This window comes from Rhinopithecus roxellana, chromosome 9, assembly GCF_007565055.1.
Source record: "Rhinopithecus roxellana isolate Shanxi Qingling chromosome 9, ASM756505v1, whole genome shotgun sequence".
Lineage (NCBI taxonomy): Eukaryota > Metazoa > Chordata > Mammalia > Primates > Cercopithecidae > Rhinopithecus > Rhinopithecus roxellana.
The window spans coordinates 102300122-102588479 of NC_044557.1; the positions used below are offsets into that span (position 1 = coordinate 102300122).

General features: G+C 42.0%; 2 protein-coding genes, 1 long non-coding RNA gene and 1 pseudogene across 3 annotated transcripts; 1 reads left to right on the top strand and 3 right to left on the bottom strand.

Annotated features, from left to right (window-relative positions):
* Window positions 1-17505: 17505 nt before the first annotated feature.
* LOC104662808 lies at window positions 17506-24276 on the bottom strand (annotated as a pseudogene).
* Window positions 24277-26641: 2365 nt separating this feature from the next.
* On the bottom strand, window positions 26642-27438 carry LOC104662807 (neuropilin and tolloid-like protein 2). The gene is made up of 2 exons (XM_030938210.1): window positions 27414-27438; window positions 26642-27132 (listed from the first exon to the last, which is right to left on the bottom strand). Exons 1-2 carry the CDS (start codon window positions 27436-27438, stop codon window positions 26642-26644), a joined length of 516 nt encoding a protein of 171 aa, XP_030794070.1.
* Window positions 27439-50754: 23316 nt separating this feature from the next.
* Window positions 50755-225972, bottom strand: FER1L6 (fer-1 like family member 6). The gene is given in 41 exon segments (XM_030937899.1): window positions 50755-50938; window positions 51607-51707; window positions 66552-66715; window positions 68526-68767; window positions 78357-78455; window positions 78881-78969; window positions 81155-81297; window positions 84607-84767; window positions 94056-94226; window positions 100189-100316; window positions 104922-105047; window positions 105958-106089; window positions 107096-107211; window positions 108485-108524; window positions 109729-109851; window positions 111681-111907; window positions 114229-114409; window positions 115880-116041; window positions 116299-116409; window positions 126420-126569; window positions 130259-130393; window positions 135865-135989; window positions 140405-140582; window positions 152317-152469; window positions 154202-154321; window positions 158677-158767; window positions 163345-163445; window positions 166210-166330; window positions 172705-172885; window positions 195081-195189; window positions 200928-201274; window positions 204002-204194; window positions 205472-205658; window positions 206238-206394; window positions 208005-208083; window positions 211226-211288; window positions 214971-215102; window positions 215200-215229; window positions 215231-215255; window positions 217922-218039; window positions 225897-225972. Coding segments are annotated over 41 exon segments (5571 nt in total).
* LOC104662791 lies at window positions 115798-130091 on the top strand. Its single transcript, XR_748042.2, has 4 exons — window positions 115798-116421; window positions 117620-117804; window positions 128454-128589; window positions 129376-130091. It is a non-coding gene; the product is annotated as an uncharacterized LOC104662791 (long non-coding RNA).
* Window positions 225973-288358: the final 62386 nt, after the last annotated feature.

Here is a 288358-nt window from a genome sequence, read left to right on the forward strand (position 1 = left end):
TTATCATTTTCTGGCCTGTGTGGATATAAACAACTTTGATAATTGCATTTAAACTTTTAAAAAGTGCATATTAACTTAATTGCCTTCAGAAATGAGATGCATTATAGGAAGACCAACAGAGTATTTGCACAGCTATTTTAGCCTTTCAGAGCTCTCCCTGGAAAATTCTGGGTTGGAGAATGGGGTGGGGCTGCATGCCTCTCTTCCAGAAATGAATACACCCAGTCCTAGGACTGGGCAACTTCGGGTAGTACCAGTCACAGATGGAAGAGCTAGAGAGTAGCTGGCTTTGTGGATGCAGGAATTAGCAAATGTGAGCTCCCATTGCACCCTGGCACCCGGTGTGACCAGGAGATCATGCTGATTTCCAGAAACCCCTCCAAGTCTTCACCGTGGCAGCTCAGCTGCAGCAACACAGAGGCAGAGCTGGAGGTTGCATTACTGTATGTGCACATCTTCTGTGCTTAGCACTGTAGGTGTGTGAGCGGTGAAGGAGAAACAGTTTGAAACAAGGCCAGGAGCAACCAGAAGTTACTCTGGGTAAAATTATTCTAGCTATTAAATGTATAAAATTGTAAGTGGTATATTTGGTTTTCATTAATATCTAGTCAAAATATAACTATTCTGCTGTCAGGAATAAATTCTGTAACTCAATGTAAAAAATTTTAAATGCACCTTTTTCCTTTTACTGATGAGAATTGGACCAAAAGTTATGAAATTTTCTGTTTGTAGGACCCAAATCTACAATAGTACTTCAAGGAATGAGTCCATTTTGGCATGAAGTCTCATGTTTTATGTACTCCAAAATATCAGATTAGCCTTTAGCATATCTGACACAACATGTTCCGAGGAAATCTAATAATTTCAGATGAAATATCCTGAAGCAACAAGTGCATGCTTAAGGGATCGGGTACTAGTTATCCCGAGATGCCCACCATCGCTACTAAGGATCCCCTTTATTTTGAGACTTTAGACCACTGAGCGTGATGAAATATAATTCAATGTATTTCAATTCAGCCAATGTGAAATAGAGCAATAATAAAGGGTGGTCACTAGCTCAGAATTAGGGAATAGGGCACCTGGAGAGTTCCTGACTTCAGGGCCCTGGACTGACATGCTTTGGAAAGAAATGCAAGTCACTATTGTTTTTGTTAGCTTGTTGTGCAGCAAGATAGTCGGTGGTGAAATCAAAGAAGGTGCTGAGAAATGCTGTGAAGAAAGTCCTCTCTCTCCTAACCAGGCTCAACCTCTGTCATCCTGCACTCGCTCCGTGTGACTGTCATTGCAGCCCAACTGTGACATGAGCTCATTATAGTTTGGCACTAATTGTGGCGTGGAACTGAAGACCAGGAATAAATCAGGCTGGGGCTAAGTGCACGTGTGCTTGTGTGCACACATGGTTGCGTGTATGCATGCATGTGCTTGTATTCCTGTATCTATATAAGGCCAGTAGTTAATGAAACAACAAATGATGCTTTCAATCTATTCACTTTGATTAAAAACTATCAATTTCTGATGGGTGCCAGATACTTCTTTAGGAAGCAAGACCAAGAATTCCAGAAAAAGTAAATGAGCTCTTGAATGACAGAAGAAACCTGGTGTTAGATGAGAGCTGCTCTTCCAAATCCCCCACCCTCTACCTCTGATTTCACCTGGTACCCCAGGCCCTGGCCACTGTCTGCCACATTACAATGATGTATCACACCTACCATGTCGCTCGTCTACACCGGGGGGATTCTTTCAAGCCTCAATTTTTAGCTTTTCCCACCGCCCCTCTTACTGCTTAGGAATTTAATACTAATATAATTAATTGCCCTCAAAATGAGTCTCACAAGTAACAAAATAATGGTAATTTTTGAAAAGTGGTATGCCACTATTACCTTGCTGGATTTTTAATAATAATGATATTAATATTAAAGGCACAGAGGGCTGCTGGTATAACATAATTTGCTATAATTTGTCTGGATCTCTGAAGAGCAGTTGGTTGCATTTTTTAGAAGCTTTAAAATGTACATGTCCAGCAGCGTTGTGTCCAGAAACTTAGCCTAAGGAAATAAGAATATGATAAATATTTAGCTACTTAGATATTCACTTCAGTGTTATCCATAGTAGAAAAAATCTGTTGGGGATAGGGAGAACTCTGTACATCTCATCAGATAACTGATTTAGTCAAAGCAATGTGTATCAGTGTAATAGAATGATGTACAACCATTAAAATGATAATATGAGCTATATTACTTTGCATGAAAAGGCATTCCATTGAAAGCAGGTTGTAAAACAAGACGGCAGAGTTTTGCTTCCAGGAAAGTGGAGATGTGTTTCTATGTTTTCCACTGAGTATAACCAGATACCCTGGACATAATATATAAAACAAATATTAGAAGACCCTGGAAGGTAGAGACAAGATGGCAGGCTGGAGAGGAACTCAGGACCCCAAGAATAGCACCACGATGAGTCCCTCTTTTTGTTATTTTGTTTGGCTTTCCTTGTGTTGCCTTTGTTTTATCCCAGAGTTGAGCTGATAAAGACAGCAGTTTGGAAATATCATTGGGCAGAGATATTAAAAGCCCCAAGAGAAACCACCTGTTTCTAAACAGGGGCAGCCTAGCAAGACAGAAAACTTAGACAATACTCCTCTATGTCAGCTGAACAACACAAATCCAACCTCATCAGCAAAGTCCAGGTGGGGCACCTTGAGTTCCACACTAACCAAGTTCTATACAGGTGCCTCAACAGCCCCACCAGGATGGGGTCAGAAAAGGCCAAGTAGGAGGTTTTGTTTCCACTGTATAGTTAAGGATACCAAAACCGAAAAGCCTGAAGCTTGATTCTTCACAGCAACTAGCAAGTCTCACAGCAGGTACGATTTCTGTGCTGCTAAACCACCTTTGTGTGCTGCGGTGAAGCCTGTACTATTTTGCTGGCCTTGGCTGAGTTTATCTCAGGGAGAGAGAGGAGCGAAGTCTTCAGAGGTAGCAGCAGGGTGGGGCTGGAGAAAAAGGCTTTGCACATTTCCACAGCTTTCTCTCCCAGCATGAATGAATCATTCCCTGTTTATGGTCCTCTATGCCCACATAGCTCCTCTTCTCACATAGAGAGCTTTCGGGAAGATAACCACTATCAATCGCGTATACCTCAGTGTGTATTTGTCACTAAGTTTTCTCATCCATGGGTCTCCAGAAAGGAAACCATGATTATGCTTGTATTAGGGAGGACTGTGCCTTTCATTATAGGCATTGGGATGTGCAGAAAGAGGAGGAGCAGATTGAGGTGGTACTTCTTGAATTTCTAGAATCACTGGCTCCTAGACTGCCCTGGTTCAAGGGAACTAGCTGCCAGGTGAATTCAGAAAGCTATCATTTAAGGCAGGAAGAGGACTGTTTCAGGGCGTAGCAACTCTGCCTCTTTATGGGAGAGGTTGATTCTGCTGGTGAGTCCTATTAGATTTACAGGTGTAACTCCTTGCTAAAGTAAGATGATGTTAGCCATCCACTTAAGGACCAAAGATAAATTACTGTGAGGGATGTGTTTTTAAAAAGTGTTTCTTGGGGCCGGGCGCGGTGGCTCAAGCCTGTAATCCCAGCACTTTGGGAGGCCGAGACGGGCGGATCACGAGGTCAGGAAATCGAGACCATCCTGGCTAATACGGTGAAACCCTATCTCTACTTAAAAATACAAAAAACTAGCCGGGCGACGAGGCGGGCGCCTGTAGTCCCAGCTACTCGGGAGGCTGAGGCAGGAGAATGGCGTAAACCCGGGAGGCAGAGCTTGCAGTGAGCTGAGATCCGGCCACTGCACTCCAGCCTGGGTGGCAGAGCAAGACTCCGTCTCAAACAAACAAACAAAAAGTGTTTCTTTTAATTAAAATAATAAAACTCTTCCTAAAACAATGTATTTCCAGTCTTAGCTCTAACATGTAAGAGCTTGGAAGTCATCACTCTAGTTCTTACAAGAAAAAAACTAAACAAACTGAACATGAATACCTTTTATCAGACTTACCAGGAGATTGAGGTCACAAAGCAAACAGCCACTCTGAAATCTGGAGAGATAGGTACCTCCAGAGAGTCACAGCAAAAATTTGCTTACCTGGAACAGACTCCTCTGGAATGATAAGCTGAAAGGAGACCTTAAATGGTAGTACTGACTAGTTTCTGGAGGCTGAGTGTGGACTATCTTAAGAGTCATAAATTCCTGGGGGCCATAGTCTTGCGGGGGATACATTTTCATGGGTTTTATACATCCAGGAACCCTTCCAGCATCTCATGATGAAGACCCAGGACTTATCCCCTATGGCTTCGGTGGGGCTAAGGGAAAATAACCATTTTGAAAAGTTCAGATTATCCTCCATAACAAATACCTAGCCAGCAAAAGAAAAGACTTCACCAGACCCTTATTCCACTGGAGGGAAGGGCATTCGCCAGACCCCAGACCCCTTCAGCCTTCGTATTTGACCCAAGATAGTGGGAAGAGGGGAAGCTAAGATACGTGTGAAGGTCACAGCCAGGGACACAGGCCTACCAAACGACAAGACTTAATAATAAAATTATAGGATGGAACCACTCCACACAAAATTTTGTGTGCCTGCCTTATTTTTCTTCACTCAACATTATTAGGGACATTCTTCTGTGTAGGTCAATTTTTTTTTTAATTTTATTTATTTATTTTTTATTATACTTTAAGTTCTAGGGTACATGTGTATAACGTGCAGGTTTGTTACATATGTATACTTGTGCCATGTTGGTGTGCTGCACCCATCAACTCATCAGCACCCATCAATTCATCATTTATATCAGGTATAACTCCCAGTGCAATCCCTCCCCCCTCCCCCCCCCCATGATAGGCCCCGAAGTGTGATGTTCCCCTTCCCAAGTCCAAGTGATCTCATTGTTCAGTTCCCACCTATGAGTGAGAACATGTGGTGTTGGGTTTTCTGTTCCGATGTGGGGACACCTAGTCCAGCTAGGAGGTTGCCCTGGGAACAGTAACGATGGGTACACATAGCCAGAGAAAAACAATTCAAGGGAAACACAAACTACCAATGGTGGAGGATGCCTTCTACTCTCCAGAGGTTCAGGATTGGGTGAGGCAGAGGATGAATAGAACTGTGATCCAGGAAGGAAGGCTGAGTCTGAAGGCTTTGAGCATGGTGCCTTGGGATAAATTAATTCACCTCTCTGAGGCTTATTGAGCAGGTTTTCATTTCTCAACGCACAAACTCTGTGATGCATTGGTAACATCATGTATATGTAACATTCTTCTTAAGGGAGCACCTGGCCTCTGCGTGATGCCTGCAGTGACAGGCAGTGAGGGGAAGGTGAAGCGCCTGCAGGACTTCAGTAAACTGTCTCTAGCATTGGTGGTGTAGTGGCATTGCTGGACAGAGCAGTGAAAACAGCAGAGGCCAAGAAGGCTGATGGCTGTCATGACAAGGAGCAGCGAGTACCACTGGGGAATGGGCGTACAGCAAGGGGCTAGGAAACAAGTTGAATTCACAAAGGAAGGAGGGTTTTGGAGCCAAGTAGTTTAAAATAATTACTCAAGCCCTCAGTGGGTATACAAAAGGGTCATGTTCAGATGAGAAGAAAGCGTTTGCTCCTCAGTTTCCTCTGAAGCACCAAAGCTACCTCCAGCTTCAGAAAAGGTGTTGTTTTCCGTGGGAGTGGCCAAAATCACAGTGGGTAGGGACCAGTTGCGATTCCATGACATTGCCAGGAGAAAAACAAAACGTTCAGCTCGCTTAGCAGGGGGACCTCAACACCCACAAAGTCATGGAGGGGCAGGACACAAACATACCACATGTACATAGTATATAGGTAAACACGGAGTCTGGGTATTTAGTAGTCTCAGGTTTCCTGGAAGGATCATGCTTTTTGATTCAGTTGGTTGTCTGGGAAATAGTCCAAATCTTTCTTTGCCAAACTCAGGGGTGGTAGAAACAGAATTAGCATGCCCTCCGTATTTTTCAAAGAAGTGATGGAAATGGATTTTCAGTAAGATTTCTGAACCAATTTTTAAATTCATATTTTAGACTTTCATGTGGAGCTGTAGAAGTGCATTCACTCTTGAGAGAGTGACACTGTTTTTTAAAGAAACCTCAAACCCAAATTGGAATCTCTTGTTTTAATTCTAATTCTGGCACATCACCAGCAACCACTGGATGTGCCAACCCAAGGATGTTTTTTTTTGAAAGGAGTTTTTAATTCTGAAGCATGTGGTTCTACTTGTGGCAGATCTAAAAATGTTGAATAATGAACAAGAATTTAGTTTTGGGAAATCTAAATGTGTTGACTGCAGAACATTTTTAGAAAAGAATCCTGATGCATTTAAACAGGCACCTGCTGGGATTGGGAAAATCCCCTCTCCTCTGCCAGGTGGGAGAAAAAAATTATTAATAAGATAATACTATTTCAGTAATTTATGGAATTTGTGACTACTATAAGCCAAGCGCTTGAGGATTATTATTTATAATCTTTGTGTGATAGGATATTAAAAGGAGACTTTTTAAGAGTTTCTTTTTTTTTCTTATTGAGACGGAGTCTTGCTCTGTTACCCGGACGAGTGCAGTGGTACAATCTCAGCTCACTATAACCTCTGTCTCCTGGGTTCAAGTGATTCTCCTGCCTCAGCCTCCTGAGTAGCTGGGATTACAGGCATGCACCACCATGCCCCGCTAATGTTTGTATTTTTAGTAGAGGAGGGGTTTTGCCATGTTGGCCCGGCTAGTCTTGAGCTCCTGACCTCAGATGATCTGCCTGCCTTGGCCTCCCACAGTGCTGGGACTACAGGCTTGAGCCACTGCCTGTTTTTCTACTAAAGCATCACTATTGTGGTTTTTTGTTTTGAGTGATTCTTTTTTCTTTATTATTTTTAGTTCTGGGGTACATGTGCAGGATGTGCAGGTTTGTTACATACGTAAACATGTGCCATCGTGGTTTACTGCAACTATCAACCCATTATGTAGGTATTAAGCCCAGTAGGCTGTTTTCTGAGGATGGTGAATATAAGCAAGACCTCCCCCAAGCAGGATTTACAATGACAAGGGAGAAGAATCTGTTTTGTCTGTTGGCTCCTTTACCTGGTTTAACGTCATGATAGGTGGAGAGAAGATTGTTGGAGAGAGTGGGGATGCTACCTTCCTGCCTCAAGTCGAGTAAGGAGTGCTTTGGGAGACTCACCTAGACCTCGCAATGTCTTCCCTGTAGCCTTGCCCATCAGCCAGGGCCAGAGGGTGTGGTTATCACTACGCAAAAACTGTCCTATTTCCACACTTCCACCTCTCCTCCCTTGCTCTCCTCCTAACTAGGCAGATCCTAAATAGCAGCCCCAGTCAGAGAACAATGAACAGTGAGAATAGAGAGCAGAAAGAAGGACCTCCTCTTCCCTCCTGCCCATTCACCAAAGCAGGCCTGAGCTTGGTGGTGGGAAGGCTTAAAGCTAAGTCAGGTTCAGAGTTTGGGTCATTAAAAGGAATTGGACTTTTATTTATTCATTTATTTACTTTTATTATATATTTATATATTTTGCAACCAGGTCTTGCCCAGTCACCAAGGCTGGAGTACAGTGGCCCAATCATGGCTCACTGCAGCCTTGACCTCCTAGATTCAAACAGTTCTACCGCCTTAGCCTCCCAAGTGGCTGGGACTACAGGTGCGTGCCACCATACTCAGCTAATTTTTTCTTACTTTTTGTAGAGACAGGGTCTCACTGTGTTGCCCAGGCTGGTCTTGAACTCCTGGGCTGAAGTAATGTTACTGCTTTGACCTCCCAAAGTGCTGGATTTAGAGGCAGGAGTCACTGAGCCTGGCCAGAACTGAACTTTTAAATTGCTGGATTGTGACTGTGTTTGCAGCCTAAAGGCTGTCAACTGCCCAAGTCTGAGCAGAACAGGCTGGTGCATTTGTCATTCACAGACAATGGGACACTACCCCCTTCCCCACATGGTCTCTCCATCCTTATCTCCACCACAGGAATAAAGTTTCAAGGGACATAAGCATAAAAACTAAAGCATGTTTGAGCACAATGCACCGTCACGCTTGTTTAATAACCAGTTACGTTAACAGCACCACCAACTACATGGGGATTATTTTCCCCATTTTATAGATGGGAAAAAAAGGCTAGAGACATTAAATAGTGAGCTGGAAATCAGATTCAGGTTTGTCTTTTAAGTCTGCAGTATGCCACCCTACCTTTGGTTATTGCACCAAAAAGTAAAGGTTATGCTCAAGATTAGAAAAATGTTTTTAAGAAGGAAAAATAAGTTTTTCTAATAATTTATTTTAGATGTTGTCTATACTTTTAGACCACTTTGACAGTTTATTTAAAAGGTAGAAGTAACTTTTTTCCCAAAAAGCCAGGAGTATTTTATTTGTGTGAAACTACACAAAAGTATATTTTTCCCTCTGTACCTGCACACCCCAGGACAGCATATAGCACTGGGCCCCCTTCCATCCCAAAGGTCTGTCATTCTACATGAAAATTTAAACTTATAAGTCAGAGAAATAGAGCTGAGTCTGCTTTAGAAAATAATTCACTGCAGGCTTTATTTATAAATAACAAGAGTACCAAGTGAATTTTGCATTTCATTTAATTTACACAACTTGGAAGGTAGAAGGACTTTTCAGGATTCCATCAATTTCCAGAACCTCAGGGTTTACCTGTAATCAATTACATTCAACTTTGTATGGATGACAATCTCCTGGCCAAAAGCATGCCCAAATTAAATTGGAGGAGCTATACTAAGTTTTCCACCCTTTCCTACTTAACCATGATTTTGTTTTTCTATTTTCTGTTGCTTGGGTGAGAACTGTCACTCGACACTTGCCCTAGTATCTGAAAAAGACATGCCTTGGTTTGCTGCTGTGTTGATTTCAGTGGGGGCTCTGCAGCTAGCCCAACTTCCCAACCAAGCCTGCTCTCGCCCACCCTCTGCCCCGCCATGCCACCCTAGCCCTGAAGTTCCTTCCCATCCCCAGCTTTGCCTGATGAAATCCTGCTCTTCCAGGCATGAACATTCTCGTCTCCATGAAGCTTTTACCTGCCCCCCATAAAAACAAATGGCATCTTCTACAGAGTCCCTGTGCACAGTCACCCAGCACCTTCCCACCCCCTGCTTGTACTGGAGTTAGCTGTCTGCTCTCAGCCTTTCCTACTGAGAGTGAGCCTCTCAGGAAGAGGCTGTGCCCTATTCTATTTGTCTTTGAGGTTCCGTCTCCTCTACTGTGCCAGCACCTGGTATGAATGAAAGTCTGTTGAAGGAGTGAATAAATGGGTGGGTGGATGGATGGATGAATAATAAGGATGGGGAGTGAGGCTGAGCCACACTAACAATAATAACTACCCTTCTTGAGAGTCTACCTGTGCCAGGTGCTTTATGTACACAATCACCTGGAATTCTTACAGGAACCATGGATCATTCCCATTTCACAGAACAGGAGTCTCCAGACGCTATCTCCTCACTCTGTCCACTGGATTAGGCTGCCTCCTGTGACTCTTCATGGGAGCCAAATGAAAGGTTGGCTGCCCATGAAGGGGTGTGTGTCGGACGTGGGGGGGTAGAATGGGGATATGGGATGGGGATGGGGAGAGATGTCATCTGCCCGAGTCTCATGTGACCCAAAGCATACCCTGTCATGCCCCCCAACAGCATTCGCAAGCACAGCTCTGTCCTGCAAATGCAAATGCTAAAATTAGTTTAGCTTCATTCTCCAAAGGGCATCTTCCCCTCTCCATGCAGTGAATGCATTTACATAATTTTATTTAGAGGAAATAATTACCCAGCTTTTTCAAAAATGAGCCTCTTTAAGTATGTCTTTTTGCCCTCTCCTCCCATCTTTTGCAAGCTGATTAGCAGTTCTGCTCTATGATCTGCATTCATTTTTCAGCATTGGTAGACATAACAGATCTCAACAACATGGGGAGGCAGGTAAAGCAGTGCTGGAAAGGTCAGGGGAGCCGGGCTGTGAGAGCAAAAGAAAAACAGGAGCCCGTTTGCTGATGGCCACACCCCTCTTTCTAATCCAGTTAGCACCCAAGATAGACCAGCTGACATCAAAGCTGGTTCAAAACAATCTTTTAAAGGAAGAAAACTATGCAGGCAGGACTCATACAGTGTTAGACACCCTGGGTCTATATGCAGATGGGGCAGGTCCCTTCGCTGATTCCTAACTGAACTTTTCCATCTGGAAAGTGGGGATAATAATACAGAACCTGCTCAAGTGACCTCAACGTGCCACTATTTGATTTGTCTGATTTTTGGTAAGGAGATTGGTTGTTTTAGGATCCCACAAGGTTGGGGACATGGTTAAGACAAGATGAGGGTTCCCAGTTGACCATGGAAAGGCTCTCTTATGTTGGCTTTGGAGGCTGGTTGACCTTCCCAGTGTGTTACTAGGTCAACGTGTTATCTCTTTTGTTGTACCTTAAACTTCATTGAGACAGGGGCTGGTTTTCTGTATAAACCAGATACTCCACACATTCAGGGACTTTGGATTCTGGTTTTCTTCGCTAGACTGCACTTATCCAGTTGCAGGAGTTGTGTGTTTCTCTGGCCAGGCTCCCAAGAGTGTAGCAGGTGCTCTTAGGATAATTGTCTGGGGGTAATCCCTCTTCTCCAGGAGCATGCTCAGTCCTTATGCATGGGTCCCCATGCCCTGGTCAGTACTATATAAATGCCAAGGCTCCCTTTTCCCATTAGATAATATATTTTTTCCAGAGGTGTCTACCTGACCCATGCTGAGACAACTGAATTTCTTTTCTGGAATTTGGACTTTGGAAGAGAAAAGCAGAGACTGGGATACACACATATAGCTGTGCTGACAATAAAGGCCGGCAAAACATTTTTGAGTTTGCTCAACCACTCGACACATGCAAAATATTCGATAAAGGTTTACTTTATTGTTATTGATATTATTCTTTATAATCCTTCCAACAATCCTGCCACGTAACTATTATTTTCTCATTCTAAGGATCAGGTGATGAGCTCAGAGATTCAAAATTCATCCCAAGGCAGAGTAATAGAGCTAGAACCCAAATCCTGCTCAGTCTGCTTGCAAAGTCCCTGCTCTTGCTATTGCACCTTGAGCCTTGTTTGATGGTAGCATCATGACCGGCCTTTACAGTGCAACTAAAAATAATAAGCACGCTCACAGATTAGCTTTGAGCGATAGAATCCAGGCACAAAAGAGCACATACTGTATGTTTTTAAGTTCAAAAACCAGCCAAACTTTACTATGATAATAGAAGTCCAGTTGTTACCTTCGTGAGGGGAAGGGGAGAAGGCACAAAGGGACGTTTCTGAGATGCTGGTGATATTCTGTACCTTGATTTGAATGCTGGCTACACAGGAATATTTACTTTGTAAAAATTTGTTGAGCTGTATACTTAAGATTTGTGCATGTTAGTGCTCTTGTGTTTGTTATATATCAATAAAAAATAAGAAAGGAAGAAATGAGAAATAAACTGAATTTAGGGAGGAAAACTGCCCCCTTTCTCCCACCCTTCATATCAAGCAGACTGTTTTTACTCATTTTACTAAATTCAATAGAAAACATGATAGCTTTATTCATTTTCCTGTATCTTTTTCAGACTTAATTCTTAAACATCTCTCATATATATGTAAATATACATTATATATAAGTATAATTGCAGTCATCAGCTAGATGCCAAGTTTTATATTTCTGTACTTACTAATAATCTTAAGCTTTTTACAGCATAATTATCAACTAAATGGCAATTGAATTATTTCTTTTCCTGATATCCTGATATCCTGTCTTCATATTTTCAATGATCCAGCTTGTTTTCTTATCTCATGAGTAAGGCCAGAAAGCTGTAATGACTGTTAATACTCTAGAAATTAACAACCATTATTATTATTTTAGCCCACTTATTTATTATGTTTAATATATTGAATGAAATTTTTATTAAAGTATAATACACATAAAGAAAGTCACACAAATCCTAAGTGAGAACTTGATTAATTATCCCAAAGTGGGAAGTCCTAGCCAGAGGAATCAGGCAAGAGAAAAAAATAAAAGGCATCCAAATAGGAAAAGAAGTCAAATTATATCTCTTCACTGATAATATAATTCTATACCTGAAAAACCCTAACAACTGGACAAAAAGGCTCCTAGAGGTGAGAAATGACCTCAGTAAAGTTTCAGGATACAACAATGTATAAAAATCAGTAGCATTTCTATACACCAATAATATTCAAGCTGACAGCAAAATCAAGAATGTAACCCAATTTACAATAGTCACACACACACAAAAAAAATATCTTGGAATACATCTAACCAAGGAGGTGAAAGATCTCTACAAGGAGAAGTACAAAACACTGCTGAAAGAAATCATGGATGACACAAACAAGTGGAAAAACATCCCACACTAATGGATTGGAAGAATAAATATCATTAAAATGGCCATACTTCCCAAAGCAATTTATAGATTCAGTGCTATTCCTATTAGCTATTTCTATCAGAAAAATGCCCACCAACACCATTTTTCACAGAATTAGAAAAATCTATTCTAAAATGCATATGGGATCAAAAAAGAACCTGACTAACCAAGCAATTTTAAGCAAGAAGAACAATGCTGGAAGCATCACACTACCTGACTTCAAACTATACTACAAGACTACAAAAACCAAAACAGCATGGTACTGGTACAAAAGTAGGCACATTGACTAATGCAACAGAGTAAAGAACCCCAAATTTGCATACCTACAACCATCTGCTCTTCAACAAAGTTGACACTACCAAGCAATAAGGAAAGGACTCCCTATTCCATAAATGGTTCTGGGATAGCTGGCTAGCCATATGCAGAAGAATGAAACTGAACCTCTACCTTTCACCATATTTAAAAATTAACTTAAGTTGGATTAAAGACTTAAATGTAACACCTACAACTGTAAAAACTCTGCAAGATAACCTAGGAAATAAAATTCTGAACATATACCCCAGCACAGAGTTTATAACAAAGATACCAAAAGCAATAGCAACAAAAACAAAAATTGACAAATAGGACCTAATTAAACTACATAGCTTCTGCACAGCAAAAGAAACTATCGACAGAGTAAACAGACAACCTACAGAATAGGAGAAAATATTCACAAACTATGCATCTGACCAAAGTCTATCCAGAATCTATAAGGAACTTAAACAATTAAACAAGCAAGAAACAATCCCTTTAAAAAGTGGGCAAAAGACATGAACAGATACTTCTTAAAAGAAGACATACATTTAGCCAACAAATACATGAAAAAATGCTCAACATCGTTAATCATTATAGCAATGCAAATCAAAACCACAGTGAGTTTACCATCTCACACCAGTCAGGATGGATATTATTTTTTTTAAAAAGTAGATGTTGGCAAGATTGCAGAGAAAAGGGAGCACTTAGAAACTGTGGGTGGGAATGTAAATCAGTTCAGCCAATGTAGCAAGCAGTTTGGAGATTTCTCAAAGAACTTAAAACAGAAATACCATTCAATCCAGCAATCCCATTACTGGGTATAAACCCAAAGGAAAATAAATCATTCTGTCAAAAAGACACATGCACTCATCTGTTCATTGCAGCATTATTTACAATAGCAAAGACATGGAATCAACCTATGTCCCCATCAACAGTGGACTGGAGAAAGAAAATGTGCTACACATACACCATGGAATACTATGCAGCCGTAAAAATGAATGGAATCATGTCTTTTGCAGCAACATGGATGCAGCTAGACGCTGTTATCCTAAGCAAATTAATGCAGAAAGAAAAAACCAAATACCCCATTTTCTCCCTTATAAGTGGGAGCTGAATATTGCATATCCATGGACATAAAGATGGGAACAATAGACACTGAGGACTACTAGAGGGAGGAGGGTAGGTTGGGAGTGAGGGTCGAAAAACTACCTACTGGGTATATGCTCACTACCTGGGTGACAGGGTCATTTGCATACCAAACCTCAGTGACGTGCAATTTACTTACCCATGAAACAAACTTACACATGTATCCCATGAACCTAAAGAGTTGGGAAAAAAAATTATACCAAAGTGAGCACACTTATGTAACCACTACTGAGGTCAAGAAAGGGAATGTGTCTAGCTCCTCAGAAGTCTTCCTTGTCCCCCTTCCCAAACACTACCCTCTACTTCTCCCCAGGGCAACCACACCAGAGATTAGTCCAATGTGTTAGAACATTATACTGAGACTGAAGCCTCCTGCAATCGCAGTGCACTGTCTGCGTTAACATGATTTTATCATTCCAAAAAATTCTTGCTCAGGAAAACAAAGTTATAGGTAATTTTACTGTTTGTTTCAGGTACTTCCCCTAGATTCATTTATCCAGCCAGTAAGCCACTCTTCCAGACATCATCAACCCCTTCTCAGGACAAAGACTAGGTTCATAAAAGGAAGAGCCTGTGTAAGATTGCTGTTTTCCCTTCCTTAAATGTTTGGTGGAATGTACCAGTGAAATCATCTGTTCTTTGTGGGAACATTTTTCTTTATGGATTCAATTTCTTAAATAACTAATAGTAGTATTTGAGTCATCCATTTCCTCTCTTGTTGCTTTCAGTCAGTTGTGTTTTCCAAATAATTTGTCCAGCTGCCGAAGTTACTGGTATAAAGTAGTTTATTACATTGCCTTATTCTTTTTTACTGTCTGTAGAATTGGAACTTATATCCCCTCTTTTATTTCTAACATTAACAATTTATTTCCTTCCTTGTAGATTGAGTTTTCTTTTCCTAATTTTTTAAGGTAGAAATTTAGATCATTGATTTTACAAGCTTCCCTTTTTTCTCATATCAGTATTTACAGCTGTAAATTTCCTTCTAGATACTTTTTAGCTGTATCCCACACATTTTGACATGTTTTTTAAATTATTCAGCCAAAAACATCTTATAATTTTACTGTTAACAAATGGCTTGTTTGGAAGTATGTTTCCTATTGCCAAGTACTTGGAGGATTTTCTAGAAGACTGATTGTTTTTAATTTCAATTTCAATTTGGCCAAGAGCATAGTCTGTAACATTTTAATATTTTAATATGTATTGAGACTTATTTTATGGAAAAGCATGTGGTATATCTTGGTGACTATTCCTCATATCTTGGAAAATAATCTGTATTCTACTGTTGTCAATTGGGTATAAATAATGCAAATGTCAATTAATTAAAATTGCTTGACAGTATTGATAGTAGTTGTTCATTCTTCCACTAACTACCAAAAGAGGAGGTTACAGTTTTCAAGTATTGTCATTTGTCTATTTTTTCTTTCAGTTTTGGTCAGTTTTTGCTTAATGAACCTTTGTGATTTGTGTACATATTTATTTTGGATTGTTTTTTTTTTTGATGAATTGACACTTTCAGTATTGAGGAATTAGAAAATTAGTTTTTAGGCCAGGCGCAGTGGCTCATGCCTGTAATCCCATCACTTGGATCACCTGAGGTCAGGAGTTCGAAACCAGCCTGGTCAACATGGTGAAATCCCGTCTCGACTAAAAACACAAAAAATTAGCCAACGTGGTGGTACACGCCTGTAATCCCAGCTACTCAGGAGGCTGAGGCAGGAGAATCGCTTGAACCTTGGAGGTGGAGGTTGCAGTGAGCCGAGATTGTGCCACTGCACTCCAGCCTGGGCAACAGGGCAAGACTCTGTCTCAAAAAAAAAAAATTAGTTTTTAAAAAGTTAGAAAATAAAGTCCCCCTTTATCTCTAGTAATTATTCTTTATCTTGATACCTACTTTGATCACTTTTTTTCAATAATTAAGGTTTCACTCTGTCACCCAGGCTGGGGTGCAGTGGCACACTCATAGCTCACTGAAGGTTTGGCCTCTCTGGCTCAAGCAAACCTCCCACCTCGGCCTTCCAAGTAGCTGGGACTATAGGCACATGCCCCTGCACCCAGCCAATTTGTTAATTTTTTGTAGAGATAAGATCTCCCTGTATTGCCCAGGCTGGCATTGAAATCCTAGGCTCAAGTAATCCACCTGCTTCTGCCTCCCAAAGTGCTGGGATTATAGGAGTGAGCCACCATGCCCAGGCAATTTTATTCTATAGCTATAATTACAGTGCTCGTTTGTCAAAATGAAAACAGAAGACAAATATACAAAACTGTTAATTACTAATCATATATTAAAAGCAGTAAGAGGTTCCATAACACCAAATAGACCAGTTCTAATGTTTTCCCTAAGATAAATTTAGCAGCTCCAGCTTCTTCAGTGTTTATCAAAATACAAAAGAACCAAGTAGAGGTAGTCTTTATCGATGGTGGATGAGACCCCTGCAGGCTAAGAGAGAGCAAGCTACATCACACATGGAGAGATGGGTGCTCCTGAGAGGCTGTGGGTTTAGATGGGCAGCCTGCCCAGCTCTCACTTGCTACTGCCAGTGAGGCCCCAGACATCTCGCCCATGTGTCTGAGCAAGCGTGAATGCTGGGGACGAAGGGCCCATTTTGGCCCTCATGCTGACTAAGGGACAGTGGGGCCCTGCATCCCCCGAGCTGGCCACAGCAGGTGGGCAGGTGGGGGCCTCGGCCTGGGGGGGAGTAAGATGGCCATGAGCTCCAAGCCTGGCCCCTAGTAACCTTGGGAGCACAGGACAAGCACAAGGCTGTGTAACACAGGGTGACCCACGGACAAGCGAGTTGTGGGGATCTCTATTGTGACCATGCAGAACTGACTGTGGGCTGCCACTCTACTGCCTCACATTCCTGAGGGGAACGACTGAGCTGGCAACCCACATCCAGGCCACCACTACAAACCTAGGCTAGGCAGGTCTCTCTCCTTTCCATGTGGTCAAGTTTTCTTGGCTTGGATTTTTAGCTGTTTTTTAAAATGCACTGAGTTCTGGTTAAAAACCAACCACCTGGCCAGGCACGATGGCTCACACCTGTAATCCCAGCACTTTGGGAGGCCGAGGAGGGTGGATCACGAGGTCAAGAGATTGAGACCATCCTGGCCAACATGGTAAAACCCCCGTCTCTACTAAAAATACAAAAATTAGCCAGGCGTAGTGGCTCACACCTATAGTCCCAGCTACTCAGAAGGCTGAGGCAGGAGAATCACTTGAACCTGGGAGGCAGAGGTTGCAGTGAGCTGAGATTGCACCACTACACTCCAGCCTGGCAACAGACTAAGACTCCATCTCCAAAAAAAAAAAAAAAAAAGAAAGAAAACAAAACAAAAATAAACAACCACCAAAATGGATCTCAACACATCTCAAAAGCCAGGGGTGCATCCTGCTCTCCCCCACACGGTGACTCCTGGAGGCCAGATGCCCATGGGCCTACATCCCTCCCCAGCTCTGAACAGTGAGTTGATTTTACCTTTTACAGTTAAAAAAAAGAAAAAAGCTGAGTAATATTGCCTAGGAGTACCAGAAACTGCTGTATTGGAAATAAAAACTATTTACATTAAATAAAAAGACTGGCCAAAGTCTATGTCTTCCACATTTATAGCACAGTGAGATGCATATGGTGACTGAACCACGGAGGCAGCTTCTGGCACTCACACCATGAACTACACATTTGCTACATGAGAGTAAAGTGGAAGGCAAGGGGAGGAGTGAGAGGATCGGGGTTTGTGTTCACTTCTGGTTTGGGAGCTGCTGGGACGGCAATCCGGTCCTTCACAGAGCCTGTCGTCACTGATGGTGCAGGTGGCCTGAATGTATACCCATTCCTGTGGTATAGGGAGTGAGCCTCAACATGTCTGTGATCTCGGCTGCGTTCCTGGTGTTGGGGAGGCCCCGCTTGTTGGTGAACACCTGGAGGACTGCATCCCAAGACTGACCCCACTAGCATCCTCACGAGCCCCTCCTGGACCTCGTCCATGAGCTCTCTGTCATTGCAGTCCACCACGAGGATCGGGCCTTGTGTGTGCTGGAAGTAGTGGTGGTGGCCTTGTCCTGGCCACCCACATCCCACGGGATAAAGCTGATGTTCTCGTACTCCACGTTCTCCACACTGAAGTCTAAGGTGGGGGACGGTGGTCATAATCTCGCCCAACTTCAGCTTGTACAGGATTGACGTCTTCCTTGCAGCATCCAGGCCCACCATGATGATGGGCACTTCTTTTGTGCCAAAAAAGCCCTTTAAGAAGTTGGTGAAGATGTTCCCTATGCTTGCGAGTGGGTGGAAGGACGCTGGCCAGGGACACCTCAGTGGCGACTCCCCCCACCAGGCATTGGTTCCGCTTCCTACTTTGGTCTTAACAGAAACACAACAGTTCTCTTATGCTTATTTTTTCATAAAATCTTTTCTATCCTTTTGCTTTCAAATGATCTGTGCTCTTGTGTTTAAAATGCATGTCTTATAGACAGCATATAATTGGATCTTGCCTTTTAAAATCTAGTTTGACAATCTCTGCCTTTTAATTACAGTGTTGTGTGGTCCATTTTTATTTAATATAATTATTCACATGGCCGAGTTTAATGTTTTGCCGTTCATTTTCTCTTTATCACACTTGTTTTTTGTTTCACTGTTGGACCTTTTCAAAACTAAGCAAAGAGTGGATCACCTTAATCAAATCAGGGATTAAATTATTAGAAGCCTCAGTCCTTGGGAGGGATGTTCTAGTTCCTAGTTGCTGTTACACCTAAGTATCAGCCCTTCATATTTTCCAGCTAACAGTCTTGAGTATTTTCCAAAGCTGCTCCTTTTGGGAGAGCTGTGAGCCTTATTTTATTTCTCTCTAGTCCTGTGAGAATCCCCAAAACTCTACCCAGCTTCCTGGAAGCTCAACTTTTGCTTTTGGAATCAGCAACCAAATTGAGTGGTAAAGGAGCTGCACTTTCTGGCTTTACTTCGGGCTTTGCTGGCTCTTGTCCTGTCAGCTCTTTGCCTCAGTAACTTTCTGATGCTTTCATGGGCATTCTTTATATTTTGTTTAAGTTTTTTTTTTATCGTCTTCAGCAGGATGGTTGGTTCAAAACAACCTAGTCAGTATTGCTGGAAGCAAAACTCATCATTATCATGTTATTATTTACAGAAAAAACAATTCACAGATGTCATGGCCTCATCTCATAGCCTGTATAACTTACTGCTATATAACTTGGAGAAGTCATTGCCCTGCCCTAAGACCCGAGTTCCAACACTGGCTAAACACTCAGAAATATTTGGTCTTTTATATGTTTTTTGGGATCTTGCGGGAGTGAACTCCAAAAATAATTTTGTTTTGGTAGTTGATTGTTTTTTAATTCAATGGGATTAACCCGCATTATTGGTGATTATATAATTAAAGTTCTGAGGCAGTTAACAAGTTTTATTATTGGGAAGGGTCAATTCATTTGATGTAATCATAGCATGTTATCAATAGCAAACTTAATTTTGCTTTGTGCCCATATTTCTCCCTAAATATTATTTATTTGCATTTAATTTATTTTAGCTTAACAGAGATTTACCCAACCCTCTAGTGACATTTTCAGGACATGATTTTAAATGACACGTGTTATCCAGTCCCATTACTTTGTCTTATTTATGTTGTTGTTTTGTCAGGGTTGGAATAAGTGACATGTCATGATTTATTTATTTATTTATTTATTTATTTATTTATTTATTTATTTGTAAAGAGTTTGATTTAGGGAGCATTGCATTGGATATATACAAGTAAATTTGGTTTCAAGCATCCTAATCTGTTTTTCACTTGATGAACTGAGATTTTGATTCCTTTTTAATAAAAAGGGGGGAATGTCATGTAAGAAAGCACCCAGTGAAAGCAGAACCCAGAAGGAAGGGTGAGGTGGGAGAAACTGGCTGAGAGGGAGAAGATGTTGAAAGACTTTGGGAGATCAAGTTTGTCATGGAAAGGGCAACGGGCTGGGAACTAGAAGACCTGGGTTCTAGTCTCAGAGCTTCTGGCTGTCAGACTTTGGATAGGTCCCTTCTGCCAATGGGAAGCTCAGGAAGGTGAGGGTAGGGAGAGCAGTTCTGAGCAAAGTCAATGTCCAAGGGAGGTGGAGGGTCTCTTTATCCAGTTAATTCTGAGGGTTTCCAAAAAGTAGATATCCCTGGCCTTCCTTGCATGTACTCTAGGACCAATCTACCAGTAACTTCCTATCTCTAGCCCTCAGTTTCCACATGTACAAAATAAGGAAATTGAAATCAGTAATCTTTAAGACCTCTTATAAGCCCTAAAATTTCAAGACTTTGAAAGGAGATTTTAAGATCTTATCCAGCTTTAGAAGTTTGGAGGACCTTTGAAACTGATGCAAAATTTTGTGTGTCATGTGTATGTACAGATGTGGATTTTTCGGGGGAGAGGGTTCTTAATGTCATCATTGGGTTCCAGGATGTTCCATGAATGCAAAGATATCAAGAAACAAATGGAAAATTAATCTTAGTAATTTAATCATGATAATCTAACAAGCATCTTACTGAATAGCTTCTACATGTTCCTATGAGCACATAGATGAATAAGATGCAGTTCATGCCTTTGAGGAATTGTTAGTCAACAAATCATCAATGTAAGTTGTATTGGTTCTCCTGGGATGTGTTGAATTGGGTCAAGGATCTGAAATTCTGGGTTCTAATCCTAGTTCCTGTAATATTTGACTGTGACTCTGACCCTCAGTTTGCTCAATCAAGAAATAGATTTAATAAAACATATTTTGCTCCCTTCTTAAGGTGGTTCATTTGATCTATAGGTTAGAGCCATGTTAGGTACAAGGGATACAGCTGTGAATGAAAGTGAGCCTGCCCCATGCAACATAGATCAGTTGGTAATCTATGGATTTGATTTTCCTGAGATAAATGTTACAGTGTGGGTGAGAAGTGAGAAATAGATACTGTTATTCACCTCAAACAGGAGCCTGAATAAATGGCTTTATTTTCTCTCCTCTTCTTCCTTTTATATTAAATTGAACTCAGAGAATAAAAAAGCATCTGTCTAGACCACCCATTTGCCCACTATGCTTCCTGAATACAGAGAGAGAACAGAGATGGGAACTGTGAGGTTTCTCTAAGGGACAGCCGTATGTATTTTGCAAAGTAATCTCTGGGCTTTTGGAGATACTTTGGTTGGAGGATGCTGGAGGCAGCTGCTGGGAACTGAAAAGGATTGAGAGTATATAATGACACTCCCAAAATGATCGGTTGAGCATAGAGATAAATGGCATTGTTTCAAAAGCACATAGAAATAACTATATTACTAAATACTTAACAGCCTTCTAAAATAATATAGGGGCATCTCTATAGGTCAGAAACAGAGAAAGAAAACAGTAAACCATCAGCAGTGTGTATATTAGGGACAGACACTTAAATGAATGTATTCAATAATCTATATGAGATAAAAGAATGAATAAAATTCATTGATTTTTGAACAAGGACAGTGATTATGAAGCAAGAACAAGCAGTTAATTTGTTATTTTAACAAGTGCAGCAATTCTGAAGATTATAGAAGAGTAAATCTGTAAACTCTAAGGTTAATTATAAAAAGATAAAGAGGTAGAAAAGATGAAAGTAAAGATAAGTAGAGGGTACGGAGCAAGAAGATACAACATACCTCCAACAGGGGTTAAAAAAAAGATAAAATAAGGTGCTGAAAAGATGACATGGGAAAATTTACGCCTGAGAAATTCCCAGAACTGAAGAAAGACTTGAGCTCTCAAAACAAAAAAAAAATCTACGAAATAGAATTAAAAAAAAAAAAGAAAAATGAAACCTGGGCACAATGTAGTGCTGCTTCAGAATAAGCCCCGAAAGGGAAACCTAACAGCTACCACAAAGGAAAAGCAGATTACCTCCAAAGGGGTAGAATCAGTGCCATCAACTTCTCAGGAGCCACCTCAGATGCATGGGACAATGAAGAACCAGCCTCAAAGTGCTGAGGATATGTATCTTTGAACCTGAAACTCCATATCTAGCCAAGTCTGTGTTTTAACAAGCCTTCAGGAGATCCTGAGGCATGTAGAAGTTTGAGAACCACTAGGCTGCAGCATGCTCTCCACAGACATCTAACTCAATGACTCATTACTAACTCCTTTGCTCCTGCAAATGCCTGGAACTTAGCTTGCCAAATTCTGCTCACTTTTGCCAACACCTGGAGTGGGTGGTATAACAGGGATATATCTTAACCTAAACCAGTGAAATCACAAGGGGGTTGAGTTACAGACATTCGTAAGGTAGGTTGGAGTGGGACAAGGAGGGGCTGAGATAAGAGGTGTCATTTGGGGATCCAGATGGCTTTCCAGCAGCCACCCACATTATACGGGATGTTGCTTACTTGGGAAATGGACTTGGTCCATGGGGAAGTGAGTCATCCTTATCTTCCCTCAGCCTCAGTACTCTAGAAGTGGAGGGTCCTCTGGCTAAGCATGTGTCTATGTGTTTAAAGATTTCTTTGCACCAAGACAGTTTGAAAGAAAGTTTGCAATAAATGTATATGAAGGGCATGAGACCCACTTGCTTCATTTTCAAAAGATGTATTTTCAGTCTCTCTGGGAGATGCCCTCAAGAAACTCTTTAGAGATCTTTCCTCCCAGCTAGTTCGGGTATTTACTGTCTGTCGTTTCTAGCTCTGAGTCCAGTTTTCTGCCTGAAGGATTTTTGTCATTTTTAAAGTGTTTATTTTTCCCCTTGGATAAAAGGGAAGAAAAAATGTGACTTTCTATCAGTTAGCAGTGGAAAAGTGGTTTAAAGCTTTGCTTTTCAAACATGGTGGTGATCAGACTTGTCTCATAGGGACCCAGAGCCCGGAACTAAAAGGAGTGGGTGGAAGATAGATGGTCTGGAAGCCCGCAGTATCACTGTGTACTGTGCCTTGGGCTCAGCCCCAGGTTAGATCGTCTTATTCATCTGAGAAGGAAATGTGTTTTGGCTGGAGGGATGAATGAATAAGTGTTTTTATTTTCTGGTTGATTTGGTTTCTGTTTCCTGGCACCTAAGGCAAAATGATCAATCCCTTGATAAATACGTTGAAATCTTTGTATAGCATCCTATAGCATACAGAGTGCTTCTATGCTCACTGTTTTTGACTGAGCCTCCCAGGGGCACTCTGAAACTTGGAGAAGTGTCAGCCAGTTCTGCCTTTGGGACAAAGAAGCTGAGTCTTGGGAACACTTAAAACTGTACATTCAGGAAGGTGCTGAATCCGGACCAAGAGTCTGTCTCTTTAGATTTTCTCCTCAGTTAGGCAGGTAATGGAGCAAATTCATCTACCTTCCATTCAGGGCAGGGGAAGGAGAGAGTTTACTAGAAAACTACAACCATGAGAGTGATAAGGTCCTTCCTGCTATGGAGAAAATGAATTATCTGGTCCCTGCTTGGCCCCGTGTGTCATTACCAACTGGTAACAACCTGGAGGCAAGGGGAATAAAAAAAATTGTCATCTCAGTCTCCAACATTAATTCCTTGAAAGGGGTCTGAATACAATAGAGAAAATTGTATTTTCAGCCATGCTTGCTCAAAAAGTAATGCTATCTAAATCAAGGGCACAACATTAAATCACAATTACAATTCGATGAAAGAACCTGGAGAGGAAGAGGATAATGTAGTATGGGTTTGGGGAGAATCAAGATTAAACAGTCACTATTGATTATGATAAAGAAGGAGAGAGTGGTGAAATAGACAGTTCCGGAAAATCGCGATGCTACCACTGGGTATCCAAAGGCTACACGGGGTAAATTTGGAATCCATTTTTCATTTTCCTTACTAGTTGTTCTGCACTGGTTAATAAATATAACTTTGCCTCTCACCCTCATCTGGGTTACAGGAGAAAGTGATCAAATGATCACATTTTAAAAATGGGTTTTATTATTTAAATGACTGGTCTTCTCTTTTTATTCCTATTGTTTGTAAATAGTTCTTTTTTCTGATTACTATGCTGCAGATGTTTATCGTAAAAAGTTTGGAAAAATCAGAAAAGCATAAAGAATGTAAAAATCACCTGTAGTTCCACCACACTGACAGCAGTAATATTAAGGTGGTATTGTATTTACATCTACAATTTCATCCCCACACCCACACACAATCCACTAATTACCCCAGTTCTCATCAGCCTGTGGTTGCTACTAAAACCACTTTAGGGAGAAGCCCTTCTTTTCTTCTCTTCATACCCTGTCCTCTCTTTGGAGAGACACATTGCCAAGGCTTAAGGAAGGTGGTGACCAGTGCATCCTGATTTGCTAGGGACTTTCTGGTTTTAGCATGAACACCCCTACATCTTGAGAATACCTCAGTTCTAGGTAAACTGGGATGGCAGGTTTACCTCTATCTCTTCCTCCCAACCCATCAGCAGAAAGCAAGACTGATTCGGTCCTGGAGAGCTGGTGGGAGGCTGGCACTTGGTGGCCATGTTGCTCTGTTGAGCAAGGTTAATGTGCTAAGGTCACTGCTCATTCATCTCAGGGCTCTTGCTTCCTATTGGATCTGTGCCCAGGCACAGTGAGCCTCATGAGCACACGATTCCCTGTCTGCCTTAGCAGCACCTAAAGCAAAAAGACAAAGCAGTGGATTGGCTAATAAGTTAGTCCTGCTAAGCTCGTCCATCTACCTTCCATTCAGAGCAGGGGAGGGAGACAGTTTACTAGAAAACCATGACCTTGAGAGTGGTAGAATCCTTGCTAATATTGAGACAAATTCTGTGGTCCCCATTTGGCTCATTGTGCCCGTTGCCAACTGATTACAACCTGGAGGCAAGGGGAATGGGTATTTGTAGTCCCATCTCCAACACGCAAGTGCCTTGATGTGCAGATCCCTTTAAATCAATGAGAAAAATAAGGGTTTTTGATATGGATGCTAGGTTGGGTTCTAGTGTATTGTAGCTTATTGTAGTATTATCAGACATGAGCTGAGTGCTTTGTGTATTGTGAATTGAAACATGAGAGAAATTTTTCTTTGCTGGGGAGACTGATGAGAAAATGAGTGAATTTGGGTAGTAATGGCTTGTGATTCTTGCAACAAGTTGGTAGATTTCCTAAGGGCAGGGTGTGACTTGAGTTGGTGGCTCTGGCTCAGTGAAGGCTGAATCAAGGTCAAAGATGAAGCCTGTCACTGGAACCAGCTTTGGCAGTCATGGAGCAGGTGTGCTAGTGTACTATCTTCCCTCTGCTCGCTTTTGCCTCTGTAGCCCCACCATCCTTCCTTTTCCCACACTTTAACTAAACACCTGGCACCAGCCCTTGAGGAACTCTTGAAGCCCTAACCATGCTTCCCATCAAAACTGACTGTCCTGAGGTCCCTTAAAGGGGGTGGTACAAGCAGCAATGATGAATCGAGCCTGCCTATCTGGGTGAATTTAGTGTCTTGGCAGCTCCTTCTGCCTATGCCCAAGGTCCCCACCCTCCTCTAAGAGCCTGGCACTGATATTCTCTGAGTAGGAGTTTTGCTGCATTCTGACTCCCACCTTTACTTTGTCTCTTCTTCCTCTTTCTGATCTTCCCACATTCCATCCTGTCCCCTTCTCTGCCTGGGAACTTCAGAGTCAAGGTCGAGTTTGATGGTCTTCCTGACAGGTTTTGGTCTCTACCCAAATTTCTGAGGTTTTTTTTTTTTTTTTTTTTTTTTTTTTTTTTTTTTTTAAACTACCCCACATCTCTTGATTCCTCCCTAATCTTCAAGTGTTCTAAACCACCAAGGCCAACAGCACCTGATAAACCAGCAGAAGCCCATCTCTGGCAGCCCTACCAGCCGGCCCGTACTCAGAGCAGACAGCAAGGAATTTGCTTGGTTCCCAAGACAACCATCTCAGATCTAGAGGGGGAAGCTGTTCAGGGACAGAGCAATCGGTTTCTCAACTGATTCCTTTCACTGGGGTTCTTGTGGGTTAAGAGATGGGCCCCAAAGGGAGGGTAGATAGGGAGCCAGCATGTTAGATCACACAATAACTGGAATTTGTTCTGTTTCTGTACAACACAGAAAGCAGTTTCACAGCCACAATCTCTATGCTCACACCAAAGGCCTGTGGGAGGGACAGCCATGGGCAGGAGGCTGATGCAGGCAAAAGAGCATCAGCTGTGAAGCCTAGCTGCTCAGGGTTTGAATTCTGACCTGGTAAGTCACTAGCAGAGTAACCTTAGCCAGCTACTGAACCTCTCATCTAAATTGGGGAAAATGCCTTTCTCACAGGGTTAGGAAGATTAAATTATATAGTGCATTAATACACTCATCAGGGAATGTGGCCTATTAAATAATAGCTGTTACTACTATGTCTTTTTTTTTTTTTAAGTCTATCGTGGGATCCGAATATTGACAGAGCTGTATCAGTCAAGAGTAGTATTCCCCCTTGCTAAAACTAATAGGCAGCCCAAACCTGGCTCCATCCAACCACCTCTTCCAATACTTTTTAACTGGTGGTGCTTTATGACAGCAAGCAATGGATGATGATTATTGTTTCCACTGAATAGAGTAAGTTCCTTGATTGGTTTAACATATATAGACAGCCTGAGAGAATAAAAACATCACCATACAATAGATTAATGGCAAATCAAGGTCATCGTAGTTGTGGCGGGACAAAAGGGTTGGCTGCTGGAAACAGTATGGTTCCCTGGAGGTTGCCTACGGGAAACAGTATGGTGCCCTGGCGGCTGCATATGTACACACTTAAGAATTCACATCACCTTTAGCAGAAGATTAGAGTTCGACGGATGTGAATGCTTATGCAGAATCTTCTTGCCTCCTGACATAAATTTCACAGGGAATCGCCTCCATTACTTGGTCTTCTAGCGGCTGTTTAGGGCACTCGTTTCCTGTTCAAAAGTGTGACTACTTTTCTTGAAGGTGCTATTGAATGTTTTCATTGGCTGTGGTTGTGCAAAGTCATTTCGGAAAGGAAGTTCCACGGAACTGAGGTTGGTCCTGCTTTGTTTGATGCTGGAGGTCAGCGAACCCCAGTGGTGGTCGTGGATGCACTGGGAGGTGGTGGAGGAGCGCCATGTCTTCTGGTAGTTGTTCAGTTCTTCTGACAAGTCTGTCAGATTTGCAGAAATGTCTTTGTCCCTTAGCGAAAACAGTTCACAATGAAGAGGATCAAACGTTTCTTGGAACCCGGTTTTATGAAAAGCAGTTTCGTCAGCCGTGACCTTCTTTTGAGGCTGCTTCACTTCTACTAACACAGAAATAATGAGAAGGACCAAGACAATCTCTGAAGTAATGTCAATAATTGTCCCATGAGTTTCAGTGATTTGTTCCAATAGTCCTGCCTTTTCTCTTTTCTTTACAATGATTTTCATCCCAAGGATATACACAATTTTGGACATCATTACAGACTAAAGGATTATTGATGCACATGTTGCTATGTCAAAAGACAGTGCTGCCTGTGCAGGGAGCTGATGATCCAGCAATTTTACTTTTAGCTCTATACTCCACAGAATGGAAAGCAGGAACTCAGTTACTTGTACACCAAAGTTCACAGCAGCATTACGCACAATAGCCAGAAGGTGGAAACAGACAAAATGCCTATTGATGGGTGGGTAGATAAACAGTATGTGTTATGCTCAATGAAGGAAGCAAAGAGCATTTGAAACCTGCTAAGCCAACGACCTTGATCTGCCCACACTTGTATCACTCCTATTCCTGTTTTAAGCATTCCATCACTGGCCACAGTGCTGCAAAACTTGGCCTTCAGGTTTTCAATATAACTGGTTTCATCATAGACTGCAACAAAGTCTCTCTTGCATTTATTTGAGTGCTCCATTCGATAATCTAGGAACCTTAAATCCTAGCTTTTGGAGTGGCTTTCATGGTCCAGATGCAATCAATGACTTGGCTAGGTTTTATTTTCTCTTCTTGTTCTACCTGACTAGAGTGCACTATTCCATCTGCTCTTGAGAGCTCAAACCCACAATCTGCTAGGTAAGTAAAGTCTGGATCTGGAATAAATGAATATTAGTTCTTTTCATCAGAACTAAACTTAATCCACATGAATCTCCCTGTTGATCTGATTAATGGAGGGCTTTTCATGCTGCAATAACGATCTATAAGGGGAGAGAAACCAAATGGCCCATCTGGAACTTCCAAGTGATCAAACCGACACTCAAATGATGGCTCTATATAATATTAATGTTCATCAAAACTCAATTCTTTCACATGGAGCAGCTTCCAAAATGTAGATACACTCCTTGTTTGGATATGAGACAGGATAATTTGGTAAAGCAAAATGACCTCCATTGCTGGTTTTAACCGAAATGTCACACTGGATTGCAGGAATGTGCTTGATTCCAACATTTTGTCCATCTCTGAGGGCCGAGCAGAGCCCCTCCAGGGCTCTGTTCCCTAGCTGCCCAGCGCTTTGCCAGGGGCTGAGGCTGCGGCGGCGCTGTTCCGTTCCCATTGCTGGCTAGCAGCTGCCTCCCCGCGGGGCAGGGCTCAGGTCCTGCAGTCTGCCGTGCTCCAGGGGTGCCACCTCCCGCCCCTAAGCACCCCGCCATCCGCCCACGACAGGCACCACCTCCTGCTCCGCAGCGCCTGGTCCCATGTACGGCCCAGGGGGCCCAGGAGTGCGAACTTGCCGCATGGGGTCACTGAAGTGTTACTACTATATTGCAGATAAAGAAACTGAATCCTTAACACGTGAGTCATTTGTACAAGGTCATATGGCCAATTCGTAGCTAAGCTGGAACTCAAACCCTGCCTACTGATGTCTTACAGCCTTAAAAGAGGAAGGGAGAGAGGAAACAGTGTGTCTTAAGCTTGTGAAAATAGCTGTCAAATTCCAGAAGATTATCACGCAAGACCCAAGCCACAGGTCTAGGTTTTAATATCCTTTATTGAGCACTCACTGTATGCCAAGAATTTAACTTTATTATCACATTTATTCTTCATGATTCACCTATAAGTTTGGGGCTGTGATCACCATCTTTCTATCTCAGAAGAAAGGTTAACTTGGATTTAAATCCAGTTCTGCCATGTTAATGGCTTGCTCTTAATCACTTTGCATGGCTTCTCCTCATGGGTTCACATGCTCTAGTCCTTGCAGGGTTTATGATACAAAGCAGGAAAATAATACTAAACTTGGAAAGAGGCAGAAAGCTGGTCTTACAGGTGGAGACAGGAGGCCTAGGGGAAGTGGAAAAAGCAGCTTTGGTAGGACTTGACCGTGGGCAGGACACACTCCTGACATTCCTCCTTTTTTTTTTTTTTTTTTTTTTTTTTTAACAGCGTCAGGGTCTCACTCAGTTGCCCAGGCCACAGTGCACTGGTGCAATCACAGCTTACTGCATTCTCAAATTCATAGGCTCAAGCAATCCTCCTGCCTCAGCCTCCTGAATAGCTGGGACTACAGGTGCTCACACCACCACCCCTGGCTAATTTTTTTTTTTGTGTGTGTGGAGATGTGGTCTTACAATGCTGCCCAGACTGCTCTCAAACTTCCTGGCCTCAAATGATCCTCCTGCCTAAGCCTCCCAAAGCTCTGGGATTACAGGTGTGAGTCACTGGGCCTGGCCCTTCCTCCTTCCTGTGTGCTTGTTCCTGATACATTCTTTTCTGCAGTCCCTGGTTTAAAAGATCCAGGCCTGAAGCGAGTGCCAAAATATGACTGGGAGTCTGTGAACCAGAACCCCAATCTGATGAGAGTGATTTGAGTTGAAGCTTGACCAGACGGTTCCACAGAGCTATCTGTTCCTTGTCAGTTAGGCTGCTTGGATTTCAGTCTTGCCACTCTCCATTTTTTCCAAAGCAGCAGTTCCCCATAAGGAATGACATAGACAACACCAGGGAATTGAAGAGTCCGTTGCCACTTGTTTTTGCGTGTCTATTCATAGAAGAAAGAAGGTCAGGACAGTGACAAATCTTGGGCTTTGTCATCAGAACCAGGGGGTGGATTCTGACTCTGCCACCACTTATTAGCTGTGTGACTTTGTAAAATTTACCTAACCTCTCTGACCATCTGTAAAATGGGAATAATTAGGGAAGAGGGGCCTGTGCCAGGGAAGACTGCACCAGTGGTACCACCGCCATCCACCACATTCCAGGACCTGATTCTTGCCTCAGAAAGCCCAGAGATGCACAATTGTCAGTGCTCAGGTGATGAGACCTTCCAGACTATCTCAAGCTGAGTAAAGTGCACACCTGAGTGAGGCAAACACTAGAATCCCAATTGATTTACTTTACAGTGAAAAATAGTTGTCACATGGAGCAGAATGCTTGCATTAGCACGATTAGTCTATTCGCTCCTGCCAGCAAGTCATCGGAAGGTCTAACCTTCAATGGACAGTTGCTTTGATACATATAAAGCAGAGAAGGCAGACTTTGGATAATTTTGGAATAAGATCACTGCAGTAATTTAAAATTTGCTTTGAGGGCCTACTCTATGCCTGTTATGGGCTTGTACATATCTAAGAAAAGTTCATGCTTTGAAGCCCTAACCTCATGTACCTGAGGATGTGACTGTATTTGGAAATGGGGCTTTTAAAGAGGAAATTAAGTTTAAGCGGGGTTGTTAGGGTGGGCCCTGTCCAGTCTGACTGCTGTCCTTATAAAAAGAGATTTGGCCACAGAGACGCATAGAGGGAAAATGGTGTAAAGACACAGAGAGAAGATGGCCATCTACCAGCTAAGGAGAGAGGCCTCAGGAGAAACCAACCCTGATAATACCTTAATCTTGGACTCCACCCTCCAGAGCTTTGAGGAAATACATCTCTGTTGTTTAAGCCCCCAACTCTGTGGTATCTTCCTATGGCAGTGCTACTAAACTCATACACAAGGCGGCATGGTATAGGAGAATCTCTCAAAAATGGCCTTCCAATCAGCAGCAGTAGTCACACCTGGGGGATGTTTCGAAAGACAAGGAGGGGGCCAGGTGCGGTGGTTCATACCTGTAATCCCAGCAATTTGGGAGGCCGAGGTGGGTGGATTGCTTGAGGTCAGGAGTTGAGACCGGCCTGGCCAACATGGTGAAACCCCCGTCTCTACTAAAAATATAAAAAATTGGCCGAGTGTGGTGGCAGGCACCTGTAATCTCAGCTACTTGGGAGGCTGAGGCAGGAGAATCGCTTGAACCCGGGAGGTGGAGGTTGCAGTGAGATGAGATCACGCCACTGCACTCCAGCCTGGGAGACAGAGAGACTCCGTCTTAAAAAAATAAAAAGAAGGAAGGGTGGACAGCAAAAGCTTGACCAGTATCAAAGGGTCAGTCCCCAGCAGGGAAGGCCAGGTGTGAGTAAGGCCCAGGCATCCCCATGGGTTTGTCTCTGTGCCTAACCCCAGTGATTGCCAATGCCTGAATCCTCCACGGAGCACGGGAATGTCAAAGAGCTGTTCCACTTGAAATCTCTTCAGGACCATGGGATGGAGCAGGCCTCTCCCAGGGACCTCCTGGAGCACACAGTGAGTGTGGAGAGAGGCATTGTCACCCTAGCTGGGCCCCAGCCTGCCTCTGGCACAGAGGAGTGCTTAGCTATTGTAGAAAGTGTGGCAGGCTTGGGAAATGGCAACGGTTCCAGCTGAAAACACAGGCTTTAAGTCACTTTGCTGAAAATCAATTTGCTGAAAGCTAATTTACTAAAAGCCCATTCACCAAATGACCTAGTTGCTGAACTATTTAGGAGTTTTTATGAGGCTTTTGTGTCATTCTTGTGCCTGCCTCTGCCCTGCCTCTGCCCTGCCTCTGCATAAATCAGATTATATGTGAGTCGTGCTGATGTGCTGGGGGAGAGGGGAATGTTCTTAAATGTAGGCTACTGCAGTCTCTATTTTTGTAGACTTCTGTCCTGCCTCAGCTCCTGAATCTGGCCAGTCTCTGCCTCTTATCTACTATTTTGACTCAAATGAGAATATTTTCCTTTAAAAGCAATTTAATCTCTTCTGTATTTTTGTGGGTATGTGCTTTGGCATTCTGTAAAGTTAGGATTGTTGGCTGCAAGCCACAGAAAACCTGACTAACAAGTTAGAAGTTTTTTCCCCCCTCCCTTGTAACTAGAAGTCTGAATGAAGCAGTGCAGAGCTAAAGCCTTCTCATACTTCTTGATGTGCTATCATTGACCTTGGCTTCAGTCCTCATGTGGAAAGATGGCTGCTGCACCTCCACACATCACATCTATATTCCAGGCAGGAATCAAGGGACGGGACAAAGGGCAAGCAAGAGCTGGGCTACTCCTCATGTCAGAGAAACCAGAGCTTTTCAAAGCCCCAGGCAGCGTACTTCCTACTGTCTGTCACTGGCCAACTCTTGTCACCCCAGTCTGTGCTTCTGCCCACATACCTATTCCCACTGCTGTATCTGGAGGGGAAATGATGTTGGGTGAACTATCCTAGGCCTGGTTTAAGGTTTTATTTAAAAGCAATGTTTTACTCCCTAAGTGAGGGAATAGGACTTTTTAAGTAGCTGAAATCTATAGAACACACTGGGTCATAAGAGTCTATGAAATGGGGTTATTACTGTCACTGTAATCTCATTTCTACCCATCAGTTCATGAGGTCTGAGGAAACTCAGTATACAGAGGTGAATAAGACATGATAAGCATGAATTCTAGAGCCAGATAAAATGCGTTCTGGATTATAGGAGCGGTCAAGCAAGGTGTACTCGGGTTTGGAAGAAAGAAAGGAAGCCCCTCCTGGTGTGGAGGATTAACATGAGCAGAGTGTCATGTACCTCTAATGCTTATTTTTAAAATTTACGTCACTGAAAATTTATTTCTATTTAGTGGTCACCTTTGCTACCTCTACATGCCTGGATTCTAATTCCTAAGCCTCTAGCTGAGCTTCCTGAATGCCAAAGGAAGAAAAAAGCCCCTTGAGTATTTCCTGACAGCCTCAAGTGGGCTCTTAGGAGCAGTCAGTGACTCAGAAAAACCATAAGAAAGATTCACCACAATCTGATTTTTGTTATTTTACTGAAAATCAGTTGGCTTACAGTTAGCAAGCAGTATTGTTAAATCATCATAAACATCACAAAGACTAGTGCAGGCAGAAAATTGGATAGTTCTTTAGGGAGAAAATAGTCTACTTCCAGTTATAATGCAATAGCTACTGGGAACAAAGAGAGAAGATGGTTTTAAAACCAAATGGAACTTTCTTATAATTAGCTGTGGAGCCCTAATTTTTTGATCTGTAAATTGGGAATAATTATATCCACATGTAGAAAGCATTACTGTTATTCACCAACATCTGGTTCTCCTTTAAGCACAGGGGTCACTGCAGTTCCCTGCTCACTTGAAGTTGGGCATGTCCATCTAACTTGTTCTGGCCAATGAAATGTAAGTGGAAGTGCCAAGTCTTCCAAGTAGAAGGATTTCAAAGTGTTGTAGTTTTATCACTCTATTTTCCCTGACCCAGGAATTGTGGAATTAGTGTCGATAGGGAGGGTCCACATGATCAAAACAGCCTAGAATCCCAGCCAACATGTGGAATGTTGCTCAGACTCAGAGTCAAATCTCTGAGTAAGAAATCAACTGCTAAGATAAGGATCAACCTCTAAGATTTGGGGCGGGTTGGAGGGATGTTTATTACTACGGTATGGTTTGTTACTACAGTACATCCTAGCCTATTCTGACTGTAGACATCACAGAGATTATAATTATAGAAGATCTCCCACAGGAAATTATCTAGAAAAATAGTATACCTGCTGCAATGAAGATCTGACAATGTTAGTATTATGTATTAATGAAATACAGAAAAACACTTAGTGAGGATATTAACAAATGGTGCTGGGGGAAAAAAATGGGTAGTCAAAAGCAAAGGAATGAAGTTGGGCTCTTATCAAACACTATATACAAAAATTAACTCGAAGACCTAAACATAACAGCTAAAACGATAAAACTCTTAGAAGAAAACTTAGGAGAAAAACTTCATGACATTAGGTTGGGTAATGATTTTTTGGATATGACACCGAAGGCCCAAGCAACGAAAGAAGAAACAGACAAATTGGAGTTCATGAAAATTTTAGATTGCTGTATGAAAGGACAATCAACAGAGTAAACAGGCAACCATGGAATGAGAGAAAATATCTGCAAATCACATGTCCGATGAGGGATTAATATCCAGAATATACAGGAAACTCCTAAACTCAACAGCAACAACAACAAAAGTCTGATAAGAAAATAGACAAAAGACAAGCATTTATCTGAAGAAGATATACAGATGGTCAGTAAGCACATGAAAAGACACTCAAGGTCACTAACCATTAGGGAAGGCACAAGATAACACTTCACACCCACCACCCACTGAAAAAGCTGTATCAAAAATACTCAGAAAATAACAAGTGTTGGTGAGGATTGGAGAAACTGGAACACTTCTGGATTGGAGCACTGCTGGTTAGAATATAAAGTAGTGTAGCCACTATGGAAAAGTCTGATAGTTTCTCAAAAAGTTAAAAATCTAATTACCATATGGCTCAGCAAATCCAGTTCTGGAAACGTACCCAAAAGAATTGAAAGCAAGGTGATAATAGATTGGATGTTGTCCCCTGTAAATCTCATGTTGAAATGTAATCCCCCATATTGGAGGTGGGGTCTGGTGGGAGGAGTTTGGGTCATGGGGGCGGATCCCTCATGGCTTAGTGCTGTCTTCAAGATAGTGAGCTCTCCTGAGATCTGATTGGTTGAAAGTGTGTGACGTTGTCCCCTTCATTCTCTCTTGCTCCTGTTCTTGCCATGTGAGATGCCTGCTCTTGCTTCACCTTCTGCCATGATTGTGAGCAGCTCAAGGCCTCACAGAAGCTAAGAACATGCTAGCGCCATACTTCAGGTATAGCCCACAGAACCATGAGCTGATTAAACCTCTTTACATTTTTTTCTTTTTTTCTTGTTTCCAGTGGGGTTGGATTTTTAAATTTTTTTTTAGTTTCAGGGATACATGTACAGATCTGTTATACAGGTAAATTATGTGTCACAAGGGTTTGGTGTACAGATTATTTCATCACCCCAGTAATAAGCATAATATCTAATAGGTAGTTTTTAAAATTCTCTCCCTCCTCCCACCCTCCACCCTCAAGTAGGCCCCAGTGTCTGTTATTCCCTTCTTAGCGTCCATGTGTATTCAAAGTTCAGCTCCCACTTATGCGTGAGAACATGTGGTATTTAGTTTTCTGTTCCTGTGCTTGTTCACTTATGATAATGGATTCCAGCTCCACCCATGTTGCTGTAAATGACGTGATCACGTTTTTTTTTTTATGGCTGTATAGTATTCCATGGTGTATGTGTACCACATTTTCTTTATCCAGTCTACAATTGATGGGCATTAATGTTGATTCCATGTTTTTGCTATTGTGAGTAGTGCTGCAACGAACATATGCATACATGTGTCTTTATGATAGAATGATTTATATTCCTTTGAGTATATACCCAATTACAGGATTGCTGGGTCATATGGCACTTCTGCTTTAAGTTCTTTGAGGAATCATCACACTACTTTCCATAATGGCTGAACTAATTTACATTTTCACCAGCAGTGTATAAGTATCCCTTTTCTTTACGACCATGCCAATGTCTGTCATTTTTTGCCTTTTTCATAATTGCCAGTCTGACTGGTGTGAGATAGTATCTCACTGTGGTTTTGATTTGCATTTCTGTAATGGTTAATGATGTTGAGCATTTTTGTTCCATGTGCTTGTTGGCCTTGTGTATGTCTTCTTTTGAAAAGTTTCTGTTCATGTCCTATGTCCACTTTTTAATGGGGTTTTCTCTTGTAAATTTAAGTTCCTAATAGATTCTGGGTATTAGCCCTTTGTCAGATGCATGGTTTGCAAATATTTTCTCTCATTCTGTAGGTTGTCTGTTTACTCTGTTGATCGTTTCCTTTCAACAGAGTAAAAGGAAACTAAGGTGCAGAAACTCTTTAGTTTGATTAGGTCCCATTTGTCAATTTTTGTTTTTGTTGCAATTCCTTTGGCATCTTTGTCATAAAATCTTTGCCAAGGCCTATGCCCAGAATGATATATCCTAGGTTATCTTGCAGGATTTTTATAGGTGTAGGTTTTACATTTAAGTCTTTAATTCATCTTGAGTTGATTTTTGTATATGTTGTAAGGAAGGAGTCCAACTTCAGTCTGCTGCATATGTCTAGACAGTTATCCCAGCACTATTTATTGAATAGAGAATCTTTTCCCTATTGCATATTATTGTCAACTTTGTTGAGGATCAAATGGTTGTAGGTGTGTGGCTTTATTTCTGGACTAGATATTCTGCTTTTTTTGTACCAGTACCATGCTGTTTGGTTACTGTAGGCTTGTAGTATAGTTTGAAGTCAGTAATGTGATGCCTCTAGCTATGTTCTTTTTGCTTAGGATTCCCTTGAATACAAGCTCTATTTTGGTTCCATATGAATTTTAAGATGAATTTTCTAACTCTGTAAAGAATGTCACTGGTAGTTTGATAGGAATAGCATTGAATCTGCATATTGCTCTGGGCCATATGGCCATTCTTACAATGTTGCTTCTTCCTGTCCATGAGCATGAAATCTTTTTCCATTTGTTTGTGTCATCTCTGATTTCTTTGAGCAGTATTTTATAATTCTCATTGCAGATAACTTTCACCCTCCCTGGTTAGCTGTATTACAAGGTATTTTATTCTTTTGTGGCTACTGTGAATGAGATTGCATTTTTGATCTGGCTATTAGCTTGAATGTTGTTGGTATATAGATATGTTACTAATTTTTGTATGTTGACTTTGTATCCTAAAACTTAGCTGAACTTATTAAATCTAGGAGCTTTGGGGCAGAAACTATGGGGTATTCTAAGTATAGAATCATGTCATCTGCAAACAGATAGTTTGACTTCCTCTCTTCCTATTTGCATGACTTTTATTTCTTCCTCTTGTCTGATTGCTCTGGCTAGGACTTGCAGTACTATGTTGAATAGGACTTGTGAGAGTGGAAATCCTTGTCTTATTCTAGTTCTCAAAGGGAATGCTTCCAGTTTTTCCCCAGGGTATGATTTTGGCTGTGAATTTTTCATAAATGGCTCTTATTTGAGGTATGTTCCTTCAATGTCTAGTTTGAATGTTTTTAGCACACAGGGGTGTTGAATTTTATTTAAGCGTTTCCTGCATCTATTGATATGATATTTGGTTTTTGTTTTTAGATCTGTTTATGTGATGAATTAGATTTATTGATTTGCATGTATTAGACCAACCTTGCATTCCAGGGATAAAGATTATTTGATTGTGGTGGGTTAGCTTTTTGATATGCTGCTGGATTCAGTTTGCTAGTATTTTGTTGAGAATTTTTGCATCTATGTTCATTAGGGGTATGCACCTGATGTTTTCTTTTTTTGTTGCAACTCTGCCAGGTTTGGGTATCAAGATGACGCTGGCCTCATGAAATGTGTTAGGAAGGAGTCCTTTCTCAATTTTTTGGAATAGTTTTAGTAGAAATGGTACCAGGTCTTCTTGGTACCAGGTCTTCTTGGTACAAATCTGGTAAAATTTGTCTGTGAATCCATCTGGTCCTGGGCTTTTTCTGGTTGGTAGGCTTTTTTATTACTGATTCAATTTTGGAACTCATTATTGGTCTGTAAAATAATTCAATTTCTTCCTGCTTCAATCTTGGGAGATTATGTGTTTCTGGGAATTTATCCATTTTTTCTAGGTTTTTCTAGTTTGTATGCATAGAGATATTTGTAGTAGTCTCAGAGTTTTTTCGTATTTTTGTGGGATTGGTTGCAATGTCCCCTTTGTCATTTCTGATTATGTTTATTTAGATCTTTACTTTCTTTATTAGTCTAGCTAGTGGTCTATAAATCTTATTTATTCTTTCAAAAAACAAACTCCTGGATTTGTTGATCTTTTGTATGGTTTTTCATGTCTCAGTTTTCTACAGTTCAGCTCTAGTTTTGATTACTTATTGTCTTCTCACAGTTTCAGGGTTGTTTTGCTCTTGTTTTTCTAGTTCCTTTAGGTGAAATGTTGGTTGTTAATTTGAGATTTTTCTAACTTTTTGATGTGGGCATTTAACGTTATAAACATCCCTCTTAACATTGCCTTAGCTATGTCCTAGAGATTCTGGTATGTTGTATCTTTGTTCTCACTAGTTTCAAAGAATTTCTTGATTTCCACCTTAATTTCATTGTCTAACCAAAAGTCATTTGGGAGCAGGTTGTTTACTTTCCATGAAATTGTATGGTTCTGTGTGATTTTCTTAGTATTGATTTCTGTTTTTATTGTGCTGTGATCTGAGAGTGTTCGGTACGATTTGGGGTTTTTTGAATTTTCTGAGATTGTTTTATGGCTGATGTGTGGTCAATTTTAGAGTATGTTCCATATGCAGATGAGAAGAATGTATATTTTGTTGGTTTTGGGTAAAGAGTTCTGTAGATCTCTGTTAGGCCCATTTGGTCAAATGTTGAGTTCAGGTCCTGAATATCTTTGTTCGATGCCTCGACGATCTGTCAAATACTCCAGTGAGGGGTTGAAGTCTCTCACTGTTATTATATGGTTCTTTAGGTTTCTTCATACATCTCTAAGAATTTGCTTTATGAATATAGGGGCTCCTGTGTTGGGTGCATATATACTTAGCATAGTTAGGTGGTCTTGTTAAATTGAACCCTTCACCACTATGTAATGTCTTTGTCTCTTTTGATCATTGTTGGTTTAAAGTCTGTTTGGTCTGAAATTAGAATAGCAACTGCTGCCTTTTTCTTTTTTCTGTTTTCTGTTTGCTTGGTGCATTTTTCTCCATCCCTTTCCCTTTAGCCTATGGGTTGTGTTACATGTCAGGTGAGTCTCTTGTATAGAGCATACAGTTGGGTCTGGCTTCTTTATCCAACTTGCTACTCTATGCCTTTTAACTGGGGCATTTATTAATAGCTTGTTTACAGTCAAGGTTAATATTGATATGTGTAAGTTTTATTCAGGCCGGGCGCGGTGGCTCAAGCCTGTAATCCCAGCACTTTGGGAGGCCGAGACGGGCGGATCACGAGGTCAGGAGATCGAGACCATCCTGGCTAACACGGTGAAACCCCGTCTCTACTAAAAAATACAAAAAAAAAAAACTAGCCGGGCGAGGTGGCGGGCGCCTGTAGTCCCAGCTACTCAGGAGGCTGAGGCAGGAGAATGGCGTAAACCTGGGAGGCGGAGCTTGCAGTGAGCTGAGATCTGGCCACTGCACTCCAGCCTGGGCCACAGAGCGAAACTCCGTCTCAAAAAAAAAAAAAAAAAAAAGTTTTATTCTGTCATGTTGTTAGCTGTTTATTATATCAACTTGCTTGTGTGGTTGCTTTATGGTATCAGTGATCTATCTACTTAAGTGTGTTTTCTTGGTAGCCAGTAACAATCTTTCCTTTCCATATTTAGAACTCCCTTAAGGACCTCTTGTAAGACAAATCTGATGGTAACAAATTCTCTTAGTGTTTGCTTGTCTGAGAAGGATCTTATTTCTCCTTTTTTTATGAAGCTTAGTTTGGCCAGATATGAAATTTTTGGTTGGAATTTCCTTTCTTTAACAATGCTGAATATAGGCCCCAAATCTCATCTGGCTTATAGGATTTCTACTGAAAGGTCTGCTGTTAACTCAATGGGATTTCCTCTGTAGGTGACTTGCTCCTTCTCTCTAGCTTCCTTTAATATTTTTTCTTTCACTTCAACTTTGAATAATCTGATGACCATGTGTCTTGGGGATGGTCATCTTGTATAGTATCTCACAGGGGTTCTTTGCATTTCCTGAATGTTGGCCTCTCTAGCAACATTTTCATGGATGCTATCCTCAAATATGTTTTCCAAGTTGCTTGCTTTCTCACCCTCTTTTTCAGGGATACTAATGAATCATAGATTTAGTCTCTTTATGTAATCCCATATATCTAGGAGGATTTGTTTATTCTTCTTTATTGGTTTTCCCTTACTTTTGTCTGACTGAGTTATTTTGGAGAACTGATCTTTGAGTTCTGAGATTCTTTCTTCAGCTTGGTCAAGTCTGCTGTTAATACTTGCAACCGTATGGTGAAATTCTTGAACTGAGTTTTTCAGCTCTAGTAATTCAAGTTCTTTCTTAAAATGGCCATTTTGTCTTTCATCTCCTGTACTGTTTTATTGTATTCCTTAGATTCCTTGGATTGGTGTTTGACTTTCTCCGAATGTCGATTTTCCTTCCTATCCATCTTCTTCAATTTATGACATTTCAGCCATTTCAACCTGGTTAAGAACCATTGCTGGGGAACTAGTGCTGTTTGGAGGCAAGAAGACACTATGGCTTTTTGAGTTGCCAGAGTTCTTGTACTGATTCTTTCTCATCTACATGGGCTGATGCTTCTGTCTTTGAAGTTGCTGTCCTTTGTATGGTTTTTTTTTTTCTTTTTACTCTTCTTTGATGCCTTTGGGGGTTTGATTGTGGGATAAGGTGGGTTCAGTCAACTGGCTTTGAGTCTAGTCCACTGCTGAGTCTTGGAGCCCCCTCTAATTAGTGTCACGTTTCTTTTTTTGGGCGTCTGGTCCATGGGGCTCCCTCAAGTAGAGGCTGCAATTGGCAGACAGGCTGTATGCCTGCTGGGTCATCCTTAATCTTCTGTCCTAGTGCTTCCCAGGGAAACACAGTATCACGCCCACCTGCAGAGTTCAAACAGAAGTGGGACTGTGGGCTGCAAGCTGTAGTGGGTGTGGCCTGTCTGGCTACGATAGGTGGGGATAGCTGGAGTTGCCTGTCCTGTCATCGAGGTATTTCTGGGATGACAGGAGGCTGTTCCCCTCAGCGAATTCAGTCAGAAGTAGGACTCCTGGGCTGAGAGCACCAGCAGGTGTGGTTCACCTGGCTATGAGAGGTAAAGGTAGGTGGAGTCACTCAACCCACTGTTTGGCTGTCTCCCAGAACAACAGGAGACTGTATCTGCTGGCTACGTTCAGACAGAAGCAAGACCACTTGGTTGGAAGCTCTAGCAGCCCTTGCCCACCTGGCTACCAATGGCAGGGGTGGGTGGGGTTGCCCATCCTGCCATCCAGGTGCTTCTCAGGACAACAGGAGGCTGCACCTGCCAGCTGAGTTCACACAGAAGTGGGACCACTGGGCTGGAAGTCCTAACAGCCATTGCCTGCCTGGCTAGCAGGGGTAGGTGAGGCCCCCCACTCTGCCATCCGGGCACTTACTGGGATGACAAGAGGCTGTGCCCGCAACTGAATTCAAGTGGAAGTGAGACCACTGGGCTGGAATCTCTAGCAGGCATTGCCCTCCTGGGCTACCAGTGGCAGGGGTGGGTAGGGTCACCCACTGGCTGAGTTCACACAGAAGTAGGCTGCTGGGCTGGAAGCTGGTGCTGAGCCTTGTCTGGTGAGAGTGGGCAGAACAATCCTACTGCTCCTATGCACTGTGACTGCAGCCTCTATTGGGGCCGTGACACCAGTGCTGGTCTGCTGCAGAACTCAAGACTTGTAGAGGTCCCGTTAGACTCAAGAGTTTCTCCTGCAAAACATCCAAGTGGCTCTTTGTCTCAGTTTAGAATCGTGGTTGGAGAGGGTATGCTAGGGTGCCAGGGGGATTTTCCTATTCCCAGTTTTGCATAGATTCCTGTGAAGAGTGTGAATCCCTCAGGAGACTCTCACTCACTCACCCTTTCCCATGATGGAGAGGTTCTTCCAGTTCTGCACCGAGTCCAGACAGGCTGGTGCCCAGCTTCCCTCCTCTCTGCTCTCTGTGTTCCCCTGCTGTTTTGATGGATCCTGATGTGTTTCTTAGATGATCAGCCTGCAGAGTCAGCATTCACTAGCCCTTTCATCTCCTCTCCATAACAGCAGTAAACATGAGCTGCCTCTAGTCTGCCATCTTGACCCAACTCCCTTAAACCTCTTTTCTTTATAAATTACCCAGTCTCAGGAATTTCTTTATAGTAATGCAAGAACAGACTATCACACAGTGTCTGGAGGAGATATTTGTGTACCTATGTTTTATAGCCACATTATTTACAATAGCAAAAAGGTGAAAGCAATTCAAGTGCCCATGAATGGATACACAAAATGTGGTGTGTATACATACACAATGAAATTTTATTTAGCTTTTAAAAGGGGAGAAATTCTGATACATGCTACAACATACATGAACCTTGAAGATGGTGTACTAAGTGAAATACACAAGTCACAAAAGAACAAATGCTGTATTAGTTGAATTCATACAGAAAGTAGAATGACTCTTTCCAGGGGCTAGGGGGAGGGAGAAATGGGGAGTTACAGGTACAAAGTTTCAGTCTTACAATGTGAAAAAAGTTCTAGAGATAGACAGCGATGATGGTTGCATGGTAGTGTGAATATACTTAATGTCACAGAACTGTACATGGCCAAGTACAGTGGCTCACACCTGTAATCCCAGCACTTAGGGAGGCAGAGTCAGGAGGATAGCTTGAGCTGAGGAGTTCAAGACCTGCCGAGACAATATAGTGAGACCCCATTCTCCATGGTGGGGGTGGGGGGGGGAGGAAAAAAAAGAAAAAACCTGTACTTGTAAAAAAAAAAAAAAGTTAAACTGGTAAATTTTGTGTTACATATATTATACCCAAATTAAAAGTAAATTTTAAAAGTTAAAGATGAAGTTTAAGAGAAGCTCAGGAAATAAAAGAGAGAACTTTTACTTGAAGATTCTAACTGTTTGGCTTGGTCCACCGGTGCAGAGGTGTTCCCTGACATAAAATTCTCCATGGATTTTAGCTCTAACTTGAAGAGAAATGTCATCACAAAGGGGCCTAGTGTTACCTGGTCCTTTATTGATCTGAGGTGAAGCAGCTCCGACAAGGTACTGGAAGAAAGTGACTCCATTTCTGTAAGGTCAAAGAAAGCTTCTTTATGTCAGTTGGAATTTGATTCAGCTGTGTATGACACCAACGCCCCTAAATAACTTTGGCTTTAGAAAGACAGAGGTTTATTTGGCTTTCACATAGAAAAATCCAGAGACACACCAACTAGAAATGGCTTGGTGACTGTACAATCAATGTGACCCCAGCTATCACACCACAGTTCAGATGGGATGAAGGAGGAAGAAGAAATGCATGGAGAGCCTGCCACTGAGTGAACTCCCTTTAATGAGATTTCTTAAAAGCCCTCCCCAGTGATCTCTGCTTACATAGCCTTGGCTACCCCTAATAGCAAGAGATTGGAAATATGTGCTTTTAGTTCAGCACATTCTCCCCCAACTACAGCTGGAATTCTACCAGAGGAGGAGGGAGAAATGTATGTTTATTATGCAGCTAGCAGTGTCTGGGGCGATCGATACCTCCTTCTTTGTCTGTTTCTTCACACAACTAATTTCCAAGTTGTATGCCTGGCTGTGGGGAGCTCAGTTAAGTGTCTGCACTCCGGAGTTTGTTTTCTGCACTGGGAATGGGGAGATTCTCACTAGAAGATGTGTCAAATTTGAAAAAAAAAAAATTTAAAGGTCTAGGGTAGCATGAATGAGAGATGCCCATTACATTCTCTAACCATCAAATGATGTAGTTCAAGTAAAAAGAGAGGCTGAAAACATGCCCCATAGTGTTGTGTAAAATACGTTCGAGATGTTTCACGGGTGCTAGATCAACCCCTAACGCATGAATGAACCTCAAAAAATCACTGAGGAATTTTCTGCCTGGAGGCAACCCTACCCACCTTAAATCAATCATCAGGCAGCCTCTTAGGAAGGAAAGAGCCAAGGAACAGAAGGTGGGCTTGGGTCTTAGATCTGTTCCGAATGAACGGGTGATCTGCAGGTTCCTGTAGCTGTTTCCTCTCTACAAAATGGGGTTGTTGGGAGAATTCATGAGAAAATGTATGTATTACTTTGTAATCTATAAGAACACTGAAGGAATATTAGTTGTCTGTTGCTTAGATAGTAAGCGATTATTAATTTAAATACCTATGATATAGAAGACAATACACTAGATACTTTATAATAATGTTCCTGTACTTCTGTCCCCAGTCATTACCACCACTGCACATGCCCAACCCACACAATCCTGTAAGATGGGTGTTATCTTCATTTTTTGTATCAGGAGCATGAGATTCAGAGCCACTGAATAACTTGCTCAAGGTCATGCAAAGTAAGTGGCTACGCCTAAGTTTCAATGGCATTCTCTCTGTTTCCAAAGCCCATTTTCTTTGCGCTAGTACAATGATGCAGAAACCACACAATGCTTCAGAAAAAATGTACTTTTCTCAAATTGCCCTTTATAAACTAGGGAGAGCAAAGGATGTAAAGAAACTACTGCTGCGTTAAAGGTAAAGCTGAACTTAAGAGGTTTATATGGCTCTCCTGAGGCTGGAATGTGGGAAAAAGTGGCAGAGTCCTGTCACATCTGCTCAGAAAGCACCTTATCCACTGTGCTCTCCAGGATTTAATCAGGGAAGGACAGGAGGGATCCTTCCCTTTTTTTTCTGAGATAATTGTCACTTGAGAAGTTGAACAGCAAGTGAAAACATCTTGTTCTGAGAGAAAAGTGTCTGTGGAGCCTTTCCTTTCACACACCATAATCATCCCACCAACTTTCAAAGCTCCACTGAAATGACTTCCAAATTGGACTGAATTACCATGTCTGGGAGATATTCAATGTGGTAGACGAATAACACCTCCCTCTGCCCGCGCCCCCCCGCCCCCCCGCTGAAAAAAAAAAAAAAAAAAAGCCCACGTCCTAAACCTGTGAATGTTCCTTTATATAATAAAGTGTCTCCATTGCAGATGTGATTAAGGACCTTGTAATGGGGGAGATTATCTTGGATTATAGAGCGGGAGTCAATATTATCACATGGGCCTTAAAATAAATAACAACTTAAGCTGGACATGGTGGCTCATGCCTGTAATCCCAGCACTGTGGGAGGCTGAGACGGGCAGATCACTTGAGGTCAGCAGTTCGAGACCAGACTGGCCAATACGGTGAAACAACATCTCTACTAAATATACAAAAATTAGCCGGGCATGGTGGTTGGTGCCTGTAATTCCAGCTACCCGGGAGTCTGAGACAGAATTGCTTGAGCCCGGGATGTGGAGGTTGCAGTGAGCCAAGATCGCACCACTGCACTCCAGCCTGGGCAACAAAGTGAGACTCTGTCTCAAAATAAAAAAATAAAATAACAGCTTAAAATATAAGAAGCATTAAAAAAAAAAAAAAAAGTAAGAACTTTTTCAGGTGCAGTCAGATGAGATGTGACTACAGAAGAAAGGCACAGAGAGATGCTGGAATGTTGCTGGCTTTGAAAATGGAGAAAGGGGGCCCGGAACCTAGGAATGCAGGCCGTCTCTAGAAGCTGACAAAGGCCAGGACGCAGCCTCTCCCCTAGAACCTCCAGAGGGAAGGCAGCCCTGCCAGCATCTTGAGTTTAGCTCAGTGAGACCCATGGTGGACTTCTGACCCACAGAACTGTAAGACAGTAAATCTGTATTACTTTAGTCGACTGAGTTGTAATCCGTTACAGAAAGCAATAGAAAACTAATGCATTCAGGATAATTACTGGTTTCAAAGTTTCTTAGTCTGTGTAGCTGAACATTTCTGAAAGATCTGATCCTTTTTTCTCGCTGTCCATTTCCAATTAAGCCCCCTACCCTGTTGATTCTGCCTGTAGAAATAATACATGTGACATATGCTACTACCCTTGAGGACTGGCTTTGTGCCAGGCTCTTGCTATATACTTTCTGTACATTTTCTTCAATCTTTACACCAATGTTTGCCAAGCAGGTAATACCTCCTTTTTATCAGATGAGGAAATTGAGACTCTGGGAGGCTAAGTGACCTGACCAGGGAGAAATGATGGAGCCAGCATCCAAACTCCCTTGTCCTATCTGGCAGGCACCTCTGGGAGGAATGCCATCAACATTCTGGAATCTGGCTTTCCCTCTCCATCCTCACAGCCATGGTCCTGGCATAGGTTCTTATATCCTGCTGAAGTGGCGTCGATGTTGTCTGTCTGGGGTAATACCCGAGGTTTGTTGCCTCATATCAAGGAAATTAAGAATGCAGACACACACAAGGAGTGAGTTTAAGAACAGAAGTTTAATAGGCAAAAGAGAAAAGCTCCCTTGTGCAGAGGAAAGAGGTTTGGAATGGATCTCCTGGTTCCCAGTGCTACGTGGTTGGTTTTATAGATGAGCCTGAAGAAGTGTCTGATTTACATAGGGCACAGAGGATTGGTTGGACCAGGCATTTCATTTACATAGTGCACAAAGAAGCTGGCAGGTCCACCCTAATCTTTTATTTTGCAAATGGTTCTCTACCTGGCTGGCGCCATGTTGCCTGCTTCTTTACTGCACACAGGATGACAAAGAAAAGGCAGGAGCCTCCATGTCGAACATACCTGGCTTCCAGGTACTCCTTTTCTATTGGCACAGCTGCTGGCATTTACCTATGGAAGCTTCCAGCTTGTTTATCTATGTTTGTAGCTTGATTTTTCAGGCTGCTTTCTGTTAGAAAAAAAATTATTCTGGGGGCTGATTTTTATTAAAAGCAACTTCCACTGAGAACTCTCTTACCCTCATTATCTGCTTAAATAATTTCTTTTTGGCTCCTCTGTCACTGCCGGGGTTATGTCTCGTGAGTCCTAAGATGTCTCCCATCTCAATCGTCCCTGATGGTTTGTTACGCACAGAAGGCAGAACAACTTGTTGAAATCACAGACCTGTTCTTGCCACTTCTCTGCTTAAACCCTCCCAGGGTTCCCCACTTTATGTTGCATAAATCCAACCTTCTTAGCATGGCATTCAAAATCCTTCACAATCTGGCTCTGAGTTCAGTCCACCCCTTCAAACTCTCCATGCTACAGACCCATCAACATGGCAGCCTTGCACCAGAATATGCCATGGACGTTTCCTCACCATATATATGAACCTCTTCACATGCCAGACTAGGAAACTGTGGATCAGAGATGTGAAGGTACTGCCCTAGGTCACATAGTTTGTATGAAACAGTCAACACTAGATCCAAGTTCCCCATTAGACCCCCCTGGAGCCTTAGAGATAGAATCTCTGATCCCTCCACTTCCCTCCTCTACTGCCATTACTGAGTGAACCCGGCCACCCTCTTGTGGGGAGGGCTACTGATCTGTTTTCCATATGGAATTGAAATCCAACTTACCTCTCCACTGCTTAAAATTCTTCAATAGTTATCCATTGCCCTTAAAATAAAGACCCAAACCCTTAAGGATATGGCCCCTGCATGACTTTCCAGCTCCATCTCAGGACCCTCTGCATCTCACTAGGATGCCCACTGTCTTTCAGACTCCTCTATGTGCCTTGCACCCTCCTACCATGGGGCTTTTGCACATGCCATCTCTGTCTCGGAGCTCTTCTTTCTCTCCATCTCTTCTTCTGTCATCTCCCTTCAGCCAGCCCTTTCCCAGGATGCCTTTCTGATGCCAGACTGGGTGCAGGCCCCCTGTAAGGTGTTCTTTCTCTGCTCCCAGTATTTTCTTTCTGTTTAGTCCATCAGTCTGTAATGATCTATGTGTGTGGTTGTTTTATGTCTTCTCTCCATCAAGCTCTGTGTTCCATGAGTTTGAGCAAGAACTTGATCTGTTCACTTTTGTATCCCCAGTGCTGATTATAGCACCTGCAGTGGATGGAACTCGATAATTATCTGTTAAATGACTAAGCACCAAATGGCCCCAGCTGTTAAGTAGATCTTATAATTTCTGTGTATGTGTCTTATAAAGGAAAGAGCAAGAGAGGTACCAATGTTTCAACCTCTGGTGACACAGAACTGGATATCCCATCCTGTGGGGGGGGGGGGTGGGGGGGGTGGTGGTGGTGGGGGGGGGGTGGTGGTTGTGGTGGTGGTGGTGGTTGTTATTGCTGGTATTAATTTTGTTTTGCTTTGTTTGGGGGAAAAAGATTCAAATGTTGTAAAATACATAAATAAAACCTTTCTGAAACAGATTTAAACTGTAAGAAAACTCTAAGCTGTCAAATGAATAAATTTAAATTAATCTTATTTAAGAACACAAGTAGGAACTCATGACAACTTCTTGGGAAATGGGCTTAAAAAAAAAAAAAAAAAACACTGTAATATCTTTAGCACCAGGGCTATACAATTAGGCATGGAACATTATTTTATTTAATTTTTACATACAGGACAGGCATATGCAATATACTATGTATAGAATACCAGACATAGCTGATTCCAAAATTATCATTGCTTTCCACTTCTTCTCACACATTTCTTAAGATGCCATCTGATCCAAAAGTGTTTCAAATACTGCTCCGGGCTTTTAGCATTTGGATGTCTTTTGACATCAAAGGAGAGTTAATGAGCTCTGTTTAACTTACAAGGATTTTAAACTTTTAGCTTTTTATTATGAATTTGAAAAATGTACATTTTGTCAAGAGTTTACCTGTCATCTTCCTGTCCACAATCCAGCAGAAAGTAGAATACCGTACTTTCAAATTTATCCTAAAATAATGCTATTCTCCTTGTCAACATCACCAGAGGTGTATTCATACTTTTTCCTAAACCTCATCCATGAAATACATTCCTTATCTGGTGCCTTTCTTGGATGACCCATAATTTGAAGATAAAATATTGTGGGGAGCTACTGTTTGTCTTATCTCTGCTGTATCCCCACTGCCCAGCACATAGGAGACACTCGGTGAATATTTTTAAATGGACACATAAGTTTATTAAACTTTTTACATGAAAAATAATACCTTTTTATTTTAGAAGTTTTAGGAGAAATAGACAAAGTAAAAAAGATGATACTACTTAAAGATAATCGTTAACATTTTGGCATATTCTTCCCGACATTTTTTGCTATGCATGTATATATATTTTTTCTTTTTACAACATGCTATACATACAGTTTTCTAACCTGTATATTTTCCTACTTACAATATATTCAATGTATATATTCCATGCCATCAAATATTTTTAACTACACCATTAATTATGGCTGTGCAATATTGCACAGTAAGAATGAATGACAGTTTGTATAACCAATCCCACTAGAAAACATTGCCAATGCAGTAAATGTTCTATTTCAGCATTTGGGGAAAACAGGGCCTTATGGTTACTAGTGAGTATCTAGGGCCAGAATTCAGTGAAAAAGGCTTAAGTCCAAAATCACACAGAACATTCTTTTAGTCTTCCTTTGATGGACCAGGAACATTCTAAAAATGACTTTCTATATAGAAGTAAATGTTACCCTTTAGAAGACATCTGTGCCAGACTATCAAACAAAACAGTAGCCCTGGTGTCAAGAGGGGAACTCCAGCCTAGCCTCCCAATACCAACAAATGGCTCTTGCTGATAGAAAAAAGAAATGGTTGTCATATTGATTTGCATACGAGGCTGAAAATTGTGCATGGGAATTGAGACTAAATATTCCAATTCTTCTGTTTCCTTATTATATCTGAGAAAACCTGCCCCTCATTTCAAGTCCCTGCCTTAGGTAGGGTGGCAGATTTCGACTGTGTTATGAAAAGCAGAGATTTACTTTCAAGAAACACTGACCCCATTTGACAAGTGCGTAGGATATCATTTCTAAGACTGGTTTTGAAATTAGTTTGTGCTTAAGCAGCTGGGTGTAGTGGCTCCTGCCTGTTTGGGAGGCCAAGATAGGCAGATCACTTGAGGCCAGGAGTTCAAGACTAGCCTGGCCAACCTGGTGGCCATCTCTACTAAAAATAAAAAAAAAAAAAAAAAAAAAAAAAAAAAAAAGCCAGGTGTGGTGGCAAGTGCCTGTAATCCCAGTTACTCAGGAGACTGAGGCATGAGACTTGCTTGAACCCAGGAAGTGGAGATTGCAGTGAGCCAAGATCATGCCACTGCACTCCAGCCTGGGTGAAGAATGTAAGACTGTCTCAAATAAAATAAAAATTTGTGCTTAAGATTCATGATGAAATCTGGCACATATGGTGGTCAGGCTAAGTGCTGAATAGTGCCAGGGATGGTCTATGGGTCATATCATGGTCTATGGGAAGACCATACTTGGAGCTTGTATATCTGACAAAAGAGAACTCCTGCTGGTGGCATGGAGCTGTCCCTGATCCATCCACACAATTATATTTCATATATCTTACAACATATTATAAGGTTCCCATCTGGAAACTGCCACAGAGCATAAATCAAAATAGGTTTCTCCAGAACCAACTACTGTTATTGAACATGTTCCGCAAGTGGTAACTTTAATAGAAAATCCACTACATCTCGTCTCTAGATGGAAATTTCAACAATAAGGTATTTTAGATGATTTATGTGACATTGTCTGCAAGCCAGTTGCACAGCCTAAGTGAATGTGTTCTGTAAACTATAAGGATTACACAAGGTTAAGATATAAGGAACTGGTTCAATGTCTAGTAATTTGTTATAATATTTTCAGTTTGTTTGCTCTAAAATTTTATTTTTATATTTTTCCAATACGGAGTCTTACTCTGTCACCAAGGCTGGAGTGCAGTGGCACGATCTCGGCTCACTGCAACCTCTGCCTCCCGAGTGGCTGGGATTACAGGTGCGTGCCACCATGCCTGATAATTTTTGTATTTTTAGTATGGAAGGAGTTTCACTATGTTGGCCAGCCTGGTCTTGAACTCCTGGCCTCAAGTGATCCACCTGCCTCAGCCTCCCAAAGTGCTGGGATTACAGGCGTGAGCCACCAAAACTGGCCTAAAATTTTATTTAAAATAAAGTACTTCTAATAAAATCTCTGACCCAGAACTAAACCTCTCAGGATATAAGCAATTACATAAAGATAACATTGATCTAAGTTAATTTGAGGTCACTGTTGATTACCATGAGGTGAAAGTGCCTTATTTCATGCTGCCCAAGGGATAAAACATGCCTTATGTCTCATAAGTTTGAAACCTGGAGGCAGGGGTTGGAGCAGGGAGAAAATGTTTCTTTTCCATCTCTTCTAAGAAGGGTTGATCTGTGTCCCCTTAGCACTCAGCACAGTGCCATGCATTTGACATGTTCTTAGAAGCTCCCAGATGAGGAAGAGAGGATTAGTATATGGGGAGGATCTGGGTCCTCCATGATCCTCTATGAGCCCACAACGATCCTTCGGCTGATGGCTCCTGGCAAGGTGTAGATGAAAAGGACCAGGAAGATGATGAGGATGATCAGAATGAAAGCAATGATGATGTACTTTTTGTAATTCTTCCAGATGAGGTGGTACAGGCACTTAAAGGGGCTCATGAACCAGGAAAAGGAGGTGTCTGGGCGGCTGAGGGGGAAGGAAGAGAAAATCAAAAAGGGGGTCATCCTGTCAACACTCAGAGTGCTTAAGACACCCAGGAAATATTTCTAACTCCCACTTTCTGAGGACCCATAGGGAGAGGCCTGAAAATGGGAGAAGAGCATGTGGCCTGAAGCAGGAGCAGCCTGACATTTGTATGATGAGGATTCCTGTACCATGGTTAAAGGCTGGTGTGGAGCAGAGAGCAAGAGTCCAGTTAGAATCCAGCCCAAGGCCCCATCACCCTCCATCTGTCCAACCTACCAGCTCAAATCCCACCTTTTCTATGCAGTCTTTCCTGACAGCCTCAGACCCCAATGATTCCCTTCACTTCAAGTTCCTAACTCTTTCATCGCTTGACTCACCCTCTTTTGAAACTTTTGGAGTCTTCTATACTCTGACAACTATTTTATGAATGCGTTATTTTTCCCAAATAGATCGAAAGCTCCTGGAAGGCATAGCTGATGTCTTATATTTCTTCTTATATTTAGCTTTTTCTTCAAAAAGCTACACAGGTTGGAAGGCACCGATTGACTGCCTCCTGGCTTCCTGGGTATCTCACAGGACTGCTCTAATGAAGTGCCCATATCAGACACCAGTGAGGACTGCAAAGGCCCCTTCCCATTTCTGATGTTCCCACCCATAACTCCACTCACTTGGGCTTGGCCAGGGGCTCTGGCTCCTTTCGGGCTTTTCCAACAGGATTTTTCTCAGCTTCTTCTGCTGTAACTAGGTGGAACTCAGCTTCAACCTTGCCCTGCAAAAAGATGCAAAAGCTTTCGTTTCTAGTCACAAAGGCCCACTGGGCCAATGGCAACCTTCTAGAAGTGTTACCAAGTTGGAGAATTCCAGAAAGTATTTTGATTATCCTGCTGCTTTATTTTGATAAATATTGTTGCTTTTTTGGTCCTGGGAGAAGCCATTTTTATGATGAACACCAAAAGCCTAGGAATGATGTTTCAAGATTTGTGGAAGGAAAGCGTCCCATGTGTCCACACAGACACACAAGCCCAGTCACATGTACTACTCTTCTTGTAAACACGTGATATTTGAAGAAATATTGCAGTAATTAGAAAGGGGACTAACTGAGTGGCAGACCCTTTTGAATCTGATACAGTCTGTCTTCTCTGTCAATTCTCAAGAGGAAGTTGGTGACAGTGACCCCACATTTGCTGAATGGTGTTTCCTTTCTGTCATTCTTCATTCTTTTTGTTGTCCCCACTAGTGATTTTAGGGTTATCCTTTTATTATAGCACTCCCTCCCTCTTCCCCTATTCTCTCAATAAGGAATGGCCTATTTTATTTGAAAATTGTGAGTAATGTGTTTCTTTAGAGCACTATGCCACAGTTCTTGGCAGGAACGTATGTCTCGATTTATCAAAGGATGAGATAGGACCCCCACAAAAGTTAGCCTTTCTCCTTTGTTCACTAATTCATTCAGCACTTTTGGGGATCCTTTGTATGCCATGCATTGCTCTAGGCACTAGAGACTTAATGATTAAGAAAAACAGAACTTCTGATCTCCTGGAGCTCTTATTCTTGGTGACAGAGACTCTCATTTCTCCTGCCTCTTTTGGTTTTGTGCATTGAAATTCAAGATGATAGGAGGGAGGCAGAGCTGGTAGGAGTGAAGCATTTTATTACACACGATTGCTGATAAAGCTTCTTCCTCTGAATCACACATGAACTGGGCATTACTTGACTTCACAGACATTATTGATTTCCTACCCCAATACAAAAGTCTAAGATTCCGATGAGCCAGTGGTCTTGTGTTAACTTACCCATTCACCCTAAAAAGGCCAGGACTTCTTCACAAGTAGGTTTGGTTGCTGGCAGCCATTAAAATATAATCATGGGAGATATAAGAATGATATGGAATACATATGGGTAAGGTTGCGGGGCAGGAAAAGAGAGGGAGTGGCATGGCTGCCTGAATTAATAAAGAAGTGCAGTGGACTTTTATTACCAGTGAAATCATGAGTTAAAATCTAGATGGTCTCATTCATCCTTTGAATGGAACCCTGGCCCAACTCAGAGTAGCATTAAATGTCCGATGATCTAGAAATGTTTCATGAAAACATGTATATATGTAGTCGCTCATTCCTGGTGAGAAATCTTAGCCCCATAGGCAATGACTTGCACATATAGGCATTCAGAAAATATTTGAAAACTGTGGGGAAAAAATATAAAGCTTCTATTGATTTTAATTTCTCCTTTACACATTCATCAATAGTAGAGTAATAATATGTATAACTGTAATTGCAATGCTTTACTGATTGCTCACTTTGCCCCAGGTTTGTTTGTTCTATCATTTATCTGTCTATCAATCATAGCAATAAGCAAGGTAGGTCTCCCTTGTGTAGATACAGAAATGAAACCACAGAGATCAAATAACTTTTCTAAGGTCACACAGACGACAAGCCAACCAACTGGAATTTGAACCCAGGTCTGTATGATACCAAAGCTCATACTCTTTCCCTTATAGCAGGCTGCCTTCCAACTTATTCATCTAATTGCCAGAACATTGGACTAGAAGGTTTATAAGAGCCTGCCTACTCTAACATGAGATGACTCCATAATTGTCTTCATGATCACCATCCAATGGCACTTGTCTTCTTGAGTCTCAGTTTTCTGATCTGTCAAATGGCCAGATGCTTTCTAGAGCTATCTGGTTCTAACTTCTAGGATTGATGAAAGGCAGAGTTAAGGACTTGATGGCTGGGAGAGACTCAAGAAATAAGTCCAAAACTCATGGAGAAATGGTGTCCAATATACAAAACAGACTTATTTCCAGAGATCATTCACAGGTAACTTAAGCTCCGCTGAGCAGTATGTTATACACTAGGAACTTCATCCACTTCCTCTAATTTGAAGTAGAGTCAGCTTAAGAGGGGCTAACCAATTGCTAGGATCCAGAATGCTTGGAAGACAGAATAGAAATCAACAGAGAGTAAGTTAGGGCCACAGTAAGAGGATCGCAGTTGCCCCTTTGTTCTCTACTCTTAATAACAATAAACTCAACTCTGGCACTTTATAACTTACATGGTGTTTTATGCATGCATTAGCTCATTTAACCTTTTGGGCAATCTGACAAACTATACGGCATTTTTATTACCGTTTTACAACCAAGTAAACCAAGGCTTGGTGATGTTTGCTAACTGATGTTAAAAAAACCCAGATTTGCACCAAGGTCCTTTGATGCCAAACTCCATTCCTTTGCCACTTTACGTGTCTAAATGGCACTTTGTTCTGGAAGAAAAAAGTAGGCTATTTATGTAACAATGAATAAACGTGCCATTTCTGAAATATTCAGGAGGAACCCCATAATTGCTGTCATTGCTCTGGCATTAGTATATGCTTTTGATCTCTATCTGTGGGCTGGCTTTAGATAGCTTAATATTATAGCATAGCATGGCATAGCGTGGCATAGGACAACACAAATAGTCCAGTGAATAGAACTTGTGAATAGACAGATCCGCATTTGAAACCAGGCTCTACAATTTACTAGCTGTGTGATCTTGGGTAAGTCACCTGCCCTCTTTAAGTCTCACTATACTGAGGCTATTAACAGCATGTACCCTATAAGGTTGCTTTGAAAAATAAATGAAATAACACATATGCAGTGCTTAGCCTAGGGCTTGTTAACTAGAAAGTCTTTAACTATGGTAGTGGTTAACTTCAATACTATTTCATCAACAGAAACGTGCAGTTTAACAGAAAACATCTTCTGCCCATAGAGAAAATACCAGAAAAGTCCCACAGGCCCAGATTCCTACAGGAAAAGAAATGCAAAGAAAAAGGAGGCAGAGAATATTAAATTTCTTCTGCCCTAGACATAGGAGTCATTTGTTATCATGAAGAGCCTTGTGCCAGCTCCACCACCCTGCTAGAAAGGTCACAATGCATCTATCAGGCATCGGGAAGGCTGCAGGGGAAAGGTGTTTACTGACAGCTTCGATAAATGTCGTGGCTCTGGGTATCGGTCCACACAGAGGTTTCCTGTCCTGTTTCAACCATCAGCATCCAGCTCAGCACCAAGGAGAGGTCATAAGCTAATAATATCCTCTAAATGTAATTTAAAATCAGAGTTAGTAAAAATAGACAGTCTGAGAGACGATCTACTAGCCTAATGATATCTGTGGATGGGAGACAATAAGAAAAGATACTTGAGAAGCCTAGATTTGTCATATCACGTATACAATTGATGTGCCAAACTGCACTGTGCCTACAGAAGGGATGCCTTCGGAGGCTGAGAAGTGATTGCATTGGGAATGGACATGCCTTCAGCAGTGATTATTGCTTATGAAAACACACCCCTGACTGGAATTACATGAGGCATTCTCATATGTTAATGGAGGAAAGTATGCTGGCAAAATCTTTTAGGAAAAGGAATATATATATATGTATATATATACACACACATTGCATATACACATTATGTATACATGTATTTACGTGTATAGTTATGTCCACATACATGCATGTACATACATACATAAGATCTATGACCACAAAAATACATAGTTGTATACACATATACACATGTATACAACTACATATGTGTGTATATTATATGTAGTTGTATACACATATATACACACATCCAACTATGTGTGTGTATTATATGGTCATACATAATCTTATATGCTGAATGTAGGAATTCCATTTCTGGGTAACTAAGTTAAGGAAATAATTCAAAACTCAGAAAAAGTGTTATGTACAAAGCACAGTCATTATTCTTTTGGATGTTCAAATTGCCCTATTTGCTCCACTGAGATGTCCCAGACTCATTTTGGATTTTATCTGCCATAGACCTGGAGTCAGCCATTTCCCCAAAGATCCCTGTGTTTTGTTTCTTTGGTTGGTTGGTTTTTAGTAGGAGCTGATGTGTAGAAACCAGGATCTAGGTGCTAGGAGTCATCTTTGCTACTGGGTGATTTTACTTCTAGATTCTTCAGTGGATAGAGCTTACAACATATTTATTAAAAATCCATTAATCCATAGTGATAACAGTAACAACAAAAGCAAGGGAAAATCATTAGAGATGACTCTTATACCAACTCTGAATTCTAAAATTTGGTTATTAAGCGATATAATTATGTATTTATCCTGTCTTTTTTGGGAGTAGGGGAGGAGGGTGACTGATTTATTTCCAATTGATGAGGGAAAGCTCTTTTTAACAGATAAATGCCAACCAATAAACACATTTTTTCAAATGATAGTAGATGGGTAAATAGATCGATAGATAGCTTAGACAGACAGATGTAAGGAAGGGTGAGAAAAATTATTTTATAAAACCAAAGAAATAATTAAGATCACCAGTAGTTATTAAAGCCTTTGGGTAGAGCAGAACAGGAATTCCCCACAGCACCATGTTACCCATCAGTTGTCTGCTAACTGCAGAGGGGAAAATGTGCCTTTACAGCGAAGAGATCTTGTATTTACCAACAGAGTCAAGTGAGCAAACACAGCATCACTAATATGAGACCATCTGATAGCATGTGCCTCCTGGCATGATCCACTATGGAGTAAACAGCATCACCTATTAAACAACTTGATAAATGCTGTCATATCTGACTTACACTTCACAGGAAATACAGAGGATAGAGAATAAGATAAGCAATATGATGAGAAAACAACCAGATAAAGAAAGCCTAGTCTCATTAAACAGTCAACATGAGGGGAAAATGTCAAAAGATTGTTTTAAAATAGACCAAAGAGATATAATAATGAAAAGCAATACATACACCATGATTGAGTCTTGTTTTGAAAATGATACAGCTATATAAGACATTTTGGGGGCAATAGGGTATTCTTTTTCTAGATGGAGACATGAATATGGTGTGGATATCAGATTACATTAGGGAATCATTATTTACTTATATGTGGTGTGGTTATGTAGGAGAGTGTCTATATTCCTGAGAGATGCATGCTGAAGTATTTAGGGGTAGAGTGTCAGAATGTCTGCAGCTTAAATTGTTCAGTCAAAAAATAGGCATATATACGTACACACAAATACTCAAACATACTTCATATATCGATGGAGTATACGCAAATATATTGACAAATATGGCAAAATATCAGCAAGTGTTGAATCTTGGTGGTAGATCTATGGCTGATCATTGTTCCATTTCAACTTTTCTGTGTGCTCACATTTTTTAAATGAATAAATGTTGAGGACAAACACAATGATTAAACTGGCATTTTTATTTTGAGAATATAGAGTTAATAATATTGCTAGTATAAATGCAGAGGAATGCTCATAAGAAAACTGAGTGGAACAAAATGAAGAAGGCACTATTTTAAGTATGGAATGATTATGCATAGAGAAAATATTAGGAATAACCAAACCGTTAGCAAGAGTTTTCTTTAGATGGTATACATATGTGTGCTATTTTTTCTACCTTTTGTGCTTTTCAGATTTCCTATACATGCACATTATACACCCTATCTTAAAAAGAATCTTTATATAAAAATATCTCCCTCCTCTGCTCCTATCTGATCTTGCTAAATATTATTTAAATGATCTATCTACCACCCTCCCCAGCTAAGTTGTGAACTTCAAGATGCTAGGAATTTATCTCATTCACTGTTGAATCTTTAGAACATAACATCTAAGTATGTCGCCATCACAGATGCTGACAGCTGTTTTTCACACCAAACTGGAAGCATAGAAATCTCCCTTTGAGTTTTAGTTGTTGATGTACCGGGGATGCGATTTACCTTGGCTGTCTGTCGATTTGTGGGATTAACTTGTAAAAGACATTTTTTGATCTTTGTCTATTAAAAGACTGATTTCTTTAAAGGTTGCTTTGAGTAGGATGACTTGGGATAAGGCATATAAAATGCATAGTGCAATGTGCTTCACGAAGAACATGGTCATAGATATTCCCTTTCTTTCTCCCAAGGGTCCCCATTCCTCAGCAATGCCGTGGAGCTGTTTTTCACTTACTCTGAGGACAGCCACATTCCACATTCCACACTAGAAGTTGTGTGGTCTAAATGTCTAAATGATGCTGCTGGGGGGCACTGATAAGCAGCTTTAAAAATAAAGCTGGCAGGTGTCCATGGCCATAAACAAACCCTCTCTTGCTTGCCAGGAACTAAAACCAGACAGCAATGTTCGGATACTGGCTTCAAAGAACGGGAGGAGAGGGCACACAGAGTTGGAATTAGAGAATGTCTAGGCTGGGCATGCATGTTGGAGGCACCCAGTCTAACTTAGTGATTTTACACACATGGAACAGAAGTGCCCCCCAGGAATGGCAGGAGTTTTCCATTACACCATTTACTCTGGGCCACCTAACTTGCTACTCCATTAGGAGAAAGTTGTTTTCTTAATATGGTTATTGATTACTTAAGAGTGTCAGAGGCATTTGAACCAAAGCAACTCCATCTTGAATAGGAGCTGGGTACGATGGAGCTGAGACCTACTAGGCTGCACTCCTGATGGTTAAGGCATTCTAAGTCACAGGATGAGACTGAAGGTCAGCACAAGATACAGGTCACGAAGACCTTGCTGATAAAACAGGTTGCAGTAAAGAAGCCGGCCAAAACCCATCAAAATCAATGATCAGAGGACAAGAGTGACCTCTGGTCATCGTCACTGCTACACTCCCACCAGCGAGCACCATGATAGCTTACAAATGCCATGGTAATGTCAGGAAGTTACCCTATATGGTCTAAAAAGGGAAGGCATGAATCCACCCGTTTAGCATATCATCAAGAAATAACGGTAAAAATGGGCAACTAGCAGTCCTCAGGGCTGCTCTGTCTATGGAGGTAGCCATTCTTTTATTCCTTTACTTTCTTAATCAACTTGCTTTCTCTTTACAGATGTGCCCTGAATTCCTTCTTGCCCAAGATCCAGGAGCCCTCTCTTGGGGTCTGGACTGGGACCCCTTTCCCGTAACAAGAAGACAGGGGTAGCTGGAATACATCCCTTCTGCAGGCCAAAGCAGGGCTTTCAGGACCAGGTTCCATGCTGCTCCTAGCCTTGGCTAGGCTCTGACCGTGGGCCACTGGTATGCGTGAAAATGAAGTCAATTCTTATTTTCCCTTTAGGAGGTGTAAGGGCAAATAAAAATAAAAAATGAGAGGCTTAGTTCTCCCTGTTGAAAATCGGAAGAGATTTCCTTCCCCCTTTTCTCTTAAAGCATTTACTTCAGAGAAATTGTAAGTACTTTCTCTTTTCTTTGAAATGCATATAAATTGTTTTGAAAGCTGATAGGCCTTTTGCCTTTAACACCCAGGAACGTCTTTTTCAAGGATCTGAGAACCATTTCCTTGAAATGTAAACATCAGGAGAATAGCACCCTATACCCCAGTTTCTCTGGGAGGGTAGGCGGCTAACTTTGGTGAGCACTTTGCTCCACGTTGCAAAACTACCTCCTGTCATAAAGATTTGAGAAGATTGATTAAATGACACTGCTGGGGGGGCACTGATAACAGATTTAAAAATAAATGTTTTTTAAAAATCTCTAGCAGGTGGCATAAAGATTTGAGAAGTTTGTTTTTCCTTTGGGTAAAACTAATCAAGTAACAGAAATGGTCACCTCAATGACCATGTGAATCTAGAACAATGTGTGACAAATGGGGCTGTGAAGTCCTCTTATTTGAGAACTAGTTATCATTTCTCCTGAAAATATGTGTGTAATGGGTGATTGCTGCTCATAAAAGGATGAAATTTCTGTCTCTGCAATCTCTCAACAGGTTGCTTTTAATGACTACTCAATGATAAAACTTTATTAGCTTTTGAGTTGGGATACTTTGTTTTAAATTGTATTTCCCCCGAAAATATCCCTTCAGACTTCACCTCTATGGTGAAGATTGCTGGTGACCCCAGGACAGGTTGGACGTCCCTTCTGTTTCTATGACCCTCTGCCAGAAAAGGAAGTATGGCACAGTGGTTAGGACTCAAGAGTGTAGGAGTGAACTGCTTGTGTTTGAATCTCATCCTCCCTGAGTAGCTGTGTGACATGAGGCAAGTTACTTAAGCTCTTTGTGCCTCAGCTTCCTTATCTATAAAACTGGGATTGATTAAATATGTTTTCAGGGGGTTTTAGCAGATAAATGAATTAATATACATTCAGTGTTTCGTGCTGTGGAAATCAACAAAGATCACCAAGATAAGAACAAACAGAGGCTATTTATTTAGAGCTACTGTCACTTAGGTTTGTCAGAGACACAAAAATAGGGAGAGAGGAAGATTTATCACAAGAAAAGGGAAGTCATTGGATGTGTTCTGACTGAAAGGTGCTCGTATGGGGAAACGGGAAGCAGGCTAAGCAGGGGGCTGTCATACGTGGTTAGTTAGGGGAACATATTTGGAAGGAGGGGCACCAATTAGGGAAGCTTGCAGTCATTGCCCAAGCTCTGACGGTTTGGGGCTCGTTGCTGCAGAGGTTGTAGCTTTATTGTCACGTGTGGTCTGACCACTGCTGTTTGTATGTTCAGTCTTTCAGAACAGGTTCTGGTAGTCAGTTCCTATTGGTAACACTTGTTACTACGACAGTCAGACAAGAGAAGCAACCGGCAACTGTTCTGTCTTCTCCTCAAGACAGCAGCTCCTTGGGGGCAAGAGCTGCATCCTATTCATCTCTCTATTCAGGATATCCTACCAAAGCCCTGCTCAGAGGAGGCTCTCTGTAACTGTTGAAAAATGAACTACTGAAGGAGCAACATGATCATCTAGACTCAGGGGAAAACTACATTGATAGAAATGAAGAGCATTTAATTAGAAGCCCCTATCCTTAGTATAGAAGGTGATACAGGAGTTAAGAAGAAATCACTTAGGCAGGTAGTAAGGGTATGGGAGTCCTCGGTAAGGCCTTTCTCTTTAACAAAGAGCAGCCTGTAAAGTCAAACTGCAGGCAGAGACAAGCGAGCTGGGAGCCTGCACAGTGAATGCTGGCAGGGACTAGGGACTAGGGACTAGACATGTTCAAGATGGTGGTCTCATCTTCCCTTCCCTCAGCCACGTGTACAGTAAAGAACAGAAAAGATGGTGCCAATCAACTGGAAAGCCTATTTGCATAATAAGATTAGGGTGGGGCAACCAGCCTTTCCTGGGCCCTATGTAAACGTCATACGTGATTGAACCAATGTGTGAGCCCTATATAAATCAGACACCACCTTCTCCAGCCTGCCTATAAAATCTGCTGCAGTCGGCCACCTCCCCACCTTTTTGGACGCGTCTCTCTCTCTCAGAGCTCCTCTCCTTTCTTCAGTCTATTAAACTTTCCACTCCTTAACCCATCCACACGTGTCCATATCCTGAATTTTTTCTCAGCATGAGACAACGAACCCCCAGGCAATGTAGCCATTTCAAATCTTTAATTCATTATCATGGCCAATTCATCAGGAGAATCATTTATAAAGTAGTTAAGAGTATGTTGCTAGAGGTTCCATTCCTTCCCCGCCGCCCCGCCCCCCCTTTCTTTTTCTTTTCTTTCCTTTTTTTTCTATAGAGACAGGGACTCCCTATGTTGCCCAGGCTGGAATGCAAAGTCATAGCTCACTGCAACCTTGAACTCCTGGGCTCAAGGGATCCTATTTCTTCAGCCTCCTAAGTAGCTGGGACTATAGGTAGGTACCACCATTCCTGGCAAATTTTAAAAATTTTTTGTAGAGATAGGGTCTCACTGTGTTACCCAGGCTGGGCTCAAGATGTCCTCCTACTCCAAAGTGCTGGGATTACAGGTATGAGCTACCACACCCAGCCCCTTCTTTTTTCTTACATTTACCAAAAGTGTAACCCCTAAGGATTAGATGTTAACATTGACTAAGATATTTAGGTATTTTGAGTTTGAGGCATTCCCTCATCTTGGGGCCCAGAAGGAAGTGGGAGCAGGGACTGGTCAAAACAGTTGACTGCTGAGTAAATTTTCGCTCAAGCGAAAATCTGATATTTATTGAATACTTAGTATGTTCCAGGCACACAGATTCTATTTCATTTCAGGGTTATGACAGCTCATGAGGTACATACTTTTTAATTTTCTCAATCTTTACAGCTAAGAAAGCTGAGGTTCATGGTAGAGTTCAGACAGCTGGTAAATAATGGAGCCAGGCTTTGGACCCAAGATGGTTTTTCTTATTTCTTAAAGGATGGAATCCAGGAGTCAGTGTTTATTATTATTACAGACAAGGTCTCACTCTGTTGCCCAGGGTAGACTTGAGCTCCTGGGCTCCAGGGATCCTCCTGCCTCAGCATCCCAAGTAGCTGAGACTATAAGTGTGTGCCACTGTGCTTGGCCCCAGTTAGCCTTGAATCCATTGCTTATCTGCTGACCTGGCACCGTTCTAGGGTGGAATCCACCCCTTTCATTATTACTGATCGCAATCCCTAGGACAATCCAGAAAGCTTTTGAAACTTTTAACACAGACATGCATTTTTTGATGCACATAAGTCCTCTGTGGGATCTTAAATTATAAAATGTGCATGTCCTCATAAAAGAGGCTTCTCTTTTATGATAGGACTGTAAGAGGTGATCTGGCCTTAGTGGTTCTGTTAGGTTTTCCCTCACGAGACAAAGAGGGATCTTCAAATAGAGGGATCTTCAAATGGACCCTCTGAAGCACAAAAGCAGAAAAACTCTGCATTGAGTCAATCAAACCAGACAGTAAATTTCCCACATAAATGCCTCACTTAAGTGAGAACATTACAGTCATCACAAAACTATTCAACAAATGAATTTAAATCACTGTAATAACCTGCCATACCTAGGCTCTGGCAAGGACAGCATGGACAGAAGGTGAAAAATCATGGAAATTGCCACTACTCTGATACCTAGCAGGTGGGGCTCAGATCATAAGCTCAAATGCTTCTACGGATCTTAATACAGTCTAGGAAAATAGACTGCCAAAGCCCAAAGGCTCATCCATTCGCCACTGTGTAATATTCTATCTAAATCTTTTGATCCCCTTGCCATTAAAATCTACCTGTCTTCTGTCATTTCTTTATTTCTCTCTGGCTTCTAAACCAACACTCAGATAATCATATAAATCAATGTGTACTAATGTGTTCATTTTCAAAGAACATTTACTGAGCACTTCTTATGTGCTCAGTACACTAAGTAAACAGAAGAAAACCTTATAATCTCTTTATAGTAGGGTCAATTAATTATTCTTGAATTAATTGATTCATTCAATACATATTTGAGTATTATGTGCTACGTACATTAGACACTGAACATTAAGAAAGGGAACGGAAAGCAAAAACATACTTTTTGGACTCAAATTGCTGACAGAAGAACCATAAAGTCCACGGACAAGTTTAAATAGTGTGTCAAGAGATACATGTAGGGAAGTAGAAGGCAAGCCCACCCAGGCTGAGGATACCCAGGAAGGCATCTCAGAGGGACAACTGCTAAAAAGAATCTCCAAATAGTTAAGGACTAGGAGTTTTCTCAGAGGAAGGAGCTAAGGCAATCCAGGCAGAAGAACCAGTCCACAGAGCAGACAAGCAAGAGTCCGGGAAGGGTTTGAGATAGTTGAGAGGGGAGCAATGAGAGATGAAACTGGCGGGGCTTCTAGAGAGTCTACACTAACCTGCTTCTCATTCACTGGACAATCCACATTCATCTACTTCTGTCTTCACCATTCCACTAACATTGCTTTTAAAAAACGGAGATATAATTCACATATCATAATGTTGTGCGATCTCAGCTCACTGAAAGCTCTGCTTCCCAGGTTCACACCATTCTCCTGCCTCAGCCTCCTGAGTAGCGCCCGCCACCATGCCCGGCTAATTTTTTGTATTTTTAGTAGAGACAGGGTTTCACCAAGTTCACTCTTTTAAATTATACAACAATTACATAGATTTTAATATGTTCACAAAATTGTACTGCCATCACCACTATTTGATTTCAGAACTTTTTTTTTAATCACCCCAAAAAGAAACTCCATACCAGTTGCTCCCCATTCCCCTTCTACCCCGCCCCAGCCCCTGGCAACTGCTCATCTATTTTCTATGGATTTGCCTATTCTGAGCATTTCACATAAATGAAATCAGACCAGTATGTAGTCTTTCAAGACAGGCTTCTTTCACTTAGTATAACATTTGCAAGGTTCATCCATGTTGGTGCACATATCAGTACTTCATTCCTTTTCATGACTGAATAATATTCCATTGTATGGATATGCCACATTTTAAACATTGACTCATCAGCTGATGGACATTTGAGTGTTTCTGCTTTGGGGCTATTATGAATAATGCTGTGGACATTCACAATGCTGCTTTTTTAAAGGTCACCGGGAACCTCCATGCCATTAAGTCCAATGGGCACATCTTTGTGGCTTCTTATTTAAACTTTCAGGAGCATTTGACACAGCAACCAAGTGCCCTTCTCCAAAGAGCCTCCTCTCTGAGTTCCTATTTCAGCATATTTTAAATCTTTCCTACATCTCTGCCTAGTCCTCTCTCTCCAAGTTTGACCCTCTTCTGACCATTGTCCACACAGCATTAAGGGGATGTGTTTCCTAGGTGAGGCAGATCCCCTCCCTGCTGGAAACCATGCAGTGGCTTTCCTTTGAGAATGAAGTCCAAGCTTTTCACCATAGCCTCAAGGCCTATGTGATCAGGCTCTGGTGTCCTCTCCATTTTACCAGCACTGCCCTCATGCCTCACACGCCAGTTATGGGAGGTTTTTATTCACTGGGATTTTAGTTTGTCCAAAGCACTGAACTCATTCCCACCTCAGGCCGTTCACCTGTGGAATTTACTCTGTGGGAAATGCTCTTCCTCCCGTGGCTCACTACATTTCATTCATCAAGTTTCAACCTAGTTTCACAGGCACAGAAAGGCCTTCCCCTGCCACCATAGTGAATGGAAATCCCTGCATTGGATAAGCTTTGATTTGGTGCTTTGTCTCCTGCCCAGCCCTTGTTCTAAGTCATTCTTTCTTGGAGTATGTGTGAGTAGCTCTCTGTCGGTCTGTATGTCTGAACTTGACTTTAGACTGTACGCTCTGTGATAACAGAGACCTTGTCTGTATTACTCATGTCTTATTCTCAGGGCCTATCATTTGATAGAAGCTCAGTAAATACTTGTTGGATGAAATGAAGAAATAAGTAAATGACATGGAAAATGAAGAGTAATTAGGATTAAATGAAATAACAGGAGTCTGTACATATTTCTCAAAATCTAAAGGAATATAAAATATAATAGATGACTGCTATTATATGATCATGCATCTAAATTTACTGCTTATTAATGTAGAGAGATTAGAATAATGTCAAAGGATAACAGTTTGGACTTCTGGGCCTGGCAATCCCCATTTTCCAACCTTGTACTGTGTTCAGGAATTTTGATCAGAGGGTTGTTAGCCTTCTACCGGGAGCCCCTTCATGCCTCCATACTGTACTCATCATGGTTCTTTCACTTGGAGTAGACATCTGCTCTTTTTCATCTATAAAATGCCTTTTCACTGTCCTTTGTCCTGTTTGAACCCTCAACTCCATCAGGACAATTGCATCCCTCCCACCTCTCCATTCCTTCCCTGCATTTCACACCTCGGTTATTCCACGCATGATTGGATGTTGACCTGTTTGTCCCTCTCACTGGACTCTGAGCTGGCTGAGAGCAGAGGCCATGACTCATTCATTTCTGGTTTCATTCATGCATCCAACAAATATTGATTGCCCAGAACCAAGCCCAGAGGCTGGCATGTAGTAACCGCTCATTAAGTACTTGAGAGTGAATGAAACCGGCTGGGCCTCTCCAGCAACCTCACCAATCAAGGGGATCCAATTAAGAATGTATAGAAGAGACAAATTCTCAGAAAATATAATAAAACTAGACACCATGAGGTCAGACCAGCAGCTGCCATTTACCCAGTGAGGTACAAGGGGAATCCCTGCCTCACACCCACTAGACCCTCAGAGACAGAAAGAGAAATAGGTCTCTATCCAGACGTGCTACCAGAAAAATCCTGTCCTAGGTGTGCTTTTGCCACAAGGCACTAGAAGCAGGGGGCAGAATGCACTCATCCCAAGGGGAGGCTAGCAGAAAAAAGACCCTGCTATCAGTCTCAGTACCTTTTTCCAACCTCACTAAGTCATCCCTCCTGCCTTACAGAAGATCAGTGAGGGAGTTGAAAGAATAGGAAGAAGAAACTGTCTTCCCAATATTTGTGGAAGGTCAAAAATTCCTCCAAACACATGCCACACAGTCTGACATGCATTTGCAGGAAGTGGGCAATTCAGGAAAAGGGATACATGGCTCCTCCTGCCGTCACCTTCTTTGAAAAGGATGGATCACTTTTTAAATCATGTCTTACATTTGAGGATAAAGGCATAAGGTAATTGCATTGAAATTGTATATTACTCAGGACTTCATGCATAATCTCAAGAAATGTTGAAAAAAAATTAATGCCAGGGGCATAAGTTCAGGCCAAAAGGATAGAAAATCACCTCAACATAGATCGCTAAGTCTTCATGCATTTATAAAGCTTTAAAAATTCTTGCTTCTTAGCAGAACCTCTGTATGAAGGGTTAATGTCATTTCAAGGCATTTTACTTGAAGTTCACAAAATGACTCATTGAAACAGCATGATGCCCCCAACTTCCCCCATCTCCTCCACCTCCTATAGCTGTCACTTACTGTGAGTTCTTTGCTCTTAGAAAAAGGCCACCAGCCACGCACACGTTTTTGCTGGAATATAGAGATCTTGGTATCCTCACTTGCATTTTCAAACTTGGCGAGATCACAGGCTTTGGCAGACTTAGCTGCTCGAGGGAAACTGTTGAGGTTCATTTCCAGGGTGCCTGTGGAGAGATGACCCTTACAGTTAGGGAAGCATTTTCTAAAAGTAACAGAAGAGCTTCTCAATCACCATCCTCATTCATTCATTCACCCTTCACTTCCTAGTCATTCAATCAGTACCACATTGGATCACAACTATGTGCTAGGTATTGGGAGTACAAATAGGATTGAGACACATTTGGTGTCATCAAAAGATTAATCACGTGGTAGCAGGTAGAAGACAAGGGAAGAGCTTGTTTTAACTCTTAAGTTAACAATACTTAACTTGCAAGCCTCAGTTGCAGGTAGCATCACTGCTGAGCACCTCCTCTGCTCCCTGAGCCTGGATTATTGGCTTTAACCTTCCCCTGCTTTAGCACTGACAGCCCCATGAGAGCCTCCTAACCCCACTTCACCTCCCTCTTGGTGTCCACTAAACTCTTCCAGGTCAGAGACTAGTCTTATTTTCTTTGTATCTACTCTGCAGGACAGGAAGTGAACCTTAGTGGGTTCCCAACACTGTTTTTCCAATGAGTGAACACAAGGCAGAGTAAGAGATTGCCATGAGTTCTATATCTCTTTAACCATTTTTTCCTATTATAAATTAACATTTGTTAAACATGGAAAATTCAGAGCATATATACATGGGCAAAAACATGAGAATGGAAAAATTTTTCATAATTTCATCCCTAAAAAGTTGACCACTGCTCTGTGTATTGGTGCTTAGCCTTCTATGACTATCCCTTTCTCCTATACATATAAATGTAGTTTACAGAAATGAGATTTTTCTTTTTTCACTTAATGCATCCTGTACAACTGTCCAATTCATTAGATATTCCCATATTTTTAACGTTTGCAGGACTATCACTTGAGTGTGTAAGCCAAAAATAAAATTTTAAGCTCCCCAACCATCTGAATGGACTCCTCCTCTCCGCCAAAGGCATTCTAAAATTAACCTGGAAAGCTAGTTCTAGGCCATCGATGGGAAGGGGGAGTCAGACATGCCTCATTACTGTTAACATCAACAAAGACCTTAAGGCTCATAGAACAGACTCTTCAAGTCTGATAATCTATCTTCTCTAAAGCCTGCTACCTTGAGCCTTCATATGCATGAAAAAACCTTGGTCTTCACAACTCCTTATCATAACCTAGACATTCCTTTCTCTTGATTCCAGGTTTTTAGACAATAACCGATTTCCAATTGGAAAACCTTTGAATCTGCCTACGATCTGGAAGCCCCCACTTCCACTTGTCCCGCCTTTCCAGACCAAACCAACATACATCTTATGTATACTGATGTCTTATATCTCCCTAAAATGTATAAAACCAAGGTGAGGCCTGACTACTTTGGACACATGTCATCAAGACCTCCTGAGGCTATATCACAGGCCTGTCCTTATTCTTGGCAAAATAAACTTCTAAATTGATTGAGACTTGTCTCAGGTACATTTTGGCTTACAAGTGCTTACTATATGTGAGGCACTACGGCGTGCTCTTTGTGTTACCACATTTACAGCTCTGCCCCTCTCTGAAATATGTAATATTACTACCCTCATTTTACAACTGAGGCACAGAGCAGACCAGTAATTAGCTCAAAGTTTAATGACTTTTTAGTGGTAGAGCAAAGATCAACTTAAGTCTTTTGGAATATGTAGTGGTCCATCATGTGGATGCACCATCACTCATTTAACTAATCCCTATTAATGGCTATTTGGAATGTTTCCAAGTTTTTGCTCTCGTAGATAGTGCTGAAATTATTAGCTTTGTAACTAAATCAGACCAAGCTCTCCAAAAGCTGAGACTAATATGTGCTTGATGAAGTCACTGGCTTACCCAGGAAGTCATCTGAGGACAGCCTTTCAAAATCCCAAACCTGCAGCACCAACACAGCGGGAGTCTTACACTCCATCTTCTCTAGAGAGAAGATGTTCTCCCTCTTGGTAATGACCATTTGCTTCTCAGCCGGGAGATACTGAAACGGAAACAGGAAGCGCCAGTTGAAGTTGCCCTCTCCAGTCAGGGAGTTGTAATGCACGTCTGTCTCCTGCTTGTCATCCTCCAAACCCTTTAACCACCTGAGAAAAGATTACAAAGAATTCAAATACTTAGAGTACGTTCTCCAGGCATCAGGATAATCGTAAGTGATTTAGCTCATTTCAGTGTGGTCACAGATCATAGTTTAAAAATCATTATGATTAGATTCAGTTGGAAGTTTGCATTTTAACTTGATAGAGTAAAATAGGGGTCAGAGGGTCTGTCACAACAGAAAAATGGCTCATGCCAAGGCAGGCTGGGGAAGGGTCTTCAATTGCTTGCGTAGATCTGAAGCCCCATACAATCAAGATGGAAAATTCAAGAAATATGAAGTGAAAGTGTAATCTGAATCTCTGTCACCCTGGGAGCCCTCTTTGTAAGGGATGCCACCTCTATACTTGAGTGTTAAAACAAGATTACCCACTATACTGAGGACTCTGAAATTGGGCTGGTATAGACTTGTGTTGTCAGACCTGTGCCATCAGACTGTAATTGGTCCCCCCCTCCCTGGTTCTAGGCCTAGAAAGCCCAACAGGCCTGGATTGGTGTGGCATGGAGGGTGGGAGGGCTGCCTGCACCCATCTGGATTCCAACTCTGACCGTACCACTTACTGTGCAGCCATAGATAAGTTATCTAACCTCCCTGTGTCTTTGTTTCATCTGTACATGGAAGCAATTATAGCACCTAGTTTATAGGGTTGTTCTGAAAAATCACATGAGATGATGCCTAAATGTGCCTTGGACATTCCAAATTATCTATCATATTCTGTCTTCTTAGTATTATCTGGCCTTCCTCCTCCATCCCCAGCATAATATAAGTTACAATTAGTACATTTATCCCTACTACTTTGTCCATGATGAATTAATTGAGAAAATAAGTACTTTTTATTCAAACTAGTTGATAATTTCAAACTGTGTGCTTTCTGAAAGCAGACATCCTTCCTTCCCAGGGCAGGGAAGAGGGGAGTGAAGGCCTTTCTCTTCACGGAGGAGTGTCACCACTCATGTGTGGGCCCAATTATGTAGCTGAAGATGGTGTTCACTCAACCAATACATTTGTGGTGTCTGTTCTGAGGCAATGAGAGAGCTTGACACCAGGGGAGTGTTAGGGAGCACACAGAGATGGTCCTTGCTTCATGGAGCTATAGTCATAGGGGAAAGGGGAGAGAGGGATATGAATGAGTGGCAGAAGTCACTAGAGAGAGATGTGCAAAGGCCCCGTGGAAGAAGAAGTAGGGATGCAGCCTTAGGTCTTTCTTCTTAGTTCTTCTTGCAGAGAGCAAGAGGGAGTGTGCTATGAAATGAGGCTGGAGAGAGAGGCAGGGGCTAGCTATATGGGATATTTTAGGATGTATTAAGGATTTGAATCTCTGTTCAGAGAAAATGAGGTGTCATTGAAGGGTTTTAAGTACAGGACTGACATGATCAGATTGTGTTTTGAAAAGATAGCTCATGTTTAAATATAGAGAACAAATTATTGGAGGGCAAGAATGAATATGGAGAGGCCAATTTGATGGTAGCATTGCCGTGGTCCCACCTGGCAAGAGATGATGGAGGAAAAGACAATGGTGGGATGAGGCTAAGATGGAGAGGATGAACAGTGCCGATGGCCACTTGGGAGGTGAAATGGACAGGCTCTGACAATACATTAGGAATGGGGAAGTCAGTGAGGAAAGGGTCTGTAGGTTTGGGGTTCTCAACCTAATGGATGATGGTGCCAGTCACTAAGATAAGGAACCATAGAGAAGAAAGTGTTATAAGATCATTTTGGTTTTAGACTTGTTCAGTTTGAGGTGCTGCTTTTGAGGAATCTACATAGACACATTGGGAACAGGAGTTGCCAACAATGGAAATTAAAAGGTGACAACTAAAGCCATTGGTTATTTGAACCACTTGATTCAAGCGAAGTGTTAGTTGAAAATGGCAGAGAGATAAAAGAGTGGGAGATGCGAAGTTGACCCAGGACAATGCTACGAGCTGTTTAACTGCTAGACGGCAGAAAATGAGCTTTCGAAGGACACAGACAAGAAGTAATCAAGGGGATAAGAGAAAAAACAGACACGTGTTGCTACAGAAGTTAAGGCAAGAAGGTGTTTCAAAAAGAAGAGGTGCTTAGGTGTGACAAATGCTCCTCAGACAAAGGCAATAAGATAAGGACTAATTTTTAAAAACACAAGACAATTAGATTTTGCAAAATGGAGAGCACTGTCACTTTAGCGAGACCTGCTTTGGTGGAATATTGGGAAGAAAGCCAGACTGGAGTTGGCTGAGAAGTGAGTGGGAGGGAAGGAGACACAGAGTGAACAGACATCTCCTTCACACATTTTCCAGAAGGCCAGCTTCTGGAAGTCTCAACCTGAACTCTCCCAGAATCCTTCCGTATTTCAAGCCATGGTAAAATAGCAATTTCAGAGGATCTTAAAATCTTATTTTGGGTCATGCTCCTTCTATTACTCCTGCTTTGTAAAAGTTTAACTCATTCTAATTTTTTATTAAGAAAAAAATGGGAACTTTGAACCACTGATGTGGTATGACTGCAAATCATTGATAACGTACATTCTGGAGGCAGAATACTTCCTGTTTGGGGAAGGCAAAGAGGTATTAGCATAAGGCAGAGGTAGGTTTTAGTTAAGGTACAGATTTAAATCACCTTTTTTCTGATGCCATACCACCTCATCCCCCCTTCCCTGACAAGTGGTCAAAAGGAAGCAGAGCCAAGATGTAAAAGAGATATAAAATGCTTCCCTGGGTCTTAGGCTGTATCTTTTTTTAATCAATACCACTAGCAAACAGGAAGGTCCAAATTTTAGCTCTCACATTCGCTTTACAATCTGCTCGACATATTAATCTTTCATTAACAGCACCACATCACTCTGCTTCCTTCTGTTTAAAGGTAGATATATGACAAATGTTACTGAACAAGTTTAGATATCCAGCGTTTAACTGAAGGATGTATATGTAATAAGTTTTCCTCATAAAATATTTTTTTTCTGAATTGCAAGTATTTTATTCATAATTTCAAAAATAGTTAGTGCTTTTATTCACCTGGAATTTAGTTTTGAACAGAGCATAGGATAATGGAACAATTTTACGTTATTTTAGCATACAATTTTATAATTTTTTTTGGATTTCTTTATTTTTATTTTTATTTTTTATTTTTCTATTTTTTATTATACTTTAAGTTCTAAGGAACATGTGCACAACGTGCAGGTTTGTTACATATGTATACCTGTGTCATGTTGGTGTGCTGCACCCAATTTTATATATATATATATTTTTAATTATTATACTTTAAGTTCTAGGGTACATGTGCATAACGTGCAGGTTTGTTACATATGTATACTTGTGCCATGTTGGTGTGCTGCACCCATCAACTCGTCAGCACCCATCAATTCGTCATTTATATCAGGTATAACTCCCAATGCAATCCCTCCCCCCTCCCCATGATAGGCCCCGGTGCGTGATGTTCCCCTTCCCAAGTCCAAGTGATGTCATTGTTCAGTTCCCACCTATGAGTGAGAACATGTGGTGTTTGGTTTTCTGTTCTTGTGATAGTTTGCTAAGAATGATGGTTTCCAGCTGCATCCATGTCCCTACAAAGGATGCAAACTCATCCTTTTTTATGGCTGCATAGTATTCCATGGTGTATATGTGCCACATTTTCTTAATCCAGTCTGTCACAGATGGACATTTGGGTTGATTCCAAGTCTTTGCTATTGTGAATAGTGCCGCAATAAACATACGTGTGCATGTGTCTTTATAGCAGCATGATTTACAATCCTTTGGGTATATACCCAGTAGTGGGATGGCTGGGTCATATGGTACATCTAGTTCTAGATCCTTGAGGAATTGCCATACTCTTTTCCACAATGGTTGAACTAGTTTACAATCCCACCAACAGTGTAAAAGTGTTCCTATTTCTCCACATCCTCTCCAGCACCTGTTGTTTCCTGACTTTTGAATGATTGCCATTCTAACTGGTGTGAGATGGTATCTCATTGTGGTTTTGATTTGCATTTCTCTGATGGCGAGTGATGATGAGCATTTTTTCATGTGTCTGTTGGCTGTATGAATGCCTTCTTTTGAGAAATGTCTGTTCATATCCTTTGCCCACTTTTTGATGGGGTTGTTTGTTTTTTTCTTGTAAATTTGTTTGAGTTCTTTGTAGGTTCTGGATATTAGCCCTCTGTCAGATGAGTAGATTGCAAAAATTTTCTCCCATTCTGTAGGTTGCCTGTTCACTCTGATGATAGTTTCTTTTGCTGTGCAGAAGCTCTTTAGTTTAATTAGATCCCATTTGTCAATTTTGGCTTTTGTTGCCATTGCTTTTGGTGTTTTAGACATGAAGTCCTTGCCAATGCCTATGTCCTGAATGGCACTACCTAGGTTTTCTTCTAGGGTTTTTATGGTATTAGGTCTAACATTTAAGTCTCTAATCCATCTTGAATTAATTTTCGTATAAGGAGTAAGGAAAGGATCCAGTTTCAGCTTTCTACTTATGGCTAGCCAATTTTCCCAGCACCATTTATTAAATAGGGAATCCTTTCCCCATTTCTTGTTTCTCTCAGGTTTGTCAAAGATCAGATGGCTGCAGGTGTGTGGTATTATTTCTGAGGACTCTGTTCTGTTCCATTGGTCTATATCTCTGTTTTGGTACCAGTACCATGATGTTTTGGTTACTGTAGCCTTGTAGTATAGTTTGAAGTCAGGTAGCATGATGCCTCCAGCTTTGTCCTTTTGACTTAGGATTGTCTTGGCAATGCGGGCTCTTTTTTGGTTCCATATGAACTTTAAAGCAGTTTTTTCCAATTCTGTGAAGAAACTCATTGGTAGCTTGATGGGGATGGCATTGAATCTATAAATAACCTTGGGCAGTATGGCCATTTTCACGATATTGATTCTTCCTATCCATGAGCATGGTATGCTCTTCCATTTGTTAGTGTCCTCTTTGATTTCACTGAGCAGTGGTTTGTAGTTCTCCTTGAAGAGGTCCTTTACATCCCTTGTAAGTTGGATTCCTAGGTATTTTATTCTCTTTGAAGCAATTGTGAATGGAAGTTCATTCCTGATTTGGCTCTCTGCTTGTCTGTTCCTGGTGGATAAGAATGCTTGTGATTTTTGCACATTAATTTTGTATCCTGAGACTTTGCTGAAGTTGCTTATCAGCTTAAGGAGATTTTGGGCTGAGACAATGGGGTTTTCTAAATATACAATCATGTCATCTGCAAACAGGGACAATTTGACTTCTTCTTTTCCTAACTGAATACCCTTTATTTCTTTCTCTTGCCTGATTGCCCTAGCCAGAACTTCCAACACTATGTTGAATAGGAGTGGTGAGATAGGGCATCCCTGTCTTGTGCCAGATTTCAAAGGGAATTTTTCCAGTTTTTGCCCATTCAGTATGATATTGGCTGTGGGTTTGTCATAAATAGCTATTATTTTGAGGTACGTTCCATCAATACCGAATTTATTGAGAGTTTTTAGCATGAAGGGCTGTTGACTTTTGTCAAAAGCCTTTTCTGCATCTATTGAGATAATCATGTGGTTCTTGTCTTTGGTTCTGTTTATATGCTGGATTACATTTATTGATTTGCGAATGTTGAACCAGCCTTGCATCCCAGGGATGAAGCCCACTTGATCATGGTGGATAAGCTTTTTGATGTGCTGCTGAATCCGGTTTGCCAGTATTTTATTGAGGATTTTTGCATCGATGTTCATCAGGGATATTGGTCTAAAACTCTCTTTTTTTGTTGTGTCTCTGCCAGGCTTTGGTATCAGGATGATGTTGGCCTCATAAAATGAGTTAGGGAGGATTCCCTCTTTTTCAATTGATTGGAATAGTTTCAGAAGGAATGGTACCAGCTCCTCCTTGTACATCTGGTAGAATTCAGCTGTGAATCCATCTGGTCCTGGACTTTTTTTGGTTGGTAGGCTATTAATTATTGCCTCAATTTCAGAGCCTGCTATTGGTCTATTTAGGGATTCAACTTATTCCTGGTTTAGTCTTGGGAGAGTGTAAGTGTCCAGGAATTTATCCATTTCTTCTAGATTTTCTAGTTGATTTGCGTAGAGGTGTTTATAGTATTCTCTGATGGTAGTTTGTATTTCTGTGGGGTCAGTGGTGATATCCCCTTTATCATTTTTTATTCCATCTATTTGATTCTTCTGTCTTTTCTTCTTTATTAGTCTTGCTAGCGGTCTGTCAATTTTGTTGATCTTTTCAAAAAACCAACTCCTGGATTCACTGATTTTTTGGAGGGTTTTTTGTGTCTCTATCTCCTTCAGTTCTGCTCTGATCTTAGTTATTTCTTGCCTTCTGCTAGCTTTTGAATGTGTTTGCTCTTGCTTCTCTAGTTCTTTTAATTGTGATGTTAGAGTGTCAATTTTAGATCTTTCCAGCTTTCTCTTGTGGGCATTTAGTGCTATAAATTTCCCTCTACACACTGCTTTAAATGTGTCCCAGAGATTCTGGTATGTTGTATCTTTGTTCTCTTTGGTTTCAAAGAACATCTTTATTTCTGCCTTCATTTCGTTATGTACCCAGTAGTCATTCAGGAACAGGTTGTTCAGTTTCCATGTAGTTGAGCGGTTTTGATTGAGTTTCTTAGTCCTGAGTTCTAGTTTGATTGCACTGTGGTCTGAGAGACAGTTTGTTATAATTTCTGTTCTTGTACATTTGCTGAGGAGTGCTTTACTTCCAATTATATGGTCAATTTTGGAATAAGTGCGATGTGGTGCTGAGAAGAATGTATATTCTGTTGATTTGGGGTGGAGAGTTCTATAGATGTCTATTAGGTCCGCTTGGTGCAGAGTTGAGTTCAATTCCTGGATATCCTTGTTAACTTTCTGTCTCGTTGATCTGTCTAATGTTGACAGTGGAGTGTTGAAGTCTTCCATTATTGTATGGGAGTCTAAGTCTCTTTGTAAGTCTCTAAGGACTTGCTTTATGAATCTGGGTGCTCCTGTATTGGGTGCATATATATTTAGGATAGTTAGCTCTTCTTGTTGAATTGATCCCTTTACCATTATGTAGTGGCCTTCTTTGTCTCTTTTGATCTTTGATGGTTTAAAGTCTGTTTTATCAGAGACTAGGATTGCAACCCCTGCTTTTTTTTGTTCTCCATTTGCTTGGTAGATCTTCCTCCATCCCTTTATTTTGAGCCTATGTCTGTCTCTGCATGTGAGATGGGTCTCCTGAATACAGCAGACTGATGGGTCTTGACTCTTTATCCAGTTTGCCAGTCTGTGTCTTTTCATTGGAGCATTTAGTCCATTTACATTTAAGGTTAATATTGTTATGTGTGAACTTGATCCTGCCATTATGATATTAACTGGTTATTTTGCTCGTTAGTTGATGCAGTTTCTTCCTAGTCTCGATGGTCTTTACATTTTGGCATGTTTTTGCAATGGCTGGTACCGGTTGTTCCTTTCCATGTTTAGGGCTTCCTTCAGGGTCTCTTGTAAGGCAGGCCTGGTGGTGACAAAATCTCTAAGCATTTGCTTATCTGTAAAGGATTTTATTTCTCCTTCACTTATGAAACTTAGTTTGGCTGGATATGAAATTCTGGGTTGAAAATTCTTTTCTTTAAGAACGTTGAATATTGGCCCCCACTCTCTTCTGGCTTGTAGATTTTCTGCTGAGAGGTCTGCTGTTAGTCTGATGGGCTTCCCTTTGTGGGTAACCCGAGCTTTCTCTCTGGCTGCCCTTAAGATTTTTTCCTTCATTTCAACTTTGGTGAATCTGGCAATTATGTGTCTTGGAGTTGCTCTTCTCGAGGAGTATCTTTGTGGCATTCTCTGTATTTCCTGAATTTGAATGTTGGCCTGCCCTACTAGGTTGGGGAAGTTCTCCTGGATGATATCCTGAAGAGTGTTTTCCAACTTGGTTCCATTTTCCCCTCACTTTCAGGCACCCTAATCAGACGTAGATTTGGTCTTTTTACATAATCCCATACTTCTTGCAGGCTTTGTTCATTTCTTTTTCTTCTTTTTTCTTTTGGTTTCTCGTCTCGCTTCATTCCATTCATTTGATCCTCAATCACTGATACTCTTTCTTCCAGTTGCTCGAGTCGGTTACTGAAGCTTGTGCATTTGTCACGTATTTCTCGTGTCATGGTTTTCATCTCTGTCATTTCGTTTATGACCTTCTCTGCATTAATTAGTCTAGCTGTCAATTCTTCCACTCTTTTTTCAAGATTTTTAGTTTCTTTGCGCTGGGTATGTAATTCCTCCTTTAGCTCTGAGAAGTTTGATGGACTGAAGCCTTCTTCTCTCATCTCGTCAAAGTCATTCTCTGACCAGCTTTGATCCGTTGCTGGCAATGGGCTGCGCTCCTTTGCAGGGGGAGATGCGCTCTTATTTTTTGAATTTCCAGCTTTTCTGCCCTGCTTTTTCCCCATCTTTGTGGTTTTATCTGTCTGTGGTCTTTGATTCTGGTGATGTACTGATGGGGTTTTGGTATAGGTGTCCTTCCTGTTTGATAGTTTTCCTTCTGACAGTCAGGACCCTCAGCTGTAGGTCTGTTGGAGATTGCTTGAGGTCCACTCCAGACCCTGTTTGCCTGGGTATCAGCAGCAGAGTTTGCAGAAGATAGAATATTGCTGAACAGTGAGTGTACCTGTCTGATTCTTACTTTGGAAGCTTCCTCTCAGGGGTGTACTCCACCCTGTGAGGTGTGGGGTGCCCCTAGTGGGGGATGTCTCCCAGTTAGGCTACTCAGGGGTCAGGGACCCAGTTGAGCAGGCAGTCTGTCCCTTCTCAGATCTCAACCTCCGTGTTGGGAGATCCACTGCTCTCTTCAAAGCTCTCAGACAGAGTCGTTTGCATCTGCAGAGGTTTCTGCTGCTTTTTTTGTTGTTGTTGTTGTTTAGCTGTGCCCTGTCCCCAGAGGTGGAGTCTACAGAGACAGGCAGGTTTCCTTGAGCTGCTGTGAGCTCCACCCAGTTCAAGCTTCCCAGCGGCTTTGTTTACCTATTTAAGCCTCAGCAATGGTGGGCGCCCCTCCCCCAGCCTCGCTGCTGCCTTGCGGTTAGATCGCAGACTGCTGTGCTAGCAATGAGGGAGGCGCCGTGGGCGTGGGACCCTCCCAGCCAAGTGTGGGATATAATCTCCTGGTGTGCCCGTTTGCTTAAAGCGCAGTATTGGGGTGGGAGTTACCCAATTTTCCAGGTTTGTGTGTCTCAGTTCCCCTGGCTAGGAAAAGGGATTCCCTTCCCCCTTGCGCTTCCCAGGTGAGGTGATGCCTCGCTCTGCTTCAGCTCTCGCTGGTTGGGCTGCAGCAGCTGACCAGCACCGATTGTCCGGCACTCCCTAGTGAGATGAACCCAGTACCTCAGTTGAAAATGCAGAAATCACCGGTCTTCTGTGTCACTCATGCTGGGAGTTGGAGACTGGAGCTGTTCCTATTCGGCCATCTTGCTCCGAAACCCAAAATATTTTTATAAGGTAATAATTTTTAGCAAAATGACAAAATAAGACAAATATTAGACAAAGAAAGTGGCCTTATCTAACGAAGTAAGATGGCTCCTTTTGTGGGCTGTGGGTTTAGTATCCTCCATGAGGCATAGATTTGGTTAGGGTTTAAAAAGGTGAGGAAGGAAAAGGGAGGTTGGAGTTTGTGGATAACCTTACCCTTTCACATAAATATCACTCGATTTTTGGCCTGTGAAGAAATTCTCATCCTCCAAAATGACATCTTCAGTGTTCCAGATGGTCACTCTCAATTCATATCTGGGATGGGAGAAGGAAGAATTAAGTCAATGACCTTGAAAGCTGAGTCAGTTGCTGTCTGTGTGGTTCTAGCATTGCCTTTGGTCTGTAAGTTTCCTAAAGTTTACCAAGTTCAGAGATATCAACACTCAGGGGCTTGGTTCTGTCAGAACCAAGTATCCAAGCTGGAGACCTTAGAACCATCAAGGACATGTATTCCTCTGAGCAGGTCTTCCTTCTATTAACCAGCATTTTTCAGGTGAGGAACTGGAAACTCAGAAGCCCCTCCCTTAAGACAGGGGCCACCACCAGCTCCTGCAAAACTGGCCAGGTGGATAGTGAGGTATGATGATCAGGTAACCTGTCAGACACCAGATAAAATGTCATGATTCTTTTATCTGCTATCCTGGTATCTTCCCCTAAAGCTGGGGCTACAGCTGACATACCCTTTGGGTCGCCTTGGAGAGATGTCAACAGGAGGTCCAGGTTGAGGCATATCCTTGGGAAACATGTCTACCCACATCTGCAGGCGGCCCTTGTTAAGAAAAAAATATCTTCTTTAGCTTTGGGAGGGGGCTGAGGGACATGAATAATTAATAATTCATGGTTGTATAAGATCCTTTTAGTAAAAATAGGTATTACGTATAGCTTGGTAGTTTTATAGATGTCTATTTAGCGTATCTGTTGACTTCTGTATATATATATTTAGGAATTAGAGCATAAATTGAGTATCAACTTAGGGGGTAGACATAATGCTATCTATACACTTGACACACATTATCTTATGAACTCTTGCAACATCCCCACCAGGTAGCTGTTATTATTCCTTTTTGACAGAGGAAAGAATATTTTGCCCATGCTTAATACACAGTACATAGCAGAGTCTGTATTCAACTCTTGTGTGTTGACCCCAGAGACCTTGCTCTTTCCGTAAATTCCTAAGGATTAAAAAGGTGATAATCCCATCTGTCACAAAGATCATGCTTCAGTGTAATTTTACATCCATTATCTCTGTTAATGTTTACCCCAGCCAGGATTCTGTTCTATACATAAAGAAACTAAAGCTCAGAGAAGTCAACAAAGTTTATCTGAAGTTCTGTGGCTAATTAGTGGCAGAACAGAGCCTCCCATCCATGTCCTTGAACCCCCATACATCAGATTTTACCCTGGTACAAGAGAGTTAACAGCCCATGTGAGAAGCCCTGTGGAGTCCACGCCCAGCTCTGTTGTATACATTCTAAGAACGCTGTCAGCTCAGGCAAGAGGAGAGTAAGGGATGTGGGTTGGGATGATGGGGCAAGGGTGGATTTTATATGAATGAGGTGGGGCTCCACCACAGCATGAAGATGATGTAGGATTTGCATGGGAAAGGGACTTTGGCTAGGAAACAGTGACTCTTCAGAGGAAGAGGAAATGTAAGCAAAGGTTTCGCATTCGGGAAGAAGACCAATTGAATAGAGAAAAGCGGGATGATTTATTTTCTAATAAATTATTAGAAAATTTTTAGAAAATTAGAAAAGGGTGAATTAATATTCACCCTTAATCAGAAAGCCACATCTGACCAGCCAAATGAAGGATCCTAGTAACCAGATGATTTCAAACACCTGGCAGTGAATTTCAGGAAACAACTATAAGCTTCTACATCTGATAATGGTTTACCCTCTCAAAGTGCTCCTCCACACATGCAATCACTAGGTCTACATCCCAATACCTCTGGGATAGCAGGGTGAGTGTTCCTGACCCGTTATAATCAAACTCACATGATTTGCCCATCAGTGAGTGAGTCCAGAGCTGGGACAGAAGCTGGCTTGGGGTGTGAACCTGGCGTGGACCAAGGATGCAAATTGCCTGGGCTAAATTCCATCTCTACTGCTCCCCAACTGAGTAATTCAGAGCAAATTAATTGAGCTCTCTGAACCTCAATTTCCTCATTGTAAAAGTGAGGATCATAATAAGCCCATCATGAGGCTGCATTAAGGAATAAGAAGAAAGTGTCACACACTCCCCTGTTCAGGAAAATCCTGGTGTGTGTTCCTTGTACCAGCTTGATTATTAACAGTGCCCTTGTTCACTCCCAAATGGCCCCAGTTTGGATAAACAATTCTATGGTCATCCTAAATAGTTGAGATAATTTACGCAAAGGTCCTAGTACACGGAAGGCTCTTCACAAAGTTTATCTTGTCTTCCCTTCTGACTCCTAGCCCAGCTCTCTAGGTCTTTTTTCCACACAGCTGCTTCTTACCAGTTCTTTAAGGTAACCTACCACCTACTGCTTCTCTGAGAAAAGTGTGTTATCATTAGACTGTGTGCTTACAGATAGATTTTGGACAAAGTCCTGGGCATACCCAATGGGTTAAGTTTTTCAAATCTCCAACATTCTTCCAAAAGTGTTTGGTAACTCAAATCATAAAAAGCAGTACTAAATTGAACACTGACTCCAGGGCAGAGCTTCTCAAATTCAGTATTATTGATATTTTAGGCTAGATAATTCCTTGTTGGAGGGAAGCTATCTTGTGTTTTCTAGGATGTTTAATTCAGCAGCATCCTTGCCCTCTACCCACTATATGCCAGTAGCAACCCCACCTACCTGTGACAACACAAAATGATTCCAGACATTGCTAAATGTTCCTGAGGGAAGGTCAAAATTGTTCCTGGATGAAAACCATTACCCTGTGGTACACAAGATTAACTTTTAGGGCCAGAAAAGTCTCGCCCACTACCTGCTCCATTCCTGGCTTATCCTTGTGGTACAGCGGCCGAGTTTCTATGTGCTCGGGAACCAGTCTGCACCCGACTTCTGGGATATCTTCCCAAGAGTGTAAAACCTTGAGGGCCAGGTGTTCATAAGACTCCACTGTCTCATCTGCAGGAAAGAAAGACAAAGAAACTTGTCAGGTGTGTGTTCCTGCAAGGAGACAGTGATGGGCTGCCAGATGCATTTTTAAACACTTAGAGGCTTATTTAAATGTACCGAGGGGCTGGGTGCAGTGGTTCACACCTGTAATCCCAGCACTTTGGGAGGCCAAGGTGGGTGGATCACTTGAGGTCAGGAGTTCAAGACCAGCCTGGCCCACATGGCAAAACCCTGTCTCCACTAAAAATACAAAATATTATCCAGGTGTAATGGTGGGCGCCTATAATCCCAGCTACTCAGGAGGCTGAGGCAGGAGAATCGCTTGAACCCGGGAGGCAGAGGTTGCAGTGAGCTGAGATCATGCCACTGCACTTCAGCCTGGGTGACAGAGCAGGGACTCTGTCTTAAAATAAAGTGTACCAAGGAACAGGGAAAGAAAAAAAAAAAAAAAAAAAACAGAAGAAGATGAAAAGAAGGATGGAAAGAGGTGGAGATAGAAGGGAAGGGGAAAGAGAAAGTTTAGAGAGAGGGGGAAATTAGACTAGTTCACAAGAGGACCCAGAGAGCAGTCTTGGTCCTGGAGTAGGGGCTCCACCCACCCCCTAAAGATCTACAGATCACAAACATGGCTTCAAGGTACTGGAGAGGGTACATTTTTGGAGTTCGCTCCACAACTGTTTGCTAACATGCTGTGAGAGGGCCTGGAAAATCAGGGTGGCTCTAAGGGAGGCACAATGGGCACAGTGGGCACAGTGTCCATCCATAGGGACGTCTTTTGTCTTCTCACGGTTGCTTTAGATTTCTCTCCTACCTACACCCACCCGCAGGAAATGTCCTCTCATCTGCCATTCTACCAAAGAGGGTTATTCATAATAAAAACCACAGGTGGAAACGATACTCACAACACAAGACAAACATTGTTGAATAAAATATTGACAAAGTTTAGAATGGCCTAATCTGATATAGGAAAATTGAACTTGTCTTTAAAAAAAGGGGACCACAATGCCCCGTTTTACATGATGTGATTGTGATTATTATATATTGCATGCTTGTGTAAATGTTTTATTTATCCCATAAATATAAATACCTATTATGTACCCACAAAAATGAATAATAAAAATAAAGGGGCCACAAAAAATCTCCCAATAGCAGTAATTACAATCAGTAAAAGTTGATAGAGACACACAAGAAATCAATGAATAAATCTTTGTTAAAGTTTAAGCAGCCAGGAACTCATCTTATGAACATAATTTCAGACTTCTAGTGGGCAGAAAAGTGGTAATTGTTTAATCGTGTAGAATACTGACCGAAGAACTAAATTGACTTAATAGAGTATATTGTGAATAAATATTTTTCTCAATGTATCATTAATATCAATAATCTGCATGTAAGAACCTTCAATGAGTTTCTGGACTTGAAATAACATGGTAAAAGGAAATCTTGGTATCAAAGTGGTAGGGGGTCAACATAGTGTCAAAGCATCCTACGTATGGTTCAATACTTTTGATACAGTGACCTCATGCCCTTAACTGGGCTCATTGTATCAAAAGTACTGAACCATATGTAGGACACTTTACAGCATCAAATGCATGAGCGAGTGATATGGTTTGGGTCTGTGTCCCTGCCTAAATCTCATGTCGAACTGTAATCCCCAGTGTTGGAGGTAGGGGCTGGTGGGAAGGTGACTGGATCATAGGGGCAGTTTCTCATGGATGATTTAGCACAATCCCCCTAGTGCTGTTCTCGTGATCGAGTTCTCACAAGATCTGATTGTTTAAAAATGTGTAGCACTGCCAGGCGTGGTAGCTCACATCTGTAACCCCAGCACTTTGGGAGGCCGAGGCGGGCAGATCACCTGAGGTCAGGAGTTCAAGACCAGCCTGGCCAACATGGTGAAACCCCAACTCTACTAAAAATACAAAAATTAGTCACGTGTGGTGGTGTACACCTGTAATCCCAGTTACCCAGGAGGCTGAGGCAGGAGAATCGCTTGAACTCGGGAAGTGGAGGTTGCAGTGAGCCGAGATCATGCCACTGTACTCCAGCCTAGGTGACAGAATGAAACTCCATCTCAAAAAAAAAAAAAAAAACCATGTGTAGCACTTCCCCACTTTCTTTGTCCTGCTCTGGCCATGTGTGTGCCATGCGGGCTCCCCGTTTGCCTTCCACCATGACTGCAAGTTTCCTGAGGCCTCCCCAGAAGCCAAGCAGATGCTACTATGCTTCCCATAGAGCCTGCAGAACCGTAAGCCAATGAAACCCCTTTTCTTTATAAATTACACAGTCTCAGGCATTTCCTCACAGCAATGCAAGAACAGACTAACACAGTGTGACAGTACGAGAATTCTTCTGTATCATTAAAGTGAATGTGATTTTTTTCCCCTCACTCTAAATATATGGAAGCCTCTCTGGGAGTGTTATGTCCCAGGATGTTCATGTGGAAAATCTACTACTTGGTGTTAAAATAGGATAGTTACTGGCATAACATTTATGGGGGTAATTTGGGTTGTGTTCAATTATTTATGCTATATAATATTCACTTCAAGACTATTGCCCACCTTCTGACACAACAATTTTACTTCTGTGACCTATACTATAGAAATATCAGAAACACACAAATATATGTATAAGGAAGTTCATTATAGCATTGTCACTACAAAAAAAAATAATACAATGTAAGTAAATGGCATAGCCATAAAAAGGCATATCATCACTAATCATTTCAAAGAACAAAGGAGAATCATTATTGGAAATTTTCAAAGCTGGACATAAAACTATATATTTATAATTCTGTAAAAATGTGATATATTCTCAAGTCACACACAAGTACAAGAAAATATGCCAGTGAATAGCGTGGTTGAATCTGAACTTGGGGATTATGAGTGATATTCATACTTCTCCTTACTTTCCACACTGTCTACCTATGAGCATGCATTTTTTTTTTTTTTTTTTTTTTTTTGAAACTGAGTCTTGCTCTATTGTCCAGGCTGGAGTGCAGTGGCACAATCTCTGGTCACTGCAATCTCCACCTCCTGGGGTCAAGTGATTCTCGTACCTCAGCCTCCTCAGTAGCTGGGATTACAGGCACCCACCACCACGCATGGCTAATTTTTGTATTTTTAGTAGAGACAGGGTTTCACCATGTTGGCCAGGCTGGCCTTGAACTCCTGACCTCAAGTGATCCGCCTGCCTCAGCCTCTCATAGTGCTGGGATTACAGATGTGAGCCACTGTGCCCGGCCACCATAGCCAAAAATATCACTAGAATCAGGATTTTCAAAAGAAGAGCAACAGCAGCAGGTATTTTGCAGGGAGTTACCAGTGTCCTCTTCAGTGAAGGCAGTTTTTCCGGAAAAGACTTGGTTTCCTATCTGTATTTTCCCAGGGTGAAAGTAGGGTCCATCCAGCTTGTTGTCTTTGCAGAGCTTGGTGAGGATTTCAGTGGGTTTGGACGTGTCTCTCCAGGCATTGTATCCTTCTCTGAAAAGTGGAGGGAGGATACACTTTGAGGTCCCCACCAAAAGAACCACCCAGTATGATCTGTGCAGTTTCCTTCAGATTTAGCTTGCTATTCTATGTACCTGGGGCTAGGGATTTTGTTTTCTCTCTTTTCTGGCCAAACACAGCTTGCCTGAAAGGCGAGACTTCTGAGTAGCTTAACAGAAAAATCCTTTGGAGGTAGCTTTTTTGTTGTTTTGTTTTCGTGGGGGTTTTTTGTTGTTGTTGTTGTTTTTAAGCAATGTACTTCTCATTTTTTAAAAATTGAAGTGAAATTCACACAACAAAATTAACCATTTAAAAGTTGACCAATTTAGTAGCATTTAGGATATTCCCAGTGAGGTACAACCATCACCCCTATCTAGTTCCAAAAAGTTTCATCATCCCAAAAGAAAACCGTGTACCCAGAAAGCAGTTACTCCTCTTTCCCACCCCCCAGAGGCTCTGGCAATCACTAGTCTTCTTTCTGTCTCTATGCATTTCTTTGCAGGTGATATTTGTTTAGTTTTATTAAGTCCCTAGCAGACTTAAAGTTTCACCATGTTGGCCAGGCTGGTCTTGAACTCCTGACCTCAAGTGATCTGCCGGCCTCAACCTCTCATAGTGCTGGGATTACAGACATGAGCCACCGTGCCCAGCCACCTTACTTTTATAATTAGATGTCCCATAGCCAAAAATATCACTAGAATCAGGATTTTCAAAAGAAGAGCAACAGTAGCAGGTATGTCTTTAGTCATACTTTCTGTCTCTATGCATTTCTTTGCAGGTTATATTTGTTTAGTTTTATTAAGTCCCTAGCAGAACAGCCACTCGGCTGCCATTATTCCAAGAGAAAAGCCAGACTCATCCTTTCAAGGCCTCTGCTTCTTCCCTCCCTTCTCCCTACCCTACCACCTCGCCAAAATCATAGTATATATCCATGTCACAGATAAGGTCTTGATGTATTGTTTCTCTAATCAGTGATAAGTTTTTAAATCTCGCCAACCTATTCTTTCCTTAAAAACTAGCTGTTTGGTTAAAATTACTAATTTGCAATGCAGCACTCCCTACAAGCCAGGACCAAGATAAGCTTGATGTCTCTGCTCATTGGGACACCGGGTTCATCAGAATTTAAGTTGTTTAAGCATTTAAACAAATCAACATGGCTTATAAAATGGAGCTATCAAGTAGTTTCCCCACATTATGCCAGAGAATCCTGAAAAGATCATCCAAGCCAGTTCCAGAGCCACACACAGGCCTTCCCAGAAATAGGCATGCTTGTCTTGTTTTAAAAACTTTTCAGTGAATAAAGGTTGCAAGTCCCCAAACAACTATACTGCTCCCTAACAGGTCAGCCAGGAAATTCTTCTGAACAAAAGATGTACCATTTTCCTGTGGTTTCCTTCCCCAATTTCAGAGTGAGAACAGCTAATCGCTGTCTGAATGGAATTCTCGCAGGCACTTGGAAAGCTATGTAAATCCCCCAAGAGGCATATGGTTCCACTAGGGACTGAAAACTAAATGGGCTCTCTAGGCTCAAGGCAGAACAGACCAGAAAGACAGATTGTATGAAATCATGCCATGAAGGATATAGGTGCTCAGAGTCTGTTACAGTGTAAATTGGCACAACCCTCTGGAGGGCCATTAGGGCATATGTGTTAAAAGTCCCAAAATGTGCATTCCTGTTAATGGAGCAGTCCACCTTGCTGCGTAAATATTAAGTGAATTATCAGAGAGGTGTGCAGGGGCTTTGTATGAGAACATTCATAGCAACAATATTTGTAACAGAATAAAGAAAAATACAAATGCCCTAAAATTCAGGAAGGCAAATGGGTTTTACCATCTTATAATTCCTATGATTGAATACTATAGATATATTGAAATAATGACTATAAAGAATATCTAATGACATAAAATGCTTGGGATATAAGGGTAAGTACAACAAGCAGGTTATAAAACTGCATGGATAGTAGAGTCCAGTTAGGGAGAAAATAGCATGGAACATACTGAAAATGAAATACTACACAAGAAGTTTTACATGAGTGGAATAATTTGTGTTTTCTAATTTCAATGAGTGTGTCTTATATTTAATAAAAATATTTTTAAAATTATGCCATACTCTTAATTTTTTTAAGCTATCAGTACAACATGCTTTTTAAAAAAAGCTAGTCTATATTTTAAAACTAAGCAGCATTCAAAATATTTGTAAAAAGTGAGAGTTTGGGGGAGGGAGACAGGAACACCAAATTGAAACTATACACACAAGATCAGGTGAGCAATCACAGTACCTGGTTTTAACATGATATTAAGCAAAGAGGCACTAAAGAGGGTAAGAAAGACAGTCTTGAATTGCCTATGCCACTCCTCCCCCATTCCCTGGCAGTGGCCCTGTGGCATGGAGACAGGATCTGTCCACTTAGGGAAGGAAAAGCACAATAATTTTGGGACTTCGGATCAGAACTCAGTGCTACCCTGTCACAGCAGAAACACACACCAGACAGAACTCAGAACTCAGCTGGTCCCCATGGAAGGAGCATTTAGACCAGCCCTAGCTACAGGCAAATTGTTCATCCCAGCTGTTGCAACCTGAGCTGAGTTTCAGCAAGCTCCGCCACCGTGGGCTAAAGTGCCCTGGGGTCCTAAATAAACATGAAAGACAGTCCTGGCCACAGGGACTGAAATTCCTGTGCAAATCCTACTGCTATGCTGAGCTCAGGGCAAGTGGACTTGGGGTGCACATGATGTAGTGAGATACCAGCTGGGGCAGCCATGGGAATGCTCGCACCACCTCTCCCCTAATCCCAGGCAGCACAGCTCACAGGCCCGGGAAAGACTACTTCCTTCTGCTTGAGGAGAGGGAGAGTAAAGAGGATTTTGTCTTGCACCTTGAACACCAGCTCAGTTGCAGTAAATACAGCACAACACAGTCTTGGGGCCTCCATTCCAAGCCCCAGCTCCCAGACATTTCTAGACATAATCTGGGCCAGAAGGGAACCTGATGCCTTGAGGGGAAGAACCCAGACCTAGCAGGATTTATTTCCTGCTGACTAAAGAGCCATTGGGCTTTGAATAATCAGCAGTGAGAGCCAGGTAGTACTTGCCATTGGCCTTGGGTGAAACTCAGAGCAGTGCTGGCTTCAGGTGTGACCCAGCACATTTTCAGCCATAGTAGTGATGGGGAGAGATTCCTTCTGCTTGAGGAAAGGACAGGGAAGAGCAAAGGGGACTTTGTCTTGCAGCTTGGGCACCAGCCCAGCCATCATGGGGTAGAGAACCAAGTGGGCTCCTGGGGACCCTGATGGCATTTTTGGACTTGCCCTAAGCCAGAGGGCAGCCCACTCCCCTGAAAGGAGAGACATAGGCCAGGCAACATTCGCCACAAGTGAACATTGGCAGTAGCCAGGCAGTACTCACCATGGGCCTGGGGCAGTGGTGGCCATGGGGAGAGACCCCTCTGCTTGAGGAAAGGGGAGGACTTTATCTTGTGGTTTGGGTGCCAGTTCAGCCACAGTAGAATAGAGCACCAGGTAGATTCCTAAGGTTTCCAACTCCAGCCCTTGGCTCTCGGATGGCATCTCCAGACCCATCTGGGGCTGGGGGCCTGAGGGGAAGGACAGAAGCCTGGCTGGATGTGCCACCCATTGACTGAAGAGCCCCTGGGCTTTGAGAGAACATAGGTGGTAGCCAGGCAGCGGTCCACTGCACGCCTTGGGCAAGACTCAGTGCTGTGTTGGCGGCCACTTGGGTGTGTGTGTCACCCCTCCCCCAGCTCCAGGCAGCTGAGTGCAGAAAGATAAACCCCATTCGTTTGGGGAAAAGAGAGGAGAACAAGAGTCTCTGCCTGTAATCCAGGGAATTCTCCTGGACCTTACCCAAGACCACCCAGGCAATATCTCTACAAGTCTGCAGGAGCCACAGTATTACTGTGCTTAGAGTATCCCCTAATGCAGATATGGCTGCAGTAACCAAATATTTAGATTATAATACCCAAGTCCCTTCAAATATTTGGAAAGCCTTCCCAGAAAGGATGGGTACAAACAAGCCTAGACTGCAAAGACTGCAATTAATACCTAACTCTTCAATGCCCAGACACTGACGAACATCCACAAGCATCAGAGCCATCCAGGAAAACATGATCTCACCAAAATAACTCAATAAGGCACCAGTGACCAATCCAGGAGAGACAGAGATATGTTTCCTTTCAGACAGAGAATTCAAAATCGTTGCATTAAGGAAGCTCAACAAAATTCAAGATAACACAAAGAAGGAATTCAGAATCCTATTGAATAAATTTAACAAAGAGATTAAAGTGATTAAAAGGAATCAAACAAAATCTAGAACTGAAAAATGAAACAGACATACTGAAGAATGCATCAGAGTCTCTTAACAGCAGAATTAATCAAGCAGAAGAATTAGTGAGCTTGAAGTTAGACTATTTGAAAATACACAGTCAGAAGAAACCATCAAAAAGAATGAAGCATGCCTACAAGATCTAGAAAATAGCCTCTAAGAGGCAAATCTAAGAGTTACTGGCCTTAAAGCGGGGGGGGGGGGGGGGGGGGGGGGGGGGGGAGAGAAAGAGAGAGAGATCAGAGTAGAAAGTTTATTCAAAGGGATAATAACAAAACTTCTCAAACCAAGAGAAAGATATCAATATTCAAGTACAAGAAGGTTATAGAACACCAAGCAGATTTAATCCAAATAAGACTGCCTCAAGACATTTAATAATCAGACTCCCAAAGGTCAAGGATAAATTAAGGATCCCAAAAGCAGCAAGAGAAAAGAAACAAATAACATACAAAGGAGTTCCAATATGTCTGGCAGCTGACTTCATAATGGAAACCTTATAGGCCAGGAGAGAGTAGCATGACACATTTAAAGTACTGAAGGAAAATAAACTTTTAGCCTAGAATAGTACATCTAGGACAAGTATTCTTTAAATACGAAGGAGAAATAAAGACTTTCCCAGGCAAACTCTGAGGGATTTCATCAACACCAGACCTGTCCTATAAGAAATGCTACAAGAAGTTTTTAAATCAGAGAGAAAAGGATGTCAATGAGCAATAAGAAATTATATGAAGGTGGGAAGCTCACTGGTAATAGTAAGTACACAGAAAAACACAGAATGTTGTAACACTAACTGTGGTGTATTAGTTATTCACATCTTAAGTGGAAAGATGAACATATGAACCAACCAAAAATAACTACAACAACTTTTGAAGACATAGTATAACAAGATATAAGTAGAGACAACAAAAAGTTAAAAATCAGGGAGATAAAGTTAAAATATAGAGTTTTCATCAGTTTTATTTTTGCTTGTTATTTTGTTTGTTTATGCAGTTACTGTTACCAGTCTAAAATCATGGGTTATATTATTTTCAAGCCTCATGGTAACTTCAAATAAAAAAAACATACAACAGATACACAAAAAATAAAAAAGCAAGAAATTAAAACATACCACTAGAGAAAATCACCTTCACTAAAAGGAAGACAAGAAGGGAGAGTAGACAGCAAAAACCATCAAAAAATTGTTTAAATCGAAGAAGTCCTTACTTAACAATGATAACATTGACTATAAATGGACTAACCTCTCCAATCAAAAGACACAGAGTGGCTCAATGGATAAAAGACACAAGACCCAATAATCTGTTGCCTACAAGAAACATACTTTACCAATAAAGATACACATAGACTAAAAATAAAGGATTAAAAAAAGATATGCAAATGGAATACAAAAAAACAGGAGTAGGTATACTTATTATAAGACAACAGAGATTCCAAGACAAGAACTATAAAAAGAGGCAAAGAAGGTCATTATGTAATGATAAAGGGGTCAATTCAGCAACAGGATATAACAGTTGCATACACATACACCCAACCATGGACCACCCAGATATATAAAGCAAAGAGCTAAAGAGAGAGATACACCCCAATACGATAATAGCTGGAGATTTCAACACCCAACTTTCAGCACTGGGCAGGTCATCCAGAGAGGACACCAAATAAGAAACATTGGACATAATCAGCCCTGTAGACCAAATGGACCTGATAGATGTTTGTAGAACATTTCATCCAACAGCTGCAGAATACCCATTCTTCTCCTCAGCACACAGAACATTCTCAAGGATAGACCACACTTTAGGCCACAAAACAAGTCTTAAATTTTTTTTTTTATTTGAAAATATATCAAGTATCTTCTCTGACCACAATGGAATAAAACTCAAAATCAATAATAAGAGAATTTTGGAAACTATACAAACACATGGAAATTAAACAATATGCTCCTAAATGGCCAGTGGCACAATGAAGAAATTAAGAAAGAAATTTAAAAATTTCTTGAAACAAATGAAAATGGAAACATAACATACCAACACTTACAGGACACAATGAAAGCAGTACTAAGCAGAAAGTTTATAGCAATAAGCACCCACATCAAAAAAGTAGAAAAACTTCAAATAAGTAATGTAACAATACATCTTAATGAATTAGAAAATCAAGAGCAAACCAAACCCAAAATTAGTAGAAAAAGAGATAATAAAGACCAGAGCAGAAATAAATGAAATTGAAATGATAAAAATGATGAAAAGATTCACAAAATGAAAAGTTAGTTTTTCAAAAAGATAAACAAAATCGGCAACTCTTTAGCCAGGCTAAGAAAAATGGGAGAACTCCTAAATAAATAAAATTACAGATGAAAAAGGAGACATTACAACCAATACTGCAGAAATTCAAATGATTATTAGAGGCTACTAATGATATGTTAGAAATAAATTGGAAAATTTAGAAATATATTAGCAAATAAATTGGAAAACCTAGAAGAAATGAATGAATTCCTAGCAACATACAACCTACCAAGATTAAGCCATGAAGACATTCAAAACCTGAATAGACCAAAAACAAGTAATGCAATTGAAGCTGTAATAAAAAGTCTCCTAGCAAAGAAAAACCCAGGATCCGAGGCTTCACTGTTGATTTCTACCAAACATTTAAAGAAGAACTAATACCAATCTGAAAAACAGAGAAAAAGGGAATACTTCCAAAGTCATTTTACAAGGCCAGTATTACCCTGAAACCAAAACCAGTCAAAGACACATCACAAAACGAAAACTATAGGCCAACATCTCTGATGAACACTGACGCAAAAATGTTCAAGAAAAATTTTCAACAACATACTAGCAAACCAAATTCAACATCATTTTAAAATGATCATTCATCATGATCAAGTGGAATTTATTCCAGGGATGTAATGATCATTTGACATACACAATCAGTGTGATACATCATTATCAACAGAATGAAGGACACAGACCATATGATCATTTCAATTGACACTTAAAAAGCATTTGATGAAATTCGACATTCCTTCATAATTTAAGAAACTCTCAAAAAACTGAGTATAGAAGGAACATAGCTCAACACAATAAAAAACCATCACAACAGACCAACAGCTAGGATTACACGGAATGGGGAAAACGGAAAGCCTTTCCTCTACAATCTGAAACAAACAAGAATACCCACTGTCACCACTGTTATCCAACACAGAACTGGACGTCCTAGCTAGAGCAATCAGATAAGACAAAGAAATAAAGGGCATCCAAATTGAAAAGGAGGAAGTTATGCTTGTGGGTAGATAATATAATCTTATATTTGAAATAAAAAGCTAAAGATCCCACAAGAAAACTATTAGAACTGATAAATTCAGTAAAGTTGCAGGATACAAAATCAAGGTACAAAAATCAGTAGCATTTTTATATGCCAACAGTGAACAATGTGAAAAATAAATCAAGAAAGTAATCCCATTTACAATAGCTACAAATAAAATACCTAGGAATAAACTTCAAGAGAGAAAAGATCTCTACAATGAAAACTATAAAACATTGGTGCAAGAAATTGAAGCAGATACAAAAAACCAGAGACATATTCCATGTTCATGGATTGGAAGAATCAGTATTGTTAAAATGTCCATACTACCCAAAGCAATCTACAGATTCAGTGAAATCTCTATCAAAGTACCAATGACATTCTTCATAGAAATAGAAAAAACAATACTAAAATGTACATGGGACAACAAAAGACACAGAATAGCCAAAGCTATTGTAAGCAAAAAGAACAAAACTGGAGGAATCACTTTACCTTCAAATTATGCTACAGACTTCAAATTATGCTACAGAGCTATAGTAACCAGAAGAGCATGGTACTGGCATAACAACAGACACATAAATCAATGCAACAGAATAGAGAACCCAGAAATAAACCTATTCATCTACAGTGAACTCATTTTCAACAAAGATGCCAAAAAGATAGAGAAAGGACAGTCTTTTCAATAAATGATGCTGGGAAAACTGGATATCCATATGCAGAAGAATGAAAGTAGACCCCTATGTCTCACCATATGCAAAAATAAAATCAAAATGAATTAAAGACATTAGGTTAAGTAAAATAAACCAGGCACAGAAAGACAAACTTTGCATGTTCTCACTTAAACACTTGAACTCATGGATATAGAGAGTGGATGATGGTTAATGAGTACAAAAATATATTTAGATAGAATAAGATATAGTATCCGATAGCACAACAGGGCAACTATAGTCAATAATTTATTGTCTATTTTAAAATAACTAATAGTATAATTGGATGTTTATAATATAAAGGACAAATATTTGAGGTGATGGATATCCCATTTGCCCTGATGTGATTATTATGCATTGTATTCCTGTATCAAATATGTCATATACCATACACACACACACACACACACACACATATCTATGTACCCACAAAAATTAAAAATACATTTGAAAAAAGAGTGAAAGTTGGGTCAGTTCTTCCTTCATTTGTAAAATGTGGATAACACCTCAAAGGGTGGTTCAGAAAATTCAATGAGATACTCCATGTAAAGTGCTTTATCAAAAGTACATGAGTGTTATAATTAGCTTGGACACTGGCATTTGTATTATATTAATTCTTCTTCTTCTAGCATTATTCTCCACCAGGGGAACCTTATTTCAAGGCACATCTGACTCAGTGAACACATACATCTAGCTCTTGACTCTTGAACCTGCCCTTGGTTCTCAATCAGAGCTGCCTCCCCAGTCACCACGACTCTCAAATGCACTGAACAGAGTCTCCCCAACAGCAGCCAGCTCTGCTGATGTGGAGCCCCATTTGAGACATTAAAGCTGAGCCCGGTCTGGCCTTCCTAGAGATCGACAACTGGGATGCAGAGTCTGGAGCCCTGAAAGCTACAACAGCTTCAGAATACCAAGTGTCTCCCGGGTAGAAAGAACTTACATCTCATACTGGCTCTGCAAGCCACAGATGGCTCGGTGTTTGCTGTAGAAGCGGTTCTCCAGGTCGATCTTGGTCTCACCAATAAGGTCATCTGTGCCAATCATGTCATGGTCATAGATCAGGATGGAGAGCAGGGACTCCTTTGGGAATGTGGCTTGGATCTCAAATGACCTGTGGTCCAAGCAGAGACTTCAAGAGTCAGTAACGTTTGGTGACACAGGGAACCATTCCCAGCTTCACTTTTAGCGAGCCCGCTATTCATGTGAACTCATGAAACACTCACCAACTCAGTTAATACTTAGCAGATATTTGTTTGGTTTAATTTTTCATTGCAGTACAAACAATTTTCAATTCTGTTATCAATTTCAAATAGCCAATAATCTCCCCTTTTCATGGGCCACATCTTGTAGTCTTCAACTAGGGTGATGGAGAGGAAAAACTTTGGATTTTGGTTTCAAACAGGACTGATTTTTAATTTTGGTTTTGAATCTGCAACTTCCTGATTGTAAAACTTTGGGAAAGTTATTTAATTCATCTTAACCTCCATATTATAAATGAGTATATATGTCTTCTTTATAAATTTAGCATAGGGTTTAAAGGCAGTATTGTTTCTATAAAACACGTATTTTACTTTCAGGCATTCAACTGGTGCCCAATATGTTGCCATTCCCCTTCCCCTCCATTATTGCTTCATCAACAAATACTAGCTACATTTATTTTAAATGAAAACCTTATCAAGGATGAAAAATGATAAAAACATAGAATTGCAAGACCAAAGTGCTGTCTCTACAAGACTATGAGCCCCTTGAGAACAGGGACCTGCGTTTCTTTTTTTGGTTTCTGCATTGCTGGAGCCTGCACTTGACCTGCAGAGAGTACACACAAAATAAATGTTTCTGTGACCCATACGAGATCTCAGAAATCACCATATCCAATCCCTTCATTTTACAGATAAGGACATTGAAATCTAGAGAACACTCGCGACTTGCCCAAGATCATCAATCAGGCCAATCTAGGTGCCAGGGTCCTAATTCCTAGCTCAATGCTTCTTCCATGAAACCACACCAATGCAAGTTGTCTCAAGGAGCATTAATGCTGTTGGATTTCCTGTGATGATAAATTATCCATGCTACTGAGTTCCTGCATTGGGACTGGTACTTGAAAATTAAATGTTAAGCAAAACTCTACATTATAGGGAAATGGCTTCCTGAAAACAAAATCAAGGACACAGCAGTATTCTCCAGCTGTCTAAACTGTCTGCTCTGGTACAGGATGGGCTGGGCTGGGAGCAGTGGACAGAAAGGAGGGGGAGCAAGGAGAATGCGAGCCCATTATTTCCCTGCATGTCCACAGGGCTGTCTGGGCTGCTGCCCTCATGGTCAGATCCACTTAGCCCTGACACTCACTCCCCAGTGAAGCAGGCACAGCAACTGCAGCATGCCCAAGCCCATTAACCCTCCTCAGAGAGAAAAAAGCAGAGACGCTGGACAGCTCCAGTGATTGTAACTGACAGAAGCGGCTCTAGCAGGCCAGGGATATGGTTGTGTGGGAAAGAAATCTGTATTCCATCTGAAGGCACAGTATTGCCTGCCTGAGCTCCAAGATTTACATTCTAAACTGTAATTGATACTCTGCAGGTGCATCACAAGGAAGCCTCCAGCCATGTGCCCCTGAGCCATCACCATTACTGTCACTGGAAGGACTTATTAAGGGTTTAACTCCTGCTGGCAACCATGGCAGAAGACTTAATCACCCTGGCCCATCTCCCCAAGCTGTGGGCCCACATATTAATCTCACCTAAATTTCAAACGAAGCTGTCAATAAAAGTTACCAAAAACAGGGTCGGGCGCGGTGGCTCACACCTATAATCCCAGCACTTTGGGAGGCCGAGGCAGGTGGATCACTGGAGGCCAGGAGTTCAAGACAAGCCTGGCCAACATGGTGAAACCCTGTCTCTACTAAAAATACAAAAATTAGCCCAGCATGGTGGTGGGCGTCTGTAGTCCCAGCTATTTGGGAGGCTGAGGCAGGAGAATAGCTTGAACCTGGCAGGCAGAGGTTGCAGTGAGTCGAGATCGTGCTACTGCACTCCAGCCTGGGCGACAAGAGCAAAACTCCATCTCAAAAAAAAAAAAAAAAAAAAAAAAAAGTTACCAAAAACAGCCCACTATGGTTGAACTTCCAGTCACCCAGGGAAAAATTAGCCTTATACCAACTTGTCAATGAGGTACTATCCCTAGATGCAAGGGTAGTTTGGGAAAATAGAATGCATCATGAAATGGGCCAAAACTGAGACTTGGTGAAAGAATGAAGAGCCTCTGAGCTTCAGAGGAATGATGTTCCATTGTTCATTTGGTCATTCATTCATTCTTTAATGTACTCACTTGTTCACTCAGTATTTATTGTGTGTCTACCACGTGCCAGGCACTGCAGTTTTTAAGAGATAAGTAAAACAATTTCTTTCCAGTGGGGAAGGCAAATAAGAATATGGCTAAATCAGGTGGCAGGAGCTCCAACAGAGTTATAGGCAGGGTGTCACTAGTACACCTGTCTAGGAAGGGGTGACTACGGAAGGTTTCACAGAGATGACTCTTTGACTGAGCCTTGAGTGCAAATGGAAGTTCTCTGTGCTCCAGATCTGCAGAACTTGTAATCTTAGCCATTTTCCCAACCAGGTCAAGCTCCCTGATCGTACAGGCAATTTTATATCTGCCTGATTTTTTTTTTATTCCCTGCCTCCTCCATAAGGGCATAGGTTCCATGGAAACAGGGTCATGCACCCTTTATACCTCTCCAGTAGCTGGCACATAGTCTGTCACCAAAATGACAACCTGATTGGAAAGAAAAAAACATTTGCAATCTACTCACAGGGTGATGGTGAGTTTCATGTGTCTACTTGACTCGACTATAGTCTCCAGTTATTCAATCAAACACTAATCCAGGTGTTGCTATGGTGGCATTTTGTAGATGTAATTAACATCCACAATTAGTTGACTTTAATTGAAGAAGATTCTCCTTGATAATCTAAGTAGGCCTTTTCTAACCAGTTGAAAACCCTTAAGAGCAAAAACAATAATCTCATAATAAAGAGGAAAAGCAGCATATATTGCTACGGGTCGAATTGTGTCTCCACCAAAAGCTAAGTTGAAGCTCCAGATCTAGCACCTCAAAATCAGACCTTATTTGGAAGTGAGGTCTTAATAGAGGTAATCAAGCTATAATGAGGTCATTAGGATGGGCTCTAATGCAATATGACTGGTGTCCTTGTAAAGAGGAAAACTTGGCACAGAGACAGATGTACACAGAGGGAGATGATATGGAGAGATGCAGGGAGCAGGCCACGTGGAGATGAAGGCTGATATTGGAGCAATGCATCTACCGGCCAGGGAGCACCAGGAATTGCCACAGCAGATCACCAGAAGCTGGGAGGGAGGCAGGGAATAGAGGCTCCCTTGCAGCCCACAGGAGGAAGCAGCCCAGAACATCACACTTTCAGTATCCCAAACTGTGAGAATGAATTTCTGTTGTTTCAGCCACCCAGTTTATGGTACTTTGTTAAGGAAGCCCTGGGGGAATTCTCTCTCTCTCTCTCTCTCTCCTCTGCTAGGTCCCTTCCTGTGGTGAAACCCTGATTGATACCCACAGTTCCTGCCACATCACATCCTCCTTACACTCTGAACTTTGCAGGGCAAAGAACACCCATCCCTTCCCACCCCCTCAACACTCCCAAGATGGTCTTATGCCTTCCCAGGGTCTTCACAGGACTTGCAGCAGCCTATGGTAATCACACATTTATTTGATGTTCTCTCAAAATTCGTGGGCACCTTGAAGGTACAGACTGTGGCCTGGTCCTCACTGTGTCCCAGCACTTAGCAGTGTGCCTGACACATGGTGGATTCCCAGTAACTGTGAGGAATAAATGAAGTTCTGCAGGTGGACAAGAAAAGGAAAGGCATGTCATGGTGAGGGCACAGCAAGGACAAAGTCCTGCAGATGTGAATGAGTAAGGGGAAGTAGAGCTGGTTTATTAACCCATTGATCAGTTCCTTAGGATCTCATTTTGCTTTATGGTTAATTATCAAGGTGGTGGAGACAATAGGAAACATTCTGGGAAACCATAAGAGCCATGAGGAAGAAACTGTTAAAGCCTACAGACATGCACCATATCAAGATGATGTGGAGATAGGGCCCCATTAAATCCCACGGACAACTGACTGGCATTTTGTCCATCTAGCCACCCACCAACCCACGCACCCATCCATCCATCCATCTGTTCATTCCACAAATACATATTGAGCACCTGCTGTGTGCCAGGCCCTGTCCTAGGTGCTGGGAATATGGCATTAACCAGACTAGACTAAGTCCCTGCTCAAATACTTCTTACATTCTAGTGGGGAGATGGGAGATGGCCAATAAATCCATAAACATTTAATCCACTGTCAGAGGCTACGAAGAAAGGTAAAGCAATGCAAGATACCAGGGCATCAGGGGTTGGAGGCTATGACACCCTCACACTGATACTGAGACGCTGAAGTTATGAGGAAGGATTCCGCAGACCCCAGGTCAGGCACAAGAATCCTCTACTCTCCCTGCTGGAACACTGTGGGATTGTGCTGGCAACTTCTGTTCCTAAGTAAAAATTAAATACATATCCAACAAAACATCCACATCTGGAGAGCTTTTGGATGAGGTGCTGCAATATCAGAGGCAGGAGGGAACATTTACTTCATCATCCTCTTCTCTTGTTTGCCATAACCATATAGCAGGTAGTAAAACAAGTCTAGTTCATGGCATTGTGGTGAAAGTAGCTCATAAAAAGCAGTGCCAAGCGGTTGTCACACTGAAGGACTAGTTACATAAGTGGCAGGTGACGATAAAGGTCATCTCTAGATGAGGGAAGCAAGGGTAAGTTCCCCTAGCACTGTCATTCTCATTAATCTGGACAGGCAAGATCATTTATTGCCCTCATTTCCTCAGGAGCAATAAAATGTAAGAGGCTAGTGCTGATTAAATGTCAGAGGCTCCAAAGTGATCACAGATGTGTAAATGAATTTAAATGGGGCCAATGGAGATTTTATCCTATGTTCCTGCTTACTCAAGAAACTCAAGAAAAAAGAAATTAAACACACTAAAGATGTATCCGCTGCTACCACAATTACCAAGGTGGAGAGGAAGGGAGCTAATGTGTTCTGAGTGTCAATTGTGTGCTGGCATTGCCAATGTGATGTGCTAGATGCTTTACACATTTAATCTTCTAAAGGCATCTGAGATTTAGATGTCACTGTTGCTGCTTTGCAGGTCAGGAAAACTAGGAACAGAGAGGTTAAGCCATCTGCACAAGGTTGTAGAGCTTGTATGTGGCAGAATGAAACCCAGGCCACCTTGATTCCAGAGTGAACGACGGGTGCAAAAACTCAAACAGGGAACAGCAATGCATAGCACATCCTAGGATCAGTGAGCATGGCAGGGTTGCTGTGAGCGGGCAAATGCCTAGTCCCCTTATGCAAATGCAGTAGCTTTTAACACTTTACAGGAAAACGAAGCACAACTTGAGGACAGAGTTCAACTTTTTGACCTCAGGAGTCACCTCAAATGAACCTCAAAATGATATGATGGAAAAATTCCTTTAGTAGGAGACAAAAGACTAAACTTCTGGCCCATTATCCTCCAATTGTGTCATTTGAACTTGAATATGTTTCTTAACCTCCCTAGACCTTGGCTGCCTTGTTTATAAAAAGGAAATCTCTGGTCTGTTCAAAAGCACAAGGCTGAATCCAGTGACCCTGCAAGATGCCTATTAAATCTAAAATCCAGAAAATGGTAATTAGAGAGCTGTGGGTATCTATTTCTCTACTTAAGTTCACCGAAAAAAGAAAAAGAAAAAAATTCTAGTAAAGAAAGCTGTGGGTAAGGAGATCACTAAGTACCACCAAATTCCTCAGGGGACCATGGAAGACTTCAACCCTGCTCCATGGACATAGGTTTGGTTGGTTTTTACCAAGAGCAGAAGCCAGCATTTAACCTCCTGGCACCATTTCACCCAGGAACACACACATGCACACACCATCCCCACAGAAACACAGCAGGACAAGCGCAGAAAGGACAATAAAACACAGCCCAGATGGCCACTGACCTTCCAAATACGGGGTTCAGTTGTTTGGGGATGTATTTATCCCGGTCTTTGATTTCTGTCTTGCCAAGCTTGATCACAATGTAGGGATCTGATTTGCCATCTGGATCAGCTGGACTAAGATTAAATGCCTGGAAAGGAAAAAGAAAATGTCTTTGGCTCAATAGCTCTCAACGTTGGTTGTACACTGGGATTACCTGGGTGCTTTCAAAAATGCTAATGCCTGACTTCTGTCTCTAGATAGTCTGATTTAATGGGACAGGGCTTTGGGCTTTTGAAAAACTCCCTAGATAATTCTAGTGTGCAGACAAGGTTAAGAGTCACTAGCATCTGCATTTTGCTGTTAAAAAGAAAAATGACTGGCTTTGCCCAAGTTCAACTTTCTCTGGAGTCATCTCCTCGGTTGGAAAGAAGTTCTTGGCACAGAAAAACGAGAAAAATGCTGGACCGGGAGGCAGAAGGCATGAGTTTGAGTTCTAGTTCTACAGTCATGCACCTCTTTATGATGTCTTGGTCAAGGACTGACCACATGTACGATGGCAGTCCTGTAAAATTATAATGGAGCTGGAAAATTCCTATGATCCAGGGACATCATATCTGTTGCAGTGTTGTAGTACAACACATTACTCACATGTTTGTGGTGATGCTATAAGCAAACCTACTGTGCTAACAGTCATATAAGACTATACAATCACATATAGTACATAATACTTGACAATGACAATAAATAATGATGTTACTGGTTTATTTACTATACTATACTTGTTAAACTTTAGAGTGTACTTTTTCTATTTATTATAAAAAAGTTAACTGTAAAACATCCTCAGGCAGGTCCTTCAGAAGGCATTCAGAAAAAGGTGTTATTATAAGGGATAATAGCTCCATGCATGTGATTGCCCTTGAAGACCTTCCAGTGGGACAAAATGTGGAGGCAGAAGACAGTGATATTGATGATCCTGATCCTGCGTAGGCCTAGGCTAATGTGCGTGCATGTGTGTGTGTGTGTGTGTGTGTGTGTGTGTTTGTCTTACTTTTTAACAACAAAGTTTACAAAGTAAAAATAAAACAATTTAAAAATAGGAAAAAGCTTATCAGCTAAGGATGTCAAGAACATATTTGTATACAGCTGAACAATGTGTTTGTGTTTTAAGCTAACTGCTGTTTTGACCAGAGTCAAGTTAAAAAACCTTAAAAGTCTATAAAGTAAAAAAGTTATAGTAAGCTAAAGTTAATTTATTATTGAATAAGGACAAAGGTATTTTATAAATTTAGTGTAGCTTAAGTACACAGTGTTTCTAAACTTTACAGTAGCAGACAGTAACATCCTAGGCCTTCACATTCACTCACCACTCACTCACTGACTCACCCAGAGCAACTTCCAGTCCGGCAAGCTCCATTCAGGGCAAGTGCTCTAGACAGGTGTACCTTTTTTTCAAATCTTTCATACTGTATTTTTACTGTACCTTTTCTATGTTTAGATACACAAATACCATTGTGTTACAATTGCCTACAGTAGTCTACACAGTAACGTGCTGTACAGGTTTATAGTCTAGGAGTGCAATAGGCTATACCATCATGTAGGAGGCCATCTAGGTTTGTGTAAATACAGTCTGACACTTGCACAACACTGAAACAGCCTAACAACACATTTCTCAGAACGTATTCCCATTGTTAAGAAACGTACTACTATATTTCTTTTTTTTCTTTTTTCAGACAGTATCTTGCTCTGTCGCCCAGGCTGGAGTATAGTGGCGCAGTCTTGGCTCACTGCAACCTATGCCTCCCAGGCACAAGTGATCCTCCAACCTCAACCTCCCAAGTAGCTGGAACTATAGGCATGAACCACCACACCCCACTAATTTTTGTATCAGAGGTGGGGTCCCACCGTGTTGCCCAGGCTGGTCTCAAACTCCTGAGCTCAAGCAATCTGTCCACCTTGGCCTCCCAAAGTGCTGGGATTACAGGCATGAGCCACAGCACCTGGCCTTACTACATTTCTAAGTAGTGTGTGATATTGGGCAAGTCATGTCGACTCTCTGAGATCTACCTATAAAATCATGGGGTGGACCTGAAGGCCCTTCCCAGAACTAATGGTCTCTGAATCCATGACCCTGTGACTCTTGCATTTAGCACTGACCAGTTGAATGATGATCTGTTTCTGAGAGTAAAGTCTGATTCCAGACAACCTAGGCCTTAAACTGTCAAAGGCAAATACTTTCTAAGGAAAGGCCAGAGTAGGAGGATGGTAAGAAATGGTATCAAAAAGATGGAAAAACTCTGCAGCAATGAAAGCTGAGAAACAATTCCATATTTAGGACTCTATCCTGTAGATAGAATAGTGTGAGCCTATAAAGCTGTACGTTCAAGGATGTTCACTAGAACACTGTTTAATAGCCAAAAATTATAAGCAATCTATTTGTTGATTACTTGGGAATAAATACAATACAAAACAGTCCTTCCCATTTCTTCTTGTCACATCAGCCAATTTTAATTCTTTACAAAGCAGTTATCTCTGACATGAATGCTGTTCATTTATCTGTTCCTTTGTTTATTTTTATATCTTCCTAATTCTCACATCACCCTCAACTAGTATGTAATCTCCATGAGAGCAAGAGCACTGTTTATCTTGTTCATTACTTTACCTCTAGGACATAGAACAGAGTCTTCCTAATATTTATTGGATAAATAAATGAATACTACATTTATTCAAGAAAATGCTATACAGCTGCTAAAAGGAATGAGGACCTATACATACTAATTTAGAAAAAAATGGCCCATCTATCTTGTTAAGTAAGGAAAAAGAGAGGTGGGGAAATTTGATTTCTTTCTTTATGCAAGTTTTAAGTAGCATTTTTTTTTACTTGTTCGTGTTCTTTTAATTAAAAGATTTGAGAATTTAATTAATTAAATATTAGTGCGAGAGCAAACCACACATAATCAAACTACTAGAAATATCAATGAAAAGGATTGACTGTCCATAACTAGTGAATTTGCCTAGGACTGCCACCTTCTGACTCCCTGTTTGTTCAAGTCCCTCCTGTTCTCAAGTTCCAGCCCAAGGCCTCCCTCCCCCATGCTACCTCCTGGACAGAAACCTGATCTGTTTCTCTGGCCTTTGCCTAGAAGGTACTAAACACATAAAAGGTGTGCAGTAGATATTTTCTGAATGAATACATGAATAAGGAGACAGATCTTTCTCCAATCTCTGTAGTTCACAGAAATTCTTCCTTCTCCTTCCTACTGTTCATACTATTTCTGGATTCCCCAAACTGTATCTTAGAGAACTTTAGCTCTGTAAGATTTTCTGTAGTGGGGAAAAAGATAAGAGGCAAAAGTTTAGAAAATGCTGGTCAAGATTACAAATAGGGTTTATTTGCTTCTGAAAAGCTCAGAGCCTTGAATGTGCTAATGAGCTTTGTAAATCTCAAAGGCTGGAGAAGGAAATAAGCACTATTTCTCCAATGTATTTGAACATATGTTGTTTCCTAAGGAACGCCTATTTCTCCCAAAACACAAGTGACCTCCTGAACAAAATTTTGAAAAGGTTAGTCTAAAGCATCCTGAGGGTGGTGTTTCATGTTGACTACCCAACACTGTCAGTGACTCTACCAGTTCTTCTCATCTTTCCAACTACACTGTGACTTCTCTTTGAAGGCAGAGACTATGTTCTTTTCATCGCAACATCCCTGGCACGTAGTGGTTGTGGTGGTGATACAGAGGATGATGAAGGAAACCTGAGAACTGTATGATGGAAAAACATTTATTTCTCCCTTAGCATTAAAGGATAATTCATTTTTATTTTGTGTTATATTTATGTTTCTTTGAAAGAATGTAGGCAATGGAAGCAAACGGTTGACATAAAATAAGAGCATTAAAATAAAATACAATTACAAAAACTACATCCAAGGCCAGGAGATTAAAGCAAATCCATGAAGCACTGGGGTTCATATGGTTGCTTTGATAGAGCGTTAAATCTGGCCCTGAGCTTCTGCTAATGAGGCCGAGAAGTTTCATAATCAAAGTTTTGTGCTGTCATTATCAGAAAGAAGCTTAGAGGAGTTAACATCTTTCTTGGAAACACATTCAAAGCGAAATTTCCTACTGCAATAGTGCAGAGGCATGGCTGTGGGAGGAGAATTTCACAGTAACTGCTGCCCTGTTCTGCCTTGGTCCTTCCCCCTAACTGTCTTTCCTGTAGTTTCCTGCTTCTCTCCTATTTGGTTCCCTCTCCTGCCACGGGCAACCACAGGGAGCAGATAAAACTACACAGACAGAACAGTCCTGTATGCTCAGAAAAGCCATAACATGTCTGTTTTGCCAGCCTAACTTCATACCCCCATATGTTGAACCCCTAACTCCTAAGGTGACTGTAGTTGGAGACATGGCTTTAGGGAGGTAATTAAGGTTAAATGAGGTCATAGTGGTGCTGCTCTAATATGACAGGGCTAGTGTCTTTATAGGAAGAGGAGAATATATCAGAGCTCGCTCTCTCCCTATGTACACTTGCACAGAGGAAAGGCCATGTGAGGACACAGCAAGAAGGCAGCCATCCACAAGCCAGCAAGAGAGGCCTCACAAGACACCAACCCTGGTAGCAACTTAATTATAGACTTATGGCATTCAGAACTGTGGGAAAGTAAATTTCTGTTGTTTAAGCCTCCCAGTCTGCCATATATTTTATTATGGCAGCCTGAGCAGATAAATACACCCCCTCAAAGCAAACAAGGATGGCTCACCGCGACAATGTATACTCTGATCAGCACTGTGACGGGGTAACTGGGTGGAATCCCTTGCTGGATTCTCAGCTGCCCGCTGTCCTCAGAGCTAGAATCTTCAGGGCTTTTGTAGATGCAGAAGGAGCCCTGGAACCACAAAATGCAACCCACTGAAATGAGATGGTCGTATGTCCCGCCAAAACCCACAGAGAGCACAGTGCTGGGAAAATGAGCACAGCCTGGGAATCCGAAGGATCTGGGTTGGTGCTAAACTTGCCAGTTGGGTGTCCTTGGGCAATTTATGTAGCCTGCTTGCATCTGAGCTTCTTCATGGTACACCCATGAACTGGCATTGTACATTAACACCCCCACACAGGACTGTTATATGAGGAACAGAACAGATGGGACACAAAGTGCCTTTTACATGTGGGGTGCTGTGCTAGTGCTTCCCCCATTATCTCCTTCAATCCTGACTGCAGTATTCCTATTTCCAGACATAGCAACTGAGGCTTAGGGAGGTGAAGCACTTTGTTCCAGATCATGCAGTTGGTTAGTACTATAACTAGGATTTGAATCCAGATGGGCAAACTGTAATGCCTGTGCTATTTCCAACATAGCATGCTGCATAGAAAGGGCCCAGCCTGTTGTATGTTTATAGTGAATGCTGGCTACTACTTTGTGATGTTCACACTGTAAGTCTGCCAGATGAAGGGCTGGTGTTGCCTGATTAGTTTAATTGTCCAACTGGTAGGCTTGCATAAGTCACACATTTGGTATGCCAGGGGTAGAGAGAACAAAGTAAAGTTCAGTGTTCCTTTCAGGTAATGAGTCTGTCTCCTTATTTTTCACCAGACTGAGTTCCAATCCACTGGTCACAAACCAAAAATATCTTAAAAGACTGGGGTTAGATTTTGTGGAGCTCTAGAGACGGACTTGAGTACAAATTAAGGATTTTCCCTACACACATCCCACACCACAATTCCATTAACAGAATTGAGTCATACCTGACATTTATGGACAGGGAGAGCCAAATAAAAGGATTAACAATGGAACCTGCCTTAAATTTTCCTATGACTCGATCTCCATCAAGACCATGGTCATCTTCTGTAGACTTGCCTCTGAAGAGCTCAAAAGTTTTCACCCAGTCTTCAAAATTGTTGAATTCACTCTCGAGATCACCATCATATATCTTTAGGGCAAAGGAAGAAGATTGTGCTAAGAGGAAGGAAAGCCCAGGATTGATTTAACGAGAAATGCCAAGATTCTCCAAAACCAGCCTTGATATGTGTCCCTTGGGAAAATCTGAGGCCATTGGTAATTTATCTTCAGCAAGATAAGGAACATGGATTGGCTCAGCACTCCTGAAACTGCTACTATGAATTTTATGAAATGTTTTGATGAACTTTTAAATTCTAAAAAGTATAGGTAAATTTTTAAAAATTGTAATATATAAGTATAGACACAACAAACCTTTTAGAGCTAATTGATGCCATTGGTTGTTGGATATAGACTATAGTACTTTGAGGAGATTCAAATCAATAATGTTCATTAAATATCTAATTATTAACATATATAAAGTGATGGAATACTTGTTTTTATTTAATGCATATAGACATGAAGTTTCCAAGTGGAAAATTATATACATGCTTTGGAAATGCAAAATTGAGTTGAGTTTTACGTTTGGTAGTATAATTTACTTATTCAGCTTTCCTATATAAATTGTTTACCTAAATTGGTTATCTATATATATAGTTTTCACACTTCAAATTTTCATAGCCATCAATATACCTCTAGCTAATACCCTCTGACTAATATTAAGATTGGCCTAATGGAGCTGACTTTAGTTGGAGTTAAATCTCCTGCTACTTTGATTGTGTACACATTTGCATGATGATGACAAGCACCTAGAGATGAGCCAAGGGGAGCTCAAATGCTGTAGATTAATCTGCAAGGTCCACACTAAACAATTTAAGTTGTGTCCCTTCTCCACATGAGGGTATAGAAAATGGAAAATGAATAAGCTTCCTGTCTTGGCTTAAATGCATATCAAAGTTTACTTCTCTACATCAATGATAATGAAGACAAAATAAGTCAGTTAAACAAAGGCATGACTAGGGTTGACCCAAGCACTAACAGAACCACATTGCTGAGCATCCCTCCCCATCCATGGCACAGATGTCTGTGTCCCCACATACCTGCAAGATGGCCAGGTTGGGGATTCCATCATCTTTGAGTTTCTTCTTGAGCATTTTGTCTTTCTTCTTCTTTGGGCCATCTTCTATATCTACCGCTACCTCATCTGGCTTTGCCTCTGTGGATATTCAGCAGAAATTAGATTTCTCATGGCGGTTGAGATGAGAAGGAATAAAGCCAAGCTCCTTCTTTCCCTTTGCTCTGACATGTCCTATGTTGTGACCCTTCAGAAGTAGTAACTTGTGACCTTTCTTTTTAAAAAGAAACAGTAACTTTTTGCTGTAGGATTGTTACATATAGCCGGTACAGTGCCTGATTGCAGGGCACCCCATGCATATATAAATCCAACGTCAGTGGATCCCCTAGGGCTGGGCAATAGGAATAGGGCAATGGCCCTATTCTATGGGCCAATGTGTTACAGTACATGTAAGAACTCATTAAACTAGGCACAGAGAGAATAATTTGCCCATTCACCCAACTAGCAAAGAACAGACTTGGAACTTGGACTGACTCCAAAGCTTTTTGGAGTCACTCTCTCTCAGATCCATTAAGGGACTTAAGATAGATCTAGTTCAATATGAGGCTTAAATATCCTAAGGGTCTTGTGTGCAAAGTTGTTAGTGGGATTACTCAGCAATTTTTTAGCAGCAGGCTCTGCAGGGGAGAAACCGCCTGATACGGACTCTAGCTCTGTTATTTTCTAGCTGTGTAATGTTGGCCAAATTACTTGACCTCTTTGTACCTCTGTTTCATCATTCGCAAGGTGAAGATACTATTTCCTGTGACAAGGGGTTGGTCTTAGAATTACATGTACTAATTAGCAGTGGTCTGAGGAACTGAGCCTGGCTCTGGTTTTTCCGCCTCTATCAGCATCAAATGAAAGAACATTGACTGCTTAGTGTTACAATTGTATTTAGGCTGAGACCTACTGTTGGCCTGAATTGAGTTTGTGGTCATTTGAAATCTGAGGCCTCTCATTTGACCTTCTGCCAAACAAGAGCTGTCCAATCCTGTAGACGGAGTTTTGGAACCCAAATCCAGGTCTTTATACTCACCTCTAATAAAGTTTATCATGTTGATCTTGACGGGTCATCCAGATTGCTTCTATTTTTATTCTACAGTTTCTACATTAAGACTGTCAACATAGGAACTTGAGCCAAAGGGTCCATTCCAGCACGGAACTGAATTCAGAAGAACTGAGGTCTGGTTCCAGTCCAGCACCAAGAGCTACATGACCACATTTTAGAGTGCTGTCATCTTCCTGAGATTGTTTCTAAACTCAGGAAAGGAGGGAGTTGAGCTCTAATACACCTCCCATGGCTTCCATTTTACAATTTTCTTGTAACAATGGCCCTATTCTATGGACAAATATCCCCAGAATAGCTGCTTACCTGTATTACCTTTTTTTCCCTTGGGATTTCTCTCCTTTGCCTTTGAAAAAGGAGGAGACAAGATTATTGACACCTCAATACTTGATTTATTAATTCTGACTAACAATGCTAATTCAATTATCTCAGCCCTCTGCATTACCAGAGAACACTATTTTAAAAGAGTATTCAAACAGTCTCTAAGCAGTCCCCCAAAATGAAACCTCACTATAAAGATCTGGGGGTTAAGCCCAATAGGATGCCCTATCCTAGAAAGGAGGTATCCGCACATCCAAGAAAACTGTGATCAAGCTAGACATCTTTGTGCCCTATATGCAGCACCCTCTCAGCCATGAGGCAAGCAAACTATCTCCCCAATATTTTTCCACCTCCCTAGAACATCTCCCTGGTCTGCACCATGAGTTGTGTCTGTTGGCGTGTCTGGTCCTTGGGATGGTACCATAGATTGGGGAGGTTAACAGAGAAAGAGGAAAGGGCTGAGTTCTCACAGGAAGTGATAGTGTCCATTGCAGCAAAAGGAGGGAGGTTGGAGGCAGGGACTCACATTTGCTTTTTCAGTATATATCAATATTTGAGAAATAGTTCTAGATGCAACCATAGACTTTCCAAACTAAAGAATCAGAAGAGCATTCAATTAAATATAACATCGGAGTAATTTTTCTTCCCTTCCGTACTTAGGGGTGAGAAATCTTACCACACCCAGTTGCTGAGCTTTTGCCAGACTCTCCAGGCCTACTCCCCACTGGCTCTCTACCTTTATAACTAGATCTGTCTCATTCCATGGACAAGAGGCCCTGCTCTTGCTATGCAAACCCACTTATAGTACCATTTGCTAAGGTCATATGAACTTAGAATCCTGCTGGTGACTTGGGGTCCTTAGACTGGGGTATCTCCTGAGGCCCCAATAATTGATGCCCACCTGTCCAGAGACCCCATTTCTCCCTGCTGGACCCCCCGAGTCTGGCTGGGGGGCAGATCCCCCAGATGCCATGCTAGACTGAACATCCTTCCAGTATTTACAGCAGAGCTTGTGTCCTAGGGCCAGCTCCAGTCCAAAAAGTAGGAATTTTGTAATTCAGGATCTCTGGTTCTTCCAGGCTTCTTACCTTTCTGCAGTTAACAGAACCACACCTGACTAGGGCCTATGTACAGTGGCATTTAAAAGGAGGTTATCTAGGACTCAGGGTGGGAGAAGGTGCTGTTTTCTTATTGAGTCTCTTGACTGCCACAGGTAGGGGAGACTCTACCTTCTGGGCTTTCTTCAGGGAGGCATAATACTTAGACCACCAGTCAATCACGTTTTCAGCAGATTCATCTGCTATGGTCCTTTTTCTCCTCTTAGTGGACCTCCGGGAAGGTTTCCTGGGATCCTGGCAAGGGATGGGGAAATGAGTTATTAGTTCAACATCATTTGGCTGCATCCTGGTGGTCAACTGGCTTGTGAGGAAGTAAACATTTAGGTGTCCACTGGAAAACACACAGAGGTATCCACTGGTTTTGTGCTAGCAGCTCTCTGTATCACTTCCACAAATCAAAGTTCAATAATCTATTCATCCATTCATTCATTGATTATTAAGCGTATGTGAGATACTGTTTTTGACCTTAAGGATGTGTGGAAAATTAGACACAATCCCACACTGGATAGCTTAGAATACAGCAGCTAGGCATGCAACAAATGAGAACTAGACTGTATGATGCAATGCGGTATAGCAGGGTTATAAATCATTAAGCAATTAATATAAATGTTGTAATTCTCGGTTTCCTCAACTAGGGGCAATAATACCTACCACTGTCCTGAGGATTAAGTGACATAATTTAGGCAGTTCTTTGGTGTCATTGCTGATTTGAATGGGCACAAGTAAATGACTTCTATCACTTAAGTGATGGGGTGGCAGGAGAGGGAGTAATAGGCATGTGGTAGAAAGGAGGCATTTGTGGGAGAAGACAGGTGTCCTGCTGGAGCTACGGATGCAGGACTCACCAGGCATTCATCTTCCATTCACTCGCCAAGTCATCTCTTGAGTCTGTACCATGATCTAGGCACTCTATCGAGTGCAGGGGATATAGTGATGTTAAAAAATTATCTCTTACCCTGCTGAGACTCACGATTTTATGATGAATCTGAGATGAACACTGAATGATGAACACTGAATCTGAGAAGTCAATAGAAAGTCACAGGTGCAATGCTAGGGGAATGCAGCAAACCACGTAAGGCGTCACAGAGGGTTGCTGACCAGGGATGAGATGAGAGCAGACTGTGCAAATATCCGTTCCGTGCACCTATCTCACTTTTCCACTCTTTTTTTTAAAATTATTATTTCATTCTTTACCATTTGCTGGGCAGGTTGTTCCTTAAGACCTTTTTGTTTTTTTGAGATGGAGGCTTGCTCTGTTGCCCAGGCTGGAGGACAGTGGCATGATTTTGGCTCACTGCAGCCTCCGCCTCCCAGGCTCAAGTGATTCTCCTGCCTCAGCCTCTGGAGTAGCTGGGATTACAGGTGAGTGCCACCACACCTGGCTTATTTTTTTATTTTTAGTAGAAATGGAGTTTCACCATATTGGCCAGGCTGGTCTTGAACTCCTGGCCTTGAGTAATCTGCCCACCTCAGCCTCCCAAAGTGCTAAGATTACAGGCGTGAGCCACCATGCCTGGCCCCTTAAGACCTTCTTAAAATGGCCTTCTCTTTTAATTAAATTGGTACACCAAGATTTTTCACTCAAATATATAATTTAAAAAGATTAACCATATCCTTGTTTTGTGGTTCTTTGTGTACTTGTCAATCTCTCCTTCCAGAATCTTTACTATTTTACTCCTCTTTAGAATCCAAAAGATGCATCTTCTTGGTCCCATATGATCTTGTACAAAGTAGGACCTAAATATTTGTGGAACATGCTTGGATGAAGAAACCCATGGCCTTTCCAAGCTAATGAATTAAGAAGAGTTTCCGTTCAATTAAATATTACTGTCAATTAAATATTAAAGTGACTAGCACTTTAATTTCATGCACATTAACTTTCTGATCCTACAACAAAGCTGTGAAGTGGGTATCAATATCCTCATTTTACAAAGAATGAAATGATACTCAGAAATGTGAAGCCGCTTGCCCATGGTCACACTACAAGCAACTTCATATTGTTTGAGGCCTCCAATGCAAGCTCCAATGAGCCTTGTAAATATGGAGAGGGATTTTAGTCTGACCTTAGGTTTTCCATCTTTTGGTGGCTCCTGGGCTACAGGTTTGCATTCAGGCTCCAGCATCGGGGATGAGTCAGGGATGTCAACCAGGATGGCCGGCTGGGCCTGGGCAGAGTCGGGCACCGCTGTGGGAGGTGGCTCCACATCCACATAAATGTGATCTGCTGGGGGATCCTGGGAGGAGCTGTGGGCTCCAGAGGACTTAGGGGCTGTTAGCGAATCTGAAGTCTCTGAAATGAAAGCACATCAGGTCAGGGAGCTGGGCTGCATCACAGGGTGGTCATTTCAGGAACCTAATACTAGGAATCAGTCAGATCTGGATTCAAATATGTCAGGTTGCTAATATTTCTGAACCTCATTTTCTTATGTATAAAATGACAGTAAAAATACCCATCTCACTGGGAGGATGAAAGGAGACCATGATGTAAGGCGTCTGGCACATAATAGGTCATCAATAAATGGTTGTATTTGTTAATGATCATTCAAAGTAATTTTAATCAATCGTGGTCATTGGGATTATGAAAATAAAGGTTTCGGGTACAGATTCTGTGTCAGGGGGGTTGTCTCCCTGCTGTGGGTTAATCTAGGGAGGCTTTGGAGCTCCAGAGAGCCATGAAGCCCCCAACGGTAGGCAGAACCCTGAGCACATAAGTACATGTGCCTGGCAGGGAGCAGGGGTATGCCCAGAGCTTCGTGAGATTCTTAACTGGGCTGCTGATGCCATAGAAAGGTTAAAACACTGTCCTTTACTGCCAAAGGTCCTCATCTCTCCATTTTATGCTGTAGGAGTCAGTACTCAGGAACATTTCCCAGTTCAGCACCCCCATGGCTGCCAGAAACTCCAGAGTTTCTCTCCCCACATTTGCTGACTTTCCAACAACAAATTCAACCCAACAAACTCTTATGGGTATCTGCTTCATACTGGGCATAGAGACAAACCAGTGAGACAGACTAGAAATCTTAGAAATGGACAGGGGATGTATGGCAACTTGGTTTACGAGAAAGATGGCAGTACAAATCATTGGGAAAATGAATGATAGGTTAGCAGACCCTTTGGGGGAAAAATGGTGCTCTCTATGGAGAAAAATGCAGCTGAATCTCCACTTAAAATCATATATACATGCAGATGATTAAAGATCTAAATGAGAAAGCTGAAACTATAAAGCTAGTAGAAGAAAATATAAGATAATACCTTTGTGACCAAGGGGTGAGAAAAGATTTCTTAAACAAGACTAAAAATATAAACTATAAAGTTTAAAACATGGAGGGGTCTGATTATATCTCAATCAAGGATTTCTGCTCATAGGTACGAATACAGACAAGGTTAGTAGTTACCATACTAGGAAAAGATATAAACAATATCTACAATCTATAGGATTTTAACATCTAGAAAATACAAAGAATTTGTGAATCAAAAAAAATTAAAGCACATAAAATATGGGCAAAGGACATGAACTGGCATCACAGAAAGAAGATGAATATGGCAGCAAGGATATGAAGGGTGTGCAAACAGTTGCAAGCAGAGAAATTCAAGTTAAAATAAAAATTAGATACTAATCTATATCCACAGAGTAGCAAAAAGCTAAAACCAAACCAAAGCAAAACAAAAACCTAGAAAGTTGAATAATAGCAGGTGCTGCTGAGGAGGAGAAAAATAGGGTCCCAAATGCAGAAATGGTAGTATAGACTGATGTAGACTGGTGTAGATCAGTGCGGCTCTCTGGAGTGCCCCCTGGTGCTAATTAATGAAAATACATGTGCGTATTTCCTGGGACCTAGCGATCTCACCCCTGGGTGTACATTCCAGAGAAATTCCCACATAGCATCTTCCCTCAGGGAACACACACAGGAATATTCATTGCAGCACTGATTATGGAAAGGGGAGTTGAGGCAGCCAGTGGGTCTAAAATGAGAGGAAAGGAAAAGTAAAGTGTTGTAGATGCAGCAAGCAATAGTAACAGGCTAATGTACACATAGCAATATGGATAGAGCTTAAAACAGAGAATTCAGTGAAAAGAATAGGAAAACAAATGAAAATTATAGCAGCATATAATTTAGGTAGATTAAATCGACTTAAATTTGACAAGGATGGCGGTGTAGGGCCTGCAGTGGGGAGGGAACCCCTGGGATTAGAGATAAGGAATAAGGAGGACAGTGGATAGAATGAGAGAATCTTTGAATAGACCAATGATGATTGTACAGCATGAAACTGAGATGTGCAATGAACTCAACTTTGTGCACCTGAGAGATACAAAATAGAACAAACTAAAACAACGTCAAGCACACAGCCAAGTGAAATGTCAGCGTGGAGGCAGGCAGGAGCGTAAGTCATATTCAAGGAAGGCATGTTAGAATTACTGACCCGATGTGAGTCAAAGTAAGAATGTGGCAGCCAAAGAAAGCAGAGACTCCTGCAGGAGCAAGCTCATCAGAAAGATCCACCCAGCCACTTGGCTGTGGGGCATCCTCTTTGAGCCAGTCCCATAACAGGCACTCTGCAGGCGCCATGACTTTATAGCTACAGCTACAAAATCTAGGAGCAGCTTCTCACCATGCCCAAGTTGGGTTCCATCCACGTGTGAGATGGGGGCAAGGGGCTCTCTGGATTTACACAAAAACTGCTTCAAGTAGTTGATGGTATAGGTGCCCACAAGGGTACTCCTCCCAAAAGCTCTCCAGTCCACCACGCAGATGCTCAGTGGTGGGTGCAGAAGCTCATTCTCAGGCAGTTCCTGCAGAGAGAGGCTGAGATGAAGAGAGGCCTGGGCCTGGCTGCTTGAGCCCTGGTGACCCTTCCATGGGCGGACCCAAAGCCAGCTGGGCGTCCAGCCTACCTTGTCTCTGCCTTGCCATTCTGTCCCTCCTGGCCAGTCCTGCAGCTTGCCAGAACTCTGGAGCAGTGTCTTACCAAGCCAGGGAGTAATTCACCCAAACAGGAAGTCTGCCTTAGTAACAATTTGTCCCAGGTTTAAATTACAAAAATCTCTCACTTCTGTACTGTCTCTGATAGTCATTTTCAGACCTCTTTATTTTGTCATTATCTGCCAGAAGAACTCTCATCTCCAATGAAAGCTTATCCAGGCCCATTATATAAAAGAGATGAAAGTCGAGCCATTTAATACAGAGCTGAGAGTGACGGGACAGTGCCCCAGCCACCTGTTTTCCCTGGTGACCCCCAAAACTCAATGTAGCCTGATACAAAAGGTTTGCAAACACCGTGCACATTCTTCCATTGTAGGCTTCGCCAACTGGGCATATATGTCCAGTGGAGCAAGCTGGGTTGCACAAAGCAATTTTTTTCTTTGCAATTAGTTTCAAATCAAAGCACAAAAAAGTATGTTGAAATATTGAAATAAATAAAAGCACAGATGTCAAAAAATCACTTTAGAAGCATAAATTCACATGTAAACTCCTGACATTCGAAGTACAAATACTTTTTAAAAAATATAGCCATTAAACCTGTAATCCCAGCACTTTGGGAGGCTGAGGCAGGTGGATCATGAGGTCAGGAGATCGAGACCATCCTGACTAACACGGTAAAACCCCATCTCTACTAAAACTACAAAGAATTAGCCAGGCGTGGTGGCGGGCACCTGTAGTCCCAGCTACTCGGGAGGCTGAGGCAGAAGAATGGCATGAACCCAGGAGGCGGAGCTTGCAATGAGCTAAGATTGCATCACTGCACCTCCAGCCTGGGCGACAGAGTGAAACTCCATCTCAAAAAAAAAAACAAACAAAAAAAAAAAAAAAAAAAACAAAAAAAAGTAGCCATTAAAATAAATTTTATTACAGTATTTTCTAGGCCAGTGGTTCGCAAATTTTAGTATACATCAGAATCACCTGGAAATCTTGTTAAACTAGACATCTGGCCCTCCCCACAAGTTTCTAACTCAGAACAGCTGGACCTGAGAATGAGCATTTCTAACAAGTTCTCAGGTGATGCTGATGCTGATGAATTTGGGACTACACTTTGGGAACTGCTATTCTAGGAAAAAGTTTGTCAACCTGCTTTGATTGCTGTATGATCCACACTGGAAACGTTTCAAAACAAAACAACAAAAGTCTATTATATCTCATTCTGAAATTCTGGCTTTTCACTAAATTAATTCTTTGTCACAGGTAGTGGACATCTGAAACCCTAAAACATCTCATCTGTGGAAAAAAGAGGAATGAGCCAGGTCGGGAGAGTGAGAAGCTCGCACCACTTCGAAAGCGTCTGCCTGGACGCTGAAGTTCGGGTTGTTCTTGTAGCTCTGGATCACACAGGACTTCACTCCTCGTCCTCCGCACTCGATGAGAACCTGAGGCCGATCCACGGAGAGGAGCTGCACCTTCTTCATTTCCCGAACTCCCCAGAAGAGAACCTGAGGAGACGACCAGCAGAGCCATCGCCACCCCTCCACAGAGGAGCCCCACACCTGCCCTGGCTCTGTGTGGAAAAGTCAGACCTGCTCCCCAAGAACCACGCTATGTTCCTCCAGGAAAGAACCGCACAGCTTTTTGAGGGCTCGTTCTTTTTCTCCAGGTCTCCCGCCCATCCCATACCACCTCTCCTACAATTCAGGCGGGGCCACTGCCCTTGAGTCCCAAAGAACAACTCAGCTCCTACCCTGACCCGTACCTCCACTCGGTATTTGCTCAGCACCGGCCGAATGTTGGCAGGAACCGGGTAGATCTGGGTGATGTCTGGTGGCTCAACGGGTGGGAGGCCTTGCAGCCCGGAGGAAGGGACCTACCACACAAGGCAAGTATAAGTTACACACTGGAGAGACACAGGGAAGGCAACGGTGCCACACAACCACGTCATCAGTAAGATGTTCACTGTTTTGCCAACAAAAGTAACGTTTCCAGCTTAAAATACAAGGAGCATGCATTTTACCATATTTAATTATGTATTAATTGATAAATGCATTCATTTACAAGGGTAACCAACATTTAGCGAGCACTTAAGATGTGCCACAAGGCTAATAACACAGAGCTCACAGTATAGAGGGGAGAGAGAAAAACAAATACGGAAGATAGGTCTTACAACTTAATAAAAATTACACAAGAACCACAGCAGGGTAGTGGAGAAGGAGCGTCTATCAGATTCCAAACGTTTGAGCCTTAATGATCCCCACTCCCTTCGGACTTGTCAGGATCTCCAGAAAAGCCATTATGCACTACTACTACGACTACTACTACAAAAAATAAAAAATAAATAAAGATTTACATTTAATCCAACAGAGACTACATCTTAATCAGTGGAGCAGAAAATGAAATGTTTTGAAGGCAGATGAAAACTTGTCACTTCTTGTGCACTTGGGGTTAATGAAACTTCAGGACAATTTCAGCTTTGCTGAAATTTCACACAAAGGACTTACAAAGTTCTACTGAGAACAGGGTTTTTTTTTCTCAGTGTAGGTTATCTCACACTGCCCTCAAAACCTGGTTCGACACATACCTCTTTCAATTTCTTCAAAGAAAACAAAAAATAAAAGAAGCTTTTTTTCTGACCCGATCCCAGCTGCTTCTACCATTTCAATGCTTGTTGAATGCAATATGTCCTCTATACAGATTTCGTGCTGAAATTAGGAGACTGAGTCCAGAAATAAGGCTCTGCTGTGTGACCCTGCACAAGTACATTTCCCTCTCTGAGCCTCAGATACTGGGCCAGATGACCCACCAAGCTCCTTGGGAATCAGATGTTTTATTAAACATTGCGTTGGAGCAGGTGGTTCTCCTTCCTGGGGCTGTTTGTCTGCCTGAACAAATTACAGGGACTTGGCCAAAAGGGAGTCTTTATTTACTTCATTCTCCAAGCCCCTCCATATACAGTGAGTTCTTGATAAATGCTTATTGGTTGACTGACATATTAGTCCACATGCTCCGTATGCTAGAAAAAGCCTAATTGTGCATCACAATCTGCAAAATGCAAATATATCACCGTTCCTTTTTCACAGACATATTCTAGTTGGCAACAGCAGATGTGGTTAAGCTAATTACAAGAAAGCTCAGAAAAAGGAGAGCAGACACTGCAAATGTGAAATAGGCTTAAGGTAATGAAGCTGCAGGATGCACCAGCTCAGATCAAGAAGCTGGTAAATGACAAGGATGGCAATGCCCAATACTGCCTGGCAGTGAAGAGGTGAGCAATTTAGCGTGCAAGCATCACCTCACTGGGAAGGTCAGTAGCCCCTCTAGCTTTACAGGGAAAGCCACAGAACAGCTGTGATGGTGGCATAGGAGGGGCTGCCTCTAGATGTGCTTCTAAAAAAGCATCATATGTTTTATCCTGGGGCTGCTGAAGTATCAGCTTGGGAAATGGCCAAAGAAGTTTTGCTTCATAAGTGCCTGAAAAATGCTGTTAAGAGCTCAACACAGCCCTTAAAGAATCCTATAACATGGTGGCAATTAAATGACTTTGCTACCAGTCAAGATTAAGCTTTTTCCAGTGAAATGGGTCGGCTGCTGGCCTATAAAACCATATGATATGCAGTTAGTCAGCACATAGGGCCAGGGAAAAACAAGAGATTGTTATGAAGGCAAAATAGCAAGAATTGGGGGTTGGCAGGATGGGTAGTTGGTCTGAAAGCCAGACTGCTCTAATATCCCCATGGAAGTAAAATATCAGGACCTCAAAGTAGGTCCAGGACAAGGGTGAACCAGTGTGGCACACAGGGTACAAAAGTTAAGGAGGCACTCACTCTTAGGGCCATGCATGACCCTAGTCCCAGCCCTGCCCATCTGAGAAATCACTGATGCTCAGAAGCCTTTCTCCTTTCTGTCTCCCTCAGCCTATAATTTATATTTCTATTATATCTCATCTTTAGTACAGTGGCTTCTTGGGCTCCATCACTTAATAGCTCACTACATATTTTTATGTAGAAATGTCTAGCATGCAATAAAAGATGGCAGGCACAGAGATAAGACATGTTATTAACAAGAGAAACTAGCTGAAGAAACAGACGCATAGAGGATTCGGATAATGTGGTAATCTGACATGAACTTTAAAGTAACGATGCTTAATCTGTTCAATAAGAAACCAGATAAAAAGCTTCAATAGATAAATCTATAATAAAAAAAGAAATGGGAAATTCTATGGCTGAAAATTTAGTCACTGGAAAGAAGAACTTAGTGAATAGGTTTTAAAAAAGAGGCAGGAGAAATGAGCTGGAAGGTAGGCCATATTATGGATAAAATAAAGCTCAGAGAGACAAAATGATAGACAATGCATCAAAGAACATAAGAGGCACAGAGAATTAAAAGGTCTAATATACATGTAATTGGAGTCACAGAGGAGGCAAAAAGAGGTGAGGCAAGGAGAGGAGAAAGGGGAGAGAAGAGAAAAGAGGAGGAATAGAATAGGACAGAAGCAATCTTTGATAAAGGCTGACAATTTTCCAAAACTAATTTAAAACATCAAGCCAGGGTTTTAAAAGCTCTATAAAACCCAACAAGATAAAAACAAAACTGTACTTTAGTACAGCATAGTAAAACTGCTAAAAACCAAAAATAAAGAAAAATACCTTAAAAACAATCACATGAGGGAAAATAAATAAAGATCACTTTTTAAGGAGCAACAATAAGAATGATAACCAACCTCTCAAAAGAGAAAGCACAGCCCAAGCAATGGAATAATATCTTCAGCTTGCTGAAAGAAAATTGTTTCCAACCCAGGCAAACAAAACAAAACAAAACAAAACAAAACAAAAAACCTAAGAGGAAATTTAAAGGGCCTAACATCAAATAGTGAGATTATGGCAAAGCTAGAACCACCAGAAGAGGTAAGTGTGAGCTGCGGAATAAAGTTGGTGAGTTGAGCAGATTGTCTGGTGGGCTTGAGCAGGGTCTCTACTGGAAGTTTGTTTGTTTTGTTTTGTTTTCGACAGTCTCACTCTGTCACCCAGGCTGGAGTGCAGTGGTGCGATCCCAGCTTACTGCAACCTCCGCCTCCCGGGTTCAAGCAATTCTCCTGCCTCAGCCTCTTGAGTAGCTGGGATTACAATTGCGTGCCAACATGCCCAGCTAATCTTGTATTTTTAGTAGAGACAGGGTATCACCATATTAGCCAGGCTGGTCTCGAACTCCCGACCTCAGGTGATCCACGCGTCTCTGCCTCCCAAAGTGCTGGGATTCCAGGTGTGAGCCACTGCACCCGGCCTGGAAGTTCTTAATAGTAAGTAAGGATCAGTGAGCTTTCCCTCCCTGACCCCTCACTAAGCCTATTTTAGGGTGGATGCCTTCTGCAAAGTCTTTATTAGCAGATCAATAATCAGTTAATAACACTTTACCTTTAAAACAGGGAGAAAGCTCACACAGAGATGCTCTCTGAAGCTAATCAAATCATCTAACTCAGACCTCTAATGAGAAGACTTAATGAGTGCCAAGCATCAGAGAAGAATATCTCATTTTTTAAGCCAATAGAACTTAGGTTAAATCTATACCACATAGACAAAGAAGATTAAAAACAAATGAAAAAATTAGAGAACATTCACATGATGGTAAGAGAAAGAGTCCTAGAAAGTTGAATGAAAAGGAGGAATGGATTCTAAGCAGGCAGAGTTAACACATAAATCCACGGAGGCTGCACACTGCACAACTGTAGGGGGTGCCAGCCACATTGACCAAATAGCAGTGGCCCCTTCTGGGGGTGTGTAGTGCACTACCCCTCTAGGAAGGCTGAGCTATTTCTAGGAAGTGTGTTGGGCAGAATAATGACTCCCCAAAGATATTCATATCCTAATCCTCAGAACCTATAAATACGTTACCTTAAATGGCAAAAAGGAATGTGGCACATGTGATTAAATTAAGGATCTTGGGATGAGTAGTTTCTCCTGGATTATCTGGGTGGGCCCTATGTATCCTTGAGGGTCCTTATGAGACAGCAGCAGGAGAGCCAGAGTAGGAAGAGATGTGGTAATGGAAGTAGCCGGGAGGTTCTAGGGATAAATAGACAATGAGAGAGAGAGACTTGAAGAAGCTATCTGGCTGGCTTGAAGATAAAGGAAGGACCACCAGTCAAGGAATGCAGGCCATCCCCAGAAACCAGAACAGACAAGGAAACAGATTTCCCCCTAGAGCCTCCAGAAGGAACACAGACCTGCTAATGCCCTGATAAGGGACCCTTTCAAACATCTGACCTGAAGAACTGTAAGATAATAAATTGGGTTGTCTTAAGCCACCATGTCTGTGTGGTCATTTGTCAGAGCAGCAACAGGAAACCAACACAGGAAGCAAAACATTCTAAGAAAGGGAGGTGGACTTTCCAGAAGGAGAACATTCAAGCAGCAGAGGAGAGGAAAACTGTAATAGGAGAGAGAGGGCTCTGAAAACAAGAGAAACGTTATAAAACTAGGGGAAACAAGTGTTCTAAGTATGGAGAATGGAAAAGAAGGCCAAAGTGTGAATAACAAGAGACAGTTCTGAGACTGCAGAAGGGGACACTGCTGTGAGGGGACCGGGGAATGGCCCGACAGTTGAAATCTGGCTCACACACAGAATTCCATGAATGTTTCTTCACTGAATGAGTAAATAGATGCATTTTGTTTTTTTTTTCAAGAGAGGGTCTTGCTTTGTCACCCAGGCTGGAGTGCAGTAGCATGATCATAGTTCCTGCAGCCTCCACCACCATGCCCAGCTAATTTTTTATTTTTTGTACAGATGGGGTCTCACTATATTGCCCAGACTGGTCTTAAACTTCTGGGCTCAAACAATCCTCCTGCCTCAGCTTCCTAAAGTGCTGGGATTACAGGCGTGAACCACCAGGCACAGACAAAATATTTTACTGTGAGTCTATGATGTGTAAAATATTGTGGGCTTTTCTGTGTGATGTGGAGTAAACCTCACATGTCAAATCTCATCAGCTGATCCAAAAGACTCTACCTTTAAAATATATACAGAGCCCACCTCTCTTCCTTTCCATGGCTACATTGATTCAAGGCGCCTTTATCTCCAATCTGAGTAACTTCAAGAGTCTCCCAATGGGCCTTTCTGCTTCTCTCCTTGCCACTTCAGAATACACTGGATCCAGCATCTTCGCGTTGCAACATAAGTCACTGTGCCGAGAGTCCTCTCTGGGCTTCCCGTCTCTCCCAGAATAAAAGCCAAAGTCCTTACCAGGCCCCATGTGATCTTTTCCCACTGGCCTCATCTCCTTCCCGCTTCCTGTCATTTGTCCACTGCAGCCACATTGACCTCCTTGAGCATGCCAGGCATAGTGAGGCTTCAGGGTCTGGAATTTGCTCTGCCCTCCACATCTAAAGGCTCTATGCCCCGTTAGCTGCATGGTTGCCCAGTTAACCATGCAGCTAAAATGTAAGGCTACAAAAGTAGTCTGAAGACAAATTTCAGGACAGCTTAACAGCCAGGCTACAGAAATGTGACAGTCTCCTATGGGGCAGATTTCCTCTTCAGGGAATATTAACACTTACCATGAAAAAATGTTTTGTGGTCAAATACATTTGGGAAATACCAAGTTTTGAAAAAGAAGTTACAAAAAGTTCTTTGCTGCAGGACTTCTCGGTTTCTTTACCATGGTAACTGGCATTTCAGATCCCCAAGAGACATGTGATATAAAGCATTTCTCAAGCTTGCTTGTCACTGTATTTGGAGGGAGTGATGTTCCAAAAAAAAAAAAAAAAAACCAGACTTTGAGAAATGTTCCTGGTGGCAGGAAGTAAGAGCTGCTGAAGATTTCTGGAGAGAAGGGTGGTAACACCAGCTAGTGTTCGGGAAGGAATGTGGAGGATGGAGTGAACAGGAAAAGTAAAGGAGGCCAGTAGCCGAGCAAGGAGGCCGGTGTAACATTCACATGAAAACTAAAAGAACCCATGGGAACAGGGGATGGGAACCATTCAAGGAACAATCTACGGGGCGGCCCTGGCTATGGATAAAGATGTGATGTGAAGAATTAAGGCTTACTGAATTTTCAAGCTAGAGTGTCTGGGAGAACAATGGGGCTATGAGTCAGGATTGGGAGGACAGGGGGCAGCTAACTTGGATAGAGGAGGGAAATGAAAATAATGAAATCAGTCTGGTGCATAGGAGAACAAAGGTGTTACATCCTTCATGTGTTTTTGAGACAGGGTCTCTTGCTCTCCTGCCCAGGCTGGAATGCAGTGGTGTGATCATGATCTCACTGCAGCCTCGACCTCCCAGGCTCAAGTAATCCTCCCGCCTCCACCTCCTGAGTAGCTGGGACCACGAGCATGTGCCATCACACCCAACTGAATTTTTATGTTTTGTAGAGATGGGCATCCCACTATGTTGCTGAGGCTAGTCTTGAATTGCTAGGCTCAAGTGATCCTCCCCACCTCTAAATCCTTCTGAGCAAGGGCAGTTTCAGTAATGGAGATAGAGAAACTGATGCCAGACATCCACAAATGAAAACTGAGAACAGCTGGTAACAAATGAAGGCATTTTCCAGCCCCTGTCTTCTCAGTGTGTATGAGATCCACATGCTAAGACAGTCATGCTGGTGATTAAAATAGTTTTTGAACAAGCGATCAAATGAGAAGAAGTCCTAATGAAATCCTAATGAATTGTATCTCAGGCTACTTACCTCTGACAGTGCTTACTTCATTAAGTCGGCTCTCGGGAAGCAGCAGGGTCTCTCACCAGTGCACCCAGCTCAGGGCTGAGGGAGGGAGGATGAGAGATGGGGCTACAAAACCCAGACAGCTGAGCCCACAGACAGCATTTGGGGATCCACCAGTCCAGCCTTCATTGGCAGATGCAGGGTCTCAGACCCAGAGCATGTACTAGGACAGCATTGTGTAGTGAAAAGAGAGTTGACTGAATCCAATTCAGTTAGCATTGAGCCTCAGCTTTCTCACATGCAGAATGGGAGTGCTGGACTACATCTCATTTTCCCAGGTCAGCCATTCCACGACCACCTTTACCACTTGTACATCCCACAACCATTTTTTTATTAGACACTTTTAGTTTTAAAAGGGAAACTTCATCTTGCAAGGCAAAACAAGTACTACTTGACAGAAATGGAAGGTCACTTTAAAAAGAAAACCAATGAAACAAAATAATATTATTGGAATATGCAATGTGAAGCCTTTTTTTTTTTTGAGACAGAGTCTCACTCTGTGGCCAAGGTGGAGTGCAGCGGCATGATCTTGGCTCACAGCAACCTCTGCCTCCCGGGTTCAAGCAATTCTGGTGCTTCAGCCTCCGGAGTAGCTGGGACCACAGACATGCGCCACCATGCCTGGCTACTTTTTGTATTTTTAGTAGAGATGGGGTTTCTCCATGTTGGTCAGGCTGTCTCCAACTCCCAACTTCAGGTGATCCGCCCTCCTTGGCCTCCCAAAGTGCTGGGATTACAGGTGTGAGCCACTGCGCCTGGCCAATGTGAAGCATTTCTTAAACTTTGTCTTTACTGTATTTGGAGGGACTGGTGTTCCAAGAGGCAGACTTTGGAAAATGTTCCCATAGGTGTCACCGATCTCTTTGTGCCTGGAACCTGTGCTATCTCTTATTAAAAAGGGAGGTTTCAAGTTGAGAGATATTCGAGACAGATGAACATCAAAAGTGGCTTTCTTCTAGAAGTACTTAGAAGGATAAAACATGGCAAAGCTCCCTTCATATCAATCCAACACTATTTAATGCTGATTTTAACCTAAAATCACTCATGACAGTTTAAGGTCACCAGGATTCTCACTTAAGACTGGATCAACAGTTTTGAAGATTACGTTCAGTTCTGATAGTCCATTTTACTGTGCAACACACATCTATTTGACTAGATCTGGTTCTATTAGAATCCCATTTGGTTTTAAGATTTGTAAGACAAAGATTTTTCTGGTCCTACCCAGAAAAATCCTAGGCTGCAGTCATTATGTAACTGGAGCCAATGCTTGAATTTGTGCTAATCCATTCCCCCAAGAACTCTCACCCAGCCTCAGCTCCCCTAACAGAGAGCTCACTCTTTCTCCAAGGCAGCCATTCCATCCTCAAAAAGTTCTCCCTTACATGGAGCAAAAACTAGACCACACTCAAAGTCTTTGATAAGATGAGCTTAAGAACTCATCACTGTAGCCATGTGCAACCCCCAAGGCTATAGACCTGGGCGGGGTCTGGGTTTGAATAAAAGTGTGTCTAACCCCAAAGCTGCTCCCTTCCTCATTACGCTCCCCAGAATCCCCAGCTCTGGTGGGACTCTCCGGATTCTAGACTCTCACCTGCCATATTGAGCAAGTAATTACCTTTCTATCCAGCTCAGTTCCTTTACCTGAAATACATGGTAGAATTAGACATCTTGCTTTAATATTCTAAGGCATTATTATCATCTTAAATAGCTGTTTGTGGAGTGTTTATTCCATGCCAGGCACTTTAGATAGATTGACTATAATCCCCATTTTGCAGGTGAAACCCAGATTAAGTAGCTCACGCAAGGCCACACACTAATAAGTGGTGAAACTGAGATTTCTACTTGGAATCTAGCTCTAGCACCTTCATTCTTAACTCATTCTCTTTGTGTTAGGAACCCTTGCCTTCTGGTTTCTCAAATAACCGAGTTTTGACTTTATTTGATGTTTTTTTTGGTTTTGTTTTTAAATTGGGATATCTGGAAACCAGGCTTACCTATATAGACATTGTTATGGACTGAATGTGACTCTCCAAATTTCATATGATAAATACCAATCCCAATGTGATGATATTTGGAAGTGGGGCCTTTGGGAAGTAATGAGGTCATGAGGGCAGGACGCTCATGAATGGGATTAATGCCCTGATAAGAAGAGACACAAGAGAGATAACTTCTCTCTCTCGGTCAGATGAAGATACTAGTCATGCCAGGCCTGCTGCCACCTTGATCTTGGTCTTTCCAGTCCAAGCCTCCAGAACTGTGAGAAATAAACATTTATTGTTTAACCTTCCCAGGCTATAGAATTCTATTATATAATAGCAGCCTAAGACAGAGGTGTTGATCTGACTAAAAGGTAAAGTACCACCAGGTACCTCCTGGTGCCTCAGTGAGTGGGAAGTCAAGGGGAGAAATCTCTGATCCAGGCCCCTCAACCTGCTCACTTCTTTTCCAGGTTCTCTCTACATCCTGTGTATTCCTCTCCTGGACTGCTGGACTTCAGGGACTCAGCTTCTCTTCCCAATATCCGCCTCTGCTTTCTGAAAAAGTCTCCCCAGACACACATTCATAAATCCCCCTAGGTCTTAGTGGGAAGGACTAAGAGTTCTTTGTCTTTGCAAAACCGTACAGTGTAAGGAGCAAAAGTCCTTAAAGGTCTAAGGTCAACTCTCAGTTCAACCACCAACCCAGCTGTGTGATAAGTCAGTCAATCACCTTAATTCTAAATTTACTGTCTGTAAAATGGGAATCACAACACCTGCCTCAGCAGGACTGAGGGAGCTCTAGTGTGATGAAAGGTATATGAGCCAACGATCACCACACTGGACACATGGTAAGTGCTCACATATGTTTGCTTCCTCTCTGTTTTGTGTCCTTTCATGGCCTGCATGGAGCTCAGGAACTTGCACAGAAGGCTGCTCAAGCAACGTTGGCCAAACTCACAAGAATCTTTCATCCTGAGATTCTGACTTACAAGCTCAGGGGATCTAGGAATAGTCCAAGTCACCTGAGTTCTTAAGTGCACCTCTCAGGTCCCCAAGACACACATTCAGATATGGGATCGCAGCGAGGGATCAGGCACAGCTTCACTCAAGTGGCACTTGTGGTGAGGCCACTTCTCTGTGCAGGTAGACCTGATAGATATTTGGTGCCACATCTGGTTCACTCACCTGCAGCAGTTCAAATACAGCAAGGAGATCCCCTCCAGAGAGGTTCCCACAAAAGATGGGGTGATAGCATAACGTGGGGGGCTCATAGTCCTGGTCAGCCAGCTTCACAACGGGAGCAGCCACTGTGGCACCCAAATATTCTGGCTTCCCCTAAAGAAGAAAAGAAATGAGTTTTTATTTCCTGATCATTAATTACCTGGTTCTGATTCCCATCAATACAGTTTTACAAATAACCTCCACAAAACCGTCAGCACCCGTGTCTCACTCTCTTCTCCTGCCAAGCTCCTCTTGCCCATTTCTATAGGCCTGGGGGCAGTGGGTTCCACTCACGCTCCTAAAAGTGTCATCCTTGCTGGGCGCGGTAGCTCACGCCTGTAATCGCAGCACTTTAGGAGGCCGAGGTGGGCGTATCACAAGGTCAAGAGATCAAGACCATCCTGGCCAACATGGTGAAATCCCATCTCTACTAAAAATACAAAAATTAACTGGGCGTGGTGGCACACACCTGTAGTCTCAGCTGCTCAGGAGGCTGAGGCAAGAGAATCGCTTAAACCCAGGATGTGGAGGTTGCAGTGAGCCGAGATTGCACCACTGCACTCCAGTCTGGCAATAGAGAGAGACATCTCAAAAAAAAAAAAAAAAAAAAAAAAAAAAAAAAAAAAAAAGGTGATGGGGGGCAGTTATCCTAGGGGCTTTCTGGCCCAAAGCTATCTTACGGGCTATCTCTCTCCTCATATATTGAGCTCAGTAGGATATAGTTAAAATAATTATCCAGGGAAGACTGGAAGGGGAAAAGGAAAAATCAGGTAGCAGCAAACATTCCAAAGGATCCCTAGGGCAGGGCATCACTGTGGTTGGGAGCACAAGCTTTGGAGCCAGGCAGCCTTCAGTTTGAGTTCTCACATCTGCCACTTTCTAGCTGTATGCCCTTGGGCCAGCTGCTCAACCTCTGAGAGCCTCATGCCTAAAAAAGAGTTAAAAATAATACCTTTCCATAGGATCATGAGGACTAAAGGAAAGTTGCATAGGCTTTGCATGGTGACTGGCATACAAGTGCCGATACATAGTAATGATGAAGATGCTCGATATGTTTAAGTGATGGGGGAGTCCTGCCCTATTTTACTTGGTAGTAAAAAAGGATATTAAAATATGTTTGTATGTATGTATGTAGGTCATATGTTTCTGTAAGAACTATGCAATGCGATGGCTCTGCTTCCTGCCTCTTTTGCAAGCCTGTGTGCACATTCCCCTAGAGGCAGCATGGGGCTGGCGCAGTCATTCTGCTGTGCTATTTATCTCAAGAACTGCTAGAATATAAGCTCCCTGTGGGCAGAGTTGCCTGCACTATTCACTGCTGTGTCCCCTGGCACAAGGCAGATACTCAATGCATGTTGGTTGAGTGAAAGCTGCTGGATAAATGACCTCTGCCATCCAACACTAGTGCCCTTGCTCTTTTTGGCTGAGGCTGGGTTTTAGCAGTCATACTGCTTCATTGTCTCTGGACTCCTGAAGTAACAGGTGCAACCCCAGCTGTAGAAGGAAACTTGATTGAGGTGGAAACAAGGCTTTTTGTTCAACCACACTTGAAAACAAAGCTGCCTGCTGGTGTCGACTAGTGGAGACAGACCTGTTTTGGGGATGGGTGGAGTTAGGGCAGCTGGCTAGGAAATGAGTGATCTGCCTGACAATTTGTTCATTAACCCAGCTGGGATTGGTTAGTTCAAATTAGTCCTGAAAACAAAAGAGTAAACATATCCCAAGCAACCAATTTTCCAAATATAAACTCATTTATTCCAGAACCAGCAGACTCTTATGAGGACACAAGCCACTGGGAAATGAGGTAAGGTTCTAGACTGGAAGCATGGTTCCAGCAGATTCTGTTTCCATTAATCTGAGCATCACCGTATTTTGGGCCCTGTTTAGCTGCAGCGCACAAGGGTGAACAAAAGGTTTTGCATGTCTACATGCATTTCTCTGGGAGCAAAGAGCATATTTTCATATCCCTTTCTCTCCCACATTTCTTTTTCCCTTTAGAGTCAATAATGTGGCTGAATTTCTCTGTAAAGGGCTTGGCTTAGGGTTCAGCCAGGAAAAGCCATTGCTGAGTGGAGATCTGGAAGGGAAATGGAAAGCAATGGGGCAGCCAACGGAAACAGAGCCAGCCCCGCAGGTTAGTGTAACAGGACTGTGGCCTACATACATACATACAAAATATTTTAATATCCCTTTTTACTACCAAGAAAAATACGGCAGGACTCCCCCATCTCTTACACATATCGATCATCTTCATCATTACTATGTATCGGCACTTGTATGCCAGTCACCATGCAAAGCCTATACAACATTCCTTTAGTCCTCATGATTCTGTGGAAAGGTATTATTTTTAACTCTTTTTTGGGCATGAGGCTCTCAGAGTTTGAGCAGCTGACCCAAGGGCATAGAGCTAGAAAGTAGCAGATGTGAGAACTCAAACTGAAGGCTGCCTGGCTCCAAAGTTTGTGCTCCCAACCACAACGGTGCCCTGCCCTGCAGATCCTTTGGAATGCTTGCCGTCATCTGATTTTTCCTAGTAGAGCGTTCAAAGACACTCTACTGCTGTTATTGTTTTCTGCATAGAAAATAAGCACTAACAATTGAAAGCATGTTGTTAGGAACAAAGTTGAAAAGGTAGTTATTTTGTGGTCTTCCCTACAGAACATCTGTACTACATGCTAAATAGTAGAAGTCCTCTTCCATAAATATACACATCTATCCCCAACTTATAGATAGGGGAATGAGGCCCAGAGGGAGGGCGTGGCTTGGAGGACTAGAATGTGGTTGTATAGGGGAGAGACTGCTACACTAGCCTCCACCACCTGTACAGGCAAAAGTGGGCACAGGGGACCTGGTTCAGCCTCCAAACAGCTGTGACTTTAAATAAGGTATTTGAGCTTTCTTTGTCTGTTTCCTCCTGTAGGAAGCAAGATGGGAATGTCACGGTCTCTAAGGTCTCTGCTCCCCTTCTGTGATGCTCACTTCTTGATTCCCTGCTGACCTTGGCCTAAAGACAGGGGCTGTCAGGAGTACTGCAAGGAGGTGGGGAAGCTTTAGGAAGGCTTCCTGGAACTACTGTTTTACTTAATATATTTGTGCTCCTGCAACCTCATGAGGAGGTAAAGACATTAAATAAAGAAACAAATCCTTTCCTTTCATTTTAGACTTCCTAATTTAAGAAAAGAGTATTTGTGTAAGTTAAAAAAAAAAAAATCCTTCAGTAAGCTTTTGACTCTATCCAAGGGTTCAGCACACAAACGTCTTGGGAGAACAAGAGGTTTGGTCCACATCATAAAAGAAAAGGGATAGAGATGGATGTGTTGTATAGGGCGTAGAAGCAACAAGCGAGAGAGAAAGAAACACAGTTAGAAAGGCTAAGAAAATACCCATCCACTTCTTTTCAGCCAGGTGAGATCAGTAAAAACCTCCTGTTTCCAAAAGGCATGAACATTTTTATTAAACGGCAATAGGACCTGGAATTAGCTGGAGGCTGGGTACAGTTGCAGGTTGCTTTATACAAGTATCACACTCCTGAAGAAGCGTGTAGACTGACGTTCTGCAAACCAGATCCAATTTTAAGTGCCATTTAAATGGAAATCAGTGAAAAACTCTTTTAGTAAAGCAAATGATCATCACCAATCTTTTTGGTTCCGTGAACTGTTTTCAGAGGTCAGGTTTTCCTCGAGGTACATCTAGTGTTCTCACCACTCACAGCGTCAGGACTTTGTTTACTTTAAAATAAAGTGAGTTAGTCCAACGTGGCATTTTATGAGGTGTGGTCAACGCTGGCCCAGAGGGACACTCACCACGGCATCGCTGTCATACAGCTCCACCACCACTAAGGGCGGGGAGTCTGCCAGCTCATTCACGTCTCCGTGCAGCACCAAATCATTGAACAGCAGCATCTGGTTCCAGGTGGGAGAGAGGGTCTGGGAGATTATCTGGAAGGAGGGAGCAAAGAAAAGCAAAAGTTCATTCAATTGAGTTGTAGGGGGTCTAAGATTCATTCATCAAACACTTATACAGGGGAAAGAGAACACATCATCACTGTGATTGCTCATTCATTCAATATTCAAGTGACTATGTAAACTGAGCAGCTACTATGCACTAAGCAATGCTGGGGAACACAAAGACTCCCGACTGCAGAGGAGCTTATATTCTTAAGTTTCATGAGCAGAGCCTCTACAGTGTTTAACACCCTCTTTGAGTCCATATTTTCAGCTCAGTTCTCACAGTGGTGCCAGTGAAAACACTAGCTACTTTTTTGAGCATTTATAGTGTGCTGGGCACTGAATTTCACATGCGCTGTCTCTTTCAACCCTCACAGTAATTCTGGGAGGTAAGTTCAGTTATTTACACACATTTTCCAGATCAGGAAACTGAGGCTCACTTGTCCAGAGCCAGCAAGTGGCAGAACTGAGATTCCACCTGGACCGTCTGGCAGCAAAGCCCAGGCAGGCTGCTAACCTCATGCCACTCTCACCACGTAGATGCTAATATTATCTCCATTTTATGAATGAGAACACTGAGGATTGGAGAGATTCAGTGATTCTTGACTTAGGAGCAAATACAATTTTGTCATCAAATATCTTAAAGTTGGGTATTTGACCTGATCTTCCTTATGTGGAATTCTACTGTTTTGTGGTTATTGACTGAATTAAATAGATCAAGGTTTTCAAAACCACCCTCACCATGTTGCATGACATCTTTCTTACACTGATAGTAGACTGTACCCATTATACAGATGGAGAAGTCAAAAGATACAGAGGATAATAATCTGCATAATTGCCCTCAGACCATGAGCATCTTGCCTAGAAGTGGCTCACAGCCCCCTCCTAGGCCATTTAAGTGGTGCCCTCAGAATGGAGGGCATATTTTGTCTTGCATTTTCTTCTCTAATTGGATGTTTGGAAACCTGCCAATTTCACACAGCCGACGACTGGAGTTGTTTGCAGGGCAAGTGAACTCTGCACCCGGGCAGAAGCTGTTCCATTAATGCAGGAGACTAGTCCTGGAAAGAGTTCAAAACCACATTTCTTTCTCTTCCAGGCAAATGAGTGATTTCATAGGTGAATGTATCACAGCAGCCACTGGGTCCAGGGGAAGTTTCTGAACTGTGCCTCTGTCTGTCACTGTTCAACCTAGGAGGAAAGTCTGGAGAGAGACCTGGCCTGGACTCGAAAACTCACAGCAAACTGTCATGTCAACATTTTACATCGAGTCATTTCTAGTCACAGCATTAAGTCATTTGCACTGGGGTCACAAAGGAATATTTTTATGGCTCTTATGTGGGTCATAAAAATATTGTGCATATTCACGATTTCTTTCTCTTCTTGCTTTTTCACTTTTATAGTATTTTATGTCTGAGACACAACAAGATTTTAAACATTTCAGAGAAAATCTAACTTTTCCAATAGGAAATGAATGGCTTCAACCAACTAATAACAGGAGTTAAGAAGCTGCAATGCAAAGTTACCCTGTGTCAGTGACATCACAAAGAACCATGTGTTTTTATGTGGCTTTTCAAAATAGAAATGTGATCTATCTTGTAGCATGCACTTGACAGTGTGATACCAAAGCAATTTATGATCTTCACAGCATCTTTCCTATAGAAATATTTTGGTATCTTCTTTGGCACTGGGCTGTAAATACCACTTGATAAGATTCCAGAGGCCAGAATTTGTTCATTCACTCATTCGTCATATAAATATAGGATTCAGGACCTACAACGTGCTAGGCACAGCATTAGACACTAACACAGCACTCTGTGCATAGCAGATGCTCAATAGCTATTTGCATGAATGAGTGTGTATTGACCTGTCCCTGGAGTTGCACCCATGAGTAAAAGGACAGCATGACCACCTTCAGGAGGTACTAAAAGGTTCACACAAACAAAAATACATTATCCTACTTCTCTGCCAAGGTGCCCTCATTTCTTAAGGGCTTTCTTAAAGAGTTATGCATTAGAACTGAATTAAATGACATTACCTGGAAGTTATGGTAGCACTTAGCTAACATTTTGATGAGGGAGCCAGCTATCATGGACAGAGCATAGCTTCAGAATCAGATAACTCTGGAGTGAAATTCTAATTTCATTACCTACCTGATGTTGGACTTGGGCACGTTGGAGATTAACCCTCCAAACCTTAGTTTTCCTCATGTAAATGGGGTTAGCACTCACCCTCCGGAGTTATGACCACTGTCCAAGAATAGTAAGTGCTTGGCACACATCAGGTGCTCAATAATTGCTTGTTATCCATCCTACCTGATCCCAGCCCATATTCTTCTATAAATGAGTAAACATTTACTGAACGCCTGCCACATGGCAGCCTTGGTGCACTGGGGTAAGAGACCATCCATGTCCTCAGGACTAAGCCCCAATCTGGTTGTTGGAAATAGCAGGTTCCATGCTCTACCCTCTAAGATTTCCTCCCCTTCTCCTCTAATGCTCCCTCTTAGCCACTTAGTCGGTTTCCCTCTTTCATGCCAGAAACCTTTCTCTGCGGGAGCTTTCTCTCTTTCCCTTTGTATTTCAGTCGCAAGATTTCTATGTCCCATGTCCCCAGTGATGTTGGGAATGACTGGATTCCCCTCTTTGAAATATTTCATTCCATTAAGTCACTTTATAAAGCACTGGTTTTCAGGAGCAGCCTTCAGAGGCTTTTTCCCCCTGAGCCCCCTGTGGTCAGATGAGTGCTACCAGCTGAACAGTGGCACTTGGCTATGACTGCAGGGGCTCAGGTTCAGCTTTCCTCATCATTAAAAATACATAAAGGGGGCATGTCACCTGCAGACAAGTCCCTCTGTGTTAGCGCAGAAGTGAAACAGGAGAGGGAAATTGGTACCCTTTCTTACCAAAATGGAAGTGGAGTGGTTAAGCAAAGTGACTTTGGTTAAGCAAAGTGACCTGGGTTTCCATCTTGGCTCCACCATCTTCTAGCTATATCGTTTCCAAGCCTTACCTTCCTCATCTGTAGAATGAAGACACTACTAACATCCAGCTTTGGGCTGCAGTGAGAGGTAGCAAACAATGCATATAAAATGCTTAGCACTGCGCCCAGCACATGGGGAGCTTTTAGTAAATAGCAGCTATTATTATTAACAAAAATGAGGTACTTGGCTTAAAATTATGGAAACAAAGTCCAGAACTCAACAGAACCTATTTTCCCTTTCAAATAATTATTTGATAAACAAAAGTCATCTGTTCCTTTGAGATATGGATCTAAATCAAATGAAGGTGCTGTATGGAGATACAAAATACAAGGATAATTACACAGCAGACAAAGGATTTCATCCAAATACTGTACTCCACTCAGGGCCCTGGAACTCCACAGTGTTGTGGCAGGTGGAGGAGGGCTCCGGGGGTCCATCCTATGAGAACTCCCTTACTGTTGGAAGGAAACCTCAATGACAATAACAACAAGCAGTCACATAGAAGCCTTAGTTTTAAGCAAGGTACTGTCCTGGGTGTTTTATCCTCTGGAAGGAATGTACAAGGTTATCATCCCTATTTCACAGATAAAGAAATTGAGGCACAAGGAGAGGTTTGTTTAAAGTCACACAACTGATAAATGGAAGAGCACGGATTTTGACCCAGGCAGTGCAGCTCCAGAGTCTATACTCATCATCACCACGCTCCATACTAACTCTTAGGAAAGAGAAAGTAGTCTGTTATCATTTTTATGCTCAGTCACTGAATGAGGATGAAGTCATCTTCCTGCTGAGGTTTCTCCTGACTTCTCTCCCAGGTAGAACTAACCCTTTCTCTACTTGGCTCTTGTAGGACTCTGTACAGCCCTGTACCCTGGGGCTTATCATAGTGCAGTGACTCATGTGTCATGAGGCCTGCATTCATGCCTGGATTGCATATTACACTGGAGCAGAGTCTGGCTCCTCTCATCCTCCAGAGCCCAATATGTGATCTGGCAAAAAAAGCCAGCACCTGACAGGCAGTTCAATGAATGTGAGGCCGGTTCACATCACGCTGTCAGTGTGCGAGTCATAAATCAAGATGCAATCTACTCTATCATCCAGGTCATGGGCTTTGCCCTGGAGACCAATGTTAGCCCTCTCAACATCAGCCAATGTCATGGCCAGCATTTATCAATCATTTTATAAACTTAACTATCTGCTTCTTCATGACAGTCCCATTTTAAGATGACAAACCTGAGGTTTAGTGAGTTGCATTACTTGCCCATGCAGGAAAGAAGCATGCAGGCAGAGAGGAGATGAGCTAGAAAGTAACCTTATGGCACTCTGTGTCTAACCCTGAGATGGGCAATTCTTTACTGAGCTTCTCTCTCTTCAAACCACAAATCAGACAACAGAATAAATTTTTAGAGAATAGAATCTAATGAGAAAAGCATCCTACCGGATTTTGGCTGATTAGAAATCCTTTTCTCATTTTAGTACTTGTTGTATAGGAAAGGGAGAAAGACAGAGGAAACAGGCACAGACTCATACTATTTGCATATTTGGTTTGCATATTTGTCTTTTCCAAAACTCATGCTGAAATTTAATCCCTAATGTCATGGTATTGAGAGGTGAGGCCTTTAAGAGATGTTTGGGTCATGAAGGAGCTGCCTTCACAAATGCATTAATCTATGGATCAATAAGTTGTCATGGGAGGGGAACTGGTAGCTTCAGAAGAAGAGGAAGAGAGGCCTGAGCAAGCATATTAGCATGCTCCGCCCCCTCACCACAGTGATGCCCTGCGCTGCCTTGGAACCTGCAGGGTCCCACCAGCAAGAAGGCCCTCACCAGACACAGCTCCTCAACCTTGGACCTCCAGCCTCCATAACTGTAAAAAATAAATTCCTTTTCTTTAGAAATTACCCAGTTTCAGGTATTCTAAGCATGCTAAATGGATTAAGACAACCCATCTCCCTTAATACTCTCAACATCCATTGTGCAGTAGTATTTTCCAGAAGAGGGGGACTGTGAAGCATTGAGATGTTAAAAGCATGCGAAGCTCCCCAGCTGGTGAGTGCAAAGTCTAGAGCATCTTGACCACAAAACTGGCAAATGTTTCTCCCCACTGAGACCCCTCCATGATTGGATCATAAACCTCATGCAGGTTGATCTGTGCTGTTTCCTCATTTGCTCCTTCCCCACTGCACTTGGCCTTGTGCCTGGCACTTCAGCCTTCTCCTCCTCACTCCTCTTTTTCTCCCAGCCTTCCTTCGCCTCAGGGACTTGCATTCTTTGCCCTAGGACAATGAATCACAGTGAAACAATAGACCTTCCCCACGGAAGTCCTTGTGGGCACATATTCCCTTTTCAGTATGAAACACCTACACACCCAGAGATGCAGGTATTTGCAACATGTCCCCGTTGTTTCTTTCCTGGGCTCTTCTGTGGGTCAGTTGCAGGCTGCAGGAAAGAAGCAGGCTGTCTTGGTTTCCCTGGTTACCTTTGTTGTCTGGCAGTGAGAAAGGAACGTGACTTTGGCAAAAGGGTCTGAAAGTCCATTGCTGTCAGCCGCGATGAGGCTCCGGGCCTGGTACATGTGAGCTCTCAGCTGAAAAACATGCTGTTCTGTGGACAAATCATGGAAGGGGCAGGTGTTAGTGGGCTTTTCAAGAACAGTGTGTACACATGTGTGTCTGTGTGTGATGTCCATCTACGTATCCACAGACAGACAAAAGGAGACCACCAAAAACATCCACCCTCCTCGGAGACAAGAATGGAAGCCCTGAAGAAAGGGAAGAAGTGATATTTACAGGGTACTTTGAACCCAGGCGTCTTCACCAGGTTATGTGTCTTATTCTTCACTAAAACCCTGCGAAATAGCACAATCTCCACTTTATAGATGAGGAAAAATGGCACACAACAAGGTTAAAAGACTTCAAAAGTTTGCACAATTAACCATGCCAGAGCCTAGATTTTATTTCTGATTCTAAAATCTTTTTCTCTTTCTAAAATACATTTTACTCTCTAGTAATTCTCCTGTTTATACAGGCATGAGTGTGTGCATGTGGGCATGCCTCTGTGTGTGTGTGTGTGTGTGCAAGGGACTGCTCCGTATAGTTTTCACTTCAACAAACACAACATATGTCTCAAGTCATCCATTCACTCATTTTCCATTCATGAAGCCAGGGTCATTTTGAGCATCTACTGTGTACAGTCGTGATCTCTGAGGATTCTGTGGTAGCTAAGACAGTCCCTGCCCTTGGGGAGCTCCTGAGAGAAGGCAGAAGACAAGCACCCACATCACAGTGGCAGGGGGCCAGGGATAAGTGTTCTGTGAGAATGCTGGCAAGGGACAGGGGGATAAAGGGAGGAGTGAGCACACCCTGTGCCGGGATAGGAGGCAGAGAGAAGGCCTCAGGTTGGGGCAGCTCAGGGTTCAGAGGGGAAACCTCAAGTAACAGTTGAGTTCGTCACAGTCCTTGGTCCATGGTACTTTCTGATCACTGCCCCTTGCAGGGTGCCTCTTGGTTTTTATATTCACTTATCCCTTTTTACTTCTCTACCCACTCCCATTTCCCACACTCTCCCAAAGCCACTGTGTTCAATGTGTCTGTTTTTGTGCTGACTTGGGAAGTGGTATACAGAAACTCTTGTGCACTAACGTGAATAACTCTACTTAGTTAAAGTAAAGGTACAAATACCCTGTGAATTCCCCCGCCCCCCACAATGCAATCCCTAGACTTACCTCTCACAGGTTCATATGGGGACTTGTACATGGCTACTAATGCTTTATTAGTGTGCCTTTCTTTCCTTATTTGTAAAATGGAGATATAATAGTTCCTCATAGGGTTATTGAAGGGAACCGAAAGGCCGAGAATGGTGCCTGGCCCATGGGAAGAACTCTAAAAGTGGGGTGAAGATGCTGGAGTGTTGTTACTCTTGCTCATTGCAATGTGACCTGTGGGGAGCACCTGGAAGAAACCTGCATGTCCATCACTGTGGTAGTGCACAGGAAAAATGTTAGAGAGTTTGGGAAAGCAGTTAGAGGCAATGGATTAGAGGTACACTTAGCAAAATGGACGGATCTCACGAACTTAAGTGCTTAATGAGAAAAAAAAAAACAAAACAGCATGAGATAGGAGACACAGTACTATTCATGTAAAATAAGAATATGTGCACGCAAAGGAATCATTCATATTTGCCAAAGCACACTCAAAGAAAAAGGGCAGACCATAGCAGAGGTGGTGCTGCCCTTTGAGCAGAGCCCCTAAAGGTTGGTAACATTTGAGAGGCAGGGATGGAGATGCCAAGACACTGGAGCAGGATGAATCAAGACAGGGTCAAAAACACCAGGCTACATGGGGCAAGAATGTAGTCCAGTTTGTCTAGAGTCTAGGGACACAGACATCTGTAATCATATCACAGAGGACCTATGAGGCTTGAACGAGGCAACAGGAAGCTCTTGAAAGTCTGTGCACAGGAGCTGGTGCTAGCAGAGCAAAGCTCCAGGACGATAAAACTGAGTCAAGCTAGCCATGAACAGAAGAGGTGTCGGGGAGGGAAACCAACAGGGAGACAACACTCCCCCCTCTAGGCCAGAAGTTTAAGGGCCAGAGCTTATGCACTGGTAGAGGGGATGGAAATGAGGGGGTGGGAGAGACATGGCAGCCCTGGATGCTATAGGCCTTGAGCCCTGATTGGCAGGGTGAGGAGGGACAGGAAGGGCAGGGGGTGCCAAAGACAACTCCTTACTTTATTGTCTTGAGGCTCACACATGTGTCCCTCCACCCTATGCCACTGTCTGGTTGCATGGGGACCAATACGGAACCTGAGAACATAGCAAACATATCAGACCCACTCTAATCCTGCAAAAGATTTGGAAACTTGAGCTCTGCACACCTCCAGTTAAGTCTGGTATTTGCAGTGAAAGTTCTCCACACTCTGTCAAGGCAGGGGGAGCCAGAGAAGTGATTCCTTTGGACTCAATTCTAAGTCCTCCCTCTGTCCCCACTGCCACATACACCAATAAACCCTCACATGACAGGCTGGGCCCTGCTGGCAAGGGAGCCCCTTAAAATGGCAACAGTAAACGATGGAAATGATGCCATCAGCAGATGGCAGAGGGATTTCCCGACAGGAGTGTTTCTAGAGATGGCCCACGTGTTCCTTAGCATGCTACATCGTTTGGCAAATTTCTCTGCTGAGAGTGAACTTGGAAATGGTTCACCCGATAAAAATGCTCACCAGCTGCCCCTGAAATGGCTAACCCTGTAATTTAGCAGACCACCCAATGGCAGCCACACAAGCTGTGCCCTGCACAACTCCAGGGAGCACCATTTACTCAGTGTAGGTTTTCATTTTTCTGAAACCTTGTGTCTTACTAGTTATGTTCCTGGGACTAATCTAGTCACCCTCCTCACACTTTATTGGTACACCTCTTGTGCTATGGCTTGCTTTTTACTTGTGGTTATGAGAGATGTGTCTGTTATTCTCACTTGAGGGCCGGAATCACCTCTCACTCATCTCTATGTCACCCACTAGTTTTTCCACCATGCCTTCCATATATGGGTACAAACTAATTATTTGCTGAATGGGTATTTTCTGGAGCACAAAATTCTCCAGTAGGTGTGGAAGGCAGCCAAAGCCACCAATGCCAGTGCACAGCAGGAAAAGTTTATTAGGTCACTCTATGAAAACACACTGCAGAGGATCAGAAGCATTGGGAAAAGTCTTTCGTCTTCTCTGAATTGCTAGCAGCTGGGATAGTAATCACATCCAGGTCCTTGGGTCTCTAGAGATAATCTATAAAAATAGGAAGCCAAGTTAGCTTCCTATTTTTTCCTATCAAGTTAATGTGGATTTTTTTACCCAAAGATGAAAACTCTCTCAAGGTATGGTGGAAGACAGTAGAAAGAGAGCAGGGTTTGGAGACATTTTTTTCCCCCATCATTTACTAGCTGCGTGATCTTGGGCAATTTCTAAGCATCTTTGATACATAACTTTCTTCATCTGTAAGATGAAGAGTCTTCCCGGGGTTGATTTGAGAAATCAATGAGATCTGATGCCTCAAGTGTAAGGCACAATGCTTGGCATGTGGTATTATGCATTTTCCAAAAAGACAATGCTCTTATGCATTTATATCGGGCATGGAAACCATGAGCTGAACTATTAGATATGTATTTCCAGAACCTTGCATTCTCTGACTATTGAGCAACTTTGATTCCACTGGCAGTCTAGGTTCAGCCAACATCAGAGGAGCCTTGGGCCACAGAGGAGACTTGACTGTATAGAGAGTTCTCCAGTGTTTCCAACATTGGCTCAACCCAAAACTCAACTTCAGCAGAAACGAAGGTAAAACTGCAGGCTGCTTTATCTGAACTCAGATATTATCTGAACTCAGCAGCAAGAGATTACATAAATGGAAGTAAGTCAAATGCAATTGTAATGAATATTTATAATAAAATTCAAAAATGTGTCAAAACATAAACATGACGGCACTTACAGAAAATAGCTACATAGAAGAAAGGATTCCATAAAGCATGCTGAATTTTAAAAGCAGCCGAGCCAAGAACCAAGCTGGAGAAATATGAGTGAACCTACTGATACCAGTCCCCACTGGGTTACTACTAGGAAATGTGAATATCTGCTGTTGATAGGTCAAAATCCCCATGCCACATGAAAGTAAAATCTGCCTTAATTCCACAGATCATGTAAGCACAAGAACTTACTGACATTCTGACATTTTTTTTGTTTAAAACGCAAACTCAACCTACATAATCTGCCTACAAAGAAACTCAAATTACTTCCTCTCTATTAACAGAGAAACATAAGTGTTTATTCCAGATGCGTTTAATGATTTTATTCTTTTTAGATGGGACATTGAAAGGTAAGGCAGAACACTTAGGAACTGTACTAAAGAAGGACAATAAGTTGGCCCTAAAATAATGTGCAAAAAACTCATGCATGCTGCCCTCCTTATTATCTTTTCAGAAGCCCACCTGAGACCTTGGATGACCCTCTTTGCCCAGTGGGGACCCTACCTTGGTAGAGCAGGTTGGATGGGGGGTGATTGGCACCAGCCCCTTTGGAGGACGTTTCTGCTTCATAGCCTACTGGCAAGTTGTCCAAGATGGCACTGGCATGCTTGATGGAGCCCAGCCACAGGTACAAGTCGACTTTTGCTTGCACAGACCAACCAGCTGGTCGTTTTCCAGGAGGCTGGAGAAAGGTTACAAAAAAGACTGACTTGTTAGTAGGAGATAATTACAGGCCTCCCCTTTTGAGAAAAGAAGTCCTTCCTGGAGACACACCTGAAAGTATGTTCAGAGAGTGGTTCTCAAAAGCTCCCCTTAAATCCAAATAAAAGCAACGTCCCCAGTTGCCTTGATGCACAACTCCAGATCTCCAGAGGAAGATCCAGGTTTAGTGAGACCTAAAGCTTAAACCTGCACTGTGATAAGCTCTTCCAAGCTGTGGGTCATTTCAACTTAATAGGTAATAGGTATGTTTACCGCCACCATTTGATAAATGTGGAAACACAGGCTCAGAGAGATAAAGTAAGTTGCCTGTGATGCTCAGGTTTTAAGTGACAGACACAAAAGTGAAAAATAAAAGAGTCCACATTTAGACTCTAGACTCTGACCCCTATAGCTTGACTATCACTCTGAGCTGAAATCTTCTTCCTGGAACTTCCAACTGTCTGGAGTTCCAATTTGACTTTTTACCTCTTTGCTTCATTTAGAAGAACCCTAGTTACTTCTTCCATAAGTCAGGACTCTATGGCTTGGAAGAACCTACCTGGCCTGCCATGTGCTTTCTTCCTGGCTAAACAACTTCACCCCTCCCTCATGCAGTGTGGTCTCAGATTCCCTCACTGCTCTGCTCTCTCTCTTTTGACTGTGCTTAGATTTGTATTTTTATTTATGTTTGCTTTAATTTCTATGTTTATGTCTGTATTAGTGTGGGTAGTATGAGTATGCACAGGAAGTGTGTGCATGTCCACATGTATGTGTGTACATATGCCTGTGTGTGCACATATGCCTGTGTGTGCACATATGCCTGTGTGTGCATGTACTTATGTGTATGTGTGTATATGCCTGCATGGGGGTGCATGTATTCTCAGAATCTGAAGACAAAATGTAGGCAGTGTGGCTCCTTTATTTTTCAGTCACCAGGATAAAGGTACTCCCTCACCCCTCCAAGGAGTCCCAGGCCCCAGTCTTGGCTGTTGCCAGCAAGGCCATCATTCTAAGAGTAACCTATGGCACTTAACTGCTACCTCTCAAAATGTTGTCAACTCTTCTTCTAAGTTCCTCTTCCTAGTGTTTCTTAGAATTTTCTGTCAGTAATTTTCTTTTTTCTTTTTTTTTTTTTTTTAACCTCCCTTCCTTTCCAGTGAGGGTTACAAAATCCTATTATGAAAGGCCACAACTTGCTCTGTCAATTTCCAAGGACCCCATGGAGAGCCTCTGAATCTGAAATTGAACGTGGCTGTTTGCCTTTCTATTGTGCTCTGCGGGTTCCACAAATGGATTTCGAGCAACTCAGCTTAGCAACTACTGCCAGTGCTGTTTGGCCCTTGCTGAGGGAGTAGGGCCAGAAAACTTGGTCCTGGCCCTCCCTCCGGGGCTCACAAAGAGGCCACTCCACTTGGCCACTTAGCTTCACCTACTCAAATGCAAAGAGAGAAAGTGCTGAGGAAGCAGAGAAGTAGCAGCAGTGATTTCTATCCTCCAAGATTCAAATATTTAGCTGGGCTTTAATGGGCACTTTGGAGTTGGATCCTCGAAAGAGAGGAAAGTGTGTGAACAAAGATTTGGGTAATATGAGCTAATACTTAGCAAGTGCTTACTCTGTGCTAGGAATGATGCTAGGAACTTTCAGGAAAGAAGTCACAGCCAGTGAGCATGAGAGCTAGACAGAGAATGATACAGATGAAGCTGAAGAATCCCGCTCAGTACGTGGAGGAGCTGGGACTGTATTCTTTAAGCAGTAGGATGCCAGTATTTGTTGAGCTCAAAAAATAAATTTATTTTGTTGTTGGTAAAGGCAACCACTCTACAACCTGTAATTTACAAAATTATAATAAGACAAATAATCCTCGACTCATCACTTCTCTAATAATAATACCCAAAATGTATTGAGGAATACATCTGTTCAATAAAATTAATATGTATTGAAAGCCTAAGATTATTTTCCTATAATAAAAGCAATCCCTCTGCCATTTGTAGACATCACTAAGACATCGATTCATAAAGAAAGGAATTTTTGTCTGTTGCTTCACTGCCATGTCCCCAGTGCCTCAAAGAGTTCTTGGCACCCAGGAAACATGTGGTAAATATATGTTGAGTGAATATCCTTTATTTACTTTTCTAACAATAATAATATTTAACAGATGTTGAGCAATTATATTGTTTTAGGCCCTGGTCTAATGTTTCTCTCTTCACACAGAATGTTCTATTGCCTGCAAGCTATCACCAAATCATAGGTTATCAGGGTTAGAGCCCAGACTCTCAGTCAATGCTCCTCACACACTGCTATGAGCACATGGATTGCCAGGGCATCTGGTTAAAATGTACACTCAAATTCAGCTGGTCTCTGGGACAGTTTGACAATCTGATTTCTCCTCATGGACACTAATCCTGCTGGTCTACAGATCTCAGTTTTAAGTATTTGAGTGGCAATGCTCTTAACTTAGTGTGCTACATTGCCCTAAGCAAAGCAAATCTGAGATTCTGCAGGGTTTTCTTTTCTTTTTATCCCCTCCCGCCCTGCCCCCATAGAGTCTTGCTCTGTCACCCAAGCAGGAGTGATGTGGTGCAATCTTAGCTCACCACAAACTCTGCCTCCTAGGCTCAAGCCATCCTCCCACCTCAGCCTCCCAAGTAGCTTGGACCATGAGCAGGCACCCCGATACCTGGATAATTTTTGTATTTATTGATTTTTGGGGGGGTAGAGATGGGGTTTCCCCATGTTGCCTAGGGTCGTCTCAAACTCCTGGACTAAAGCAATCTACCCGCTTTGGCCTCCCAAAGTGCCAGGATTACAGGCAAGAGCCACTGAGCCTGGGCCTGTGTTTCTTTTGTTTTTGTTTTTTTTGAGACAGAGTCTTGGTCTGTCACCCAGGCTAGAGTGCAGTGGTACAATCTCAGCTTACTGCAGCCTCTGCCTCCTGGGTTCAAGTGATTCTCATGCTTTAGCCTCCCAAGTACCTGAGATTGCAGATGCATGCCACCACACTTGGATAATTTTTGGATTTTTAGTAGAGATAGGGTTTCACCATGTTGGCCAGGCTGTTCTTGAACTCCTGACCTCAGGTGATCCACACATCTTGGCCTCCCAAAGTGCTGGGATTACAGGCATGAGCCACCATGCCAGGCTGGCCTTGTGTTTCTTAAAGTAAAACAAAACAATGACAAAAGACATCATTCATTTCCACTGCTGCTAAACAACATGTGTGTGTTTAAATTCATGGTTAAAACCAAAGACTCAGTTAACGTCTTGTGAAAGTGTTCCACAAAGACCATCGCTGCACTCCTAAAGTTAGCAGCTTGTACATTTTTAAAAAAATATACGCAAGTTGGAATTGCTGCCAAGATGATGCAGAGTGTCTCACTTAAGTATCTAAGTTGGATTCATTCAACATTATTGAGCACCTTCCCAGGTGCTTTCAGGAACAGAATCCCATTTTTAATTTCACATGTACTTTCAGCCTGGTTACATGTCTGCCTTCCCTCAACTGGGGCTCAGAAAACAATACCCCCAGATGAAGGCCTCAGAAGCAAAAGTGTTTCTCTGACCTTCTCCTGCCCTCCTCTCTCTCAGTCCCATTCGCCCCCAGGTTAGCCATAGAAACTAGAATCTCTCCTCCCTAGTGCAGGTCACAGACGCCAGAATCCCATTTCCCAAAAGCCAGCTATAAAACCTAAAAATATGACTCAACTTTCCCTCTGACTTTCTATGTAAAAATTGACCATAAGGAAATTATCTGGCCTACCTTGTCTAACTGTAGCCCATTCCAGAGAGGGTTCTACCCCACACCCAGAAGGAAAGAATGCTACAGAGAGGCCAAGAAGTAGCTAGGCAGACAGGCCTTGCTGGGTTTCCCCGCTCAGTCCACTAGCATTAGATTATACCATTTTTATTGAATCGTATTTCTGTATGTCCATCCATACTTTGTTAAACCTAACCATAAAAATGGACGATTTCCCCCTATTTTTGGATCTTCCTTCTAAAGGCTCCCATATATTAATGTGTTTCTTTAATATATACATTAAATAAATTTGTAAGCCTTTTCTCCTATTAATCTACCTTTTGTGAATTGATTTTTCAGCAAAGCTTCAGAGTAACAAGGGAAAGCTCTCCCTTGGCTCCTACACCTGCTTCCCCACTCTCCTTCCTCTGTCATGTGCCCCTGACCAACCACAGCCAGGTATTTCCCTTTGAGAATAGCATGGAAAGGTAGGAAAAAAGAAAATACAGCGGAGAAAAACAATTAAGAATGCAAAAATATATCAAGAAGCTGTGATCATTCATATATAAATATTGCATGTGACAAAATGCTAAAGGCTCAGTCTCCCCTGTGCCTCCCCCACTTCCCATGGGGTCCTGGTGCAAGACAACCAGCTCAAAAGGAAGAGGAAGCTTGGCAAGTGAGAGAAAAGAGAGAGACAGGTAGTAACTCACATGAACTATGTTAGAGTTGGTCAGTATTAGCGAGAGTGAGGTTTGTTTATGTGGTAGAGGTTTTACTCTGTGGCAGGACAGAGAAAGGTGCTTTTTAGCCATCACTTCCTGCTTCATCCTAGGAAAAGCTAGATGGAAAGCTGGAACCTGAAGAACAGGAGATGGACTCCCTGTTGTGGAGAGAAGGTAGGACAGGGGACGGCAAAGGGAGTGAGAAGGAGTGGACTCAGCACAGAGCTAACTCAAGGAGAAGAGGAAGGTTGAGCGCCACCCTCTGGGCTCTGAGAGCATCTAGCTCCTTCCTTAGGAAAGGTTTCATTTTGGTGACAAATTTCCATTTCCACATTTCCAGCCCTCAGGAGCACGGTGGGGATAAGACTAAAAGGAGAGGATCCTAAACTTTTGAGTGGTGTGTGAGGCTGAGTTCTGCAAATTCTGGTCCATCATTTTTAGTAGCATTGTGAATATGTTTAAATTAGAGAAAAAGAAAGATCATGCAACCCAGGACCACAAAACCTTCATTGCTGTTACTGATCATTACTTGGCCATGTGACTACAGATGAGGCACTTTGTTTCCTCTGTATTAATAGTTCCCAAGACAGGAAGAGAAGTTTCCTAAAACTTACAAATAGCTATTTTGGATGCATAAGCTTGACAAATGTGGGCTTAAAAAGTTAAAGATGTTTCACTTGGTACTGGTACCAAAACAGACATATAGACCAATGGAACAGAATAGAGACCTCAGAAATAACACCACACATCTACAACCAACCGATCTTTGATAAACCTGATAAAAACAAGCAATGGGGAAAGAATTGCCTATTTAATAAATGGTGCTGGGAAAACTGGCTAGCCATATGCAGAAAACTGAAACTGGACTCCTTCCTTAAACCTTATACAAAAATTAACTCAAGATGGATAAAGACTTAAATGTAAAACCCAAACCATAAAAGCCCTAGAGGAAAATCTAGGCAATACCATTCAGGTCATAGGTATGAGCAAGTATTTTATGATGAAATCGCCAAAAGCAACTGCAACCAATGCAGAAATTGATAAATGAGGTCTAATTAAACTAAAGAGCTTCTACAAAGCGAAAGAAACTATCAGAGCGAATGGGTAATCTACAGAATGGGATAAAATTTTTGCATTCTACCCATCTGACAAAGGTCTAATATCCAGAATTTACAAAGAACTTAAATTTACAAGAAAAAACAAACAACCCCATTAAAAAGTGGGCGAATGACATAAACAGACACTTCTCAAAAGAAGACATTTATACAGTCAACAAACATGAAAAAACTTAACATCACTGAACTTTAAAATTCAAAACCACAATGAGATACCATCTCACACCAGCCAGAAAGGCAATTATAAAAAAGTCAAGAAACAACAGATGCTGGCAAGGCTGTGGAGAAATAGGAACACTGTTGGTGGAAGTGTAAATTAGTTCAACCATTGTGGAAGACAGTGTCGTGATTCCTCAAGTATCTAGAACCAGAAGTGCCATTTGACCCAGCAATCCCACTACTGGCTATATACCCAAAGGATTATAAATCATTCTCCTATAAAGAGGTATGCACACGTATGTTTACTGCGGCACTGTTCACAATAGTAAAGACACGGAACCAACCCAAATGCCCATCAATGATAGACTGGATAAAGAAAATGTGGCACATATACACCATGGAATACTATGCAGCCATAAAAAAGCATGAGATCATGTCCTTTGCAGGGGCATGGATGAAGCTGGAAGCCATCATTCTCAGCAAGCTAACACAGGAACAGAAAACCAAACACTGCATGTTCTCATTCATAAGTGGGAGTTGAACAATGAGAACACATGGACACAGGGAGGAGAACATCACACACCAAGGCCTGTCAGGAAGTGGGGAACAAGGGGAGGGAGGCCATTAGAACAAATACCTAATGCATGCAGGGCTTAAAACCTAGGTGACAGGTCGATAGGTGCAGCAAACCACCATGGCACACGTTAATCTATGTAATGACTGTACATTGTGCACATGTATCCCGGAACTTAAAGTAAAATAAAATATAAAAAAGTTAAAGATGTTTCCCAACTGCAGGACTTCTTGGAACCTTCCACTGGTTAATGGGCACTGTGAAACTGCAAGAGTTTCCAAGGTTACAACTGCAACTTCTTAAAAGCATTTGAACATGGAACATTTACAGAGCCACTCAAAGAACAGCAGCTCCACAGAATAAAGCTTGAGGAAACTTTAGCTTAGAGAGTTGAGAGATTTATATTCTGTTCCCCTGCAGCCCCCGCCCACCTTCACTTCCTATTTCCCAGCTAAAAAATTGGAGTGAGTGGCAGATGAGGAAATACTCAGTGTCCCTGTTGCTGCCTTTGTTTTTTCTGGTCTTGCCCATTCAGTGAAGAGAAAGGGGCATAAAGAGAGATGGTGGGTGAGAAGGGACTTAAAGTCAGGAGTGAAAATCAAAACAGAAGTGAAAATGGTCTTGCTGAATCATCTTATCAAGATATTTTATCAAGTTCATATGATTGGATTCAACAAGATCCAGAAAGCTACCACCCAGAGCAATTCCAATGGCAAAAGGAAAATACAAATAAAGAAATAAGCTAAGGCCTACAGAAGAAGATAATATTCAGATGATGAATGCTCCAGGGCAAAAGTTCTGCCTTTTCATCTCTTCTAACCTCTGACTTTATTTGACAGCTGTTCTTTGTTCTAATTTTAAATAGTGCCAGGATACATCAAAATATTTAGAAGTGAGTAACTTTATACCACCTTTCTAGTATTTTTAGCACAGGGCCTTCTGAAGTGATTTGCTATTTTTAAGATAAATATTTCTTGCCTCCTTAACATTCGTTGAATGGAGAAAGTTAAAGAAAATTCTTGATAATTGTGGTCAATGACTTGGGTGAAAAACTTTGTTTTTCAGTTATAGTTTTATTGGAGTGGGTTTAAAAGCCATTTTAGGCCAGGCACAATGGCTCACATCTGTAATCTCAGTGCTTTGGAAGGCCAAGGAAGGCAGAGGAATCACTTGAGGCCAGGAGTCTGAGATAAGCCTGGTTACTTAGTAAGATCCCATCTCTACGAGAAATAAAAATTAGCCAGATGCGGTGGCACATGCCTGTAGACCTAGCTATTCAGGAGGCTGAGGTGAGAGGATTGCTTGAGCCTAGAAGTTCAAGGCTGCAGTGAGCTGTGATTTTACCACTGCACCTCAGACTTGGCAACAGAGTAAGATGCTGTCTCTAAAACAAAATCATTTTACATACATGACAGAAAATAACACAGAGAGCTTCAAACAACTCACTGGATATGAGGGGGACACAATTACAGCAATGTCCTCTGGGAATGTGGATGTCTAGTTGCTCGAATGCTAGCATTTATTGAGTGATATTCTGTGAGGCACAACTCTGTGTTCTTTACTAGCATTTATTCACTTGTTCCTCACAATAATCTCCATTTAATGAACGAAAAATAGGATGAACATTTTTCATCCATTTGAAGGTTGAAGAATATTAAATTGCCCAAGGTCGTACAACTAGTATATATTGGCCCTGGAATTCTGTTATGGGCTGAATTGTGGTACCACAAAATTTATATGTTGAAGTTCTAATCCCCAAAACCCAAAATATGACCTTATTTGGAAATAGGGTCAATGTAGATTTAATTAGTTAAAATTACATTGTACTGCAGTAGGGTAGGTCCCTAATCCCATATGACTGGAGTCATAAAAAGACCGTCAGATGAAGGGACAGGCACAGAGGAAGAATGTCATATGGAGATTGGCACCATTCTAGTAAAAGCCGTGCAGCCAACCAGAAGCTGGAAGAGAGGCCTGGAACATGTTCTTCCCTAACACCTTCAAGGGAATATGGCCCTGCCAACACCTTGACCTAGGACTTCTAACCTTTAGAACCATGAGATAATACATTTCTGTTATTTAAGCCAGTCAGTTTATGCTACTTTGTTACAGTAGCCCTAGTGATCTCATACAAATTTTAGCCCAAATTCACCTTATTTCAAAACCCATGCTTTAAACCATTATCCCACACTGCCTCTCACGCTTAATAATAGGGCCCTTCTGTCTGCAACATTTAACAATCACATCTACAGTAAACTCTTGAGATTGGACGGCACTTAGAGGCTATTTAATTTAGCTGCCTGCTGCCATGTTTATATCAAATAGTTGCCTAGGGTGTGCTAACACCTCTAAGGATGAGGAATGCATTATGGACTTCCATTTAGGAAACTATTTCCCTGTAATGTCTTTGTAGGGCCTGATTTTTACCTGCTGGGTCTCTCTCTCCCCTATACCTCCCCTCCATCTATGTACTAGCCCCCAAAATACTGAAACTACTCCCTCATGCTGTCAAATCTTCTCAGCTAAGAATTGCTATCTCTTTACCTGTTCCTCTATGGCATGCTTTTGAACCTTTTCTCCCTCCTTGAGTTAGTAAAGGAATGATTATTATATAGCAAGAAACCAGAACTGATATTGGGAGGACAGTCAGCTATGGGTTAGGAAAAGTTAATCAGTCAACTTGTACTCTTGTCAGTTGCTGGTGGGGGTAAAGACTGTGGATACATTTTCCTCTTATTCATTCATTTCTACTTACTGGGATAAAAATGTATTTGTAGTGGAGGTAAAACACCCAGGGCCTCCAAGCAAAGCTCAAATCTTGAGTTAGAGACAGTAGAATCTGTCCAGAGATACATGTCTTAAGGGCCAACCCAGAAGGCATCAGGGGACTCTGTCTTGATGAAGGGTAAGGGACCCCCAAGTTGAAAATTTTATATTTTTACAACTTAAAGTCACAAGGAATCCTGAACTAGCTGTTATGTCCTTCTTATAGTTTTCTTTGAAGCTATTTTAAAATACAGATTAACTCATGTGAGAAGATGCCATGGACAAATTACACAAGTGAGAAGGTAGTGAGGAAACTGATAGAAAAACGTTTATTCTAAGAAATCATAGATGACACAAACAAATGCAAATACCTCCGACACTCATGGATTGGAAGAATCAATATCATGAAAATAAACATACTGCCCCAAACAATCAACAGATTCAATGCCCTTGGTATCAAAATACCAACATCATTTTTTACAGAATTAGAAAAAACTATCCTAAAATTCATATGGAGCCAAAAAAGAGCCCAAATTGCCAAAGCAATCCTAAGCGAAAAGAACAAATCTGGAGGCATCACATTACCTAACTTCAAATTATATAAGGCTATAGTTACCAAAACAACATGGTACTGGTATATAAGTAGATATATAGGCCAGTGGAATAGAATAGAGAATCTAGAAATGAAGTCAAATATTTATAACCAATAGATCTTCAGCAAAGCATACAACAACGCAAATTGGAGAAACGATGCCTTATCATTAAATGGTACTGGGGAAACGAGATAGCCACATGTAGAAGAATGAACCTGGATCTCTATTTCTCACCAGATACAAAAAATTAACTCAAGATGGATTAAAGCCTTAAATCTGAGACCTGAAACCATAAAACCTCTAGAAGAAAACCTAGAAAAAAACTCTTCTGGCAAACAATTTATGACTAAGACACCAAAAACAAACGCAACAAAAACAAAAATAAATGGTACCTAATTAAACTAAAAAGCTTCTGCACAGCCAAAGAACCATCAGAGTAAACAGAAACCTACAGAATGGGAGGAAAGATTTGCAAATTATGCGTCCCGTAAAGGACTAATATCCAGAATCTACAAGGAACTCAAACAAATCAACATGAAAAAAATAAATAATTCCATTAAAAAGTGGGTAAAAGACATGAATAAATATCTCCTCAAAGAAGATATACAAATGGCCAAGAAACATATGAAAAAAAAAATGCTCAGCATCACTAATCATCAGGGAAATGCAAATTAAAACAATGATTGAGATACCACATTACCCCAGCCAGAAAGGCCGTTATTAAAAAGTCAATAAACAGTAGATGTTGGCATGGATGCAGCTAAAAAGGAACGCTTTTGTACTGCTGATGGGACTGTAAATTAGCACAATCTCTATGGAAAACAGTATAGAGATTTCTCAAAGAACTAAAAGTAGATCTACCATTCAAACCAGCAAGCCCACTACCCACTGCTGGGTATCTACCCAAAGAAAAAGTTCAAAAAGGCACCAGCACATATACGTTTATTGTAGCACAATTCAAAATTGCAGAGATATGGAATCAACAACCTAAGTGACTTAATCCATCACCTGATGACTGGATTGAGAAAATGTGATATATATACACCATGGAATACTATTCAGCCATAAAAAAAAAAGAATGAAATAATGTCTTTTGCAGCAACTTGAATAGAGCTGGAGGCCATTATGTATTCTAAGTAACTCAAGAATGGAAAACCAAATACTGTATGTTCTCACTTACATGCAGGAACTAAGCTATGGGTATGAAAAGTCATACAGAGTGGTATAATGGACACTGAAAACTCAGAAAGGGGGAGGGTAGGATGGGGATGAGGGACAAAAAACTACCTATTCATACACTGTACACTACTCAGGTGACAGTTGCACTGAAATTCTGGATTTCACCACTATTCAACTTATCCATGTAATCACAAACCACTTGTACTCCTAAAGCTATTGAAATTAACAACAACAACAACAAAAAATTGGCCAGGAACAGTGGCTCGTGCTTGTAATCCCAGCACTTTGGGAGGCCGAGGCAGGCGGATCACGAGGTCAGGAATTTGAGACCAGCCTGGCCAACATAGTGGAACCCCATCTCTACTAAAAATACAAAAAATTAGCTGGGCTTGGTGGCGGGAATCTGTAATCTCAGCTCCTTGGAAGGCTGAGGCAGGAGAACACTTGAATCCAGGAGGCAGAGGTTACAGTGAGCCGAGGTCACACCACTGCACTCCAGTCCTGGTGACAGTGCAAGACACCATCATCTCGGAAAAAACAAAAACAAAACAAAACAAAACCAAAAACCTTAAGGTTAATTGTTATTAATACTAGCAATCAAAAAGGTAAAAATTAAAGTGACCCATGAGATTAAAAAAGAAACTTACATGTGTCTGGTGATGTAACAGTTAAAAATTTTGACAAAATTCCATCTAAAAGTGGTCTACTGAATTGTAATTTGAACCAAGAGACACCAAGGTGTTCTAGTCATCCTCCTACCTTTGAAAGCACTGGGGAACGGTGAGAGCCATGGACACACACTAGAAAGTCTGAGCCACCCTAGAGAAACAGAAATCTCCCTTCTTTTAGTTAAAATACTGCACACTTACTTTGAGGAAGTGAGTTTTGATCTTGCCGCAGTGTTTGCCCATCTGCCCCGTGACCGGGGAATAGAGGAGGTCTTTGGAGGCGATGCGGGCGTAGGCCACTCTCCTGTTGTTGCTGAGCATCCAGATGAAAACATCAGGGATAGTGTGCTGGGGCTGTAGGAGTGAGATTTGAAAGGTGGGAACTGAACATGTGCACTTACAGAGTTCTGCTATCCTGAAACAGTCCCGCTTCGACAAAACAAATGCTGTGACTGACACCATCTAGGCACTGAAACATCTATGCCATCAGGCAAATTAAGTGCAGTTTCCTAGAGAAGAGAAAGCCTTATTTAGGTCATGAACTAAAAGTGCATACAGCCGGGCGTGCTGGCTCACACCTGTAATCCCAGCACTTTGGGAGGCCAAGGTGTGTGGATCATGAGGTCAGGAGTTCAAGACCATCCTGGCCAATATGGTGAAACCACATCTCTACTAAAAATACAAAAATTAGGCAGGGGTAGTGGCACTCGCCTATAGTTTCAGCTACTCAGGAGGCTGAGGCAGAAGAATCGCTTGAACCCAGGAGGCGGAGGAGGTTGCAGTGAGCGAAGATCATGCCATTGTACTCCAGCCTGGGCAACACAGCGAGACTCCATCTCAAAAAATAAAAAATGTGCATACAAACCCACATGTCAAATTGCCCATATGAGAACATGCAAGTCGGACCTGTGATTTGGCGTCTTTGGTAGCCTACTTTTCTCCATCTGCAGGACAAACACTTTTGCACAACTTCCCATGGATTTTTTCCAATCTTGTAGTAATGATTTAGTTTTAAGCACTCCTCAGAGCCAGATAACATTTTCAGAATATTCAAATGAAACAACAAAAACAAAAATCTATGCATGTCTTTGAATGACTTTACTTGCTCTTAGGCAAGTATTTCTACAAGGAACTGTGTACCTATAATATGATTGCAAAATATTTTATTTCCATTTTAAGTGGTTATTCAGCAGGAACTCAGCTAAATTGCATAGGAAATTAAAGTTGAATTAATCAAGATAGGAAGAGTAGAATTCCATGCCAAGTGGCCCATTATGTTGTAGGTGTTTGAAATGCACATTTCTGAACAAACAAAACTCTCAAAAAGAGGTATATTGTTATAAACAAGGCTTTGACATTCCTGGACTGGAAGCAGATGCTCTGTGTTTCCAATCCCTAGTGATCAGGTGTAACTAATCCTCGAAGAGGGCATCCCTTCTCTCTACTGAGTGCTTATTCAAATTCCTATGTCTACTGACTGCTTGTCTCACCGAGTAATATGCCGCCAGGGAATGACTGATTTGCAATAAGAACTGCAATTTTCAAGAAAAACAGAAGCAGTAAATCTCTCCCTCTGAAATCTTTCCACACAAAAAAAACCCTGTTTTAGAAGTTTCTACACATTTGCAGGCTTCAAGAACGAATGTCAGGATCTGACAGATGCAAATATGAGGGCTCTTTTTAAACAGGTCATTCTAGAAGTCACCAGAAGACACTGTTTACAACTAACTTTAAAATGAGAAGCTGCTGTGCCCTTTACTGGGCATGAATTTAAATCCTTTTATAGTTGAACACCTATCAAAGTTCCTGTGCGTATGTTGACTTCACTCGAGCCAATTAGCAAATGTACCTTTTATTTTGCTGAATGCTCAGGTTTTGTTAAAAAAAAAAAAAAAAAAAATCAATAAAGCTGTACTTTTTTGGTTTAATTTAAAAATCTCTTCTCTAAACTAGGAGTGCCTGCGCAGCCCACTAGGGCTGGGGAGAAAAACATTGATTCATATTTCACCCATACCAGCTATTCAAACCTCCTTGGAAGACATTCAGTCTAACCTTCCAAATGAGGTTTGCCTTTAGAGTCAATTACCTCATCAACAAGAAAGCGGATTTTTTCCACAAAGTTTTGGGCTTCGTTAATCATTTCATCAAGAGGTAACTTTTTCTTCTGCTGCTGAATGATCCCCTTGGCCTCCTTGCACATTGCTTCCTAAAACAAGACAAGAGTCAGTGTAGGTCTTTCTAGAGATCTGGACAACAAGCAGCATCCTGTTGCTGAAAAGGCCTGAAGGTCCTGGTGAGCTCCACACTGAGCCACTCACGTGGACTGTTCCAGGGTCTGCTGCCACGCACGCCGCCCACTTAGTGGAAACTTCACAGGATTATGGAGGCAGTAATATCATCTCACCTCCGCTTGACAGATGAGAAGCTGAGGTCCAGAAAGGCCACAGGCTTATCAAGGTCACATGGCTTATTAACCAGCACCTGAATCTAAGTTGATATGGTTTGGCTGTGTCCCACCCAAATTTCATCTTGAATTGTAATTCCCATAATCCCCACATATCATGGGAGGGACCTGGTGGGAGGTAATTTAATCATGGAGGCGTTTACCCTCATGCTGTTCTCGTGATAGTGAGTAAGGTTCTCACGATATCTGATGGTTTTATAAGAAGCTTTTCCCCCTTTTGCTTGGCACTTCTCTTGCCTGCCACCATGTAATATATGATTTGCTCCTTCTTGCCTTCCACCATGACTGGAGGCCACCATGGCCTCCTAGCCATGTGGAACTGTGCATCAATTAAACCTCTTTCCTTTATAATTACCCAGTCTTGGGTATGTCTTTATTAGCGTGTGAGAACAGAGGCTTTCTGATATTTAACAACAACAACTATGATAATAGCAGCCTAAGGTGTACTGAGATGTTCCTCTGTGCCAGGCAATATTCTAACCACTGTATTAATCCTTTGTTACTCCTCATAACAACCTTATTAGGTAGGTTCTATTATTCCCATTTTACAGCTGAGGAAGCAGTAATGCAGCTACTGAATGGCAGAGCCAGAGCTGACTCCCAGCTGCATCCAGAGTCCAGTGCTTAACCACTGCACTCACCACCTCTTCCTGGAGGTATGGTAGCTGCTTTCAGACCAAGAAGACATCATATGAGAAATGCTGCCAGAAAGTTTAGTGTAAGTGGTTGGAAAACCCAAAAGTGTTTGATTCATTTGTTCAGCTCACATTTATGTGCTTAGGAAAAAAGTATTTACAGTGACTTCTAAGGCCCTGTGTGAGTTGGCCCTGCCACTGTCTGTTTCATCTTATAATTTTCCTTCCTCGCTCACTGTGCCTCAGGCACACTGGTCCTCAGAAGCCCTAGAACATGATAAACTTTCTCCATCCTAAAGCTGGTCTATTAGTCTTTTCTCATGCTGCTAATAAAGACATACCCGAGACTGGGTAATTTATAAAGGAAAGAGGTTTAATGGAGAACTCACAGTTCTGCATGGCTGGGGAGGCCTCATGGGGAAAATCATGGTAGAAGGCAAGGAGGAGCAAGTCACGTCTTACGTGGATGGCGGCAGGCAAAGAAAGAGAGCTTGTGCAGGGAAACTACCTTTTATAAACCATCAGATCTCATGAGACTTATTCACTATCATGACAACAGCATGGGAAAGACCTGCCCCCATGATTCAATTACCTCCCAGCAGATCCCTCCCACAACATGTGAGAGTTCAAGATGAGATTTGGGTGGAGACACAGCCAAACCATATTAGCTGGTATGCTTGGTGTTTCCTCTTGCTCAAATGTTCTTCTTAGTCTCTACATGGCTGGTTTCTTCTCATCTTTAAGGCCTCAACTTAAATGTCACCACTGTATTATATGCCCCCATGTTTTCCTGATCCCTGTGGCTTTTTAGAATTTCCTTTTGAATCACAATCTATAATAATTTTTATGTATTTTCTGTTTACCTGTCTATCTTCTATCTTAACCATTAATGTGTAAACTTCAGTAGGACAAGGACCTCCTCTGTCTTGTCCTTATTGTATGCTCAGTGTCTAACAGAGTTTCTGGCACATAGGTGTTAAATAAATGTTTATGGGCTGGGCGCGGTGGCTCAAGCCTGTAATCCCAGCACTTTGGGAGGCTGAGAAGGGCAGATCACGAGGTCAGGAGATGGAGACCATCCTGGCTAACACGGTGAAACCCCGTCTCTACTAAAAAAAAAAAAAAAAAAAAAAAAAAAAAAATACAAAAAACTAGCCGGGCAAGGTGGCGGGCACCTGTAGTCCCAGCTACTCGGGAGGCTGAGGCAGGAGAATGGTGTAAACCCGGGAGGCGGAGCTTGCAGTGAACTGAGATCCAGCCATTGCACTCCAGCCTGGGCAACGACAGAGCGAGACTCCGTCTCAAAAAAATAAAATAAAATAAAATAAACATAAAATAAAAAATAAATGTTTATGGAATGAATGAACTACTCAATCTAGAAATTCCTCAAGGACAAGCACCAAGTTCTTCTAGCTTTATTCCCAGCATCTAGAGGAGTGTGTGGCATGTAGGAAGCCTCTGCTCATGTTGACTGGAAGAAATGCATACCTGCTATCTACCAGGCACTATGCTTGGAGCCCAGGTCTGAGACAGAGAGAAGAAATAATGCTTCATTTCCCCGAGACATTGACAGTTTGGTGAGGTGAAAATAATACATGCACATAATTAAAATGCATGAAGCACTGTGGTACTAGACAGGAGCAAAGCTGGTTACCCGAAGAGTATGACATTTGAGCTGAATTTTAAAATGTGAATAGAATTCATCAGAGAGTAAGAAGACAGAGGGAACAGTTACATGTGAATATACATAATCATTCGAGGATTCAAAATTGTCAGAGCATAGATACATGGGAACAAACTAAAGAGGGATAAGGCTGGGATGCTAGGTTGGGGCCAGACATTAAACAGCCCAATATATCATGCAAAAGGGATTTAGACTTTATCCTACGAATGATTGAGAGAATCCAATGATTTTTTTGAATAATGATCTAATCAGGCTTGTGTTTTAGAAAGATCATGCTGGTTGTGATATGGAAGATGGATTAGAGGAAGACTTTTGCAATACTCTAGAACAGAGATGCTAAGAAACTCAGTTTAGGCAGTGACTCTGAAGATGAAGAAGTGGAGTTCGTTCCAGAGTCACTAAGAGGCAGAATCTACAGGACCTAGTATTCAAATGGCTACTTAAGGTGAGAGATAAAGAGCCAATGTTGAAGCTTAGCCTTCTTGTTTGAGCAGTCAGTCTAGCTGGTGGTGCCAATGCAGGATGTTGAACAAGTTGAGATAAGGTGATGGGCTTAGTAGGATACACAGAGTTTGGGGTGATATAAGCATGGAGATGCCCACTAGGAGGCTGGGAATGCAGGTCTAGAGATGAGGAGGGAGACCTAGGCCACTAAAAAAGATATTGAAATAATCAGGCCAAGGGCTGTCAGACAATGTGAAGACAGAACTCTGCAGAAAACATGGAGCAGAGAGAAGCTGCAGAGATAGTACTTCAGCCAGAGGTGCTGAGAAAAGCCAGCATAGGAAGAAGGTCTTATTGATGGTGGGAATCTAGCCTCCCTGAAATGTTCCAGAGGACAGAAAAGCAGCATTCTGGGAAGAAGGATGGATGAGGAGTTAGGAGACCTGGGTTTTAGTTTTTGGACTACAGTTAACTAGCTGTGATCTTTAGAAAAAATCATTTAATCTCTCTGAACCCCACTCATACTTTAAAATGACCCTGAGAAGTCAAGCACTGAATAATTTTTCTTTGCAGAATTATCCTGGCCTCACATGAAATATCCCCTGGTGCCCTTGCTGGAACTGACATTTCCAATTGAGATAATCCAGGGCCTGACTTGGCCTGGCAATTCTAGTCACCAGTCATTAAAGAAGAACTGGGCAACTATTAGGCACCCAGTACATACAGTTTCCCAGGACACAGAGGGGTATCAACACCTGACCTGTTCTCAAGAAGCGCTTACACATTTTAACACAATTCTCAATAGGAAGAACCTGAAGTCAAGGAGCACAGTTATTTCTTTTGATCTCTTGGCTTGTGGGGCAGAGGGCCAAGCGAGTCTACTGCCTTTAACAAAATATGAAGGTCAAGAAAATGAGCTAGAGGGCACCTATTCTCCATCAGAATAGCAAGTAGGACCAGTGGGCTACTGCCTTTAACAAAATATGAAGGCCAAGAAAATGAGCTAGAGGGCACCTATTCTCCATCAGAATAGCAAGTAGGACCAGTGGGCTACTGCCTTTAACAAAATATGAAGGCCAAGAAAATGAGCTAGAGGACACCTATTCTCCATCAGAACAGGAAGTAGGGCCAGTGGGCTTCTAGTTCATCCTTATAAACCTTCAATAAATGTTCATTTCTTTCCAATTTAACAAATGTTCCCTTCTCACTCTTGTCTCTGCATCCCAAAAATGTATGACCTTTAAACCTTATCCTCATTTGGTCTGTGAACTATGCCTCATCCGTGAGGTTTATTTTAAACTCTGTCCACAAAGTATAAATAGATTTTCACATACCAGCTCCTGCCAACACAGCGTAAGTCGCTTCTTATCTAAAGTGGTCTGGTTCAACATCTTGGGCTTTTTTTCTGCTTCAGAGATAAAGGCACTGTAAGAAAAGAATAACAATTTTGAAACCTACTTAGTGAAAATCCATTTATATAATTCCAGAGGTTTGCAAATATCATTTCTGCAATACATTGGAAAGCTTTTGAAGCCATAAAACCAATATTTTTAATTTAGGATTAAGCCACAATGTATTAACTTTTCCAAGAGACAAAATGAGAACTAGAAATGATGCCCAGACCCAACATTAGTTTTGGGGAACAGATTTTTTTCTACTTTCTTTCAGTACAATCCATTGTGATTACTATAAAAATTCATTAAAAACCCCACAAAATGCTGTTTTCCTTCATCTTACAAATTTAACACACACCAAAAGTTTTCTGAAAAGTTGTATATAAAACAAATATTTTAGATTCAATACTTAGATGTGTCCCTACCATTTAAAAACAATAGGAAAGACTGAGTAGTAATATTTTTTGGAGATGAAGTTAAAAATGTGTTCAAAAGGAAAACAGTAAAGATTGTGAATGCAATTCAAGAAGAAAAATGTAAATGGACTAAATGCTTGGGGAAATAAGATATTGTCCTTACTAGTGATAACTTAAATGCAAATTAAAATCAATACCATTTTACCTATACAAATGAATAATATTCAAGGTTGGTGAAGATGTTGGGAGATAGTTACTCTTCTACTTTATTGAAGGTGGGTGTAGATTCTTACAGTGTTTTAGAGGCTACTTGATAGCACCTATCAAAATTTAAATTTGATTCAAAATTAAAGTAAATTATGCTGGACTTCTTACCCTTCAAAAACAACTGAAAGATGTGACAAGATTATGTTTACACAAGCATATGTATTATAGCACTGTTCATGGTAGCAAAATAAGTGGGAACAACTTAAATGTCATTAGGGACTAGTTAAATACATCATGGCACATAAAAGCAATTGAATATTCAGGATATCTATTATGTGCACCTGTAGAAAGATGCCTGTGATATTTTGCTGAATGAAAAGGCAACCTGCTGAGCAAATGTGTGATATCATTTGTGAACAAATGTGGTATTTTATGAGCGTGTACATGAGGATGCATGTTTCCAAATGCACAGAAAAAAGTCCAGGAGGACAAATCAAACTCTTCTCACTGGAGAGTAGGATTGGAGAGAAAATTGAGAAGAACTTTCATACTTGATATATTTGTTTTTTTTTAAATGATGAGCATGATCATTTCAATGATGAGCACTTCTGATGAAAAAAATCAATTGTAAAGGAAACAAAAAGGAAGATCTAAGATGCCCACACCAGACTCTACCCACTGGCAGTTGGAAGTCTCACCAGAAATCCTCCTCGGATACACTAGTAACACTACCTTTTCTTTAAATTTTTAAAAAGAATAAAAAGGATTATATTTTGAAGAGGGAATCTTGTTGCCCCAATTCCTGCCTTTTCTTGTGGCAGAAGGAATTCCATGTCACTCTCCAGAATGGATCAGTGCAGGTAGACATGATCACTTCTGATCCCTTTCCTTTCCCCATAGGGAGAAATAATTTGTTTCCTCGTTAAAATTGGGGTAAATGACCATTGGCACACGTTTCTGTTCATTCTTCATCTTTCAGACCCAACCTGCCTACTGGCTGTGAACAACCCCCCTTCCTTCACGTGTCACATGGCAAGTGCCCTGTCCCTGTGAGGGGCAAGGGCGAGATGGAGGGAGAAGCCCTGTTGAGCTGCTTGGCCATGAACAGGTTGGGGGAACAGGAAGCTTGACTTGACCTCAGGTCCAAGCTGCTTTCTCAAATCCAGCTTTTCCAATTATAAAACATTTTGATCTCTGTCTTATTCTCATATTTTTTGAGTTGGTTATAAACTTGAAAAAGGGGGAACGATTAACTGTCATCCCAAGTAATCCCCTAACATAGAGAAGTTATTGAGCTATTAATTTGCTCATAGACAGTTTCCAAAAGTATGCATTGTGAAGCTTTTTCAAATGCTTAAAGGGAATTGCAGGTGGCACTAAACAGCTCACAACAGCAGTAGCACTAATGTGTGTGTGTGTGTGTGTGTGTGTGTGTGTGTGTGTATCTTTTATAATGAAAAACAAGAAATAAAAACTATTTATTTGCTTTCTTTTCTTTGTAAAGTAAAAATTATTGAGTAGTTGAGAGATTGGGGAAGCAGAACTTAAAAAGCTGAACACCAGAATTTAGCTACTCCCTGCCTTTTATCAGATGAATCTCCACTCCCTTTCCATTAGTTCCATTATGACAAGTTCTCATAGTTGCTCAAATCTTTTTTTTTTATTGTTGAGTAGCATTATATAATATGTGTAAATTTTATTTTGGGTTTTTTTTTATATATTATACTTTAAGTTCAAGGGTACATGTGCACAAAGTGCAGGTTTGTTACATATGTATACTTGTGCCATGTTGGTGTGCTGCACCCATCAACTCGTCAGCACCCATCAACTCGTCATTTACATGAGGTATAACTCCCAATGCAATCCATCCCCCCTCCCCCCTCCCCTAATAGGCCCCAGTGTGTGATGTTCCCCTTCCCGAGTCCAAGTGAGCTCATTGTTTAGTTCCCACCTATGAGTGAGAACATGCGGTGTTTGGTTTTCTGTTCTTGTGACAGTTTGCTGAGAATGATGGTTTCCAGCTGCCTCCGTGTCCCTACAAAGGACGCAAACTCATCCTATTTTATGGCTGCATAGTATTCTATGGTGAATATGTGCCACATTTTCTTAATCCAGTCTGTCACTGATGGACATTTGTCACTGATGGAAATCTTAACCTAGTTAATTTCAAGGGTTAGTCCAAGTTGTTTCCTTAAAGTGTCAGCAGCCTCTAAGATGGCTCCAGCGAGTCCCACCTCCTTCAATTCATGCTACTGTGTAATCCCCTCCCTTTGAAGGTGGGCTGGGCCTAGTGACTTGCTTCTAACAGAATAGTCAAGAGTGATGGGCTGTCACTTCCAAGACTAGGCATGAGAGACTCTGACTTCTGTCTTGCTGGAATATTCTCTCCGACTCTTTGTGCTTGCTGGCTTGAATGAAGCCAGCTGCTCTGTCATGAGAGGCAGCTCAGAGAGGCTCACATGGCAAGGCAACAGCTAGTGAGAAATTGAAGTCCTCAGCCCAATGGCCCATGAAAAACTGAATTCTGCAAATGACCACGAGTGATCTTGGAAGTTAATCCATCCCAGTGAAGCCTTAATATGACTGCAGCCAGGGAAGAAAAAGGACCCAGCTGAGCCACACCTGGCCCCCTGGCCCACAGAAACAGTGAGATAATAACTATGGTGTTAAGCCACTGAGTTTTGGGGAAATTTGTTTCTCAGTAAAAGATAATTAACTATATAGCCTATTTTTTATCTTTTATTATATCATCTGACCTCTAGAATAAGGGTTACTAATTGGTACTCAATATGTTGTATAAAATTTTCATTAAATTGTGTTGGAACACAGAAAACAATTCCCTAAAATATGGTGCTTCATCACACCGAGTGCTTTGAAAATTGGAAGGCCTCAGAAATAAGCCTCAGAACCAGGGTTTTTCTCTGACCTGTCTTTTCCATGTCTCCCTGTCTCTCTGATCCTCTTTTCCGAAGCACCAGGAGAAGACTCTTTACATTTTCCTATCAGACTAAGAAAGCTTAAAAGTGATTGTCTTAAGACTCCCTCCCTAGAGATCTCATCAAATAACCAGGAAAGATCAACCAACAGAGAAGAGACTGGAATCATCACCTGCCCAGAAAGACTTTGCATCTGTTCTTCTAAGGACAGCTCCAAGACATTACCTGGGGGACTTTGTAAAAAAACTAAGACAACCTGTGTTCCTGTGCAGCTTCATCCCTCACCTTCCCCTGAGGTTGGCCTCCCATCTCCCTGGTCCATTCATTCTTCCTAATGATTTACTGTCCCTCAAAATAAATGTCTACATTCTCCATCTCCCCCATCTCATCTAAAAAAGGATATATAAGCTTCTGTACTGCACTGGGTAATTGAGTAATCACTCTGTGATTCTCCCCTGTGCATGTTAATACATTTGCATACCTTTTCTCCTATTAATCTACTTTTTGTCAGTTGATTTTCAGTGAGCCTTCAGAGAGGGGAGGGAGGGTTTTCCCTCAGCCCCTATAATAGTATATTGAAATATACTATTCAGGCTCACTAAATAGTATCTTTCACTGAAAATAGTTGATTTTCAGAGAGCCTTTAGAGAAGAGATGTTTTCAAAACCTCAGCCCAACAATAGTATTTTATATATTAATAGCTTATTTTTCTAGCCATCTAAGTGTCAAATAGTTGCTGAGTGTCTGCCACATGCACAGCACCATGCTGGTGCACTAACACTACTAGCACTTTTCTTGTTTCCTACAGAGTCTCTGTAGTAAGTCTTCCTTTGCTTTTCGCACCTTTGATTTATGTTTGAGTTGCTTAAGTGTCAAGAAGCAGTAGTTAGTCCACAAGTACCAGTGAAATTACTGAACAAAATTAAGATGGATACAGCACTCTAAAACACCCATTTGAATGCATAGGAAATCGACTACTCTCTCAAGGTAATGAAAAGCTGAGTCCACAGAAGCTCAGCTCTGCCTATGCCGGCTGTCTCTCCCAGTACCTGCTCTGACTGATGAAGTCACTGAGCACTGTTTTCATTTTCTCTTCAGGTGCCTCCTGTGAAATCTTGATCAAATTTCTCACTTCTTCTATACTTTCTTCCTGAAAACAAACCACAGGGGTGGAGAGATGAGGCGGTGGGAATGAGATTGTTAGTAGAGATACTAATTGTAATGTACTAGAAATAGCAGTTAGCTAATTTTTTGTTTTGGAAATGAAGGAAGATTTATCTAGTTTTCTTGTACTTGAATTGGAAAATGCTACTGCATTCTAACTTTGAACCTTTCTTTTAATAAGTGGAATTGGTCCAGATACAAGTCTTCTCCCATACTGTTCAAACTCATTGTTTCTGTTATAGATCCATTCCCTAATGGGTACCATTTATTTAGAATCTACTCTCTGAGGAAACCTAATAATGTGGGAAATAGCTAACAATGTAGAGAAATTAGATATAATTACCCAAAACTTCAAAAGTAATGTTCAAGTCAATTTTTTTACATAGGGATATAATCATATTGAATAATCCCTGAAATTAAATGGTTCCCTGTTCTTCTGATTTACATGAGTTTTGGGCCAGGTAATGGGACAGATTGTACATGGCAATGGCCCTATGCTTGTATACTTAACAATCACACTTTTCCTTTGGGACTAAATTCTAGAATTCTATTTAGTGACCTGGAGGAAAATGGCACCTAAGGGGAAGTATATGTGTTACTACTCCTTTGCTAGAATTTATGAAACTGTATTCTCTACCATATCCCAACTTCTGGTGCCTGGGGACATATGTTCCCCCTCTTTACACCTTCACTATAAGAATAGGAAACATTGTGGCATAGTTAAGGACTTGGGCTCCGGAGTCAGATTGCCTTGGTTCAAATCCAGGCTCTATCACTTACAAGTGAATTAATCCATTTATGCCCAATTTCCTTATCTGTGGAATGGAATAATAACAGAACGCACCTACAACACTATAGAGGGTGTGAATATCTTCAAACAGCGCTGGTAGTTAGTAAACATTCAGTCATGTCTCTCATGGTAGTTAGCCATGATATGCCAAGCACGGCAGGGATGCCAACATTGATAAAGGAATTAGAAATGAATGTCACTATGGCCTCTAGGAAAAAAATTCTGATTTGCTTTGTCAAGACTCTTGGAGATAAATGTCAAGACTCTTGGAGATAAATGATCTGTTCTGTCTGAAGGAGAAGTAAGACCATCCTAACCAAGACAGTCTGTGACTTCCATGTGCTGTGACCCCAGACTAGGTCTCCTGACCACTCTCAGAGTTTATCTCCATGATGCCTGGAATCCCCATGTTCAGAGACAATACTTTGTTTTACAAATTTGGAGACAAAGATTATAAAGCAAATGGGACAGAGAACTTTGTTCTTGACTTAGCATAGGTTTTAGTGGAACAGGAGGGTCAAGACAAGGATGATCTGGTAAGGCATATGGGACAGAGTAGTGGGAGCATGGGAGTAGGAGAGAAGAATTTATAAAGGGGAGGAGCAAGATATCAGAGAAACAGCGGTCCCAGCTTTCCCTCCTGGGGCTTAGGGGGGAAAACCTAGCATTGATTGGATATTGATTGGCACTGTTTACAGCATAAAATACTTTCAAACATTCAATTCCATGAATAATTATTTAGCCCCTATCAGGTGCCAGGCATTAAGCTAAATGCCATAGAAACAGTGGCAAATAGTTATTGAACAAAGAAACACACAAATATATTGTAAAGTATGATAAGCGGTCCAAAGGAAAAGAACAGGGTGTTGGGCAGGCACAATGGCTCATGCCTAACACCCCAGCAATTTGGGAGGCCGAGGCAGGAGGATTGCTTAAACCGAGGAATTCCAGACCAGCCTGGGTAACATAGTGAGATCCTGTCTCAAAACAAAAACAAAAAAAAAAAGAAAAAAAAAATCAGGCATGGTGGCATGCATGCACCTGTAGTTCCAAGTACTTGGGATGCTGAGGTGGGAGGATTGCCTAGGAGTTCCAGGCCATCCTGGGCAACACAGTGAGACTCTATCTCTACAAAATATTTTAAAAATTAGCCAGGGGTGGTAGGACATGCCTGTGGTCCCAGCTACATGGGAGGCTGAGGTAGGAGGATTACTTGAGCCCAGAAGGGCAAGGCTGCAGTGAGCTGTGATTATGCCACTGCATTCCAGCCTGAGTGACAAAGCAAGACCGCCTTCTCAAAAACAAAACAAAACAAGACAAAACAGGGTGTTATGTAAGAAGATAAGGGGTTAGAAGGTGTCACACTCTTCCCTGAGGAAGTTTGAAATTAACCCTGGAATTTGGCTGGGTTACAAGAAGATTGGAGAAGGGAAAATTAACAGAGGAAAAGGCATGGTGGTGGCCGGGAGGCTTAAAGGAATTTGGCTTTTTCAACATATTCAAAGGAGACCAGTGTGGTTGGAACAAAGTAAGGGAGGAAGAACATAGGAAAGATGGGGCTGTAGAGGCAGGCAGGGTCTGATGTTGTAGACAGTTGTCCACCGCGCCAGGGACTTGGGATTTTTTATTAATCGAAGCCAGGATCTATCAATTTTGTGAGAAAGTTGTCAATTCCTGCCCTTTGGAGATTAGAAAAACAGACCATACCTAGATCCTATAACAGCCAGAAGCAGGGCAGGGATTTGAACTTAGGTATTTTGATTCAAGTCCAGGGATTTTACAAAATGTTATCTCATTCCCCTAAATATGCATGGTAGGATCCACATGCCCTCCAAATGCACCATCCCCCATTTATTTGTATTTAAACGGAAGTCAACATCCTCTACTAGGTGGATTTTAAAAATCCCTTCCCCGACCAGCTTCCCAATCCTCTAATCCAACACCTGTCAGAGTCACCTACCAGGAAGTCTGCCATTTTCTCCAGCATGTTGGACCAGTGCAGCCTGAAGGTCTGGTCTCCCCAAGAGCTGACAAAGTAGACACAGGGCTTCTTAGCCTCAAATGGCAAATAGTTGTAATTCCTGTGAAAACAATTAGGTCTGGAAGTTAGCTGGTAATCAGTGTTTTCCAGGCAACCCCAGTCACATGTTAATGTTTTGTATGTTGTGGGCAGGACTCGGGAGGCATAGTAACAAAACTATCAAACTTTTAACACCATCCTTAGTCTATAATTGGGGACCTGTGAGCAATGAACAATGAACAGTTAGATGGCTGCAATGGAGAGGTATTAACAGCCACCATCAGAACTGGAAGAAAGCTTAGAAACGATCACTAGAGGACAGGATTTTTTTAGGCAGGCCTTTTTCAAGAAGGATGGCTTTATTTTTATTTAATTAATTTAATTAAGTAATTAATTTTTAAAAGGCAAGGTCTTGCTCCATCACCCAGGCTGGAGTGCAGGAGGAGGATGATTTTAAATGAGAGAGGGAAAATGGGAAGAAAAGTAACTTTTCCTTTCTGGTCACTATGTGCCAGGCATGTGTGAAAGTCAAGGTAACAGATGTATTCCACAGTGGTTGTACTAGTTTACATTCCCAACAGCAGTGTGGAAGTGTTCCCTTTTCACTGCATCCATGCCAACATCTATTATTTTTTTATTTTTTTAATAATGACCATTCTTGCAGGAGTAAGGTAGTTTTGCGCATTTTGAGCATTTTTGCATTTTGTGTGTTTTGAGCATCGTGGTTTTGATTTGCATTTGTGTATTTAGAGCGCTTGTGCATTTTGAGCATTGTGGTTTTGGTTTGCACTTCCCTGATCATTAGTGATGCTGAGCATTTTTTCATATGTCTGTTGACCATTTGTGTATCTTTTTCTGACAATTGTCTATTCATGTCCTTAGTCCACTTTTTGATGAGACTGGTTTTTTTCTTGCTAATTTGAGTTCCTTGTAGATTCTAGATATTTGTCCTTTGTCACATGTATAGATTGTGAAGATTTTCTCCCACTCTGTGGGTTGTCTGTTTACTCTGCTGACTGTACCTTTTGCTGTGCAAAAGCTCCTTAGTTTAATTAAATCCCACCTATTTATCTTTGTTTTTGTTGCATTTGTTTTTGGGTTCTTGGTCATGATATCTTTGCCTAAGCCAACGTCTAGAAGGGTTTTTCTGATGTTATCTTCTAGAATTTTTATAGTTTCAGGTCTTAAAGAACTAAAAGCAAAACTACCATTTGATTCAGTAATACCACTACTGGGTATCTACCCAGAGGAAAATAAGTTATTATACAAAAAAGATACGTACATGCATGTTTATAGCAGCACAATTCCAACTGCAAAAATGTGGAACCAGCCCAACTGTCCATTAATCAACAAGTGGATAAAGAAACTGTGGTGTGTGTGCATATATATGACAGAATACTACTCAGCCATAAAAAAGGAATGAATTAATGGCATTTGCAGCAATCTGAATGTGATTGGAAACTATTATTCTAAGTGAAGTAACTCAGGAATGGAAAACCAAACATTGTATGCTCTCACTCATAAGTGGGAGCTAAGCTATGAGCTATGAGGATGCAAAGGCATAAGAAGGATACAATGGACTTTGGGGACTTGGAGGGGAAAGGGTGGGAGGAGAGTGAGGGATAAAAGACTACAAATTGGGTTCAGCGTATACTGCTCAGGTGATGGGTACACCAAAATCTCACAAACCACTACTAAAGAATTTACTCATGTAACCAAATACCACCTGTTCCCCCAAAACCTATGGAAAAAAAAAAAAACAATTAAAAAAAAAAGAAAACAGATATAAATGCATTATGTAAGCTGAAATTGCTAGAGAAATGTAAAAAGATAATCATACTATCAATGAGGGTAAAGGCTTGTGTCCCAAACTAAACTTTAGCATTTCATGGCTTGCCCGTCTAATCACCTTTCCCTCCATCCACTTTTCCTTCCATCCTTCTTTTCTTCCACCCATCCGTCTGCTATTTTGTGTTGCCAGGAACTAATGCCAATAATGTAGGTTACTTGCTTGGCTAAGAGGGACAAGAGGGATAGCAAAGTAGCTAAAAGGGGAAGCTGTGGAGCCAGAAGGAATATTTGAAGAGGGCAGCTGGAAATGTGAGCATGCCAGTAAGAGGCAGTTAACAGCGTGAGAGAGATGACAGAAAAGCAGCAGCTAATTTATATGTTTTAATTCCAAGAAGGAAGGGGATGGGTGTGGAGGTAGCTAAGTGGGGAGAAATATGGCAAAAAGTTGAAGAAGCTCCCTGCCTAATGACAGCTATTTTTTGTTGACCAGGTTTTCCCCCAAACCCAGTGTAATTTTTTCCCAAACACCTGGGACTGTGTGAAGAGAACTGTGGAAGGCTAAAGTCCATGGGATGGGTTTGACAGGATGACACATGGAGGAAGAAGCCTCTAGAAAGTAGGACGGGTGGCAGGGGGGAGAGAGACAGGGAGAGAGAGAGAAAGAGAGAGAGAGAGAGAGGGAGGGAGGGAGGGAGGGGGAGAGAGAGAGAGAGAGAGAGAGAAAGAGAGAGAGAGAGAGAGAGAGAGAGAGAGAGAGAGAGAGAGAGAGAGAGAGAGAGAGAGAGAGACCGAGTGACCTTTGTTTCCATTCCAAAAAACTAAAGAGAACTTCAGCCTGAAAGAATAGATGATTGCTCTTTTTAGCTCTGCCACACAAATTTCGTCTGAAGGAGACAATAAAAATTAGTGAAGGTGTCCCATGGTCTGTTCTGCAGAAAACAGACCGGCAGGTGTTTACTCAGAAGAGAAGCCACGTAAGTTTTTGGAAGAAACTGGGTTTGTTATTACAGCAGGAGAACAAAAACACATTTAGAAACCAAACTGCTCTATTTTCTCTCTTTAAAAATCATTGCACTAAGAATCCTGCAGATAAATAAATTCCCACCCCAAATGTTACTTTGTCTCAAGGTTTCTTTGGTTTGGGTCATTTTGTGCTAATGATGTTCCACAAGGCCGTTGTCTCTTTGGTTCTCAGGACCTTCTAGTCTTAGTATGTCTACACGGACAAGGATGCTGTGGCTTCTTAGGCAAACTGCACGGCAGCTGGAGTGCAGCAGATGGGAAGGTGCTGTGCTGCTTGTGGAAAGAGGAGACTGCCAGTCTAAATGGCTGTGCTGATACAGGACCAGCCTTGTGACTTTGGGTCATCACATGATGACCTGCCATTGGATATCTTATTCTCCAGTCCCATTCCGGAGCTCCAGCCTAGTAAATAAGATGCATGTGAATGCATGTGCTTTGCAAAACTGGAAAGCCTAGAACAAATCCAAAGTGACATTTTAATGAGGGCAGCAAATAAATTGTGTGTGTTCATATATATGTGCACATGCATGCATATATGTGTACACATGTATAGGGGTCTTTTATAGACATAGACTTTTCCAACGCAGCTGCTGCCTCCCTGGCTTGCCACTGTATAGACAGAGCCTCAACATGGTGACTGAAGAGTGTACAGAAAGCCCAACTGTACCAAAAAAAAAAAATCAGCATGACTTATTTTGGTTTCCTTGAGCCAGCAGGGCAACACTAATATGAGGTGCATCCAAGGATGCTTTGAAACCTCTCATCTCCTCCTAAACCCTTCCCTTGCCATCCTCCCCTGAAATCCCCACCAACAGTCAACAATGGCTAATCCATTAAGGCAGAGAATGTCTTCACTGCCTGGCCTCAGTGCAAAGATGCAAAGTACCTCTGAGTAGTCTCAGAACAGTCCCCCAGAACTGCAGAGCCAGCTGTTCACTCACTGATGGTCTCAGTTTTGAGAATAAAGTTAAAAGACAGAGGAATTTGGGGTTCTCTGTGGTGTTGTAAAGAACGACAGATAAACAGGTATGGCTTTCAGGGACCCAAAAAAATGCCCCAAAGAAGGTGCTTCATGGAAGGCCCATGGAAGGACAGGGTTTAGAAAATTCAGGAAATGCTCAAAAACAAGAGGACAAACAGCTAAGACTATTTCAATGGACTCCATTCTGCTTTGTCCTAAATGCTTTCCCTTAATCCCTTAAGCACATTCTCATCCTTTAGGATGTTACTCTTTCTGTGCCTTTTCCCAACTCCTTATCTCCTCCCCAGTGGGATTACTCACCTGACTCTGTTCCCATAGTACTCTGTACCCAATCCAGTTATAGTAATTCCTGAACTTATTCAAAAACACTTATGAGCACCTACTGCCATCCGCTGGTCACAGAGATGAACAGATATGCGTGTGAATAAGGCATAGTCCCTGGCCTCAACATGCTCCCAATTTAACAGAGGAGAGAGACAGGTAAAAACGTCTTCAATCGGTGCTTGGGGACGTGAGGACAGAAATCCAAATCAGACTGGGGATTCCAGGAAGGGAATTGGGCTTTGTCTCAAACCCAGCAGTTCTGAGGAGGGGGATTATTGCCAGGCATAAGGAAGAGTGTGTTCAAAGATCCAGAAGCAGCACACAGCAGGACATATTGGGAACCTGCCAGGGGCACTGCAGTTTGGAATGGAAGAAAGAGTTTGTGGAGTGGACAAAAATGAAGGTGGAGAAGTAGACTAGGATCAAATCCATAAGCTACGGCCTCTGGAATTAATCCTGAAAGCCACAGGTCATCAATGAGTGAGGTGAATCAGGGGAGTAAATGGTTCTCATAGTTTAGCGAAGGTCTTGAATAAGATCCAAGTCAGGTAGGAGGTGTTGTTGCTGTTGTTTTCTAATAATTCAGGCTGAAGGTGCCAATGGCCAGAATTTTTAAATGGCAATAGATTTGAGAAATACTTAAGAACTGTATTGACTGACTTCATCACTGAGCAGATGCAGGTAGGAATGAAAAGAGATCGGTTGACTTTTTTTTTTTTTTTTGAGATGGAGTCTTCCACTGTCACCCAGGTTGGAGTGCAGTGGTGCGATCTCCGCTCACTGCAACCTCCGCCTCCCGGGTTCAAGCGATTCTCCTGCCTCAGCCTCCTGAGTAGCTGGGATTACAGGTAACCGCCACCACGCCCTGCTAATTTTTTGTATTTTTAGTAGAGACGGGGTTTCACTATGTTGGCCAGGCTGGTCTTGAACTCCTGACCTCGCAATCCACCCACCTCGGCATGAGCCACCTCACCCAACCAACAGTTGACAATTTTCTTGCCTGTGGCTTGGAGGACTCAGAAGGGTGAGCTCGGTCTATGAGACAGGAAAAATAGGGAAAGAAGAAAAGTTGTCTGCGAAGACAACGGGCCTGGTGAGTCATCTGGGACATCCAAGCAGAAGTGCTTAGATCTGCTGCTCAGGAAAGAAGGCTGTTTAGGAAAATAGATTTGGGAGTCCCTGTTATCCTGAGAGTGGTCATGGTTCAGTCCCCAGAGAGTGTCTAGATTGAAAAGAGCAGAGGGACTGAGGAGCATAGAGATGTAGCCTTGCTGGGGCCATGCAACATCTTCATTCTCTTTGCATGCAAAATGTGGGAAGAAACATGCTATTATGAGAATCCAATAAGATCATACATATTTCAAGATATGGCAATAAAAGACTCTTACTACACTATCCCTTCTCATTTGATCGGTGCTTGACACCACTTTCTTTTTAAAAATTCTCTAATTTTACTTCTACTTGCAGGTTGAAAATTTGCATGGATTAAAGGAGATCAGTGAGAGTACATGTAAGTGCCCCCAGCTGTTTTCTGAAATTATCTTTTCTGGTGCCTGACAACTGGTTTTTTTGAGTCTTTCAGTTTGCAAATGACTGTGTCAAAAATAAGATAAGAAATGATGTATTCAATAATCCCATCAAATTGCATTTACATAGTAGCACAGAACTCAGATGAATATAATAAGAGGGTTTGGATTTAAATTGTAAGTTCTGACCTTCCTACCTTATTTTGCTTCGGTTACAGAATAAAGTGTGCTTCAGATATGATCATCATCATCATCATTGCTCTGCTCTTAAATGCATTACCTAGGTGTTAGTTATCTGAAGGGTCGTCACGTTGCTAAAGATTCAGTTGAGTTGTACTTACCATCTTGCTCCAATTTGCACCTTGTTCTCATAGCTGAGATTAAAAAATTATGTTTCTGGCCAGGCATAGTGGCTCATGCCTGTAATCCCAGCACTTCGGGAGGCCGAGGCGGGGGGATCATGAGATCAGGAGATCGAGACCATCCTGGTCAACACGGTGAAACCCCATCTCTACTAAAAACACAAAAATTAGCAAGGCATGGTGGTGTGTGCCTGTAGTCCCAGCTATTCAGGAGGCTGAGGCAGGAGAATCACTTGGACCTGGGAGGCAAAGGTTGCAGTGAGCTGAGATGCGCCACTGCACTCCAGTCTGGTGACTGAGCAAGACTCCGTCTCAAAAAAAAAAAAAAAATTCTGATTTTAGTGAAGAACTGAAGAAAACAGTCCTAGAAATTGGACAAAATCCCACACTAAAATCCTTGGCTGTTCTCCCAGGCTATGTCTCCCACCTGTTCCCTTCCGTCACCAGTGGCTTCTCTGGGTGAGTGGTGGAGGCCGTAGGAATGGGAACATCATGGGCCACATCCCCTTGTCCTTCATGAAGCAGTGGAAGGAGGTCTTCTTCAGCTGATTCGGCTGACTTCTTACTCCCATGATGGGACCCTCCATCAATCAGGTTTCCAAAATTACCTGCAGAGGCAGTAGCAAGAGAAAAGGGGTCAGGTGTTGGTAACCGGAATCAGTCTGCTTGGCATAAAGGATCCAAGCTCATGTTCTCCCATGGCAATAAGGTAAGCTGTCATTATGAAGGTAGAAAGAGCAATGATCAGACAAACAAGACTGACGATGACGATGAGCTATCATCTCTATCCATCTTATTTTCTCTTTTGTAATAACTACACAAATGACAGATTAGAAAATACGATCAACTAAAAAGAGTCACTAGAAATCACAAAACTGTTATAACCATTTAAACATTATAGTGTATAACCTTGCAAAACTTTTAATAGAGATGTTGGTAAAGAATCATAGATATGTCATTTTGTAACCTGCCTTTTTCACTAAACAAAATATCATGAACACCTTTCCAAACCTGCTTCTTCTCTAAGAGAAGACTTCTCATCTAAATCCCCAAAGACAAAACTATGTTTGAGAGAGAGAGAGAGAGAGAGAAGCAGAGTAGGGAGAGAGGAAGGAAAACATTATTTTTTCCCTACAAATGGGGCAGCTTTTGTGCTACAAATATCTTTGTATAGGAATAGCTATTCCCTGCAGGCATATTGGTGTCATTGATCTTTCCATTTTATAATCTAACGTCAAATGCTTTAAAAGATTTAGATGAACATTTCTCTTTTGGAAGGAGCTGCAAAATTAGCCATATTACAGAGTTGGTTGACTGTTCAAGAAAGGTTCAGGATCAAAAGTCCATAATCACGCAGACCCCTTAACTTGGGAAGCCTTCCTAACTTCTCCTTCTCTGACCCCTGCCTCTCCTCTCCAGGCAGGCCAGGTATCACTATTCTGTCTCCCTGCAGTAGTCACTGGCAGTGCCCCACCTAGATCCTCTTTACCAGGAAGGAGCCCTCAAACCCCAGATACTGAGATCGCTGCTAATAGCTTACAACAGCCACCTTCCATGGAGAATTGCCTTCTACTGATGGAGTCTGCCTCTCCACAGAAGATTATAAGGCCCCCCTTCTTGTGCCTGAAGCCACTCACAGCTTGGTGTGGGGATGTAAAAGCCCAGCCCACTTGCCTCAAAATGGGGCCAAGTCTGTGATGCCACTCGCTTGAGAGCACCTCACAGGATCAGGCCGTGGCTGGTCTCCCTGCCCTCAGAGACCTGCCCTATGCTCCATCACCCACTTCTCCCTAGAGCATGCCACCCAAACCTCACATGTGTAAGAATCTTCCCAAGTTTCATTTCTGGGAACCTAACCTAAACAGGTCCCTAACGTCCCATCATATTCCCTTCATTTCCCTACCATCTTGTTTTCAAATAATTTACTTAGATGTCTGCAAATGTCTTGAGAATGAAAATAGTATCTTGCTAATTTTTGTGTCTCCACTGGTCATGGAACAAACGCAGGGAGGGTCTTGATTCGTATTTAGTGAATCAGTGATCTCAATGTGTTTCTATGTCTATAAGAGTCTTTCTCCCAGTTCATTCCAATACATTCTTTTCTTCCCTTCTCCATTATTCTTACCTTAGGAATAATACTAAAACACCTGAGAGAGGCATAATAATATCCTAGAAAGAGAAGGAGACTTAGAGTTAGCAGGCCTTGTTTGAGTCCTCTTTTTAAAATTCACCAGCTATATAAGCTGAGGTGGTTATTCGACCTCTCTCGATATCCATTATGGCTGAAACCATTGAAATTGTTATAAATCAATCACGAAGGCAGAGCACGAGAGCAGAGAAATAGAATAATTAGATGGGGTTTTTAATAGCACAACAGGGAAGAGAATTGAGACAACTGGGAAGAGTGTGGCTAAAGGGATGAACCATGTAGTCTGAGATGGACAGAGATGAAAGTGAAACAGAAGAAAGGATTGGGTATCTTCATGAGTCAAAGGGAAGATATTATAGTAAGAGACAATGAGAAGAATGGAGGGCAGGGCAGAGAATAGGCTACTGGAGAGAAGGCCAGAGCGGGGGACACTCCCATATGCAGCTCACTACCTCCCTGTGGAACCCAGTCAACTAAGAGAATTTACTGCCTACTGACAAGTTCTTCCTTGGATAGACCCCAAGTCACCCCATTTTTCACATATGTCCATGTGTTCTTAGACCCATCCTAGAGACCCACATCATAAGCCTCCTTCCTCTTCTCTGGTCCTTTGATGCTTAAAGCCAGCTTCCAGGTCTCTCTCAGTCCCCACCCAAACCTGTCTTCTCAGAGCTAACCCTCCTGGGTCCCTCTGCCCTCTACAAAGATACATGTTCCCAAAATGTATCTCCACTTTCTGATCATGCAGACAGGAGATTCTTTGTTAGGTTTCCAGCTGTATGGCTTAAAAGGGCTGTATTTCATCTCTATTTTTTCTGCTCTGTTCAAAGAGAGCTTCCTGAATATAAATCATGACCTTCTATGATGGAATGCTCTTTCTGGGAATGGCTTTCCCAGTTGCACAATAGCCCAAGATTTGGGGAGTTACATCATAACATCTACTGTATGCATGGCACTTTGTATGCCTTACCTCCTTAAACTTTTGCAACAACTCTATGAGGAATTCATTTCACAGATGAAGAAACTGAGACTCAGAGACATTAAGTGAACTCTGGGTAATGGAACCAGGATTAGGAATCCAAGTATGTCTGAATCTAAACCTACAGTCTTAATCACTTTTGTGAAGTATGAAAATAAATGCAGAGAGAAGGTGGAGCAAGATGGCCAAATAGAACCCTGAAGTGATCACCCCCACAGAAAGACCAAATTAAACAACTATTCGTACAAAATAAGCACCTTCATAAGAACCAAAAATCAGGTGAGTGATTACAGTACCTGGTTTTAACATCATATTAAGGAAAGAAGCACTGAAGAAGGTAGGAAAAACAGTCTTGAATTGCCTGTAGGCGATTCATTCCTCCCCATCCCCCAGCAGTGTGGAGAGAAATTTTCTCTCCAAATGGTGTGGAGAGAAAATCTGAGCACTTGGGGATGAAAAAAACGCAGTGATTGTGGGATTTTGTATTGGAACTCAGTGCTGCCTTGTCACAGTGGAAAGCAACACCAGGCAGAATTCAGCCATCGCCCAAGGAGGGAGCATCTAGGCCAGACTTAGCCAGAAGCAAATCGTCCATCCTAAGTTCCAGCAAGCTTTGCCACTACAGGCTGAGGTGCTCTGCAGTCCTAAATAAACTTGAAAGGTAGTCTAGGCCACAAGGACTGCCATTTCTGGAAAAGTCCTGGTGCTATGCTGGGTTCAGACAGTGGACTTGGAGTGCACATGCCCTAGGGGAGACATAAGCTAGGGCAGCCAAGGAATTTTCACTCTTCCCCCAACACTTAGCAGCCCTGGGATGGACTCCTTCCCTCTGCTTGAGGAGGGGAGAGAGGAGAATAAAGATGACCTTGTCTTGCAACTCGTATACCAGGTCAGCCACAGAATTAGCACCAGGCAGAGATGTAAGATCCACATTTCAGACCCTAGCCCACATATGACATTCTTTTTTTTTTTTTTTTTTTGAGATACAGTCTCACTCTGTGGTCCAGGATAGAGTGTAGTGGGTTGATCTCAGCTTCGTCTCGGGCGTGTACCCTGCCGTGTGAGGTGTGGAGTATAGGTCTGCACCTACTGGGGGATGTCTCCCAGTTAGGCTACTCAGGGGTCAGGGACCCACTTGAGCAGGCAGTCTGTCCGTTCTCAGATCTCAACCTTCGTGTTGGGAGATCCACTGCTCTCTTCAAAGCTGTCAGACAGGGTCGTTTGCATCCGCAGAGGTTTCTGCTGCTTTTTGTTTAGCTGTGCCCTGTCCCCAGAGGTGGAGTCTACAGAGGCAGGCTGGACTCCTTGAGCTGCTGTGGCTCCACCCAGTTGGAGCTTCCCAGCGGCTTTGTTTACTTACTTAAGCCTCAGCAATGGCAGGTGCCCCTCCCCCAGCCTCGCTGCTGCCTTGCAGTTAGATCGCAGACTGCCGTGCTAGCAATGACGGAGTCTCTGTGGGCGTGGGACCCTCCTGGCCAGGTGTGGGATATAATCTCCTGGTGTGCCGTTTGCTAAGACCCTTGGTAAATGCAGTATTGGGGTGGGAGTTACCCGATTTTCTAGGTGTTGTGTGTCTCAGTTCCCCTGGCTAGGAAAAGGGATTCCCTTCCCCCTTGCACTTCCCAGGTGAGGCGATGCCTCACCCTCCTTCAGCTCTCGCTGCTCGGGCTGCAGCAGCTGACCAGCACCGATTGTCCGGCATTCCCTAGTGAGATGAACCCAGTACCTCAGTTGAAAATGCAGAAATCGCCCGTCTTCTGTGTCGCTCATGCTGGGAGCTGGCAACTGGAGCTGTTCCTATTCGGCCATCTTGCCGCCTGTGTATTTTCAATTGTTATATCCTCCTGCTGAATTGACTCCTTTGTCTCTTTTCATAATTTTTATCTTGAAATCTACTTTATGTGATATAATTATAGCTACTCCTGTTTTTTGTTGGTTTCCATTTGCATGGAATATCCTTTTTCATTTTATTTTTGGTCTCTGTGTATAAGTGAAGTGTGTTTCTTGTAGGCAACAGATTATTGGACCTTGTGTTTTTATTTATTCAGCCACTGTGTATTTTTTGATTAGAGAGTTTATCCACTTACATTCAATTTTATTACTGATACATAAGGACTTCCTCCTGCTATTTTGTTATTTGTTTTCTGGTTGTTTCGTGGTCTTCCTTTTCTTCCTTCCTTTTTTTTAGTGAAGGCAATTTTCTCTGGCATGTTTTAATTTTTTGTTTTTAATTTTTTGTGCATCTGTTGTATGTGTTTTGATTTGAGGTTATCATGAGGCTTGAAATACGATCTTATAAACCCATATTTTAAATTGATGATAACACTGATTGTATAAAGAAGCAAAAAAAAAAAAAAAAAGCAAAGAGAAAATGAATAAAAACTCTACACTTTAATTTCATCCACTCACTTTAAAATATTTGTTGTATACTGTCCATGTCTTAAAGTTGTTGTAGTTATTTGTTTTTGATAGGTTCATCTTTTAGTTTTCTACTAAAGATACAAGTAATTTAGACACCACAATTACAGTATTATAATATTCTACGTTTCTTTGTGTATTTACTACTACCAGTGAGTTTTGTACCTTCAGATGATTTCTTATTGCTCATTAACATCTTCTTCTTTCAATTTGAAAAACTCCTTTTAGCCTGTCTTTTGGGATAGGTCTAGTGTTGATGAAATCTCAGTTTTTGTCTGTGAAAGTCTTCATTTCTCCATGTTTAAATGATATTTTTGCTAAATATACTATTCTAGGATAAAAGGGTTTTTGTTGTTATTGTTTAGTACTTTACATATGGCATGCCACTCTCTCCTGTCCTGTAAGGTTTCCACTGAGAAGTCTCCTGACAGATATAATGGAGCTTCTTTGTATGTTGTTTGTTTCTTTTCTCTTGCTGCTTTTAGATTCTTTATCCTTGAGCTTTGGGACTTTGATTATTAAATGTCTTGAGGTAGTCTTCTTTGGATTAAATCTGCTTGGTGTTCTCTAACCTTGTTCTTGAATATTGAAATCTTTCTCTAGGGTTGGGAAGCTCTCTGTTGTTATTATCCCTTTGAATAAACGTTCTACCCTGAACTCTGTCTCTCTACCTCCTCGTTGAGGCCAATAATTCTTAGATTTGCCCTTTAGAGGTGATTTTCTAGATCTTGTAGGCATGTTTTATTCTTTTCTATTCTTTTTTTGTTTCCTCTGTGTATTTTCAAATAGGCTATCTTTAAGCTTACTAATTCTTCCTTCTGTTTAATTCTGCTGTTAAGAGAGACTGATGTATTCTTCAGTATGTTGGTTGCATTTTTTAGCTCCAGAATTTCTGCTTGCTCTTTCTAATTATTCAATCTCTTTGTTAAATTTGTCTGGTAGTATCCTGAATTGCTTCTCTGTGTTCTCCTGAATTTTACCGAGTTTCCTCTATACAGCTATTTTGATTTCTCTGAAAGCTCACATATCCCTGCTGCTCTGGGATTGGTCACTAGTGCCTTATTTAGTTTGCATGGTGAGCTCATGTTTTCCTGGATGGTCTTGAAGCTTGTGGATGTTATTTGGTGTCTGGGCATTGAAGAGTTAGGTATTTATGGTAGTCTTTGTAGTCTGGGCTTGTTTGCACCCATCCTTCTTAGGAGGGCTTTCTAGATATTTGAAAGGATTTGGGAGTTGTGATTTAATTATTTGGTTACTGCAGTTGCATCTGAATTAGGGGAAACTCCAAGCCTAGTAACACTGTGGCTCTTGCAGAGTTGTAGAGGTACTGCCTTGGTGATCTTGGGTAAGAGAAGGCCATAAACGAACTGACAGAGAAAAAAACCATGACACAAAAAATATGTGACAAATGCACAAGCTTCAGTAACCGATTCAATCAACTGGAAGAAAGAGTATCAGCGATTGAGGATCAAATGAATGAAATGAAGTGAGAAGGTAAGTCTAAAGAAAAAAGAAGAAAAAGAAATGAACAAAGCCTTTAAGAAGTATGGGATTATGTGAAAAGACCAAATCTACATCTGAGTGGGGAGCCTGAAAGTGAGGGGGAAAATGGAATCAAGTTGGAAAACACTCTTCAGGATATCATCCAGGAGAACTTCCCCAACCTAGCAAGGCAGGCCAACATTCAAATTCAGGAAATACAGAGAATGTCACAAAGATACTTCTCAAGAAGAGCAACTCCAAGACACATAATTGTCAGATTCACCAAAGTTGAAATGAAGGAAAAACTGTTAAGGGCAGCCAGAGAGAAAGGTCTGGTTACCCACAAGGGGAAGCCCATCAGACTAACAGCAGACCTCTCGGCAGAAACTCTACAAGCCAGAAGAGAGTGGAGGCCAATATTCAACGTTCTTAAAGAAAAGAATTTTGGCCGGGCGCGGTGGCTCAAGCCTGTAATCCCAGCACTTTGGGAGGCTGAGGCGGGCGGATCACGAGGTCAGGAGATCAAGACCATCCTGGCTAACACGGTGAAACCCCGTCTCTACTAAAAAAATACAAAAAACTAGCCAGGCGAGGTGGCGGGCGCCTGTAGTCCCAGCTACTCGGGAGGCTGAGGCAGGAGAATGGCGTAAACCCGGGAGGCGGAGTTTGCAGTGAGCTGAGATCTGGCCACTGCACTCCAGCCTGGGTGACAGAGCGAGACTCCTTCTCAAAAAAAAAAAAAAGAAAAGAATTTTAAACCCAGAATTTCATATCCAGCCAAACTAAGTTTCATAAGTGAAGGAGAAATAAAATTCTTTAGAGACAAGCAAATGCTTAGAGATTTTGTCACCACCAGGCCTGCCCTACAAGAGACCCTGAAGGCAGCACTAAACATGGAAAGGAACAACCGGTACCAGCCATTGCAAAAACATGCCAACATGTAAAGACCATCGATGTTAGGAAGAAACTGCATCAACTAACGAGCAAAATAACCAGCTAATATCATAATGACAGGATCAAGTTCACACATAACAATATTAACCTTAAATGTTAATGCACTAAATGGTCCAATTAAAAGATACAGATGAGCAAACTGGATAAAGAGTCAAGAACCATCAGTGTGCTGAATTCAGGAGACCCATCTCACATGCAGAGACACACATAGGCTCAAAATAAAGGGATGGAGGAAGATCTACCAAGCAAATGGAGAACAAAAAAAAGCAGGGGTTGCAATCCTAGTCTCTGATAAAACAGACTTTAAACCATCAAAGATCAAAAGAGACAAAGAAGGTCATTACATAATGGTAAAGGGATCAATTCAACAGGAAGAGCTAACTCTCCTAAATATATATGCACCCAATACAGGAGCACCCAGATTCATAAAGCAAGTCCTTAGAGACCTACAAAGAGACTTAGACTCCCACACAATAATAATGGGAGACTTCAACACCCTACTGTCAACATTAGACAGATCAACGAGACAGAAAGTTAACAGGATATCCAGGAATTGAACTCATCTCTGCACCAAGTGGACCTAATAGACATCTACAGAACTCTCTACCCCAAATCAACAGTATATACATCCTTCTCAGCACCACATTGCACTTATTCCAAAACTGACCACATAATTGGAAGTAAAGCACTCCTCAGCAAATGTAAAAGAACAGAAATTATAACAAACTGTCTCTCAGACCACAGTGCAATCAAACTAGAACTCAGGATTAAGAAACTCAATCAAAACCGCTCAACTACATGGAAACTGAACAACCTGCTCCTGAATAACTACTGGGTACATAACAAAATGAAGGCAGAAATAAAGATGTTCTTTGAAACCAATGAGAACAACGTCGTACCAGAATCTCTGGGACACATTTAAAGCAGTGTGTGGAGGGAAATTTATAGCACTAAATGCCCACAAGAGAAAGCAAGAAAGATCTAAAATTGCCACCCTAACATCACAATTAAAATAACTAGAGAAGCAAGAGCAAACACATTCAAAAGCTAGCAGAAGGCAAGAAATAACTAACATCAGAGCAGAACTGAAGGAGATAGAGACACAAAAAGCCCTCCAAAAAATCAGTGAATCCAGGAGCTGGTTTTTTGAAAAGATCAACAAAATTGATAGACCGCTAGCAAGACTAATAAAGAAGAAAAGAGAGAAGAATCAAATAGATGCAATAAAAAATGATAAAGGGGATATCACCACCGGCTCCACAGAAATTCAAACTACCATCAGAGAATACTATAAACACCTCTACGCAAATAAACTAGAAAACCTAGAAGAAATGGATAATTTCTTGGACACTTACACTCTCCCAAGACTAAACCAGGAAGAAGTTGAATCCCTAAAGAGACCAATAGCAGGCTCTGAAACTGAGGCAATAATTAATAGCCTACCAACCAAAAAAAGTCCAGGACCAGACTGGATTTACAGCTGAATTCTACCAGAGGTACAAGGAGGAGCTGGTACCATTCCTTCTGAAACTATTCCAATCAACAGAAAAAGAGGGAATCCTCCCTAACTCATTTTATGAGGCCAACATCATCCTAATACCAAAGCCTGGCAGAGACAACAAAAAAAGAGAATTTTAGACCAATATCCCTGATGAACATTGATACAAAAATCCTCAATAAAATACTGGCAAACCGAATCCAGCAGCACATCAAAAAGCTTATCCACCATGATCTAGTGGGCTTCATCCCTGGGATGCAAGGCTGGTTCAACATACGCAGATGCAGAAAAGGCCTTTAACAAAATTCAGCAGCCCTTCATGCTAAGAACTGTTAATAAATTCGGTATTGATGGAATGTACCTCAAAATAATAACAGCTATTTATGACAAACCCACAGCCAATATCATACTGAATGGGCAAAAACTGGAAGCATTCCCTTTGAAAACTGGTACAAGACTGGGATGCCCTCTCTCACCACTCCTATTCAACATAGTGTTGGAAGTTCTGGCTAGGGCAATCAGGCAAGAGAAAGAAATATAGGGTATTCAGATGGGAAAAGAAGAAGTCAAACTGTCCCTGTTTGCAGATGACATGATTGTACATTCAGAAAACCCCATCATCTCAGCCCAAAATCTCCTTAAGCTGATAAGCAACTTCAGCAAAGTCTCAGGATACAAAATTAATGTGCAAAAATCACAAGCATTCTTATCCACCAGGAACAGACAAGCAGAGAGCCAAATCAGGAATGAACTTCCATTCACAATTGCTTCAAAGAGAATAAAATACCTAGGAATCCAACTTACAAGGGATGTAAAGGACCTCTTCAAGGAGAACTACAAACCACTGCTCAGTGAAATCAAAGAGGACACAAATAAATGGAAGAACATACCATGCTCATGGATAGGAAGAATCAATATCGTGAAAATGGCCATACTGCCCAAGGTTATTTATAGATTCAATGCCATCCCCATCAAGCTACCAATGAGTTTCTTCACAGAATTGGAAAAAACTGCTTTAAAGTTCATATGGAACCAAAAAAGAGCCCGCATTGCCAAGACAATCCTAAGTCAAAAGGACAAAGCTGGAGGCATCACGCTACCTGACTTCAAACTATACTACAAGGCTACAGTAACCAAAACAGCATGGTACTGGTACCAAAACAGAGATATAGACCAATGGAACCGAACAGAGTCCTCAGAAATAATACCACACATCTACAGCCATCTGATCTTTGACAAACCTGAGAGAAACAAGAAATGGGGAAAGGATTCCCTATTTAATAAATGGTGCTGGGAAAATTGGCTAGCCTTAAGTAGAAAGCTGAAACTGGGTCCTTTCCTTACTCCTTATACGAAAATTAATTCAAGATGGATTAGAGACTTAAATGTTAGACCTAATACCATAAAAACCCTAGAGGAAAACCTAGGTAATACCATTCAGGACATAGGCATGGGCAAGGACTTCATGTCTAAAACACCAAAAGCAACAGCAACAAAAGCCAAAATTGACAAATGGGATCTAATTAAACTAAAGAGCTTCTGCACAGCAAAAGAAACTACCATCAGAGTGAACAGGCAACCTACAGAATGGGAGAAAATTTTTGCAATCTACTCATCTAACAAATGGCTAATATCCGGAACCTACAAAGAACTCAAACAAATTTACAAGAAAAAAACAAACAACCTCATCAAAAAGTGGGCAAAGGATATGAAAAGACATTTCTCAAAAGAAGACATTCATACAGCCAACAGACACATGAAAAAATGCTCATCATCACTCGCCATCAGAGAAATGCAAATGAAAACCACAATGAGATACCATCTCACACCAGTTAGAATGGCAATCATTCAAAAGTCAGGAAACAACAGGTGCTGGAGAGGATGTGGAGAAATAGGAACACTTTTACACTGTTGGTGGGATTGTAAACTAGTTCAGCCATTGTGGAAAACAGTATGGTGATTCCTCAAGGATCTAGAACCAGAAATACCATATGACCTAGCCATCCCATTACTGGGTATATACGCAAAGGATTATAAATCATGCTGCTATAAAGACACATGCACACGTGTGTTTATTGCGGCACTATTCACAATAGCAAAGACTTGGAATCAACCCAAATGTCCAGCAGTGACAGACTGGATTAAGAAAATGTGGTACATATACACCATGGAATACTATGCAGCCATAAAAAAGGATGAGTTTGTGTCCTTTGTAGGGACATGGATGGAGCTGGAAACCATCATTCTCAGCAAACTATCACAAGAACAGAAAACCAAAGACCACATGTTCTCACTCATAGGTGGAAATTGAAGGGGAACATCAAACACCGGGGCCTATTATGGGGAAGGGGGAGGGGGCAGGGGAGAAGGATGGCATCGGGAGTTATACCTGATGTAAATGACGAGTTGATGGGTGCAGCACACCAACATGGCACAAGTATACACATGTAACAAACCTGTGCATTGTGCTCATGTACCCTAGAACTTAAAGTATAATAATAAAAATAAAAAATAAATAAATAAAAAGAAAATACACAGGCAACCAATGCTGAAGCACCCAGATTTATAAAGGAATTATTTTTAGAGCTAAAGAGAAAGATAGACCCCAACACAATAATAGTTGGAGACTTCAACACCCTACTTTCAGCATTGGAAAAATCATCCAGACAGAAAGGCAACAGAAAAACATCGGACTTAATCTGCTCCATGGAACAAATGGACATAATAGATATTTATAGGACATTTCTTCTAATGGCTACAGAATACACATTCTTCTCAGCACATGGATCATTCTCAAGGACAGACCATATGTTAGGCCACAAAACAAGCCTTTAAAAATTCAAACCAATTAAAATTATATCAAGTATATTCTCTGATTACAATGGAATAAGACTAGAAATCAATAACGAGAGAAATATTGGAATTATATGAGCACATATAAACAATATATTCCTGAATGGCCAGAGGTTCAATAAAGAAATTAAGAAGGAAACTTAAAAAATTCTTGAAACAAGTAATGAATATACAACATACCAAAACCTATAAGATACAGCAAAAGCAGTACTAAAAGGAATGTTTATAGCAATAAGCACCTACATCAAAAAACTAGAAAAACATCAAATAAACAACCTAATGATGCATATTAAAGAATTGAAAAAGCAAGAGCAAACAAACTCCAAGTTAATAGAAGGAAAGAAATACAGAGCAGAGCAGAAATCTATGAAATCGAAACAACAACATAAAAATAATAAAAAAGATCAACAAAATGAAAAATTGGTTTTTTGAAAAGATAAACAAAATTGACAATCCTGTAGCCAGACTGAAAAAAAAAAGAGAAGACCCAAATAAATAAAATCAGAGTTAAAAAAGGAGACATTACAATACATATCACAAAAATTCAAAGGATCATTAGAGATTGCTATGAACAGCTATGTGCCAACGTATTGGAAACCCTAGAAGAAATGGATAAATTCTTAGACATCAACAACCTACCAAGATTGAATCATAAAGAAATGCAAAACCTGAACTGACCAGTAATAAGTAGTGTGATCCAAATCATAATAAAAAGTCTCCCCACAAAGAAATGTCCAGGACTCCATGGCTTCAGTGCTGAAATTCACCAAACATTTACAGAAGAACTAACACAAGCTTTTTCAAGATGGTGGACTGAAGGCATGGTTACCATGACTCTCCCACTTGGAAAGACAAAATAGTGTATAGAGATTCACACTGTGAGCTTTTTTTTCAAGAAACAATGCAGGAACTTAACAGGAAAACTGAAAGAAACTACAGACCCTTTGAAAGAAACAGTGGGCTGCAGCGTATATTGTGAGCCAGGCAGAATATTTTAAGTCCCCAGACTGTGAGGAGGGGATAAATTGCCTCTGGGATATACACTCCCACCAGAGAATCTCACAATCCAGGCCATAGAGGAAGACCTTAACCCTACCAAGTGCTGGAATTTATTCAGGGAGCAAAAAGAAATATAAAAGTAGACGCAGCCACAGGAATAGTTGCGCATACATTTCCGATCTCCAGTACAGATGGAGGGAAGCGATTCCTGATCCTACCTCACAGGGGACCTTTTAGAAGCCTGCCAGCTAACTCAGGTGATGGTTGCAGGTTTACAGAAGCCCCCAACTGAGAAATACAAAATAATCTCAAGTGGGGACAAACTCCCTTGGCCAGAACTGGGGGACAAGTGGGAAATGTGTTGCAGCCACAAGTGCTAGAGCTGGGAGCCTGGGTTTTGTGGGTGAACTGGGAGGTGTGTGGCCTGCAAGCTGTACTTGCTGTCTCTGCCAGGGAAGGCTTATGACCTGGGGCAGTTATAAGTTCTGAGCGCAGACTGCCTGGAACTTAGCTAGCTGCTGCTGGTGGAACACCACGGGTGAGAGATCTGTCTTGCCAATGTGTGGGAGCTGGGTGGGGCTTACTGCTGCACGCTACCCCCGACTCCTTCTTTGGACTTTTCTGTACAGAAAAGGCAGCTGTGCTCTTCCTTGAAACATTGCCCCAGTGGTCAGAGAACTGTTTCCCTAACTTCCCATTGGAGCTGCTGCTTGCCCTGCATGTGAAGAGCCAGAGTATGGACTTGCCAGACCCAGACCCAGACCCCACCTGTCTTTGAGCCTCCACCCACACTGGTAACATAACACAAAGGACAAAATTTGGAAGCTCTGTGGTCCCACCCATTGCCTGAGACACCAGAGTACTCCTCTGGGCAACATAAGGCAAGCACAAATCCCACCGCCACCACTGCAGCTGATACTTTCTTGCAAGCACCACCTACTGGCTGGAGGCCAACCAACACAGTCTATTACAGCACCTTCAGGTAGAATAAAACTTGCTTTTGATTCTTCAGGAAGGAGAAAACTTGTGCGTGGCCTTAACTAACAGCATTGCTGGGCACCCTGGATAAACAGGAGGTCCTAAGTCTGCCTACATGATCAGTTCATTACTACTACAACCGGAATTTGAGAAAGCCAACACATTAAGGCTATTTATAACCAGAGAATCTCACGGAGTCTACATCACTCCCCTGGCCACCCTCATTAGAACTGGTGCTGGTAGCCACTGCTAGGAGACTTGAGGACAGACCACATCACTGGATCATTTGCAGGCATTTTCACAAACAAGCCTGGATTGTGGCAACCCCCCTGGGTGGCTAGATCCAGAGGAACAGCAGCATTCACAATAGTTTGGCTCTCAGGGACTCCTACTCCGAGGGAAAGGGGCAGTGCATCATATTAAGGGAGCACCCTGTGGGGCAAAAGAATCCACACAGCAGGCCTTGAGTCCCCGAACTTTCTGCTAGTGGGAAGTTTCTTTTAACAGAGGCACAGCTGCAGCACTGGGCTCAGCAGGGAAAGTCTGTAACTCTACCCCAAAACAGTCAGGCAGCCCTGGTGCTCATTCATGGTCTTGGAGAAGGGGATTTCTTTTCCTCCTTGTCCACCACTGCAGGCATAGCTGCAACTTCTCTCACAGAAGCTCTGTATGGGTGTACCTATTGACAGACTTTCTGGGTGTCTGCTTCCTCACAGAAGAACCGCCCTCAAGGTTCAGGCTTGCACGAGGGGTAGATGCATAATCTCCAACTACTTGGAATATCAACATTCCTGCAGATGAAAATAGGTGCCTATCTGATCTGAATAGCTGGAACACTGGTTTAGGAGTGTGACTGGGAGGTGTATTGTTTTTGTGCTTGCCTGGCATGGAAGCTGAGGTGGCTTCCACTTTTTCCCCCAATAAGTCCTGAGTTCATTACACTGAGAGCTCCCCTAGCCACCTCTGTCAAGGTTGGGACCTCTGCCGATCACTGGGTATTGCATTTACCCACCTGCTTTAGCCAAAACCGGTTACTATTCATGGACACCTCTCCTACTGGCCTGAACCTGAACTCTTCAAACCAGTACATAAAATACTGGGGAAAAAAGTTAATTTAAAAATGCACACCACAGGGGAATGAGATAGGCTTCAAGAGACCTCTGCCATTTCAGCCCCATAGGAGACAGTGAACTTGCTTACACACCGAGCACATGGCTACTACAATGAGCCTCTGAGGAAACAGTAATACAAACTGTCTACAACCAAGGAACTCATACAGACTATTCACCGTTAAAGCCACCAGAGCTGACTTAGGCTACAAGAAACAATAATTATTAAAGTCTAATTCTTAGAGGATAAAAAAAATTTGAAGAAACACAGTCAAATCAAAATGAAATCCAAGAATAATTAGAGGAAATGGTCTACCCAAATGAGAAGGAACCAGAAAAATAATTCTGGCAATATGACAAAAGAAGGTTCTACAACACTCCCAAAAGATCATACTAGGTCTCCAGCAATGGATCCAAACCAAGATGAAACTTTGAAATACTAAAGAATTCAAAAGATTGATCAAGCTACTCAAGGAGATATAAAAGAAACATAGAAGAACAACATAAATAAATTTTAAAAACAATTCAGAATATGAATGAAAAATGTTCTAAGGAGATGGATATTTTAAAGAAAAACCAATCAACTTCTGGAAATGAAGGACACATTAAGGGAATTACAAAATACAGTGGAAAGTTTCAACAGTAGACTAGACCAAGCACAAGAAAGAATTTCAGAGCTCAAAGACAAGGCTTTCAAATTAACTCAATCAGACAAAAACAAAAAGGAATTGAAGGAAATGAACAAAGTCTCAAAGAAATATAGGATTGTGGTGAAAACTAAAAATAATTGGTGTTCCTGAGGGAGAAGAGAAAGCAAAAACTTTGAAAAACTTATTTGAAAAATAATTGAGGAAATTTTCACTGACCTTCTTAGAGATTTAGATACCCAAACATGAGAAGCTCAAAGAACTCCTGGGAGATTCATTGCAAAAAGGACATCATCAAGGGATATAACCATCAAGCAGAATATACATTCTTTTCATCAGCATGGAATATTCTCCAAGATAGACCATATGATAGGACACAAGTCTCAAACTTTCTAAAATTGAAATCATATCAAGTATCTTCTCAGACCACAGAACAAAACTAGATATCAATTCCAAAAGGAATCTTCAAAACTACAAATACATGGAAATTAGTCTGCTCCTGAATGATTTTTGGTTTAACAATGAAATCAAGATGGAAATTTAAAAATTCTTTGAAATAAATGATAATAGTGACACAACTTACCAAAACTTTTGGGCTACAGCAGAAGCAGTGCTAAGAGGAAAGTTTTTAGCACTAAATGCCTACATCAAAAAGTCTGATAGATCACAAATTGACAACCCAATGTCACCTCAAGGAACTAGAAAAACAGCAAAAAAGCAAAACTCAAAGAGCTAGCAGAAGAAAAGAAATAACAAAGATCAAAGCGGAACTAAATGAAATTAAAACAAAAAAAAATACGAGATCAATGAAAGAAAAAATGGTTCTTTTAAAAGATAAACAAAATCAATAGACCATTATCTATATTAACCAAGAAAAGAAGAAGATGGAAGATGCAAATAATCTCAACTAGAAATTAAAATGGAGACATTACCACTGACACAACAAAAATACAAAAGATCATTCAAGACTACTATGAACACTTCTATGCAAACAAACTAGAAAATCTAGAGGAGATGGATAAACTTCTGGAAACATACAACATTCCTAGATTAAGAAAGAAAGAAATAGAAACCCTGAAGAGACCAATAACAAGCAGTGAGATTGAGTCAGCAATAAAAAAAACAAATGCCAACAACAAAAAAATCCTAGGGCCAGATGGATTCACAGCTGAATTCTACCAGACATTCATAAAAGAGCTAGTACCAATTCTACTGAAACTGTTCCAAAAGATTGAGAAAGAGGGAATTCTTTCTAACTCATTCTATGAAGCCAATATCACCCTGATTCCAAAACCAGGAAAGGACATCACGAAAAAAGAAAACTACAGACCAATATCCCTGATAAACACAGATGCAAAAATCTTCAACAAAATACTAGCAAACCAAATCTAACAGCACACCAAAAAGAAAATACACCATGATCAAGTGCATTACATTCCAGGGATGCAGGGATGGTTTAGCATATGAAAGTCAATATAAGTGATACATCACATAAACAGAATTAAAAACCATATGATCATCTCAAGAGATGCAGAAAAAGTATTCAATAAAATACAGTATCATTTTATGATTAAAAAAACATCAAGTAGGCATGGAAGGCATGGAAGGGACATACCTCAAAATAATAAAAGCCCTATATGAAAAACCCTCAGCCAACATTATATTGAACAGGGAAAATTTGAAAGCATTTCCCCTAAGAACTGGAACAAGAAAGGATGCCCACTCTCACAACTTCTGTGCAACTTAATACTGAAAGTCCTAACCAGAGCAATCAAGCAAGAGAAAGAAATAAAGGGCATTCAAATTGAAAAAGAGGAAGTCAAACTATTGCAGTTTGCTAATCATATAATGTACCTAGAAAACCCTGAAGACTCCTAGACTTGATAAACAAATTCATCAAAGTCTCAGGTTACAAAATCAATGTACACACATCCATAGCACTGCTATATACCAACAACTTCCAAGTTGAGAATCAAATAAAAAACTCAATCCCTTTTACAATAGCTGCAAAAAAAGAAAGAAAAAAAAAACTAGGAATATACTTAACCAAGGAGGTGAAATATCTCTGCAACGAGAACTACAATACACTGCTGAAATAAATCATAGATGACACAAATGGAAGCACATCTCATGCTCATGGATTAGAAAAATTAGCATTGTGAAAAAGACCATGCTACTCAAAGCAATCTAGAAATTCAGCGCAGTTCCTATCAAAATATCACATCATTTTTTGCAGAATTAGAAACGATCCTAAAATTCATATAAAACCAAAAAAGAGCACAAATAGCCAAAGCAATCCTAAACAAAAAGAACAAATCTGGAAGCATCACATTACCTGACTTCCAGTTATACTGCGAGAATATAGTTACTAAAACAGCATGTTATTGGTATAAAAACAGATACATAGACCAATGGAACAGAATGGAGAACCCAGAAATAAAGCCAATACTTACAACCAACTGAATTTTGACAAAGCATACAAAATCGTAATTTGGAGAAAGAACACCCTATTTAATAAATGGTGCTAGGAAAACTGGATAGCCACACATAGAAGAATAAGACTGGATCTGTATCATATACAAAAATCAACTCAAGATGGATCAAGGACTTAAATCTAAGACCAGAAACCACAAAAATCCCAGAAGAAAACATAGGAACTAAAAGTAGATCTACCATTCAATTCAGCAATCCTACCACTGGTTATCTACCCAAAGGAAAAAAGGTCATTATATCAAAAAGACCCCTGCATGTTTATGCTTGTTTCAGCACAATTCACAATTGCAAAGATATGGAACTAACCTTAATGCCGATTGACTAATGAGTAAATAAAGAAAATGTGTTATATATACACCTATGGAATACTATTTAGCCATAAAAAAGAATAAAATAATGTCTTTTGCAGCAGCTTGGATAGAGCTGGAGGTCATTATTCTAAGTGAAGTAACTCAGGAATGGAAAACCAAATACCCTATGTTCTTACTTATAAGCAGGAGCTAAGCTATAGATACGAAAATCATACAGAATGGTATAATGGACTTTGGAGACTCAGAAGGAAGAGGGTAGAAGAGGACGAAGGATAAAAAACTACACACTGGGTACAATGTACACTACTTAGGTGACGGGTGCAGTAAAATCCTAGACTTCACCATGGATGAATACAATTCATCCATGTTACCAAAAACTACTTGTATTACAAAAGCTACTGATATTTTTTAAATATTTTTAAAAAGAATTCCAATACAGAAAATGGAAGAGGACAGAATACTTCCAAACTCATTCTCCAAGGCCAGTGTTACCCTGAGACCAAAACCATACAAAGACACACCAAAAAAGAAAATTACAGGCCAATATCCCTGATCAACATTGATGCAAAAATCCTCAACAAAATACTAGCAAATCAAATTTGTATTGTAACTAGTATTAATTAAAAATGTGACCAAGTGGGATTTATACCAAAGATGCAAGGACAGTTCAATGTACACAAATCAATATGATACATCATGTCAACAGAATGGACAAAAACCATACGATCATTCCAATTTATGTTGAAAAAGCATTTGATAAAATTTAACATCTCTTCGTGATTGAAAAACTCTCAAAACACTGAGTACAGAAGGAACATACCTCAATCCAATAAAAGCGATATATGACAGACCCACAGCTAGTTTCACACTGAATGGAAAAAAAACTGAAAGGCTTTCCTCTAATAGCTGGAACAAGAAAAAGATGCCCACTTTCATTTCTGTTACTCAACATGATACTGGGAGTCCTAAAGAGAGAAATCAGACAAGAGAAGGAAATAAAGGGCATCCAAACAGGAAATGAAGTAGTCAAATAATCCTTGTTTGCCAATGATATGATCTTATATTTGGAAAAACCTAAATACTCCACCAAAAAACTGTTAGAACTGATCAACAAATTCAGTAAAGTTGCAGGATGCAAAATCAACATTTAAAAATCAGTAGCATTTCTATATGCCAACAGTGAACAATATGAAAAGGAAATCCAGAAAGTAATCCCATTTACAATAGCTGTAAATAAAATAAAATACTTAGGAATAAACTTAATCAAAGAAGTGAAAGATCTCCACAATGAAAACTATAAAACACTGGTGAAATAAATTGAAGAGGACACAAAAAAATAGAGACATATTCCATGTTCATGGATTGGAGGAATCAGTATTGTTAAAACATCCACACTACCCAAAGCAATCTACAGATTCAATTCAATCTCTATGAAAACCAATGACATTCTTCATAGAAATAGAAAAAAATCCTAAAATTTACATGGAACTACAAAAGACACAGAATAGCCAAAGATATTCTAAGCAAAAAGAACAAAACTGAAGGAATCATACTACCTGATTTCAAATTATGCTACAGAGCTGTAGTAACCACAACAGTATGGTACTGGCATAACAACAGACACATGGACCAATGGAACAGAATAGAGAACCCAGAAAAACTATTCATCTATAGTGAGTTGTTTTTTTTGTTTGTTTGTTTGTTTTTTTTTTTTTTTTTTTTTGAGACAGAGTCGCTTTCTGTCACCCAAGCTGGAATGCAGTGGTACTCTTGGTTCACTGCAACCTCCACCTCCCGAGTTCAAGCGATTCTCCTGCCTCAGCCTCCCGAGTAGCTGGGATTACAGACATACACCACCATGCCGGGCTAATTTTTGTATTTTTAGTAGAGACGGGGTTTCACCATGGTCTCTAACTCCTGACCTCATGATTCACTCACCTCAACCTCCCAAAGTGCTGGGATTACAAGCGTGAGCCACCACGCCTAGCCAGTGAACTCATTTTTGACAAGTCTCAAGAACATATGTTGGGAAAAGGACAGTCTCTTCAATAAATGGTGCTGGGTAAACTGGATATCCATATAAAGAAGAATGAAACTAGACCCCTATGTCCCACCATATATAAAAACCAAATAAAAATGGATTAAAGACTTAAATCTAAGGCCTCAAACTATGAAGCTACTACAAGAAAACACTGGGAAAACTCTCCAGGGCATTGGTCTGGGCAAAGATTTCTTGAGTAATATACCACAAGCATATGCAACCGGAACAAAAATGGACAAATGGGATCACATCGAGTTAAAAAGCTGATGTACAGCAAAGAAAACAATTCATAAAGTGAAGAGACAACCCACAGAACAGAAGAAAATATCTGCATCCTCTCTGACAAGGGATTAATAACCAGAAGATATAAGGAGCTCTAACAACTCTATAGGAAAAAAAAAAAAAAAAAACAATAATCTGATTTTAAAATAGGTAAAAGAGCTGAATAGACATTTCAGCAAACAAGCATATGAAAAGGTGCTCAGCATCATTAACCATCAGAGAAATGTAAATCAAACTTCAATTATATATCATTTCACCAGTTAAAATGGCGTGTCTCCAAATAACAGGTTAATAACAATGCTGGTGAGGATGTGGAGAAAAGCGAACCCTCATACACTGTTGATGGGAATGCTAATTAGTACAACCACTATGGAGAACAGTTTGGAGGTTCCTCAGAAAACTAAAAATAGAACTACCATATGAGCCAGCAATCCCACCGTTGGATGTATATCCCAAAGAAAGGAAGTTAGTATATCAAAGAGATGTCTGCACTCCTATGTCTGTTATAGCACTGTTTACAATAGCTCAGATTTGGAAGCAAACCGAAATGTCCATCAACAGATGAATGGAGAAAGAAAATGTGATACATATACACAATGGAGTACTATTCAGCCATGAAAAAGAATGAGATCCTGTCATTTGCAGCAACATGGATGGAACTGGAGGTCATCATGTTAAGTGAAACAAGCCAGGCACCAAAAGACAAACTTCACATGTTCTCACTCATTTGGAGAAGCTAAAAATTCAAACAATTAAACTCATTGAGATTGAGAGTGGAATGATGGTTACCAAAGGCTGGGAAGGGTAGTGGGAGGCAGGGGAGAAGTGCAGATGGTTAATGGGTACAAAAAGATCGTTCAGGCCGGGCGTGGTGGCTCACACCTGTAATCCCAGCACTCTGGGAGGCCGAGGTGGGCGGATCACGAGGTCAGGAGATCGAGACCATCCTGGCTAACACAGTGAAACCTCGTCTCTACTAAAAATACAAAAAATTAGCTGGGCGAGGTGGTGGGCGCCTGTAGTCCTAGCTACTGGGGAAGCTGAGGCAGGAGAATGGCGTGAACCTGAGAGGCGGAGGTTGCAGTGAGCTGAGATTGCACCACTGCACTCCAGCCTGGGCGACAGAGCAAGACTCCGTCTCAAAAAAAAAAAAAAAAAAAATCATTCAATAGAATGAATAAGATCTAGTATTTGTATTTGATAGTACAACAGGGTGAGTACAGTCAACAACTTATTGCACATTTTAAAATAACTAAAAGAGTGTAATTGGATTATTAGTAACCAAAGAAAGGATAAATGCTTGAGGTGATAGATACCCTATATACACTAGTGGGATTATTACACATTGTATACCTATATCAAAACCTCATGTATCCCATAAATATATACCCCTACTATGTACCCAAAAAACTTCAAAATTAAATTTAAAAGAAAATAAATCTATCCCCTATATATTGACAATAGGGTAGACAAGGAATTGTTCATCTCAATCTGAGATGCAAACCTCCACCAGAGTGCTATTATATTCATGTAAGGCACTAACTCATTTATTCAAGAAATAGGTACTAAATCCATGCTATGTGCCTGGCACTGTGCTTATCTGTACTTACCAATAGAAACTTCAAAGCTGATGGGTTTATCTCCAATCTTCCGGTCAATCATGGTAGCTTCAAAAAATGCTCCAAAGAGTAAAAATTCCTCATTTTTTTCTGGTACAATCTACAGAAAGAAAACAAAATTATTAGGCAGAACTGGCTTTTTCTCTCATTAGGAAGCTGATTTTGTGATGCTGGCCTCATCCAGCATAATTTATAAACATTTGGGTCTGTTTCAGCCTGAAATGGCACAGCATTTCCCCCCAAATCAAATGTATGAATCAGGATCTGCAAACTGCAGATCCAAATTTAGTCATTCATCTAGAATGATGCCGTCTCAACCTTCTGAGCTTCTACCTTAAAACAAAACTCCTTTTATTTTAACAAATAAACTTGGTGTGCACATGTTTCTAGGATGCCGCTGGTGAAATGTGGGTTTGGAATTACCTTCTGGAGACTGGGGTTTCAGAAAACAGAAAATCAAAGACAAGAAACAGAATTACAGTATAAAATCCTCATATTTGAGCCTAACTTTATGGCTTACACAGGGTAGTCAGATATAGTACGTTATTTGTTCCACCTTTCAACCTTAAGAGGCCAAAATTTGGATCATTCCCATTTAACAGATAAGAAAACTGAGGGAACTAAAGCTTGAGGTTGTCAAGTAATTTTCCCAAGTACACTCATCACAGACCCAGTGCTCTTTAAATTCAAACATGTATTAACCCAATGCATTAACACTGACCAGAATCAAACCTTACTTCCCCAAATAAGCAAGCCCAGATAAAAAGAAACAGCAGATTGGTCACATGTATAAGCACTGGCCAATCATGTGTATCCAGGGTGGGTTACATGCACTGTGGTTGCTGCTGTGAAGGGTACATAGGTCCCAGAATCACAGGTGCCTTCACATTCAAAAGGACCTTAGAGTTCATCTACTCCAACCTCTACCTTTTACCCGAATAAACTAATGCTCAGAGATACTAAGCAGCTTCCCAAGGTCACACACAGCAAAGTAAAGTCAGCCAAGACTCAAGGCCTGGTTTCCAACAAGGCTGCCTTCTCAAGAAGCCCACAGTCTGGAAGACTAGACTATAACAAGTCATAAGACAGTAGTCATCACAAGGGAACACACAATTATTTGCAAATGACTCTTATTGACAAGGAAAAAGGCTGATGCTTCAGGGAGTGGATGTTGCTGGATCCACTGACACAGCATTACATTTCTGAGCTAAGAGGCTAAGTCAACTGGAGCCATACATTCTGTGCTTCCTGGTTTTGCAACTGGATTCGTTGAACTCTGCAGAAACGGCCATAAGGACAATCTAAGGAAATAAAGCAATTGTGGCCCCAGGGATCAAGAGCTCCATTGAGTCGAGAGCCCTAGACAGGTGCCTCAGAGAGCCAAAGGGTTTCCATACCATTAGGTGAATGATACCCGCTTCTTTTATACAGAAGCTACTGTGGTGCCAGTCTTCCTAGGAAATGTTCCTTGTGACCAGAAAATGTCGAACAGGGTGAGGCCCAGTGCTGGATCTTAGTCATCTAGCATACCCTCCTCCTACCACTCTATCCACTGACTATTAACTAGCCTCCTATCTCACCTTCCTGAGGCTGAGTTTACTCTCTAGGAGGAAGTTAAATACCATGGAGAGAAGCTGGGTGTGGTGGCACACACCTGTAGTGTCAGCTACTCGGCAAGCTGTGGCGGGAAGATCATTTGAGCCCAGGAGTTTGAGGCCAGCCTGGGTAACATAGCAAGACCCTGTCACTAAAAATAAAAACCACAAAACAAGGAACTACTAAGAGACCTGGAGGGAATGTAGGCCATGTAGCCCAGAGAAGAATTTCAGGATCCAGAGCCAGACAAACAAATCCTTCTTCAAATCTCAACCCTTCCACTCGCAGGCTGATTGACTTTAAGCAAATCATGTCTATTCTCTGGGTGTCATGTTCCTCACCTGTGAAATAACCACCATCATTGGGCTTTCAGGGAGGAGAGGGGGCAGAAATGATATCATTCATGTCAAGCACCTAGTAAAAAGCCTATACTTATCACCATAAATGGCAGTCAAAATAAGTATTTCAGCAGGGTAGAATTGATGTCTTAATTCCACCCATCCTACAAGGTTTAACTCAAATGTCTTTCCATTCTGGAAGCACATCTCAGCTCCTCAAGCTGGTAAAATGATGATAGGTAATGTTTACCAACCTCTTACTATGTGTGAGATATGGTATTAAGAATTTTTCCCACATTATATCCTGTAATTCCACAACTACACCAGGAAAGAGGCATTTGTACTTTACTCACTCACAGACGATGGCACTGCAGTCTAGTGAGATATTAAATCTCCACCCAAAATTATTAAGCATATCTAAAATTTATTGAGCACTATGTATGAGGCTCTGTTCTGAGCATTTTTGCATCTATTCATTTATCAAATCCTTAATAAGAGGCTGAGAAGCAAGAGGTTATTCTTGGAAACAAGCATAAGGAGGTTAAGTCACTTACTCAGCTTCAAATGCAGGCAATGTTTCTTCAGGGACCAAGCAGTAACCACTGCACCATACTGCCACAATTTACATCCAGCTATCTTACTTGGGGGCTTGACGTTTTAATAATTATACTTCACTCACTCCAGGAAACAACAGCACTTTATCTGTACCTCCTTAAAGCTCTTACCACTTTCTACTTCCTGTTACATTTGTATTTCATACCTCTCCTTCTATATCGTAAACTCCACGGAGTTAGGCTCTATTTTTATTCTTACCAATATCGAGGATGACATTTAAGTAAGAAGCTAGTCAGTGTGTTCACAGAATTTTAAAAATGAACTCATTTTTAGATTGGCTATGATCTGTGAAAATTTGGCACAGGGGAGATAAGCATTGATGGGTAATGAGGGTGAGTTGACAAAGTCAGCATCATGGGATCTCTCAGCTGTCCAGATGGGCAATGAAGGTACAGCTGCAGCTGGAGAGATTGGAGCTTGAGAACCAGTTGAAAAAGAGGATGCCGCAGGAAAGGGCATCATCATGTTGATGAGGGTGAGCCATGAGCTGTTCAGGTGTGAGGAAGGTTGAAGCCCAGTGTGGTGGCTTTAAAATATATCCACAAATGCTTTGCTAATCTTCCCCTCAAAAAGTGAAGCCTAATTCTCCTCCCTTTGAGAATGGGCTGGACTAAATGATTTATTTCTAACAAACAGAACATAGCAGATATGTCAATGTGTGACTTCTGTGGCCAGTCATGAAAGACAGTTTCAGCCTTGCTCCCTCTTGGATCACCTGCTCTGGGGAAGGCCAGCTGCCATGTCACAGGATCCTCCAACAGTCTGTAGGAGGAGCCACAGAATGAGGATGAGGCCTCCTGCCAAGAGCCAACAAAGAATCACAGTTTCCTGCCATGTGAGGGAGCCATCTTCAAAGTGGGTTTTCCAGCCACAGTCAAACCTTCAGATCACGACAGCCCCTGCCAACGCCTTGATGGAAACTTCATGAGATTCGGAGGCAGAACCACTGAGCTACGCTATTGCCAAATTCCTCATCTACAGAGAAAATAAATGTTTGTTGTTTTAAGCTGCCAAGTTTTGAGATATGTTGTCATGTAGCCACAGATAACTAATAAACCCAACAAGATACTGGCCACAAACAAGAAGTCAAGATGAAGAGAGGAGGGAGGGGAAATAAGGGTTTAAACAGTGTCTGAATTTTACCTCTCTCCTATTACCTATTGCACAATAGCCAAGATACACCCCCACAGCCTGTAGAGAAATGTACTTTCTACCCCAAATAAGTTCACAACTTCCCTTTCTTTCTGATAGAATCTACTTCAAGTGTCTTCAGCAAAATATCTTAAAGATATTTCTACTTGGATTAAGAAAATATTTTCCTAGCCTCTTTCTACTTGGCAATCCTTGTCTAGAAAAGAATAGACAGCTCCAACCCACAGCAGGAAAAACGACTACAGGGATAGATGGAGATACCAGCTTAGGTAGCTACTAAGCCACCCACAACTTCTGGTGAAGTTCAAAGTTAAGTCTCCAAAGTTGGCATGTATTCTCAAGAAACACCCCTAAACACAATCCCATATAGATAATGTAAGTTCTAACCATAACAAACTGGCACACACGTTTTCAGACAATATTTTCCAATACAGTATTTGAGCTCAGAGGAGAGAACTGGGGAGGTCCACTAAATTTCCAAAGTCACAAACAGATTGGAAAGCTCTGAATAGCTGCTCCCTGGTGGTGGGAGAAAACCATAGCGACACTGACGACAACAACAACAAATGCATTGCCTGCTTCCTATGTATGTGCTAAGAACTCTGCGAACCATTTTACATGCATTTCCTCATTTAACCCCCGAAGAGGCCTATGGCAGGGTAACTATTAACTATCTCATTTTATTGATGGGTAAACTAAAACATAGAGAGGTGTTAGTATCGGAGCCATAACTACAACCCACCCCAAGATTTCTAGCCCTGTGCTCCAACCGCTCACCTACATGGTTTCTTAAAATGTATTAGTGCCACAATAAACATACGTGTGCACAATAGCCAAGACTTGGAACCAACCCAAGTGTCCAACAATGATAGACTGGATTAAGAAAATGTGGCACATATACACCATGGAATACTATGCAGCCATAAAAAAGAATGAGTTCATGTCCTTTGTAGGGACATGGATGAAGCTGGAAACCATCATTCTCAGCAAACTATCGCAAGGACAAAAAACCAAACACCACATGTTCTCACGCATAGTTGGAACTGAACAATGAGAACACTTGGACACAGGAAGGGGAACATCATACTCCGGGGCCTGTTGTGGGGTTGGGGAAGCAGGGAGGGGTAGCATTAGGAGATATACCTAATGTAAATGACAAGTTAATGGGTGTAGCACACCAACATGGCACATGTATACATATGTAACAAACGTGCACGTTGCACACATGTACCCTAGAACTTAAAGTATAATAAAGAAAAATTTATTAGATCCCAGCAACAAAAACAAATGGCTCTTCCAAGGCTAAGGTGACCTGCTGCTATACTCCTTTGGACGCTCCAGTCTCTCCTAGAAATGAACAGCTCTGGGATTTCAGGCATCGCCTCCCTTCCCCACCCAAAATTATTGCCTAGTCGACCAAGAAGCACACTTCCAGAGGCAGAATTAGCCAAGCTGGGAGCTGGAATCTACCTACCACCGCTACTGACAAAACATGAAGCTCTTTCATTTGCTTAACTGCAAGTTACCATTGATAAACTAAACAGTAGAGAGAATATTCACCATTTGTATTCCTCTTAGAGTCTCAGATCTCTTCCCATAAGACAGAACTGGGCTGGGAAAGTGCTAACATGCTTCATGGTGAGTAATAAGCATTCCCTAAAGTTGTGATTTCCCCCACAGGTTTGGGGTAGGGGAATAGGTTTCTCAATTTCTTATATCCCAGCTTGTCACCTACTCTTCCTCCTCTTCATTCCTCATCCAAAATTATCTCCCATCCGGAGCTTACTCTAAGCTAACACAACTGAACAAAATTAGGCCACAGATAGAGTTTAATCAATCCCGTACCACCCACTCCCACCAACTCCTCCGGAGCACTTTTACTTCTCTTTACTTGGGTTTCCATGGGAATTGTATTTGGGGGAGTGGGGGATTCAAAGGAATTTATCATAGGCAGATGGCTGTGAAGTGTACAAGAGGGGGCAGCGGATCAGCCTCAGAACACAGTGCTGGGCCAACACAAATTTTTCAGGGGGAATAAGACATATTCTGACAACACCTTCAGGAACCTGTGGCAGGGGCAGTCACTGCTCTGGTTCACCTCACAGGTAAATTACCATAAAGCAGTGCCCAGACCTACCTCTGGGGGGACATCAAATGGTTCCACCTCCACCTCGGTTGAGTTAGTTTTGTTTGAAGCCTGTTGGGATTTTCCGTCATCAATTTTGTCAGCCTTGTCTTTACCTTTGGAAGATTTGGAGTCTTTGTCCTTGGAAGGTAACTTGAGCTCCTTCAGGGCCTTGGAAAATTTAGATTCCTGTGCCCCTCCTGAGAGGATTTCCACAGCAATTTCTACCAAGATTCTGCCCCTGAATGACACGCCTTCCCCAAAGCCTTCGTTCATTTCCTGGTAGTCATCCATCAGACTGTGGTTCCTGGGCGAGCCATACAGGTTAATCCAGGCAGGCCCAAAGGTGGGCAGAAAGCCTAGAGAGACCCCAGGTTTTAGTTATCTCATTATGCTTTTGCTTTATAAAAGTTGCATACATTCATTTCAAAATGTAGAATATCCAAGAAAGAAAAAGAAAATATTGACAGGATATCCCATCACCAAAAGACAACTATGATTGCCATCTTGCTGTATTTCCTTCTAGTCCTTTTTGCATTCATGTTTACACTTGTTCACAGTTGTACTAATACCATAAATGCCAATCTGCATTCTGTTCTGTTCACTTATTTATCAAATGTTTACTGATTCCCCCATGTTCTTCAGTAGGCTCTATGTTTAGTGCCAGGTATCATGCTAGATACTAAACAGAGCCTGCTGGAGAACAAAGCAGGTGTAAACATTAAACAAATAAATATTTACAGTGCAAACGCTATGGAGGAAACACACTTTGTGTTGCAAGAAAAAGTAACAGGCTGATGTAACATAGAGGGGAGTTAGGCAGGCAGAGAAGAGAGAGAGTGTGTATTCTGGCTAGAGGGAGCAGCATGTGCCAGTTAGAAAGAGTTTGGAGCTAGAGATGAACTCTGGGAGAGTTTGGAAAGGTAGGTGGGTCTTGGGGTCTTGATAAAAGTTTTGTCCTTTATCCTAATAACTACAGAAATGTTTCAAAGGAATTTAAGCAAAGATGTGACATAAACATATATCTTAAGATCACTCTGACTGTTACATGAAGGGTTGCATGTGGGCTAACTGGTTCGAGGACCACTTCATCATCAAAACTGAAGATCAGTGTCTTGAACTAGGGTGAAGGTAGTGGAGACTAAGATAGGTAGATGTTTCAAGATACGTTCTGAACGTAGAATTAAAAAGACCTGATGATTTGAACTTACTGCTGATATTTTCCCTTCTTAATACATAGTATCTGAGAAAATGCAGTGTCTATGGGAACATCTCTATGGCAACATCTCGATGACAGGCAGTTCAGCCTGGTGGCTCTGAAGCCTGAGTTCAAATCTCAGCTCCGTCACATTCAAACTGTGTGACCTTGGGCAGTTTTTAAACTTGCCCGTGTTGCAGTTTCCTCACCTCTAAAAGGGAGATGCTAATAGTACCTGTCTTATCTATCAAAATTAACAGAAACTATCAATTGAGTGTTTCACACAGGCCCTTAGGAAGTGCTAAGAATATAGGCTATTATTATGAAAAAGCAAATACATCATGATCTGCTTAACAGTCCCCCAGTGTTGATAATTAGATGTTTCCATGTATGTTACTATTATTAATAGTTTTATGCCTACACATTTCCCATCCCCTATTCCCATAAACTGGATTCCAGCCCTCCCTTGAGTCGACTTAAATATAAGAATATTGTATTAAAAAGGATAGAAAGATTTTATGGTCCTGATGTCTATATTTTAAACCACTGACGTTTATCTTCCTGAATGCCATCAAGATGTTCCTAAAAGGTTGTAAATAAAACATGTTTACATCTAGCTGAGAAATTGTATAGATGAGCCAAGTATGCTTTCTGCATACAGCAATCTTTCCATAATGTAAAGATTTAGACAAAGGTATTTATTTACTGAGGCCCCTCTATGGTATCTGTTAGGGACACAAAAATGTGTAAATCTTGTTCTCTGCTCTTGACACACCTTTAGTCTAATCAAGGAAAAAATTAAAATAATTACATTAACTTCATATACAGATGATAGGTGATATATTTATAAGTGTATATATTTGTACATATATGTATGTGTGATTGTATGTATGTAGATATACATGCATGTGCATGTATGTATGCAAAACAAAAAATGTCAATTAGTATAAATTCGTAGCACAGAAAGATTAAAGAAGGGAGGGTTTGTTGGGCTTTTTAGAGAATTATCTGTTAATTTGGGTTTTGCAAATAAAGAGCCATATACTGAGCTGAAATTCTTCTACCTGACCTCCTCCTGGCTGGTTCAGTGGATTAGCTGGGGCTCTCAGCTCCCGCACTGGCTCACTGTATCAGCATACCTCGCTGCTATTCCTGCGCTCTCATGTTCCCATCATTGGGTTGAAGACACAATTTTTGTTGGTACCATTTATTTTGTGGGCCATACTAATATATGTAGTAGGCCATATTTGGCCCATAGACCTTAGTTTACTAATCTCTGATTTACTCTAAACGTCTCATTTTTCAATTATGGGAAGACTGACTTCCTCAAGGACACATAGCAGTGTTTGTGGAAGACCTGGGACCAGGAGCAAACCTCCTGGCTCCCAGAGCCCGGTTTCATCCATTGCCCTGAACCAACTCAAACCACAGACCCCACAGTAGCATGGAAAGTGCCTAATACATGGAAGGTGCTCTAACCCAGGGGCCCCTAACCCTACAGAGCCATGGGCCAGTATCCATCCTGTTAGGAACTGGACCACAAGAGATGACCAGCAGGCAAGTGAGTATTAACACCTGAGCTCCACCTGTCAGATTAGCGGTGGCAATAGATTCTCATAGGAGTACAAAGCATACTGTGAACTGCACATACGAGGGACCTAGGCTGCATGCTCCTTATGAGGAGGCTCCTAATGCCTGATGATCTAAAGTGGAACAGTTTCATACTAAAACCATCCCCCTACCCAACCATGGAAAAATAGTCTTCCATAAAACTGGTCCCTGGTGCCAAAGAGGCTGGGGACCACTGCTCTAGCCCACCCCTTTTAAAGATGAGGGCTCTAAAGCAAGTATTTTGAGACATTTTCAAGTCAGATGGGTGGGACTTTACCTTTGTCTCCATCCTGTTCATTGGAGATTTTCTTCAGGTCAATGAAATGGGTTGCCAGTGCTACGTCATTCATGCTGCCTTCATCCCACACCTGGATTTTCACCCTCCGACACAAGGGAGGGAACATTTCCTTGAAGATCACCTGTTCATGCCACACAGGATCAGCACAGTTCTTTTGCACTGTGGTTCGCCCCTAAAAACACAGCCAGGAGGACATGAGTCATGGAAGGGAGTGACTGACTACAGAGAACTCTTCAAGCCAGTTGGAAATACAAAGTAAGTTTTCAAAGATAATGAACCTGCTTGTGACACCCACGAAAATCAGTTACACTCAGCGAACATGACTGATGACCTACTGTGTGCTGGATACCATGCCAGGTGTCTGGGACAAAGGCAAGTCACAACCCTCGGGGGTTCGCATCAGCATACTGGGGTTGGGGTGAAACTAACACCCGTATTACAAATGTGAGCTCTGTGCATCTCCAGGAATGCAGTGGATGTAGTTAGACCATGAGCTCATATTTTGTAGAAGTATGACCTTGTGTGAATCACTTTTCCAGTCTGGACCTCAGTTTCTTGTCATAAAATGGAGGTAATGTCTTATATGATCTCCAAGTTCAGCCCAAGTCAAAAATATTTCAGCATTCACCCCTGCCAAGGGGAGACAATCAGGGTAGGTCTGTATTTTAATGGCAGAGACAACGTGTGTGTCAGTTGAAGTTTCAAAATCCAGCCAACCATAGTTAATCTCTGACCACGTACCCAGACCCTGACACTTCCAATGGCTTCTGAGCAGGGAAACGCGATGTCCAGGCTTACATGGGACAAGGACTACCTGGGGAGATTGTGGAACAGGTCAGGAGGTGGGTGGAAATTCTACAGGACCTGGGGACTGAATAGCTCAGAGAAATAGCCGGGGGTGAGGAAGGATCCCTGTCTGTCTGGTTCCTAAACCGCTCCTTTCCATTTTCTCCAGTGAAGAGTGAGTGGGTAACGCCCCCCTATTTCCCTGCCACATCCCGTTTCCTCTTCTTTTTTTTTTTTTTTTTTAAAAAAAAAGATAGAGACTTGCTCTGTCGCCCAGGCTGGAGTGCAGTGGTACAATGTCTGCCTACTGCAACCTCCGCCTCTCAAGTTCAAGCAATTCTTATGCCTTAGCCACCCAGTAGCTGGGATTACAGGCATGCACCACCACGCCCAGATAATTTTTTCTGTGTTTTTAGTTGAGACAGGATTTCACCATGTTGGTCTTGGGCTCCCAGCCTCAAGTGATTCACCTGCCTCAGCCTCCCAAAGTGCTGGGATTACAGGTGTGAGCCACTGCGCCTGGCCCCATTGCCTTTTAGTGACAAGTTTTTGCTTTCAAGGCACTTCCTAATTTTTATTTAATTTGATTTGATTAAACATAACTTGGACAGAGAACAGGGCCCTGGCCCAGGCCAGGCAGTATTAGTGACAATGGTTCCTCACCATCTGCCCAGCAAAGGAAACCTCCACAAAGGGATCCACCAGGTCCTTACTGTCACCCACAAATGCCTTGGTGACGTTCGCCATGATGCTTGAATTCATTTTGGGCAACCCTTCTGCTTTGTAGAGTCTCACATAGAATCTGGCCCAGGGTCTCTCTGATGGAAACCCATTGGGGATCAAAAGGTTCCTTAGAGGGAGACAAAAACAAATGTCAATTGAAGAAACAGAGAGAAAAGACAGCAGCAATTTGGAGGCAGAAAGATAGATCCCAATATAAGAAAAATCTGAAAAGAGTTAAGATTCATTGCTGAAATTTTCTTTCTAGTGTAAATGACAGAGAACGGAATGAATAGAGCAAATGCAAACTCATTCAGGTCCTAGGATGATAGGATAAACACTGTCTCCCACTCTGAACCTGAAAAGAGGTGCATTTAAGTCTTCCCACATCACAAACCAGTGATTGAAATTATAATTCCTTCAAAGAACATTCAGTTACATTCAGAAACATTAGATAAGCTTAGGAATAGCTTATCTATTATGGGTTATTATAGCCGACAGACAGTTCCTGTCCTAGAACCTGACCTCCCCAAGGAGAGTCATACCTTAATAAGACACATCTTGGTGCCCAATAGAGCAGAATCCCAGGTGGCCAAGCTGAGGACAAGCACGGTTCTCATGTACCCATAAGAAAAGGGGTGAGGGAGGGGAAAGAGATTAAAACTGGACGTATCATTTCTATGCACAGCCCTGGATGGACCTGTCTTACTTTTCTATTTGCTCCTCGGTGTCAGAAGTTTTAGGGCTGGTCTTCAAGACGTCGCCTTTCCCCATCACGCTGATGTCACATTTCAGGTATCCCTTGGTGCCAGTCCTGATGTCACCAGGGTCTGTGAGCAAGGCCCACTTGTCGCAGAACTGATGACCTGTGAAAGCACCCTGACAGCTCATATCCTTCACAGGTGGGCCCAGCAGCCCCACCCCTTTCTCTCGCATGTGCCAAGGACCCCCAGGCTCTCCTCCTTCTGTTGCTCTGGGTGGTAAATCATCTCAGTTATTTCCAAACCTCGTGCTGCTTCCCTCTTCCTTTCCCTCCTCTCCCTTTGCTTCCCACCAGTTCTCCATCTTTTCCCCCAATTTACCATAGATTCTTGGGAAGCCATTGACCTAGTGGAAATCACTGAGACAAGGTTCCATCTTTGATGGGATGGGGGCATTAATGAAGTGTAGAAGTCACATACATATTATTTACCCACAGGACATAAATGTGGCTCCTAGGTCTTTTTGGCCTCACTGTGAGTCAAAACTTCCAAGTTGGCTTACATAATCTAGACTTCTGGGTTTTCTTTAAAAATGGTAAGTTCTGGCCATACTGGCTTCCCATTTCTTTCTTTTCTTTTTTTTTTTTTTTTTTTTTGAGACACAGTCTCGCTGCAATGCCGAGGCTGGAGAGCAATGGCATGATCTTGGCTCACTGCAACCTCTGCCTCCCTTGTTCAAGCCATTCTCCTGCCTCAGCCTTCCAAGTAGCTGGGACTACAGGTGTGCACCACCATGCCCAGCTAATTTTTGTATCTTTAGTAGAGATGGGGTTTCACCATATTGGCCAGGCTGGTCTCAAACTCCTGACCTCAAGTGATCCACCCGCCTCGACCTCCCAAAGTGCTGGGATTACAGGTGTGAGCCACTGCGCCCAGCCACTGGCATCACATTTGTACATGACAGTAAATACCAAAGGCGCTGAGTAGCCACTGCATAGCCACTATGCAGCACAAGCCCTCCTGTCTCCTTTCCCAGACTCCATTGTTCCTTTATGCCTCACATTCAGGCTGCTGCACGCAGCTATGCTCCCCGTCTGGCCGCCGCAGTCACGGGAGTTGGAATCCCTGTTGAAGATAGGGGGCCTTTCATAAAAAGATCTGTGCTGGCTCTGTTACTTATTTGCTCTTGACCTTGAACAAATTACGTTGCTTCTCTGAGTTTCTCCTTCCTACAAATCAGGGATAATAACAATTACAGCAAATCCTTTGTATAAGGATACAAAATGCTGTAGTCATTATTACGTGTGAGACTCTTTACTAAGCATTTTGTATATATTAACTTACTCAATCCTCCAACAAACCTAGGAAGGAAGGAAGTTATCCTCATTTCTACAGATGAGGACACTGAGGCCCAGAGAAGTTAAGTCATTTGCCCAAGGTTGCACAGCTAGGAAATAGAGTGGGATTTGAACCCAGGCAATCTGACTCCAAAGTCTGCATTCTTAGCTCCTATATTCCGTATTCTCCTGTCCATATCTCAATTGCACAGAATTTGTGTGAAAAAAAAACTCCCCAGAAGTAGACATATAAAATAATTTTATCATTAGACTGTAAAACATTTGAGGGCAAGAGTCATGTCTCATTCAACTTTGTATAACTGGTGCTCAGTGTTATTGAATGAATGGTCACACAGGTGAGTGAATGAATGGGATGACCTCCAGGTGCTGTAAAACAAAGACAAGTAAGAAAGAGATGGGGAGGTGATGCTTTCTTACCAGGTTGGTTGTACACGGTCCCCAGGTCTACTTTGAAAGAGCCAATCAGTACACTTCCTATCAGCTTGTGGTGAAAGACCTGAGGAGAGATGGAGTAGGGAGTATGGTAGATTTACCTTGAGGGTAAGAGGCTTGACCCTTGTCTAGCTTTGATCCTGTCTGGAGCACAGTGGACTTTGGCCATCAAACCACAAGGCTGTAAAGGACCTCCAGAAACCTCTCACCCTCACCTCTTGCTCTTAGCAGGATTTTAGCTGATTTTCCATAGAAGAACGCCTGACAACTCTCAGTGCCTGCGAGCTTCCTTTAACCAAAATGAACCTGAGTACAGCTCACCCTTCAATATCCATCTCTTCCTGTTGAAACTTTCCCTATCTTTCAATACCTAGAACATATGTCACCTCCGCCATGCAGTACCCCCAAACCAAAAGTGTCCCTTTTCTCCCTTAAACTCCTTCAACTTTGCTCACAACTTTCTCAGAGAACTCATCACATATCGCCTTGAATCATTTTGGGCATGTACAACAGTGAGAACAAACGAGGTGATCACCCTCAATATTCCATCTGATCAGGGCCAGCAGAGGGCCTGGCTTGGTTACAGTCGCCCATTTTCATGCTAATGCTCTCAAGATGAGGAAGTTCTAAAGGAAGGTTCAGAGCTGGTGCCAGGTTGAGAAGCCACAACATATGAGAAACTGCTGAAGAACCAGGAGAAAAGTTCAATCTTTCACCCATAAAAGAGAAAACTGGCAGGTGTGGAAAAAGGGCAATGGCAACTGAAGTGTCTTTAAATCATGTAAATGCTGTCATGCAGAAGAGAGAGTAAGTTCCCCTCTACGGTTCCCAAATAACAGGATGAGAGATTTCTGCTCAATGTAAGAACAATGTTTATAACTGTCAGAACTTCCCAGCAATGGAATGAGCTTTCCTAGAGGTATCGACCTCCCTAACACTGGAAATAGTCAAGTTAGGCCCCAAGAACTCCATGTAGTAAAGGAAAGGAAGGATTCTTGCACCAGTTGGAAGTTACATAAGATGTCCTCTGAGCTTCCGTCTAACTATAAAATCCTGTAAGTTCCTCAAGTCAAGGACAGTTTCCTCCTGTCATTCACCCATCACATGGCCTTGTTCACAACAGATATTCAATAAACATTCAGCGAATTAGTGAATTATTGACTAATTGAATGACAGGTGAACGGTTGGCTTTTGCAGCTCCTAACAGCTCCTTTTTGCTGAAGCAAAAGAAATTTAGTTGACCTCAAGAAATGACAGCCCTCCTCATTTCTCTTTCCACTCTCTCTCCCTAACCTAAACTTTCCACAGGTGTCAGAGAACGAAGGTGAAACACAGGCAGCCTGGCTCAAGTAGAGGAGCTGCTGAAGGACGTTCACATAATGCTCACTCCAAAACCAACCATGCTTCCAGTTGCTCACGTGTTTTCCCAAAGGCCTGAGAAAGAACACAAGGCAGTTTCAAGTTCTGTTCTCAGGTTGAGAGTCCCTGTGGGCAAGGTGAAATGCAAGAGCCCCAAACAAATCTTTACATAGCACAGGACGCCTCTTAAAGTCATCCATCCAGTGGTTGAGTACCAGGCAATCCTGGTGTGGTCAAGTGTTAAATCACCAGGACTCTGGGGACGTCTCACATGCAGAGTACTGGGAGCCCTGCATGCCTTGGCCACTGAGAAGGGAAGACTGTCTTTGGCAACACCAGGGGTGTGTTACAGGCTGGCTGTCCCAGTAGCATCTGCTTACAGCACTCCCCCACTACTTTTCCCGTGTCGTATATATTCTGGGCATACTGATTTTCAGTTCATGGACTAACAGAAAAGTTATGTTAAACATTTCCCTCTCAAGGGATGATTTTATTTTATAATCTTTTGTCTCTAAGAGTCTTTTAGGGACACTAAAGTCTTCTCTTCTTCTAAGTTAGAGAAACAGAGATAGGCAATAGTAGCTTTGACCATTCTGGACTTCTCTAGAAGTCCACATGTCCCACAAACAGTCCTGACCCTAGTCTATGGCACAATATAAAAATCTAGTGATTAACTGTTCATCAGACAGTCCTTAGAAGCCTCCTATGGAGCTGATTCCACAAACAGGTGTTGCCTGAGCAATGGAACAGAGTCCTGGGCATTGTCCCAGGTCCTGAAATATCACCTGCACCACTTGTCATCATGCCTGAAATTCAAACCTTAAGATTGTTTGGCTCTGGGTGACTTCTCATTCTTCAAGAGTCATGTTCTTCAAGTCTCCTGGGAAGGGTAATGTCATAATTCCACTATTACACTGACACACGAAGTAGGAATTGCGTCCTTTTATAACTGTTTGGAAGAGAGAAACTTATTCTCCAGCCATCCTTCCCCACCTTGGGAGAAGCTGTGGTGATCTCTCAGGCTGGTAAGATAGATGCAGTCTGTCATTCACTGGTCTCTGTGCCTTTGCTGAATGGTACAAAGTCTGTAACAATTCCATTTGGCCTGACTTCTCTCTCATTTGGATCAGTCTGGCTTCAACATGGGCACTTCCCCTTCCCATTCCTGTCCTCCGTGTGGTGGGCAAAGTTGGATTGGGCCCTTAAAGCAGAAAGCTCTGCCTCTGCACTTCCCCTGGCAGGGCTGAGGAAGAGTCTATGCAGCAGACTCAATTTTCCAAGGGCAGGTCCTGAGGTCTACACTCAGAGGCAACTTTTGAAAATCCCAGTGGTCACCATTTAGTCCAAATCACATCCTCCGATCCAGCATTACCATTGATGAGACTGATACTTTTTCCTGATTCTTGTTCCTATTTTATTCATTACCCAACTAGGAGGAGGAGGAGATGTGATTAATGATCATTAGTGTAGATACCAGCCCAAGAGAGAAACACCAACATTTGTTTGATTTAAAAAAAAACAACCAAAACTGGCAATGCCTTAAGATGTCACTTGAAGCACGTGTCTCACATTCCCACACTAATAAGCTACACGATTCAGTCAGTAATAGCTTTACAGTAGCTTACCACTTGCTTCCAAGAAGCATAGATCTTCCTGAGGTGGTTTTTCTTCCCAGACTCCTCCATGCTGGTGATTTCAAGTTCTGCCTGTTGGTTACAAACTCACCAACTGACACTTGCCTTCCTGAATCTATTCCCCTCTAAGTATGCTGAGTTGTCCCAGAGAGTCCCCAATGCCCAGAATCTCTCCCACCTCTCCGCAACTATCACCACCAATGCTATACTTACTGAGATTTTGATGATCTTGTCAAAAAGATGCACTTGGGGCCCAATGAAGTCGAAGACAAAGTACTGCAAAACAAAGAGTTCATTCTGTCCATCAACCCCAGGCTTGCACCTAAGAATCCTGTTCTTGGAGTGGATTTAGATCTTTGTCATTCTAACTAACTGCTGCATGAATATACATCATCAATGATTGTCATTTTTTTTTTTTTTTTTTTTTTTTTTGAGACAGGGTTTTGTTCTATCAGCTAGGCTGGAGTGCAGTGGTGCAATATGGCTCACTGCAGCCTCAACCTCCCAGAGCTCAAGTAATCCTCCTGCCTCAGCCTCCCTCCAGTCATCAGCTGGGACTGCAGGCCTATACCACCACACCTGGCTAATTTTTTTATTTTTTTGAAATTTTTGTAGACACAGGGTCTCACTGTGATGCCCAGGCTGGTCTTGAATGAAGCGAATGCCATCAATCACATTCTTGGACAGGGTATGTGTGAGTAATCCTCTAAAATGAACATGAGAAATGGAATTGTTGGATCATAGACGAAGTGCATGTAACTTTTGAATAGATAATATAAATTTGTTTCCCAAATGGGAATTTTATATTCCCACTGGCAGCATATGAAAATAGCCATCTCTCTATAATCTTACCAACCCTTGATAGTGTCCACTCATTTTTTTGGTTATAATTATGAGTGAAAATGGTATTTCAGTATGGTTTTAAATTGGAGTGGACTACTTTTCCCAGGATTTTTCAGTTTCAAACATCCCTGTGAAATTACCAGGATTTACCAGGGAGAGAATACAAAAAAACTATGGACATGAGGATTTTTAATATTAATAACATGATTGAATTTTGGGTTGGAGAAATTATCTAGACCAGCCCCATGTTTTACAGATAAGAAGACTGAAGACTAAAGAATTTGAAAGATGCTACCCAGGTTCCTATTGCTAGTTATTGTTGGGTCTAGGACCAAATCTTACTTCTCTTGACATTATCACACAAGGGGATCAAGTACTAGATACTTCACCATCTGACTCTTGAGTCAAGATCCTCCCAAACTCGAGATTGTATGATTAAAAGATGCAGAAAACTGAAGTGGTGTTTTGTCCCAGTTTGTGTGTTCTGGGAAATGAGGGGGACCAGGAAGGCAGGACTGGTAAGCTGTTTCCTGGATTTTCTTTTATGAGCTGTAGAGTGGAGGAATGGCCCCTTAGAGATGGACACAGCCACAGAAGGAAAGTAGGAACTGACCAAGTGCTGATGGCCTGCTTTCAAAGGGCAAAACAGAAAAAGCAAAATGTAGAAACCGAAAAATGTCATCATACATTATAAGAGATCCACAAAATGGTGGTCCTTAGAGATCAACCAAAGATTCCATTCTGTTCAGTGTCTTCTGTTTAAGAAGACAAGACAATATATACAACATTTCAGGAAATTTCTCATATACATGCTTAAACTTTTTCAGAGTTCTGGTGTTCAAATTTTATGTGGAAAATTCACTTACACAACATTCTTCATTCTCTGAATACGCCAGATGCTGTGGGTTCCTTTGGATGGACAAATGAGTTGTGATATTTATTACCTTCTGGTGGGTTTCATGTTTCAGCCTCAACTACCTCACATAGGCTTCCGAGACCTTCAGGCCAACACATATTCCTCTAGCTGGGAAATATTCCCCAGCTCCAACTAATGGGTTCCTTCAGCATCTGATAAACTTTTGGCTTGAATATTTACGTCAAGAGTTGTAACAAAGGATTTTAGATCAACTTTTGTGTTTCTACATGATTTTCTACTGGTTAAACTTGGGCCCAGTTTAATGTCATTTAGATCCAGGACTTGTATGCATAATTATTATAATTAATAAATCTGTAGAACTTTGCAGTTTTAAAGCATTCTCATATATTATCTCATATTACATCCATGCCAAAAGCTCTTCTAGGGGTAGAGAGTGGAACATAAAGGGAAAATCTACTGACATTTCACTTACAGTCAAAGGCTTAGAGGCAGAAATGATGAAGAGGAAAGGAGTCATTAGCTCCAATGGGATTTGGGTATTTTCTGTTGATTTCATTACCCACGCTCTCCCTGCCTTCCTTTCAAATGACCACTCCCGTTAAGATTTTTTTTTTTTTTTTTTTTGAGACAGCGTCTCGCTCTGTTGCCCAGGCTGGAGTTCAGTGGCACAATCTCGGCTCACTGCAACCTCTGCATCCCAGGTTCAAGCAATTCTCCTGCCTCAGCCTCCTGAGTAGATGGAATTACAGGTGTGTACCACCATGCCCAGCTAATTTTTGTATTTTTAGTAGAGACGGGGTTTCACCATGTTGATCAGGCTGGTCTTGAACTCCTGACCTCGTGATCCGACTGCCTCGGCCTCCCAAAGTGCTGGGATTACAGGTGTGAGCCACTATGTCCGTCCAAGATAACAAGAATTAAGAATGTACTGCATTTTTTGAAATAATTCATTGTGTCAAATTGCTTACAGGTAAGCAAATGCTCCTGTCCTGTGCACTGTTCATTTGAGTATAAATTGTTACCTCTTTGGAAGGCAATTGGCGACATGGAAATTTTAAATGCATATACCTTGTGACCCAGTTATATACTATTATAAGTAGTAGCAAAAGATTAAAAGCATTTCATATTCATTCATGAGAGACTGACTGGTTTAGTATATTATGGTATATCAAGGCAATGAAAAACTCTTCAGCGAGGAAGGCAAAATGGGGATGAGCTGTACCTCCCCACAGGGTTTTATTTTCAAGATACTTTGTTTTGTGAAGGTCCAGAACAGTGTGTATAGAATGCTACCATTTGGGTACAATATTTCCTTGTATTCTGGTACCTGCTTGAAGTATCTCTGGAAGGATACACAAATTGCTAGTGCGAATGAATGCTTCCAGGGAGAGGACTAGGGGATTGAGGATCAAAGATCAGAGGGAAACACATTACTCTATATCATGTTATACTTTTTGTCTCTTTTTTTTTTTTTTTTTTTTTTGAGAAGGAGTCTCGCTCTGTCACCCAGGCTGGAGTGCAGTGGCCAGATCTCAGCTCACTGCAAACTCCGCCTCCCAGGTTTACGCCATTCTCCTGCCTCAGCCTCCTCCCGAGTAGCTGGGACTACAGGCGCCCGCCACCTCGCCCGGCTAGTTTTTTGTATTTTTTTTAGTAGAAACGGGGTTTCACCGTGTTAGCCAGGATGGTCTCGATCTCCTGACCTCGTGATCCACCTGCCTCGGCCCACGTAATATTTTTATTTTAAAAGGAGAATTTAGCATGTATGATATTTAGAAACCTGAGATTTTCCTTTACAATTTCTACACAGCTTAGAAAAATGTAACTTTTACTTTCCAAAGCAGTATGCCTGCTTCAAAAACAATAATTAAGTTTCCAATGTCTCTGCCAGGAAAAAGAATGTGTATCTTCTCCCTAACTCATATTCAATCAATTTATTGGCTATAAACGCAGGGCTTATAATGGATGAAAATGAGCTGATAAGAAAACGTGTGTTGAAAACATAGCAATGAATTTAAAATCAGGAGGAATTCCTTGCCCCTCCTTTCCATGACCTTTTCATGAAAAGCTTTAGGGCACTGTGTTTGTAAGGAGAATCAGTGAGTTTGCCATGGGCTTAACTGGGGGCCTGGGAAGGAGGCAGGAGGGGCACAGCTCTTCTGTTTGACTGAAGGATCCTGCAGAATGGTGGTGAAGAGAATCTTAGTGCAAAGGCTATGGGTGACCTCCATGACTTACTTCATTATAAAATGGGCTGTTGGTTCCTTCCTTCACTGTGCTTTGCTTCTTCTCATCCCCAATCTCAATGGTCACAACTGGGTCAATGTTCTCACCCACCAGCTGGCGAGCCTCGGTGATGGTTATGGCAATCTACAACACAAAGCATTGTGGACACCATTCCAGACATTGCCATCCATGCACACGGGAAGCACTGGGGGAGGCTGGGCAGGAAGAGCCAGTCACTTACTTGATAATTTTGGGATCTGACCTCTCCATCAGTGGATCTTAGTCAACAGTTTTGATCTATTAAAAGAAAGTTTAATATATTTGTTTCATCAAGGAAGAATATCCATATGTCATGATAATATTCTCCCAAGTATTTCTAAGTCCTTTCATTTAATATTATTACATATTCTCTCTACATCTCTGTGGGAGATAAGTATAAGCGGACAAATGACTTGACCTCTGAGTTTTTTCATCCTAAAAATGGGGCTTATAATAGCATTTCTGAGATGATTGCTAGAATTAAATAATATAATACATATAAAGGTTTAACCCAGTACCTGGCAAGAATAAATGTCAGTCCTTTTTATATGATTATCAGTATTTTTTAAAATTTTTAAATGAGAAACTGAGATGCCTCAGCAAATCAGTGGCAGAGCTGGGTCTAAATAAGGAACTTCCAGTCTCCTGCTTGATTCCATACACAGACCACTCTGCCATGTCTAATAGATATAATCATAATTGCTTTTGAAAGAATTGGTAAAGGAAAAAATTGAAAGGAATAACTAAAGATACCATCTCCAAGAGCTTTCACATTCCAGGGGATTTCATTTATCTGGACTGTCACAAGTAATTGAAAACAGATGTGCAACACCTGGGCATTTAGAGATGGATAACAACAGAAAGAGATGAAGAATTCCTGTTGTCATAGAAGCTGAAATCAGTGGGAAATGAACTGAGCTTGAGTTCCTGTTGCATTTTGTCCCCTTGGTTACTAACAATACCGTGTTGCATTTCATTTCATCCCATTTCTGCTGATTATAATTGAGTTCAATAGAGAACAGATTAAGTTAGTAAAAATCTCAGGGCATTGGAGTCAGACTGATCTGAGTTAGAATATTTGTTCTCCCCAATTTTGAACTTTAGTTTTAATTTCTGCAACTGAAAGTAAAAATAAGAATTCTTACCACACAGGGTTACTCTGAGGACTCAAGGAGACAATGCATGTAAGAAAGGGTAAATATCATTTAAATTGGTTCATCAATAAGGTGGCAAATTTGTACTGATTATTTATTATGTGAAAGTCCAGTGCTAGAGTCAGGGGAAAAATGAAAATGAGTAAGCCATCTTCCTGGTCCTTGAGAAGTAACAATCTATCATCCACGGGAGAGAAGACAGAAGTATATTAAAAAAGAACTAGTAGGCAAGTGTAAAATGTGTCATAGGGTAAAGAAAACATGACAGAAGAGCTGTTGAGAAAAAATTCTTGAGGACCAGGGTACACAACAAAGATTTCACTGCAGAGGCTGGATTTGAATTGAGCATTGGTGGGTGGATAGAATTTCAATTGCTGGAGAATGTTCTGACCAAGGAAAAAGAAAAAGACTGTTATTCCTTATTTCTCTTTCTCCTGCCTTCCTCCACTCAATACTATCACCCTGGTGAACTGAATGGGAAGAAATGTCTTGAGTATTAAAAAATGATTGAAATCCCTATTCACAGACTATGGTAGAAGGGTGGTGGCTGTCAGTGTGCAGCAAAGGAAGGAAGGAGATATTGCAGTGAGTAGGTGTGTACACATTTCATGTCTTCTTTTGGGTGTCAACTTCTGAGTTATCACCTTCTCTAATTCCCACTGCCCTCTAACCCATATATATGCACCGTGCCATCCTGTCACAACCCAGAAACAACAACTCAGGATCAGCCACATGGGGAAGCACTAATTTGCTTTATTGATAGTAACAACTTTGAGTGGTAAAGAAAGGGAAGGGCATGAGGAATTATCACAAGTAAGATATTGACATAAACAAATATGGCAGACTGAAAGCATTGTTAGCCCCAGTCACTGGCTTCTCTGTATCCAAACTTGTTGCCCTGTAACTTTTAGTCTCTTCCTACTCTTATGTGGGCTGGGCTAGTAAGTTGTGTTGGTCAACAGAAGGCACCAGAAATGACTTTTGCCAGTTCCAAGCCTATACCTCAAGAGACCTTCTGTATTTCCACTCTCTTAGAACCCTGCCATTGCTAGCATTGGAACAAGTTCAGACCAGCCTGATGGAGGATCTGGTATCATGCAGAGGACAGCCGGTCTCAGCTGAAGCAGTACTAGGCCAGGCTACCACCAGCCAACTCCTAAACTAGTCAGCAGAGCTGCCAAATGACTGCAGAAACATGAGTGATGCATCTGTAACTATCTGGGATCAGCAAAACTATCTAACTAATTCATTAGCAATAATAAATGCTTATTATATTAAGCCATAGATCTAGGGGCTACTTGTTACACATCATTGCTAACTGATACAGCAAAATGCATGCAGAAGGCCAGCTTGTTTTGACTTTTTGTTGGATAGCATAAAAACCACCTTCTGATTTGAGACAGACAAGAAGCTAAGATAATGAGCACCTTGATGAATCAGAGAGCAGGTAAGATACAGCTCCTGGTGTCATTCCTGAACTGTGAGCGACACGAGCAACTTCACTCAGGAGATTTAAGACCAGAAGCTTGTAGAACCATGATCCTGGCCTGATGAAGGCTGAACAGTATCAGCCTTCTATGGCCAGCCCCTCTATGGCCAGCACTGCCATAGAGAAAACTGAGCTGACACAGTCTTCCTGCCTTAGACTTTGCCTGCCTGTAGACAGTGACTATGTCTTACTCTCCTCTCTTCTCCTAGCACCTGCAGAGGTGCTTGGCACATAGGAGATGTTCAGCAAATGTGTGTTGACCACCTGCATCCATACTGTACCTTCTCTTTGGAAGAGCTGAGGGGACAGGAAAGATAGAAGCATCATCATGGACCAAATCTCTTGGTCCTTCCTGGTGAGAAGGCTCCTCCTGTGGTGCTTCAGTGTCACCTTGACTATCTGGAAAAGAAAACAAAGGAAGAAAATCCTGTGAAATTGACACGTGGTGGCAATCGAGCCTCTACCATAAGTAGTACAAGGAAACTAGAAGGCAGACTCTACCAGCATAAAACTTAACATCTTTTTGGCAGAAATGCCAGATACATCCTTCATTTTTCTAAAACTTATGCATCGTCTGTTTCCAAAAAAGAACAGATTTATGTGGCTGGGATTGTGAAAAGAAAAATCAGATTATGAATCTAAAGTGTAAACTAAAAATAAAATCCTAAGAAACCTACCCCCCCCCCCACCCAAGGGGACCCCAGAAAAAACTTAAAAACTGAGTTTCTGGCCGGGTGTGATGGCTCACGCTTGTAATCCCAGCACTTTGGGAAGCTGAGGCAAGTAGATCACCTGAGGACAAGAGTTCAAGACCAGCCTGGCCAACATGGTGAAACCCCATCTCTACTAAAAATACAAAAATTAGCCAGGCATGGTGGCGGATGCCTGTAATTCTAGCTACTTGGGAGGCTAAGGGAGGAGAATCGCTTAAACCCAGAGGGGTGAATGTTGTAGTGAGCTGAGATCACACCACTTCACTCTAGCCTGGGTAAAAGAGCGAAACTCCATCTCAAAAAACAAAAACAAAAAAAAAAAAAAAGAAAAAGAAAAAGAAAAAAAACGCAAAACAAAAACCCTGAGTTTTTGGCAATGATGAGACAGGAGGTCAGGCATACCTCATTATACTTCCTTTTTGTGGTTTAGACACAACAACTGACCAGCATTAATGTTGAAATAGAGATCATAAGACTAACAAAATGGACTCTTTGTGGCAATAAGATACCAATTACAAACAGGACCTAAAGTCATGACAGGCAAAGGTTAAGTCATGCACTCCTACACTTAAAAAAAAGAAAAAAACTCTGCTCTAACTGCCACAGGTTTTTCTTTTTCTCTAGCAGCTGCACAAGCACCAGCCTCAAGATAAGCAATAAACAACTTACTGCTTGCCCACCACTGACAGACACTGAATGACTGACTCCCAGCCCCTGTTCTACAAGCTATAACTACAGCTTTAATTAGTCAAGAGCCTGACTTCAGTGACTTTCTCCTGATAAAAAGATCACAGACAGGCCAGGCACAGTGGCTCACGCCTGTAATCCCAGCACTTTGGGAGGCCGAGGCAGACAGATCATGAGGTCAAGAGATCGAGATCATCCTGGCCAACATGGTGAAACCCCATCTCTACTAAAATTACAAAAATTAGCTGGGCGTGGTGGTGTGTGCCTGTAGTCCCAGCTACTCAGGAGGCTGAGGCAAAAGAATCGCTTGAACCTGGTAGGTGGAGGTTGCAGTGAGCCCACATTGCACCACTGCCCTCCAGCCTAGGGAGACAGAGGGAGACTCTGAGACTCTGTCTCGAAGAACAAAACAAAACAAAAACCCACAGACCATAGACTGGTTCTGGCTGTTTAAAGAGTCTGCACACTTGAGTGCTTTTGTTTCTTAAAAAGATCTTTTTACGTATAGGGCCTAATTCTAATACATTTAAATATTAAGTCTCCACCCCAAGGTAAATATTGGTCATAGATAACATGCACGTGTGTTTAGTACACATGCATCAAGACCACCTTCATGAATATTCATAGCTCCTCCTGTAACCTGTAAATATTTATATCTGACCAACCCTTTCAGTTTGAATTCCTGTCTTACTCTTCCGTTTCTTGAAGTGTCTGTCTCTGTGCTCTGTGGGAGGCTATACTTCCCAGACCATCAACATGGGCACCTGGCAGGTTGTACCCCTTCATAAAAAATATAAAGTCTACTTTCTAAATTTATAAATTGTATGGTTTAAGGTAACAAAAGACATGTTTCAACTCATGACCTTGCCGCAGTGGAACTTTAGATGCATCATTTATTCTCTGAGCCTCATTAGCAAAATCTGATGTGCATGAGCATCATCTAGGAAGCTGCTAAAATGCAGATTCTGATTCAGTAGGTTTGGGTGTGGCCCAAGATTCTACGTTTCTTTTAATTTTTTTTTTTTTTTTTTTTTTTTTTTTTTTTTTTTTTTGAGACGGAGTCTCGCTCTGTCACCCAAGCTGGAGTGCACTGGCCAGATCTCAGCTCACTGCAAGCTCCGCCTCCTGGGTTCACGCCATTCTCCTGCCTCAGCCTCCCGAGTAGCTGGGACTACAGGCGCCCGCCACCTCGCCCGGCTAGTTTTTTGTATTTTTTAGTAGAGACGGGGTTTCACCGTGTTAGCCAGGATAGTCTCGATCTCCTGACCTTGTGATCCGCCCGCCTCGGCCTCCCAAAGTGCTGGGATTACAGGCTTGAGCCACCGCGCCCGGCCTTTTTTTTTTTTTTTTTTTTGAGACGGAGTCTCGCTCTGTCGCCCAGGCTGGAGTGCAGTGGCGCGATCTCCACTCACTGCAAGCTCCGCCTCCCGGGTTCACGCCATTCTCCTGCCTCAGCCTCCGGAGTAGCTGGGACTACAGGCGCCCGCCACCATGCCCAGCTAATGTTTTATATTTTTAGTAGAGATAGGGCTTCACTGTGTTAGCCAGGATGGTCTCAATCTCCTGACCTCGTGATCCGCCCACCTCGGCCTCCCAAAGTGCTGGGATTACAGGCGTGAGCCACCGCGCCTAGCCCTATTTTAATTTTTTTGGAGACTTCCCAGGCTGGAGCTGGAATGCAGTGGCAAGATCTCAGCTCACTGCAGTTTTGAATTCTTAGGCTCAAGGACCCTCCCACCTCAGCCTCCTGAGTAGCTGGGACTACAGGCACACTCCATCACACCCGGTAAATTTTTTCTTGTTAATATTTTTTTGTAGAGATGAGCGGGTCTCTCTATGTTGCACAGGTTGTCTCAAACTCCTGGGTGCAAGCAAATCTCCCACCTTAGCCTCCCAAAGTGCTGGGATCACAGGCATGAGCTAACATGCCCAGATAAATTCTGCATTTCTAACAGCTAGATGCCAGACGAGGTTACTCCTGCCGTCTGCAGGTCAATTTTGAGTAGCAATGTGTGATATTCTGAAAAGATAGCCAGCCGCCCTAATCTCTGAAGCCTGTAAATGTTACCTTATTTAGAGAAAAGGTCTTTGCTGATGTGATTACATTAAGAGTTTTGAGATGAAGTGATCCAGGTGAACCCTAATTGCAGTCACATGTATCCTTAAGGGAGATTTTGCATAGACAGAAAAAAAAAAAAAAAGGTGGCAATGTGACCATGGAGGCAGAGATTAGACAGATGCTGCCACAACGAGGAGCTAGAATTGGCGACCAACAGATTCTCTGGAAGGCATGAGGCCTGGGATTTTGGCCCAGTGATACTGATTTCCAGCATCTGGCCTCCATAACTGAGAGAACATATATGTCTTCTTCTAAGTTACTGAGTTAGTGGTAGCTTGTGACACACTAGTCTAGGAAGGATCAGTTTCCTAGGAAGCCCTATGAAACAGTACACACGCATTAGGAAACTTAAATGAACAGATAATAAACATATTCCTTAGAATCTTTTCCTCTCCACCCTAGATTCTAATTTAATTCATCTGGAATGTTGCTGGATGTCGAGATTGTTGAAATTCCCCAGGTGATCCTAGATGTACAGCAAAGCCTGAGAACCGCTTCTCAACCAGACTTTCGGCAAAAACGAGAGTAGCTGAGCCTTCCTAATAAACCGAGAGACTCTGCATGATGTGGTTCAAAGACGTGAATCCAAAAGATTTGGGTTCAAATTCCAGTCCTTCCACTTTCTAGTTCTACGATTTGAAGGAGTTACTTCTCTCAGCCCCGTTTTCCTCATTTGTAAAACAAGGCAAGGTTATCATTTACCCCCACAGGTTTGTTAGGAAAATTAAACTATATAAAAGCCCCTAGCTTTATACAGGGTCCATGGTAGACATTCAAGTCTATGGATTCCCAGTTGCATGACTTGAACAAGTCGTCCAGAATTTCTTGGCATTTTTTTTTCCTTGCCCATAAAACAAAAGAATTGGGCAAGAAAAGTGGTTTTAAAATTTGTTAAAGCAACAGAATCCTTTTATAAATGTAACTCGATATGGAACTTCAGCATATAACACAAGCCTGTTTATATCACACTGTTTTATGTTCCATGGAGTGGAATGCGGACAGGGGCTTCCTGCAGACTCCCATAGCCACCACCTTCAGACACTCCTAAAGCCATGGTTCAGAATCCCAGGGATCCAGGGGACTCACCTTTCAAACCCATCCATTTAATACTTTCTAAGGTACCTTCCAGCTTTGATGCATGTTGGTTCTCTGATTTTAAACAGCAAACCACACACAACAGTACTGCATCTGAAGAAACACAGCCATGTCCAGGGAGCTCATGCACATAGACCAGGCCTTGTAGGTGCTCAGTAGCTACAGAGAGGATCTCTGCATGAATGGAAGTCTGCTTTTATTACCCTTTCACTCAGGAAATAAAGACAAGCCCAACACTACAGAGCTGCCAGAAGGAATGCCAGTGCCTGGCTGTGCTCCTTGAAGCAGCAAGATAAAATACCTGCTTCCCTCCTTGACTGTAAGGGCCTTCGGGCTGGGCCTTGCTGTCAAGTTTCAAGTTTCCAGTGAACATTCAAAGACACCTTATATATGCAAGAAAAGGTGCTAGGTTAGATGCTGAGGATGCAGGAATTAGCAAATCACATACACCTCCCTCTGGGGGCATACATTCTGGAGGGTGAGACAGACCTCGAGGTAGAAAGGCAGTCAGCTAAAGCTTCTTCTACAGCATTTATTCACTAATTTACTGAGTTACTACTTTGTTCTCTTCAGTCTCTCACCATGGAGCATCCAGGGTGACCTTATAAAAACCAGACCATGTCACTTTTCTTAAAACCCCTTAATGGCTTTCCACTGCACTTAGAATAAATCTGAAGTCCATGCACAATCTGCAGTTAGAGACCTGCTCCATCTGGTTCTGCCCACGCTTCTGCCCACCTGGCCCTCTCACCCACTTCATGCGCTCTATCCACAAGGCCCCCTGTTCCGTTCCATCTAACCTCACAAGCTCTCTGCTGCTTGGAATTTTTCACAGGCATCCCTCCCCCTGCACTGCTCTCCTCCCTGCCCATCGCCCAGTGGGCTCCCTCTCATCCTTGAAGTTGTAGCTTAAATGTTACCTCCCTGGAGAATTCTTCTCTGACTGCACTGAGAGACTCCCCAGCAGCCCACTGTCTGTTTTGGGTTTTTTTTGTTTTTTTTTAATAGGACTTTTCTCAACTTGCAAAGCCATTAGTTGCCTCAGCCATAGTCCCAATAGGTAACAGATGGTATAATCAGAGTAAGATGATTTGAGGACATTTTACAAAGATGTTTGTGTAGGAATACCACAAAGGGTCTTGTCATCATCTGGGGTTCACAACAGCCAAGCTGTTGCCACTCTTAGGCACCCCACAAAATTAGCAGAGAGAGAGCAGTTACTGGAACCCCGAAGGAAAGGAAGTCTGGTGGGGTCAGCCTCCCTGTGAGGAGCAGTGACCCTCCTGTAGGTGAGGGACAGGGTCACCTGGAGCCTGACCCATGCTCCTCCCTCCCACACCTCCTGCTGGGGCACCCCATTGGCCAGAACCAGCCTGAAGGCAGAGGGTAAGAGATCTGGTCCATGCCCCCACAGAGGACACAGAGCAGCTGGCTAAGGGTGGAGAATAGATCCAGAGGGGCAAATAGAAAAGTCCTGCACAGAGCTGTCCTCGGACCATCCAGTCTTTGCCATTAGATGCCCAGAATTTAGCCCAGGGCTGACACTTAGACATTCCACTAATACATTTTGAATAAATGAGCAAATGGATGATTGTGAGAGGTACCCAATAACTATTTGTTGTGTAACTAATGGCTAGGTTAGGGTAGGGTAAAGAGAATTTTAAGAATTTAAGATGTAACTACGATGCCTCAAAATACACAGACAAAAAAGCAAGAGACTTAGAAAGTTTCCAAACATTTCACCCCAAAGAGCCATAACTTTCCAGGCCAGGTCAAGAAGGCAAGACCAAAGTCTCTGTTCTGTGGGCTTTGTTCCTTCAGTCTCCCACAGGGCTGGCCTCTGCACAGCAGGATGGATGCTGTTTACTTTCTAGGAGGGGCCGGATTCCTCCCTGCCCTGTTTGCTTTGTGGGCTGCAGACTCTAGAATGAGCCACAGGAGCAAACTCTTCTGAAATGCCTGTGGTCAACTGCCCTAGGTATCAGCCAGCTTCTCAGGGAGGGCTCTTAACTGGTGGCCGCCCATGGGGTAGGAAACCCAGGCTCTGATGTAAGACTCACCTGGGATCAGGAGCCAGCTTCTCCACTTACTAGCTGTGTGACTTGGGGCAAACCACTCGCCTTCTCTGAACCTCTGTTATAAAATGGGGGCAACAGAATCTACTTTTCAGAGTCATGAATGATATATGTTAAGAAAAAGCAGCAGAGACCTATTAACTATGTCATAAATACTAGTTTTCATAAGGTCCTAGAGGGAAAGGACTATGCCTTATTCAACCTTGTGTCACAGGGCCTACCACAGTGTTATAGTTTCAAAGACACCAGGAATAACCCCAAAGTCTTTTCCACCCACTCCCTGGTAGTTTCATTGAATCAATAGGGACTTTTAAGCTTTAAGCCTTGTCCCCACTGAAAATACAATGTCCCTCATTTTCTATCCAAGGCTCTTAATCATTATCAATACCTGTGTGTAAATGAGTTTCCATACTTTTCTACCATAAGGATAGGTTCTACCTGAGGGCAAGGAGTGAAGTTGTTACAACATATGGCTACAGGACATCTGCAGTAGATGGCAGTGCAGCAGGCCCCCCAGGAGACAAGAGGGGTGAAGATTAACGAGACCCACGGTACAATTTTGATTTAGGAATGGTCTAGAAAACTAGCCTTGAGCTGGTTTTTAATCAAGGCTATGTAGCAGAAGTCTCCAGAGGACCACCCCATCTGTCCACTTGGAAACCATTGATCCAATTTGATTCAATAGACACTGAAGATCTACCCAATGCTGGGCCTGGCCTCTACTGATGCAGTTCACGCTGTAACTCAAGACTTTGCCCTTTTGGAGAAGGAAGTAGCCCATTCTAAGAGCAGAAAGTGAGATAACCTGGATTTACATCCCAACGCTGTTGCTTCCTGGCTGTGTACCTCCCATGCTCAGGGCCGGCCGGCTTCATGGATATGCAGTCTGTGCAGCCATACGGGACCCCAAGCTCAGAAGAACCTCATTGCACTTGGCTTAAGCTCTGCTGTCACCATCTTGACACTTTTAATAACTTCTTAACAACCACTGTGCATTTTTATTTTTCACTGGGCCTTGCAAATTCTGCAGCGTCTCTTCCACACATTATTTACTCTCTCTGCATCTCTGTAAACTCATTTGTAAAACCAAGGTGACAATACCTACTGGGAAGATGGTGGAAGGATTCAATGAGATGATGTGTGTGAAGCCTCCCCCACAGTAGCTGTGATCCTCTTATTTTCAAAATCCTGCTTGATCCTCCCCACAGCTGTGTGAGATCAGCCCAGCAACCCACATCATGACATTAGACAAAGGAGAAGCTGAGACTCAGAGCCACCCGTCCTAGGTCACAGGACAAATAAGAACAGAAACAGAGTTTGAACCCTGCTGCTGCTTTCTCACGGGGACCCCTTCCATCCCCACTCACCTGTTTGGCCCAGATGACCAAGGGCCTTGGGGGTTATCTTAGGCCCACACCTGGGACTGGCAAGACCTAAAGGGTCAGGGGGCAGCATACTCACACTCCCCCTCACTCCCATTGAGAGGGAAATGCATTTTCAGCCAAGCAGGGGTCCACTCTGTGACACTCTCAGGCCCCAGTGGTCAGCGCCCCACCCCCAGCCTCACCTTTCGCAGCCTTGTTGGCTAGGATTAACCCCTTCTCTGCCTTATTTCTCTTCTTCTTCAGCTTCAGCCCAAACATCACCTTTCTGAAAGAAGAAAAAAAGAAACAATAATAAAAAGTTTGAGTCATTCAGGCGTGTTAGGAGAAGTTAGACACATAAACGCACTGAGCTTCATGAAGCCCATCAGCCTCCTCATCCTCCCAGGATGGAGGCAAAAGACAAGTGTCAGGGGCACCCAACAAGCTCTCCAGAGAGCTCTCCTTTTGCAGAAACCACAAAAATCCCCCCCCGAATTGGAATCGTGAGGTCCATCTGGAATTGCATGTAGGGGAGGCAAACTGAATACTAATAGCACTAGCTGACATTTCTGTTTCTCCTGGCTCACCAGGCACTCTGCTAGGCATTAAAAAGCAGTCACATTGTTTAATCACCACAGCAAACCTCTCCTGCCCATCTTGCAGATGAGGAGCCAAGGCCCAGAGAGGCCAGGCAATGTTTCTAAGGTCACACAGTTCTGAACATCAGAGCTACCACTGGATCCCAGGCCTGCCTGATTTTAAAGTCCAGGGTCTAACCACTGGGCAGCTGCAGCCTGTCTGTTCGCTTCAGCAGAGTGAACACTGTCACCAGACCTGGGCTCTCGAGACCAAGGTCAAGAAGGCCTGGAACTTGCTGAGGTCCCACCATAAGCGCACAGCTCGGCTGACACATGGCACATGCCCAAAATGTCCCCTGCTATTATTATCATTAGCCATGAGCAGGAAGCCATTTCTAAGCCTCCTTCTCTCCACCCTCCACCTGCCCCCAGATGGAGTCTTGCTCTGTTGCCCAGGCTGGAGCACAGTGGTGCGATCACTGCAGCTCACTGCAACCTCTACCTCCTGGGTCCAAGCAATCCTCTTTCCTCAGCCTCTCAAGTAGCTGGGATTACAGGGGCCCACCACCATGCCTATAGGCCTCCTTCTCATCACAGGAAACTCCCGAGTCCATGGTCTCTGACAGACAAGAGCATTCCTAATGCTCTGCCAGCCTCCCACAGAAGCCCTTTCTAAGCTAGGGAACTGCTGAGAACAGGGCTCTGGGACACAGATGGATGAAACTGGGCTGGAGGAAAGTCCTGGCCGTGACGCAGGCAGACTGGCCAGCCTTGGAGAGAGGAGGGGAAGGAACAAGGAAGTGAACATTTGGAGGCAAAGGGAGGAGATGGCAGCAAAGGCTCAAACCCCATTCAGTGAACATCTGTGGGCCTGGAACGTGAAAGGCAGTGGAACAATCACAGTCTCCCATTTTGCTTATATGTTTAGGACTTAGGATGTGTGGAGTGCAGTGGTTAAGATCAGCCTCCACAGTTGGACTGCCTAGATTCTAATCCCAGCACTACCTCTGCAACTTTCAACAAGTCACTTAGTCTCTCTAACCTTCAGAGTCCTCAGGTGTGAAATGAGATAATAAATGGAAAGCATTTAGCACAGTACCTGGAACATACTATCTGCTCAATAAACCTTCATTATTCTTATTATCCTAAGGGTAGGATTAAGACCAGTGAGTGGAAGGCACTAGGAGATAGATGTTCACTCAACTCTTTCACTTATTCTATTCACTTATTTGCTCACTTATTCTGTGTATGTCCTGCTTTAATTCAGATAAGCAATTAAGGAGCCCCCACATCAGTGCTGTCTGAACAGTGGAGTGACTACTTTGGGAGGAAATGAGGTTCCCATTACTGGAGGTGTGCAAGCAGAAGTCTGAACACCACTGTTAAATGATGTTGTAGAGAAGACAAGCATCAGAAGGGGGGACTGGCCTAGGGGAATTCAGGGGTCCTTTGAGACCATGAGATACGTTAGGACGGAAAGAATGGACTCTGAAAGCACCCAGATGTGGACAGGACCCCGAACTCCTTGGGCAAGACAAGTACCTGCCTGAGCCTCAGTTTCCTCCTGTGTATAATGGAAATAACTGCTCTACAGGATTGTTGTGAGAATAAAATGAGGTAACGTAGCAAAGCACCTAAGACAGCATCTGGGATACAGAAAGTGCTAAATAAGTGCCCTTGTTGGAGGGAGCATTTTCCCCTTTGATCTGCCATCATCCTCTGATGAGAACATCATCCTACGTCTCCCAGCAATCTCTGGAGAACATACAGAAGGACGACTTCCAATAACAGTTTTCACTATTCTGTTTTCAAGGGATGCTTCCCAAGCCAGGGACCTAAAGCCAGTACCTTCCCAACTCTGAATCGGCATTTGTGGTCCCCAGGTGCACCCTGCCATGAGCAGTTCAAAGACGCAGAATCTCACGTTCCTGGGAACCTGGCCAATGGGCTCTGGAGGCTGCTTGAAGAAGCTAAATGACTTCCATCCGTAAATAGGGAGTTGCTAATAATAAAAGACAGTATCTGCCAAGGGAGACATAAGGTTCCTTTCGGGAGCTGACATCCTCGTCTTGGGTGGCCTCAGCCTTCTGAGCTCTCCTGTAGGGAAGCCAGTGCCTGAGGCATTGGGGCATGGCTGAAGATGCTGTCATGGGCCAGGGAAAAGGAAGAGATGTCCCACCTCATAAAGACAGGCACCCCTGCCCTTCTGAAGCCAAGAGCTCTGGACCCTGCTGCCCATTAGAGTCACCTAAGGTAGTTTACAAAAGTACTGATGTCTCGAACCACCTTCAGAGATTTTTAATTACTCTAGGGCAGACCCAGTGTTGAGAAGCAGTGGTCTAGGCACAGCTCAGGACTCCTGAAGGAAAAAGTCAAACAAACTTCCAGGAATGCCCAAAGGATTTACAACCAGCGTGGCCCTCTTGGGTGGGCTGATGTTAGTATCACAAACACACAAGGTTGTTTGCCTGAAACTGTGAGTCAGTCATCAAGGGCACACCCAGCATGACTCCCAGCGTGAAAAGGTTTCTTGATGAAAATTGATTTCTTCTCCACAGCCTTGTGTCGTCAAGCAGTAAGAGGAGGCATGGCTCACCAGCCCAGAACGATGGTGCCACTGGCAGATCGGGCGGTAGAAAATGAACCCGTTACACAGGGCTCAGTTCGGGCACCTGCCTGAATTCATTGTTAGAATTTGGGGTTGGATACGTAACTCAGATGCATATTTCTTCCCATGTGACACAAGGACATTTCTTACCCAATTCACAGGGTGATATTAAAATAGAAAACAATGTTTGTCAAGTGTAAAGCATGCTACAAAGTGTCACAATATTGATAACAAGGAAATGTGCGTTTAAACTTTTTTTTTGTTTTGTTTTTCTTTTTTTTTTTCTTTTTCTTTTTTATTTTTTCTTTTTATTTTTTTTTTTAATTATACTTTAAGTTCTAGGGTACATGTGCATAACGTGCAGGTTTGTTACATATGTATACTTATGCCATGTTGGTGTGCTGCACCCATCAACTCGTCAGCACCCATCAATTCATCATTTATATCATGTCTAACTCCCCAATGCAATCCCTCCCTCCTCCCCCCTCCCCATGATAGGCCCCAGTGTGTGATGTTCCCCTTCCCGAGTCCAAGTGATCTCATTGTTCAGTTCCCACCTATGAGTGAGAACATGCGGTGTTTGGTTTTCTCTTCTTGTGATAGTTTGCTAAGAATGATGGTTTCCAGCTGCATCCATGTCCCTACAAAGGACGCAAACTCATCCTTTTTTATGGCTGCATAGTATTCCATGGTGTATATGTGCCACATTTTCTTAATCCAGTCTGTCACAGATGGACATTTGGGTTGATTCCAAGTCTTTGCTATTGTGAATAGTGCCGCAATAAACATACGTGTGCATGTGTCTTTGTAGAATAATTTATAATCCTTTGGGTATATACCCAGTAGTGGGGTGGCTGGGTCATATGGTACATCTAGTTCTAGATCCTTGAGGAATTGCCATACTGTTTTCCATAATGGTTGAACTAGTTTACAATCCCACCAACAGTGTAAAAGTGTTCCTATTTCTCCACATCCTCTCCAACACCTGTTGTTTCCTGACTTTTGAATGATTGCCATTCTAACTGGTGTGAGATGGTATCTCATTGTGGTTTTGATTTGCATTTCTCTGATGGCCAGTGATGATGAGCATTTTTTCATGTGTCTGTTGGCTGTATGAATGTCTTCTTTTGAGAAATGTCTGTTCATATCCTTTCCCCACTTTTTGATGGGGTTGTTTTTTTCTTGTATATTTGTTTGAGTTCTTTGTAGATTCTGGATATTAGCCCTTTGTCAGATGAGTAGGTTGCAAAAATTTTCTCCCATTCTGTAGGTTGCCTGTTCACTCTGATGATAGTTTCTTTTGCTGTGCAAAAGCTCTTTAGTTTAATTAGATCCCATTTGTCAATTTTGGCTTTTGTTGCCATTGCTTTTGGTGTTTTAGACATGAAGTCCTTGCCCATGCCTATGTCCTGAATGGTACTGCCTAGATTTTCTTCTAGGGTTTTTATGGTATTAGGTCTAACATTTAAGTCTCTAATCCATCTTGAATTAAACTTCGTATAAGGGGTAAGGAAAGGATCCAGTTTCAGCTTTCTACTTATGGCTAGCCAATTTTCCCAGCACCATTTATTAAATAGGGAATCCTTTCCCCATTTCTTGTTTCTCTCAGGTTTGTCAAAGATCAGATGGCTGTAGATGTGTGGTATTATTTCTGAGGACTCTGTTCTGTTCCATTGGTCTATATCTCTGTTTTGGTACCAGTACCATGCTGTTTTGGTTACTGTAGCCTTGTAGTATAGTTTGAAGTCAGGTAGCGTGACGCCTCCAGCTTTGTCCTTTTGACTTAGGATTGTCTTGGCAATGCGGGCTCTTTTTTGGTTCCATATGAACTTTAAAGCAGTTTTTTCCAATTCTGTGAAGAAACTCATTGGTAGCTTGATGGGGATGGCATTGAATCTATAAATAACCTTGGGCAGTATGGCCATTTTCACGATATTGATTCTTCCTATCCATGAGCATGGTATGTTCTTCCATTTGTTTGTGTCCTCTTTGATTTCACTGAGCAGTGGTTTGTAGTTCTCCTTGAAGAGGTCCTTTACATCCCTTGTAAGCTGGATTCCTAGGTATTTGATTCTCTTTGAAGCAATTGTGAATGGAAGTTCATTCCTGATTTGGCTCTCTGCTTGTCTGTTACTGGTGTATAAGAATGCTTGTGATCTTTGCACATTAATTTTGTATCCTGAGACTTTGCTGAAGTTGCTTATCAGCTTAAGGAGATTTTGGGCTGAGACAATGGGGTTTTCTAAATATACAATCATGTCATCTGCAAACAGGGACAATTTGACTTCTTCTTTTCCTAACTGGATACCCTTGATTTCTTTCTCTTGCCTGATTGCCCTAGCCAGAACTTCCAACACTATGTTGAATAGGAGTGGTGAGAGAGGGCATCCCTGTCTTGTGCCAGTTTTCAAAGGGAATTTTTCCAGTTTTTGCCCATTCAGTATGATAATGCTGTGGGTTTGTCATAAATAGCTCTTACTATTTTGAGGTACGTTCCATCAATACCGAATTTATTGAGCGTTTTTAGCATGAAGGGCTGTTGAATTTTGTCAAAAGCCTTTTCTGCATCTATTGAGATAATCATGTGGTTCTTGTCTTTGGTTCTGTTAATATGCTGGATTACGTTTATTGATTTGCAAATGTTGAACCAGCCTTGCATCCCAGGGATGAAGCCCACTTGATCATGGTGGATAAGCTTTTTGATGTGCTGCTGAATCCGGTTTGCCAGTATTTTATTGAGGATTTTTGCATCGATGTTCATCAGGGATATTGGTCTAAAATTCTCTTTTTTGTTGTTGTGTCTCTGCCAGGCTTTGGTATCAGGATGATGTTGGCCTCATAAAATGAGTTAGGGAGGATTCCCTCTTTTTCAATTGATTGGAATAGTTTCAGAAGGAATGGTACCAGCTCCTCCTTGTACCTCTGGTAGAATTCAGCTGTGAATCCATCTGGTCCTGGACTTTTTTTGGTGGGTAGGCTATTAATTATTGCCTCAATTTCAGAGCCTGCTATTGGTCTATTTAGGGATTCAACTTCTTCCTGGTTTAGTCTTGGAAGAGTGTAAGTGTCCAGGAAATTATCCATTTCTTCTAGATTTTCTAGTTGATTTGCATAGAGGCGTTTATAGTATTCTCTGATGGTTGTTTGTATTTCTGTGGGGTCAGTGGTGATATCCCCTTTATCATTTTTTATTGCATCTATTTGATTCTTCTCTCTTTTCTTCTTTATTAGTCTTGCTAGCGGTCTGTCAATTTTGTTGATCTTTTCAAAAAACCAACTCCTGGATTCATTGATATTTTGGAGGGTTTTTTGTGTCTCTATCTCCTTCAGTTCTGCTCTGATCTTAGTTATTTCTTGCCTTCTGCTAGCTTTTGAATGTGTTTGCTCTTGCCTCTCTAGTTATTTTAATTGTGATGTTAGAGTGTCAATTTTAGATCTTTCCTGCTTTCTCTTGTGGGCATTTAGTGCTATAAATTTCCCTCTACACACTGCTTTAAATGTGTCCCAGAGATTCTGGTATGTTGTATCTTTGTTCTCATTGGTTTCAAAGAACATCTTTATTTCTGCCTTCATTTCGTTATGTACCCAGTAGTCATTCAGGAGCAGGTTGTTCAGTTTCCATGTAGTTGAGCGGTTTTGATTGAGTTTCTTAGTCCTGAGTTCTAGTTTGATTGCACTGTGGTCTGAGAGACAGTTTGTTATAATTTCTGTTCTTTACATTTGCTGAGGAGTGCTTTACTTCCAATTATGTGGTCAATTTTGGAATAAGTGCGATGTGGTGCTGAGAAGAATGTATATTCTGTTGATTTGGGGTGGAGAGTTCTATAGACGTCTATTAGGTCTGCTTGGTGCAGAGATGAGTTCAATTCCTGGATATCCTTGTTAACTTTCTGTCTCGTTGATCTGTCTAATGTTGACAGTGGAGTGTTGAAGTCTCCCATTATTATTGTATGGGAGTCTAAGTCTCTTTGTAAGTCTCTAAGGACTTGCTTTATGAATCTGGGTGCTCCTGTATTGGGTGCAGATATATTTAGGAGAGTTAGCTCTTCCTGTTGAATTGATCCCTTTACCATTATGTAATGGCCTTCTTTGTCTCTTTTGATCTTTGATGGTTTAAAGTCTGTTTCATCAGAGACTAGGATTGCAACCCCTGCTTTTTTTTGTTCTCCATTTGCTTGGTAGATCTTCCTCCATCCCTTTATTTTGAGCCTATGTATGTCTCTGCATTTGAGATGGGTCTCCTGAATTACAGCAGACTGATGGGTCTTGACTCTTTATCCAGTTTGCCAGTCTGTGTCTTTTAATTGGAGCATTTAGTCCATTAACATTTAAGGTTAATATTGTTATGTGTGAACTTGATCCTGTCATTATGATATTAACTGGTTATTTTGCTCGTTTGTTGATGCAGTTTCTTCCTAGCCTCGATGGTCTTTACATTTTGGCATGTTTTTGCAATGGCTGGTACCGGTTGTTCCTTTCCATGTTTAGGGCTTCCTTCAGGGTCTCTTGTAAGGCAGGCCTGGTGGTGACAAAATCTCTAAGCATTTGCTTATCTGTAAAGGATTTTATTTCTCCTTCACTTATGAAACTTAGTTTGGCTGGATATGAAATTCTGGGTTTAAAATTCTTTTCTTTAAGAACGTTGAATATTGGCCCCCACTCTCTTCTGGCTTGTAGAGTTTCTGCCGAGAGATCTGCTGTTAGTCTGATGGGCTTCCCTTTGTGGGTAACCCGACCTTTCTCTCTGGCTGCCCTTAAGATTTTTTCCTTCATTTCGACTTTGGTGAATCTGGCAATTATGTGTCTTGGAGTTGCTCTTCTGGAGGAGTATCTTTGTGGCATTCTCTGTATTTCCTGAATTTGAATGTTGGCCTGCCCTACTAGGTTGGGGAAGTTCTCCTGGATGATATCCTGAAGAGTGTTTTCCAACTTGGTTCCATTTTCCCCCTCACTTTCAGGCACCCCAATCAGACGTAGATTTGGTCTTTTTACATAATCCCATACTTCTTGCAGGCTTTGTTCATTTCTTTTTCTTTTTTCTTTTGGTTTCTCTTCTCGCTTCATTTCATTCATTTGATCCTCAATCGCTGATACTCTTTCTTCCAGTTGATCGAGTCGGTTACTGAAGCTTGTGCATTTGTCACGTATTTCTCGTGTCATGGTTTTCATCTCTGTCATTTCGTTTATGATCTTCTCTGCATTAATTAGTCTAGCTGTCAATTCTTCCACTCTTTTTTCAAGATTTTTAGTTTCTTTGTGCTGGGTACGTAATTCCTCCTTTAGCTCTGAGAAGTTTGATGGACTGAAGCCTTCTTCTCTCATCTCGTCAAAGTCATTCTCTGACCAGCTTTGATCCATTGCTGGTGATGGGCTGCGCTCCTTTGCAGGGGGAGATGTGCTCTTATTTTTTGAATTTCCAGCTTTTCTGCTCTGCTTTTTCCCCATCTTTGTGGTTTTATCTGTCTCTGGTCTTTGATGATGGTGACGTACTGATGGGGTTTTGGTATAGGTGTCCTTCCTGTTTGATAGTTTTCCTTCTGACAGTCAGAAGGACTGTCTGTTGGTCTGTTGGAGATTGCTTGAGGTCCACTCCAGACCCTGTTTGCCTGGGTATCAGCAGCAGAGGTTGCCGAAGATAGAATATTGCTGAACAGCAAGTGTACCTGTCTGATTCTTCCTTTGGAAGCTTCCTCTCAGGGGTGTATTCCACCCTGTGAGGTGTGGGGTGTCAGACTGCCCCTAGTGGGGGATGTCTCCCAGCTAGGCTACTCAGGGGTCAGGGACCCACCTGAGCAGACAGTCTGTCCGATCTCAGATCTCAACCTCCGCATTGGGAGATCCACGACTCCCCCCAAAGCTGTCAGACAGAGTCGTTCGCGTCTGCACCAGCCCCCGCTGCTTCCCCTGTTGGTCTTCAGCTGTGTGCTGTCCCCAGAGGTGGAGACTACAGAGACAGGCAGGCTTCCTTGAGCTGCTGTGAGCTCCACCCAGTTCGAGCTTCCCAGCGGCTTTGTTTACCTACTTAAGCCTCAGCAATGGCAGGCGCCCCTCCCCCAGCCTCGCTGCTGCCTTGCGGATAGATCGCGGCAGACTGCTGTGTTAGCAGTGAGGGAGGCTCCATGGGCGTGGGACCCTCCCGGCCAGGTGTGGGATATATTCTCCTGGTGTGCCTGTTTGCTTAAAGCGCAGTATTGGGGTGGGAGTTACCCAATTTTCCAGGTGTTGTGTGTCTCAGTTCCCCTGGCTAGGAAAATGGATTCTCTTCCCCCTTGCGCTTCCAGGTGAGGCGATGCCTCGCCCTGCTTCAGCTCTCGCTGGTCAGGCTGCAGCAGCTGACCAGCACCAATTGTCCGGCACTCCCTAGTGAGATGACCCCAGTACCTCAGTTGAAAATGCAGAAATCACCGGTCTTCTGTGTCGCTCACGCTGGGAGTTGGAGACTGGAGCTGTTCCTATTCGGCCATCTTGCTCCCCCACTGTTTTTGTTTTTTGAGACACAGTCTCGCTCTGTCGCCCAGCCTGGAGTGCAGTGGCGTGACCTCAGCTCACTGCAAGCTCCATCTCCCAGGTTCACACCATCCTCCTGCCTCAGTCTCCTGAGTAGCTAGGACTACAGGCACACACCGCCACGCCCGGCTAATTTTTTGTATTTTTAGTAGAGACGGGGTTTCACTGTGTTACCTAGGATGGTCTCAATCTCCTGACCTTGTGATCTGCCCACCTAGGCCTCCGAGTTTAAAATATTTTTACATCTGTATAAAGCACTCGCTATGTGCCAGGAACATCATTTTACACACATTGTCTCCTAGGATCTCCACAGCATTCCACGAGGAAGATGATATTATTATGCTTTCTGACAAATGAGGGGCTTTCAGGGGTTTCCAGACAATGTATTGGGATCAATCAATACCTCAAATCAGGAAGACTTACCTGGTAAGTCACTAAGGCAGCTGCCACCACATCCCTGACCTCCTCTACTCTAGAGAATTCCAGCATGAGAACCCTCCCACTTCACAAAAAGTTTGGGGCTTTCTGGTTTAGGAACATAGTATCTTCCCAGGGTCATCCCCAAGAAAAGGCAAGAGGTACACAGGAACCCCCATACCAACCTGGTCTCCTCAGGGTGAAAGCTACTGCGACTCCGATATCTGTATCCAAACAATAAGAGCATTAAATGAGATATGTGTTAGATTTGCTCAGCACGTTCAGGTGGCATCACTCAGTGTTCAACCTTAGGGCCTGCACTGCAGGGAGGCAGCCAGCCTGGCACAAGAAAGGGGGACTGGACTGCTTGAGTGTGGGTCTCATGCAGGTCATTTTCTAACTATGTCACTGGAGCTGGCCCTGGGACCTCTCTGAGCTCCAGGCAATTCGTTCCTCTTGTTCAGGAAGTGGCCATAAGGTTAGTTCTGCTTTTTCTCACTGGGATGTTACACACATGACCTTATTGATCCCTCATGCTGAATTATTAAAAACTCTACACGTAGCTAATTTAATGTCATGTCCATGGCTCAGCAGAGCCAGGATTAGAAAATTGCTTTGCAGCCAGAATTGCCATGTGTTCTCCCACTTGTGTCACCAGATTCCCCTTCTGCAATCACCTTCTCCACCTTCACTGCAGAATGGAGGCAGCTCAGGCCAAATGGCCAAACACTAAGTTACTTGTGTCAACAGCATGCCCAGTACTGGCCCATGCTGCTCTCTTCTCTACCTAAGAGGACTCAGGATGCAGGTTACCCATGCACCTCACCTTCCAAACCCAAAACCATAATACCCAGTATGGGGTGGGGGGTGGGGAGGACTTTAGCTGAGAATTTATTTATATGAAATCATTACAAACTTTAAAAACTATATTTATATATTTGATGAATTCTTTTCATCCAAAGAATAAATTTGTATATAATGAGGTCTATCTTAAAAACAAAACAAAATCACAAAATTTTTCCACCATTCAAAGGTTATCTAAAGAGCCTTTAGGTAAAGTCCCAGTAGCCTGCTGGGAAATACCTTCTTGAGGATGCTCTATCTGGGTCCCCATCTTTCTAAGACTGGGATATATTCATTAACGGCAAACCACTACACATAGAAGTGGTTGTGTTGCAGAATTCAATAGAAATTGTCAAAATATAAACCCATGTGACACCCTGCCTTGCCATGCCTCTGTAAGTTCTGTCTCTCCATGATCTTCTTATCAAAACTTACTTATTCAATGTTCTATTTCATTAAGGCAATGATACCCCAACTTTGGCTACACATCTAATCCATATGTGGGTAGCTTTCTAAAACTGCCCCACACTTGACCAGATCCCATCCCCAAGAGTATGATTTCACTGGTCAGTGATGGGACCAAGGCTCAGTGGTTCTTAAGCTCCCCTGGTGATTCTAATGTGCAACAGGTTTACAAACCCTTGTGGTTAAGTAGACAGTACCGATGAGCTATCCTCTCAAAGAGAACCCTAAAGGAAATTTAAAAGAATTTCTTAACCAAAAGGAATGATTAAATGTATTAAATTCAGAACCTTTAGCAGATACATTTGGCTACACTGCACTTTATAATCCACCTCGACTTCCTTTCCACTCAACCTCAACCCCTACAATTAGCCCACAAAATTGGCTACCTTCTCTACTTACACACAGGATTAGTTCAGCCTTGGAAGAACAGAATGCTCAGGTTCAGGAGAAAAAGAACAATCCTCTTCTGGATCAAAATGTCTCAAGCAAGGCTAATGGCCTGAATGGATGGGCCCTGGCTCCCAGTCTCATGGGAAGCAGTTCATTCTTGCCTAATGTGTTTTGAAATCCTTTATCTTGTGATAGTAGGTGGATGTTTCTGTGTTAGCCCCTCATTTTGTACATTATAGTCTCCTCAACCATTATAATGAGCTTCAAATATCACAACTCAACAGTGATTGAGAATCTTAATATTTCACCTGCAAGAGTCAGCTGAGTCTAAGAAATACACCTCCAAGGATGCTAATTCATTCCTCTTCCTGTGGCTTCTCTGAACCAAGAATGACTCAGGAATAATTCAGAGCCACACTGTGTAAAGCCCATCCCCGTAAAGCCAGCCTCTCGTAGCCCTTCAGAGAAATTTGCAAAGTGTTCAAGGGCAAAATGGCAAGAGAGCAAGGCTGTAGGACTGCCCCAGGAAAATGGAGGCCTTCTTGCATGCTTCCTGCCCATGCTGGGGCATGCCAACAATGCCCACGATAGAAAGAATCCTCCAAGGGTTGGGGGATGTTTTTCAGCCTGGGGTCACTGGCCTCCATCTTCTGCTCCTCGCCCTCTACAGCTAAGCATCAGCACATCACACGTGATGGGGCTGTTTAAAGTGCGAGGAAAATAGAAAAACAAATACTGGCAAGTCAACAATGCAGTACAGATAGGACTACTAGATGCCCCCACTGCAGCCTAAAACTTCCTCTTGCCTGGGCCCCTAAAATGGTTCATCTTTCCTATTCCATCTTCTTTATATCCAGATGAATTAAAGCCCTGCTCTCCACTCTCCTAAACATCAAGATATCAACCTTAAAGCCAAAAATAGACTACAGACCACTTCTCAGCACTTGGAATAAGCAGATCTTTCTCTGAATCTTCAAGCTCCCATCTTTTCTAGGCTTTCTGCTTTTTCTTCACTCCCTAAACCTTCTTCCTCCCATATATTGCTTGATTATCTTTTGGTGGAATTATTAGAGTTCAGCATTACGTTTACATTCCTCACTTGGGAAGGGCTAAGGTCCAAAGCTCTTATTCCCATGTAGTCTTTCTTCCTTTGGGTCTACCTGCCCACAGAACATTTGTATTCTACTTTCTGCTCTGCTGTGCAAGTGGAAGTAACTACTGAGCAGGGCTTCTCCTCCCTGCAGCTGAGCGGGCAAGTCCATCTGATTCAGACGGAAGCATTTGAAAATCAATCTGGACTCTAGTCCAAGCAGCTTCCTCAAATTGAGCTTCACCAGCAATTGAGGTAATATTTTTATCCCTATTGGATGTCTGGGTTTCTTTCTCAATTGGTTTTGAATGTCTAGGGTAAAGAGAAGGGTATGGTTATAACCTCAAGAACACCAATACACTGACTCATAACAGATTTTATTACAAATGGGAATCATTAAACTTCCTAAACTTACTAAGAGAGGATCTATGAAATTCCTCTGAACCTCATTTTTTTTTTTTTTTTTTTGATGCTGTGGACATTAGAAATAGGAGAATGGGTACTCTGTTAAACTAAATTAAACTACTACCTTTGCTGCAGGATTGTCAGAGCCTTGTGCACTGTGACTCTCCAAGAGGGTGCTGTTGTATTCAGACTTTTCCAAATGGATTTGAGCACCACAACTTTATCATTAAATATCTATTAATATCTTCAAGAACACTACTTGGGAGTGCAGAGAAGGAGAGTCCTGACAACTTTCAGTGTTCTTTTATCTTTTGAAGGCTTTCCTGAGATGAGCAATGATCAAGTAAGAATGACTGGGGACATGGAGGAACTCAGGACATCTCTCCCATGCGTTCCCTCCTCTGTGTTCACAAGGCTCCTGGTGCTAGTTCAGACTTCAGTGGACTTTCTGCTTCTGTTCTCTCCCTCCTGAAACCTACTCTCTATTCCATGGCCATCTTTGCAAATCAGAGGAACAGAGAATTTTCTGAATCTCACAAACAATATTTACAAAAGTCCTTGAGTCAGTATCATACCAACAGCTATAATATCATATCATATCATATCATATCATATCATATCATATATCAGTACACAATGTAAGTTGTCCTCTGATATTAAAAAAAAGGAGACAGGATGCCTGCTACTTCCCTTCTATTTAACATTGCACTGGAGGCCCCGAGCAACTCAATAGTGTCTGTCTAGTTGAATTAGTAACTGAATTTAGCAGGATACCTGGAAACAAAGTCAATATTATCCTGCAGAACTTCCCAACCTAGCAAGGCAGGCCAACACTGGAATTCAGGAAATACAGAGAACACCACAAAGATACTCCTCGAGAAGAGCAACTCCAAGACACATAATTGTCAGATTCACCAAAGTTGAAATGAAGGAAAAACTGTTAAGGGCAGCCAGAGAGAAAGGTCGGGTTACCCACAAAGGGAAGCCCATCAGACTAGCAGCAGATCTCTTGGAAGAAACTCTACAAGCCAGAAGAGAGTGGGGGCCAATATTCGACATTCTTAAAGAAAAGAATTTTCAACCCAGAATTTCATATCCAGCCAAACTAAGTTTCATAAGTGAAGGAGAAATAAAATCCTTTACAGACAAGCAAATGCTGAGAGATTTTGTCACCACCAGGTCTGCCCTATAAGAGTTCCTGAAGGGAGCACTAAACATGGAAAGGAACAACCAGTACCAGCCACTGCAAAAACATGCCAAAATGTAAAGACCATCGATGCTAGGAAGAAACTGCATCAACTAACGAGCAAAATAACCAACTAACATCATAATGACAGGATCAAATTCACACATAACAATATTAACCTTAAGTGTAAATAGGCTAAATGCTCAAATTAAAAGACACAGACTGGCAAATTGGATAAAGAGTCAAGACCCATCAGTGTGCTGAATTCAGGAGACCCATCTCACATGCAGAGACATACATAGGCTCAAAATAAAGGGATGGAGGAAGATCTACCAAGCAAATGGAGAACAAAAAAAAGCAGGGGTTGCAATCCTAGTCTCTGATGAAACAGACTTTAAACCATCAAAGATCAAAAGAGACAAAGAAGGCCATTACATAATGGTAAAGGGATCAATTCAACAGGAAGAGCTAACTCTCCTAAATATATCTGCACCCAATACAGGAGCACCCAGATTCATAAAGCAAGTCCTTAGAGACTTACAAAGAGACTTAGACTCCCATACAATAATAATGGGAGACTTCAACACTCCACTGTCAACATTAGACAGATCAACGAGACAGAAAGTTAACAAGGATATCCAGGAATTGAACTCAACTCTGCACCAAGCGGACCTAATAGACATATATAGAACTCTCCACCCCAAATCAACAGAATATACATTCTTCTCAGCACCACATCACACTTATTCCATAACTGACTACATAGTTGGAAGTAAAGCACTCCTCAGCAAATGTACAAGAACAGAAATTATAACAAACTGTCTCTCAGACCACAGTACAATCAAACTAGAACTCAGGACCAAGAAACTCAATCAAAACCGTTCAACTACATGGAAACTGAACAACCTGCTCCTGAATGACTACTGGATACATAACAAAATGAAGACAGAAATAAAGATGTTCTTTGAAACCAATGAGAACAAAGATACAACATACCAGAATCTCTGGGACACATTTAAAGCAGTGTGTAGAGGGAAATTTATAGCACTAAATGCCCACAAGAGAAAGCAGGAAAGATCTAAAATTGCCACCCTAACATCACAATTAAAAGAACTAGAGAAGCAAGAGCAAACACATTCAAAAGCTAGCAGAAGGCAAGAAATAACTAAGATCAGAGCAGAACTGAAGGAGATAGAGACACAAAAAACCCTCCAAAAAAATCAGTGAATCCAGGAGCTGGTTTTTTGAAAAGATCAACAAAATTGATAGACTGCTAGCAAGACTAATAAAGAAGAAAAGAGAGAAGGATCAAATAGACACAATAAAATATGATAAAGGGGATATCACCACCGATCCCACAGAAATACAAACTATCATGAGAGAATACTATAAACACCTCTACGCAAATAAACTAGAAAACCTAGAAGAAATGGATAAATTCCTGGACACGTACACCCTCCCAAGACTAAACCAGGAAGAAGTTGAATCCCTGAATAGACCAATCATGAGGCAATAATTACTAGCCTACTAACCAAAAAAATTCCAGGACCAGGCAGATTCACAGCTGAATTCTACCAGAGGTACAAGGAGGAACTGGTACCATTCCTTCTGAAACTATTCCAATGGATAGAAAAAGCGGGAATCCTCCCTAACTCATTTTATGAGGCCAGCATCATCCTGATACCAAAGCCTGGCAGAGACACAACAACAAAAAAAGAAAATTTTAGACCAATATCCCTGATGAACATCAATGCAAAAATCCTCAATAAAATACTGGCAAACCGAATCCAGCAGCACATCAAAAAGCTTATCCACCATGATCAAGCGGGCTTCATCCCTGGGATGCAAGGCTAGTTCAACATACACAAATCAATAAACGTAATCCAGCACATGAACAGAACCAAAGACAAAAACCACATGATTATCTCAATATATGCAGAAAAGGCCTTCGACAAAATTCAACAGCCTTTCATGCTAAAGACTCTCAATAAATTAGGTATTAATGGGACATATCTCAAAATAATAAGAGCTATTTAGGGCAAACTCACAGCCAATATCATACTGAATGGGCAAAAACTGGAAGCATTCCCTTTGAAAACTGGCACAAGACTGGGATGCCCTCTCTCACCACTCCTATTCAACATAGTGTTGGAAGTTCTGGCCAGGGCAATCAGGCAGGAGAAAGAAATAAAGGGTATTCAATTCAGAAAAGAGGAAGTCAAATTGTCCCTGTTTGCAGATGACATGATTGTATATTTAGAAAACCCCATTGTCTCAGTACAAAATCTCCTTAAGCTGATAAGCAACTTCAGCAAAGTCTCAGGATACAAAATTAATGTGCAAAAATCACAAGCATTCTTATACACCAGTAACAGACAAGCAGAGAGCCAAATCATGAATGAACTTCCATTCATAATTGCTTCAAACAGAATAAAATACCTAGGAATCCAACTTAAAAGGGATGTGAAGGACCTCTTGAAGGAGAACTACAAACCACTGCTCAACGAAATAAAAGAGAACACAAAACAAATGGAAGAACATTCCATGTCCATGGATAGGAAGAATCAATATTGTGAAAATGGCCATACTGCCCAAGGTAATGTATAGATTCAACGCCATCCCCATCAAGCTACCAATGATTTTTTTCACAGAATTGGAAAAAACTGCTTTAAAGTTCATATGGAACCAAAAAAGAGGTCACATTGCCAAGACAATCCTGAGTCAAAAGAACAAAGCTGGAGGCATCATGCTACCTGACTTCAAACCATACTACAAGGCTACGGTAACCAAAACAGCATGGTACTGGTACCAAAACAGAGATACAGACCAATGGAACAGAACAGAGCCCTCAGAAATAATACCACACATCTACAACCATCTGATCTTTGACAAACCTGACAAAAACAAGAAATGGGGAAAGGATTCCTTATTTAATACATGGTGCTGGGAAAACTGGCTAGCCATAGGTAGAAAGCTGAAACTGGATCCCTTCCTTACACCTTATACCAAAATTAATTCAAGATGGATTAAAGACTTACATGTTAGACCTAAAACCATAAAAAAACCTAGAAGAAAACCTAGGCAATGCCATTCAGGACATAGGCATGGGCAAGGACTTCGTATCTAAAACACCAAAAGCAATGGCAACAAAAGCCAAAATTGACAAATGGGATCTAATTAAACTAAAGAGCTTCTGCACAGCAAAAGAAGGAAACTACCATCAGAGTGAACAGGCAACCTACAGAATGGGAGAAAAATTTTGCAATCTACTCATCTGACAAAGGGCTAATATCCAGAATCTACAAAGAACTCAAACAAATTTACAAGAAAAAAACAACCCCATCAAAAAGTGGGTGAAGGATATGAACAGACATTCTCAAAAGAAGACATTTATGCAGCCAACAGACACATGAAAAAAGGCTCATCATCACTAGTCATCAGAGAAAAGAAATCAAAACCACAATGAGATACCATCTCACACCAGTTAGAGTGGCAATCATTCAAAAGTCAGGAAACAACAGGTGCTGGAGAGGATGTGGAGAAATAGGAACACTTTTACACTGTTGGTGGGACTGTAAACTAGTTCAACCATTGTGGAAGACAGTGTGGTGATTCCTCAAGGATCTAGAACTAGAAATACCATTTGATCCAGCCATTCCATTACTAGGTATATACCCAAAGGATTATAAATCATGCTGCTATAAAGACACATGCACACATATGTTTATTGTGGCAAATTCACAATAGCAAAGACTTGGGACCAACCCAAATGTCCATCAATGATAGACTGGATTAAGAAAATGTGGCACATATACACCATAGAATACTATGCAGCCATAAAAAAAGATGAGTTAATGTCCTTTGTAGGGACATGGATGAAGCTGGAAACCATCCTTCTCAGCAAACTATCGCAAGGATAAAAAAAACAAACACCGCATGTTCTCACTCATGGGTGGGAATTGAACAATGAGAACACTTGGACACAGGAAGGGGAACATCACACACCAGGGCCTGTCATGGGGTGGGGGGTGGGGGGAGGGATAGCATTAGGAGATATAACTAATGTAAACGATGAGTTAATGGGTGCAGCACACCAACATGGCACATGTATACATATGCAACAAACCTGCACGTTGTGCACATGTACCCTAGAACTTAAAGTATAATAATAAAAAAAGTCAATTGTACCTCTTCATACCAAAAACAAAGAATCGTAAATCAAAATTGGAAATAAAAGATTTTATAATAGCATCAAAAATTCAAAAACTCAGGAATAAGTCTAAGAAATACAAATAAGACCTATACTCTGGAAATTACAAAATAAGATGAATGAATGAATATTCTATGCTTGTAGATTGGAAACTGCAATGTTAGAAAGAGGTCAAACTTCCCCAGTTTGATTTGGAGATTATTTACTATATTTGCTTTGTAAAAATTTTCAATTCATACCCTTAGGATTTGTGAGTATGGCTTTTTATGTTTATATGTTATGCTTCAAGATTTAATTTTTAAAAAGAATAGATTTTTCAGACTGAAAGCCCTGACTTTGAGAATCAGTTCAGCCACATGCTAATTATGCAACCTTGAGTAAATCCTTAACCTCGCTGTTGCTCAGTTTCTTCATCTGTAAAATGGAGGATGAGTTATGTCTCTCTTATAGGACAATCAAGGATATCAAATGAGATAATAGAGACAACATACTGTTTGTAAACACCAAAGTGTTACATCCTACACATGTTAAATAAATTTAAAAACCAACTCAACCTACCGTGAATGTCTCTTAGGGTTCTCCACACTATAGCCTCAGTTCACCAACGCAGCACTTGACCTTCAAACCCTGTACTCTAGTCTGATGGACAGCTCCTCCTAAACTCATCACACTCTCTTATCCATGAACCATTGCTCACCGTAGGCCTTCCATTGAAGGCGACTTCGCCGATCTCTACCTAGCAACACCCAAATCTTTCTCCTAGGCCCAGCTCATCTGCCTCCTTTGATGTGATATGTTCTCCAGTTTTGCAGTGGAGCAACAAGTCACTCATTCCTCTGGACTCCACTAGCACTCTGTTCTTATCTCTATTATATACTTATCACGTGGATCATTACAGTTACTTGAAAAAACATCCTTCTCCTTTATTAGATGCTGAGCTTTTGAAGGCAACAATCATGCCTAGTTTACATATGTACCCTCAGTATCTAGCACCATGCCTGGCACATAGCAAGGCTCAATGAATATTGGATTATGGATAGATGAATGGACAGATGGAGTCTACAGATAGAAAGCTCCGCAAGAATTCAATGGAAGTTCTTTGGTCCTATTTAAAAGTGTATCATATAACAAGAAAAGAGTTAAAATCATTCCAAGTCTGAGAACACAGGCAGAAGATAATAATCCTAATATTAATCTTGGAGCTGGGGAGCAAAAGGAAATTGTTCACTCTAGGGCCTGAAAATCAATTTGTACTCTGTTAATAGAGCAGCAACTCTGGCTGTCACACAGCCTCAATCTCCACCCATTTTTTAAAATCACTTCCTTTTCTAATGCGTCCTCCTTTTTCTTTCTCTTCATCATACCTACCCCCCACCTTTTTTTTTTTTTTTTTTTTTGAGACTGAGTCCTGCTCTGTCACCCATGCCGAAGTGCAGTGGTGGGATCTTGGCTCACTGCAACCTCCACCTCCAAGGTTCAAGCAATTCTCCCGCCTCAGCCTCCCAAGTAGCTAGGACTACAGGCGCATGCCACCACACCGGCTAATTTTTTGTAATTTTAGTAGAGATGGGGTTTCAACACATTAACCAGGATGGTCTCTATCTCCTGACCTGGTGATCCGCCCACCTTGGCCTCCCAAAGTGCTGGGATTACAGGCATAAGTCACTGCACCCAGCCCCTAAATACCTTTTATTGGTTGGCTATTTCTCTACAATCAGTCCCTTATGGTCATTCAAAAAAAAGTACACGGAGCCTTGTTGCATTCCAAGCACTGCACTAGGCCCTGCCATTTTGGTCAAGAAGAGATGAAAGAATAAAGTCATTTCCATGTCTGTCTTTGTGCAGAATGACTACAGAAAAAAGGTTGAGTTCAAGTGGGAGTTGGAAAACATTCAGTTGTTTGAATTGGGAAGGATTATAATAATGAAGTCCAGGTGCCTCCACCAAGGGTTCAGACGTAGGAGGAAGAGAGGGAAGACTGAGTATGTAACCAGGTGGCCCAATGTGGCTACCACCACTCCTCTCATACCTGAGGGGCTCCATTTTTATGTTTTACATATTAAGGAGTTTGAATAATATGTGAATAAACTTAAGTTTGAAAGTTTGAAAACCACCAATCAAAACCAACCTGTTCAGCCCGGGCACCATGGCTCACACCTGTAATCCCAGCACATTGGGAGGCCAAAGCAGAAAGATGGCTTCAGGTCAGGAGTTCCAGACCAGCCTGGCCAACATGGCGAAACCCTGTCTCTACTAAAAATACAAAAAAATTTAGCTGAGTCTGGTGGTGTATGCCTATAATCCCAGCTAATGAGGAGGCTGAGGCAGGAGAATCACTTGAACCCAGGAGACAGAGGTTGCAGTGAGCCAAGATCGCCCCACTGCATTCCAGCTTGTGCGACAAAGTGAGACTCCATCTCAAAAACAAACAAACAAAACAAACTAACTAACCTGTTCATTAAACAGATAGCAAAATTGAGGTCCAGTCCAGAGAAAAGAAAGCACCAGTTCAAGGTCATAAAATCTGTTTATTGGAAAAGCTAGTACTTCTGGACGTTCACTTATCCTGTTCACTTATCTTAGGAATGCTAAGACCTTAGCAAGCATCAACCCCCCTACAACGCTTCCTCTCTAAACCTAGGCCAGGTGACCTGTGATAACAGATACGCTTTGAATCCCATTCAGTCAAAAATTGACTTTTTTTTCCAACAGAGTTTTACTTCAGAACTCCTATATATTACATAAAATGTTCCAAGGGGTTAAAAGTGATAGACTAATTATTTTTCTGTATATACTAAAGATGTATGAAAGGCAGTTCATATCTGTTAAAAGCAAAAGCAGTTCAATGTTGAAAATGAATGACTATGTTATTTCAAATATGACCTGCAAAGGATCTGACTTTCTTTGCATGTTTGAGTTCTTTAATAACTTCTATAACCAAGAGGAGGAAAAATTTACTTCACTCAAGGTGATTAGTTCCAAGAATAAAAACTTTAATTAGCACAGTCAAATGAAGCTCTCTAAATCAGTTAAAACTTGCAATATAATGAGGCAACTCAATGCAATTGCTCACAAACAGCTTCCAAGCATCCATACCTCAGACATGACTTTTAAAAAGTCTCCACCAGAAATTTATTGCTTCAGTTTTCGTTGATGTCCTGCATAGAAAAAGATAAACCTGAAGGCTCATCTGTCAACCCATGCAATCAAACATAACTTTGAAGGCATTTTGGAGAGGCTTTATAAAACAACTTATCTTCAGTGAGCCTTTTGTGTGAGATTTACAGGGCCCCGACAACAACAGAATCCCATCAAACCTTCTCTTCCTCTCTGCACCAAGGCTCTGCTCAGGTTCTTTATTAATTACTTTTGCAGAAGCTGAAGTTGGAGCCTCTTGAACAGGGGGAGGAGCTCAGTCCTGTCAACTTCTCCAGGAGTCACTATCCTTGGAATTTCCACCTCAGCTCAGGGTCAAGGTGTATTGATTCCCAAACACACAGGAGCTTCCCAGTCCAGTCCTCTCAGTCTCAACTTGGAAACAGGAAAGGAGGTCTAAAGTCATGCCTGGTCTCAGGCCTTGAACTCAGGGAACACAATAAAGATTTGCTACTGAAGATGATAAACTCACCAACTGCACAAACAATGAGGAAAGCTTCATTGATCCCCAATCTATGATGGGAGCAAAATCAGAAATGGAGAAATCCATATATTGAACTTACACATAAACGTGATGCAACACTTTCCGTACCTGCTTAAAAGCTCAGCTTACAGAGAGACATGTGTCACACATGTAAAACAAGGAGAAGGATGGAGCCAAGACCCTGAGTAGATAAATTGTGCCTACAGGTCCTATTCATACAACGCTTTACACTCCTCCAAGCACTTTGCCATATATGGAACTCTAGCAGTATTTTCATAGCATACTGGGTAAGACACAGGCCCAGGTCTGGTTACCCTCTACCTCATATAGTGTGTGTGACCCAGAGCAAAATGGATAACTTCTCTATGCTTGTACTTCCTCATCTGTAAGATGGGTATCAAATAGTACCCACCTCATAGAGTGCTAAGGATCGAGAGTGTGTGTGTGTGTGTGTGTGTGTGTGTGTGTGTGTGTGTATCACTTAGCTCCTGGCATATGAAAGAAAATAGTTACTATTCTTATTTGAAGACAAGAAAACAGTCTCTGAGAGGTTAGACAACTTGCTCAAAGTTACCCAGTTATGAATTGGCCAAGCTGAGGGCAGAGCTGGGTCTTCTTGTTATTGACTGAATGCTTCTCCATCTATACCACACTGGGATTGAGCCAATATACAGTTGTTCATTATATATTTGATAATAGAATGGATGACTATGTGTGTTAAATATATATTAAATATATAATATATATAATAAGATGAATATATTTGTTAAATATATCTAACTAATATATTCATTCATTTTATTATCATTATTCAAGTTGCTCTGGGACAGTCATCATAGCTACCATTCACTGAACATGTAGAATGAGCCATGCATTGGGCTAAAGGCTCTATATACCTTTTTTTCCACTTAATCCTTCCATCAGCCATCTGAATGGAGCGTTTAATCTCTTTTTCAGATAAGGAAATTGTAGTCTAAAAGGTTAAGTAAACTGCCTAAGGTCTCAAGGCTTCAGTGAAACCATGACCTGTCAGATCTCTCTTCTGTGTTACCTCCCAGATATCAATCACAGCCACCATTTTTCAAGCACCTAGTCAGAGTAGGGTACCACCCAATCCCCACTTGCCAAATGCAGAACATCTCACCTCGGGGAGGTTGGGGAACTTGCCTAGAGCCACACAGCAGTCTGACACCCAAGCCCAGCCTCTTTGCCCTCTGTCTGCACCCTCACCCATGATGGCCCAGGTTTCTAAGGACAAGCAGAAGAGGGGCATCTCCGAGGGCTTCCAGAAGCCCAGGCTGCAGCAAAGGGTGTGGACAGAGTTCAGTAATGAGAAACAGAGCAACAGACCTCACCTCGACCAGCAAGGCTCCTGACTGTGCCCAGAAGCACTCATACTCACCAGCTTCCTGGACCACAGGAGGTGGGCCCAGCAGGAAGGGCAGCAGCCAGCACTGTCCTGGAAGAAGGAAAGCTCCCCTTGGGAATTCAGTGGTTCAGTGGAGCACAGCAGGTTACCTCCCAGAAAACACCCTTTCCGTGTGTGTGCTCCTGCCGCTCCCTATCTCTGTTTGAAATTGAGTGCCCTCTGTTCGGGTTGGCTGCCAGAACCCGACTCTGCTCAGCAAACACAGAAGCTCAGAGCAGATCTTGAGAGGAGGGGCCGCTAATAGGTTTTATTTCAAGTCAGGTGCAGGTAATTATAGGTCGATTAAGACTCAAAGAAACCCTAGCTCCAGACAGTGTCAATGCCCTGGGTCCAGCCACCATCCAGACATACTTGGATTTTCAATCATGTTCACCACCCCCTGCTCATGATTTTATGGTTCATTTCACTACCATGGTTAACATTTATTGAACGCTTTACTTCTGGCAAGTTCCAGCTACCTTTACAAGTGTTATCCTCTACAAGCTCCACAATAGCCTTCAAAGGCAGTATTGTTATTGTACCCAATGTACAGATGGCAAAACTGAGCCACAGAGAGATTGGCAAGTGCTGGGATTTGGACTGAGGCCACCTGGCCCAGAATCCTGTGCTCTCCAGCCCTCTAGTCTGCTGCCTCCACTCTGTGGCACATCTTTGGGACCTCTATTCTGAGGCTATTTCAAAAAGGTAAAGCTTACCAGCGAGACAAATGAATAAAATAAGTCATTTGGATGGGTCAGATACCTCTGAAATCACCACCTGTAGTGAACTGAATGGTGGTTCCCCTAAAGATATATCCACATGCTGAAACCTGTGAATGTGTCCATCTTTGCAAAAAGAATCTTTGCAGATATAATTAAGGATCTTGAGAAGAGACTCTCCTGGATTACCTGGTGAACCCTACATCCAATGACAAGCGTCCTTTTAAGATACATAAAAGGAGAAATCACACAGAGAGGAAGACACTGTGAAGATGGAGGCAGAGATTGGAGTGATGCAGCCACAAGACAAGGAACAAAGGAGCCACCAGAAGCTGGAAGAGCCAAGGAAGGATTCTCCCCCATGGTCTTCATGATCCTGCCAACACTTTTGACTTCAGACTTCTGACCTCCAGAACTGTGAGAGGATGATGCTGTTTGAAGCAGCTATGTTTGTGGCACATGGCCAAGGCAGTCCCAGGAAAGGAATACGCTGCCCCCTGTCCATTCCTCTAGCAATTCTTTATGGTGTCATGGAAAAGGAAATGCTGGGCGCTCTCCATTGTGCACCTTTGTGTTTTAGGTATAGTGTTGGTACAAGAAGAGGACCTAGCGGTGAGGGCTGAGAGGCCACCCCTGTGGGTTGGCAATTGTGTGGGAGCCTCTAAAGTGCAGAGAACTGAGGTAGGAGGCAGCATGCATTGTGGGGAGGGTTTGGGGAGAAGGTTCTGCAGGTGCAGACTAAGCAGTTAAATAGTAGCTCCCGAGGCAGCCTCATCAACATCCCCCACTGAGCTGCCATTCTCCACTCCATAGGTATCATAAAGAGACACACAAAGGGCTGGGCGCAGTGGCTCACGCCTGTAATCCCAGCACCTTGGGAAGCCGAGACGGGCGGATCACGAGGTCAGGAGATCGAGACCATCCTGGCTAACACGGTGAAACCCCGTCTCTACTAAAAACTACAAAAAACTAGCCGGGCGAGGTGGCGGGCGCCTGTAGTCCCAGCTACTCGGGAGGCTGAGGCAGGAGAATGCTGTAAACCCAGGAGGCGGAGCTTGCAGTGAACTGAGATCCGGCCACTGCACTCCAGCCTGGGCGAAAGAGCGAGACTCCATCTCAAAAAAAAAAAAAAAAAAAAAAGACACACAAAGGAAGGGGCCTGGGCTCAGGGGTTCACAGACAGAGTGGGTTCCCTAGTGCATCCCTTCCTGCATTTTCCATCATGATATAGTTGATTCCACTCAGAATCAAAGATGGTCAGAGTCGTTGAATTCCAACCTCATATGTTACCACTGGGGGAAGTGATTATTTAAAAGATGAGGCGGTCCAAGGGTACACAGCTGATCATGGCACTGCAAGAGCTGGAACCCCTAATCCAGTACCCATTCAAGGTAGCCAAGCCTCCTTCCCTTGCCTGCTGTTCTTTAAATTCTTCACAAAAACAAGATCCCATGGCAACTTTTATCAGAGCTCAATAACCCCACGGGGTCCAAAAGCTTTCCAAAGTTCAAATCCCTCTTCCCAGAATTTAAGTTTATTTCTCCCTTTATTTTTGTGCAGAATTATATCCTTACCATGATGCTACTGTGTGTGATCCAGATACAGTACACATATCAACAGAAATCATCTGGCTACACAGTAGACATTTAATAAAAAGGATCATTGATGGCACAGCACAGGGAAATACCAAGTGGACAACCTTGTAGCCTAATCTCTCTGCTACATCTCCTACTGCATCCCTGTGGTTTGCTCTGTTCTGGCCACACCACCTTCCTTCAGTGACTTGACTGGAACATGCTCCCTCCCTCCAGATCTCTGCACATGCTCCTCTCTGCTAGAATCCAAATGCCCCTCACATACCTCTTTCTCTGGTTAACACTGTCCCATCCTTCATGGGCCACTTAACATCACATTCTCAGAAAAGTCTTCCCTGATCTCCATGCTTTCCCCATCAGACTAAGCAGGTCCCCTGGCTCGATCTAAGCTCCCCAGGTTCCCAGAGCTTTTTCCTTTTATCACTCATCATAGTTTGTAATTTTATTTATGTGATTTTTTTTCCATTACTATTCACTTTCATTATTAGACAAAAGGTTTCATTTGGGCTTAAGTTGGTGTGCCCTTATCACCCCAGCAGCCAGCATGTAGTAGACATATGTAATTCATTCCTAGGTTCACTCTGCAAACATTTATTGAACAAAACACCAAGCTGGTACAAATAAACGTACAAAAAGAAACAGACAAAACTACCACCCATCAGGAGATTAGAGCCAAACAGAAGAGCTACAGTCAACACTTTGAGAATTACCCCATTACAAATCCCCTCCATGTCTTTCCTTTCCCTCTTTCCCAGTGCTTGTGCCTTAAACATTTAAGGCACCTGACTAGGATATTCCCAAAACTGAGAAAGGATGAGTTGGTAAAACTCAAAGCAATCAATGCAAACAGCTCTGGAAAATAAACTTCGGAGGTAGTGGGTGATGCCCTACAAGTATCTAGGATAAAGTTTGGGAATTTTCTTTACAATTCAATTAACATCAGAATTATTTTAGACATGCAAAAAAGAGATCATATTACAAAGCAAAAAGATGTGAAACTCTGACCGGGCGCAGTGTCTTATGCCTGTAATCCCAGCACTTTGGGAGGCCGAGGTAGGTGGTTCGCTTGAGGCCAGGAGTTCAAGACCAGCCTGGCCAACATGGCAAAACTCGTCTGTACTGAAAATACAAAAATTAGCCAGGCGTGGTGGCACGTGCCTGTAGTCCCAGCTACTCAGAAGGCTGAGGCAGGAAAACTATTTGAACCTGGGAGGCGGAGGTTGCAGTAAGCTGAGATCACGCTGCTGGACTCCAACCTGGGAGACAGAGCGAGACTCTGTCTCCAAAAAAACAAAAATGTTGTGAAACTCTTTCCCTAGCCCTCTTCCCTCTGCCAGGAATAATACGCTTACCATGAACTGCTACACAGGATCCAGATACAAGGGCAGATGATACCAACAGAAATCCCCCACCACCCTCCCCCATGCTCTGCCTCCTGCCAGAAGGAATGCATTTCAGTGTCTACAATTGTTATCCCACGTACAGCCTTAGTCACAGAGTGTTTCCTTGCAGAATTCACAACAGTTGTTATTGTAATTTAACAAACATTTGATGAGTGCCTATTAGATGCCTAGCACTGTGGTTGGCCTGTGGGAAATCCAGGGCAATGATGAATAAGACAATGCCTTTGGGTCAAGAGCACAATGCCATGCTAGCAGCTGATACACTTGAAAAGTCTTCAGCCACCCCATAATAGTCCTCTGTGTTTCTGGAATGCTTTATAAGTTGCAAAGAGCTTTCATTTGTAGCTATGTGAGGAAGAAAGGACAGGTCCCCCATTTGACACAGTAACTGTTTAGGTTCCAGAAGCCTTGAGTGACTTATTCTAACAAGGGGTACAACTGGAAATAGGGGTGGTCATGAAAATACGCTGCTCAATCTCCAACTACAAGGAGCACACACTGACTGACAGCTCCAGCTGCTGAGTCTTCCTGCCGGTCACTGCATTACACTGAGTCCGTGCATCCTATGGGCTAAGCACAGCAAGCAAACTAACTCAAGTCCCTTCCTGCAAGACATGGGACTCCTCTAATGGGTGACTTGGGACACAAGACTCTCCAATGACCTGGAGGAAACTTTCTTAGAAGATTCTTCCTATGCAATTTTCCTTCCTTCCTCCTCTGTCACAGGTGTCAGACCCACAAAGCCTAAAGGCCCTGCTTGCTTCTCCTGCTCCTTCCCCTTTATGCTCCCCAAATAAATCTCCAGCACTCCAGCAATGTCATCTTGGAACCTGCTTTTTGGAGGACCTAACAGCACTCTAATTCAGATCTTGGGATTCACAAATAGACCTTTCACTAATAAGGAGGCTCCATTTTGAATTGCATTTTGAAAACACTGGGGTAAACCTGGTTTCCTAGGACTTCTTAGACTCAACAATATGTAATAAAATTCATCAAAAATACAAAAGTACCACAGAATGTCATGGCTCCCAAACTGAATGGACAAGATGTTTTATTTAGCTCGCCCCAGTGGAGACTGGAACATTGGTTTTTCAGAGACCACAATTTGAGAAATGCTGAGCCCCACCTTCCAGCAAGTACAAACCTATGCTTCTCTTGGCATCGCTAAAAAGCCTCAAAACTAAGGGTTTGATATCTTCTTTCCGTGCTATGCTCAGATGAATGTGCAATGCAATGGCTGAAAAGCAGGCACAAAAAGCAAGTGACTCAGGCAACCCTCGAACAGTGTACTCTTCCCTTGAAGAATAGAAAAGTAATTATCCTTTACATTAAAGCTTTGTTCCTATTTTTAGAAAATGTGATACTTTTGGATATTTGAAATAGGTGTCATCTCAAGAGTCAGGTAAAGGCCGGGCACCATGGCTCACACCTGTAATCCCAGCATTTTGGGAGGTCAAGGCAGGTGGATAGCTTGAGCTCAGGCGTTTGAGGCCAGCCTGGGCAAGAGGGTGACACCCCATCTCTACTAAAAACACAGAAAATTAGCTGGGTGTGGTGGTGGGCACCTGCAGTCCCAGCTACTCAGGAGGCTGAGGCACAAGAATTGTGTAAACCCAGGAGGTGGCGGTTGCAGTGAGCCAAGATCGCACCACTGCACCACTGCACTCGAGCCTGGGCAAGAGAGAGAAACTATCAGAAAAAAAAAAAAAAAAAAAAAAAAAAAAGTTCTTTAATAGTTAAGACCCTTGTATCAGGATCACCATTTTAACCGACAATGGTCAGGTAAAAGGAGGAGTGAGAGAATAGATTGGGTCTGATCTCTGACCTAGGTATCTAATAAATACAAGCTTTTATCAATTGTCAGTGGCTCCCTAGAGAACTGGTTCAGAAAGTTTTGAAGCTGGGATAGATTATTTGTGTCTGCTATGGGCAAGATAAAAAAGAACAGTGGTGTGTGTATTTGCTGACTCAACTGAATATCCCCTGGAGTGTGACTTTTGACAGCTTGAATGCTACATATCCGCTTGTTGTATTAATAGTCACCCTCTGAACAACTGGAGGACCAGAAAATGCCAGGTGGTTGTGTCCAAGTAAATGAAATGTTGCAGTACCCTTAATTTGCCTTAGAAAATTCAGCACTGTTAACAAAAAAAAAAAAGGCTGCAATTATCTTTTATCTAAAAATGTCAATGTACTTTCTAAACTCTGAGAGCAACGTCTTAATTAACTCAGCAGATAATATCAAGGACGTTGAAAATCGGGTAAAAAAGTAGGACACCACACCATCGGGGAGGAACCAGCTGCGCTGCATACCATCCCCAGGATTTAGCCTTCTCGTTGAACTTGTCCCCTGAGCAATGTGGTCTATCTTCTGGTTCTATGCTTGAAACAATGGGTTGGGGGATTCAGAGCAATTTCAAAGTGTATGGACCATTCACTTAGGCTGTTGGCATTCCTCCTACAGTAATATCAGATCCCATCGGACTGAGAGGTTATTTTTCTTCCCATCCTAATACGCAGGCTTATTCACTCCTTTCCACACCCTCAGCTAACATTGCACAGCTATTTGAGAACCCCTTGCCAAGTGAAATGCAAACCATCTAGAAGTTCCCAAACCTAGGAAATGCTTTGGAAAAACATTTTCCGATTTGATTTGGGTTTTTTTTTTTTTTTTTTTTTTTTGCATTAGCCAGTTCACAGGATTTTAAACTCATCACTTTCTCTACTTTCCTTCTATTGGCCCCTTTCCTGTGCATTCCCATCTCTACAGACATGACAGCACCAAAAATCAAAATTAGTGCAAGGCAAACATAATCTTATAGTTGGTCTGTTGCTCTCATCATATTGCTCATGAAGCAGAGTAAAAATCACCGGATAAAATCATTTAACTTGTGGTTTTAAATACCACATGCTTTCTGTCTTCCATCACCATGGATACCGCCAGGAGGTGTGCTGAGCAGGTGTTCAGGAGCCTGCACTTCTCTGAACCCATGCGTCTCCCGATCACCAGCAGGGTCAGCACCCAGAAGCCTCTCACAGACAGCAGTGACTATCCTATGATACATTTTAGGCACTTCAGTGATGGATAAGTCCCGTCAACAACCTGCTGTTTTTGCCAAAGTTCAGAGAGGTATTTGCCAGTGTTGAATTTGCACTTTGATTCCCACATTCCTAGTTTTGTAAACATTTTAATCAGCAGAGGTTAGACACTTTAGTTCAATTCCTCTCTTAAAATGAACATGGAATATGTTATTATCCCAGAAACTAAGGAAGTGCTCAAAAACTCTTAGAGAAATGTCAAAAGAACATAGCCAAACTGAAGGGGCTCCCTCTGGCAAAATGAGGCAATTTGAATATCAAGATAAATAATAAGAGTGGATAACACGTTAAATAGATAATCCATAAGCTCGTACTGATAATAAAAAGGGAAAGGCGTTGGAAAGGAGAGGAGAGGAGAAATATCTTTTTTACATGGAGGAAATAGTAGAAAAAAAACTGAAGCCACCATTTTACAGTCCTTACAGTGATCATTAATTAGCTAAGAATCACCAACGAAGGCTGTGTTAGTCCTTTCTATAAGGAACTACCCGAGACTGCATAATCTATAAAGAAAAGAGATTTAATTGAGTCACAGTTCTACAGGCTTAACAGGAAGCATGACTGGAAGACCTCAGGAAACTTACAATCATGGTAGAAGCAAGCACGTCTTACCACAGCAGAGCAGGAGAGAGAGCGTTCAAGGGGTTAAGTGTCACACACTTGTAAACCATCAGATCTCATGAGAACTCAGTATCATAGAACATCAAGGGGGAAATCCACCTCCATATCCAATCACCTCCCACCAGGCCCCTCCCCCAACACGTGGGGATTATAATTCGAGATGAAATTTGGGTGGCGATACAGAGCCAAACCATATCAGAGGCTAAAATCATTGGATGAAAGGCTGTTGGGAGCAATCTGGTGATACCACTTAATCAAATGATCACACTGATCCACGATAATGAGCCAATTGATATCACATGCCTCCTCCAGCCATCCATTGAGAACATACCATCCAATTGCTTCTCTACGAAAAAAAAAAAAGTTCAACCTGAATCTACTTATAAAGAAATAATCAAGCAAATATAAATTGAGAAAAAAAATCTGCTAAACTCTCTAAAATGTCAACGCTGACTCTCTAAAAATGTCAATTTAATGAAGACAAAAGCAAAAACCTGGGAGAACTGCCCTGTATTAAAGGAGACTAGAAACATTGTGACTAAGTGCAACACATGATCCTTGTTTGGATCCTGGACCAAAGATGTAAATTCCCTTACCTATAAAAGACACTGTTAGAACAAATGGAGAAATCAGAACGTGTACCATATTAGATAATGGCACTACATCAAGAGTATCAATAGTTAACCCCAGAGGCAGAGGTTGCAGTGAACTGGGATCGAGATCGCGCCACTGGACTCCAGCCTGGGTTACAGAGTGAGACTTTGTCTCAAAAAGAAAGTATCAATAGTATAGTATTATACTAATTTCCTGAGTGTAGTGTAGTGAGTATTGTGGCCAAGAGAATGCCCTTGTTCTTAGGAAACGATGAATAATGAATTATTTGGTGATTATGCATTATGATGTCTATGACTAAATGGTTCCAAATAAAAGCAAGGATATAGAGAAAAGAGAAAACAGATGGGGAAATGTTAACTACCGTGTCAAGGTAAGATGCCTATGGGTGTTTATTACTCTATCTTGAAATGCTTCTGCAGATTCTCAAAATAAATATCAATTTTTAAAAATAAAACTTCATGAGAAAAAGCTGGAAAACAAAGCGAGGAAAGTGGTGAAACTGGGTAAGATTGGGAGAAAGGGAGGCTGGAAATGGCCACGGTGCCTTGGTTCGAGATCTCAGTGATAGTTACATGACTTCACTTTGTTTATTGAGCTGTTCATTTTTGTTTCATATTCAATAAGAAACTGATTTTCTAAAATCTTGCCTTGTTCAATTATTTTCCACATTTTTTTTATCAACACACTCAGACCTGTGCATGTATGTACATGCTACTCACATGTGTGTGCACACATATGCATGGGAGCTGGGTGCCAGACACTGAGTTATGCACTAAAACCTGATCCCTGTGACTGGCAGCTCATAGACCAGTGTGAGGCTACACACACACACACACTCACAGAGAGAGAGAGAGAGAGATGCTATGATAGAAAGATCAGAATATAGGGGGAAGTGGGTGGGGGGCAGACTTCTCCAAGGGCATGTCAATTAACCATAGCTTTGAAAGATGAGGAGGATCTGAGCAACAGGACATGTTACTTGCTGCTCTGGTTTGGAACACTGTATTTACAGGATCCATTAATGACTTTGGTGACATCCTTTAGTGATGAATTTTAGAGTTGTCCAGAGCCCTCCAGTCAAGGGACGGCAACAGCCAGTCCTACACCCTTTGCTGAAAGATGCTCCTCTTCCTCAGAAAAAGTAACCCTCGGACACACCAGGTGCGGGTCAGGGGAAGGACTGATTTAATCAAGAAAAACCTGGGGCTCAGAGAGGTTGAATGGCTGGTATAAAATCAGGTCATTAATGGCAGAACCAGGCCCAGAACCCAGCCACATCCTGTGCTTTGATAGTTGACTCTTTACCTGTCTATCTCCTCTACTAGCACAGCAATAGCTTATCTGGTTGGCCTTATTTTGTTTTTGTCTGTAAACTTCTCAAGGGTAGAATTCATACTATTTCCCTCACAGTAGCCTCATATGCATAAGCACAATATTTTGCAAATACAGGTGCTCAATGAATGTGTTTACTACTCCAACCCTCTAATTACAGATAAAGGAAAAGAAGCCCAGAGAAGCTGTAAGTTGCCCAGGGTCCTACTGTACTTGCTGAAGGATCTAATTCTAGAAACTAGTTCTCCTTTTGCCCAGTCTTCCCCACCCACCCCCCCATTACACCAATGCTTTCCTGCTTTGGCTGATTTGAATGCCACCTTCAGGAAACTGCCAGATCCAAATCCCTCCTTCACCATTAACTTAATTTTTAAAATTAGCTCATCATTTATTTTTCAAATGATTTACATTAAAACTTATGTTGTATTTTAAACAGAAAATGAGTAACACATGCCTTAAAAGAAAGTAACTTTAAAAATAAATATGGGGCCTGGCACAGTGGCTCACACCTGTAATCCCAGCACTTTGGGAGACTGAGGCAGGTGGATCACCTGAGGTCAGGAGTTTGAGACCAGCCTGGCCAACATAATGAAACCCTGTCTCTACTAAGAACACAAAAATTAGCTGGGTGTGGTGGTGTGCACAAGACCCTGCCCTGGTTAATGGGCAGATTTACAACTTCCCATTACCATATCATCTTCCCCATGAGATAAAATAAGAGATACCATGGAAAATGCAGGCAGGGCCTCCAAAGCCTCAAAGGATGTAGGTTTGCTGTTCTCGCCCTTATGGCTTTGGGATCTCTCGATAACTTTAAAGCCTATCACCAAAGGATGTTTCCAAAGTTGTTAATGGATCCTGTAAACACCATATTCAAAACAATAGCAGAAAGGACACGTCAAGAACAGCAGAACCGCAGTAGGGTGGGGATGGGAGTCAGCCATGGGAGTCTCCAGGAAGATGCTCAACCCATGCCTCCTCACAAAGGCAGGTGTAGATGTGACCTGCATCCCAAGTCATCAGAGGCTCTCCTCAAACTACAAAGACCAAGAGTATGAACAGCAACATCTACTTATTAAGTCCTACCACGTGCCAGGTACTCTGCCCAGTATTGTACATGCACCAGCCCCTTCCACCCCACAGCAATCTCTGAAGCAGGTACTAGTGTCATCCTTATTTTAAAGATGAGGAACCTGAGCAAGCTAAGCCACTTCCCTGGGGCCACTCAGACAAAACGTGGTAGAAAGGGAATTTGAACCCAGGCACTCCCTCTCTGAGCATAGGAGGTTAGTCACTGTGCTCGCCCGTCCAAGTCATGAGTGTCCATGGTGCTCACCATTAAGTCCTGCCTCTCCTCCTTCTCTTTAAGGCCCAGCTCAAATGAAAAGCTCCTTCCTCTGCCCTCTAAATCCACTATGCATGTGTTTATGTGTATATCTTATGGCACTGTTGGTTCATTTATTCATATAACACAAATTTATTAAGTATCTTTTCAGGCACTAAGAACACATGAGACAAAAAAGATAAAGTCAGGGAGGGAGGAAGGTGTGGTTATAAAAAATAGACATGGACAACATGTGGGATCCTTGTGGCAATGGAGCTATTCTGTATCCTGACTGTGGTGGTGGATATACAAACTAATGTGATAAAATTACATAGAACTAAATACACATATTCACATCCACACACATCCATGAGTACAAGTCAAACTGGGGAAATCTGAATAAGATCAGTGGATTCTATCAATGTCAATATCCTGGTTGTGATATTTTTCTATGTTACCTTTGGGGAAAACTGGTTAAAGGATACATGGGACCTATCTGTATTGTTTTTTACAACTGCATGTTATCTACATTTCTCAATAATTTACAATTATCTCAATAAAAATTTCAATTCTAAAAAAAGAAACCAATGCCATCTAGTAGGAAAATGTACAAGAGCCATAGCCCTGAGGCTAGGAATGACTCAGTCGTGTACATACTTATCTTGCCCACTAGATTGTGGTATCACTAAGGGTGGAACACGCGTCTCTTAGAATGCTCCAGCCCTAGGGGAAAAAAAAATGAAACAAATTTTCATGTGCTTTCATGTGCTTCCTCTCTCCCCAGTTCTCACACTTGACTTTATTTGGTGGTACTGACCCCTCATGCCGAAGACATCTCATGTACCCCTGATGTCTTCCTTTCCTTGCATGTTACCCATCAAGGGCAGCCCTCAATACCGTGTCTTCAATCAAGATACAAATGACAGAGTCAGTGTAGAGTAGTAGAATTGCAGGGCAGCAGAAAGACCACCAGCCCCAGAAAGAGGAGACCTGCCTCTGTATTGACCAAGTTAATTCTTCCTTGATGCAGACTTCCTCCTAGAAAAGGGAAGAAACAGTAAGCATGAGCTCTGGCAGCTAAGAGGCGCTAGTGTCCTGGAAAGAAAATAGGATTCTGGAACCAAAAGAGCTGAAGTTAATTCTCAATTCTACTAGTTACTCTCTATATCTCTGTTCAAATTATTCAACTTCTCCAATTTTTAACGTCTACAGTTGTACAGGCTGTTCTCTTTTCCCCACCTAAATGTGAAAACACTTTGAAACTCCAGAGCACCAAATGAAAGCCCTGCCCAGTTCACTGCCACGTCTCATGCATGTGCATGGGGCAGAGTAGCCACTCAATAAAACATGTGTTCAATGAATGAATCAAAGACTCACATCACGGGCCTCAAAGTAAGACCGTATTCTTTGTTTCAACCATCCCCTTAACACCTCTCAAGTCAAGAACCTGGAACATTCCAGAGGCCCTCTAGTCAGGACTTCTTTATAGCTCATCTTTTAATCCTCAGGAGACCTCATTCCCAAGGCCATTGGTGAATTCCAAACTCACTGATTCACACTGATGAGTTCCGAGCTCATAATAATACCTATTTCACTGGTAATTAAGTCAACCTCATTTTCCTTAAAAACACCTTGCCTGGGTGTGCCTCACTTTCTCTAGAAGGCTATTCTCAACAGTGAATCAGTTTAAGTAAATGATGACTCCTATAAGAAATACCTGGCAAATAACCCTATTCTACTGATAACGTTCAACAGTGAAGGGAGATATGTATGAAAGAATCCTATTTCCTTGTCATTATCCTCAGATTCCAGTTGTATCCATTGGACTTCTGAATTGCAAACCACAGAAGCCCTCTCTGGCTTGATTAAATAGAAAAGGAATGTGTTAAAGGCTATGAAACCGTTTTCAGATTTTCAAGGAGGTGCAGAGAACCAGGCTCGAAGATTATAAAGCCAGGAACAGTGCTCACCTCACCACAGATAGCCCTAGGGAGACCCTACCTCTGGACACAGACACTGCTTATCCACCCCACTGGGAACTGGAGGATGCTGCAGAACCTCTGCTACTCCCCTCTCTAAGAAAACAAGCCTATTTGCCCTTCCCCACACCAGAATGGTTCACTTTATACCTGTTTATTTGTGCCACTAGCTTTATATTCAAAATATCAAATGCAAGCCATCTGGTTGGTGAAGCCTGTGTTACATGCCTGCATTCTAGCTGCAAGGGAAGCTAGGAGCAAGTTTATGGTTTTTACCTTGGGAAGAATCTACAAACTGGAAAGGAAATTTAAAGGTGTAGAGCAACCAAAAAGAAAAAGGTCCATTCTACCAATAAAAGACTTCAGTAATTCACCATCAGGCCACAGTGATATTAGTTCATCTAAGTACCATTTTTGCTCCAAAAAAAGTTGAACATATTAGAATATTCATCTATGTTACTTTTGTATGCAAAGGTAAGCATTTATTAAGATTTTGTAAGGAAAATATGAGATTTTTTTTTCAAATGCCAAAGATAATTTACAAATCAATGAAACCTTATATTCCTGCTGATAAATTAACATTCCTGTCTAACTCTTACAATCATTTATAACAATCATATAAATAAAATCATCCATTATTCATGATATGCACATTGCATCCATTTCTGGAAAGAAAAAAAAAAAACATGAAAAGAAATCGCCAGACAATAAACCCTGTGATACACAAAGTTGTAAGAAGGGATTCAGTAAAGCTTCATAAAGAACAAATCTTGTCAAACTAAACCAATTCAGCTCTCTAATGAGTTTAGAACATTGAGAAGAAGCAATAAATGTGGTCTATTTTTATTTAGTCAGGGTCTGGCATTCTTCTTACATAACGTGAACATCAATAAAATAAGATAATACCAGCCTGCCCACCCAGCTATCAACTAGAAGTACAACTTCTAAGAAAAACATTAAAGTAAGATTTCTACTAAAACAAATGGTGCTGCTACAAAAAACCAGTGAAAAGGTTTTCAAAACTTTGAATAATTATTACAAAATTTGACAAGCCAAAAATCCAATTTAACAAACAAAAACTGAACTGCTCCTTGGGTATTCAAACACAAAACTGAATTCTATCAATGTACCTGGCCACTCAAATGTCCCATGGTTTTTCCAAAGGGTCAGCACAGATTTTACTGTTGCTGAGCAGCCTCATTAGAAACCTGGATAGCAGAAAGAAAATGTCTTTCATGAAGGCTCTTGCCTTACCTAGCAACTGCATTTGCTATTATTACTGACTTGCTGATTTGCTTCAGCCAAGTCATGAGTCTGAATAATGTTTTTCCCAAAATGAGATTGGTCATTGATTCTTGTTGAGCTATCTGACTCACTTCTAGGCCATAAAACTAGGCTCCCAAGAGACTTGTTTTTTTTTTTTTTTTTTTTTTTTTGAGATGGAGTCTTACTCTGTCACCCAGGCTGGAGTGCAGTGGCACAATCTCAGCTCACTGCAAGCTCTGCCTCCCGGGTTCACACCATTCTCCTGCCTCAGCCTCCCGAGTAGCTGGGACTACCGGTCTACCGGTGCCCACCACTATGCCTGGCTAATTTTTTGTATTTTTAGTAGAAACGGGGTTTCACCGTGTTAGCCAGGATAGTCTTGATCTCCTGACCTCATGATCCACCTGCCTCAGCCTCCCAGTGTTTTTGTTTTGTTTTGTTTTATTTTGTTTTGTTTTAACTGCCTGCTGACCATCTATGACCCTGGGCAAATTACAGAAGTTCTCTGGGCTCCAGTGTTTTTACTAGGGCCAATGTTGGGCCAGCTCTCTCTCATAGAGTATCATGAGTATTAACTAAATTGATACATGTGAAGTGCTTAGAAAAGTGCCTGGCACATAATAAATGTGCAATAAATCATATATATTACAAGCCCACCTCTTTTACCCCAAATCTTTGGAGTCCAATATGTTATGAAATTTACAACCTTTCTGATTTTAGGAGACAGAGTATTAAGTAATCTTCCATTAGAGTCTATGACAATATTTCATAATAAAATATATTAATATTTATATAGCAAATATATATATTACTTAGAATATATATTACTTAGACAATAAATAGCCTCACATCAGGTACTACAACAAAAGAGTTTGTGTCACAATGAGAGAAAACTTTCAGTTTTCAGAACTGTATGGATTTGGGAATTGTGAATAAGACATTGTGGGCCTGAGTTGTGCCTATTCATAGTTTATCTTCTGTGCCATTGCCTTCTTATATATTCTACCCCCTGAAGTCTTTCAGGTCTCCCAAATTTCTGATCGATCCATGTATTCCTTATAGACAACCTTGGCAACCTTGGCCTAATGTTAGACAAGGTTTGCCACTACCACCATAACCTGAACTTACATCCTGCCCACTCTAGCCTTCCCGGTGATGAACTCCCAGAGGTGGCCCCAGGCCACCCTTTCCCCTGTGCACACTCGGGTCCTTGTGCACGGGAGCCAGACAATCTGGCCCAGGGAAACTGCATCGGCCACCTATTTCCAGGCCACGTGGACATAGTCTTTATCCCAGAATCCAGAGGACAGTAAGCCACCGAGATTCTTAAACATAATACTAACCTACCCTCAGAAGGTGGTCATGCAAAGAACACTCAAAATGACATCATGACACAGATTCTCTTGAACTTCCAGGAATGTATGCCCAGCATCCCAAGTCTGAGAAGCACTCCTAAAGCATGCACTAGGGGACTGCTGCCACCACGTCACCAAATTCAAATATCTAGTCCCTTTCTGAGTGTTAATTTACTCTGCATTGTTTTAAAAATGTTGACTGCCATAATTTACATAGCCATTATAAGAAGTCAGTGAGAACTTTTAACGCCTTTTCTGTCATCTCCCAATAAGAAGTGAGCAGGGCCGGTTTCACATACATGCCTCTTGTGTACTGGGCTCCATGCATAGACAAGCCCCATGCTTGCTTTATTGCTCTGCTGTTACCATCTTGAAATTCGAAATCATTGTCAAACAAGGAGTCCCCTGTTTTCTTTTGCACTGGGCCCTGCAAATAATGTAGCAGTACAGGGAGCTGATGTTTGTAAGCAAAGCATTCTGTTATTTTCAGAAGGACCACTCAAATGTGTCTGGGAAAGACCACACAACCCCAGACGGCAATGGTCTCCAAGGAAGGGGAGGCACACTCTGGGGTCTGGGCAAGACCATCCCATGGCAGTGCAGGAAGGAAATACTGAAACTTCTATTTATGAACACTTTCTCTCATTGTTTATCTCTGTTTTTGAATGTTGCCCCCTGCTATGCTTTCTTCCTTCCATTTCATGGTAATGCCAATTTCACAGAATTGCCAATTTTTGGCTGGGCACACAGCCACCAAAATTCCAAAATTGCCTTTCCTAGCATCCATTGCAGCCTGGTGCCTGATAGCCGCTGTGGCCATGTGATCATTTTTAGCTGATAGGATATTGGTCAATATGATGCTGTAACTTCCAGCTCTGTCCTGAAAGACAGGTGTCATGTTGCATCCTGCCAAAATTTTCTTCTATCCTGCTACTTGGAATGTGGATAATTCAGCAAACCATCCTGGGCCTCACAGATGGACACTGTCAGGATTTCAGAGCAACAGGGAGACAGAGGCTGGGTCCCTGGGTTCCCTCATGGAGCAGAGCTGCCACTTTGACCCTAGATTGTCTCCCTCCTCACTATTCCATGAGAGAGAAGTCTATTTCCATCTACTGAAGCCACTGTTTTCAGTGTCCATTACATATCGATAAATCAACATTCTAATTTGTCAGTACCTTAATACAAGAATTTATTAATAACAAATAATTATAATCAGATGGACAATAAAAAAAAATTTAGAGATTTCGCTTCTAGGAAATTGAATTTTAGATAGCCCATTGAATTTGAGATACATCTGGATCAAGATCACAAGTTTATCTTAGATAAACAAGTAAGTGAGCAAACACGAACAACCGGGGAGGCATTCTATTAATATTATACTGTCCACTTGGTTTTGACAGTGACCATGAGAGAACAGGGAGGTGAACAGGACGCAACTAAGTGAAGAGGAAAGTGTAGCTGCTTGCACCATCTAGCAGCCTTCCTTGTTTAGTGCACCTCATTAAAACCACAGAAAATGATTTGTGCGATTTTTTTTCTCAGTTCTCCCGGGAATAGTACATAACTAGTAGCATTCTAAATGCATAGCAGAGAAAATGTATTACATACAGTGGATGACTCTGAGTGCCAGGGCTTAATCCTCTCATGGAAGCCTGGCTGAGACAGACAGAGTGTGCCCTGATTAACCAAATATTCCAATTCACTATTTTCACCTTTTTTTTTTTTTTTTTTTTTTTTTTTTGAGACAGAGTTTCAGTCTCATTACCCAGGCTGGAGTATGATCTCGGCTCACTGCAGCCTCTGCTTCCCTGGTTCAAGCGATTCTCCTGCCTCAGCCTCCCAAGTAGCTGGGATTACAGGCATCTGCCACCATGCCTGGCTAATTTTTTCTATTTTTAGTAGAGACTGGGTTTTACCATGTTGGCCAAGCTGGTCTTGAACTCCTGACCTCAGATGATCCACCCACCTCAGCCTCTCAAAGTGGTGGGATTACAGGTGTGAGCTACCTTACCCAGTCATATACTTTTTTTTTTTTTTCTTTTGAGACAGAGTCTCCTCTGTCACCCAGGCTGGAGTGCAGTGACTCAATCACAGTTCACTGCAACCTCTGCCTCCCAGGTTCAAGCAATTCTCCTGCCTCAGCCTCTGGAGTAACTGGGACTACAGGCTCCCACCTATATTTTTAGTAGAGATGGGGTTCTCCATGTTGGTCAGGCTGGTCTTGAACTTCTGACCTCGAGTGAGCCACCTGCCTTGGCCTCCCAAAGTGCTGGGATTACAAGCATGAGCCACCATGCCGGGCCAGATTTTCACTGTTTTTTGTTTGCTTGTTTGTTTGTTTTTGAGATGGAGTCTCGATCTGTAGCCCAGGCTGGAGTGCAGGGGCGTGATCTCAGGTCCTCCGGAGTGCAGCCACCTCCCCCATCCCAGTTCAAGCAATTCTCCTGACTCAGCCTCTCATGTAGCTGGGATTACAGCCACGTGCCACCATGCCCAGCTAATTTTTAGTAGAGATGGGGTTAGGTTCCTCATCTGTAAAAATGAGGTGAGAATAGAATCTACCTTATAGGGCAGTTGGGATGATTAAATGAAATAATGCATGGGCTTAGCATAGGGCCAGGCATATGTTAAGGGTTCCTTCAGAGTTAGCTGCTATTATTGATATTGTCATCATCATCATTGCCATCATCATCACTATGCTTAAATTACTGATTTTTAAAATAACCTGAAATAGATTAGGCTACTCTCGTGCATAACTTTTTTTGAGAAATCGGGAGTACTTGCAGAATTTTGCAGTGCCCTGGGAAGCAGCGTGACATTGAGTTGAACCATGTGAAGTTGCTTACAGTCAACTGTTTTTGACCCATTCAGATGGCAATTTCATATGGTTCAACAGAATATGTGGAAAAAAGCAAGGGCATCAAAGCCAATGGCTGTGCATTGTATCTCATTCTGTAGGTGACATTGACAAAGTTGCTTCATTCACCTCTCTGTGCCTCTGTCCCATCACCTAGAAAACGGAGTTTGTTTCCTTTCCTTCCAGGATCACAGCTGTAAATATGCATCAGCATCTTGCTGTCTGATTCAGACATTTTCTCTCCACCTTTGGAACCCTTGGAGGGGGTTGGTGCAAAACACCTGCTTGGGCCTCCGGCTCAGATAAGTTTTCCTCTGTCGTTATCACCACGCGGCATAGCAGCTCATTCGGCACAGACGCGGCGAGCAACAGCCCCTCCATAGTACAGGGAAAGATGTGGCTGGACTGAGAGCAGACAAGGCAAGACAGAATGGGGATGTGGGGGCTGTATAAATCTCAGCTACTGAGTTCTCCGAAGCCAGGGCCTGGCAATGAGATTTAGTGGGAGGAAGGAAAGTGGGGCTTTGGATTACACACTTTGAGTCCAAATCCTGGCTCCACCGCTTATTAGCTATGGAGTCTTCACCAAGTTCCATTAAAATCTGTCTCACTGGGCTGCTGTGACAGTCAATGAGATCAAGGAGAAAAAAGTAAGGTGTGCCATCGATTTATAAACCACACCACATTAATTATACACATCCGTTATAAGCTAAAAACCAAGCGCAACCCATAGACCAAAATGTGAACCTTACAGTCCATAAACATGTCAGTTTCTCTTGGCAAAGGGGCGTGGAGGATGGAGAGATGGAGGATTTCCATGCTGGTGGTGCCTATGGGAGCCCACGTCTCTGCTGTATTTATCACCAGCAGGGGGCGCTGCCCTCGCTCGCTAACGGTCTGTCGTCCGTGGCGCACACATCTTAGTTCCCCCTCACGATGCGCGGTTGGGGCCCTGTACAAAGTTCAGGCCCAGGCAATATTCAGAGAGCCTCAGGCTGCTTCTGACCAGGTTTAGGCCAGAAGAATGGCACACCAGCTGCTCTTGCTGCAACCTGAGGATTCTCTCCTCAGTCGGAGCTTTTCCTTTTTCCCATTTCCTCCAGTGACTCAGATAGAAACTCTCCTTATCTCTCCAGCCACAGATGTTACCTTCTGTCACGCAGAATAAATGCCCCTGCCCCCAGCAGGCAGTCAGCTGCACAGCCAAGATCCCAAAGCCTCCCACAGCTACAGCTGAGGTCATGTGAGCCACCAGCCAAAGCACCCAGATGGCAGCTGCTGGGAGTAGGGCGCTGGGTACGTGTTGGCTTGTTTCCGGTTGACCATGATAAAGGCTCCGTGCAAGGGGCCTGGAGGCACCAGCTCTGAGGGAGTTACACTGGAAACCACCTGGGGCAAAGGTTGAAATCATGGTACCTGGGGCGAAGGGAGATAAACTGGCCAGACTGTTTCACAATTCCATACTTCCCTCATGCTGCTGCCTGACCCAGCCCATCCTCTCAGGAATGGAGAAACAGTGGCTCAAACAGATGAATCAATTTGCCCAAGGTCTCACAGTACATCAATGGCACGTTACAAGGGGCTTGACAAACACCTTTCAAGTCTCTCAACCCTAGGGCCGCCTCCACACTAACGCCTTTCCTGATGCCATCATCATCAGTAAGATACAACCTCCCCACAGCTGCTCTGTGGTGCCCTGACTTGACATTTATCCAGCCCCAGATACCCCACTGCTTGCATCTGTTGACATGCCCGGCCCTCTGCAAGAGTACAATCCTCACACCCATCAGGATGGCTACTACCCCCCACCCTGGCACACACGCACAAAAAGCTAAGGTGGGAGAATCACTTGTGACCAGGAGTTTGAGACCATCCTGGGCAACACAGCAAGACCCAGTCTCTACAAAAAAAAAAAAAAAAAAAAATTCCAAAAATTAGCCAGGCACGGTGGTGTACACCTATAGTCCCAGCTACACAGGAAGCTGAGGCAGGAAGATCACATGAACCCAGAGGTTCAAGGTCACAGGGAGGCAAGATGGCACCACTGCATGCCAGCCTAGATGACAGAGTAAAATCCTGTCTCTGAAAACTTAAAAAATAAAAATACAGAAAATAACAAGTGGCGACAAAGATATAAAGAAGTTGGAATCCTTACACAATGTTGGCAGGAATGTAAAATGGTACAGACACTTTAGGAAACAGAATGGTGGTTACTCAAAAAATTAAAAATAGAACTACCATGTGGCCCAGCAACAGCACTTCTGGGTATATATCCAAAAGAATAGAAAACAGAATCTTGAAGAGAGATTTGCACACCCGTATTTGTAACAGCACTACTGATAATAGCCAAGAGATAAAAGCAACCCATTATCCATCAGTGGATGAAAGGGTAAGCAAAACCATGATGCAGACATAATGTATTATTCTTCAGCCCTAACAATGAGGGAAATCTTGTCACATGCTTCAGCATGGATGAACCTTGAGGACATTATGTTAAGTGAATAAGCTAGGCATGAAAAGACAAATAGTATATGATTCCACTTACACGAGGTATGAGTAGTACAGGTAGTCACACTCATAGAAATACAAAGTAGAATGGTAGTTGCCAGGGGCTGAGAGGAAGGGAAATGGGGAATTATTTTTCAATGGGTATAGTTTCAGTTTTACAAGATGAAAAAGTTTCACAGATCTGTTGTACAACAGTGTAAATATATTTAACACAACTGAACTGTACACTTAAAACAGTTACAATGGTAAACTTTATGGTTTTTTACAGTTAAAAATTCCTCAGCAGCAGACACAGCCTTCTCTGCCTTTTGCCCCCAGCATCTGGAAGAGTGGTATTTGAGTGTGTTGAATGAGTACATGAATGAATACTAGTTTTCCTAAAACTTTATTACAAAAATCACAAAATCTCAGAGTAGGGAGAGGCCCCAAAGGTCACTAAGTATATCCTCCTATACTAAGCTGGAATGTTTTCTACACAACCGTAGCCCTGCTAAGTGGTCACTCAGGCTAGACATGGGTCCCAGACAGCTCCTAGCCCAGCTCTGGCTCCCAGATACAGCCGCTGTGCCATAATCTTCCTTTCCGACTCTTGGGACCACAGAACCAGTGTAATCGTGGTTCTTCATCACAGCCCAGCATAGAACACTGGATTTCTCATTTGACCTGGACTACGACCCTCAGAGGCTAAATGATAGGGCCATTCAGGGTCAAAGAAGGATCCATGGATTTGCTAGAGGTCAGACACAAGTCACAACTGGCACCAGCCTCTCAGGAGCCTCGTTTCCCATCCACTTGATCCATCAGGAGTCCTGATGACCTCATCATGGTCCTGACGACCAACTCCACTTGCTCCAGTGGAGTTAGGGTGAGCCACTGGGTGGGGAGTGAGTGCACATGAAGTCTATCAACCTCAAGAACAAAACCTGCAACCAATGTAATCACAGAGTGTCCCAGGCTCAGAAAGGGACTTGAACTTGGGGTGTAATGCTCTGCAGTCACCGCCTTGCAATTCTTCATAAGAATCTGAAATTGTGTTTTATAAGAGAAGTCTGATGGGCCAGTGTACATGTGCCATGGGCTTAGGGCCTTCACTCTTGTGTGTTCCTCCTCCTCGCACTGCCTCCCTGCCTCTCCAGGACAGGTTCTTGGCCACCTGCTCCCCCTCCCTGGCCCAGCCATCTCTGCTGCCTTTCGCAGGTGCAGAAGAGTCCATGTCAGGCACAGGGACCTTAGGTGATTCCTGTGGAGGGGAGCTCCGGGTACCTGTGAGGGTCTGCACTTGCCCCACAAGCATCCCTGTGCTTTAGAGAACATGACATTATTAATAAACCCAAATAAAAACACCATGACAGATCATGAGAAAGACTGTGGAAAATAGAAAAGACATTTTTCCTGCCTTTTAAACTTCAGGGGCTCTACGTTTTCATTTTGCACCGAGCTATGCAAATTATATGGTCAACCCTGCCCAAGGACATGGCTTTCTGTTCCCCAAGGTACTGGACCACAAGCAGAGGTGGCTCCTCCAGCTATTGCAGTACTGTGCTGTGGCAGGCCCCCAGGGCAAGCATTGAGGGGCAGCTGTATTGCCTACACTGGCAGGACACTTTGCAAGTAGAGGGTCTGCTGTTGAACCAGAGTCCTTCCAAAATTGACTTTTATCATCTGCCTCCTAGACATCTTTACTTTACATAAAGAGTAACTGCAAAGCAACTCTTCCCTACAAGGAAGCCCAGCCTGGACCAGTTAAGGAAATAAGAAAGCCTAAGGCATGAGAAGAGGGGGCTGGCCCAGGTGTGGGAAACAGTCTCAAAGGACCAACCCTCCCGTTCCTTGCTTTGTGCTCTGGCAAGCCTGGACCACAGCGCCCCACTCTCTTTCTCCTGGCCTCCAGCCTCTCCACTGCTGAGACTTGGGGGGCCTCCTCCCCTCCTGCCTGAGGAGTTCTCACTCATCCTTCAAGTCCCCACTCTCCTATGAAGTGTTCTCTTTGCCTGCCAGCACTCCGCCCACCTAGAGTCATTGTACTGTCTCCCCTGGGGCAGGATCCCACTGGAGCCATTCACTCGGAATTGTAGTTCCTGTTGACCACTGTATGTCCCCTGCTGGACTGAGAGCACTTGGACGCCAGGGGCCGGTGTGTTTTCCTCCATACCCCACGCCTGACCCTGAGGGGCACTCTCTAAATGTTTGTTGAACTGAAAGGAATCCAGCCCCAAACTTTGCCTTTACACTGGAATCTCTCAGAAATCCCCTATCTGATGCCATCCAGACTATTCTTAAGAACTCCAAAGCAAGGTCAGTTCAATCACTGCTGACACTGATTCCAACATTCGAAGACTGCCCCCTCCTCAACCTGCCCCTGCCACCACCAGCTAACAGCATTCACTCTCAGCTCCCTGCTAAACACTTTCTGCCATGTTCTTTGACTGTGCCATGAGATTGAAGTTTCAAGACTTCAGCTAAATCTCAACCTCCCACAGCCTACACTTCTCTTGTCCCTTAATAGCCCCTGACACAAATACAAATTCAAGTTTAAAAACCTTTGACCTCTGCCTTCCCATTCCTAGGAATTTGTCCTGAGGATGCAATTGCACATAGACAAAGCTGAATACACAAGGGTGATAATTATAGAATTATTACGTGGGAAATGTCTCAAATACTTATCAACTGGGGACTAATTTTGTCCACACAATGGAATATCATGCAGTGCAAGTATGTATTCGTTGAATTTTTTTGTTTGTTTTTTGAGAAAGGTTGCCTCTCTGTCACCCAGGCTGGAGTGCAGTGGCACAATCTCAGTTCCCTGCAACCTCCGCCTCCCGTGCTCAAGCAATTCTTCCACCTTGGTTTCCCAAGTAGCTGGGACTATGGATGCGCACCACTATGCCTGGCTAATTTTTGTATTTTTATAGAGACGGGGTTTTACCATGTTGCCCAGGCTGGTCTTGAACTCCTGGGCTCAAGCTATCCACTCGCCTTGGCCTCCCAAAGGGCTAGGATTACAGGTGTGAGCCACTGTGCCTGGCCTGTATTGGTTGAACTGAAAAGATGCCCACTTCACAAGACCTAAGCCCAAACTTCGTTAGTTCAAGGGGAAAATGCAAGAAAACGATTCGACACAATTCTAGAATGCTATGATGAATGAAAAAAGAGAATATAGTCCATTTTAATGTTAAACATTTCTTTTCAGTCATTTTCCCAGTAATAAAACTTTCAGTGTATGTTGATAATGTTCAGAGGAAAAGTAGGTTATAGAACAGCATGAATAATATGGTACAATTTGTGTATAAAAATGTATATATGCATAGAAAGATGCCTGAAGAGAATTTTACATCAAAAATAAATATTTCTCTCTGGGAGGTAGGATTTGGGATTAATTTTACTTTTTGTCTTTATACTTTTTCCTGCATTGTTTCACATTTTTATAAAGATTGTGCATTGTTTTTACATTCAGCAACGATTGTAGAGCGTTTTATGTTTTTTCTTTGGTGGGAAGGAGATAACATCTGGAACACAGAGGCTTTCAACAAATAGTTAAATGAAAACTGACTCATAGTCCTTTTGGCCCTATGTGAGATTTAGACAAATGTCATGAATACCTGAAGTGCGGGAGGGCCTTACTGAATGTTAGAGTGCACAGCAATGCCCCAGCCTGTTCTTTGAGTGGATATTATTGACGTACTGGACACCTCAACATCAGTCAAGTCCTTTGCACTTTCAAAAGGCTTTCCCTCTCAATGTCTCATTTGACCTTAAAAACTAGATTTACAGTAAGCTCCCCAAACTGAATCCCCTAACTGTGTGTCTGGTCACCATCAGTCAACATTTCCAGGTTGGCACAGTTATTTATCGGATGGATAAATGGGTGAGTGGGTGAATGGACAGATGAATGGATGGATAAAGGAATGAATTTATATCCCTCTCTTACAGACAAGAAAACTGAGTAAAGGTGAAGCATCGTGCCTAAGGTGATGCAGTTAGTAAATGATAAAAATCGGTGGGTTGGAATCGCTACTCTCTGCAGTCTCCTGATCAGCTCTCTTTTATCCAAAATGCCCCCAAATCCTGTTTTCTTTAGCAGGAAATACCACAGTAACACTGACAGACACACTTGGTAAGCAGAAGTGGTAGTCAAAATACCAATGGCATGGGTATCAACCCATCACAAAGTGCCCCAGCCATGGTGCTACTGCAGGGCCCTGGACCTCCTGCTAAACCAGACATTGATGCATTAATTGCTGGATGCAAGTGGGTCTTGGCTGTCCGAAGGGCACTCAGTAGGCCCAAGACAGGAGCTACTCACTTACTGCTATGGAAGTATTTCATTATTTTATCAACTAATATACCCATCCAAATGCATCATGGTTGGATATAAGCCTTGCTAAAAACCTCCACAACACTAAAAGGGTTGCTACCTACACGAGAAATTTTGTTCTGTCTTCACTCAAAGCAGAGCCCTTACTCCAAGAACTATTTATAATGCCACTTAAAACTTGTGATCCAGTGAACTCAGTGTGCATGACTAGATGGAACTAATCGCCATTATCCTCTTCTAAAAATTATCCTGAGTCTGACTGTGGCAAGAGGCAGGGCAAACATATGGAGAGAAAAGGATAATTTGCAATGAAGGAGGCAATACCATGAAAGCTCAAAAAATCCATGAGACAGTAGCACAGATCAGTGCTAGTCATGAGCCAGCATCCTGAATACATGTTTGTGTTGAAGGGCATCTTTGTTCCAGGCACCATCCAAGATTCTGGAAGACAGTAAGACTGTCCCTGGATCTCAATTTGTTTATAGTCCAGGAGGGCAGAGGGAGAGATATCCATTAGCAACTGTTGTATAAAGTGGAAAGTTCCAAGAAGATAGGAGCACTTTGAGATTTCAGAAGAGGGAGAGTTTAATTCTACCAGAGGAAATCTAGGAGGGCTGCCTGAAGAAAGCAGCTTTGACCCTGGGTCTTCTTTCAGAACAGGCAGCATTTACACTTGGGGATGAAAGAAATGCACCCTCAGAGATCAACACAGGCTTACCTTGAAGCAAACATTATTGTCCAAGCATTTACCAGCAAAATATGCAAAATGGACATAGGGTATACTTTACTGAACTTGTCATTCTCAAATACATCCTGCCTCTCACCTGCCTGTCTTTACTCATGCTGTCTATACCTTCTACCTGGAACATTCTTCTCCCTCACCCCCACTCTCACCTCCACAATCAAGAATGTTATTTCCTATTCATTCTTCATTTTTCAGTTTAGATGCACAACCTCTAAGAAGACTTCCTTGATCTCCCCAAAACGGATTAAGTGCCTCACCCTGCCTAGGCTCCAACAGTATCCTGAACTTACCGCTATCGTAATACTTGCAACACTCAAATTGTGATTGTCTATTTCATTATAGATCAAGACTACTAATTTGTAAATGTTCTGAGAGAGGGATTTGGTCTGCTCCATTTTTGTAGACCTAGTGCCTAGTAAAAAACCATATTCATAACATGGTCAACAAAAATTTAATTAATGATGAATTGAATGTTAACAGTCAATCAGCAGCCCAGTTCTATACTAAATCCCGATTCTGTCTCCTGTTTGAACTCACGACGTACCCAGGTAATTCTACCAAATTACTTTGCAGATGAAAAGAGACAAGTGGAGTCTCGTTTCACTTTAAAAATTGTCCAGACCCTTTGTATCCTGCCACAAACCAATGATAAGCCAAGGCTGCCCCGAACCACATGACAAACTGCCCCTGACCTCCCCCGGCTATCGTGGCCATGAAGGCAAAGTTTTAGCCAGCAGAGCTTCCTAAACAAGTCTGAGTGAGGCCAATGGACATCATTCCTGCAAAAGAACTGCAAGACCTCAACCCTCATTTACAAACTGAGAGAAGAGACTTTGAAGCAGAAATAAACGGCCAGAGGAAGGAAAGAAACCACAAGCTTGGGTTGGCTTTCCAGTTTAGTGCAATTAAATAAGGAAAGGCCCTGGTTGGGAGAAAGAAAAAAAAGAAAAAGAAAAGGAAAAAAAAGCATGTAGTATCTTTACAGTATTACATGTTACAGTTCAGGGATGAATTTTTTTTTAACATTCAAAACATTAGCAACAATTACCTCCAGTGACAATATGAGTTACGATTAAATTCCTCTTAGCTTCTACATTTTCCAAATATTCTAGAGTGAAGATTATTTATTTACTCATCGGAAGAGGAATAGTTTCTTTTAGATTCATGATCAGGCCCAGTTGTCCCTCCTGGCCCACTTTTTCCTACTAAGACTTAAGTCTAATAACCCATGAAATTTTTGAAGGGAGACCCTTGCCTCTATCTCCCAGTCCCTTGACTCTGGCCACACCCATAAGCTTTCCTATTAAGAGAAGGAAATATGTTACTTGGCTTTGGATGGCTTCTCCATTCTTCCTCTTTTTAGTGGCTCCTCTGGGCTAGGAACACAGCAAAATCCTGATGTCTGCCTTTATCCAGATCCTGGTCACAGGCTTCTGAGTTTCTGAATAATTGAGTGGGTGAGGCTATTTGTGGGAGTTGGGGATTGGGGGTTGGGGGTGTGGCTGAATCAACACTCATTGCTCTGCATGGCTGTTTGCAAGCATCATGTTACTAAGTGCAATCAAAAGTGCAAAGCAAACTGTCCCACAAAGAGTGGATCAATCTTCCAGGCTTCTTAACCATCCCCACCCACTGATGTATATCTTCTTCCCCATCAACGACAGAGCCAAAAGCTAAATGCCTTCAGGCTCAAACTCGTATTCTTCTGAAAACATCATTAGAAGAGATCGTAAGACCATCTCATGTCAAGGAAAACATACTAATAAGGTCATTCAGTTCTCCTAGAACAGGGATGTCTGATAGAACTTTCTGCAATGATGAAAGTATTCTATTATCTACACTGTCCAGTATGGTAACCACCAATCTATGTGACTATTGAACATTTGAAATGTGGCTAGTACAACTGATTAAATTTTTTAAAGCTAATTTAGATTTAAATAGCCACACATAGCTAGTGGCTACCATTTTAGAACACTGCAATTTAGAATCCCAAAATGTTAACCCTAAAAAGGATCCCATAAATCATTCAGACCTTTGCAATTCCAAGACCCATTTCTAATACAGAAGATGTATTCAGACCTTTCTCATGTTAACAGAATGTTTAGTGTGTGTTCATGAAGAATGTCATAATGACCAAAATTAGGAAAAATTCAATTGTATTTTAATGTTTTAATTAAGAAAATGAACATTACCGTTAGGAATAATTTCATAACACTTTTAATTGCATTTTGTTAGCCACAACAGTATCCCCCATGCACATATATGATAGACATGTGTGAGGTATTATTTTGCCCAGCCCTCAAACTTGTCCAACACATGGGTACCCAGATCCTGTCCAATAACTCCACAGTCCCCACCCACCATTCCCAGAGTGCAATAGTGCAATGTGGAAACCAATGGCTTAGTCCAGCCCCCGCTTTGAGAGAGAGAAAAACAAAAACAAAAACATAGAGCCCAACAAGGGAGGACACCTGCCCAAATCACATGGCTAATAAACAGTAGAGGCAACCTGGCGGCCAGACCAAGCCTCCTTTCACTCTGCCACAAAGCCCAAAGAAAAGAAACACAGCTGGAAACCTGTAAGGGAGAGGTAGCTGGCTATGTTGAAAATGTCTCTCTTTTTTCTCTTAGGAATTGTGGAAAATAAAAGGAATAGATTTTTGTAAATATCAAATATATATATGTGTGTGTGAATAAATTATTTAACATGAACAAATAATTACATAAGTTTGTCTGTGAAGGGACTATGGAAAAAATGGAACTAACCCCCTTTGTATTTATTAAATACAAATACTTTCTGTAGTTAGTAGGTATTAAGTAAAATGTGATAACTTTCAATATTTTTTCTGAAGCTTTTATAACTTCCCCAGTCTCTGTAGGTTTTGTTAGCATCTGTGAGTATCCTCCCAGAAATAAGCAATAAAATATAAATTATCTCTTAAAAATAAACCAGGTTTATGGGCTCCTTTCAGCAATAGTAATCAAGACGCAGAAGAGCGAGCCAAGATGTCCTCCTCAGTTACCACATTCACCTGGCGAAGAGATGGGTCTGCTCTTCTCTTCCTAGATCGCGCAGACCACGCTGCCTGCAACACCGTACACTGTATTGCTCTTGGTTGGCAGGAAAGTTTTTACTAGAGTCAGTGTTGAGGATTTAGGGCAACAGGCTTTCCATTTTAAATGTCTCTGCCTTTGGATTCCCATAGCATTTGATTTTCTTTTATTTTTAACCTGGATCACAGTGACTATGACCCTGGACTCTGGAGTTAAACTGCTGCGGCTTGAATCAAGACTCTAATACCTACTAATTACAGGAAGTTTGGTGATTTGCTTTACCTCTGTCAGTCTCAGTTTTCTCATTTGTAAAATGAAGATAAAAATTTACTGCATAGCCATGTTGAAAAAATAAGACTGATTCTTATAAATCTCATAGAATGGTGACTGCCAAAAAAAAAAAAAAACTCAGTGCTCTCTCAGAGATACTGTTATAATGAATTATACCTGTCAATGTGTGTATTTCCCATGTTAGGCTATAAAATTCCTGAGGGCAAAGACTGTTTTGATTTTCTAACCACCCCAAACCCCTACAGGTGCAAAACTTTATAGGTGCTGGCCAGGTGTTTGTGGTGGTTACAAATGCCGGCTTTGATATCATCAAACATACCAGAGAATGAAGGCTATGATCTTCTTACCGTATTTAGTAGACTCTCTTTTTTTTTCTAAACATTGACAAGTTTATTAATGTCCCTGGGTCTCAGTTTCCTCATCTTTTAAATGGGCTATTCCATTAGCTAACTTGCAGTTTCATTGTGAAAATTAAAGAATCCTAGGATGTGCTGAGCATTCCATGAAGGCTGGCTGCTGTGAGCATATTAATATGCCATCCCAGCTCCCACTTTCATGAGTACCATGTTATGCTCATGCTAGAAGCTGCTACTAAACAAGAATCTAGGGCTTGGTTTTCAGTGCACTCCCTTATTTGCTCACTCCATGCCAAACAGATTCCCTATTGCTAATAGAAGCCACAGGCTAGTCTACCATAAAACCAGGGTGTGCTACGATAACAGACTTCACAGTGCACATGCCAGCTGTTCCTCCAGGAAGGGTAAATTTGCCCTGTAATTCTTTGGAACAAAACCAACAGCCTGTTTGCTCAAGAGCACAGAAATTCAAAACCAGAGGTGCAGCCTAGTTTAGATGACAGGTTATGGCTCTGAGTCGGGGGCCTTGAGTCTGAGGACTTGATCTCACTAGTAACTAGCTGCATGCTCTCAGACAATCCATTTCACAACGCCAGGACTCTGTTTCCTTTCCCCTAAAAAGAAGGGCCTAGATTAGGCAATCTCCAAGGATCATTGCAGCTCCTGTGTTTCAGCATCCTAGGATGAGCTCGCTAAGCGAACAGGAAGTTGGACACAGAATGCAGAGCCAGAAAGACCTGGGTTGAAACCCCTACCTGTTTACCTTTGATCAAGCTTCTTAATCTCTCTGAAGATTAACAGAGGGTTTCTTGGGTTTTTCATGAGTAAAGTGGGGGTAATAAACATGACTATTGGAGAATTTGAGACAGTGAATGTGAAGCCTGACACTGCCCGGGCCCTTGTAGATGCTAAGTGGTAGCTGCAGTTATTAGCATTATTATCATTGTCACTATTATTAATACTACTACCTTTCCTTTAAAATGTTAAGGCCCAAAAACATTTTATTGCATAACTATCATGTGGAATCAAATGGGAATATCAACTCTTCACAAGTAATGTTTTTAATGTGTTAACTTTCTTCTGTGTATAATTACTATTCCTTTTCCATTTTGTCTTGAATCTTTTCATTTCCAACTCTAGAACTTTACTTCCTTAATAACAAACAATATAGTTAAGTATATGAGGAATTCCATGGACTCCTGGCCGATGATCATCATCTCTGTCATCATGATCGTCACTGTCATGATAACCATCACCTTTACAGCTCCATTTTTCAGTACCTGGGGTTCAGCAGAATGAGTGACTCACCGCCCATCCAACCAGGAAGTCATAGGACCTGGACTTCAGGTTAAACTTCTGACTCTGAAGCCCATGATTATTCCACCTGACCATCAGTTTCATGCATTAACTCAAGTTTTTCCTCATTGTCATTGCCTTGACTAGTCTTAAAATATGTTTCTTTTAAAGTAACTGCCCTTTTATATATATGGAATTTGAAATATAGCATTTCTTAAAGTTTAACCCTAACTCCGTGGTCTATCCAATTGCATGCCATCTAACTTAATCACTTTTCTCCCCCACTAGAAGACACTTAAGCAAGTTTTGGAAGACCTCTGTTTTTCACTTCAAACATATCAGGAAGGTTTATTTCGGGTGAATAGAAGCAATGTTTCAGTTAGGTTTTTTGGTCGCAAAAAAAGAGCTAACCAAGTGAAGGATGAAGATTATTTTAAGGATTTCCACTGAATGAAATTATGGTGAACAAAAAGAATGTTAAGTTATCATGAGATGTGGCCACACAGAGGATGGGACTGAAAGATGGTTCTTGACCTGAAGCAACTCCAGCAGTGCTGAACACAAAAGGTCTTAGGTCCTCTCCCTCATGTTCTACCAACTCACCATCTGCCATCTTCTCTAGTGTCCTACCACGTTGCTCCTCTACCCCATTGTCTTCATGCCATTGACTGGATGTCTTACTCTTTCCCCACTCAAATTCTCTACAGAAGTATATCTCCAGCTCAGCTGATTACCATTATCACCGTTTGAATAGTCTTTTCAACATGACGGCATATCCTAGACCACTGATCAGCAGATGAATCTGCTGCTGCCAGGTCAGACACGGCATGAGGTATCAAACGTGGCTGCCTAGGATCCAGCTAGGACAGTGGATGGGCCCACTTTACTTAGAAAGGGCTGTAAGCCACAGCAGGTGCCATGATTATCACTGCTAACAACAACAGAGTAAATTTTTTCTCTCCAGATGCTGCTACTTATTTCACATCTACCTAAACATGGTTTGTCATTTTTATAATGTTTTGTGTCTCCATATGTTTGCAAAGTCCTGACTGATGCGGAATTTCAGAGTTAACTACAATAACGACAATCAAAATCACTTTCATAGATACAGTCCTTTATGATGATGACTTCCTTTTCATGTCCTCTGTTTCATTTGATTGTTACATCATCCACTAGTTGACAAGGCCAGTTATCATTGTCACCATTTGACAGAAGAAAAAGCTAACGTTTAAGAGAGATAATTGGCCCTAGGTTACAAAACTGGTTACAGATCCATTTGGGTTTTAGATCTGTTTCCTAAGTTAATTTCTGTTAATGTCTGAAAAAGGTTGCACAGAAAGCAACCTTTTTCCCCTCAACCTTTATGTTTAGCCAATCATGAATATGTTTTGAGTCTTCATACACCACACCAGTCTCCTTCAGTCTAGGCTCAGATCCTCATTAGTTCCCACCCTGGATTGTGCAGCATCCTCCTAACTCACCTCTGCCTCCACTCAACAACCTTTTTCATCCCTTCCTCCATAGGCAACCAGAGAGGTCTTTTAGAAACTGTTTTCAACAAGTCATCTCCATGATCCCAGGCCCTCACTGCCCACAGAATAAGGTCCGAACTCCTTGGGAGTATATTCAATGTCTTGGAAGATTTCACTCTATCCACTTCTTTGTCTTATCACTTGCTCCCCACCTCCCGCACCCCAGTCACTCATGTCCCCATGTATTCCAGCAGTGCTGGCTTCCAAGCCTGGCTTGCATCTTTCTCCCTCTTCATCTTTCTGTAACTCACTGTCTGCAGACTAGAATTAGCCTGTAGATGGACTTGGATCACATTGTTATAGGGTGGTTGCTTTATCAAATCCATTGACAATGTTTATGAAGATCTCCAGCTTCTCTTGAAAAATTAGTGGATCATGTTAACAGTCAACCTGAGCCTGAGAAGTGGTTAATCCATTTACATGGGCCATGCCCCACCAGTTGACTACAATCCCCCCAGTCCCTATTGTCTTACGTTCAGCTAGCTTCACTCATAATAGTGATATGCTCGACCCCTTAGACATTTGAATTTGCAACCTTTGCCTTATGTTCTTACCATCCAAAATGTGTCTCCTCATATGCTTCTATTGAAATCATAGTCACTTCTCCAACAATCACTCATCCATAAAGTCTATATTGATTCCCTGAGCTGAAATTAATCTCTTCCCCCTCTGTCCTCCTAAACTTGTTCATTGATTCCTGTACCTATAGCATCTAAAAGACTTCACCAAGTCTATCTCCTCCACTAGGTTATGAGCAATCTTATTCATCTGTGTGTTCCCACACTCCCTAAGATATGGTTACCTTACTCTTGGTAAATATCATTAAAAAAAAAACCCCGTTGAATTAAACTTAATTCAATCAACAGCTAAGCTTTCCAATAGAAGCCAACTCATCTGTGATAATATTTGCCCATTTCACATCTAGATTTGAGCTTCTGTTAATACTGATGGCATCTACCTCTTACTAAAAGTCTTATCTACTGAGGAAACAAACTGTTTTCTAAAATTCTATTGACTTAAAAATGCAAGCTCTTAAATAAATTATTTTCCAAGGAGAAGCAAGAGCAATACATTTGCTATGGCCCTGAATCAATACCACTCCCAGCTGCAGAGTATCTTGTAAGAACCTCACAAGAGAAGGGACAGAAATGCCCAGTCTTCACCCCTAGGTGAGGATTAAATCACTACATCATGGTTTATTCACAAACTTCCGTTTCCTCAACTAATACGTGTTTCTTACACACATTATTTGCCCAAGAGAACCTGTTGTTCTGTCTTTCATGCAAGTTATAGTTTTTATGAGTTACTTCCCTGTATTTTTGGATTTTGATATCTCTTGTAACCTTTTAATGTTTTTTTAACATCCATTTTTCAAGCATCTAACAGTTTATCAGGCATGGTGCTTCGTTCTGGGATGACAAAAAGGAAATACATTTGTTCTCGACTCTGGGAGGTTCACAGACTAGGGTAGAAACAAATACATCACTTAGATACTGTTTACCAAATGCAGTATGTAAACAGAGCAAATTTTTGTTACCATATTTGTTGTGAATGTCCCATGTGTGCTGTGGTGGTGCAATATTTGTAAGTTTACTGTCCCTCGGACATCCAGTTTAGGTAGTAGACACTGGTGACTTATTTCTCTGCCCATTGTTTGAACCTCCTTCCTATGCTCAGTATTGAGGAGAAATTGGGATTACTACTCCCCAGAATGAGAAGAATGTGGTTAAAGCCCAGAGAGCTTCCCTGAAGGCCTTTCATACAATCATGTCCAGTGAGAGGACCTCAGGGAAGACTCCTGGGTTTTAATTATGTTCTTCTCATACTAGGGAGTGGTAATCCCAATTTCTCCTCAATACTGAGCATAGGAAGGACGTTTAGATAATGGGCAAAGAAATATGTCACCAATGCCAACTAAAGGTTGTCCAACAAAGGTCATTATTGGACAACCTTTCCAGCCCTATACAGGCAAAATTACCGAAAGCTTAGACACAGTGAAAGTCGGGGTCGTCCCATCAGAGACTGGACCACAACTAGGTGAGTTACTGACCGTCAATAAGGAAGCATGGCATGGGCCATAATGGAGGGTGGTGATAGCAGCAGCTATGACTATGTGATCTGTTGATGGAATGAAGTCATAGCCCCTCCCTGTACCTGTGTCTCCTTCCTTTCTGTATTCTGGATGATGTGTGTGTGAGTGTGTGTACACAATTATAATAGGGTGTGCTGGTGGTAGCAAAGTGTATAAACTAGCCAAGAAGTTAGCAAACTACAGTCTGTAGTCCTAGTACAGCCATCTAGGGACTTCGGTAAATAAAGTTTTATTGGAACACAGCCACAGCCATTCATTTACACATTGTCTATGGCTGCTGTCATGCAACAATGATAGACATGAGTAGTCTAGACAACCACTGTGTGGACCACAAGCTTAAAATAATCACACGGTCCCTTACAGAAAAGTTTGCCAGGCCCTGACCTTCCACGGGTTACAGAGTACCAATTAGGATCCCTAAATGCTAAGGGAAGAACTAGTATCCAAGACTTGAAATTGGACATCAATGCAGTTGGTCTTTCTTTAAAGAAGGGGTTAAAGGGTCTTCAGATGTGTGAACAATCTTTTTTTTTTTTTTTTTTTTTTTTTTTTTTTTTTTTTTTCCGGAGATTAAGTCTTGCTCTATTACCCAGCAGGTTGGAGTGCAGTGGCGTGATCTCGGTTCACTGCAACTTCCACCTCCCAGGTCCAAGCAATTCTCATGCCTCAGCCTCCTGAGTAGCTGGGACTACAGGCACACACCACTATGCCAAGCTAATTTTTGTATTTTTAGTAGAGATGAGGTTTCTCCATGTTGGCCAGGCTGGTCTCGAACTCCTGACCACAAGTAATCTGCCTGCCTCAGCCTCCCAAAGTGCTGGGATTATAGACATGAGCCACCACACCTAGCCACAATCATTTCATTATACTAAATGGGAGCATCTTTTTATATGTGTTGTTGTTGTTGTCAAACACTAAACATGGGAGAAAGGATGTAGGATATCTAAAGGAATAAGCCATACTGGATATGTGTCACTCACCCAGATTTTTCCTATGTTTGGAAATTATCCACGGTGTGGGTTGGGTGGGAGGTAGAGCCCAGCTTCTCAGCTTCTAGAACAGAGCCTAAAAACACTAGATACTTCTTATTACACCATTCCCCTAGAGGTTATGGTGCTGGCATCTAACTGAGGATTGGCCAACTGAAGGTATCTGCCCAAGGCTTTGAACCCGAAGTTTGTTACGCAAAGAAATGAGCAGAGAATTCATTCCTATGGTTGGGCCAAGGGACAGCAGAAATACCCAGTATTGGGAGCCACAGGGCTAGTGGCAAAGCCAGTTACCCAGGACTGATGGGGGGGGGGGTGGTGTCACTGATGACAGCAATGGATAACCTTACCTGCCTGTCTCCATGACTCTGCCTGAATTCTGGCCCCTTGGCTTCTCTTGGTTCCTGTCTGATTTCTGATCCTGTTCTTCAATGCAATATCCCCTCAAAAAACCCCATATTGCTTTATGTAAGTAGGAATTTTGTTGTTGTTTAAACCTAAGAGTCTGCTGCTTTTACAGCAGATAACCAATATACAACTTAGAAAAAATAATTTTAAGTTGTACAGCAATAATTTAAAATTATACAACAATGTACAACTCAGAAAAAACAATAGCTACATTTGTTAAGAGATTATCATGTGCCAGGAACCATGGTCATCTTTGTATATGTATTATCACATGTAATAGATATAAATAAGGAAACCAAGGCTTAGAGAGATGAAGTACTTGGTTCAGGGCAACACACTTGGTTAGCACCAGGTTTGTGCACAAAACCAGGGAGTTTAACCACACTAGCAGCATTCCTTTAGGTCCTGTATTCTTCTACTACAAAAAGTGGGACTGAGACTATTCACAATAGCAAAAACATGAAATCAACCCAAATGCTCATCAATGATAGACTGGATAAAGAAAATGTGGTACTTATATACCATGGAGCACTATGCAGCCATAGAAAGGAATGAGATCATGTCCTTTGCAGGGACGTGGGTGAAGCTGGAAGCCATCATCTTTAGCAAACTAACACAGGAACAGAAAACCAACACCGCACGTTCTCACTTATAATTGGGAGCTGAACAATGAGAACATATTTACACAGAAAGGGGAACAACACACACTGGGGCCTGCCGGGGGTGGCTGGGGAGAGAGACAGTATCAGGATAAATAGATAATGTATGTGGGACTTAATACCTAGGTGATGGGTTGATAGATGCAGCCAACGAACATAGCACATGTTTACCTAAGTAACAAACCTGCACGTCTTGCACATGTTTCCCAGAACTTAAAATTAAAAAAAAAAATTTAAGTGGGGTTGAATTAGTTTTCTAGATCCTAGCTAAAATGAAACTCAATGGCTGGACCAACTGTGTCTTCAGGGGTGTGCTGGTAAACCAGCTCTCTAGAGAAAAAGTCCTGAGTTGTACTGTTTGCCAATTTCCATGGTGTAAATATTCCCACCATGACTGATTTTGAACTACCAAACATTTAACCACTTGTTCACAAATATCCTGAGTGTTTAACAATGGACTCTTGAATGCTAGTGTGAACTGGCACCAACATACTACTGTACCTATGCCCTGTTTGCTTCTTGTTTGTTTGTAGTTTGCCACTTCAAACACTTTATTTTATGCTCTTGGAATCTCAGAGTGGGGAGAGATCTCAGAGGCCATTCAGACTCACTGTGTAACAGTGGAAGACAACCCCTCAGGTCAACCCTAACTTGGCATCTACCCTCTGCTCAACACTTCCAGTGGCTGGGAGCTCACCACCTTCTAAGTATCTTGTATAGGTTGAAATACTCATTAGTGTCCCAAATAACTAAATTAGCTTTATGAAATAGTTGCTTTTACTCTATGTTTTAGAGGTAGGCTTTGAGTTGCCTCCTGTCCTAGAAGTTCTCTGTCCACATATCTCTGCTGAATATGGCTCTCATAAGTAGTTGCTTGGCCAGGGCTCCACTTCTCCCCCTCACATCAGAAGGGGATTTAGGAGTGGGGGCTGGAGGGTGTGCAGTGTGATTATTTGCTGTGAGATTATTATATACAGAGCTAGTGCTAGATGCCTTCCAACCTTCGCTATAGCCTCAAGCAAGGAGGGACCTGCCTGGGAGTGGTGCTTAGCCCCACATATCACACACACACACACACACACACACACACACACACACACATATACACACACAGAGTTTATTCTAAAATATGCAAATGCTTCTATCACTCAGGATCCAGCACCCAGTGTTGTCATAAGACTTACACACCTACATATGCCCCCTAAACCAATCACACCCTTTCAGGCCTCAGGGCAACAATTCTACACATCTATTGCCCTCCGTTCTTGAAATCAAAGACATGCATGTGCGATGCCTCAAAGTCTTCTGTGTTATCACTGCCAGCTTCAGAGGAGGCCTCTGCTTTGAAGTGTGGGGAGGATTTGATTGGCAGAAGTGCTTAGGTAGGAGAAAAGATAAGTTACTTAAATTGTCAAATCCTTCTTCTCAGAGAACATGAGATTCTTGCATAACTCTCATTTCCCAGCAGTGCCCGGCATCCCTTGTCTTGCTTCCTTTTGTGCTATAACTTGCCTTCCTCAGGGTACTCGGGAGTTAGGGCGGTATTCCCAGCAGTGGCACATGGCTCCTAAGAAACATTCTGCAGTATGAAATGGTCCATATTGCCCTTAAATGTGTACATATGTAAGTGTAGACGTCATATGCCTGACATTGTGCTGATTCTTTACATTGGCAATTAGATGATCATTTCTCATTTAGGAAAAAAAGTGCAGGTCTCTGCCAGCCCTCATTTAATTTTACATGAACATGCTCTTTGAGGCTGAAGCAAATCTGACTGATTTTCAGTGTGGAGATAAAACATAAAAACTGTTCTTGGAGTTATTTCTAAACAGAACTACATCAGAATTGTCTGAATCATCAGAATCATCTATTTCAGAAAAATCAGATTCATCAAGTGAACCTTCAGCCAACAACTGTTTGAGAACGATGTTACGATCATGCATAGGAATGCTATGTTTTCTAGGATTTGACATTTTCAGCGATCGAGAATTACTATATTTTGTAAATGGAAATACCACTACTAAAAACAGAATGTTGTAAATAGAATGATGTCTTTTGTTTCCAAAGTCGATATACTAGAATGACGCAAACATAATTAATAAAAGCAAGATATGCTGTGGCAAAGTTATCTCAGGGTAAATGCTGCAGCCGCATGCACCACCTGCAAGTATTCTCAGGGCAAACGACAAATGGGTTAAACATTAAAATTGGCAACAGTTTCCTTTTACTAAGATATAATTACATTAAAAAGAAACAAATTACTAAGCATTATATATGAAGGAAAGATAGTCTTTTTCAGACAAACAAACGCTGAGAGAATTTGCCATTACCAAACCACCACAAGAAGTGCTAAAAGAGCTCTCAAGCTTGAAATAAATTCTGGAAACACAACAAAACAGAACCTCTTTAAAGCATAAATCACACCAGACCTGTAAAACAAAAATAGAAGTTAAAAAGCAAAACCAAAAAACAAACCAAAGTACACAGGCAAAACAAAGAGCACTA

Excerpts from the sequence above, each read along its gene's own strand:
- LOC104662807 (XM_030938210.1), bottom strand. The coding sequence starts at position 27,438 with ATGCTCTTTGCTTCCTTCATTGAGC. Across the intron at positions 27,133-27,413 it reads CTTTGCTTCCTTCATTGAGC|AAAGAGAAAAGGCAGGACTA; the intron begins ATAACACATACT and ends TCATTGTAAAGA.